Source organism: Larus michahellis, chromosome 9 (genome assembly GCF_964199755.1).
Source record: "Larus michahellis chromosome 9, bLarMic1.1, whole genome shotgun sequence".
Taxonomy (NCBI): domain Eukaryota; kingdom Metazoa; phylum Chordata; class Aves; order Charadriiformes; family Laridae; genus Larus; species Larus michahellis.
In genome coordinates this window covers 29,937,938-30,154,895 of record NC_133904.1, presented here as the reverse complement: position 1 = coordinate 30,154,895, position 216,958 = coordinate 29,937,938, and the positions used below count along the sequence as shown (strand labels likewise).

Genomic DNA, 216,958 nt, shown 5'->3' with positions numbered 1-216,958 from the left:
CCATGCTGTTTTCATTAAATCACTCTGCAGCCAGAGGGGAGGAAAGTCTTCCATGCAACGGGGCCCATTTTTGCAAGTTGATGCTCTGTGGAAGGAAGCCACGTGCATTTTGGGGTGAATCGACGCAGAATGATGTTCACATAGCCGCTGGATGAGTTTGACTGTCCTCCCGGCTTCCAGGTGCCAGGCTGGGACTGGGGGTGACGTACATCACCCATGGCATCCCCACAACCACCCCACATGAGGGGACAGGATTGCCCCACTCACCTTTCCTCTCCTCTCCAGGACACCATGGCCACACAGAGACACAGCAGCTCTCCGTACCAGCAGGGATGACCTCCCCACACAAGCCCTTCAGAGCCCTCCTGCCCTCTTCTCTCAGCATGGAGGCCTGGTACCTCAGCCCTTCCCCTCAGCTGCCCCCACTCCCTCCTCAGCTCCAGGTGAGGGCAATTACCACTCCCCCTCATTAACGGTCTCCAGACAGACTTCCTTTCTCACAAGCAACGTTGCCCCTTCCTCTGAAAGAACCAGGAAGGGCTCTTTTTTCCTTCCAGCATTGCAGCCTGAGGGGTGCAGCCGTTCTGGGGACAAGGCACCACCACAAACCTCCCACCTCCCCATCCACACCAGCTCCCTGGGGTCACTGCCCTATTATTTGCTTAATTGACAGACTTTGTCTGCATAAACACTACCACCTCCTCTTACCAGCCTCTGAGAGAGGGAAGCCTTCCTGGCGGAGGCAGCCACGTGTGCTGGGTGCTCCCATGCTGCTTCTGTGCTATTTGGCTGCCCATGACTCCATGTGGAAGCCAGAGCCATGCCCTGGTTTGGGCTGGTTGTTTTTCTAGTGACATATAAAGAACCCGTAACCCACATAGGGCTCCTAGACAAAAAGCCAAAAGGAGAAGAGTCACATTGGAAATCCCTCAAGGCCTGATCCCTCGAGGCCCTGGTGATGGCTCCCTCCTCAAGTCATCCTTTGACTTCTCCAAAGGCTGTTCTTAGCCCCAGAAGCACAGGGGAAGACACGGCACCCTGCAGTGAGTCATTTCAAGAGATCTGAGAGAAAAGGTGGGAGGGGAAAAAAGAGAAAAAGAAATCAGGAAAGAGATACAGCAGCTTCCCACCATTTTATTGCCACAGGGGAGAACTCATGGCCAAATTGAACCTCCGCCCTGCAGGCAGCTGGGCCTCACCTGCCCCCGGCTAATTACCTCGCAGGCCATTAGCTAAAAGTCTCCAGGCAAGCGAAGTAATGGAAAAGCTTAAACATTTCAGAGTCATTCCTCTCAGGGAGTAAGTAAGGGTGGGGCTGGGGGGTTTATAACGGTGTGGATAAAACATCAGTGATGTAAACCCTTTTTCCATGGAGTTTAAACACATAACGTTGCTGCAAACGAGAGCATTGCAGCCTGTCGATTGTTGGTGGGGAGCAGCCAGGCTGCCAAGGACACCCCTGCAAAAACCAGGCATCAGCCAGCTCTGTCTTGGCATCCGCTGTCATTCTTCCTATCAGTGTGGTTTGGAAATAATATAGATACACGGGAGCGAAGGCTTAAATTGCTGCTGAGGGGCATCAATGGATCTGTCTTCACCAGTGGCTGTGCAAACCAGCAAAGGATGAAGGAGTAAGTTCTCCTGAATTTAGTGGGCAAAACAGTAAGACACACAAAAAGGGTTGTGGTTGCGCTGGGTGACGTGCATAAAACTGCTCAGCTTTCCACCAGTTAGTGTCAAAATATGTCTGCAGCGTAGCCCTGCCATACCATCAGCAAGCCTGGATCAATGGATCAAAAGAGATTTTTCAAAAACTGGACAATCACCTGCTGAAAGACAGCTATGAAATCAGCCTGTGAGTAATTACAGTGACTGTGTTATTCAAGGCATCACGACGACTCAGATTTTCCTGAGTGACACCAGAACCTGCACACCGAGAGAGGATCCAGCTAGAGATTGTTCCCACCTTTAAAAAGCAACTGCAGGGATGGCTCAGCTATCAGATTAAGAGGAGCAGCCATGTCAGCCCGCAGGGTGTCCTTTGGCTGAGGCCAAAATGCTTCTCCCAGTACAAGTTGCTCCTCTTGTGCATGGAAAATTACAAAGGTGACTCCCATTTATAAAAGATGATGCACCAGGGCCCCGCAGAAATGGACCCATCTGTTGACTCTCCGGCCCTAGCAAGGCTACAGTTCGAAAAGGCAACAGAAATTAAGGTTTCCAACCGTCTTTCCAGCAACAATATAAGTTTTCAAGGAATGTTGGCAGCAGTCACGGCTATTTATCTGCAGCCTGCAGGGGGCTATTCAAACACGGCGGGTTTTTTGCCAAGGGTAGGGCTTGAGGTTTTCTGCTCCACGGTCATTTGAACCTCAGCATTTCCATCCACATTCATGCGCTGGGTCTCAGTGGTGTTTCCGTTGCCTGCGGGATCACGGGCAGGGATGTGGGAGTAGCAGGCGGCTTGTGGCTACGGGCATCGCTGCGCCTGGGCATGCACCCACAGGACACGCTAGGCCTGTGATCGTGCACACCTCTGCCTCCCCATCCCCGCACCCCGGCCTCATCTGGTGCCATGGTTTGTATAAACCCTGTCTAATCCTGAGCAGAGCCCACAAACCGAAGCATGAGGAACAGTCTGGGCAAACAACTAACTTTGCTCCTGCGGAACTTCTGCTGTGATTAAAATTTTTCAGCCACTGTCTACTGAAGTCAAGTAAGTTTCCATTGACTTCATCAGCTGCTGGGTCACCATTTGCTTAAGTGTTTCCAGACTTTGGCCCTTCCAGCAAACACCTTGTCCAGCTGTTAAACAATAACTGAGATCCATCAAATATTTGAGTATTTGCATAAGAAACACAGATAAAATTTGAGACAAGGTTTGGTTCTTGGTCTCTATCTGTTAGTCAGCTTGGTCCTCAACAATTATCAATTACTGGGTGGATACATAATCAGAGAGATGTAACAACTAAAGGATACTCATATCAATGAGTTAAAGTGATAGTAATATAATATAAGGTTTTACTTTTAACAAAGCAAAGGGATTTGTGATGGTATGTGTTATGGACACCCAAAACATGTTTATCTTTATCTTACTATACATCATTACCCTAACAGTGGTCTTTTATTAGGGGTGTCAGGATCACCAGGAGTTTCACTTTCCAGATTTGAAAAGATGGCTCCCAGGCATGAGACTGAGACTGGGCCCCTTTCATTAATTTTAGTTTTAGATTTTAGTCTCGGAAAAAAATTAATTCAATGTACCCACAGGCTAACATAAGTAAAATAAGTGTTGCAATAGCAGAGGAGGTTTTTAAAGCGTGACAAATTTCATCTTGCTTGAGTCTGCAACTAAAATCAAATCAATTAGAAAGCTGAGGACCATGAAAAAGCACAGACAACTGGGTTCGATGGTTGCAACGAACACGAGAAGCGATAGACGCAGCATGGGCTGGGACTTACAGCATTAGCCTTCAGCTCAAGGGACCAAAATTAAATTCCTCATCCTGGTACAACCTTCTCGCTTGACTTGGGCTGAGTCCCAGCACATCTGTCCCTCAGGCACTACCTGCCTGGCTCCAGGGCTGCTGGCTGTGCTGTGGCCATGCTGCAGAAGGGAGCGTTGGCGCCCAGTGCCTGCAGGCCCTCACTTAGCTGGTTTGCTAGTCTGCCTTTGCACTGTCTACACTGCCAGGCTGGAGGGGTTCACCTTGTCTCACTGTGCCTCGGGTTCCTGTGTGTATAAAAAGACCTAAGAGCAATTTTTGCTTCCCACATGTTTCCTAGGGAGGTGTGTTATCAATGACTGTGAGTGGTTTGGCTTCTGTTTAGAATGCAAGCTTTGCAACAAGGGACAGGTAGAAAGAGGACCAGTTGTCAGACATAACAGCACCCAGTGGAGATGATTCAGGTTCAAAAAGCAGAGCTGGAGATGTGGCATCACTGCAAGGGACTCCCACAAACCTCCTCTGCAACCACAGCCTCTTCCAGTCTGCTCAGACATGGGACGGGACGCAAGAGTTGCACCCCAGCCCCCTCCGCCACCCACCTTCAGTGCCTCTGAATGCAAAGCCTCGAGCTGGGACCTCTTAATAAATGTTCTTCTGGCTCTTTGCATAGGGATTTTGCATGACTCACAATTAAAGCCATTGAAAGTCTTATTTAGTAAGATAGTTAACAGCAGCTGAAGCCATGCAGAGGCTTAAATTTGGTGTGCTCCAGGGTACCAACCCAAACTACCCACATGGGACGGTGGCTGTGCCGGGGGCAAAGTGGAGAAAGAAGCCTCTTGTCCGAGGGAACGGATGTGATCTGTCCCAGGGGCTGGAGCTGAATTCCAGCCCAGCTCGCCAGGCCCAAGTGCCTCTGGCTAAATCAGAGTCAAGTCTTTTTCTTGTATATAAATGCGCTGAAAATCATACTTACTGCTCAGGGCCGTGCTGGTGATAACACAGAGAAGCCAGGTCACACCTTTCTGCCTTTTCTGCTTGTTCTTTGTGCCAACAGCACTGGCTATACGAGCATTTTCACTTTCCCTTTGCTAAAAAAGACTGTATTAAAATTATAAGGCTATTTGTGGAAGGCTTAGTCACAAATAAGGTTGGGGGTTTTTATTCCCGATCCCAAACAATTTTTTTATTCCCTATGTCAAACAAATCAAGTGAACAGCATCCCCTTAAACTATATGCTACGCGTTAGCTTCATAGTTAGGCAAAAAGTAAATCTGCGTGTGCTTTTCAAAGGCTTTGTTTCACAAACAACAAAAAAATGGAATAGTCATGGGAAAATTACAAACCGTTTGGCACTAAGGAAATTATGAATGCAATTTCCTGAGCTCAGTGTGCTGAAGGAGCTGCAGTAAATAGCTGTCAGGCAGTTTTCTCTACCAAAAGATTTTAGACATGATACCCGGCCAGGAAGGAGATTTGCCTGTGCTGGACTTTTGCTCTCCTTCCAGTTCAGATGGGATTTTCAACCGATTTAGTTCAGCTGGCACAAAGGGAGCATGGGTGTGTTTTCTTTGGTTTAAACCAAGTTTTCTGGGCATCATCTCTTATGCGGAAACGAGAGAGCTCACTTCTTTGCTGCATTCTGCTGAAGAAAAGTGATTTAAAGACGGTTTGAAGTCAAAGCTGAAAGACACCCAAGAGAAAGATCTCAGATATATGCACGGATATAGAGAAGCTGTCTTCCTGCCACTTCCAAAGTGAAATAAATATCTTCAGTAAAAACAGATTGCGATTTCTTTTTTTCCCTCTGCAGCTCAAGTGAGGGTTGGGAACAGAAGAAAGTGAACCAACAGCGGGGAAAAATATTTGGCATTAGAGACACTGGATCTGAGGAAGAACGTGAGAGTTATGCGGAGGCTGTTTAGATTTTGATGACGGAGCCTCTCTCAGGAGAGCAACACACTAGAGTAAGGGGTCACAGAGCCGTCCCCAAGAAGAAAAGGGCTCTGGGTGCTGCTTCCCACTTCCTTCACACACCCCTGAGTGAAAAACACTGTTAGACTGACTTTTGGGGGCTCATCAGTGCCTCATGCCCCCCTTTGCAGCCGCCGGCTGGGCTGCAGGTGCTGGGTGGGTGCAGTGGGTGCTGCTGTGATGTGGCACCGCAGCCAGAACCTGCTTTTGCTGCCGACAGGAGCCGGCTGGTGCCCTGGGTGCCACCAGGCTGGTGCCACTGCCTCAGGGAAGTGCCGCAGCGATGCCCCTGGCTCCCGTCGGAGAGGTTTCTGCCCCTTGAGCAACCCTGCGAGTGTCCTTGGCAACACGGAGCCACAAACATCAAGTGGTAGGAGCCAAGAAGAACCGGCCAAACACGAAACCTGGTAACTGGGCTATAAATATTTACATGCTGCGCCTCGGCTTTACTCATCCTGCTGCATTCAGGAGCGGGGCCAGCCACAGAAGTCCAGGTATTAACTGTCCTGCTTGTTGTGGTCCAGGGCTTTCAGGCGGACCGTAATCCTCACCGTCGCAGTGTCCAGGGTCAGATCCACTCCTGAGGGGGCCAAGAGATGCTCCTTATCCCAGTGCAGTGCCAAGGCATCCTGCACTGATTTTGGTGTACCTGCAGCGTCAGATTTGCCCACCACTCCCCACATCGGCAGAGCCTTGCACCCCAGCAAACGCAACGCTCCAATGCCATCCGGGCACAACTCCCCAACCCCCAGCTGGGCTCTCCTCCTTAGAGCAATGAAATTCAGTTTTGCAAGCATTGCTGATGCCCGATGCTGGCTATGGAATCTCCAATTAAAGGTCTGTAAAGCCAGGATGATCCATTTTTTCCAGGGAATTTTTTACTCAACCCCTACACCCTTGTCACGAGTGCCATCAGTCTATTATCAGCACTGTCATCGGAGCACAGCCAGATTCCAGCTGAAGCAACAAGTCGCTGATGGAGCTGGGTTTAGGCATGTAACTGTGCCAAATGGCACTGGCTTCTCTAGCGGGACAATAGCATTCAGCCCTTTAAGGCATCTGACCCAGAGCTAAGGCATTTTATCGACAGCAAATATCTGAGCAACAAAGCTCCAGCTGGTGAACCGGCCCATGCAGAGCAGAAACAGTGTCACGAGAGAAATTCATTTGCCTTTTGTAACAATTTGGGCATTTCTCCTGTGAGCAGCGTGAAGTCCCAGAGTGGAAAACATAACCCCGACATACCTTGTGCATTTGCGGCATTGCATCACTTAACCTGCCTTATCAGAGGAATCCTTGATTTTGCACCTTGAAAAATGGACAACAATGCAAATAGTGACTTCAGACCACTCAACCAAACATCATTTAGCTAAATAGCATTGGGATGTTCATGTCTATCCCAAAGCTAAAAAATACGGCAGAGTATCTGGTGAAGTTTGTATTTAATCTGGCCCTTCGGTCACTGAGATCCAGAGGCATTTCCAATTCTCTCTTGTTACAGATCTCAAAAGCTTCAGAAGCTGGGAGAATTCACGCAACATATCCAAAAGCACCAGTGATTAATATTAACTGCCTGGGAAAGGCAAGCAATGCTGCATCTGTTGTTCTCCTTTCTCTTGCACCTCTGGGAGTTTTCGGAGTAAGCCATATCACGGAAGAGCAGATTTAGCCATCCATCATCAAAGGGTGCAGAGGAGATACTTCAAGGCGCTGCGGAGAACAAGGATGCTGCAGGGATGCGGGAGACACACTGCCCTTAGCTGTCTTTAATGTTATGCCCTTGGAGCTACTAAGCAGAAAAGGTGCATTTTGGTACAAGCCAGTGCTGCAGGAGGGGACAGGGAGATGCTGTAGATGAGATGCAGGTGCAGAGCATGCCTCTGATTTTCTGTTGTTAGCCCATCCTAAATCAGGCAAAGGGGCTGCAGCTGGCTTGGGGGAGAGGAGGAGGTCAGTGGGTTGTAGGACATTTATCGCCACCAACACTGAAGGGGACAATAGCTCCTCTTGCTGCCTGCGGAGAATGAACAGAGCAGGAGCTAGCCATGGGCTGTGGACACCAGGCCACAGAATCGAGGAGAAGGAAGGAGAAGATGTCCCTAGCAGAGGGATCAGGCAGGATTCAGGATACAGAAGTCCCTTACAAACAAAAAGGGCTCAGAGGTAGCTGCTGGGTACCCACAGCTCTTGGCTGTAGTTTAGCATCGCTTATAGGAGGAGGAAGGGCCAGGGAAAATATTTCTGCTGCTGCCTCAGCCTAGGCACATTTACATTGTGAAATGCTTTGATGCTTGGCCGGTTGGTATTTTCCTATTCACAAAGCATCCTTGCACCGTGGTGCCTTCCCAGCTCAGTGCAGCACCCGTGCGGGTAGGCTGGAATAACTAACCTTGCCGCTGCAGGTAGCAGAGCTGACATGCTGTATAAAGCTGACGGCTTGAATTTATACACTTTTGATCTTTGTTCGCATTCCTGGGAGCTTACGCGTACAGGAAAGGGAGCAATGTTCACACGTATCCTTAAAAGTAGCTATGACCACACTATTCTGCGAAACACGCAGGGTTAGGAGATTGTAACCATATATGGGCTCCCTGGGGCTGGAATATTGCTGGCACCCCTCGGAGGAGGGCAGCTGGTGGAATTTCCTATGAAAGGCCAATTAATAAAGACCAAATCCTTTTGTATATACGCATGTCTAAATATTGGACGACAATAACATGGACTGTTAGGGCTGGAGTAAGGAAAAGCACCAAGATGGGCTGTGTGCAGGCTGCACGTCCCAAAGTAACATGCTCTAGAGCCCCTCGTTCCCAAACTCCATTCCGAGAGCAGAGCTTTGGACACCTTTGGTACCATCCTGCAACACCAGGTGGTGACAGGCTGGAATTCTGATTTCTCCAGCCACGGCCTCACCCCTGACGTCTCACCTCTGCAGCAGCCAACGCACCAGGACTTTGCCTTGCTTCTTCCCAGGCTTGTCGGAGGGCCAGGAGCCTTTGGGGCCATCAGACCCACAGCATTGCTGTGCTGCTCTCCTTTTAGCCGCGGCAGAGAGATCGGGGTACTGGAAGCCGGGCTGTCCCCGGTGCTGCTCCTGCCAGCGAGGTGCAAAGCAGCTTCTGATGTTAATGTGGTTGAAGGCAGCAGGTGAGTTGTAGATGCCTTTATATTAAATGACCCCCACATTGCTCTCAGCTCAGCAGAGAGCAGAGGAGATGGAAAGCAGGGGCACACACGGTGCTCGCACTGGGCAGTGTTGCTACGCTTGCACTGGACACAGAAAGTACACAAATACGCCCATGGTCTCTGGGTTCTCTCATCGGCTTGACGGATTTTGTTATGATTGTCCGCAAGGACACCATTTCTTCATTTCCCTTTTACTTGCCTCATCTTCCAGTTATTCTCCAATCACAGACACATGTGGCCAGAAGATTTTTTTGCAATTTAGTATTATAAGAGTATATTTGGGCCCACTAGCATCTGAGAGGCACTTCCACTCCTCTCTTGATCCCACCAAGATATTTGCTCCAGAATATTCTCCACATCCGGTGACGAACGCTCTTTGGGGGCTGTGACAAGCAGGAGCCAAGCAGAGAGAAAAGCCCTCCTGCAAGAGTGCAAATGGCCATCATGACCACAAACTGGCCACAGACGAAAGGAACTTCTAGTGCTAGGAATGGCTTAAAGCCCAGGTGATGCCCTACCTGTGAGAGCTGGGGAGCCTGGAAGGAGAAGCACCATGGAGAAAGGTGCCGTTACAGGCTCAATGCTGTGGGGTGGGGTTTGAAGTAGCTCTGATACTTGTCAGCAGCTCTAGCAAGGGCTGCAGCTCATTTCTGGCCGGCTAAAACTCATCCTGCCACCAGCTTGTGACCACGAGCCTTAAACTTCTGGTTCCAAAGGCCTAACAGGGGAAAAAAATGACAACAAGCAGCTGGCCTTAAAGGGGAAAGCAAGATGCGGGGTAGATGTACAGTCTCTGAGCACAAGGTCACCTCAACTGCCTCAACTCCTGGGTGTCTGAGAAGGTGGTGGCTTCTGCAAAGGGGCTCAGGCTGTAAAAGCAGTCACTGTTGCAACAGGGGCTCTTCTCCTTTCTGCAGGTAAAGACTCAAGCTGGACATGGTGAACCCGGCAGGGGATGGAGAGGGTCTCTGGGGTGAGCTGGCAGTCTCTGCATTGCCTGGACCTGCAGGAATGCAGCCATGATGGACAATTACTGTCCTTTCCAATATTGCCATCTAGAGGACCCAGCAAGGACAAGAGCTCCTTGCAGGCTGCGATGAGATAAGGAAGAAGAAACAAAAGCTTGTTTTTTTTTTAAATCTTACCTCACATAGAATCACAGAATGGTTTGGGTTGGAAGGGACCTCAAAGCTCATCCAGTGCCACCCCCTGCCCTGGGCAGGGACACCTCCCACCAGACCAGGTTGCTCCAAGCCCCCTCCAGCCTGGCCCTGAACCCCTCCAGGGATGGGGCAGCCACAGCTTCTCTGGGCAACCTGGGCCAGGGGCTCATCGCCCTCACAGCCAAGAATTTCTTCCTCAGATCTCATCTAAATCTACACAAGTGGTTCCCCAACATCACATGGAGACGGAGAGCCAAGTTTGCAGGACTGTCTGTGCCTCGGGCATGAGAATACAGGATTGGTCTAAAAACAGCCCTGTGATTTTTTTGAGGCTGTAGGTACCTGGTGTTGGCCCATTTCCCAGCGCTTTTCTGATCCCCATGTGAACATGGACAGGTGGTACGATAGCTTGACTGAAAGCTGTCCCTCATCAGCTCAAATTGAACTGAACTAGTAAAACGGGGACTATTCAGGCTCTCTGCACCTACCTGTGGTGCAAGTCCTCCTCCCCAGCCTACACAGGGATCACAGAATGGTTAGAGTTGGAAGGGACCTTAAAGATCATCTAGTCCCACCCGCCCGCCCTGGGCAGGGACACCTCGCACTACACGAAGTTACGCAAAGCCCTGTCTAATCCTGGTCAACTTGGATGTGCCTTGTCCATTCTTCTAGTGCCTCTGAACAGCATCTATCCAAAATCTTTTTGCATACCTGCCTGCAGCTGCCCACGTTGGGGAGGGTGGGTGCACGCCAGCTGGTCCCACCTACATTTTGGGCACTGGAGATAGCGCTCACCAATGGTGAGCCCGAGGGCCTGAATCATACCTTAATTCAACAGAACAACTCATTTGTAAGGGGTGTGCTGCACTTCTTTTGAGGGTTTGCAAAGGTAAATAGCTGCCAAAAGGCCTTTGTTCAATTGCTAAACCTGTCCTTGTTTGGTTTAGTTACATGGCCCAGTATGACCCGAGCCTGGGATGGCCAGCATGCGTGCGGCGCGATTAGCCGAGCCTGGGATGGCCAGTATGCGTGCGGCGCGATTAGCCGGTGTTTATGCTGATTGTCAGGGTTTCGAGGTGTGAGAGTCCACGGTGGAATTAGCATCATTCCACAGTAAGAAAATAAACACCGTTGCCTCCTGTCCCGCTCCTGTGACTTCCAGTAACACAGGCCACCCATGACTGGTGTGGTACTGGACAAGCCCTTCTCCCTTGCAGACTCAGGTACTTTTGTGAGCCGCAGCCAGGGTTTTAGCAAAGCTCAGGGGGAGAGCTCAGGACTCGCCGCCCCGCACGAGGACCACAGTCCCTTTAGAAAGCAGAACAGATGTCCCCTCGGCTGTCTGCTGCTATGATGGGAGATAAGTGTGTTTAACTGGGTTTCAGGAGCTACCCTCCCGCAGCGATACAGAGCTACGAAGAACTTATTTTTATAACGCTTGAAAGGTGAAGGTTGTCTTTTGTAAATCCAAGCCCTCAAAACCAGATTCCTGAAGCTTCTGAGGTGCCCTCTGTATTGAAGGATTGTAAAGCATTTGAACAACAAACCTCTTCAGCTGCTCCAACAGCACCAAAAAAAAAAAACCACAGTACAGACAGGAGACCTGCCACGAGCCCAACCACAAATTCAACAAAAACACAGGCCATAAAAGCCCACAGAAGCTCAAGGAGCCTCAGTTTTGCAAGCACCCCGTAGCGATGCCTCTCAGGCAGGTCCACCCACCGCCCCAGGACGAGCGAGCAGCGCTGCCCCAGCTGGGGTTTGCTGCTCATGGAGGCGCCTGGGAGCTTCAGCGGCTTTTAGCAGCCATCGGCATCTCCGGGCTCCCCAGAGCCTGTTCCTGCAAGGAAGGACGGCCCCAGGGCTGGGCTGTGTCGCAGGATCAAAGGCAGGAGCGCGGTCCCCAGCCCGGCTGCCCTCCAGCCCCCACGGCTCAGCATCAGCATCCCTGGCTGCTGCTGTACCTGTTGGCCAAAGGCCATGAACAAACTGGTCCGAGAAGGTCAAGCGGCACATCGTCACTTTGCTACAGATTTATTTCCGTGTGAATTAATGAAACGGTACACACAATTGCAGGAAAAAAAAAAAAAAAATTATAGGCCCATATTCCTTCTTTCACAGTACAACGCAACAGTAAAGGATTTAGTCAGTGTAAACAGAAGGTCTGATAGTGATCATCAGCTATCACAGATCAGCTGCACAAACACCACAACTACGGAGTTAATGCCATTACCACACAAATCGACAGTACTAGTACAAATCATAACTTTACCTACAATGCTTTTTCATGTGCAAAAACCATGAAAATTCAATTTACAGAAGAAGGGCACCTTCTCTAAGTCTTTCTGGGAGCTGTAAACCGCCTCTTCGGGCCCGTCTTATCTATTTGGCAAAAGGTCTCGGGGCCCGATACTCCAAGGTACCCTTAGCTTCATCTGCAGCACACAAGCCATCAGGGCTCTGCAGCTGAAAACCAGGCACTCGCATGTTCTCTGCTGCAGCAGGACAAAGGAAATAATCAGCTGAGGATGAATCTGAGTCATTTATTATCCCGAATTTCAGCTTAAATTCATTCATTCACCAATACTATTCATAACAGTCCTGGTTATATTATGTATGGATCAGAAGAGTTCACTGGTAACCCATAAAATCATCATTTGTTCACCTTTTTTTTTGTTCTTTAATGTACTAACTGAACTGTCACCGATGTCAAAAGCTGAGGCTTATGGTAATGTGTTGGCAAGCTTAAAGAGAGTGGATAAATTGAAGTCGAAGGGTGAGAGAAAGAGAGGAACGCTACCGAGGCTACGGTAAAACGTGACGCTGTGGCCACCTCGGCCACATTTGCCCCTCAGCCAGGGATGACCTGGGAGGGAGGGAGCCCTGTGCCAGTGCGAGGACTGGCCGAGGGGTCCACGGGCTGTCGGGGGGGAGCAGAACCGTTCCGCACCTCCTGCTGCACCAACGCCAGCTTTGTAAATTGAATTCATAGTCAGGTTATACAGGAAAAAACAAGAGGTAGTTATTTATCATACCTCTTCAAAAAGGCAAAACAAACATCAAACAGGATGTAGAAGTGATGCAGTAAACCTAAAGTCAACGGGTACCTACATTTATTTTTTTTTCCTTTTTTTTTTCCTTTTTTTTTTTTAAACACATGAAGTTAAGTTACAGACATCATATAAAATGCACACTTTATGGAATTCCTGCATAGCAGGAAACAAAGAGGCTAGCGCTAATCCAACAGCTATGTTAACAGCGAGACTGCCATTTACTGGTGCAAGGAAGATGCCCTATCTAAATATAAACAGAGCGTTACCCCCCTTCTAGAGGGGTCCTATGGCAACACTTACACATTTTGTTCAGAAGGAAAAAGAAAGCATTTTCTTGGGGATAAACTGCCAAAATAATTAGTTTCACATCCGTGAATTTAAGGCTATGTTACTTAGACCTGAGAAAATGAAGAAAAAAAAAAAAAAAAAAGAAAAAAGTTTAAATTTATGTTCTCAACTATACATACACGCTCAAAATTTCAGTATTTCCTGGGGAAAACAGCTGTGGGGACACTGCTCTGAGCTCTCAGGGTCGGATCCTGAGAGATGCAGAGTTTGTTCCAAGGAAAGATAACGGGAGCTGTGAGCGCTCGGACTCACCGGCTCTTTTTCCTTTATTCTCTTTTTAAACACCTCCGTTTAAGCCCTCTGGAGAGGGTTAACTCCAGAAAGGGGCCTGTAGTGCACAGATAACCCTGAAAGGTTTGTATAGCAGAACTGCAGCTAAAATAGACAACAAAGTTATACACAGTAAATTTCTGTGATTCCCCCTTTTCAGGAGAAAAAGAAGGATGTCAGGGTTAACAATTTCACTGCACCTTTAGCCATTCCCGTAACTACAGAATAAATCCTTTAACACTAGTGTGAAATCGCAAATTGTTCTGTGCTCTTCCTTGGAAATTAAAAATTAAAAAAAAACAAAAACAAAAAAAAACCCCAAAACAACAAACCCACAACAAAAATAATCAACTCGCAAACATTTCTCATTAAATGGTAAGAGACATGAGAGAGGTGGGGTGGGGATCACAGACACACAGCATGCTAGGGAGTTATTAAACAAAGTGCAATGGTTTTTGACTATACAGGAGGACGGACGGACAACTCCCCTTCAGTACCACCCGGATGCTCAGTACCTCTGGAGAGGTCCGGAGGTACCGTGTCCATCTGTAGCCGTAAAGCTCGTGTTCGAGGTTGGCCGGAGTCCCGGGCCCTGCCTGCGGCTGCGGCCGCTCGGCACGTCTCAGCTACGCCCGTGACTGCGGGAGAAGGGATTCGCTCGCACAAAGACACGCGTCGCACAAAGACACGTGGAATTTAGTTGAGGATTTGATGGCTGGTTCTAGAAAGCTGCTTGAGCCGCGACTGAAGGATGGACTCGGCCCTAAAACCTGGACACACTTGGTGGAGTTTCTGTGGGATCACCTCCTTCTCCTAAACATGACGACAGACACAAACCATCCCTCCCTCCCGCTCCCATCCCAGCCACCAGACACCCCCAGCGCTCGCTGTTGGCTTTGGCCGGTGCCTGCCATCGCCCGCTAAAGCAGGACTTGGGCAGAGGGTCACAAAAAAGCAGAATTTCTCCAGGTCCCAGCTCAGGTTCCCACAAAGCGAACAAGTTTATCACCGGCCGCTGCCCGGCGAGAGGGGCTGTGGGGCAGACTTTTCGCTAAGATTTCAAAAGGTGACTATCCAAAGATCAGAGACCAAAAGAAATAAACAATCCTCATCTGAATAGAAAGCGATTTCCACCGCTCGCCAGCACCTCCCTACTCTCTTCTCCCAGGCTCGAGGGATGAACAGGGAGTCAGCTTCTTTACTTACCCCGCTGGGAACTAAACCCTTCGTCAAACCACACATTAAAGAAGCTCACTGTGTGCAAAAGACTCTTAACGCTAAAACAGTTCCACCCTACATAGTGCAGTCAACACAGTTTTTAACTTAAATTTGCAGCTTGTTCTTTACAAGTGCTTGGCAGAGAATATTTATATTCTTCTGACACCATATAAATAATATTTATACAGCTTAGACATTTTGAGACATGCATTAGACTTTAGGTAGTACATATTTCTTGATCATATATGCAAATATTACTGTCAATCAAACCGAGCAACCTTATGCTGGACCGTGTCTTGCGTTATCCAGGACGTTTGACGGTGGCTCCGAATCGTCCATGGGAAGGACCAGGCGCGTTCCCCGGATTACGAGTTCATGGTCCCCAAAAGCAAGCTCCCGATCAAGCGCGTCTTCGGAGCTGTTTCCCACGAACCGCCGCGACGTGCCGCTGGATGCCACAGAGTCGGTGTTGACGGTGGAATCCCCGTAGGTCAGACTGATGTCCCCATCATTCAAAATGAGGTCGGAGTCATCGTCCTTCAGCTGCTCTTGATTCTGGGCAACAAACAGGAGGAAAGCGCTGTTTAACTCTTCCCAAAGAGCTGTGTTTGAAATCACACGATGACAGTGCATGAGCAGGCAGAGGCACCGAATGACAGTCTCCTGCACCATCACCATAACCAGATGGGCCACACACATGTATCTCTGAGCCCATGAGACTCGCACAACGCACCAACTTCTCTGCAGACTGCCAAAGAGGGCTCTCTCGGCTCTTCTTTCTCATGCCACAGCCAGATATATGGGGAATGCAGTTTTGAGTGGCTTTGACAGCACTAAAATACCCACAACCACAAGAACCGCATCGCCGACCCATCAGAGCCACCTCCGTTCTGTGCAGGGAACTTGATGGTGATACTTTGTGGGCAAGGAACATCCTGCCATGGAAAGCTGCCGCTGCAATGGGCTCTTGGGCATGGCGATGCCGCAAGTGCCGAGGCCGTGCCGGAGAGCCATGCCGGCACCATTCACCCCCAGAGCCACCCATGGGAGGCCAAGCCTGACCAGTAAACCCAGCTCCTCAAAGAGCACGGGCACACGCAGGCTCTGCAGCAATGGTGGAAGAGGTTGTTGCCTACAGACACTCCAAAGCTGCTTGTCATCCCCCTGCCCCTCTGGGCTGCTCGAACAAGAGCTCTTTAGCATTTCAGGAGAAAATATAGTGGGAGGTGTCCCTGCCCAGGGCAGGGGTGTTGGAACAAGATGATCTTTACGGTCTCTTCCAGCTCTAACCATCCTATGATTCTAGGAAAAGCAGCCCTGGTTCAGATTCTGTCAACCTTTTCAGTCCTGGGCTGTGGGAACGGCTCAGCTGCAAGGCTGGAAGAAAGCCGGGGATGAAGAAATTGTCTGTCCTCTCAGCTGGGGCACCCGTGACAGCTTCATTGAGCCAGTCACGGAGGAACCACCACGAGTCCCTTCATGACCAAACAGTCTGCTGGAAAAGCAAAATGCTCGCGGGAATTAACTCACCCATCAGCCCCAGTATGTGACCTCCCCCAAGGGTCCCAGCTCCGTGCTGCAGAGCAGCATCCAAAAGCTACGCAGAAATGTAAACATGTCAATCTCCCCCGACACCGCAACAGAAAGGACAGCGATGGACTCACTTCGTACGCCTGCGGACTCGTCAGGCACCGGGCAATAGGCCCACAGCACCCCGGGAGCGTGGTCGTCAGAGGAGGACCGCTGTGCGTCAGCAGAGGCTTTAGATAGCTACAGAGAGGGTTAAGGAAAAGAGGAATAGGGCGATGTCGGAAAGTCGAGGGGTGGGATGCGGAGGCAGCAGCAAGGCACTCGGTGTCTCAAGGAAATCACTGGAAGGAAAGAAACACAAGTCCCTGGAAGCACAAAGATTGTAGGGATGAGCAACGTGAATGCAACCAAACAGCAGGACATGAGCGGACCAGGGCACAGTCCCGGTAAGAAAAGGTTTAGTGGCATCACTAGTCCCATCACCCCGTGCCCCTCAGCCTGGCAAATCGCTCCTCCAGTAATTCATGGCACAGCATGAATTAGTGAATGACAAAGCATCTAGCAAGAGGGCGACAAATGAGAAGACCCTCTCATGCCACCCTCTGCCCCTCCTGCTCGCCTGCCACAGGGATCGAGGACCCCCTGGGCTTCCAGCATGGGAAAGCCCAGCTTTGAACTGAGCTACTGCTGCATCCCCAGTTAACGGCGGGTGGGAATGGTCATTTCTCACAAATCAAAAATCAGCAGTGTGTCGGGAAAGCAAACACTGGCTCCGCTGCTAAACAGGGAGCGAGTCACGCTCCGAGTCAATGGAGTTGCTCAGGCACGGATTTGGCACAGCACACACCAACCGCCACTCAAGGATACTTGTGATCGAAGTTGTACCACATGCGGAAGAGCCAGGCGCTTTCTGCCTTCGTACTCCTCCTCTCGCTCTCTGGGACACCCTGCGGGAGAGCAAAACATTACACAGCGGCAGGGCAACGTGCCACGACCTGGATCGGGCCCCCAGTTATCCCCATGGGGATGTAAGAAGACCCACACCTTCCCACTGCCTCTTCAGTGGAACCTCTGGGTTGCAGCGAGTGCAAGGACATTCACAGCACGACAGGCTGATGGTGCTTCCAGCACCACACTCTGCATTTAGCAGCACACAACAGCCCTTAGGAGGTGGTATCAAAGCACAGAGTGACCATTTTTCTGCCAGAGCCTTCCAGTTTCTGGCCTCAAGGTTTAAAGTCCCTCGGAGCCAGTGGCTGCATCCAAACATCACATTTAATAGTGACTGACAAGTCCAACCTCCACCAAATCTCGCCTGAGATTTTTGCATGCAAATAATCATGTCTTATGGCTTCCTTTTAGTCAGAGAAAAAAATATAGAACTCTTTGGAGGGGACTATGAATACGAATACATATTTCACAGAAATTTGGCTTGCAGATTTATGGCTCTGTGCTGCCTTTAGCATTTGATGCTTTCTCTCCAAGAGGTGAACAGCCCAATAAATGGCTCTGAATGAAATGAACCTCCAAGGTGCGGGACCCATGCTGAAACCCAGCAGAGCTACAGCCACAGCACGACTGGGCTGCAGACGCACAAACGAGACAGCTCGGGGCTACCGGGCAGGAAAACTCCTGATGCTGCAGGGCTCCAGCATTTATCTCAGCGCGGTCGGTGGTTCCGGGACTGCCACAGGAACCGTGGGGGCAAAAGAGAGGTTGAGGGTACCTGTGGGTAACAGTGGGATGGAAGATGCTACATAAAACAGGCCAGTAAATGGCACTTCTGTACTGCCCTGGGCTCTGGGATGAGGCAGAAAGCTTCCATGTCATGCACATTTTGATATTTGTTTCAGACCCAGCAAGGGAGAGACCGAATCTATCGCAGCAGTAATATGGACTGACTAAACAGGCCAGCGTTACTTCTATGCCCTTCTTTCCAAGGGAATAAAAGCAAGCCTCATCACAAGCACAGAGAGCACAGGAAAGCCGTGACTCCCACTGACTGCCAACTCTTTCACCAGAGGAGCTAAAAACCCTCCTGCAGCTGGAAGGGAGCGGGACACAGACGGGCATTCACAGGGTCTCAACGTAACCCTTGCACCGACGAACGCAGCACAAATTGCTCTACGGGGCCGCTCACCACGTTCTCCTGATCCGCGTCCACACCGACTCTGCGGAGGAGAAAACAAGCACAGGGTTAGCACAAGTAATGCCAGGTACATGCCGCAGCCCAGGGGGGAGGAAGGACGCGATCTTCCTCTTGTCTCTTAAAACCGAGCACCTTAACGTAAGAGTGGGACGAGGGAGAGGACAAGGGGAGACAAGAGCCCCGCATACGCCACGCTCACCGGATATTCAGGCAGGACAGCATGGCCGTGGTGCCACCACCAAAAACCCACACCGTAAAGAAGACGATGAGAAGTGTCGTGCTGAACATCATCTGCCGGGCGTAGGTGGCCGTGTCACGGATGGCCAAGGCAAACGCCATGGCTCCTCGCAGCCCTGATGGGGAAGGGAGGGTGGAGGAGCTGTGTCAGCCCATGGCGCAGGTGGCCACCCCCACCACAGGCTTCCCCACCCGGGATTTACGCTGCCCCACATGTGGTCCCGTCCCTCTGACAGGACATCCACCACTGAAGGAGATCACAGGGCTTTAACAGTGATGATTTAAGCTTAAGCATATCCTAAGGGACCTGAAAGCCCATCCAGTGCCACCCCCTGCCCTGGGCAGGGACACCTCCCATCAGACCAGGTTGCTCCAAGCCCCGTCCAGCCTGGCCTTGAACCCCTCCAGGGATGGGGCACCCACAGCTTCTCTGGGCAACCTGGGCCAGGGGCTCACCACCCTCACAGCCAAGAATTTCTTCCTCATATCCAATCTAAATCTCCCGTCTTTCAGTTTGAAAGCGTTCCCTTTCATCCTATGGCTCCCCTCCCTGATCCAGAGTCCCTCCCCAGCTTTCCTGTAGGCCCCCTTCAGGGACTGGAAGGGGCTCGAAGGTCTCCCCGGAGCCTTCTCTTCTCCAGGCTGAACCCCCCCAGCTCTCTCAGCCTGTCCTCACAGCAGAGGGGCTCCAGCCCTCCCAGCATCTCCGTGGCCTCCTCCGGCCCAGCTCCAACAGCTCCATGTCCTTCTGCTGTTGGTGCCCCAGTGCTGGATGCAGTACTCCAGGTGGGGTCTCCCCAGAGCGGAGCAGAGGGGCCAGAATCCCCCTCCTCACCATGCTGCCCACGCTGCCGGGGATGCAGCCCAGCGTGCGGTTGGCTTTCTGGGCTGCCAGCGCACATTGCTCGTGAACATTGAGCTTCTCATCCACCAACACCACCAAGTCCTTCTCCTCAGGGCTGCTCTCAATCCATTCTCCGCCCAGCCTGGATTTGTGCTTGTTCCTACATCTCAAAAATGAGCCATTCACACCACCGAGCCTAAGGGAGCCCTCTCCTGCCCAGTGTCTTCTCCAGACATCACCCATAAGAGATTTAGAGTTGATAAAGAACATTTCCAGGTGCTTGTGGGCGAGGAAGTGCAGATGGGCCACACGGTTGGAGGCAAGAATGCAATAACGTACCAGCAAACATCATCATATGCTGTAAATTTGTTCCAATCTTATTCCTTCTCCCCAAATTCAGCAAAAATGACAGTGGATAAATATTGGCAGCTCTTCCTAGGAAGATAGCAAGCTGTATTTGCACACGTTAAGGAAATTCCTCTCGCTACGTCTCCCACCGCATCCCACCTCTGCGCAGAGCGCCAGTTTCTATTGCGTGACAGAAATGTTGGGGAGCCTCAGAAACGCCAGTCCTCTGGATGCAAAGAAAATAACCCAGCTCTGAGTGGTACAGCAGTGTGGGAAGGGCCTCACCGAAGCAAAGCACACACTGCGATTCACCAATAGCACAAATAAACAAGGGAAATGCTGAGAGGACAGGTTAGATGAGTGAGAGGAGAGAAAAAACACCATTTCCCACTGTACACTCTCCCATGCCAGGTCATTTTTCACCCCAAGAATTATTTGTTCTCTGCGAAGCTCAAGTTATCACAGCTACCACCACCCCTCTGACATTCCCGCACTTCACAGCTGGGTTTGAAGCTTTAAGCCAAGTCGCGTTCCCAAAGATTATTCAGCAAAATGAAAGCAGCAGCAGTTGAGAAGGGAAAAAAAAAAAACCCTAATACTCTTTCTGTTTTCATAGCCTGCGAGATACAAGAATCACCAGCCCCTTCATATTGCTTTTTATCTTTGAAGCTGTGTCTTTTAATACCAGCACCCAGATGGCAAAAATAATCTTGGATCCAGTATTCAGCGCAGCCCTGAATAATATGGAAAATGCTTCCAGCTTTTATGTTCTTTCCTGAACATCATGAATTTGCATAAGAGACGCATTTCATGATCTCTCTCATGAATGAGCTATTTCATCGGCGAGTTAGCCGGTTCCTACTGAAGAGGCACGGCACAAAATTTCAATCGAAACACCCAAACGGCATTTCCCGGCTCTTCGCTCCCTTTACCCCACCGCAGCCCCACAAAAGCTCAGTGGGGAGATTCAGAGGACCTCGCCGCGAACCCACAAGCCCGCACTGGCAAAGATAACAACATGTTATTTACTGGTATAAACCTGCTTTGTTGTAAAGGGTGAAAATAATTCTGCACATCTGAACTGGCTTCCCTGTGATATGAAAAAAAATTCCTTCAAAATCCTTGTTTTTCCAAGACATACCAGGGCCGATAGCTCGTTTCCATTAGCATCAGCCTGCAAAAGGGGAAATCCTTTCTCATGACATCATTCAGAGGCATCTACTGTGGCTTTAACTGGGCTATTTGACCAAAAAAAAAAAAGAAAAAAAAGCTTTTTGCAGGGTCAAACAAAAGGAATAGCAGAGAAAAGAGGAAATAAACGGCTATAGCAGGCGGTCCCCGCTTGCAAAGCCACCCCTGGTGCCACGCGACAAAGCCCAGTGCTTTGGCACCATGTTCACATCGAATGCCGAGTCCCTGCAGCAGCTAAATTGAATGCTCAAGAAACAAGACAAGACGAGGGGAAAAAACTAAACAGAAAAGCTGGGAAAAGAATCTCCATCTTCTTAAAATAACCAGCAAAAAGACTACTACACGGGAGAAATCCCCTTTTGAAAACACAGCCAGACTGACTGAAAAAAGCCCCACGCATCTGAATGAGACACACAACTTAGGCATGAGGCACTTCTCCCTTTCTTTTCTTGTTTTATAAAATGGGCTCCAAAGGATACAAAAGCCCCCACCACGAAGGTAGGGTTAAAGACGTGGTTCTGGAAGGTGAACAGGGCAAGTCCCATGTAGGAGAAGATGAAGTTTTCTGCCAAGAAATTCAGAAGCTCAAACAACTGAAAGAGAAAAACAAATTAAAAGCGAGTTAGACATAACATAGATTTAACAAGAAGAACGTGTCAGCCCATCCATCACGCAATACATGCTTCTGCAGAAGCAGCCCTAGGAAAATCCATCTGTAGAAAGACAGTTGCACCTAATTCTGGCGAGAGGGAAGGAAAAAATATTCCACTTGAAATCCAGAGAAGCTGAAGGGGGCTGAGGAGCTCTCACCTGCTTCGTTCTGTGCTGGGACTCTGTGGATAAGTTGTTATAGGTATAATGGGCCTGCGTGATCCCGCAGAAGAGCACGGCCACCACACCTGGGGAACAGAGCATCACGTTAGACTCCTGGTCATGAAAAGGGAGCCAAGCTACACCCCAGTAGAGCAGGAGAACCCCAGAACCCAGAATAATTAAACTTCTGAAAGCAGAGGGACAGCCCCGGCTGCTATCGATACTGTGAGAAGCAAAACTCAAGAGGCCCATCGTCCCTGCCGATCTCCGTCCCAGGCGCAGGGCTGTGCTGGAGCTTGCCTGTAAAGCCACACGCTTCGGCCAGCAGGAACGTGCTCCAGGACATCAGGAAGAACAAGCCGGTCTCCAGCAATGGGAACTCCCGGAGTTTGGTGAACTTGGTGACGTTGCAGATGGTTAAGGACAATTTGGAGAGAAACTGTCAGCGGAGAGGATATCAAATCCAGTTGTGTATCGCAGCAACACTACATGGCCCGCCCTTAAAAAGGCTACGGCATTACCTTTCATTAATTTAGGCAAAAAAAAATCATGAAACACTGGGTCTGGGTGAAATGCAGTGCAGACAGAAAAGAAGCTGTTATCCAAACACTTGGAAAAAACAACAAAAAGGATATTAAAGCTGTCACAACTCCAGTAGCTGCTCCCATTGCAAAAGATCCACTGAATATCCCCAGGAAGATCCCAATGGACTTGAACATCGCTGTGACATCAAACGTGTGGCTGTTGTCCCCCGCCGGCTGGTACGCGACGATTGAACTGAAAAAGGGAGGAAAAGCACACACAAGAACAAAACACTCCTTAGTCCGGAGGGAGAGTTACCTCCACGGTGCTACCTGAGCTCTGCAAAGTGCTACCACACCTGCCAACACCAAGCCCATGAAACCAGGGAGACAAAACCTGAGACCCACACTGCAATTCCCCCGGGGATCGCAGCACGTGCCCATGGAGTTTGGGATCCCCTTCGCTCCTGGCCAGCTTTCCACTGTTCAGCCACCCCTCCAAGGCGCGGCTCCGCATTTGCTCCTTCTAGACGTTAGAGAGCATCAGCTCAAAGCCCGTCTCTTCCATGATCTCCTGCAAATATATTTGCTAGGCAACAGCCCATCATTTATGACGGTATTTTGGGGGTTTGGCATCAGCCCTCGGTAAAGCCAGGCAGTCTGGGACCACAAAGCATCCAAGTGGGAAGCCTACATTTCTCCACCAACTCCACAGAGGCAGCTGACGTGAATATCCTCCAGAGAACTGTAAGTTATGCCATTCTACAGCACTTAACATGTACTACATTGATGTTGCACTGCTCCGAGTTCTCAAGTGGAATATCGCAGGGTAGCAAGGCAAACGGAGCAGTGCTGGTTCACTACAGCAACACGAGTATCTCATCTGCCAAACTTCAACAGACCTTTGTGACGAGATGCCGTGCTGGTGCCATCTCTGAACCTGCTCCCTCCTAACTCCTGAGCCTTACCTCCGGCATTCCACTGTTTTACTTGGAAAGCCTGAGATCGAGGGGTCCCCTAGCCATCTCCTAAATCCCATTTTAATATCAACTCCTTACTTCTTACGTCGCTTTCTTCGATGTAAACTTACCGAAAACATTAACTTTCTAGTTAGCAATCTCTCAGCTGGCTCTGTTAAAACTCTTGGATGTGAACTTTAAACATTTGCTGTTTAACCTCCTGAGTTATGCTGGAATGGAAAGTTACTGCCTCGCGCACACATCCTGCAGCTTTCTCCCCTCACTACACACCAGCGTTTTTCTGCAACACGAATGACAATCCTCCCCTTTCCAGCACGTCCCGGCTCACTTCCCTTGCTAAACTTCCCTGCTTTTAATACATTTCATTTTTCTGCATTGTCTTTTACACTGCAAGCTGCAGATTTCCCCCTGTGATTTAAATTTTTTCGTCAATCCCATCCTCTACTTCCTATTCACCACTGTGCTCCTATTCTGGGGTTTGGGGTGTGTTGGTTTTTTTTAATCCAGATTGGTTTCGTTTCCCTTCCATAACCAACTGTTTGGATGTCGGTTTTGTGTTTTAATCCCTTTAACCCTGCCCTTTGTGTGCTTTATTTCCCCTATCCCTGCCCACGGGACTCCCCGTGGCATTTAGCCCCTGTGGAAACTCCCTTTGGAAGCAGGCAGAGACCCTGCTGCTGCATTTCCCCTTCCGCTCACTAACCACAGCCCCAGCACCTCACTGCCCACCAGCTTTCGGTTCTGGGTTCAATTCCTCTTCATCCTGCAATCAGCTCCCTGCTGCCAAGCCAGGACAGGACAAGACAGCACAAGGCAGAAACAGAAAGGCACGGATCCTGCTCCCCAAGCACGGGAACGGACACTCGTCCAGGACCAAAAGCAGGGAGGAGAGGAGCCTCGGGGGTCACCAAGCTCCTGGCAGAAACCATGGAGGACTCCCAGCCCCAGACAGCACCAGCCCCGGCTCCTCATCCTCCCCCGGCACAGGGACGATGCCCGGATTCACAGAATCACACAACCGTAGGGGTTGGAAGCGACCTTTGGAGTTCATCTAGTCCAACCCCTGCCAGAGCAGGGTCACCCACAGCAGGTGGCACAGGAACGCCTCCAGGCGCGTTTGGAATGTCTCCAGAGACGGAGACTCCACCACCTCTCTGGGCAGCCTGTGCCAGGGCTCTGCCACCCTCACAGGAAAGAAGTATTTCCTCACATTGAGATGGAACTTCCTGTGTTTCAGTTTGTGCCCATTGCCCCTTGTCCTGTCACCGGGCACCACTGAGAAGAGCCTGGCCCCATCCTCCTGACACCCACCCGTTAGATATTGCTCAGCATTGATGAGAACCCCTCTCAGTTTGCTCTTCTTCACGCTGAACAGCCCCAGGGCTCTCAGCCTTTCCTCAGCAGAGAGGTGCTCCAGTCCCTTCATCATCTCTGTAGCCTCCGCTGTCCCCTCTCCAGCAGTTCCCTGTCCTTGAACTGGGGAGCCCAGCACTGGACACAGCACTCCAGATGTGGCCTCCCCAGGGCAGAGCAGAGGGGGAGGATGACCTCCCTCCACCTGCTGGCCATGCTCTTTCCAATGCCCCCCAGGAGACCATTGACCTTCTTGGCCACAAGGGCACATTGCTGGCTCATGGGCAACTTGTGGTCCACCAGGACTCCCAGGTCTCTCTCTGCAGAGCTGCTCTCCAGCAGGTCAACCCCTAACCTGTACCAGCATGGGGGGTTATTACTCCTGAGGTGCAAGACCATTGGCAAGGAGCTGACAGCACTTCCCGGGACAACCACCAAAGCCACATACTCAGTTGGCCACGGCTGGAGCCCCTCTTTGCCCTGGGGACAAGGCAGCACCCGTCACTAGCTGCTGCCCGTCCATCAACAGAGCCCAGCCCCGCAGAAACCCCACAATTCCTCATCTTCCCGACTCTACTTCTCCTAACTGGGGAGCAGGGCTTCTGCTTGTGGGAGCAGAACCATCCTCACGGGGTTCCCCCACTTATGCCTCTGCTGTGAAAGAGGCAAATGCCAAACCAAATTTAAAAAAGGGGAACCATGAGTAGGAGCTCCGGGCTGCTGTTGGAGGAGCTCTCCTCCCTGGAGCAAGAGGACCTCACCGCCTCCTTGCACCCAAGATGTGGCTCTGTCCAGGTGACTTAAGGCTGTCCCCAAGATACCTGCACCAGTCGGTACCCGCCGTGCTGACTGAGGCTGCCTCACGCTGCTTACGGTCACCATGATGAACTTTAAAACAGGTACAGGCCAGCTGCTGAGAAACTCTTGGGAAGTCAGCATGTTGCTGGGCTGGGCTGCACAAATGAACAAGCCTTGCAGCAAAATACCTGCTGACTGCAGCTCGGGGCTGCTGTTTTGGTGCAAATTATCTCATTTTGGGGAAGAGGGGGCAGACTGAACTCAGCTTGTGGAAAGAGGAAGGCAGGAGATCAGAGCAAGAGCTGTGAAGCTGGTACTGAAACAGTGCAAGAGGCAAATGAGCGCGCACGGCGCAGTCACCTACGTGTGCGGAGATCCACCACAAATATCATTGCTCTGCTGCTCAACCCACCCACTCCTACCCAGAACCTCCCAGCAGAGGTGGGACCCCGTCTCCTCCCCGCTCAGGATCACTTCTTATACACGACCTGGCTGTGCAGCATTTACTCTCGTACCAGCAGTGACACCTCCAGCGCAAAAGCCAGAATGAGCCATACAAACAGCTCCAGGAACCTCAACAGAAACATTCACTTCAGTAAACACAGCTCACACGGGTGGCGATACGCAGCTGACAATATGTTACTTGCTGCCTCCACCTCGGTAAAACCCACGCAACCAGCACGCCGGAGTGACAAGTATTCCAGAAATATTTTCTGCATTAGTCTTAGCTGTACGTTAACCCGTCACCGTTGCAGATATTATATATTTCCAAACAAATTCCTGTGATGACAACACAGTGAAAACACAGGTAAAATACGTCCTAAGTGCAGAGGACATAAAATACTAAAGAATATAAAACACTCTTTAGAAAGCCAGCAAGTTTCCCATGTGTTTGGTCCAGGGCTGTAAGAAATACCATCTTCTTGATGCACAGAAAGTGGGGAGAGAAAGGAAACAGCTGCTTTACCAACTATTTCTGCCTAACCAAAAGCAGGTATCTGTGGATGGGAAGGAAGACAGGTAGGAACAAAGCCATCAGCAAGGGGTTTCAGTGGGGTCCTGCGGCTAAAAAGCAGACACGAGGCTTTTCCCATTTCCTTCTGGCTGGGTCAACTGGCCATAAAAGCAAAACAAAACCATCCATCATGCAGGGGGAAGTTGTAAGGACAACCCGCCATCCCAAGCTGTGGTGCACAATGAGGAGGTGCATCAGAAGGTCAGTAGAGCTTCTGGGGACACGTAATATGGAAATCTGCTCTTGCAAACACCGGTGCTCCTATTTTACAGGAGCAAGGCCAAGTGGCTCCCCCCAACGCCTGACATGTAACATACATAACAATTAAAAATAAAAACAGAACACACTTACGAAGACAGCACTATGGCAACGGCATCATTGAGGACGCTTTCGCCAAAGAGAAGGGCATACAGCTCAACATCAACCTGGAGTTCATGGAATATGGCAAGAACAGTCACTGACAAATAGAAAAATAGAGAGACATTCAAAAAGGTGCCGTTATTTTGGTGTAATCAAAGACAAAACGCCCCTTTTTAGAAAGCTGCCTTCCTGCCTGTCTGTGCCACTCTGCTGCGATGGTGCCAGCCACCCCCCACGCTCCCTTCGAGAGTCTTCTTTCTGCCCTTTCGGATTTGGATTTGCTTTATCATTTCCCTCCTCCTTTTGTTAAAACACACCCTGGGCATTAGGTCTGTTGAGTTTTTAGTGGGCAGACATGAGCAAACTCTGCTCTGAGCTTCCTGAGGGTCTGACCTCGTGGGCTTGACCCCGGTACCACGCTGACACGAGCCACCCAGCTTTTGGGATGCCGTTAGCTCAAAGCGTCAGGGAGAGCCTTCCTTCACCTGCAGAAGGCCAGGAGGAGGTAGGCTTGTCCAGGACGATGGCTGCCTTTTCCTTCCATGCCTGATACTCCGAGAGAAATCCACGGATTCAACATAGGTTGACATGCTGGAAGTGCCAGCACAGATGTGTTAACGTTCCAGACATAACTGGGAAAAGCCAGGCATCGGCTCAAACCCCACATGGGGGTTTCTTGCACTTTACAGCCACGTGGCGGAGATCGGAATACCCTCAAGCCCTTCCGCGAGCCAGCAGCTCCAAGAAGATAATGAAAACGCAGCAGGTTTTACGTGTCAGCCTTGCAAAAACGTCACAACACCTAAAGCAAGCAAGATGTAACACATGGTGCATCGTGCACAGCTCTGGCTGAGCTAATTCCAATCAGCTTCTGTGAACGTCCTTCAAAACAGCATTCAGGGACTCATCTGTGCGTGCTGGAGGGGGTTTAGCCCATTGACGCACCGGGAAATGCTCCATGTTTACCTGTGAAATCTTCTCATTCTTATTTTGAAGTCTGGAGAAGGGACACGACACCACCAGCTCGTCTGCAGCATTTCTAAGCATCACCTCTACCTACGGTACTTGCCTGGCCTCTGCCCAACCACCATCGGATCTACCAATTCGCCATCACACCTGTGGGGTGCTCCCCGCTTTGCCAACATGCCCCTCCTCTCGATGTCGACACCCCGGCTGAGCTACAGGGAGGATGCTCAACCTCACAGCCAAGCAGGAGCAGCTAAAGGAACCGGTGGCCTGAACGCACACCCATCTGAGATATGCTCAGAGAAGCCGGGACATCATTTTAGCTCTTTTTTTTCTTTTTTTTTAAGGTTTGTGTTGGTTTTTTTTAAAAAAAAAACATCAGCAATAATAGCCACACCGCTACCTGGCAAATCTTAGGGAAACGTTAAAAATAAATTATTAAAAACTCACGGTGAATGCACGTCTCGCATCTCCACCTGGCAGACAGATGTGGCTACTACCACGTTACGCCGCAGGTTATGTTCTGCAGCGCTGTTCTTGCATATATGCACATACGTACAACGCTCCTCATTTTGCCTTTGAAACCAGAAATGACTCATTGTCAAGATGAGCAGGTAAAAGTCCCGACTCATCTGGAAACGGCAGCTGGAATGGCACTTGTTTCGAAAGGGCAGCAGACTTGGCTTATCCAGGTGTGCGATCTCTCCCTTGAGTGCAAAACTGACTGATATGTGCATTTAAAAAGATCCCCCAAAGCTACTGTAACGTCAGGAGGGGGGTTAATGCTGCCAAACCCCATGCAGGCTGCAAAGGAAGACATTCGAGCCCTGTTCAGCACAGGGCAGGAGGAAGGAGAGGCCGTTCTGTGGTCCTGTGCTTTCAGGTGAAGCTGGAACGTGCAAATAAACAGCTACCGTGTAAAAGTAATCGCGAACGATGTGAAATTCAGTTGGACAAGGCGTGCTTTTCATAATTTTAATTTACAAAGTGCTTCAGCAGACCGAGCTGTCACTACTGTCCTCAGCACTGCTCACTAAAACCAACTTCCAGTTAGATTAGCACCTTCCAAAATCCCACCCAAACGGAAGCAGAAGGAAATCAGCCAAACTAAAACTGTCAGTTGAACCCTCCCCGCGTCACACATCTTGTTCTGCGTCAGCCGTTGGCAAAGGACGGCAGAAACACAGTGGACCTGTCCCAAAACCCAGCAAAGTCAAGGGAGAGACTGCTGGGACTTCACTGCAAACAAAGATTTAGGAAGCAGAGGTTTGGAAGGTACATTACACGGAACTGGAAGGAAATGAGAAGGCATGGAGACAAATCTAGACCTCTGGGAACGTTGCCAATAAACTCCAAAATTCAGAAAAAGGGAACTGCGGGTTCAGACTTTCTTCCCCTCTTACGCGCTACTCAAAACGGATCAAAAAGGTAAAATGAGGGGGGAAATAACCACCTAACATACCTGGGTCAGTAGCCGATACGATGGCCCCGAACAGGAGGCAGTCAGTGAAGTAGAAGTCTCCCCCGAGCTGCCCAGTGACTTTCATCAGCGCCACGCAGCCATACACAACAGAGCTGGTGATCAGAAGAGGCAATTACTCATCTCTGCAGTGCCTTACAATGACACTCAAATGGGCTCGATTCCCCTGAATTTGCCAGATTAACCCCTGAAGTTATCCAAACGCAGGAACGCTGAAGAACTGATGAGCTGAGCCTGGTGCAACCCCAGGGCCATGTTCTCGAGGGGAGTGCTGGACCACGCACACCAAACCACCCGCTGCACCGCACCACAGACACGGCACCGGTGAGGAACCGGGACCAAAACTCCTCCACGAGCATAACGCGACTAAATAAAAGCAGCAGAAAGGCTCGTGGGGTCTCGTGATCGTTTTTCAGCATTTCACATTTACGCGTTTCAGCAGGATGACCTTGGCCTGACTTTGAAATGGGCCGAAACTTTCCGTGAGCAACAGAAAATGCGGATGCTAAGTTTGCTTGAATCCACCGGACTCCCCCGTGGAAAACACCCCACGCCAGCCAGCGTGCTACTATTCAGAGCGGGAATCATTTAGCTCCCTCTGCGCAGAGGGATAAATAATTTGAAACACAATCTGCGCTCGCTAGGCACCTGCTTCCAGCAAGTAAGGACAGGAGACGCGTTTACGATCCTGCCCTCTGCTCCTGCATCTCACACTTGCTAGGGCTGTGCTTTCAATAATTTGAAGTTACCGACTGTTTTTTCAAGACAATCTTCAGAGAAGTGTGAAACTTTCCTCGCCGGGTATATTCCGTGTGGGATGCTGAGAAAGCACTACGCAATTAGACAGCAATCGCCCTGCCCACACAGGGAACGTTTGGACAGTAAACAGCGTTATTTGCCGCTGCTGAGGGGCGGTAGCGGAGAGCCCGTGTGATGTTTCGGGGCTGGGATTAGCGGCCGCAGCTCCAGGCTCGGAGCGCTGCCTCCGAGCGTGGCTCAGCCCCCGGTGGAACAACCAGCCCAGCTCCAACCACTCACCCGATCACCAGGCAGGAGATCGCCGTGCCGAGAAAAGCGTATGCTAGGATGGATCCCAAGTTTCTGAAGAAGTGCCTCTAGAAGGAGGGAAAAAAAAACCAACAAAAACAAACCACTGAATTATATTTTGCTAACTATTTATTTCAAGCCTGCACAGGCAGCCACGCAGCTCGCACCTAGCTCAGACACCACGAGCCGGACAAGCACGGCAGAACGGTGCCCAGCACAACGGTGTACACTGCCAGGCCAGCAGATTTTAATGCAGCATTAATAAACATGAACATAGCATTTTCTTGTACCCGTGTATTTAATAAGGTGCTGTTCCGAGTCCTGGGAACTGATTTCCTAACCCAGCAGCATTCCTCCTTCCTCCTCCCGCAAGCTAAACAGGATGATTTTCCCCTCCTTCCAAATCAGCATTTCAGAGAGCTGCTGCTCTCTAAAACCTTCCCACCCTCCTACGTGGTTCCAAAGTAAGGGGGGCTGGAACGGCCCAGCTGACCTCCAAACTCCCCGCGCAAACCCACGCTGGAAACAGTTGAAGTTGCTGACCCTTCCCAGGGCAGAGGGACAGACGAGACCAAGAGGGGCACTCTCAGCCCCGCTTCCTACAATCCCGCATCTACTGGGGAAAACTGTACCCAGCTCCGCAGCCCTGGCCTGCTGAGCAAGCATTAAAGCACTCTCAAGGATTAAAAATGCTCTGGAGGCAGAGGAACTAAAAATGTAGGCGCTGTAAAGGCACGTACCCTTTTCAAGCTGTAGCCTGCATAAAATATAATTGGAGGAAGCAAAATGTTGAAAAATACTTCAGGATCAAAAGTCACCTGTTAAGGAAAAAAAAAAAACAACAAAAAACAACCAACAGTTAAATAGTTTGTTAAGACTTTGCGAGACAAAACACAAATAAAATGTCATATAAAATACACGGAGGAAACCCTGTACTCCCGCCAGATGAAATGCCATCGGGTGAACACTGCGGATGTGTCTGGGATCTTTTGGAGACAGAGCTCACAGTCTAAACGGCTCAAATTAAGATCAGCTGAAACTAGAGTTTCATTACATCGCGTTCAACTTAACATTTTACAGCTGATCGCAATCTGCCTGAAGTCAAAAAATAAAAAATAAATTAAAAAAAAAAAATCACTTAATCCAGCAGATACAGGATCCCTCCCCATGGAGGGAGTGGGGAGCATTGCTCACCTCTCCAGCCACCGACTCCCTTACCTTCCTCAGCATCTCATTGTCCTGGACGTTGTTGAGCTCCTGGGCGCTGATTTCCCCCTTCAGGGTGTACTCGTAGTACTTTCCGCTGACGTTCACCAGCAGCGTGGCGGGACTGGTCTGCACCTGGCAGCTCTGCGTCACGTTGTTGACATCGCTGGGGACGTGGATGCCATAGCGCAGGACCACGCCGACCAGGACCCCTGGGGAGGAACACGTGTGGGTGAGACGAGCCGTGGCAAACTCCTGGGGTGATCTCTTCGAGCATGGATGCAGCACCCAGCATGCCAGCACCCTGACCCTCTGCTCAGCTGCTGAGCACAACCACCATCCAAATAATTGCGTGATATTAAACCACCCGTGTCCTCCCATGAGCCATGCAAATGCTCCATGTTCATGTGGACGTGCATGGACACCAGCACACGGACACTAACATGGTCCATGGACACCAGCCATGGACTGTTCCTGAGGGATTTTAATTACCCAACAATCAGTCAGACCCTCGCTCTAGAGCTGCGAACAGCCAACACCTAGGGCACACTGGTTTTCTTAGGGCAAGGACCCTGGCATTGCTGGCACAGAGCTGGGGACCTGGGCAAGGCTGCTCACACTTGCCCAAACTATGCACGCTGCACCCAAAACCTGACAGCATCACGTTTTGCCGCTACAGAAATACATTAAACTCTTCATTTTTGTAGGGGATCAAAAAAAGCTACCAAACAACCACCACGAACGCTCCAAGGATGCTGAGCATCCTTCATAAGACACTGTAGCACTGTACAGCCTCCTCCCGCACCGGGGAGCTTTTGCAGCACACGGCAGTGATCCCCGTTTCCTAAAAACTACGAAAGTTTCCCCATCCGGGCCGACCGCCCGGGTCTGCTCCTCGCCCCCAGCAAGCTCCAGCTCTGCACCACGAGGGCAGCCCCGGGAGCCCGCCCTGCCTCCGGCCCAGCTGCTGCGCAGGAGTATCACAGAATCACAGTATCGCGGGGTTCGTTTGCAAGTCAGCAATTTATAGGGCACTCTTCATCTGCAGCACAGCTGACGAGCTGCACTCTGAGGTCTCACATCCAGACTAACGGCATTCGTATCGCGCTGGCTCCTCCGGCTCCTTCCCACTCGCACAGTGTGCCCAGCGCTCTCCGGGCTGAGCTTTTGGACATCTGCAGGCTGGGGAGGAGGGATGGCCCACGAGACACCTTTCCACATAGCCTTCAGCACGAAAGGGTTTGGAAACTCCTCGATTAAGGTAGCGCTGAGCCACCACAGAAATGCTGGATCTTAACCCCATCTCTGAACCACACATTTATGAAATGCTTTCAGACACGTGGGAACTAAACAGAGACCACAACACTCGAAAGGCTTCTCCATTTGCCTCCCAGGACACTCTGGCTTCTTGACTGTTGCCCTAATTAAGATCTCGCTCTGTGCTTTCCTACAGGCAGGGCACAACCCCGACTGAAGCGAATCATAGAATGGTTTGGGTTGGAAGGGACCTTAAAGATCATCCAGTGCCACCCCCTGCCCTGGGCAGGGACACCTTCCACCAGACCAGGTTGCTCCAAGCCCCGTCCAGCCTGGCCTTGAACCCCTCCAGGGATGGGGCAGCCACAGCTTCTCTGGGCAACCTGGGCCAGGGGCTCACCGCCCTCACAGCCAAGAATTTCTTCCTCAGATCTCATCTCAGTCTCCCCTCTTCCAGTTTAAAACCGTTCCCCCTTGTCCCATGGCTCCCCTCCCTGATCCAGAGTCCCTCCCCAGCTTTCCTGGAGCCCCTTCAGGGACTGGAAGGTCTCCCCGGAGCCTTCTCTTCTCCAGGCTGAACACCCCCATCTCACGGGAGCAGGTCCTGGGCTCTGCCGTGGCCGTGCAGGATGCCGGGCAGGAGACCGATTCAGCATCTCCTGCAGCCAGTTCCCAATCTGCTGCCCCGTTTTTGCCTTCTCTTCCCTTGACAGCAGTTTTCCAGGATGAGATTTGCTCATTTTGCCGATGGCCAGAAGAAAAGCCCCAACTCCCGTCCCCAGGGATGTCACACAGAGCAGGGCCACCCAAGCACACATCCAGCCCATGAGCAGAGGCAGAAGAAGCGGCTGCAGGCAGAGACTCACCACTGCTAACCCATCACACCAGTGACGTCTCAGGAACCAGGCTGCACCCAAAACCCAGTCCCTGCTCTAACCTGGCGCTTCTGCAGCACAGCTGCGCTGCTCTCACAGTTACCCCTGCTTTTAAGCTATGTACGGTCTGCCACGTGCTCACCACACGCTTTGGGCTTTATCCTGCACTGGTGGCACAGAACCGCCCCGACAGTAGCAGAAAAGGTCCCTGTCGGCAGAAGCAGGCAAGGAGACCTGCTTCAGGGAACGTCACCCAGGGTGGCTTTTAAATAGTCTTTTTTTTAAAAAAAAAAAGTTGATTTTAGAGCTTCATGCAGGAGTCAGAAACTTCCAGCAGCTGTCTTTCTTTTCTCAGCTGGAAATGCATCCAGCGATCCCTTTAAATGCCCAGGCTCGGTGCTTTGAGATGAGAGGCAGGAGGGACGGAGGGACATTACTGCTGGGAATTCAGAGTGATCCTGACTCGCCCGCCTCTCCGCTCTTAATCCCCATCGCAAAGCAGCTGCTCCTGGCCCCACATGCCAAATTCCCACTCTGGCCAGGAATAGGACAAGGGAAAAGGGACGTATAACCTCACAATGATCTGGCAAAACTGCTGTGCTTAGGGCTCCAAAAATCAGGCATTTTCTCTTGCCCGGTAACACGCTGCCTGGGAGGCTGCCAGAGCTCTCCGGACCTGGGAGGGAAGAGACACCCAGATGCCTATACAGATCGGCACAAGGAGATACCACCAGAGGGACTTACAGGGAAAGCACGCCGTGCACTGCTTAAAGCCAGCTACTCCCCCAGCATTAAGATGACCCCACCAGCAACCCCTCCTGTCCAACCCTGGACCTCTAATCATCCCTCCCCACCTAACGATGCTCGCTGGAGGCACCTGGGACAAACCTGACTTGACTGCCAAGCTATCTTTCAGACACCAAACCCAGTCCTGGGCTCAGGCTACCTGGACCAAGCCCAGGGGATGACGTAGGTCCTCCTGGTTCGGACGGTCTCTTAGGAAATGCTTCAGACTCTCTTGGCGCTCGAAGGGCTGCCCCAGCAGCAACCCGTGAGCCGCTCCACCAGTATCGACATGCTTTGGCAGCCAAAAGTTTTACAAAACTGAGCCCTGGGAGGGAGCAGAGGGGAGGGAACCTGACACCAAGGAAGCTGCCAGCCGAGAGCTGCAAGGAGTAGAGAGGCTAAAGGCGAAGCTGGTGAATTAATTGAGTTCTTTTATGCAAAGTGCAAGAGATTATTTTCATTGCATTCCTCCCAACTTCATTAAAAAGAACAAAAGCCCATGGGCTTTTTTTTTTTTTTAAGGTGCTGTTGAACATTTCCGAGGTAAAGTTTTAAATGAAGACTAATATATTACCATTCAGGCACTTAAGAACAATGGAAGCACACAGGATCCCCAGGCGAGCATTAATCTGGACACCGAAAGGAAAGAAAAAATGCAGTGAGCAACCAAAGACAACCTGAAACAAGCAATTCAGACGTATGCAATCCAGGGGCCAAGTGGGAACAAGTACAAGGAAACTAAACTTCTAGAGAAGCTCCTGCCACATCCACCATCAGACCCCAAGAAGAACTGAAACAAGAGCGTTCACTTAATCATCCTAACTGTTGAGTACCTCCCATGCGGGAACCTCGTTTTAAACACTGAAATGAAGCTTAGGGGCTACTAAACACCTATTGTCTGTCACCATGAAATGAGCCCAGCCTGTGCCCAGCTCCGGAGCATCAGCTCTGAGCCAACAGCGTGATTTGTAAGATATAAATCCACCCGGAGCAAGAGCTTATAACCTACAGTAAAAACACAGACCCCAAGGAAACTCCGATGCATTTCCGCACGAAGAGGTGTACGGAAAAGTTTTATTTGACTTAGTCGTTGGGTTGTGGGTTTTTTTTCAATTAGAAAAAGACAAGCTTTTACAAATTGCTTCTCTTGCCCAGATTTCAGGGTCTGTTTTGCAGCCTGCCTGCTGCAGCACTTCCACATTTTCAGCGGACTTCCCCGGGGCTGAAAGCATCACCGGGGCCGAAAGCATCGCAGGGGGCCAGGCACAGCCCAGCAGAAGCGGTACCTGCTTTGCTCCCTGAAGCTTTTAAGTTGTCGCTATAAAACAGCAGCATCTCACCACTCCTTGGGAAATTACACATCCCTTTTCCTATGGCAGCTTGTCACGACCTAAGAAGCAAAAAAAGGCCGCAAGCCTTGAGAGCAGGGATAAACTTGGGATTTTCTGCATGACCAGACGGGTGACGATACCGATTTCGCCAGCAATTCTCTAAGCACAGTCTGCAAAAGAGCAGACAGAAAACATACGTTTTACGGATCAGCAGGAGACCAAAACGACCCAGGTCGTCCTCTGAGAACAAGGGGAGCAATCAGGTGGGTCAGGACAGAGGACCAAGAGGAAGAAAACTCCAAGAGAAGAAGAACAAGGTTAAGCATGAAAGGAATAGGAAGGCCATGTGTCATCGAGCTCCAGGGCAGCAGAAGAAAGAAGACCTTCCATGCTGGAAGCACGTGCTGCCACAGCAGAGCTCCCGTCCCGGGGAGGTGACCACCCCTGCCCCGGGCGGGAGGCCAGCAACGCCTGCACCCGCCTCGGTGCTGGCTTGCAGGACTCTGAAAAGGCACACCAGTATTCTGTGCCTCTGGGCCAATGCGAGTGTCTCCACCCCTTCGTTTGGAAAGACACCTCCGATTAACTGAAACTTAAGATCACAAAAGCCAACGGCCCGAACGGGTCGAGTCAAAGCCTTGAGAGCAAAGCTCTCCGCTGGGCGGGGGACTCGGCCACGTTGCTGCTCTGACCGAGCTTGGTCACACATCACCCACAACCAGCAAGGGCAAGGACAGCACAGAGAAGAGACACTAGCCACAGCACTCAGCAGAAGACACCTTTTCAATCCTAAACTCAACAAATCTCACGTAGATAAGGCTCCGTGGCCGCACTAATTGCTCCCCCAGCACAACTCCCAGTCCTACTTTCGCTGAACTCCAAGTCGTGCTAGATAACCCCGGCAGAGCCACGTACCGCATCCCCATACAACGGTTCAGGCCACTCCACGAGGTCACGTCACCTCGGTAAATCACAGGCCACCATTAAAATCCAACCAGCTACAGACCCACTCCCCCGACCCACAGCCTCGCTCCACTTTTTGCTGGAACGCACGTGTGGCTCCTGTCACAGTGGGAGGAGGAACCCCAACGTGAGCACAGGTCCCCGAGCAGCAGGACATGAGGCTGCTGGTCCCACGGGTCCTTGAGCACAACCAAGGGTGGGAGCACCTTCCCAAATGGCCTCTCCGTTCTTCTTGGACAGCTTCTGGAAATTCAGGTGCCCTGCATGTAGGGTGGAAACACAACTTCTGGCCCCAGCGTGTGGGACGCAAGGCTCCCGACCAGTGCAAAGCCTGATCTATAGGATCATAGAATGGTTTGGGTTGGAAGGGACCTTTAAAGACCATCCAGTGCAACCCCCCTGCCATGAGCAGGAAGATCTTCAACTAGATCAGGTTGCTCAGAGCCCCGTCCAACCTGACCTTGAACGTTTCCAGGCATTGGGCATCTACCACCTCTCTGGGCAACCTGGGCCAGGGTTTCACCACCCTCAGTGTAAAAAATTTCTTCCTTATATCCAGTCTAAATCCACCCTCTTTCAATTTAAAGCCGTTACCCCTCAAACTGTTGCAACAGGCCCTGTCCCGTGTCCCCACTCTCAGCCCTGGAGCAGGTAAGCGGGACTCGCTGGTACTCTGCAACATGGTTTCGAGGCCACTTGGCACGTGGTAGCCCTCGACCCCGCCAGCTTCACCCGTGCTGCAGCTGCCCTGGGAAAACCCAACCAGTTCCTCACCGCCGGAGATTTCGGAGTAACGCCGCCCTGGAGAGCCCTCGACACCTTGGGTTGGGAAACCAACCAACCAACCAACCAACCAACCCACCCTCCTGCCAGCAACACCCAGATAACGCTGGGCACAGGGCGAGCCGGGAGCACCCAGCCATGGCAGGGAGGGGATGCGGCGCGTCCCCCCGTGTCCCTGCACCCCCTCGCCCATGGAAGGGGCCCTGCCGCAGCCCCTCGGCGAGGGGCCACCGGGGACCCACGAAGGGAAGGGTGGGCTGAAAGCAGGTGGCCAGCCCATGTTCTCCGGTTGGCCCAGCGCCGAGCCGGGACTGGCTGGGACGGGGCTCCCGGGGTTTCCATGGAGGGGGTGCGTGGCGTGGGCGGGGGTGGGGGGGGTCGCGCCCCTCACCGTAGATCATGGCGAGCCCGGTCTCGTGGAGGAAGCGGGCGCGGCGGTGCTTGAAGAGCCAGATGGTGAGGATGGTGAGGGTGAGCAGCAGGATGAAGATGAGCAGGTTGGCGCTGTCCTGCCGGTGGCTCTCCTCCGCCGCCTTCTCCGACACGATCTCCTCCTCCAGCGCCCCGGGACGCGCCACCGCCACCTCCCCGCCCGCCGCCCCCCGAGCCCACAGCCCCGCCGCCGCCGCCGCCAGCACCGGCCCCGCCATCGCTCCGGTACCGGCCCCGGCCCCGGCCCCGGCCCCGCCGCCACCAGGAAGCGGCGCTGGGCGCAGGCGCCGCGGGGCGGGGACAGGCGGCGGGAGCCCGGATAGGGACGGGGCTGGGGCGGGGGAGCGGAGCGCGGAGACGGGGGGGACGTTCAGCCGGCAAAAAGGGGGAGGAAGGCGGCGCCTGGAAGGCCGAGAGGGGGAACGCGGACAGCAAGCGAGCGGGAAGGGCGGCCGGCGGTGAGGGGGGCTGGGAGCCTGCGGAGTGCGGGGCGGTCGGGCCGCCAAGGTGTCAGGGACGGGGGACAGCCCCGAAAGGCGACCACATCCCCGGCAGCGTGGGCAGCAGGGCGAGGGGGGGGATTCTGCCCCTCTGCTCCGCTCTGTGAGACCCCCCTGCAGTGCTGCCTCCAGCGCTGGGCACCAACAGCAGAAGGACACGGAGCTGTTAGAGTGGGGCCAGAGGAGGCCACGGAGATGCTGGGAGGGCTGGAGCCCCTCTGCTGTGAGGACAGGCTGAGAGAGCTGGGGGGGTTCAGCCTGGAGAAGGCTCTGGGGAGACCTTCCAGCCCCTTCCAGTCCCTAAAGGGGACACAGGAAAGCTGGGGAGGGACTCTGGATCAGGGAGGGGAGCCATAGGATGAGGGGGAACGGTTTCAAACTGGAAGAGGGGAGATTTAGATGAGATCTGAGGAAGAAATTCTTTGCTGTGAGGGCGGTGAGCCCCTGGCCCAGGCTGCCCAGAGAAGCTGTGGCTGCCCCATCTCAATGGCCTCGGTCCCGCGTGGGAAAGGGGCGGTGCGGCCACGCCCCCGCCCCGCCGCGAGAAGCCACGCCCCCGACGGCACCAGCCGCGCCCCTCCCGGGCGCGGCCTGGCCCCGCCCCCGTCCCCCCGTGACGCCATCACCGTGCGCCGGCGGCGGGGGCGCCCCTGGTGGCGGCGGGGCGAGCGGCGGCGGCGGCGATGGCGGCCGCCTCGGTGTGGAAGGGGCTGGTGGGGCTCGGCCTCTTCGCCCTGGCACATGCGGCTTTCTCGGCGGCGCAGCGTGAGCGAGGGGCCGGCGGGGGGGCGGCAGCGGACACTGAGGCCCTGGGCGGGGGGGGAGTTGCGGCGAGGGGAGGCCCACCGGGCCCCGTCACCCCCGCCCGGCCGCCGGGGGAGGCTCCGTGGGGGGGCCGGGATGGGCCGCGGCGGCATCAGCACCATCATCAGCGTTATCATTATCATCGTCATCATGGTGGCCCGGGGGAGCCCCGCCGGCTGTGGGGGCCTTGCCCTTGCGGGCCGGGCCGCGGGGGGAGCGGAGCGGGCCCCGCCGGGAGCTGAGCCCGAAGGGGAGGGAGGGAGCGCCGCCGGGCCCGGCTTCCTCCGCCCTCCCGGCAAGGCAGGGGTTGGCGGGGGCTGCCCCGGGAGCGGGACCGTCCGGGGCCGGCGCGACCCGCAGCAGGTCCCGGTGGGGTTTTGTGTATTGGCTGTTGCTGGGGGTTGATGCGTGTGTGTGTTTCTGTCTTGTAGATCGTTCTTACATGAGATTAACAGAAAAGGAAGATGAAACGTTGCCCATAGATGTAAGTTCAAGCGTTCACAATGTTTGGAAGGTCGAATGCTGGGCGGAGGGTTTAGTCTGTCTCGGTTGCTTTGGGTTTTTTTTTTACGTGACAGGCAAGAACAAAGGGTAAAGTAGTTTTTATACTGCACTTTCATTCGAGCTCCCTCTGTCAAAAAGAACCGCGTTTTCTTATCCCAACTTCCTGCAGTGTGTTACATCTGTCAGGGAGAAGGAGCCCCATGTCCAGACCTCCCTCTCCTTCTTTAGAACTGCCCTGCAGCATCTCGCTCAGGAATTCCCTGAACGTAGCTCAGGGAGCCTGTGCGTTCCTCTCCTCCTTTGCAGCATAAACATCCTCCTCCCTCTGGCTTTTGTTGGCTGACATTTGTTTATCCACCGTGGCTGCGCGCCCGTTTGATCCCAGCACAACCTGCTTCAGGAAGAGGGTTTTTTTATTTATTTATTTGCTTGGTTTTTAAATGCCACTTCAATTATTCTCTGTTCCGTTTTTGCTTAATCAGAAAGGTAAGGAGATCAAATACCCACGACAGCCAGGCATGGCGTTTGGACCGAGCGGCAGCTGCCACCGCTGCACAGCATGCGTTGGCAGCCAGCTTGTTGCTCGGAGAGAATATGAGATCCTTAAGTGCCCGGGAACGCGGCGTTTTGTTCTGAGGCTCTTGCTGAGTGTGAATCAGTCCAATCCGTGCAACGCGGACCGATGTTGGGCAGACCAGGCTCTTCTTGGCTCCGCCACGCAGAACAGGCGGGGTATTTAATCTTCCCGTGCCTCAGTTTCCCTACTGTTGAATTGCCACCTCTGTAAAAGCACCTGCTGTCACCGCATGAAAAGCACAAGAGATGCTGGAAGATGAGATTTTTTGGGTGAATATTAAGTAATGTGTGTGTTGCATTGTGCTTCCCTCTGTTACAGATAGTTCTTCAGACTCTGTTAGCCTTTGCAGTTACCTGCTATGGCATAGTACATATCGCAGGAGAATTTAAAGACATGGATGCCACTTCAGAACTAAAAAATAAGTATGTTTTATTTCTTCTTTTCCTAAACAGCTGTATCTGCTACTGTCCCTACAAACTGAACACTGAAATAGCTCGCTCTTTAGCTCAGTCCTTCAGTGCACGTTGTAGACAATAACACTGAGAGGAATGGTCACACCTGGGAAAGCCAACAATGTCTTGAATTTCAGAGAGAGTTAGATAACCGGAACAAATTAAATAAACTTCTTGCTTTCCCTCGTCCAAAATCCTGCTGTGCGGAGTTGGTAGAGGAATGAAGGGTCTGTGTGGGAAGTAAGAGCTCGGCAGTCTCAAACTGCTGTCGTGAGATGGTCTCATAGGCTACGGGCCCGTGTGCCTGGCACAGCCTCTCTTGCTCTTTGCTTCTTTGCAAGAGTCTGAATTATTTGAATCTCACACTGAACTATTCAAGGCAGAATATCTGAAAGAGCTTAAGAAAATAAGGGATTTTGAATCGAGAGTTTGAAAAAGACAGGAAATTGGATGGGCCTCTCTGGCTACTTCCAAAAGTGCGGGGGAGCATGGGAAGTAAATAAGTTGACACTGTTGTATTTCATAGCGTTTACCTAAAACCCGCAGCTTCAGGCCCAGAAAGGGTTGGGAAGCCGACAGTAAACAGCGTCGAGGTCTTAGCACAAGCGGCAGCTGGAGTAAGGCCGGCAGGTTGGCTGGAGCGCGTGCAGTGAGCCGCAGGCCTGCCCCCGTGCTCGGGGAAGAGGGGGGACGTTCGGCTGCGGGGTGCACGGCCTCTGCCTATTGAGCAGTTGGTGTTTTTCACGCTTGGCTTCGTGTTTCAGCTTAGGAAACTTATAAATTGAGCAAGAGTTTGGGAGTCAAAACTTGTATTCCTTGTCTGTAAAAGTTGGTGTACCCTAGACCGACTCTTCTAACACCCCTGTTCTAAAAAGAGTATTAACACTGACTTTTTACATTTATTTTGAAGGACGTTTGACACATTAAGGAACCATCCATCTTTTTATGTATTTAATCATCGTGGTAGAGTATTGTTCCAGTCCCCAGACACAGTGAATTCTTCTTCAAACCAAGATGCTTTGTCATCCAGCTCGTCACTGAAATTTCGAAAACTTGAACCTCTGCGCCGCTAAGACTTTTACAGATTATAATAATAATCCAGGACACTGAGATGTAAGATTCAAGTCGGGGATGTAAACACTTTTTTAATTTCTGGAGCAGTATTTATATTGATCTTCCAGACTTTATAAAGTATATATATATATATAAACTAAGGACCTTCTTTGTACACTGGTAATGACTGAATTGTGAATTGGCAATGCAGTGTAAATTATTCTACAGTTATGCTGTGAAACCCATCTTCAAATTTTCATATATTAAACCCAGTTGCAGCTGACTTCAGTTAAAACAAAAAGCAAGCTAGTTTTTAGCGTGGTTAATGTTCTTTGACAAGAGGGAATGTCCAAGTGCTATTTATTCTCTCGGTTTGCTTGCACTACAGTTAACGGAACTCCTTCGGAAATACGGTGTGCACCGCAGCACTGAACAGCGGAGAAAGGGGCAGCGTCTCCTGGTCCTAGAACACCAAGGAGACCTGCAGGGTGGAGGCACGGCAAGTCAAAAAAGATTTGCTTTCATTTTTATTTTTTTACAATGCTGAAAAATAGTTGCGTGAAGGGTTTTTTGGTTTGGTTTGGTTTTTCCACACACTGCCCCCCCCCAAGCTTTTCATTATGACATTATTTCCTTGTTGCCCTCCTTCGTTTAACTGTGCGGTGTTGCCCCAGGTTGCCTGGGATGCGGCTGCGCGTTTGGGGTCTGCGTGGGGGGAGGCAGCCAAGCCTCAGCGGGGAGCTGCTCTCCCAGGCTCAGGCTGCTTACCCACCGGGTTTATCTTCCTCCGGTCCTGGATAGGGGAAAGGCTGAATGCACCAGATACGAGTTCCCGAGAAGTATTTAAGTATAATTAAGAAATACCCATTCTGTCGGTGGGCCGGGGGTAGGTCCAGCAGCGAGGGCTGTTTGCTGGCACCAGCATCAGCCGGTCACGGTACAGCTACCCCCTTTTCTGCCAACAGAGCCTTTCAGTTTTGATTTCTTTTTTTTTTTTTCCAGCTGAGCCCTTTGTAAATTTAAGATTACTGTCTCGATTTCATGTATTAGGACAGACGACACAGTCCTTAACTCTTACTGCCATTCTCAACTCCCCTTAGGGGCTGAATCAATGCTAAAGTTTCTCTTGGTCTGGCATTTCACCTCCCTGATGTAGCCGAGGGAGGGTAGTTCAAGATACTGATGGGGCCAACCAGAATTTTGCCTAGTGTGAGGATGTCTCAGTGCCACCGTGGAAACTCAGCCTTTTGTCCTGGCATCTGCTTTTTCTTTTTTTTTTTTTCTTTTTTTTTTTTTTTAAACTGTTAAGAACTGTCAAAGGCAAAAAGCTTAGCAAAAATACTGTGCAAACCGAAGCCTCTTTTTTTCTAGCTCTGCCCATCCTATGGAGCGGGTGCCCCAGTGCTAGAGCAATATCCATAGCTGCTGCTCTACAATCACTCTCAAGCATCTGGGTTCGATTACAAAGGGTTACCCTGCCAGCTGAAAAGCGTCTGAGCTGCCGGATTACTCCCTGAAGTGTCCTGGTTCCCCCCCTAGCTGGTGTCACAAATCAGCTCCTGCCAGCTGCTGTCACCAAAGGCCTCAAAAATAGTCTAAGTCAGCTCCCTAGTGCAGACCAAGCTCTTTCCTGGGGGAAGGGGCTGCTGTGCGGCAGGCGCTGCGTGGAGGAAAGGGCTGAACGTTGGCCAGGCGACCTTGCGAGGCGCAGAGGAGAGACAGAACTAGCGGAGGGAGGGCGAAGCCAGGCAGGGGGTCAGTAACCGATCTCCCGGGCTGTGGCTGGCAGCGAGCCCTCGGCAGAGGGTCTCTGAGCGCAGGGCTGCTCACCCCGAACGTCTAAGAAGCCCCATTTGTGCTACCCGTAAGGCTTCGTGGAGCTGCCCCAGGCGGAAGGCACCGCTGTGGGACAGGGCGAGCGGAGAACGGCACCGGGTCCGGCTGGGAACACCCCGTCCCTCGGCTGCCTCGGGTCCCCTCGCGAGGAGTAGCCGTACTCTCCATCAGTGATGGTTATATCACAAAGCTGTACAAATTATTTTTTCTTATTGATCTCGCAATGTCCAATAAAAATTGATATCCTTAAAAGTGTTTGGGAGTTTATTTGTTTCTTTCTGACCATCCCGGAGCCTGCTGCAGCAAATCCCCCATGACTGAATATTTAAAAGTGACTGCCTAGCACTGACAAGAAGCGATCGCCTTAATTACGGCCGCTCTGTGTGAAAGTTCATGCCCAGCCTGGTGTTTGTTACTAGGAGATAAGATCAGTAGGGGGAATCAAAATAGCATGTAGCTAAACAAAATATTTAGGAGGGAAATGTTACCAGCCTAGGGATCTGCCTGCCTTTGAGATGCCGGTAGTCAACGTATCTGGCAGAGCTGACGTAGGAAAGTAAGTATTTAACCATGGTAAAGGCTTTTCTACCCCGTGCTAATTCCCTGCAACCCACGCCGGGCTCCTGCAAGCTCTGGTGTCGCAGCGGTTGCTGGGGGAAGCAGTCGGCCTGCCCCCAGGGCTGGAGATAGTTAACGGCTTGGACTTGAGCAAGATCCCTTCTCACTCCCTCCTCTGCTTTTCCGTTGGGGGAGGATGAAAAGTTAGCAAAGAACGAGAGGAGTTTGCTCAACTACAGCATCCATCACGATTGCGCCAGAGACTCACCCTCCGTCTGCGCACCGCGCTGCTGCGGCGCTGCCTACCGGGGCGTAAAAACACAATAAATGAGTGTTTCCAGGAAGGGGCACCTTAAGCAGGTCCCAAAGCTGCCCTGTGCTTACCTTGCCGTCCGTGGTTCCTCACAGATGAGCTGCCCTTCTTCAAAAGCAAAACAAAAGTTGCGCCAAGAGCTCCTTCCAGCCTCGCCCACCACGCGTTTACTGCCACCGCGCCTCGAATTGCTTTGGCTACGGGACGAGAGGCTTCTGCTACATTAAATACTAAAAAAAAAAAAAAAAGTAAAAAATAAAAGTGCTGATAATTTGCATTCATTGCTGGAGTAGCGGTTTAATCAGCATTAATTTTGCTGGGGTTTTTCTCCTCCTCCTCACCAGGCAGTGGGAGTTCAGCGGGGAAGCGGTGTTTGGTTAAAGCCGAGGAGGGCAGGGGTTGCGTAGACCCTCACAAAGGTGAGAACGGGGACCACGGTTTGTCTCAGGGATCGTTCCCTGTCCCTGCCCTGTCCGTGTCAGAGGCTGGGGTGGGAGCGCGCTGGCAGGAATCTCTTTTCCTGGAGGGTTCAGGCAGGGCTGAAGCGTAGCACCGCTTGTGCAAATAACTCCTGCTCACGCTGGGTTAAAGCTTTCTCGGGAAAGCTGGTGGCTCACAGGCCCTTCCTGGCGCTCCGGAGCACCAACACAGCTCCCAAACCCCAGAAAAAGCAGGGAATGGCAATTACTTTCTACTCTAAAATGATTTTGGGCTTCCTTATCACTCACTTGGGAGTTCCCTCACCCTTCACCGTGCTGCAGCCGCCCTTCTCTGTCTCTTGACACCTTCAGTGAGGACAAAGAGGGGAGATTGAGATGAGATCTGAGGAAGAAATTCTTGGTTGTGAGGGTGGTGAGCCCCTGGCCCAGGTTGCCCAGAGAAGCTGTGGCTGCCCCATCCCTGGAGGGGTTCAAGGCCAGGCTGGACGGGGCTTGGAGCAACCTGGTCTGGTGGGAGGTGTCCCTGCCCAGGGCAGGGGGGTGGAACTAGATGATCTTTAAGTTCCCTTCCCACCCAAACCATTCTGTGATTCTAACAAAACTTCTATGATTCTATGACATTAGCTGCGGGGACAATCCTCCAGCTGGATACAGCCCCCGCCTCGAGAGTGGCACCGCTTCTGCTCCTTTTGGGGGTTCACCTGCACCAAAAGGCAGCAATTTCCCACCAGGCTCCTGGGGAAGGCTGATGTCTCCCCGCTGTCGCCATGGGAAGCCCCCATCGTCACCCACCCCCAGCCTCGGTGGGGCAGGGAGGCTGCAGCTCGCGCCGCCGTTGCCTGTGCCAAGCTGGCAGGCTGCCTGCGCGCAGGGGAGGGTGAAGAAAGGCTATTTTGAATGTTAAACAAGGAGGGGAAAAAAAACCCAACCAAACAACTTTGGTACCAGCTTTCCACAGCCAGCACGAGCAGCGAAGGGAAAACACTCCTTTGATTTGGCCTTGAGGTTCACCTTGAAGCCGTAATCACCTGGGGGAGAACCATGCCGGAAATAAATCTGGTATTCCAGCAGGTAAAAAGCCTTTTAATCGGCCCCACATCGCTCTCAGTGATACAATGTCATTTCAAAACACTTCGGACTGCAACAAAAGCTCCATCCTTAAAATGGCAGCTAATTAATTTTCCTGTCCTGCTAACTTAATCCTTTTTCCAGCCAAGAAAGGCGAGGGGGAGTTCAGGACGCAGGGAGGCAGCCGGAGCCTGGCAGCGCGAGCAGGAACACAAGCCCCAGGGCTCTTTGGCTGGGGCCCAGGCTGTGCCGTGTCATCAGGCCATTCCCAAAGGAAAAGAGAGGAGAGAAAAAAAAACACACCAAAACCCAAATATTTAAAAAGGTGATATTTGGAATATCAAACCAATGGTTCATCCTAGGCTAGAGGTCACGGGCAACCCACAGCCTCCCGGACATCGCAGCCCTGGAGTAACCCTTATGCCATGCCGAGCACCCGGTGCTGGCACGGCCCTCCCTGCCTGGGCTGGTGCTGGATCAACCAGTTTCCCCGGGATTTGCCGGAGGCACGCTGTGCTGCAGGAGGACTTCACTTTGGATTTAAAAAAAAAAAAAAATTTAAAAAAAAAAAAAAGAAAGGAAAGAAAAAATTCCCCCTCCTTCCCCAAGGTATTTCTGCTGTATATTTTATCATAGAATTGTAGATTGGTTTGGGTTGGAAGGGACCTGAAAGCCCACCCAGTGCCACCCCCTGCCCTGGGCAGGGACACCTCCCACCAGACCAGGTTGCTCCAAGCCCCGTCCAGCCTGGCCTCGAACCCCTCCAGGGATGGGGCAGCCACAGCTTCTCTGGGCAACCTGGGCCAGGGGCTCACCACCCTCACAGCAAAGAATTTCTTCCTCACATCTCATCTAAATCTCCCCTCTTCCAGTTTGAAGCCATTACCCCTCATGCTATCACTACATGCCCTTGTAAATAGTCCCTCCCCAGCTTTCCTGTAGCCCCTTCAGACACTGGAAAGTCGCTCTAAGGTCTCCCCATTCAGAGCCAGCCACCCAAGGCCAGTGCTGACGTCCTCCAAGCCCCGGTGTCCCCTGTCCCCGGGAGGGCTCCGCTACAGCGCAGGATGCAGAAGAGCTCCTGGCGCACACAGCAAATGCTGAAGCAGCGATTTATTCCCCCGTCCTGGACGCAGACGTGCACAAAACAAGACACCTGCATCAAGAAGCAATTTTGGAGGAGCCAGTTTGGCAGGAGCTCCAAGGAGCAGCTTGTTTCCCCACGTCCACATGAAGCTGTCACTCCCCAGGACATTCCGGAGCCTCCAGGGCACCAGCAGGCCTGGGCTCAGCCCCCGGCAAGGACAACCCCACCACTAGGCACCACCTCCCCAGCACAACGCAAAGCACACGGAGGGGAGAGAAGGGGCCCCATGACCCCCTCACCTTCTCCAAGCCCACCACGCTGCTTCTGGTCTGCAGCCTCCCATCACAGACAGATGGGCCCAGGGACCCGGGTGAGAGCGGTGCCATTTCAACATCAAAGTTGCCACCATCACCGTGAAGCAGAAGCCGGCTGCGACTTCAATACCGGTTTGGATACAGCTGCTTCAGATCACAAAGGAAAAGCCACAGCAGAGCGAGACCCGCCTTCACCTCACGTGGGAGGGACCCACATATCCCATGGGGTGCAAGAAGCTGCTTCATAAACCCAGGTCTGCTGCAGGTACGGCCTTGGGTTGGCCAGGGCTGGCAGGAGGGGACAATCTCTGGAAGGGACAGGCGGAGATGTCTCCTGATTCCGCATTATGTGAACAGTGGCAAGGGGAGGTCTGCAAGGCCCTCTCCTCTCTGCCCTCGCTTCTCACACCTAACCGGTAACTGCAGAGCTTGAGAGGGCCAGAAACAGGGCTCAAACCCGTTCCGGGGAGCAGAGCACTGGGACACTCTCAGCCAGGGCACAAGTTAAGACAGGAGCACTGAAAACAGAGAGGTGAGTCACGTCAGATGTGGTTCCAGGACGAGCAGAGCAGAAGGCCATCACGGCATCGCGACACCCCGCTCGCAGGGCACCGACGCTGGCTGCACGCCAAGCACCTGCGATGGCATCCCCAAAGTCACCGCCTCCACCTGAGGGGGTCCCCATAGGCATGTCTGTGCCTGGGGATGAACAGAGCAAGGCTTTCATTGCCATTTTAAACCTCTTACTAGTCCCCTATCACGATGAGAGCAGTCCCTCTTGTTTCCATGCTTTCATGGCCCCTTCTCACCCCAGCAGAGCAGGCACACCAAGTCCAGGAGTACCACGCAGACCTGGGGAAGGAGACCCTGCTCTGCTTCCACCTGCAGGAACGCAGTGTTTGGCCACCTGGAACCCAGACCACAACCCAGCTTTCAGCTGCCCGGCGAGGTCAGAGCCCCCTCGGGGTCCTGTTGTGTGCGCTTCTGGAAAGAGCCACCACTCAACCAGCCATTGCTCAACCTCTTTTCCAGCAACAGTTCCCCATCACGGCCCGGGCCGTGACTCACCGCCAACCGCCTCTCCCCAGGGCAGCCCAGGGCCAGCTGCCCGCAGCCCGTCTCACCCGGTTTCACCTGCTGCAAGCCGCAGGGATGGCCACGGCCAGGCCAGCATCCTCCTTCCCAGCATGTCTCCCAGCACGCTGAGCCCCGGCATGCCCTGCCCGCAGCCGCCTCCCGGCGAGCCCAGCGCTGCAAGTGCCACACATTCCAACTCCCCTGTTCCAACAACGCTCCTGCAGAGGGATTTGCTGAATGCAACACACTTACAACAGCCTCTTCCAGAGCTCGTCAGTCCTCCCTTTCCACTAACAATCATTTTTGATAGCAGTTTCCATGCTCTGCCTGCTTCTCGTTGGCAGAGGGAGAAGCCCTGAACGCGGGGATGCCAGAGGAATTTAAGAATACACCTTTACACAGCTGAGAAAGAAAAGGTGCCAGAGCAGCTCAGGTCAGAAGCCAGAACCCAACTTTAAAGAGGAGGCAGTAACACCACGAGCACCTACGGGCTTGGGCAACTTCTCTACAGCCTTCCCAGCTCCCTCTTTCCAAGCTCCTGCTTTTTTCCAGCCCCAGAAGCATGCTTCCAGCAAAAGGCCACCTCTGTCCTTTCAGCTCCCCCCCCCGTGCCAGAGCCAGGCTGGCAGCTCAGAGAGCACAGGGAGGAGCCCCCCGACACGCACAAGAGCTGCCAGCGTGTTGTTTTGTGGTGGGGTTTTCAACACCGGGGAAATAATTCCACGTACAAGACCAAATTAGGGCATGGATTTTATAATCATCTTTGCTCGTGCCACACTATGCGACCTTGGGTAAGTCCCTCCGTCCATCTTTAAAGACTCTCTCAGAGGAGTGCCGCAAGACTTTAATTAGCAGCCCTAAAAGTACTTGAGATAGTTTGTCTCTCTTCCAAAATAACCAACTGCAGATGAATTGGAACAACCTTATTTTCAAATTCTGCAAGCAACTGGGATCCAGACTGCTCTCAGATCAGTCACTTCAACAACATAATCAAAGTTAAATGTGCCAGCTGTGCATGAAGGATTTTAATACGCTGCATGGCCTGGAAAATAGCTCAAAGAACCAGCGTTATTTTTCCACGGCTGGGATGTCACTGTAGAGCAGCTGCATTATAATCATCTGCAATCGGCAAAATGCCTTTTTTTTATATCATTTTTTAGTCATAGGGAAGAGGACTCATTTTTATTTTTGTCCTACTTAGGAAAGCACCCTTGAAGCCTGAGATATCCACTACCAAGAGATCAGGCAACTACTACAGCAGCACGGACTGATCAAAACACCTTAAACTGTTGATGATCAAACCCCAGTTATACTGACAGCTTTAAAAACCTGTGCCCACACAGTAACTGCTCACACCACCACCACCACCTCAAGAAACACTACGTGCGTTTCAACAAACCCAGCTACCATCCAGTTCCAGTTGCCTATCGTCACATACCCAAAACCTGCGACTGCTCCAGAGCCAAGTCCCTCCCCGGGCACAACCTGAGCAGAGCCCAGCGTCCTGCTCTCCAAGGGCCACCTCTGCACAAGCAGACGGGGCACTGCTGCAAGACAAAGCAAGAGAGGAAGTCTTCTAACTCCAGCTTTTACAAAAGGCTGAATCCCTCTTTGATATAGAATCACGGAATGGTTCGGGTTGGAAGGGACCTTAAAGACATCCTGTTCCACGCCCCTGCCCTGGGCAGGGACACCTCCCACCAGACCAGGTTGCTCCAAGCCCCGTCCAGCCTGGCCTTGAACACCTCCAGGGACGGGGCAGCTACCACCGCTTTGGGCATCCTGTGCCAGTGCCTCACCACCATTACACCACATGTAATACTCGACACATTAAATATTGACAAATAAAATGTAACATTAAAATATGCACAGACTTTGGGGAAAAAAAAAAAGTCAAGAAAACAGGCTGACCACACAAATAAAGCTTTGCTCTTCTACCTACCAAAATGCTTTATAAACCTCTCCTCCCATTTCACTGCTCTGCGAGGTTGTAAGCATTTCACAAATGGGCCCACACTGTGAGGATGTTTCGCAAATAGCTGTCTGTGCCTCCTACCAGCTGCTCAGCAGTGGCGAGCGGAGCACTGGGATACAGCAAATTGCCAGAGGTTCCCAATGTTTTAAGGGACGTCGTGCCAGACTGCCTGCATTAGAGGAGTGGCAGTGATTGAGCTGACAGCAAGCATATACACAGGCCAAAGATCCAGCTACTTCCACTGCCGTTGGAGCTGATCCAGGAGCAGAAAATAGGCATGAAATTCCCGTTGCAGATGTGGAGGTGAAACTTCCCCAAGCTCTCAAAAAAACCCAAATAAATCTCCAGCAAAAATCTGATCGGGGGTTTCCATTCCACCGCCTTTCCCAGGCCAAACTACTCGTTTGCACTTCACCATAAATTCTTTAAGAGCTTCTGCCCAGGCTCAAAATCTTAAAAAACGCAGCTCCTTTGACAGGTCCCCAACTGATGGTAAAGGGGGATTTTGTTTTCTTTACATGATATCAGCGGTCACCGTTCCTCGGGGAAGGCGTACACAGCTATGTTCTTCTACTGCATATGAAAATACCCTCCAGCGAGTTTAGCACAAGACTGTACCAACAGTTTAACTCCCTCCTTGGTGCGTTCTTCTTCTGAACTCTGAATAATCTGCTGCTGGTTACGAGATTTGCACTCCTAGCCCTCAGAAGCAGCTCACAAGCTTTTAAAACGAAGGCTCTGAAGTCCAACAGATGAAGTTGAGCTTTCATAGCAAGCAGCAGCTGCTCTCCCTACCAACTCTACCCATAGACTCTACCCACGCTCCCGGCTTGACGGGCAACAACAGGGTTCCGCAAAACTGCCACGCTGCTTTAGCCACGACCGAGAGACAGTCGAAAACACTGACAACACAGAATGATGGAAGAAAAAGCACCAAGGCTAAAGCCAAGAGTCTACTTTCAAGGACAGAACAACACGCCAGGTTGCAGCTGAACTGGAATGGCGAAAAATCAGACAGGCCCAGCCTTTTTGGTTTGGGCCTCCCTCCCTGAAATGACAGCCCAAATAAGGCAGACAAAAACTGATCGCACGATTCAGATTTAGAAGTACAGTTTAACTGTAATTCCTGCAGGCCACAAGATTTTTGCTAAATCCCAAGGTGTTATTTTTCTCCAGTTTCTTCCTTTTCCACTTAAGACAGACTTCAGCTTGTTTTTGCAGACCTGAGAGCAGCAGCTCCTTTTAAATCCAGTGACTAACATCCTTCCTCCAGATCTCTGCCAAACCTCCCTTCTGCCAGATCTGAAGTGTCTTTGGCCTTGTTTTCAGCTTAACTGGGTTGTTTATTCTTCAAGAAAAGCACTCTAGAGTTCATTTGCTAAAGGTGTGACGTTGCCATGTTGCTAATACGAAACAATATAGTTTAGCTTTTATAGTTTTTTTTTTTTGTTTCTTTCTCTCAGCCAATGCATTTCCACTCGTATTTTTCCATCAGAAAATTTCCATTTCTTCGTAGATATTAAAAAACAGAACAAAAGGAAATACACTCAATACCCTACACTGCTGCCATTTCAGCCAGCCAGTTTAGAGGCAGAACCTGGAGCAAATCACCAAAAGAAAAATCAGAGAAAAAAAAACGGCTGGAGTTTTTTTCGGTTTTGTGCTTTCCTGTAAAGGGAGTTACACAATTGCTTGACCACTGCAAAGTCAAACCTAGCACAGTAACAGCCTCTGCGGCTTGTATTTTGGAAGATGACAATCCTTTTCTGATGCTGGTTAAGCATGGGCAAGAATACACTTGCCCATCATAAATGCACTGCGCACGTGAAGTGGGAACAGCAGCACCTAGCAGACATCTGCCACCAGCAACTGGGCTGGGAGCTGCGTGGCTATGGGCTCTTTTTAGGGAAGAGCAAAACTCCTTGGGGTTTACAAGGGAAAAAAAAATAAAAATCAAGATACTGAGCAATGAGGATACCTAGTTACGAGAGGGGCAGGAAACAGAAGCAGCAGAATACATATAGGTATCCAGACTCCAAAGTACCAGACAGCCCTTCTACTCACATCAGGAAGCTAAGCGCTTAATTCATTAATTCAGATTGTTCAACAATGCTCCTTACAGGAAACACGGCGAGCTGTGTTACTTTTCCCCACTTCCTAACATTCCAGTTTAACAGCTTTCCAGACTCCTTCCCCTCATCCCGGGTGTTTGTGGCCCCACACTGTGTCCTGAGCCCTTCCTGAGAACACTCCTGTTACGCAGAGGCTCATCTGTGGCACAGACTGGACACGATCTCGGTAAGGCAGCTGTTGGGGTCATGGTCTCTACCTAGAAAAGGCAGGGCTTGACGTTAGTGCAGTCTCTCCTGGCGGGCCTGGTCGCACACCCAAGTGAAACACCCCATTCCCAGCTTGCGGCTTGTTCAATGCCTGTTCCGTCCCCATCCAGCATGGCTGTTTGTCTAACGACCAGTTCTCTCTGTTAAGATTCTCCTTCATGCAGTCATGGAGCATTTACTGTTTCCTAAGCAAGCAACGTTCATTTCCTGCTCCGTTTGGGAGGCAGGGCTGTGCGCGCTTCGATGGAGCGCTGTCGCTCCATTTTCTTCATCTCTGCACTGATGCCACCCATGAGGATGGCACATCTTCCTTCCTTCTTACGAAGGCTCACGTCCAGTCCACTGTAACATTTCTTCCCCTCCAATATTCTGATCCAAATTCCATTTATTCAGAATCAGGGAAAATTCTCACTGCTCGGACTCAAATAGACTATTTTATCATTTCTGTGCGTTTTCTCAGGTGTAAGATTCCAAACAAGTGAATGAGAGTCATCAGCTTCCTGTAGTTAATTTGGCAGCCAACTGCATCACATCAGAAGAGCTGGTTTACATACTAACAAGGTCACTAGTTAAACACTCGGCCCCTGCTCAGACACAGTATCATCAAATGAGTGTCTCTGGAACCAGGAAAGAAAATTAAATGACCATTAACTAGATAGAAGAGAGCTGTCTCCTCTTACCACCTACGACTTCAAAAATAGCGTATTACAGGCAACTGGATGCTTGCAACCAGACCATTTTAAAACAAGGTATGCACAGTATATCTGACCTTCTGTAAATAAATTCCCTTTTAAGAGTCCATCATTAGGCATGGGAGGTCTATCTTGGTGACATACAGCTTCCACGTAACGATTATGAAGGAGTGAATCCCTACTTTGTATCATTCCAAGGTATTTCTGTGGTTTTCTTTTAAATATTCAACTGTACAGATGAATAAAATTTACTTCCAAGAGAAGAATTAGGACACATTTATAGTAACGCTTTTCCCGGTGTCACTTCATTCATATAACACTGTGACAGAGATTTGCTGTTGCTGGATTTTATTTCCGTCTTGAATTTCGCTGGGGTAATTCCAATGGTCCAACTGCATCTTCCAGAAAGACAAGGCCACTGCTTCAGAGCGGATGGAAAAGATGTCTCACAGGCTGTCTGGTACTAAAAATACCAGCAGGAACAGCGAAGTAAAGGCTCACCAGCTAAAATCTGTCTTTCTGCCTCTCACGCATCAGCTAGTCAACCGGAATCCCCAGGATATTGGCAGTACAAGGTAAAGAGCTACTTAACATGAGCACAACTGCAACCTGCCTTTAAAAGAAAGCTGTTAAAGGATCAGAGGATGTTATGTGCGAACAACTGACAATACACAGTTATCAGAAGAGCCGCTTGCTACTGGCACATCATCGGTACTGCTTTAAAGGAAAAAAATAATTACATGCAGGTGCTTCCGTCTTCTTTGTACATTCTGCAATATATAAAATGACCTTTGGACAAAACAGTAAGAGGAACGGAGGAGAGGGTACCAGCACAGGTAACCAGGGATTTGGTAAATTGGAACTTAGTGCCTTTAATACGGAGTAAAAACATGCCCCCTGCGCAGGCTGAGCTGAGTGATGGGGCAGGTGCTCCAGGATACAAACGCATTCTGCAACTCTAACTGCAAGCTGTGTTTGAGGGCGTGCGGATCAGGTTCAGCTGCAGTACAGCTACACTACTCACTGCTTTTACAAAAATAGGAACTCGGTGCTGCCCGCTACAGACTCCTCAGATTAGCACTTATTAAAAATTAATAAAATGGTTTATTTTATATATACATATGTTCCAAAAAATTTATACAGTTAAAATATCAAATTAGTGATCTGGTAACAATACTGTTCAAAATAATCTCTTTTGTATGAACATTAAAATACACGTTTTTAAAAGCGTTTCCTTTTAGTGCTTCCAAAGCACAGCGTGTGCCAAGGCCACCTGAAGAATCTCCGTCCTCCTCACAGGATGAAAGAGAACTGAAGTCGGGGACCTGGGAAGCCTCAGGTGCACTTTCATAATGTCTGCAGACAAAACAGAAGAGAGTCTGAGGTAGATTGTTTAGTGACCATCGGGTGGTAACAGTCACAGGGCTGTCTTTAGCTTTCATTAACACAATAGCAGTTTCTTTACTCTCAATCTACACTGAATCTCAAGTTTAAAGGCATGGCTAGCAGTTCTCGGGAACAAGACCCTTGTCTCTGTGGTGGCAACATGCAATTTTACCAGTGCAGGTGTTCTGGGAAGGTTTTTTTTTTTGGGAACACACGGGCTCTCTCCACGATGCAGACAGTGTGTGCATTTGACAGTGCCCCATTTTAGTGCAACCTGCTGCCTATAGCACGTAAATGTCTAATGACAGCGTTCAAATGAGTAAATTCTCATCACCTGCAGGAGGGGCAGCAATGGTTATTTTCTTCAGCCTGTTGAGCAAATAGCACCCTCCACAGGAAAAAGCCACACCTTTCATAGCAAATCCTTAAGGTTATAGCCCAGCTTCTGCCGATAGAGGTTCTTAAAGTTAAAGCTCCACTGCTTCTTCTCAGACTGTGACAGTAAAATCACTTGACTGCCAAGATGGTGAGGGCAGCAGCTACATCCTCTTCCACTCTTCTGCGGCACAGCAAACTCATTCTTGGTCCATATTCGTCTGGCCGGTTCATTATTATCTACTGTTGACATGATTAACTCTGTTGGGTAGGCTGTTCAACTCTAGTTCCTCTAGTATTCTCTCTAAGTGTTGTATTAAGACCCGTTTTTTAAACCTAAGGAAGAGAGGGAGAGCAATTTAGACTCTTTTCTTCCAAAAATACAACCCAACACTATTCAGCCATGACAAATCATATTACCAGAGGCTCTCTATTTCCAGTAGGGAAGAGCTTGCTTTATTTCTGGTGTTAGAATGGCCAGAAAATTTAATTTAATACAGCCACCCTACCAAAACCCACCCCCTACCCCAACCCACCCACACTTTGTGTCAGTCTTCAATAATGACCCACGTCTCTATATTACATTTAAACTTCAAGTAAAGACCACTTACTGCATAAAAAAATAATGGGTTGACCACTAAAACAACTATAATAATTGAAATATGTCAAAAAGGAAAACAGAAAATACTAGTACTGGAAAAGTTTATGATTTACTATAATGATCTAAATTAACATTTAATTTATGGCTGAGTCATTTATAACCATACAAACCTTGCTGCTTCCTTGATAGCAAATTCAATGAAATACTTCTGAATTTCCATAGGTCCTTGCACCTCCTCAAGAAGAGTGAAAATTTTTTCATAATCTAAAAAAAAAAAAATTAAAATCCAACCATATATTAAAAATAAATATTGCAAGTGTGTTTTCAATTAAGTTTAACAGCCAAAAGAAAAAGCAGAGCACAGTTTCACACTTCTGTGTACAGCAATACATGTACGGCAAGAAAAAAGACAACCCCGCGTTAGGTTTATGCACAGAAAGCAGGTGATACCAATAATCTGAAAAGTGATACTGATGGTCTGGTATTTGAACATGGCACCAAAGAATTAGGTTCTCCTTAAGAGCAGCAACTAGAAACAGCTGTCCTCAGAAAATGCAGGGTAGGCAGAGAAGCCTCATACCTCCACCACCGCAGTGCCACCATTAGCAGTTAATATGCACGTAGGGCCACCAAGCCCTGTTTTAACCTAGAGCTGTTCATTTCTGAAAGCAGAGGTTAGGATCAGTTCTCTTAGAAAGATTAATTTTTAGCGTGGGCACTATTAATATGACTACCTTACTGGTACCAAGTAAATATACCCACTGCGAAAGAATGAACTGGACACATTATATTCGAAACAAAAAATGGCACTGTTTCAGTATTTTCTGTAGTTGAACCCAGTGTGGAGGTATTTACGGTGCTGTGACTAAGAGCCTGCTCAGAGCGATGCAGCAGGCACAGAGAGGATATACGGTCACAACTGTGAATATATGTACATATTTAACCCACTACTATTTCTCCTCTCTCTTTGATGACTGCCTCAACTCTGCAGCAAGACAGGTGACTCATACTGAACGTAGTACTATTTTACTCTATATCACCATTTACCAGACAAATTTGGTGTACGATTAGATGAGCCCACTTGGCAAAACTGGAAGCAAAGACATACCCATTTAGGAAGTTTTAAAACATCTTAAAAATAAAATACAGATGCAGCATAAAAATGGCTTCATCTCTCAACAGCCTCAGGCTGCCACAATGATTATGTGCCTCAATAAAATATTAAGTTCTGGGAAAGCAATGCAAGATCAGAAAGACTTAAGAAGACTAGTCCATTTACTACTAACTGGCACTTGACAATGCATTTGAAAAACATTCAATAGTTTAATTTGTAGACATAATTAGTTCAGACACAGACCACATTAGGGACGTTTGCCATTCAAGAAAAAACAGAAAGATTATGCCTATGGCAAATCCCACACCACATACGTTATTTGGAGTTTCAGGTTAGTGTTTTGGTTTTGATCCTGTATACAAGTACAGGCAAAACACGTGACAAAAGCTGAGGAGGCAAGTTACTTTTCCTCACAACATTTTATAATTTTGGGGGCTTAACCAAACTTTACAGGAAAAAAGGAGATAATTTTTAGTATTAGTTCTTAAAGAGTTTTACAACAGTGTTTCATCACTAGCCATATCACTAAACGATATCTAGTGTTCATATCACGAAATGAAAAAATTATCACTTCGCTATTAACTGTTAAGATTCCCTTTCAAACATATTCCAAGATGCATCTTTGTAGCTACACATGCCTTTGCCCTCCAAAGGAAGTTTTGATGGACACAAAGCAAAGAGGTACACTAGGCATACACAAGGAGCAGGGCAGCACGAGGCCAAGTCTATCCAGTATCATTAGACCGTTGGTAACACCTTCATAGAGCTACACAAACAAAACCTCTGAAAGGCGCTTTCACAGGGTACCTCTTAGAGCAGTTAACCTACCTTCAAGGGCCAACAAGGTCACTTGGCACTCAACTTCCCAAACACTGCTGTGTCTAAACTTTAACTCACCTGCCCAGCATGTAAGAATTTTCTTCCTTTTTGTCCCTCCATTGTTCATATGCACGCAATCAGAAATTATCCAAAATCTAAAGTTGTATGTGTATTGAAAATAGCTCCTTGTTTCAAGAAAAAGTCTTGTCCCTAGCACCATGGATAATATACTAAAAAAAAAAAACAAACGAACTAAAACCCAACACAACTTACTTCTTCCAGGTTTGCGAACCTCTTTCATCACTTTAATTTTGATATCAGCATTGCTTCCCTCCAACATCATAGGTGTTATTTTGAATGAATTTGGCACAGATTCAGAAGTAGACTCCATCGCCCGTTTTTGGTCATCTCCAGTCACACTGTAATTTAGAGGCCCTCGAACAAGCGCGTTGGTACCAGGTTTATGATCCAATCCATCTTCACTTAAACAATTGAATTCAACAGGCAGAGAGTCTAAGTCATTGGGTAACATTTCATCCTCTCCCATAGCAGCTGGAACCGACGGAGCCATTTGCACAGGTAAGCCATCAATTTGCTTCTCCAGTGACTGACAATTTTCTGCTTTCTTCTCTCCATTGCCATCTTGGACAACACTGTTATTGGCATCTATAAATTAAAAATATATATCTTACTAGTGCATAACTGCAGTATCAAAAACCCAAAAGGAAATAGTTCCATATCCTTTCTTGTTTGAAGTACTGTGTAGTGACGTGACAGTGCTAAACAACTCTCCAATACTTTTATTCAACCTTTGATGTGGCTAAGGGAATACTTCCCTTTAGACTGTTGCCATCTCGTGTCACTATCATGAAGTCACCATTCTCTGTACTCCTATTGCAGTGTTATGACTTCGAAGTAAACTAATGTTTTCCTTCCTTCCCCCAGTTTCAGCTAACAGCGTTTTCCTATGACTCAGTTTGCTGCAATAGGTGGGTAAGAAAATCAGTATTTGTGGAAAATGAAAACATAACCATATTTTAACTTTCCTTCCCCACCACGGAATACACAAATGAGAAATAACAGATGATCTGAAATCCTTGCCAACTCCAAACCACTTTGAAGAAAGGTTTCAGTATTTTTTATTATTTTTTTAAAACAGTTACTCAAAATTATTTTTTATTCCAGACTTCATTGGCTATAACAGCAGACTGTTTATCCAGGCCAAAAAAAGAAACCCAGCCCTAATTAACACTAAAGCTTACGTACAAGCTGATATACCCTTTTGAATCAACTCAGAAAGCACACAGAGAGTTGGGACCACGTGGCGTGCTGTGCAACAACTCAACATACCTTTATTTGCTGGGAGGCCTTTGAGGTTCAGATACGATGGGGATCCAGAAGCTGAGGGTGGCCCTTTCCCACCAACGTGATTCGTTACGACGGGCGGTGACTGTGGCCGTCTCAACAGCGGTGACATGCTACGCCTTCTCTTTAGTGATGCTGGAGTATTGGGCTCTCCAGGACGCTTTATCTTATTCTGAGGCCCAGCGACAAATTCATCTGCTTCATCGATCATCATACCCTGAAAAGAGAAAAAAAAAATTTTATAATTTTTTTAAAACAGTACAAAATAGAAATTGTTTCATCACTGATGGAATAAGTCCCTCCGCGTTAAAATTCAGGTGGCATTCAAAACACTTTACAGCTCTCGGAACAGAGATAACTAATGTACACTGTAACTAGAGACAGACTCTGTAAATCAGCATGATTCCTTACACATTTCTCTTGGAGCACACGAAAGACACCTCTCCTTTTGCACATGACAAAAGAGCTACACAGGTTAGCAACATGCTGCAGCTGTTGAAGAGAAATTCTATGTTAAATATAAAGATACAGTAGATAGTGTGTCTCGTCATACCTTCTTATCCTGTTTAAATGGATTGCCAAATGTATGAAGTCTTTTTGGTTGATCTGGGTCAATCTCCCGCAGGGGTGAAGGCATCATTTTCAAGTATTCCTGGTAATTTCCCATTTGAGCAACAGGAACACTATGAAGGCAGTCTGCAACACAACAAGAGATCTCAAATTTAGTCTACATTAAAACTAAGGCAACACAAACTTCACGCACTTCACTTGCAAGTGCTAGAACTCAAGAACTAGAAATGACTATTTCTTTTCGCTATGGAAAAATAGCTGAAGACTACAATTTTAGAAATAAAGCTGGCGTGAGCTGAGTTTAATTGTCAGTAGAAGAATGAAAACTAAGCAAGTTTCATCTCTATACTAACAACTGCATTTTTTAGATTCCCAGCACCTAACAAAGGTAAAACAAAAGAAGCCCCTCTGCTTTAAGCCACTCTGACTATAAAAAACATGTCTACTGAATTTTTGTTGTACAGGAAAGGTCTCCCATTAAACTTATTTTTAAAAATCTAAGCAAGCATGACATGTTGCATGACAGAAGGCAAAAACTTCTTTCCCTTTCAGAGTGAAGAAAAGGACACTGACTGACGCAATAGATGATGCAATGGCCACTTCTCCTCCCACACCCAGGACAGAAAACACTACTTCAGGGAATAAAAAAAAAAAAAAAAAAAAATAGCTGTACTCTCTCCAAACCGTTAACAAAGAACGGTAGCTACTTACCTTCATCCTGCCCCAAGATAAGCCTATGTGTTTTCAGAAGATTGGTTCTCATTCTAGTTAGCTGGTCTAGAAGATTGCGACGAGGAATATCATATGCATTTCTGAATGCCTGTGGCTTCAAATCCTAGTTTTATAAACAAAACAAATGACTTTCAATTAACCCATCAGTTCTCATACATAGCGAAATTCTTCTATGAACTGTAATAATGCTAACTATTAAAAAAAAATTATTCTGAAGTAACTTCAGAGCTTTGTAACTGGACAGAGCAGACTCAACAACTGTCTTTTCAACAAGACCTTATCCAGCATTAGCTCTTTCAGCTCCATTAAGACTAAGCATGTTAATTCCTGGACAAACAGCACTAGCTGTCTTTTGCAGAGATTGTCACTTGAAACACAGTAATCTTTGTTTACTACCATGGGATTTTCAAACAGTGTCCCAAAAGCAGGTGCAAAAAAAAAAAAAAAAAAAATCACATTTACTCTTCTCACTATTTATGCCTATGCTGCACTCTTCACAATTCAGTGGAAGTATTTACTTCCTTCTTCTACACCAAGTCCAAAGAAGTTACCCATTTAAAACACATGAGATCAACTGCTTAATCATGTTTACCTTATTTAAAAGTCCTATGTGGAAGCCAGCAAATTCTTTAACATTCATTTCCGCCAGTCTCAGTGGAGATTCCCCAGTGATGCCTTGCAGCAGTTGCTTAAAATCCCTACTGTGTACCAAGGAGAGGCCACTGGAGTGATTTTTCACTTTTATTCCAATTTCTTGTGGAACTTTCTTACCCACTGAACCTATTATCCGTTCCGACTCTATTTTTGTCTAAAATGGAATCACACCATGAGTTAAAGAATCAGCAGGCATTGCAGATTTCCAGTATAAAACACATAGTACATTAACAGAATAAAACTATAAATTTAGTTCCCAACTACACAACAAACGGGAGAACTACTTGCCCAGGGATATATTGGATCACACACATTAGATCTCAAGTAGAAAGAAATCCTAATGTGCTAGCATATGGAAAAAATATTTAGCCAGTGTATCTAAATTTATATGTCAGTAGGAGGTCTGTGAATATCCCTGATTTTGCTGCAAGTCTTGTGACTTTCTTTTGTGTCCCTGAAGAATCATCTTTAAAGGGAAAGAAAAAAAATAAATAATGGTGGGATGCTTTACGTTACTGTAAAGCTGCACCTAAACCAGTATTATTCAGATACAGCAACATTAATTCCAGATTTCATTTTTGAAACAATCTACAAACTAAGGTTTGCATTGTATCTTTGCAACAAGATAAAGGAGAAAAGTCATAAAAGGAATTTGTTTCATCAGTATGTTTCTAAATACATATTACTTCTCCAATTAGCACAGATTCCTTATTGCAGCTACAGGTAATTTTACTGCATTAAGCATTAACTGTATTCAAAGTTAAGACCCACTTGCATTACCTCCAAAAAAACCCCAACCAACCAAAACCCCAAACCCCACAGTGATTGCAACCCACTTCCCTCAGATCTCATCCTCTGCAGGGTTTGCCTCATTATCTGTGGGGAACTCTGAATTTAAGGGCAGCAGGAGCACCGCAGAGTTCTGGAATTGCTTCTCCCTATACAGGAGCTTATAATGCATCCAACACATTTAAACTGTTTCCTGTGCTGAGAATGTCTGTGAAAACCACAGTAGCCATCTCAAGCCATTTCAGCTCCATAGTGCAGATAAATAATAGGCATTTGCATATCATTAAGTTACCGAAATGCCACGGGAAGTTTTATGTCTAATAGATGCTCAGTCATTCGGAGGCTTTTGGAATGTATTTTGTGCATTCTTTAAGGCGGAGGATTTTTTTCTTTGTAATTTTAAAGGCTGCACTGCTTCCCCACTGACTTCTAGATATTCAGCTACTGTCGTAAGAACCATTTGTGCTAAGGAGGCACAGCTTTCAGACAGTTACACCTGAAATGGCATTCTTCACAAAGAGAAAAAGATACACAAGACTATTTCCCACCAGGTCACACTTAACACATAGAATGGATTTGACCCGAAGGAAACAGAAAGCTTAGCTATAAAGCTTGAACTATGACTTTAATCCCCGTGGACAAGAACATACACTTTTTTGGAACATACACATTGCCAAGGCACACATGGAAATAAACATGACACTGAGAGCAAGCCTCTGACTTCAGCTGTGAAGAACAATGGCAAGAGCAGTCATAAATCCAATTAGTGATAATCTTTGGAGTTTAAAGGTCTAGCAGATACTTTAAATGTAGCTGAAGAGGTGTCCTTCGCACTCCCCTCCACCACTTACAGAAGGCACAATCACTGGCTACACAATCTCTCTGGATTCATCCACATTTGCGGGGGAAATGCTCACCAATCTTCAATTAGAATATATGCTGTACACCCATATGAACTCCCACAGGGATTAACTGCTTTATAATGAGATTACCACAAACTAAATAATCAACGCACTTCTAATTGCAAAGGTTTTATCAATACTACCTGTTGGCTGAGTTTTTTAAGGTAAGAGATAACACTGTAACTAAGTCCACAATCTAAATTATCTGATATCAGATTTGGAGCTCCCATCATCCTTAGGGCTTTCTTTAATGGCTATAAGGAAAACAAAATACACAATAGTAAGAGAATAAGTCTTTAAAAAAAAAATTTATAAGATCAATTACAGGAAGCTAAGGCACATGGATTAGTGCTCTAGCTTTTCCACTTTTGGCCACTAAAATTCAAGTCTATTCAGATAACATGTGACATGAGTTTGGTAGTCTAACTAGCTCGCAATGGACGTTATGCCACATTACCAAGACACCACACGGTGTGGTGCCACTGGCAATTTCCACTCAAAGGCTCAGTACCAGAATAGCCGGGATGATGCAAGTCCATATTGAGGTGCATTGTCCAAGCTACACGTAAAAGGTGACACGGTGCCGCCCCCCACCCTTTATTTGGCCCAGCCAGTTCACTTCGCATCAGCTTCCCAAGTTCTAGCACTTCACCCACATTAATAAACAAACAAATCTGCATTTTCCTTATCAAGTTACAAAAATAATGCCAAATTTGGTTTCTCTGAACAATCTGAAGTACTTTAGATCAAAGCTTATTTAATATTTCACGAACAGAAAACACATTTAATATCTTAATATAGTTACTATTACTCAGTATTGCTAGAAATTTACTTATCTCTTGAAAATGTTTGACCTGATCTACATACCTCAGCAAAGCAAAATGTTTACTACCTAAAATGTCATCATAATCACATAAACAAGATTTACTAGGAAGAGGTATGATGCACACGCCTCTGGTCACATCAGCCATTATACCCGGGAGGATGAAAGGAGAAAAGGAACATACCAGTAAGTAGTAAGGAGGCATGGTTTTTAAGTAGTTGTCAAAAGCCTGTCGCCACTTCAGATTTGGCTTAAGTTTGTGAACCTTAAACAAGTCATCTGCAAGAAGGAAAACAACAAAGAAGGTTTCATTTATATAGTCCCAAACCATTAGCATTATCCAAAATTCAACGTGCCGGGTTTCCCCCCACTTTTCTTCTCCCTCCACCCATCTCCCAACGGGGCTTCCCCACAACATCTGTTCTTAACCTTAGGTTTGAAGGATTGTGGACCCCCAGTCCTAGCTGCAGCAGACAATCCAGACCAAGTCCTCATTATAGGCAAACTTACAAGGTACACCAGACTTAAACACCGCACACAACTACTAGCAGCATGGAAGGTGCAACAGATCCACCTGTTAAGAGTGTCACCTCCCTTGCCTCTCTCTTGTATCATCAGGGACTCCCTGTATCTGATTAAACCCAACAACATTCATTTGGTTCAATTTCCATTTTCAGCCCAGCTTTCTCTTGTTCAACCTGTATGATGAAGTCTGGTCTCCAATAAAAATATTCTTGGGCATCAAAGGGAAAGAAAAAAAAAAAAGATATCAGAGCAGGGAAATCTTTCAGCTGTCAGCTTTGCGGGACTCTGCTGACAAGAGCAGCAGTTGGTGAGAAGGGGTGTACCTCCAGCCTGCCAGAGCAGCAAACACGCCCACAGATACAGACAAGAGACAGGAGTTAGCTAGAAAAACTGCTGCCCTCTAAAAGAAGGGCAACTGGACAGATTATTTCCTTTGGGTACTGTTTTAGAAATACCTTGCTTGCACTAGAGGTGTGCATGCTGCCGTTTAGCAATCACTGATTTGAAGCATGTGCCTATTCGCCATTGCACACTACAAAGTGTAACAGTGATCTCTAAACATCAAAACCGAACAGAGTATGCTGTAATGTACCATTTGAAATTATGGATTATCAACTGAGATCAAGTTTCTCCTCAGCAGGGCTGTAACATGCTGGCAAAGTGAGGCTACTGGAAGGATATGCGGGACTGGAAAAAGGGATGTCCAAAAATGAGCCGGGGAGAGCTGAAGGAGACAGAGATGCACAGAAGAGGGTGTGCGGAAGATGCAGCAAGGAAATCGTTTTCTCCAGACTGAGCTTTCAGGAAGATATATTTGGAGAAGCAAATTTGACTTGCATAGTATTCTGCACAAATCGAACAGATGTTAAGATACGATTTTCCAAGTTTTCATAGTCAAACCACACTTAATTACAGGTATTTTCCAATCTAAATGAATTCTGTATCACATAAAACAAAAACACACTACAGATGCTAATTGTTCTCTTTCCTGGCCTGAAGGAAGAGGGGTGGAGTTTGAGAAGACAAGTTAGACCTCCATTTAAAATCTCAATATACCACATGCTTAGCACTATTATCCAAAAGAACTGTGATGGTATCATGGCATATGGCAAATATAAAGTAACATCCATTCTTATCTTATAAGCCTATTAGCTCTTTGCAGCAAAACAGAAGTTAAACTATACCCCTCTCCCAAAATTCAAAATGGAAAAAAAAAATAAAGTGTAAAATGTTTAGTATCATGGTATGCCCTAATATTTTAAAGTCTACGAGCAGGTTATGAGTACAACTTGAACCTTAAACCCCTTATCAGCACTTTATTACTGTCTCGCACCCTGCACGGTGCAGGCTGTACCAGTGAATAACACCTACGGTTGGACTGCACAGCCACTCTTCAACGGCGCTGACATTCATCATGCTCGATTAGCCGCGATTCTTAATCCACCGCAGAGCTGTAGTCTGGGAAGTCAAATGCAAAAGCACCTCCCTGACCTTTGCTATCCAAGTAAGAAGTTCTCAAATCTAAATAGAGCTTCAGCAAAGATTTGTCTATTTAAAATGAGAGCCTCCCCACAGCACGAACCCACTGCAGGAACTCCTGCCCTCTAGAAGGAAGACGGTCACAGTGGTAAACACAGCCACAAGTTTCAGAGAACACCACCATCAACACCTTACCTGCCTCTATCGCAAGAGTTTGAGACATACACTCTCAGCAGATTGCACCACAGGCACTTGAAATGTACTTTTTGTGCTGTGCCCTGGGCTGCACATAATCATTTATATAAACAAGTAAACAGTAACACAGTTAACTATATCTTTCATAGATTAAATCCCAAACTTTTGTGGATAAAATCCGAAAATATTGAAAATATCCTTTCATAAATTAGTTTTAACCCAATCTATTCATTTTCAGATACTACTCTCTGTATAGTCCATTTAATGCAGAATTCTTTTTACTTCTGAGCTCAGACTGCTGAGATAAAGCACTGGATAATTGGAAACACGGAATGAAAAACCACTAGGAAAGGGCCACAACCTGCAACAATCGAAGATATCGAGTAAAACTACAGACAGACTAGTTAAAACTGCGTTGCAAAGTCTTTATCCACTTCAGATTAGTGTACAAAACAACCAAATTGTGACAAACTGGATACCAATACACATCCTTAACACCCAGTACCACGGAAGGGGGCTTGATGCACTTTCAGGTTCAGTGAATAGTTAAAAAAAAAAAAAAAAGAAAGTATGAGAGAATGGTCAACAGGTAATTTTAGTAGTTCAGCTGGAGCCTAATTACAGAAACAGTTCATGTGACAAGTCTAGTTGTAAGTGACAGCTTGCACCATGTAAACCAAAGTAAAAACTTGGTTTTTGTTTGTTTGTTTTTAAAAAAATCACCACTCACTTTACGTTCTACCTGAGCAAGTACAGCACCATTCCCTGCTGGCTCCTGTAATTCCCTGAGCTCTCTTAATGCCTCTGCACTAATAGATACACTCCTATGTTTGAAGCAATAGAGACTCATGATTTTATATTCACGGAAATATCCTTCCCTGCAAATAATCTAGCCAAAAATAAGGCACTACAACGTAAAATAGTATCCACCATTAAAAAAAGGTATTGCGACATTCTTTCCATTGACACAAAATGTTCAGCTCTCCCTCCCAGTGCCACAGCTTGCTACGTTCACATTTGTGAGAAAGACAGCCCTTGGTTTCCAAAATATAAAATCATGACGTGCAGGTTCTCTCAAGGAGCCTGTAAAATCATCAAAGGAAACTGTCCATGTTGCGGTCCTTCATGAGCAGTCATTTTCTAAATGCTCAGCCTTCTGCATAGTTAGACCCACAGAGAAAGGCTATTAACCATTTTCTCGTGGCATGTTCACCATGGCTGCTTCAATACCGCTTCTGCTGACATTCCCAATGTCCCAAATGATGATCCCAATGGATAAGCACTCCCATGGCTCAGCAGCGCCTGCCCTCCCTCTAACACAGCTAAAGATCAGCCAAGGAAACATCCTGGGCAAGGCAGGAGCATCCAGAGGTGTACCCCATCTTTGCTAAGCTCTAACCCCTCATTTCACCTGGCTGTACAATTGTTTTTAAATAAGAATATATGAAGTACAATAGCCTTGCTAGGATCAGTTAATGGCAACAATCCTTCAAGAGGAAATTTCCATAATCCGAGGGCAGTACATATTCAGCATCAGAGCACGTCAGCATCTATCTGTGAAATGTTCTGTCTTCAGAAGTCTGCCCCTCACTGAGCAAAAAAAAGACAAGAGGAGAATGCACCCCACCTCCCCAGTTCTCCGAGCAAACCACCACCTCAAGCTCATCGTGCTGCCTCTCTAGCCTTCCCCACGAGAGCAAAAAGGAGCTGCTCAGCTCAGCCCACATGGTCTGTCTTACCCCCACAGACGATCTAGAGACCAGAATTTATGTCAGACAACCCACAGTGCACGGGGCAGGCTAACACATGGACTGTGCGGCTTCACTGTTGTATGAAGTCTCATGAATTGGTTCCTTTCCTTATAAAGCTTCAGATTCTAAAAGCAGACCCACTAAGTTACAAGCTAGGAGAGGCTACAGCATTCCCAAATCCACTCTCGCAGAAACCAAGATGTAAATCACCAAATATACAGGATGTGGTACAATTTATCTCCTTCAGTCACAGACCACTACAACGTGTCTCAGTTTATTCAAGTATAATCTGTAAACCTCTTCATGCATGCCTATCTTACCTGTCTTTTAGGGCTGTCTCTTACATTATTTTCCAAGAACAAAATTGTAACTTCTCCTGCTCAAGAATGCAGAAGAAATACAAAAATGTAAAAAAAAAAAAATAAATTCTGAAGCATCTCTCTATCTATTTATAAGGCTGAACACACGCAAACCACTTGATAAGACAGTACAAATAATACAGTTGTAAAGTGGTTTTGGCTTTGTCTGAAAGTCACTAGAAGGAAGGGAAAGTGATTATCCACTGTACTATCCCAAGGGAAGTCCCAGTCCTCCAACAAAATATTCTACCAGTAGGGCAGAAGCCACTAGAACCTCACTGATGTGCCGATGTGGGTGGTAGGGGCTGAAAAGAGAAGGCTTCTCCTGGGCTTGGAAGTTCTCACATCCTTTTTAATCTGGGTGAGAGTAACGAAAGATTGGTTTTACACCCTCAAATCAGTCCTCTACTGCACCATCAGTAGCCACTATTGGTATGCACTGAGACACGGGGGGAGGGCTTAAAAACAGAAACAACCCCTACCTACCTACAGAGACAAACCCACAGTCAGTATTTTTTAAAACACCTACAAATAATTTAACAGGTATGCATCTTAGTAATTCTCTGTACTGCTACGCAGAAAAGGGGCCAGATCTGCTTTCGTGTTTTGTATGTATTCCACCGAACTTAATTCCACAAGGCCTTGGAGACCAAAAATAAACAAAGTCCTGGAACAAGATCTGAAGGTTACACTTTGTGTATGTGTTTGTGTTAACAAGACGGAATGCACAGTATTTGCATTCTAGAGAAAACATCCGCTTTAGAACTCAGGCAATGTGGAAGCTCTTCATTTCCCTTTAAACAGCCTTCAGAAATTTAAGATGTGGGATACCAGGTGAGTAAACTGTAGAATCGCACTACACATACTAAATAATGCCTTTCCCAAAAGAGTACTAAGAGCTTTACACCCCTGCAAAAAAGGCAGGGGGAAGACAAGAGCTGGCAGGGAAGACACAGCTGAACTACAAGTGTCAACATCAAACAGGGAAATTAATTTGGTGTCAGTGATGGCTTTTCAGCTAGTGGATCTGCTGCAGTAACTCAGTAGCCACAAACTCGCAGAAAGTCTAATTTAGTCTAGAAATATCCTATTTGCACACGTTAGGACAATTATTAGGCTACACGGATGACTATGTAAGATACTTCAAATTGTCAGCAAGCACAATTTTTTTTTTGTTGTTATGACCAGGATTATGAAAAAGCATTCCTGAACTGTGTTGTGGTTTTTTTCTACAAATGAACCGAAAAATCCTGTGTAAGAGTAAGAGTCAACGTTAATTCTCTTGATCTCCACTGCTATTCTGTATTACTAAACACACCTACCAAAAAAAAAAACACCCAAAAAAAAAACAGAACAAAAAAGCCTTGCAGCATCTGCAACTAAAAGGGTTAGTAACACCCAGGAAACTGTTCTCTCTGCCTTTACCTTTATGTCAGAAACCCAACAGCCACAATTATTATGGCAGTTATTCACACAGCACCTTTTCATACCGTCTTTCCTGTAGAAAGTAATTTCATTGTGGGAGTGAAAAAACCACTGGTCCTTTGGGCAGGGAAGAAGTGTAGGTTGTTTCACTGCTCTGTTCCTTCTTACTGCTCTAAACTGCATCAGGGAATTCCCTCTTCCCAGCACCCATAACAAACGCTGCATCTGATCTTCCAGTAAAAAATTAGCTGCTACGAGAGCAACTGCAAAACCTGGATACACCACACCCTAAATGAGGGAAAAGAATGGAGGTTGAAGCTTACTCCAGGTTAAGGAAGAGGCTACGTGTCTAGGAGGTGAACAGCATCAAACATGCACTGGAAGCAGGTAGCTCTCCTCCTCTGCTGGAGAGAAAAAAAGGGAGAGGGGGTATGAAAATCCTCTCCTCCCAAATTGTGTTAAAGAGTTTGCAACATTCTCTACTCTCTGATCTCCATTACTTTATAATGTCTCAAACTAAGGCAGAACACCAACCATTATTGTTTTTCTTTTACTCTGAAGTAGCTGCGTTGGCAGTCCAATGGACATGTATTACCTACCTAACAACGGAAGTAAAACAGGATAGTTGTAAGGCATCACAAAGAGGTTTACACAGGTTAAAGTAGTGCTTGCTTTTAAATACCCGAACGGGTGGCCAAGTTCGCTGTATTTTCCACTGCTACTCACAAACACCTGATGAAGAATAAGAGATATCACTGTATTAGAAGAATACGAGGAATATTAAGCATGGGGCATTTAAAATTTAAAATCAGTCTGAATCCAATTGCATTAAGACAGTAAATCATCAAGGGCAGCCAAGTTTGAGGTTGCACACATCAGGACGAGCATGCACTTACATTCCCCAGCCACACAAAACTGAGACATGCAACATTTAGTGTACCGCCAGTCAGTGTGGAAATGCTCTTCAGAGTATAACCTTTAGTGCTTTAGTAAAACTACTTTGAAATAATGCTCTGAAAAGTTTTTGCAATTATTTAAAATAGGTTAGGGAACATCTGCTGAGGGTATGTTAAAAAACAGCCTGTTTGAAATTAGTCTTCTGATTCATGAAACAGCATGACTAAGATTTACCACACTGATAAATGAAATCTTTTTAAGCATAGAAACTAAGCAAAACAAGCAAATATTCAAGAAACATCTTTTCGTTATGCCAAGCGCCAAAACATTCTTAACATTGACTTTTTAAGCGCGTATGTATATGGGGATATTAACCTTGGAAAGCAATACATGCAAACAACTACCTCAACAGGATAAAGGTGGTAGATATTCTTATTGGGACAGTCAAAATAACACACATCTAACCAAAAATAGTTTTCCTAAAAAAAAAAGTAAACCTTGCAGTAAAAAGAAAGTGTTTTTCCTCTATTTTTTTGGAGTGTAAGGAACAGGGTTTGTTACATGGTTTCTATGACAATGAGCCCATTTCTCTAAGGGTCTGATATGTAGCTAGGAGAAGAAAAGCAGTTTTTGAAAAACAAACGAGTAATTTTAATAACTTAGTCAAATAATGTACCTATTAAGCTTAAAGGACATTTTTGAAATTAGTTTATGAAAAAGTAACTTCAATTTTTCTTACGAATATGCATGTTATATTTTTAGTTAAGTTGTAATATTTATTAGGGAAACAGAAACATGAAAGAGACACCTCCAAACCCATCTTTCCAGCTAAAGCATCATACTAAGCAAAAACTCCTGATGTACCTATTAAGCTATTTTTTACAAGAACACCATTGAGAAGGGAATTACAAGCCCTATTTTATAGAGGAAGCAGAAACAAGTCACTTATCCAAAAATTACAAAAGGAGCATGTGACAAAGGATTTCAGCAGCAGAACTTCGACCTCTTCAAGGCCAATGCAGTCAACAAGATCAACAGCTTCCATTCAATTCCCATTAGCAATTTCAACCATCGAGTGGAAATTATTTGCAGCTGTTGATTAGGTAACATGATGGAAACTAGTGCTAGGTTTTCCTTGTAAGCAAATGGAAGCCTACAGAGAATTTCAATTTAGACGAAAATGGAACCTGCGGGACACATTCCTTAGCAAAATGAGATGGACCTAGAAACAGAATTAAATGAGATTACAAAGCCTGTAGAGGGAACACTCATTCTGACTCCTGATAATTCTATTAGAAAGGAGGTAACTGAAACCTTGACACGTTTCTTCTCAACAACTGTAGAGTCTGCAACCAGACCCCAATTCTCCAGACTTACAAATACTAAAGTACCTTACGATACCCATTACATTTCCAGAACCAAATAAAGGGCAAATACCTGCCAGCAGGTATGAGGAGACTTTCGTTCCAAGATGTACTGTGTTAAGGGTGAAGGCTCAAGCTCATACTTGTCAAAAGGAAGCTTGTCTATTACCATTGGCTCACAATCGACACAGGAGAACCTCACAACGGGGTGAGCTGTGCGCGGAGGCTAAAAGGATGGGAGAAAAAAATGTATCAATTGTCTGCTATTTACGGTAAACAAATCAGTTCTCTTAAAAAGGTTCATACACATGTATTTTACCATCCTATAGGCTTAAACTCCCAGTTTCTACATTTTCCTTCAAGAGAGAAAAAGATACAGGCTCACACAATAGAATACAGATTAATTAATTCTCTAACTTAAAACAGAGATAGACACACACGTACATACACTCTTCCCACCAAGAGAAAAACATAGTTAATATTCAACTATTTATCTTGCTATTTAAAATCCTCCATGCCAACCAACCTATAATATCACAGATAGGTTTAAAAAAAAAAAAAAACAAAAAACACAACTTTAACTCTGCTTCTCAGCTTGATGTTCACAGCATTACAGATGTGAAACTGTGCTCACTTCACCAAGGATATCTCAAGATACTCCCTGCTAAGTCTGATTTTCTTCCTCTCGAATCCTGGGGGGCGGGGGGGGAAACAGTACCTTGAGCACTTGCAAAGTACAGAAACAGAACATGCCTAACAAGAGGGAGATGTTTCGAAAGGCTAATAAGATATGCCAAATGTATTATCATTTCAGCAAGAAAAGAAGGAATGAGTGCTGGTTTCCCCTCATTTTCTGAAAGGGGTAACTCTTCCGTTTCAGTTTTAATTCTTCCTGCTAATGAAAGAAGAGTCCATACATGAAGTAATACTAAGCAGAGACAACACGGTTCATCTATCAAAACCAAATACTCCTTTTTCCATATAAATGCATTTTATAAAGCTTCAATTAAAATTTAATAGGTTCACTATGATTTGTGGTATGTGAAATAATTTGTAGTTTAATTTTATAATCTTTAAAAAAAAAAATTTACCAAATTAAGTAACTATATACATGGAAGTAAACATTCCAGATGGAAAAAAACATCACTGCATAGAGTATCTACATTAGATTATACCATTCTGTGTTAAAAATAGTTTTAACTACCCTTTTAAAGCAAAGTCAGATCACATTAGTAGACAAAGAAAGTAGAAAGAAAAAACCTAAACAACTACTTTATTATTCATTTTCGGTCTGTTTCATTAGTTGTAGAATCCTTTTTTCAGTTCTTATTTTACTTACCAGTGTTGGTGAATTCTGATCAGGCCAAAAAGATTCTGGGATTGGCCAATGCCCAACAGGAACACCAGTTTTAGGGTTAGGCCGTACATAAATGAGCTTATGACAACTATGCCACGGTTGAGAAGCAAATGAATTGATGGGCCTGGATGAATCAACAAGTCCATCTAAAATTTAAACAAAGCAAAATAACAACAAAAAAGAAAATAAAAAGCTACATGCACGCATATGTCTCCCAGCAGAATTTCTGTATTAGCAACGAGTAAGGTGTTTCATTACAACTGTTTCAAAGACATACAGATCTTTACATCAGCAGTTGAAAAGAACCTACACGTCAAAATGTAAAACAGCAGCATCTGAGAAACAATGCTAACATTTGCCCACATCTACCCTTCCACCCCTGTGGCATAGATTAATTAGTGCAGCAAGGCAGACTCACATATTATGGAAAATGCTATTTGCTGAAGGTTAGTACTTTGCCATAGATCTGATAGGCAACAGCAAGTCTGTAATTTTCAGTTCTGCTGCACCTGCAAAGACTGACAATTTGCATTTACAGTCTTTCTACATGGGATGCAAAACTCTCTGACTGATGCTGCCACTAGTGGAAACCAGAAGTGAAGAAAAGTTTTACGGAAAAGTCAGATGCATCGTGAAGGAGCAGCTTTTGTCACCTTTTCAATTAGTAAGAATTCACAGATCAATTAAATCCCACTCTACTGGAAAGAATGGTGTTTTCTGCCAGTCCACTGCAGCATACAAGCACAGACTGCCCTTCACACTGAGGGCAAAGAAGTTTGTAGCAGTGCAGAATGTCAGCAGTAGTCTTCAAAGCCTGCTCTTCAAAGCAAATGGCACAGCAGAGACCACCCATTTAAAGAATCTTCTTCACTGTACAGATATTGTACATAACTCATTTTCCCTGCTTTAGATAGCTGGCCAATAACACTATGCAAAACACCTTTCAGATTCGTATCAGTTTGGTTTCTCTGCGTTATATACACAGTGATTTTTCTAGCATTCCTAAATCCCCCCAAATTTCTCTCTAGTTTAGAACTTTCTCTATTCAGGTAAAGAGGGAAAGTGCAATTTTTGTACAATTATATCCACAGTGCATCACAATTTAAGCATGACAAAAATAAAAAGCAACCCAACAACAAATTTCACCAGGCTTTTTGCGACATGGGAGAACATGTGGGCCAACAGAGACAGGAATTTGCTGAGGTGCTGTCCTGCACAACATTATAGGAAATCCTTCCAATAAAATAGCATTTAAGTAAGCAAAAGGAGAAAAAATATATACAGCAAGAAAAAGGTGATTCAAAAAATGAAAGCAGGAATAAAGCTGGCTATCCTAGGATGGTCGGGGGATCCTAAAAGCTATTATGTTCCTGACATTCCAGGAACATCCACATTTCCTAAACATGAGCTGGTCAGCTCTCTATCCTTCTTTGCAGCCATGAATTTCTGCAAATCTGAAAAACTGCTCCACATTAAGAGTTCATTTTCCTCTTCCCTGTTAAGTCCTTTACTTGCAGCTAGCAAAATAATTTCTCATTCTTTGTACACAATTCTTCACTTGCAGCTAAGAACGTTCAATTGAAACTTACCATGTTGTGACCAATTAGCACAATGAAAGTGTACAGAAAATGAAAACACTGAGATTACTTTAGAGATGTTTAAGTGTTTAAATGCACTAGTCCTGGATTTAATTATTTTAAACCCAAGTTTTGACAACACTGTAATTCAAACTTTACTACTTCCTGCAAACATTCAATTCCCTCAACCCTCAAAAACGAGGTGAGAAAGAGCGAGAGGAGAGCCAGCAAGCAGGTAGATCGTCTATACAAACATGTGCAAACACATGGCACCATTTAACTTATCAAGGATCAAACTAACACTTGTAAAAATATCACAAAGACTAAACATAAATAAACATAAAACTACTCAAAAGCTAAGAACAGCACATCCATCATGATTTGGGGTATTTAAAGAGACACCAGAGCTCCACTACTGAAGCATATAAGCTTTATAGCTTAATCGCTTTTTTAGAATGTATTAGGCATTTAATGTATCCTGTACACTACAGTGAAAAGCTGGTAGGAAGGACACCAAAGGCACTCAAGTACATTTGCATGCATACAAAACATTTCTTCTTGAACATTAGGGGGAAAGACACAGTTACAATACCTTCTCCAATAGGAGCTGGATCCGGTCCTGACTTTTCAAAGTTAATAACAACTCCACTTTGGACTTTTTGAACTAGAGATTCTAAACATTGATTCAACATTCTTTGTGTCCGAACGCAGTAAGAACGACCTATGCAAGACAGAAATTACACAGGGAAAATACAAAAGCAAGTTTTGAGTCATCTTAATTAAGGAAAATGTTTTATTACATAAGTCACACTGCCAAGGCTTTCAGTTTTATCCAAAATAATAGCAACAAACTGTACAAGCTTATGTAAAAGGCAAGATACTTTTCAAATGCAATACAACCAAGGGAAAAAAACCCCAACCTGCTGAGCTTTTACTCATTAGTAAAAAAGACCATTAAGGCTAAATCAGGCTGGGCCAAGGCCAAGTTTATAAACAGTCTTAGGAACGCCTGATTTCACCAAGTCTATGTAATCTACCTGCTTTTGTCTACCTAAACCTTGCCAACTCCTATGCACTCTCAAACTTCCCCCTCCCACGCAACATTTTTTTTTCAAGCACCAATTCAAAAAAATTCTGATGAACACCTCAAGGAACAGGCTCCAGAATTAGTTCTTTTAAGATTAAATTTAGCTTATTAACCCTGCAGCATAACTAACATCTCAATAATACCTGTCCTACTCAACTCAACATTTAAATAACAAATTTCATAACTGAGCAAAGCCAAAATCTGGAAGGACAATCTAAGAAGTTTTCCAATCCCTCCTACTAGTGCATTAAGAAAATTCTCTCACATCTAGAAGATCTGAGATGGGTATATAGTTTTATTGTAAAGTTCTCTTGTGCTAATGGAAACCAAGCTCAGAAAACACTACACAGGTTCACATGGACACAGAGTAATTCAGATTACTCTGTGATAACTGCAAGAGGTGAAGTTGAAAAAAAGGAAATTAAATACTTTAAGGCAAATATTAAGTGTGAACCAAAACAAAGTAACATCTGGTTACCTCCTGTAACTTCACACATCTGTGTGATCGCAGATTCATCGGTAGGCACACTCCCAAGCTGCTCTGGTTCAGCAGATGCAGCTCCTGGCAAACGCAGCACTAGAGCAAACAGCCTTTGATCCCAACGAAATGGTTCTTTGGTTAGTTCACTTCCAGGCAAAGGAGAATTCAAAGGAAGATGAAGCTGGTAAAGAAAGATTTAAGAATATTTTCAAGTACTTGACAAACCAATACCCAAATTTATTCATTATTCTTTAAAGAAACCCATTTCTCTATCCACTAACTTATCTGAAGTTACACTCTAGAAACCCATGTGAACTATGAATTTAGGGGCTGGGCAATGACAGCATAGCTAGTTCCTAGTATCTATTGTAAAACATGCTGATGAAGCAGAAGTACTTTTAGCAGTAAAAAACAATTAGTAATAATCTCAGTATAGCGCCAGCCTGCAAGATCATAACTTGAAAGAATTTAATGCAAGTTTACCTCCTCTTGAACTCCTGCCGTATTTGTCAGTTTGTTTCCGTCTGTGATGGTAATCAAAATAGATGGCTCCAGAAAGAATGGATTCCTTCCCTAGAGACAAAAGTGCAAGAATGCTAAGAGTAACCTTAACACTCAGGCATAGGCTTATATTCCTGTCATTATAAAATAAACGGTAAGATAAGCAATCTTTCAAAATAATCCTGTAATTTTCTTTCAATAGGTGTGGAGCCATACAGAACTACGCAAGATGTGCTGCTCTGTGCACTCACACACATCCCCTGAAGATTTTTAGAATTATTAGTCTTTTCCTCCAGTAACAGTAAAAAACCACTCTAGCCCACAAAAGCAGCATATAAATTGGTAGAGAGACAGAGAACTCAGAATTTCATTATGAGGGTGGGGCAAAAACGAGAGCACTTTTAACCACAGTCTTCAGATGTGACACTGGAGAAGTCGGGACATTCACTACAGACAACATGAAACCGCAAAGCAGATTCGCTGCCATCCAGTGTACATACTCCCAAACAGCAATCGTGGGTCTACAGTCGCAGTCATTTATACTACTGCTTTCTTTTTAGTTCAGTAAGGAAAAAAGTGCTAGTATATTCCAGGATATGTACAATAGATGTAATAAGAAAAAAGAAGGAAAAACAAAGTTCACAGTTCCAAGTTTTAACACAGTTATACAACATTTAAAAAAAAAAAAGTAAAACACAAAACCAAACCTGAACCACCAAAATCTCTCCCCCACTATAATTTCAAAAAACAGAGAAAAATATAAAAGACCAAAGACTATATATAGATTTGTTACCTGTCCATAGTTGTCTATTCCAGACACTAATCTATTGAGATTTAACAAGTCAAACGATGATCTGAGTGCCTGACCAAGCGTTGTTAGTCCTGAAGCCTGAAGATTTTTCAGTTCATTCATAAAAGTTGCATGGTTTTCCTTCCATCCAGCCTATTAAACAAACCAAAAAAGCTTATTAGTTATTTTAGCAACAGACTGCAATCAACTGCAAATTGTCATTTATCTCCCTTCCCATCAAAAATTAGATTATATTCCTGATTAATGCACAGGCTGCATTATTTACATGCTACACACATCTAATCCACGTACGCACAATTTGATGTGAAACATACCGTCAAGCCGACAATGGGAGACTCACAACATACATGCACTGTCAAGCATTCGAAAAAATTTGCAAATACACATCTCTGACCGTCAAAACTGCTGGAGAGGCCGTGCAATTAATAGAAGTATTTCGATTATGCATGTGAATATTTTATTAGAAGACACTGTCAAATTTTGAAATCGGAAACACAGTAATAGCAATGATAAAACGAAGATACATGCAGTGTGATATTGCTGCTTCTTTGACACATACACATCCCCCTTTCATTCTTCCCTCTATAAATCGAGGTTGGAAGGAAAGAAAGGATGTGTTTGCAACATGTACTGATGCAGGAGTCAGAAATCTAACAGTGACAGTTAAAAAGAAGAAAGATAAAGAAGCAATAGTAACAGTGACTGCCATTCTTGCTCCTTTCCCACAAACTCCCCAAGTAGGAAGCAAGCAAGCATATCAATTTAGTAGGAGTATTTAAAAAAAAAATCATAATCAGCTATTTTTAAATATTACATGACTCTTGCTCAACTATTCCATTTTTCTTGTACTTCCTCCCAGCCCAACCTGTCAGGCTCAGTTCATGCCTTTTAACGAACTATCAAGCACCCTCTGTCGCTTCTGCGTTACAAACCCCCCTGTTTGTTCTGCATTACAAACTTTTCTCCTTCCTTGGTATTTCAACTGCCAGCCCTCTAACGACACCCTTCTGCCCTTAATTCTCAATGTGAAACTTTCTATGGAGTACCTGCAAACACTCTGTGTAACACAGAACCAAACTACTGTTTAGGGTGTCAGCATCACAGCTTGAAATTTCGGAGGTGATGAAAAAAGCCGTTCTTGCTGACAAAGCCTGCAGGACATTCCAAGGAACAGCAAAAAGCGATGAGGATGGATCAGTCCTGCCAAGCACTCTGGATCCTACAGTAAATGCAGGGCTAACACTCCTCACAGCAGTTGTGATTCGTGTGCCCTTCTCCTAAAAAGTGGTATGCTGCAGAGTTCGGAAGCTGTTCTGGAAAACACTAGCTCACAGGGAATTGACGCAGGATTTAAGCTGCCTCAATTAAAACAAGCAAAGCTTGAAAACTCCAGATATTCACACAAATATCAGCCTTGCTCTCACATCTTACTCTCCAAACCATTCTTGCAGTAAGCAAGCAGTTATTCACGGACGCTTCCTGACATCTGGCACCAGAGACGTTCCCGTGCTCCACACGGAATCCCAGTTACGCAGACATGGAGAGAATCATTTCAGACAGTTTGACTTTTCCTGGGACAACCTCTGGCTAGGTTCTCTCCTCCCCAGTGTGCTGGGCTCGGCAGCAATCACCTGCTGACTGTGCCATGCTGTGCAAGAACCTGAAAGGCCAGGATTTTCCTGTCCTTTTATAACAGGTATATCCTGCTGCCAATCTCTAGTACACACTGCGGGCTGTGGAGATGGCCACAGGATCGACAAATTTAGAGTCATAAATGACTACAAGAATGGAGCAGAAAGGAAGGACATGAAATGATCAATGTCCGGGCTGAGTTCTCCGGCCTAAGCTACAAGGGCTTCTTTGCAGAATAAGGAATTAAGCATAAGGAGACAACAAAAACAGTTTTTGGTCAAGTTTAGCTCCCTGAACCAGTTCTTCAAGCTTTACATTAATTAGCTCAAGGGAGACAGAGAGAAAATCCTGCAACGGGGCAACGAAAAAAGAGACTTTCAGCAGGCCTGGCCCAGCTTTATGACCAAATTGCACTTGAAGCCGAAAGGAGCAGCGTAGTTGGATCAGTTGGGTAATCCTCAATAAAACACCATCCGCACCCGAACAAAACACAGCATCTCATCAGCTGAGCCCCCAACTCCCCATGTGCCGCCAGCCCAAGGCAAGGCTAAAGTACAAACACAGGGTCATTGCTTTGGAGTAAGAGCAACTTAGTTAATGATCTTTTTCTTTCCAGAGTAAAAGTACACCAAATCCCAACAAGATGATCTGTTTTATCCTAAAAAAGTTTGCTTTAAAACAATTTAAAGTGAACAATTACAAAAATGTTTTTGTATGAATTCTGTGAACCCTTAGATGTAGGCGATGCTTCGTTCTGTCCGGTACAAACACCTATCCAATACTCCAGCTTCTTGGGAACAGCCGGGCTGCAGCTCGAAAAGTGTTTTCTGCCGTTTGAGTTACTTTGTTGCAAGAAGCACATGGGGGCGAATAAAACATTCACAAAGGAAACACTATTCCCAGCCTAACTCTTGATTTCAACTCCAATGAATTTAAGAGTATTTCTTCGTAAAATAAACAGTAACAATCTTCCCTGATATTCAGAGATTCTGCTGTTTTCCTTGTCTGAAAACATGTGCCTGGCTTCCAGCTCCTACGGCGTTCGCTCCAGCGCGGTCTGCTGCCTGCAAAATACGCTGCCTCCTTTTTTATTTTCCCCGTGCACAACCAAGGAAGTTGAAGAACTTCTCAATTCAGTGAACAGGGCAGCAAATGCAAGATTTCCTAATTCCATACCCAGTTTTAAACAAAAGTCCAATGAGTTAGCGTACTACACTCTCTCGCTTACGCCCAAACAAGCTTTTTGGATCAAAACCAGCAAAATTAACGACAAGAAGTTCTACTTCTGTAAAATGTTTTTTCAAGAAATACTCTAACCGATGTATATAATTCGACATGTATTTCAGGGACAGAAAATAAAGCCCCAAAGAACTCTGTATATTCTCTTCTCCATATATATGGTATGATCACTCTTAGAGCAGAATAAAGAGTCAAGTACGTAATACAGAGCATATGCATAATGAGTTCGACAAAGCACTTTGAAATGATTAAATAATAATCCTTCCTAAATTCAAAATACTGCCACTAATGCTGCTTAGAAAAAAAAGCACTGCTTTTATGTAGCACTACTTCTATTTGCCAGTAGAAGCACTAACAAACAAAACACCCCACCAACCAAAACAACCACCAAAACCCCACAACCTTATAGGACCAAACACAAACATATTCTACAAGAGCAATGTATCCTCTACAGGCCAGTAATTACGAAGACAGAACTAAAGATTAATTATTTTAGTTGTTTATGAACCAACTCTAACATTGTGAGTAATTTCTCATCATCTTCCATATTACATTCCTACTTAGTCACTTTTATGCCCAGAATTTATTAATAGCAATCTGAGCAGCCTTTGTCTTGCCACTATGTTACCAGCTTCTCCTGTGATAATTTATAGGAAGAAATAATTTTAGCCTGTACACACATACCAGGAGACTTTCAAAGATAGCTGGGAAGAAAACAAGTACTATAAGTAAAAAAATCTCATCCTGCTTGCTTATGCCAAGGCCAGGCAAAAATGCAGTGTCATTTAGGCTTCTGTGTTGACAACAGCAAGCTTTGGATGCCATCCTACGAAACCCTGAGACTTGGAAGCTGCACACCACCTTCCAGCTCCTGGCGTCGGCCTTTGTGAGCAAATCATACTGAAAAAAAACCAGCATACTTAAAAAATAACATTTTTTTCCGGTGAGTTAGTTTTCAGACAAATCCATGCCCTGCTCTATTTCACCATACAGCTATAGAAGCATTTCAGCTGCTTCAAGAAGCAGATAAGGTCAAAATTGCTTTTTTCAGCAGCGGACAGGCCCAGATTATCTAGAATTCAGACAAATGTCATGGTGAAAAACCTAGTGAAGAAGAGAAGGTTTTATTTACCCCAACCAGGACTAACTGAACATCAGAGTTGAGCAGCAAAAGAAAGTCTCATTCAGAATCAGTAGCTAAAAAATACCTTCAAGACATTGGAGAAACAACAGAAGTAGATTTCCATTGCAAGAGGCAGGAAAGAACGTCTAATAAAATGCTTTGCCGGGGTGGGGAGAGGTGGAAGAAGCTGCTACCTTCATCACACCAAAGAGAGTGATATCAAAGTACGTACAAGTAAAACATGACCAAGTTTTGACTATATATTGTAATCTCAGCTACACTAACTAGCTAACTGTCATATTTACTGGTTTTATTGTAGTTTGGTTAGTTGTTCAGTTTTTAGTTCTTTTAAACAACATTTTTGGGCAGCATGGTTGTTTCCAATATTTCTTAGAACAGTTTGGTCAGCCTACACAGGCAGACCCAGAGGCTGGGCATTAGAGCACAAGAATTCCCGGTCCAAAGCAGGCTCTCCCGATTCCACCAGCTCCATGAAATCCAGGGAGCCGGTGCTTTTGAAGCTGCAAGTCTTCATCCTTAGTGTTTCTACAGGCAATGCCAAAAGACAGAACTGCAGAGCTTATTGTTCACTGGATTGCTTTCAGGTTTGATTCAAAAATTGTAACATTACTAAAAATAATCTTCCAAGTAAGAAGAGAATTTGCAATCTAGCATGCCAATCACAACAGTTTGTGTTACAGTAAGTACTCAATATTTATTTAAACATACAGATTTTTAGAGTTCTGCTAACATTTCCCGAGAAAGAATTGGATTTTAAATATTACAACTTGTATAAAGTATTAAAGTTTCTCAATAATTCAAGCTATTATTAAATGGACCCATCTTAGGAAAACCAAGACTAGTTCAGGATAACACGCCTGTGGCATGCCAGGTTGTCAGTGACATCCATTTGGAAAAAATAAGGGAAAGAAAAAAAAATCCAGCTGTTGAAATCTGAAACCACTCCTGCCATGGAATTTCCAAGCACTGTGTGAAGACTGTGAAATCAACAGAGCATTTCGCCTTCCAAATCATCACAATGGTTAACTTTTAAGTTACCTTTCTGTTCACGAGTAACTGCACACACCATCACCACTCAAACCTGCTCCGCCTGTGCGAGAATCAAGCAGATGTTTTTTTTTCCTAGGAAACTGAAGTATTCTTTTGGATCCCCTATCATGTCAGAGGCTGCTTCTCAAATGCCAAAATATCTTCACTTCCTTGTCATCCCCTGAACACAGCCGCAGCATTGCTCCGTGGGCTCTGCAGCAGGGAATACTCTACGCAACCTAGAGCTCTCCTGCCCCAGCTTCAGCTACTCTGCAGTAGGAATTCTAGCAAACACAAAGAGTATCTCGGTCAACCCGGTTTCGCTGTGACAAAACCCAGCAAAGGGGGAGAGGAGGAGAGGTCCTGGTGCCTTCCTTCGCCATGAAGGTCTGGGTTATGCTGCTTGTTGGTACAAAACAGTCAATGCCCACATGGTTTTTATTTGATGTTCAGAGATTTACTAGTTAGAAATAGTAGTAGAAGAAAGGTAATGACTATGCTATAAACATTGTATACCATTTTATTTAACATTTAAAAGTCCTAAAATAAGTCAACATCACACAACCTACAAATTTCATCGTCACGAACGTTTGCCTGCACTGTGCAAATGGGGCAGAAGGAACAGCTCTAAGAGACACAGACCTTGACTCCCCTCCAAATGCTCATGAATGCCATGTTTGAGGCAACAGAGCTCTCGGGTTCCATCTATACCTTGGCTGCAGAATAACCCTTCTCTCATTTCAGTACCTGCGCTCTCTAGTTCCGTTTATGCAACACGCCAGTCCTGTCACCACACCCTATCAAACAGCCCTTAGTAAAGAAACTCACAAGATCAATTATTTTTTGTTCTTGGCACAGGACAGCATCACAACAGCCACCTCTCAGATAGAAGATTAGCATACCTCCAGCACAGAACGATACTGGCACGCGGGCCTGAAATCAGCTTATCATCATCAGGGCAGTGCGGAACATGAGGAGCCAGCCTGGATCCAAGCTGTACTGTCCTGGATTTGAGGACTCGGGAGTGCTGGTGGAGGTACAGCAGCAGATCCCACTGGTCTGATGCAAAGCTTGTGGGAAGAGGAGGAAGGTTTGATGGGACCAAGCCAGCTGTGTGCAATTGCTATCACCCTGTTAAGCTCTCAAGCACACATTAAATCATTTCTATTACTAGTCTTATTCCCCTCTCTTCCAGTCTCCCCTTGCCTTAGGTAAGGGTTTGAAACACAGACAGCCACTACCGCTATCCTTTGCTGTAACAAAGTAAGATTCTAGGGCAAGGGTGGATGAAAAGACAAATATGTCTTGGTTAGCAAGCCAGAGGAGCCTATCTTTAGCTTTTCACATGGAAATCTGGTTTTGCAAAGCGGAACAGGGAACAGTTTCACGATAAAGCTTAGATATGACCCTACCACAGGCACAAGAGAAACAAGCCCTGGTCCCTCAAGCAGGTATACGCTGCTGCTTGCTATGAGACCAGCCTAACAAAAAACCACCTTTTCAGTTCTCTTTTGAGGGGTATTTTAATGGATAGTAAATTCACAGGTTTAAACTACTTCCTCAATAAGCCCACAAAGCATTCAAGTACAGTGACGATTCTACAACAGCATCTGTCTCTTGGTCCTTTTACGTTAAAGCTAGTGAGCAACAGGCTGGCGATTCAAGGTTAAAGCATTGCAAATAGGAAGCAAATTGTTTCTTCCTGTCAAGTTATTTCTGCTGATTTTGTAGGACACACAAACTGAAACCAAGTAGTCAAGTGCTTCTTGAAATCCAGAGTGGACTTTTTAAAAATTTATTTTAAAAACAAAACAAAACACTTGCTCGAGTCCCAATCAAATAAAAAAAGTCACAGAAGTTTAATATAGGTAAAACATCTCCAAGAGAATGGAGAAGAATAAACTGCTTTAATGCACCTTTAGAAAAAAACATACCCTTAGAAAAACAGACACAGGAATAGACGATTCCTTTAATCCCACACATTTTGACACCAGAAAGCTGTCACTTCGCTTGTCCTCCATCTCCATCCATTTCCAGGCACCACAATTCTTCCCTTTTCTGCAGCTCTGGAACAGACTATGTACTTTTGATAGCAAACAAAGTCTCTCCTCCCCTCACCCTAATTATTTTTTCCTACACACCTGGAGACAGCTTTAGTGCAAGGACAAACACATCACAGACTACGTTTAGGCCAGCAAGCACAAAGAAGGCAGCTGTTTCTAATGAGATGACAGCCACACTGCTGCATTTCAGGGGTTTTACTTCAGAATAGCTGTCCTGTAGGATAGTCTCGTGGACACTCAGTGGCTGGGATGCATCTTCCCGTTTTATCTCATCCAAAAGCAATCCAGTTCTTACACTTCAAGACAGGTCTGCACTGTGACCTGAGGTGCACAGAAGATCCCCTTAACTGCACATTTCTAAGCTCAACTCTCCTGTAGGTGCACCAAGAGACATTTATAAATAGACTGGACCAGCTTGTTTTCTAAAGAATATATTAGTGAATGTGAACAAGATCAGTACTGCATTCTAGTGCAATATATAGCTGTCATTGACAGGCAATTACACAGGGGGAAAAAAGGTATTTCTCCACGGTATCTCAAAAAAATAAATTTAAAAAAATCACACACCTCAGGAAACAAGCTCAGTCAAACCTCAACATGTGGTTCACTGTCCTTTCAAGAGGACTTCAATGTTTAACAAGATACAGAAATGTTTCTCCATCAAGAAGAATTCAAGATGTTTATGTAAGAACAACTCAAATTAATCTTTAAGCATAGTATTGATGGAAAACACTAGTAGAGAGGCTCTTAAGCTCCAGTTATAAAATGAGTACTGGGGCTGTCTGTTAATATCGGCATTTATATAGAGAAGTAGTACCTTCACCTGTTAGAAATGTCAGAGATGCTCAAAGCTGAAACTATGCTTGGAATCGAGTGATAATCATAATCAATGCCAAGCAAAAAAAAAAAGCCTACCCTACCTTTTTATTTATTACCTGCTGCTCCTGCTTTAATCGTCTCTGGATTTAGCTTTTTGGTCAAGAATATTTCATGTGTTTTGACAGCCACACTTTATGCTGTACAAGGATGAAAGGACTACACATGAAGAAAGGAAAGGATGAATACCGAAGAAATCATGGTATCACCCTGTTTGAAAAAACAGCCTTATTTAAATAAAAGAACATTATCCAGTTAAAAAAAAACCCCAATACAGTATTTCTGAGAAGCACTCGACAAGCTAGGATATTTCAGTACAGAGTTGAACCAGAACAAGCTACATTTCAGACAACAGCTAAACGGAGAGGGAACACAGATGTAATCATACAATTTGCAGCTCTAGTACAGTAAGCAAAACAAGAGGCTACGTGCCTCTGTTCAGCAGCATAGCAGTCATTTTAGAAATACCATTATAGGTGCATCTAAAAAAAACACTATAGAGAGGGCAACAGTAGAAACATGGAGGTTTCAATCAAAAATCTGCATTTACCCAGGGCACCCCCTTGCTCTTCCAGGCGATCAAACATGCTTTCAATGCCAGCCCACCCCCAGGTCTGTCCTCCTGACCCCTTCCTACTCCCAGCATGGCTGGAAAAGTCACAAGGAATAAAGGCAATAACGAAGAGATTACAGAGTCTGTGCTATCAGCACAAGGGATTCTTCTTGGCACATTTTTGGGAATAGAGTGGTAGAGAATTACTGATGATCCTTTAGCTTTACAGCTAACAGCTACAGACAACGCAGCATGATCCACACTCATTTTGAGAACTGCCACGTTCCTCCCCCCTCTTTCCAAAAGCACATCACAGAACTCGCCCAGCACACCAAAATGCTGCATATCTATCGCAAGTTTACTTTGAATCTCAGAGGTAACAAATCTAGAGGGGGTCATCTAATAATGAATTTCCCCAATTCACATCTGAAATGCTATCTAAGGCACCGCTGGGAAAAAGAAAGATAGACTTTCAATCATAATTAAATTCTTGCACTCACTGAAGGAAAACAAACTGAGAAACCTCAACTAACTAGTCTGGCAAATAATGTCAACTTCACCTTCAAGGCTGATACAGCAAAAACATACACTGGTGGAATTGGTAGCATTGTTCTGGTCAGTTTTTTATTTTAGAGGAGAGTAAGTTACAGCCTTCCTCTGGAGTCGCGCCATTCAGAAGTTAACTCTCTCAGCTTCAAGCTCTTTGGATCAACCGGAGGCACTCGCAGCCTTGCAGCACCCTGTGCACTCCTCCACGTGCCGACCCCGCCGAGGACATGGCTGGCCCCAGAGCAAGCCCAGGGACACACCACCTCCCCGGCCTGCGAGCACCAGGGGCGCCTGGCAGCAGCTGAAGGCACCTAGTGTTCTGCCTCAACAGATGCAGATTTTCCCACAAAGCAGAGTTTAACTTCCCCCCCTCCAATAAGAACCTACTAGCTCTACTGCTAACATGCTATGAAGACCAATACTAATGCATTATTCTCACTTATAAGCAGAGCATAGCAACACCAGCTTAACCACACTGTACATCTTTGTTTTCAGCCAAATTAGTCGTTCAACAACATCCATCTTATGAAGATTTGCATTTTTTTAAATACTATTTTACACTTTTAAGAGTTTAAAAGCACTCCTGAAAACACAGCCAAATCAACAATCATCTTCATATTTAAAAAGCAAAATTAAGGAGTTCTGAAGTGTTGATTTTATAGCCTAGAATAACATTTAACACATCTAGTGCTGCTTTTCCTGGAGACTTTGCATAGGAGCCGATGCAAAGAAACACAGTAACTCGGTAAAATGTGAGATTGGCCCTTTAGTTAGAAAATAATAAGGGGGGCGGGGGGGGGGGAGCTATTTAAAAGCAAACAAGGCTCTGGTTTACTTATCAGTTAATAAGTAGGTCGAGTTTCAGAGATACTTGTAAATGCCAGATCTTACACCAAAAGAAATTTTGTCTTTCAAGTACTCTGCAGAGCAAATATACAGATCAATACAAGTGTCTATGGGCAACCACAGATTCTGATCTGTACAATAATCGAGTCTCATTACAAGAATGTACTTTTTCCATGGTGCCTTACTAGAACCTCAACCCTAGAACATGCTGCTTACAGCTGAAATTGATAACTACACAACTATTTTCTGACTATTCTAAAATTAGCACGAAAAACGCAAAGCAAAAGATTCCTTTAATACCTGCTATACTTTTTTCGGGGGGTAGAAGCACAATACATACTAGTGGTACACTGTAAGAGTTAAAGTTTAAGAAGGAAGAAAAAATTCCTAGAGTCTAAATCTATGAGAGTGAACTACTTAAATAACGACCTGCATTTAAAAATGCTAAGAGCAGTAACTCCTCTTTCCATTTCCAGGGCCCTTGGATTCGTACTGCTCCCCCCTCCAAAAGCACTGATCTCCAGCAGACAAGTCACACGGAACAGAAACCACTTTTTCCCATTTGATTCCAACTGTCTGAAAGATGAAAACACTGTAGCAGACAGCACCAAGTTTTGTCTTTTCTTGTTCACAATAAGCTCAGAACATCATTCTTGCACCACTGCTGCAAATCACAGATCTTTCTGGCAAGCTTTTTTGAAAAATATGCAAGGTTGAACATTGTAGAAGCATCTGCAACATTAATTACTTTTCTCCGCTGTTACAGTGTGAGACAATCAGCATTTAACACCATATTAGTTTTTCAGGAAGTTTTAAAAGAATAAATGCCCGTTTTCAAGACATCACAGAAGTATTTTGTGCATGTTTTTAGCTACATCACAAAGTCAGGTTACAAGGCCTAATCCGCCTTCTGTAAATACCAACAAAAAAGAAATCTTTAAAAAAAACCCCATGTGTGAAACTCAAATACTAACAGCACAAAAGGGGAGGAGGCAGCCAATAAAGATTACACGTGGCAGGAACCACCAACTTCACAAAGCACCTTCCTTCTTACAGAACATCTCACTACAGAAATACAACTAGGGAGATTCAACTCAACCATTTGATTCCACATTTTAAGCTTCTATTTTTAAAATAAAAGCGACCTTTGCACTGAGGATGAGTTAAGCCTCTTAGTGCAAACATATCTACTTTTGTCTAGTTTATCCTGTAGTCTTAAGGGCTTACATCTTTGAATGTGTCTAAGATCAAATAAAGAACCAAATAAAAAGATGAAAAAAATAAATCGCTACAGTGGCTATGAACAACAGATGTTGGTTTCCATTCAAGGCCTCTGGCATCTCATCAATAGTACGAAGCAGTAACACACTTCAGATGAAAAAGCAAGCTTTTTAGTTTGCAGATTCCTGTAGAAACAGAACCAGTTAAAATATTTTCATTAAGAATTAACCTAGCAACACAGGCTCTCCCTTCCTGTGAAGACAGGTAGCAGGTGAAAGCACAAGTTCAAGTATTTAACTAACTTCAAAAACTAATGATAAAAGTGACAGCCAAGCAGAGTTCGGTCCATCACACCTATCAAGGAGAAGTTAATTTCTGAACTGCGTTTCCATTTAAAATCAATTCCTTTCAAAAACTTAAACGCTTTCTTCTTGCATGAACTTGATTTTTTTACAAGAGACCTCCATTTCAGAATGCACCAAACTATTTCTTTAGAAGAATGAATCACTCCGTTTATTACTGTTTTGAGTCTTGTTTCTCCTCGTCACACCAGTTCCTGCAAAAGGACGTTCACTACAGCTCACAAACAAAAGGCAGAGAGCAAGCAGCAATCACTCAGGACAGGGAGAAAGACGACTAGCATGCTTATGCATGTTTAAAAGCATTTTAACGTGCTTTACACTACCTAATATGTTATCTCTCAAGAAAGGGAATATGCTTTTTAAAGGATGCTCTCTATTGGAACAAGCTAAAAAGAGCTACAATACTTCATTGTGTGCTTGCTACAGGGATGCCAACGCTTAAGTTTTTAGTAAAATAGATTTAGATTTTGAGAGACATGCACTACAGTATATAAAATACAAACCTACCACTTGCACCAACAAAAAAAACTTTTGACTGATTTTGGCCTTACTTCTTCAATTACAAAACAGGTATTTAATTAAAAAAAATAGGACCATTTTGTATGCATGCACACAGTGTACACATCCTTCAGTCAAAGACTTAAGTAATAAGGCAGTTAAATAGAAAGGAGCAGGTAAAAATTGTTTGGTGGAGGATTCTCAAACAGCATTAAGTGGATTTTGTTTTGTCCTCAAAAAGAACAAGACAATCAGGATTTGCACGAGTGGTCCTTAAAACAATTAAGTGACTTCTGTTTCTTTTCTTAAATTCATTGTTTTTAACAGAGTAAGAGCAATTGTTGGCTTTAAGCTCCCATTTATGCTGAAAGTCAGCCCTCCAAGAATACACAAATTCCATGACAAAACCCAAACCAAGCACAGTGGAAGATGTATGGCAAGACTGGAGGAGAGGTGTGCTTAGTACTTCACAGGCAATGGAAGATGTTAGCGTTCAGAAATAAAAATATTGCTGTAACTGACTCACAACGTGTGTGGTGGTAGAACAGGAATGGCTATCTCTCCCTGCTAAACAAATATAGAACATATTCTCCTGAATTAGTTACCAAGCACAGACACTGTGCATCCTACCTACATTTCATCCAGTTCTTCAGTACTATATTCTGCATGGGGTTTTTTTTCCCCCTCCTTCCAATAACGCTTGGCTAGTAGGTTCATTAAGTTTGTACATTATTTACAGCATATCTGGCAAGAAAGATAGGCCTCTCCCATTTACCTCAAGCTTTCTTGCCCTTTTGCAGCTCCCCGCTATCAGCCTCCCCCCTGCCCCTGCAGCTGCTATCTGCCTCGCACCAAACAATTCTGCCCGCGTGCCTCACGACCAACTTGTAACCTCCAACTGTATTTCCAGCCGCTCACACATCCTTTTCCACAGCGCAGGTCAGACCACCAAGTACTTGCATTTGCCAAAAGCCAGACCTTTAACATATAAAACTGACGGTTTTCAGTGTCTCAAGGTTCCTCTAAAAGCTTAACCAAGTTAAGATTATTCTGTGGATTTGCTAGAGGTTAGCTTATGAGGTATTCCTCTGGTTTTCTTCCTTGACAGAAGTTAAAACACACACAAATGCATTTCCTATCACCTCAGGCAGCTTTCCTGAAGCCTTCTGCCTCAAACCCAACAGGTTTCACAGCTGGGTTTCTCCTTCTCCCTGCAGCTCAGGTCAGGAGCTCTGATTTCATTTCTTCCAGAAACGGACACATAGATCCAACATCTCTGGTTTGCAGCACAGCCTATTAATTTGCCACCCCCTTTTGCAGGCTCAGTGGTAACTGGTGACATTCTACACCAGCACAGCTCCTCTGTGAAAGCAGAATTAAAAAATGCAAGCAAGAGCAAAGAGATAGCAAAGTTAGTCTCCCCGAGTCTGACCTTACGAACTCCCAGTTTTGAAGCACTATTTCAGTACCGTAAATGAGCAGCTCATTTACATACAGTAAGTACTCTTTGATAGATGCTTAAAAGAGCCTTCTACAAGTTCCTGTTCCAGGCTCTAAGGTATCCTGATCCAACCAAAATCAAAGGTCATCAAGCTCAACCCCTTATAAGAATTTCAGGGAAACAGAAGAGGTTGCTCTGAGTCCCTCACGAAGGGCTGCTTCCACAAGAGAGCTCTTGAGCACTGAAACATATGTTCAGACTAGCAGGGAACAGCAAGAAAACTGAAGGCATCCTATCTATCAGTCCCAGTTTGCATTTCTCAAAGTGTTTCACATCCATCGTTTTAAGGATTTTGAGCTATTTCTCCAACAGCTACCTACATATTTCCGCATTCAAATTCAGGGAGCCTGTTTTTATGGTGTAGTCACAACTGACTCTCAAATTCAGTGTAACGAATAACAGAAAGAGGAAAATACATATTATTTCAGATTCAGCAGAGTAAACATAATTTAAGTTCTCTCAGTCCTCTGACTTGTGACCAGATCGTTTATGAAGGTCATACTACAGAGTCTCAGAAGAGCATAAAACAAAAGCTGTATTTCTGTGATCCTATCATAAATAATACTCCTCAAGCAATGAGGAACGGCCGTATCACCGCCACCAACCAGGTGTCAATCACAAGGGAACAGGGCAGTCCAGTTAATAACTTCACATAAGACCACCTTTGTTTTTTCCATCTGGGCCTGAACTAGCCATTTGCAGCACAAATCCATGAGCAGAACACAAACTGCAGGACGTGAGGTTTAACAAAAATCAAGAATGGAAAAAAACCATGGAGACCTAAACCTTGCTTTCCTTTTCAAAAACTCTTTTTAGGGAGAGATTTTGGCATGAGCTCCATTTACAGAGCAATCTAGGTGGATCTTGTTGAAACCTCCCTCCCTCTTTTGTGCATCACTGGAAAACAGGGAAAGCATGGGGGAAAGAGGCAGGTGAGAAGACTCTTGCCTTCTCCCCATACTTTTACTCTAGCACCATTACCTCAGGAAAAAAACAAATAAAATGGCTTAAGATTCCATCCATTTATACCATGTGCTTAGGCGTAGAGAAACACATATATTTGATAGAAGGAAAAAAAAACACCAAAAAAACCAACAGCTGAGAATGCTCAAGTTTGATTTTTTTAAAAAAAGCAACCAGGCAAATACATAGAAAAAACCACAGATAACCATTACTGGCATACCAACCCTCGGCACGGGTCTCTGAACCGCAAACTGTGGGAGCTTGGTAGAGTGCTCTGCAGAACTGCCAGTAATACACTCAGCCTGTTTTCTCCCTCCTCCCCACACATTTGGTACCAGCCAGGTTTTGCAGAAAGGGACGAGAAGGGTGCACGCTCCTCTTGGAGGTACTGCAACACCAGGTCAAAGCATGGATGGGATGCAGCAAGCTCTGAGTTCTAACAATCCATTAATATAAAGTCTTCAAAACACGGACATATCAGATACCATATTCATAGATTCAGATAACATATTTATCTTAGCTAGAAGGCCACAAACATAAAATACTGTGCCAGACAGCAAGGCTGTTCTTCAACCCACTTTCTCACCCAAGAGAACTGGATCCACATGGGAAAGTAAATTCCTTCAATACGTAAATTCAAGCACTAGTGTTTTAGTTGTAATAGACACCTGCCACATGTTACTCGATACAAAGGAGTTTTACTATAGGTATCATTGGCTTCCCAAGCGTGCCAAATATCCAAAATCAGAATGGGCCAGCTTACTTCAAGGCTGCTAATGTGCCACTAGCCTGAGACAGACTCGCCTGACAGCATCCTATTATGATTGCAGTCTAAGAACAGTGGAGGAAAAGCTTCTTATATATAGCATGAACATTAGGTTCAACACTCTCGCTTCATGAAGTAACATCCCATTTCCCTCCCCATAAAATGACAGTCTGACCCAACATTCAACAGAACTTACAGGTATCTTACACAGGATCACATCACTGGACAACAGCAGGTTTATATACTTCATAACATGCTTTTAAAATTCTGAATATTTGTCTCTTACTGGAGAGCATTTTGGAAGCTAAGTGAGTTGTAAATGGCTGCATTGTAATTACTGTCACAAATCACCATCTATACATTACGTAAGGAAGAGGAGCAAAGCAGCTGACGAGGTTCCAGAGGCGTTTGCTGTGGGAGTGGAACCGAGATTCCCACCATCCCCATCTCACTGTCTCCACCTCCCCAGGACAGCACCCTGCCTCCTCTTCAGACACATGCCACCACAGCTCTTTGCACAGCCACACTGCAAACTCAGAGACTCAATAATCCCGTTTTACAAAGTGGCAGAGCGCACTACGAGCGATCAATTAACAGCAGGAGTGATTGGGAGAGGGGCCACAGGTCTTGTAAATCAATTGTCAAACTCTCTATACTGAAGACAGTTCCAAAAACATCCTCTTTCTTACACTGATTTTAGCAAAATCATGTATGCAATAGCAGGATCCTTTCACTTAACACAATACCACCGTATGCGTGATGTTTTCTTGAGATATTCTTGTCCATCAAAAGGGAACCAGCGCTGCTGGTTTAAAATACTTTAAGGCTACAGGTAACCGAATTCTGAAACAAACAAAAACAATGCACTCATCTCACAGTTAACCCTGCTCCAAGCTGACCTTCTACCTCCTGGGTGGTCTCAACTCCACAACAAGATTATTTCCGTTAATTGCTTCACTCGTAACCTTAAGAACTCTCTGTGAGATTATATAATTTAATTTGTGTAAATCATAAAGAAAACAAGAGGATAAAGCAGCCACTAACCAAAACCAGCCAACACTGCACATACTTGGAAAGCAGACTTGAAAAATTCACTCACTTGTCAAGTTTGTTTTCTCCTTCTCTAAATCAAGAGAGATAAAGTATCTAACTACAGCAGCATTAGCAAAGAAACTAAATTTTCTTTTACAAGCGTGGCTTATAAGACGTATGAAATTTGGCCTAGACTAGAAAGTTCTCCTGGTTGTTAGAAAACACAACAGAGGGGCATCATAAATACCAGTAAAAGGTCTTGAGAATACGTCTTTACAACAGGGGAAGAACCAGGTTGTTGCTGTAAGGCTTCCTCTGCTCCAGTAAGAGACAGGATGACAGCCTAACCACGCTAATTTGTGCCATGAAGTCTTTACGTAATAGTTGAAGCGGAGTTGTGATCATAGTTACTACAAACATATATTTACTGGATCTGCAGCCTGTTCCTAAACAAGTTGCTAAGTTTTGAAAAAAAAATATTTTAAGATTGTTTAAGGTCCAGTTAAAAAATCAGCACACTAAAGGCTGAAAATAAATTTCTAATAAGAGACATCACCAAGTTACAAGAACCACAATATTTTTTCTTTCCCTTAGCTATTTACTTTATGTCAAACATGATTCAATACTAGGATGGGTATCACACAGTCCCATTTATTTCAATTACTATTTACTAAAACTGGGAACACAGTCAGATGCTCATTGGCACATCAGAATGTACACAGATGCTCATTAAACACAGGGATCTTCCTCAGCAAATCCGAGTATATATATGGTAATAACCTGTAGCATTACCACGCAGACCTCCAGCAGAAGAGTTGTTTGTTTTTTTTTTTTTTATTAAATCCTCAGTATGCTTGCTATCACTGCAGAGGAAAGGTTTCTTCCTCAAATGTAAAGGTGTACTTGTAAAATGTTTGACACAAAACAGGGAGAAAAAAAACCCTTAACACAAGAAATCTACAGTTAACATTGGCACAACGAAGATTTAGGTTTTGCATCCAGCCATAAACATGAATGGGGAAAAGGACATGTGCATTATGTCTTAAAAAAAAAAAACCTCTCCATGGCAGACCTAGGTTTTTTGACAGACAGTAGGTTTCTGTAACTCAAGAAGGATGGTTTCAGAGAAATAGGATAACTTCTGCACTTTCTTCTGAGGAAACGAAAGGGAAAGGTGCAATAACAAACAATAAATAATGACTCACTAAATCACTTCTGTCATTTCAGAAGGCAGGCTGTACTTTTTAACTTGTTTAAATACATTGCTGTTGAAAGGAGCCAAGATTCATAGCTCTTGATAATTAAGTTTCCTCATTATCAAAGATGTGAGCAGACAGTACCGGTGAGCACAACTGTTTTTAGGACTTCTCTTCAAGAAGTTTTAGCTGGGGTATCTACAAAGGGTTCTCTCTTCTCTGGAATGGCCAGCAACAAATTTTTACATAAACCTCTTTGGCCTTTGTAGTATGGGTCTAAGGCCCAACGGTTACGATAACTACTATACAGGTCATGGCAAACACAGTTCTAACCCAGGACTGTTCTGGAGGATTCTAAAGCTCCCATAGGGATGATGTTTTCTGTGGCATGCTTGAAGTGTTTTGAATTAAGTTAGATGTTTCTATCAGCAAGTTGAAGGCTACAGTTGAAGTGACACAGAGCCCCGATTTTCTTCTCCTCCTGCCACAACCTTGTGGCGCAGTCGATGTGATAGATGGCATGGCCCTGTTTGCCTTGATCTCGGGGAGTGAGAAAAGGGGGACAAGAGATGCCAGCCCGGCAGACTCCAGCTCACCAAACCCCTACATCGAGATGTCCACCCGGCTGGCAGTTACCAGCACCTTACACAAAATCGGTGTGGGTTACCGTGCGGAGGGAGGGAAGGAGGGTGGGGGAACCCCAACACCCGCTTCTCCTTGCCTCACAGAGGTGGAAAACAGCCCCCGCTGCCTCTGACACCAAGAGCCACAGCTCTGCCGGGGGGAGGGCGGCGGAGGGCTCCGGGGTCCCGCAGGGGCGAGGAGGGCGCTGCCTCCTGCCCTAACCCCGTGTCCCCGCAGCCCGGCAGGGGCACGACCTCCGCTGCCGGGGCAAAACGGCCGGCGAGGGGCCGGGACCCGCAGCGGAGGCTGAGGCGAGGCGCGGCCCCCGCCGGAGCCGCCGCCTCACGGCAGGCGGGCGAGCAACGGCCGGGGAGGCGGAGCGCGGCCGGCCGCCCGCCCCCCCCGGCGGGCCGGGGCGGTGAATCACGCTCCCGTCCGTCTCCTCCTCCCTCCCCCCCCCTCCTCCTCCATCTCAGCAGCGCCCTCAGCCCTCTCTCCTCCATACAAAAGCAAAATGTCCGCCATCTTCACAGGCTGCTGCTGCCGCCGCCGGGCCGGACGGGGGCTGCGCCGCGCCGCCGCCACGCCAAGGGCGGCCCCGCGGCGGGCCCTGGGCGGCGGCGGGGGATTCCGGGGCGGCGGCGGGGGGGCGGTTATTACCTTGATGCAGTAGGGCGGCTCATCGAAGGTAACCAGCATGTACCTGTCGCCGCGGCTGGCCGGGTCCCGGGCCCGCAGCTGCAGAGAGAGGGGAGAGAAACAGCGTGAGCGGGCGAAGGGGGGCGACCGGCTCGTCGGCGGCGGCCCCCTCGGCCCCGCACTCACCTTCATGAAGATCTCCACGGCGCCCTTGGCGATGTCCAGGTAGCTGGTGCCCAGATACGCCCGCTGGTTCATGGAGGCGGACGTGTCTATGAGGAAGAGGAGGATCGGCATGGTCCAGGCAGAGCCCCGGCCCGCCGGGCACCCCGCGGGGAGGAGGGGGGGAGCGGCTGGCTGGCTCACTCGCTCCCCCGGCCGGCCGCCCGCCCGTGCGCCCGCCCCGGCTGGGCTCGGCTCCGGCTGCGGCCGCTGCGGCTCGTTACTGAGCTGCTGTGTGCGCCGAGACTCAACTTCTCTCCCCTCAGCTTCCACCAGCACCATGTGACCAGCGCGCACGCCATTGGCTGCCAATTATACCCACATTTGCATATTCATGAAGGAGCACGGGCATGGGGGGGGAGGAGCAGGGAGGAGGACGCGCCGCCACCGCGCGCGCGCGCGCGCCCCCCCGGCACCTGTCACCCGGCCCCGCCCCGCCGCGGGGCTCCCCGCCCCCCGCCACAGGGGCCGCCCCACCTCGCGGGCGCCGTGGGGAGGGAACCCCGTGCCGGCCCCGCCTCACGGTCCGCTACCCCCCCCCCCATAGACACACACGCGGTCCGTCCCCCTGTATCTTCCCCTCGTCGCTAACCGTCCGGCCGTTTCCTACGGCTGAGTCACCGCACACCGCTGCCTCACACCTGCCCGCTGCGGCCTACCCTCGCCCCGGCCCGGCTACTGCCCCCGCCGGCGCTGAGGGGAGCGGGCTGGAGGTGTAGGCTGGCCCCGGGGAACCTCGGCTAATCACCCAGTGGTATAATCGCTCTCTTTCTGGTCTTCAGCGGTGTCGCTTAAGCACTAAATCATCAGGCCTCCACGTGCAGTGGTTTCCCAGTCAGGTAACAGCCATCTTCCAAACGGGGTGTGGGCGTCCCGCACCATCCTCAGGGCACCTCACGCTGCCTGGATGGAGGAAGGATGGAAACAAATTAACAAAATACATAAAACCCTGTGTTATTTCCTACACAGGAAGGAAAGAAAAGAAAAAAAGTCTGAAAGAAGTGTCCTGCTCCGAGGAAAAAAGCTGGAGGCCTCAGCCCTGGAGCAGGCCAGGCCAGGCCCCTGCACGCACAGGCCCCAGCAGCTGCTGCCGACTGGAAGCAGGTGAGTGGAAGGAGAGTGAGCAAAGGTTCTGCACCACCACTGCTCCTGCAGCCTGCCCGCTTCCAGGACCGAGTCCAAGACACACAAAAGCAGCACTGTCAACATGAATCCAGGTTTAAAACAATAATTAAGTAACTGATAACAGTTTCCAACACTTTTACATTCAAAGGCTTTTCCCGCAGGTATTTTTTTGGCTGTTCATTTGAACAATAGGCAAAGAGTCGGTTTCAGCTTTCACTCCCTTTTTGAGAAGCCTTTAGACAATACTGTTGTTTCACACCACCACGGGTGAATTCTAAAATCCCCATTACAAAGCATTACAAAATATGAATGCTTGCAAAGATATGATTACCCATCTTGATAAAAATAATCAGACATGTTAATCCCTTTAATTCAGGGATGTACTTGTCACTTTTGTCACCAAAAAAACCCTAGCATCTAAATATATGACAGTGGCAAGCCTCTGTCCTGGTTTTAGAAAGAATCATAGAATGAACTAGGTTGGAAGGGACCTTTGAGACCATCAGGCCCAACCATCACTTTGCTTTTGCAAAAATCTTAGCTACTGCAAATATTTTTCATGTAACATCATGAAATTATTTGATTTTAGTGAACCATACATTGATAAATTAATAGTTGCAAAGCAGCTCATTTTGAAAACAAATACTGTCAAACGTGGACACTTTCCATTCCAGGCTCTCTCCATAAGTTGCGTATGCACGAGTGCAACTGCAATCAAGGTTTCTGAATTTTAGCAGTCATAGCAGAAATGCCAGGAGGGATAAACAGATAAATATTGTTATGCAAGTGATTAATGCACATGAATGGAGTCAGACTGAAAGAAATAGGATTTGAATCTCTATAGATAAGACAGAAATGCAGATACCATATTTTTATACTGCTGCACGTTAGTCTGGAAAGACAGCTCTTGGATTTGCTACAGGCTGAATGGAAACTAAACTATTGGTAGAAGATGCCAGCTAATACTGTTAGGTCCCAGCACCAAGAACTTGATGAGGCCACCTATGCATTTCTCTCGCATCAGCCAGATGAGGTCAGAGACTAACTTTTGGCTCCAGCTGAGCTCAGCCAATTCGAACTGGCAACCTAGAGGCCCTGCGTCCTGCGGCGTCCTCAAGTCAGACTACACAAAATGCTAAACAATTACAAGTTCATACCCTTACCATATTATTTTTTTTCTCCAGACTGCCAGATACCTAAAAGCCACTTCTTTTACATCCAAGCATAGTATTTAAAGGTCAAGACGAAACTCTCTCGCTTCCCATTTCAGAGGCTGACCTTTCCAAGGGCAGCAGCAGGCAAGGCCCACAAACTCTCCCTCTCTGTTGAGGATTTTGGTTTTTGGAGCCTGCTCCTGCTGGACACCACAAGAGCTGACGTCTAGCAATTTTCTGGGCACAGTGCAAGACATTTTAGTTTGATGAGACTTTTTTTACTCCTGAAAATAACAGACACCACAGTTGCTAATGTGCATGAATGCAGCTCACGTGAGTGGTTCTTTACTGCTCCTCCATACAATTTGTGCTTGCAGTGCTGACCACCTGGAAGATATGGCAGCAGACATTTGCTACATCTATAAAGTTTAAACTTTTCTTGTTTTTTTAATTGAAATTACACTCATCTACATTTCTTCAACTGCAATAGTTGAAGAAATTGTCTCTATGGGGAAATTAATCAGAACAGCTACTGCAGATTAAGCTCTCCTATAATTAAATATTTTGAAATAGCTCCTGTGTAGATATTCTATCCCACAGTAAAAAGAAACATAATTCTGGAAGAATCATTTCAGTCAATTTCTGACCAAACAGATCAGTGGTATTTCTCCCTGTTGTGCTGATAACTTTTTATTTTTCTGTTCCGTGTCCTAACACAGCTTAACATCTAAGCTGTTGCCTCTAACAGGATTTTAGCTCTAACAATCTTCCTTTCTTAACGCTTTTGTATTGCTTCATCTGTTACTTTTTTCTTACCTAGCCGCTTTCTGACCGGAAGGAGTAATATACCTGTGAGACGCTAGCTATGCTCCTATAGGCATTGAAGGAGGTCAGCTTTGGCACTGATTAGCCATCTGAATTTGGGGCACACTTGATACCTTAGTCAGAAATTATCTACTTAAAATCTGGATCAACAGCTAAGCCCTTCAAACCTCCCTCCGCTTCTATGGTTCCCTGTCTTGGTCTTGTAACACAGCTGCCCTGATGACTTTCCTGCTTGATTTAAAAGGCTTCAAACCAGAGCAGAAATGGTCACTGCTAAATCACTATGAAAATACTGATGATTCCATCCCATGATGGGAGGCATTATCCCTGTCATACAGAAAAGGGGCTGCCACCAGAGCTAAACGAGTAGCTTGGCACCACACAAGATGCAATTTTCAGTACCACAGTGAGAATTCAGAAGTGTTTAGCTCTTAGCCAGCCACAGTTCTATTCTGTCCCTTTCATAAAGATAAAATCCCCTATTTGCATAAAGAATTTGTGTACAGCTGAACTCCAGTATGAAAGGCAAGAAACTGTCCTAAATAATAACTTCTCCTTCTCAGCTCCAGTAACTATATGGCAGAGTAAGAGTACCGAGAACTATATTTAAGATGGCAGAAGCTGAGCGAAATCAAGTCCTTCAATATTGTCTGCTGTATCAGGGCTAAATATTGTCACCCATCAGCAGTTAAGCTGCTCTTAAGCCAGAAAAGGCCAGGCTGCTTCTGCCAGTGTGCCACACAGCCCCTTCTGAAAAAAGGGCAAACTAGCATTTTCCAGGATATTGCTCAGCAGCGCCTTTTTTTTTTTTTTCCCCTCCTATTTTGTAACTATGCTACAAACTTCCACAAAACTGTAACTCACCCTTTAAAGATTTCGGCCCCTTTCACTTGCTCCATCTCCTTTCTACAATCATTCCAATAAAGACAAGCAAGAGTTTGGGAGTCTGATCCAAAACTTGCCTTTCCGATGCCTTTTGGGAGTCTGGGTTTGCAGATTGGAGGACAGCGATGAAAGCTGAGGTGCAAATCCCCCATTACTGTGGGCTGCCAGACTTTGCTTAAGTCTCCCATGGAGATGTGCACCTGAATTTCTTTTCACAGGCTTCAGCGAATTCAAGAATTCCATTTTCAGCTAAAGTATAAGGAACAGACTACAGATTCATGCCCTGACTGCAGCACGTTTTCTGCTGATTTATTGACTGTGCATAAATACTGCACTATAACTGTCATATTTAACCACAAAAAGAGAAAGCTGTGTGCTCAGGAAAATAATTCAGGGCAACTCCGAGATTTTCATCTGTCTTCCATGCACTTCAGAAAAAGAGGCCTATTAGCAAAGGGGCAGAGTCCAGCCAGGGCAATTTTCTCTCCCTCTCCCCAATGAAGTTAACCCTTTGCTGGGCACGGGACGGAGTACGTTTCCTCTTTCTGCAAGGTTTTTATGTGGGCGCAGCTAAAACTGCCCTTGGTCCAAAGGTAAAATCCCAATCACCACAGCCTGCGTAACAGCAGGCACAGTTTAATTTCCATTTTGCTTTAAAGACCCATGAAAAGGGGATGAGGAAGTGATTGGTTGCCTAAGATGGTGGATCGTTTTGCAATAATGGTAGATAAGCAAAATTCTGACAAAATGTCCCCGAGGAGACATAAAAATGAATACACGAAGCAGTACTTTGAACAGCAAACCAAACTGGAACAAGTTTCCAGCCAGGCAAGGCTTTCCATAGGAGAGCTGGTTTCAAAGTTCAAGACTCTCTCCAAGGAAGAAACAACATTCAGAATAAGAGTCTGAAAAACATTCTGGGTACTGAAAAAGAAACTGAAACCTTCTTGGTAAATTTAGCACACTGGAGAAGTGAGTTACTCTAAACATGAAGATGAGAAAAAGAATTAAAATCATGCACATACCTATGCATACGCAGGGAGATACAAAACTGAAAGTGTGTGCTTCGGCTTAGTGCATCTTTGTGATCAAACAGCAAATAACATCAGATTAACAGGGTGGGTCCCCCAGCAAAAAGACCCTACACGTCACACCAAGTTCTCCCCACATAAAGATTTATCATCTCTTTCTCTCATAAATGCTGGGAGACAGCAGAGCTTGTTCTGGGGGGAAGACGGGAGGAAAGGGAGAGGGATTTCTGAGACAGGAGAGATGTGCACCAGGCAGTCACAGCTGTGGGAAGCGGGGGCTCACGGTCCGGGGATGCTCCGACCTGTCAGTACGTTTGGATTGACAGCCAGCCAAGAACTGCATGAAATTCCCTGTTACTTCCTTTTACTGGTCTTATGCTAAGTGTTGCTAAGCTGTACCTGGGAATCAGGCCAAATCAGCTTGGGATCTTTGGATGAAAGGCATTATTAAAAAAAAAAAATCCAAAGTATTACCCATGTGGAAAGCAACAATATGAATTAAATGAATGTGCAAAATAGCAGGATTTGGGGTTTATTACATTCTGCAAGGTAAAATATAAAGACAGACTAAAAAGTTGCCTCTTCTGATGAAAACTACATCCTTCTGCCTGGGTTTCTGAGAGGAAGAGTCGCAAATGCAGTGTATCGTTACCAGAACTGATACATGAAAACATACGTTTTTTAAATAGACTGGAGCCTACAGGGACTGGTTAGGAAAGCCATTTTCCTAGCCTAGGGTACGCACATGCGTGCCACCGAGTGAATATTGCTTCATCTGTTACCTATCAGCATGCATTTTATGACAAAGAACATTCTCATGGACTGGGGACCTGCTCTGAACAGACAGGATTCATCATAAAGGGAAAGCCACGCTTGGCTGTTTCATTTCTGGACATAGTTACAATTTTTTACTATATACACGGCTTGCCTGCACCAGCAATTCTCCCTTACAGAGTTCAAAGTATCTCCTACAGAGAAAGTTTACCTGACCTGACTGTGCACTCCGCATCCTGCTTATACCTGATCCAGAGCAGACCAGACCCTGCTGCGAGTCTCAGGGAGCCTCAGCCCTCTTACAGACCCAGTGATCTCCAATTTTAGCTCTGCAAGTCACTTTTCAGCCCACAGCATCATTTCGCTCCACCAGGAACACCCACTGTCCTCCGCTGGCATGGCACCTTGGGTCTCAAAAAATAAAAAGTTAGGGACAGTCTCCAAAACATGGAGGGATGCAGCTCCATGGGATGTTAACTCTGTGATGAGAACACCTAAAATCGAGTTACTGGTTCCAAACTGGAAATCTGATGTATTATTTAGGGATAAATATTAACATTTCCATTATCACCTTAACAGATCATCATCACCTTACTGAAACTGAACTCTTTCATGGCATCAGTATGTTTATTTTATTGTCATTTTGTTGCCAGAAAAACCCTAGAACTACTACAGAAAACACTGCAATAAGTGTTGCATTTTACCAGAAGCGTTCTTCATGAAATAATTTTTTTCCCCTCAAAGGAATCCAGTATTTCATCCTAATAAGTATTCGTCATGGAAGACAGTTACAGAAGTGGACAGAATTACCTACTTGGAGCACAAGCTTTGTTGCCACATGAGCACTTGGTGGCTCTGCCACAGACCGTCACCAGCATCTTCCACAGGTACCTGGCCTCCCTACCTTGGTTTCCCCAGCTGTACGAGGACTTATTTTGTTGATTTCATTATTTTTTCACGACCACTCAAAACTGTGCCAAGCCCTCACTGAAGAGGCGAGAGAAATCAACCCTGCCCTGTAGTTCTCGCAAGCTAATTTCAGACATGATCTAATGAGTGGGTGGTAACAAGACAGCAAGGCGGGACAGGAGAGAAAGGCCCAAGAAGCACTGCTGAGCTTAGACGGAAACTCAGCAAAAAGCAAGTGCACGGGAGAACAAAACAAAGATCCTTTTATTCATCAATATTTATTTTTTCTAGATAAATAATGTGGAGGAGGAAGCAAAGGCTCATCTCCCGAGGTATCTGATAGGTGTTTGGAAGAAACAAGTTTCCAGGAAGAGCTTAGGCAGGGACACAACCTCATCTTGTGAGAGCAGCTCTCTGTGTCATGGCATGAAAAAAGGCGATGGCAGGAGCAGAGAGCGCAGTGCAGCAGCGTTGCCAGCCGCGCACACCAGATGGGAAACTCAAAGAACTGAGACACGGCAGCAAGCAAGAAATAGGTGTGCAGAGTCTTGAAGAGTCAGCTTGAATGTGACAGGGTAGCAAAAAAGGGCACGAGGTAGAAGAGCCGTGCGACTTCACCAGACTGAAAGGGCAGCAAGGTGTTCCCCGCAGATGCTTGCACCTCGATCTGAAGATATTTGCCTCTCTCAAATGGGGTATTTATGACAGATAGGAATATAGAAATTTAAAATAGAAGTGTGCTCTCTCTTTTACTCCTCCGTCTCTTAAGATTTACACACGATAGAAGATATTGTGCTTATTCTGGACTAAGTAGGAAAAAAAAAATAAGAAATCATCTGCTCTCTCTGGAGTTGCTATCTTTGTTCCTGTTTAGCGCTGCTGACCTTTCGCAAAACAGACTGAATTACTGAACTTCCTGATCTCTCAGGTCCTGATTTTGTCACTTCCTTGGGCTCACTCGAGTTTTGTGTATTAAGTTTGAAGGTTTGTTGGCAGCGAAGGAGAACTTCAAATCCAGACACTTCTCCTGTTTACTTGCTGCGTGCTCTTACCTAGTTTTGGATAGGAAGGCAACCTCAAACTGGAGAGGGTTACAAGAACAAAGTTTTCACATCCTTTCAGAAGCTTTTGGCAATTTCTAACAGCTGAAAGCTAATTATTTTGGCACGAAGAGGCACCAGAGAATCTTTTAACTATGGCATTCCTGTATAAGGTTTCCTTGACACTTTTGTCTGAGAGATAATAGAAGGAGAGGAGTAATAAAAAGCCCACATTTATCTTTTTTGAGATACAGAACAGCTTTGCTACAAGAAGAAATTAAACAGACAAGAGCTCTTCAGGTTGGGGGGGGAGAAAAAAAAAAAAAAAAGATGACTGCAGAGGGAAGCGATAGCAGTCTATAAAATGCTGAATAGAGAAGGTAAAGACAGAATAATTGTTCACTTTCTCTTACAGTACAAAAGCTGAGGGGGCATCCAACAAAGTCATTAAGCATCAGGTTTAAAACAAACACACCCAAAAGGAAGTACTCTTTCATACCGTCCGTAATTGCACTGTGGCAGTCAGTGCCTCGGGAGGTTGTGGAGACTGAAAATGGATTTTAAAAGGCATTAAAGAAATTCATAGGGGACAGCATGATCAACAGCAAATAAATAACAGTAGTTTAGGTGAAACATTTGGGTTTTCAAACCCTTACCCAGCTGATTTCCCAAAGCTGGGAGGAGACACCAAGTGAAGATGATTCAGTACGTGGCCTTTTTCTTCATCACTAAGCATCTGTTCCTGGAACCAGTGTGGCAGTTCCTGTGGTTCAGCGCTGAGCTACAAGGCCAAGCGTTGCACATCAGTAACAAACAGCGAACGGTTCTCTGCATTCTCCTGCTCGGCTCCTCTCCATCTTCCAAGCAGGCTTCCTCCCAGGGCAGGAGATGCTTCTGGCACAGCTTCACAAATCCAACCCTCCCCACCAGTATCCCTGCAGCAACCACACTTAAGAGTTGTGCAGGGAGAGAATGTTGCATTAGCTCTCTCTAGTGAGGTGCAAATCTCAGGTTAAAACCAGGAAATTTTTAATCCTGTGTTTTGGTATTTAATTGTAGCCTCCGCATCTCATATTCCAAGGGTAGAAAATGCAGCTGTGCTCCATTCTTGGTCAAAAAGCTCCACCAGTCCCCAATAATAATTTGGTACTATCTAAAAAAAAAAAAACCACACAGACAGACTAGGAGGCAACCAAACAACTGCTCTCGTAACCCAGTGAAAGTAACAATTTACCTCAGACAGCAAGGAAAAACAAACAAACAGAAAGAAAAACGAGGAACTCCACCCTGAAGTCACTCAGTTTCATTTTGAAAAATAGTAACTGCAATAAGAGATTTTTTTATGCAACATTTATAAAAGACAAGAATTTCCAATTATGATTATGCCCAGCCTTTTTTAAAAATAAGCTAGAATAATGCCAATTCTTTTCCAAACAATTTCAGAACAGAGTCAGAAACATTTTCAAACTTCAGTTATTCCCTAGTCAGCTCAACCCATTGTGTTTGCAAGGAAAATCCAAATTAAGTGGGAGCTTGTGCCAGCGATTTCCCATGTCATAACACGCTCATTCGTCACCCCAGCACTTCTCCAGCCTTGCACAACGTACACCCTACAGCATCCTCCAGCCAAGGCCGGGCAGCTTGGTCCTCACCTCCCAGCAGCCCTGCTCTCTCCTGCTGCCCCTTCCATCTCCCACCGGCAATCTCCCATTTCCTCCCAACACCTCCTGCTCCCTCATTTTATCACACAGCAGCAAGGCAGGATAGAGAGGAGAAAGCAGCAGAGGAGAGAGGAGGGAACAGGACATGGTGAGTGACTGGTGCTGGGCACAGACTTTTCATACAGACAAGAAAGGAAACAGGATTGAAAATTCAACGGGGGGACCACAAAAGCCTTGTGACAGTCCAGCACAGCGGAAATCTGCAACAAGCCACCAGTGACTCAAGTTTTCCATATAGCACTTGTATTCCCAGCTTTGGAGCACACTAAATCAAAAATATAAGGCAAGTGGTATTCTTGCACCAAGGCAGGGGGATCCTAAGCTGTTGGCACCCCTGCTAACGTGGTCCTCCTGGGGAGAGAGTCACTGGTGCTGGACTGGGCCCATTGAGGGTTGGTATCTCAGTACCAAGGCTTTGGGCCTTCCTACTGAGCACTCACAGACCCTTTACTCCTCTCCCCATGCTCAGCTCTCCTCGGCGCTCACGCAGGGCAAGCAACACGGGCAGGAGAGAAATGAAAACTGCAGGAGAATAGATATATGGAAGCAAAATAGGGAAAAAACACTGAAAAGCAGTCTTGAAAACAAAGCATAGATCAGAAGGAAAACAAGTACAAAGAGAAGCACAGGTCTAAAAAGGCTTCTGTTTTTCTTTAGGAAGAGCCACAATTAGACAAAATGCATAAATTAATAAACTGAAACCATAAATTACCCTTTGATACACATAACAGGAGCTTACCTGAATCACGTCCCAGGCAACCACAGTCACCTGATAAAACCAAAATGACCAAAAAAATGGAAGTTAACTTTTTTTGATTTAGAAATTAGTACTAAAGAGGTTCTTTAGCCACCAGACTACTTAAAAAAATAATTCATATTACATCCCAGTGCATCAAGGCACAACACATCAGAACAGGGGCAACAAAGGAAAAATCAGCCTCAGCCTTCTAAAGAGAATTTCAGCGAAACACAAGCATTTCAGTTAATGGTCTTTGACTGGGGTATTTTAGCTCTAGGCAGCCCAGCCTGGTTGCACTTTGAGCTTAATTCTCTGAGGTGTCAATCACCTGGAACTCCAGATGAACTCGGTAAGATCAGCAGCTGATGCTGGTCTGACTCAGGCCCAGCTGTCCTCAAAGAGTTAATCGAACACAGGCATAAAAAACCACATGAATCCACCGAGATTTTGACAACCAGGGATTTATCTGTGATAAGACCAAGAGGGCAGCAGGGCCCTAAATCCAAGGATACTGCCTGCATCATCGGCAGAGCAATGAACAGAAAATAGAAAGACTTTTGTTCTGATGGTGATACCCAGCACAAGCTGTGGCTCCGCTGCAGGAAGGGCAGTCCCTGGGTCCGCAGAGCGCAGGCGGCACCTGTGGCTACATGGGCTACGGTTCCCACAGGGAATGCAGCTACCGCCAGGGCATTCCTGGCTAATTAAATACAGGCTGCCAGCTAATTACTCCTGCAACCCTCCCCTTGCCACGTTTGCAAGCCTCTCGTCAAATACAGGCTATGTGGAGAGCTCAGGAGGTAAGGAAATTCAAATTGAAAGCCTTGCTGCATACCAGATACAACCATAATATTTTTCTTACTGGTTTACTATTTTTAAAACAAAAGCAGCAAGGGATATCTGTTATCAAGCTGGACTCTTACTTCGTGTCTCCTGGAGCTGCCGCTTGCTTGCAGAGACTGGGAAGGCTGTCCTGTGGATCCTTTGCCCCCGGGATCCAGGACCAGCACATCCGTAGCACCCCTGGTTACCCCAAGCTGGCGATGTGGCAAACAGCGGGGGGCGATAAAATTAGTAGGGCAGTGCCGCAGCAGTGCCAGGGAAAACTGCTGTACCTGCTGCAAGTATAAGATGGAAACTTGTGCTGTCAGTGTAACTCTTTGTCAAAGTACAAAATGAGAATCTTATCTTTTTTCAAAGCTTTTCTTGAAACAGTATACAGAACTGCCTGTGTGTGAGCATTATGCTCAGCTGCTCCTTTTCCCAGCAGATAGGCAGAAAGGGGCTATCTAATTTCGTAGGCCAGGTCTGCACTATGCCTTCTGTCTCAAAACAGAGCTTTTCCCTAATGTCATTAAAATAAAGCAAGCCCATCTAAGAAAAAGGACTTTGCCGGCAGCGGACTTTAGGCTTTTGCTAACTGTTCCTTCCTATTGAGATTTATTTTCTTGTTGTAGCCTCATCATTAGTTTTACAGGGGTACGGAACATACACATAACTCATTAAGGCAGCTGGCAGCGGCCACATCCCGCCTCCTGCCAAATTCCACTTGTGAGGATCCAAACAAGCTTGGTAAAAATCCTCACTTTGCGATTGCTCTCCAGCCAAGAAAACAGCCAGGAACGATTCTGTCGCTACCAGGTCTTCCCACACACCCTGCCTTCATCTTAATTTTTATTCATAGGAACATGCAAATTTCCTGCGACATGGGCTGGAAATGGCTTCTGTTGCATTTCCAAAAGACATCAGAGGACTTCAGCATCAGTCACCATGTCACACAGGCCATAACACAACTTTTAACAGACAACGGTGGGAAAAAATCCTGACCCAAGAAGTAGCACAACAAACATACAGAGAAACTCAGTCCTCCCTTTGAAAACACTATTGTTTATTGCTGCCAAGGTCAACGAAACTGTAAGCAAGCTGCTTTAGCAAACTCCACGAATTTACAAATGCCGATACTCTGCATTGTTAGTTCTGAAGATATTTGAGGAACAGTTAAGATCAGAAGTAGGCAGGCCTCAAACACAGCAGCTGAATGAAAACTCAGTGGGCTTGAGTGGCATGGAGGCCAACCTGCTTCTCCAACAGATGCCCTTTCCTTTGGAATCTTGGGAGGGAGGGACAAACACAACAATTTTCAGAAAACTTAGTGAAGAAAGTACAAATTTCTGGCCTCAATGTCTAGGGACTATTTGCTAGTCCCTCAAGGGGACCAGAATTTTATCCAGCGTCTCAAGCCATCCCAAGTGTCCACCCCAAAGTCCTTCAGAGTCAGGAAAGAAGTCCAGCATCTCTCCTGGGCTTCTCAGGGTGAAGTTAAATCCAAGTATCGCCAGACTGGAAGCTCTCTGAAAGAGCCTGGATCTCATTTAGGATCATAACAGAGTGAAACCCTTCTGCCCAACCATAGTCATGGGCATCTCATGCAGCTCTAACGATAATTAAACTATTCCTTTGCGTGAAAGTCAAGACTTTTGTAGCTCAGCAAAAACTAGAGAGGGGAGCATAAACAACCAGCAAGACTGAGAAACGGTGACGCTTTTCTATTAACTCGCCTACTTGCCAATATTTTGGTTCAGTGACAAATACTAATCCCAACTGCTAACAGTCATATAAACTAACTCACATCCAACACGCTGCGCATGGTGTAAGTGTTTTACTCTCATTCACTGAGGGCGAAATCAAAGTCTGAGCAGTAGGAGCCAAAGGCACTTTTGTCACTGAAAATCACCATGACTGCTGCTTGCCTCCTTTTCTTCACCAGTAGGCATAATGCTGACTATTGGTTAGAAATTTGATATTTTTTTTTTTTAATTTACACTTTCTGCCTTTTTAATTTAAATTAGGTGGCATTTGTAGTCTGGTCTTAAATGACTTAAACAGGGAATATAAGGGAGAATCGAGAGCAGAACCTTTATTTCCTTACTTGCAGTATGAGCTCAGACTACTCTTGAGTGCTGCCCGCTTTACTGAAACAGTCAAGTAGAAACGCAGCTCAGTTGTCAGATTGTATGATCCCGGCCTTCCTCTTTTGTTGTTGCTCATTCATCCTTTTTATGTAACTGTTGCCTTACCTGTGAAAAGCATAAAGGTCAACTTGACACTAAACTGTATCATTGGGAAGAGTTATCAAAATTGTGGACAAAGCATAAAAAGTTGTCACCCGCTCTCTTGATTTTGGCACGACGGCCCGTTGGTAACATTATTCTGGACACAACTGCTCCAGTGAACTGCACTCATCAGACTTCTGCCATCAAATTTACTGCCTAAAATTGCGTGTGCAATAAGGGGAAGCTGTAAATAAATGGCATGGTCTTGCTAATGACTGTGTATAGGGCAGAAGTAAGGTCAGACAGTGCTGTTGCTTTCAATAAATTCACTGGATCCAATTTTTATCTCACATTGCTATAATTTCAGTGATATTACTTTATCGACTTTTATCCTAATATAATCCAAAGTATCCCAATTGCACACCGTTTCTCCTAGTCAAAACGTTCTTGTGAGTGTAATAAGACTCAGTTGAATTTATCAGCATTACTACAAAAAGCATGAAGAAACTAAAACTAAGAATACATCAAGTGTAATATCTCTGTTGTCTATACCGAGCTGTGCTGTTAGCAGTGTGCTGGGGGAAGGAGCAACTTGGCCGGAAGTTTTATGAGGATCTGAGCTTCACTTACACTGGAAACACCTTTCCCATCAAAAGCCCACTTTTATTACAATTAAATGCTTTGAGAAATCAGTAATTTTGTGAAAATTCCATTTTAGGGGAAAAGCAAAAATTCTGAGAGCATCTGGTGTCTTGTTTCGATATTTTCCCTTCAAAATAATGACATGGAGCACAGTGCCTATAAAAACGGGGTACACAATATCACAGCACAATAGATTGTAGATTAAAGCAGACATTTCAATCTATCCATCACGCCTTTATTTTTGAACATTGCAGTTTTACTCCAAATAACAAACTAAACTTCACGAAAGCAGTGAAGGAGCGTTCATCGTGGAATTTCCTGGGGTTTTTTTCCATTTCCCTTTGGAGTGAGGTGGGTGCAGCCCTGAAGGAGAACACGGCAGGAAGGTGCTTTTTGGGGCTTGCTCTCTGCGAAGAGATTCGCAGCCGAGTCTCGCGTCACCCCAGCTCGCTGCGGGGCTGGCAGGCCAGGGGCTCGCTGGGCTGTGCTGCTGGGGCAGAGCCCAGCAGGAGGGTGAAAAGCAGCACGTGGAAACGCGGTGGGAAGCCAAAGCGAGCGAGCCCAGCTGGCAGAGCCCTGCTCTGAGCGTGTGTTGTGGTTTGAGGAACCCACAACCATTTATTGTCGTTCAGACAATTATTCTCTCACCTGATGAGCCCTCCCCACCCGGGAAGGGGAATCAGGAAAAAGCAAGGAAACCCGAGCGTTGAAATATAAACAGATTTAATAGAATAAGACTAAGTAATTAACATTAATGATACTAAAGAACCAGTATTGATCCTGATACCAATATAAAATACACAAGGACTATACTCAGCCTGTTCCACCAGCAGAAGCCGTGCACTCCCCGCAGGGACAGCCAATGTGGGACCCTGCAAGCGCTGCGGCTTCAGGAGGAAGGGAAGGGCTCAGGGCTCCGGCACCGGGGCAAGGAGCTCTCAGGATCCCAGACATTATAAAATAGTGAGCACTCCTCAGGAAACTTTCTAATTTATACTGAATGTGCCATTCATGGTATGAAATAACCCTGTTGGCACCTTGGGGCAAGTGCCCAGGTCTTGCTCCTCCTCATCCCTGCACTTGGGGAGCTCAGAAACACTGAGACCTTGAAACCCACACCACAGAGCTGGCAATAAAGTAAATGTTTTAACAAATTCAAACACTAGAGTCTCAAAAGTGCAGCATTAGAAAAGAAAAGCATTAGAAATTAGCCCTGTGTCGCACAAACCAGGGCAGCACGTCAGAAAATTTTGAAAGAAAGGTACAAACTTCAAAGAGACAGAGATTATGCTCCAACAGGGTTGTAGCTGGGCGTAATTCAGCAACATCTGCCTCCCCCTAAAATCCCCCCACCACTGAGCTGAGCGCCCCCCTTGGACTGCGCAGGACTGCGATCAGACCCCGGGTTCCGCAGCAATTCTCCTGCCAGTCCCAGCAGACACACGGGACCTTCGCTGCTCTCCTTATCCCCACTGACATTTTCATGAGTTTCAGAAGGGAGGTCATATCTGAGAGTTGGCTGTCACACCAAAAAAAAAAAAAAAGGAAATTAATTTTAAATAAATTTTGGTATGTTTGCATTTCAGAATAAATCTAAATTGGCACCAGAACAACACACGACGTGGAATGAGACAAATGTGTTGGTACAAGCTTGCACATGAGGCAGTCGCAGATGATTGATACAATGACTGATACTATAATTTAGCTTTTTATGCAGTTTAAATGAGCACTCAATTCTGTACCCTTTAATCACAAAGTGGCATTTCATCTCATGAGCAGTCAGCTGTAGTTCAATAAAAGAAAGACTGCCCAACAGGAATAGGCAAAGTAGGCTGAGGCCTCCAAAAAAACCCAGATCAAAAACATTATTTGAAAAATTAAATATTAATATAGGCAAGGCTTCCAACTAAATGTTTCCTTTGGTATTTGCTCAAGTGAATGTTATACCTCTAGTGGCAGTAGAAGTGAATTACTTAGCATAATGACTATGGAAAATTCAGACTGCAGTGAAGTAGTTTCTACATCTTGGATATAGGTATGTACATACAAAAATGGGCATCATTTTTGAAAAATGAAATCTTAAATCCCCACGTCGGTAATTCGCCCAGCTCAGAGCTTGAAAGTTGAGCAAGAGACGTGAGCAGGCCTTTCCAAGCGAAATACTGTAATTTGGCCAAATCAAATGACAGCATGTGGGCTCACACACAGGATTCAGATGCGCCCAGGGCATCTGCTGAAGTGACCAGCTATGTCCATGACCTCTCCTCAAAGGAAAGCTTGTTATAAAACTGCTAACGAATGGATTGCCCCTGCTGTAGGGGCAGCTCCACAGAAGGAGGACACGGCTGTGACAGTGCCAGGAGTCTGTCCGTGGAGCCGTCTCTCCTCCCAACCCCAGCTGTTTCGACAGCGGAGTCCTCCCCCGATCTGCCCAGGGGCTGGTGAGCATTGCCCCGCAATAGGTTACCACCCCTCTGAGCTGGATATACTTGTTTGAACACTCCCTAACCTATTTCAGTGAAAATCAGCTGGGCCAGCAAACTCTTCTGACTTAAAATGTTTGGCCACTGTTGCGCAGACCTTTTTTCTTCTGCTCTGCTCATCTTCGGCTACGCTTTGGCTCTGCATCCCCCATCCTATTGGCCTATGCGCTATTGTGTCTACTTTTATAAGCCTAAGTTGTTGGGTTTTTTTAAGTTGGATTCCACCCCGCACCTCTTACTCGCTTAACTAAGTGCTACGGTCTGTGCTGACGCAACAAGAGATGGCACGGGGTTGGAAAAAATGGCCAGGAGGTCCCAAAATCGAATGTGTCTGCAGAAGAAAGATTTTTGAAACCGTGGCTTTTGGTAAACTACATGACTTGACTAATTTCACAGTCAATGTGAAAATATCAATGATTAATGATCTCAATCTCTTGTTAGTGTCCCACTCTCCAGATCCACCAAACTCAGCAGGGTCTCCACAATCAAAGCTCTTTCTGGCCTGGGCCTTCATGTAAGTGATTGGGTATGTGGCTCTTGCGGAGTTTCACAGTGCAGAATGTGCCCAAGGCAGGTCACTCCTCATGCCTTGAGTCAAAGCAGTCATTGTAATTAACACCAGATGGAGAAATGAACTCTCACCACTGTGCATGCAAATCAAGAATGGGTAGGATCTATGCTGATGGGGTCCTCTTCCAGTCGGCGCAGGTAGATGACCTGCACTGTGAACTTCTCAATTGTTGGTGGCAGCAAAGCAAAAATCCAGAAGCTTTTTGAATTTCCATCTCAGAGAGAACTCTGGCCTGCTCACTTCCCAGGTCTCTCTGTTCTGCAGCGCATTTGCACCGTACCAAAGGCTGCACGAACCAAACACGAGACCATTTGCTTGGCAGCAACAACACCTTCTTGTTCTCCACTTACAGCCTGGTTTACATCCCTTGTCTTTGTCCCGCTGACCATAATAAGGAACAAGTTCAGCAGGCAGGACAGGTGGTTTCCAGAGTAATTCCCAGCAGAACTCCCCACAGGAGCCTGGAGCACTCCTCGGCGCCATGCTCTGGTGCAACGTGGAGAGCCCTTTGGAGAGGGGCCGGGATCAGGGAGAGAAGGACAAACCGCACTCATGGCCAGCTTTTAAAGAAAAACTTAAACATCGGTGTAGGCACTTGCTAACCCGACGGCAAAGGCACCGGTGAGGCCGCCCTGCCTCTCCGCTGCACAGCGGCACAAAGACTTAACAAGTTGCACACGTAGAACACTTGAGCAGCGGAGGTGCAAAATGGATTGGAATACGTGAAGCTTTTAATAAGATTTTGATAACAATGATTTTTATGTTAATCTCTAAAGAGTTTGCTTTTGTAACATTTAACTGATAAGCATATAATCTAGTTTTAATTTAATCTCTGCAGGTGTTTCCCAATGGTAAATGTTAAATTTTTATTGCTTCCTTAGGCAGTAATAATAGGGGAAATGTCTGTAGGGCTCCTACCATCCATTTGTATGCAGATAGCATCGTATTTTATAATAGCTGTAAATCTGACAGGATAGCCTCTTACTTTTGTGATGACATTATAAATATGTGTCAACACTGAAGTAAACATCTTTGGAAGGAAAATGAAATAGAGATGTTATTAGAGGTCTAATGAAACAACCATAACTGCTTATTTCTAAGAGATGTATGCGCACATCCTTGAAAGAAGCAGAGCCCACGCTGGGCTTGCAGCGGGACAATGGAGATTCTCAGCAGGGTCCTACAGACGACGCAGGAATAGATCCTACACTTCATAAAGATGATGACTGCCTATAAAACTCTCAGTGTTTCCTCTCTCTGAGGTTTCTAAATGATTATAAATACCATGGTGTCTAAGACTCAATTATGGCTTCTTTCATACGGCTTCATGGAGCAAGGCATACGTCAGGAAGAACCATAAGACACGGAGTACAAGGAAGCGAACCCCGATACCTGTCTGAAGTGTCGCGCAAGCTCTGAGAGGGACCTGAATGATTGCTCAGATATTACGCTGGCCTTGCTCTCCAGAAAGAGCATGCATGAAACCTGCCTTTGTTTACATGTAGTATTTTAAAGACAGCTATGCTTCAGGCTATGTTTTCCCCAAATCATTTTATCTTTTTATATTTATAGAGCACATACAGTTGTCTGGCACGCGGCGCTCACTGTGACCACGGGCACATCTCAGGGACTCGTTAGCAGGGGCAGAGCAGAGCTAAATGACCTGTAAGGTGGCAGTGGCTTGCCTCCAGCCAGCGTGGAGCACGGGCAGAGCATGCTTGGAGCTGCCTTCACTCTCCTGTACAGGCATGTCCTGAAAGGGATTACACTTTAACAGAGCTCTAGATATTTCCTCAACGGTGCTTAGATATGTGGCTCCCAAGGTCCACGTTATTAGTCATGAAAACAAACAGTCTAACCTCTGACACAAAAAAATGCATGCTAGTGCGCTGAAGTCCCTAGCGACACGAAATGGGAATACAGCACGCTGCCACTAGGGGGTGGAAATTTGAAAAGCTGCCACATAAGCAAGTCAAAAAACCCAACCTTTTACTGGTGAATTGGAGTTACAAGAACAGCTTGGACAGTTTAGGTTGAGCAATTCCTGCTTCTATTATAAGTCAGAACATGTACGCTGCTTTAAGGTGGTAGCTGGAATGCAGTATTTTGTTTCTTTTGATAGCCTTTTAAAATGGAAAAAAAATCTTTTATGAAGACTTAATATATTAGTAGTAATTAGAAAGAAAACTCAAATAATTGTCTACAGAAAGACAAGATAAAAACAACACAACACGGGCGTGAATGGAAATGCAGATACGTCACTCCATTTCCTGAGTTCCTTCAAAGTCAAAGAGGATCTGCCATGTTGTGCCATGGAGACGGCAACTGTCAAGAAAAACAAAATATCACACAAAGAACATTCGCGATTACCAATTACATGCAGTAAGAGCTATAGGCAAAACTCAGATATATAAAATGTTTCGCTCTCTCCTGTCTGCGCGCTAGTTCTTTTCCTATCAGACTTTGTAAAAATGCAGTTTATTTTGTCTTAACTGCTTCAGCCTGACAGTTCATTAAAGGAGGTCCCCCCCCAGAGTGTTTGCAGCCAGCCCCTCCAGCCGCACCGCTATCACACATGTGCCAGTCTTACAGCAAACACAGAACGCCACTGCCGTGCCCTCTGTATCTAAGTACTACACAACATCCTTACGCCATGCCAGATAAAGCAGAATTTTTTGCTGATCAAGTGTGAAAATTACAGGAGTCGGGCATAACGCTGTGTTTCCCACAACTTAAGAAAATCTTCTCCATGCTAAACGAGTTGAGAATCTCCCACAGAAAGTATTTAAACAGAGGGATAATCACCACAGCAACCAAAACCATGATAGAGTCATTCAGGAGCATTCCATACCCGCAGCCTCGGCTCAGGTTTCGTGCTGCAAGGAGGCAATACTTTATGTAACAGAAGCCTAGCCAATACTTTTAGGTAACTCGCAGTGGTTTCCAAGGTAGGTAAAAAATCAGAGGACCAAACATTAGCTACAGCAAGAGATTTTTTTTACACCTCAGATCACACTTAAAGCGACCTAACTTGTTGCAGATTCTCTACTGCATTTTATGTCTCTGCTCCTCTGCATTTGTATTTCTGACTTCTTCATCCACATTTTTTCCTCTCATCTTTTCCCTGCTCTACCAGCATCATAACAAGGACTGCAACCTCAATCTGCCTCCCATCCCAGAAGTAATTAATTATTCAGGAAAAATAAAGGAGCCCGAGAAGGAGAAAGCAAAATAACCTAATGATAAAGGGGAGAACTTCCCACAGATCTAATTCTAGTTACCGCCACACACGGCAGTAGCCTCCACCTCCCACCCTGCAGAAGAGTCTACCCCTACACGTGGCACGTGGGCACGCTCACAGACATCCTCTCGGTAAGATTTTCATCCACGTAAAGCACAGAGCCACACTGGCAAGGCAGCGAGAAGAGCAGCAGGACTGTGCCGAGCCAGGCTTTGTGCATGCCCCAAACCAAAAAGCTTGGCACCGGTGCGTTCATCAAACAGCTCTGTAACATTTCTGCGTGTGCCAGGGCTGGTTACGTAGTGATGGCACATCTGTACCTTAAAGTCTGGGCTGGGGCATAATCTCTCTCATGGGCACATCATTGCACAACTGTCAGGGATGTGGGTTTTGTGCTCACCGAGGCATCAGGCACAAGCAACAAGGACAGACAAACATGACTCCCACTCGGATGCATGCAATGGTTTTCACATTTAATTGGAGTTAGCACAGGGCTTTTAAAATAACAAAATAACCCAGAAACAAGCTGCAGTGATAGATGGGTGGAAGAGGAAGGAGACCAGTGTGATTTCCAATTTTCAACAGGTGGCCAGTGGATGTAAACGTGTGACAGAAAAAACAAAGTTGAATCCTGGGAAACTTATAAAGGGAAACCTAAAACCTGCTTTTATGGATTCTGAACTTTCTTTGTAAGTGAGCTGGATGAACCTGAAAATATCAACTTGTCTAATTAATGTGCTTCTAAGTCTAGCCATTTTAAATTATGTTTTTTCTATTTCGATCATTCTGTTTATCATTAATTTGAATATCTCTGAAGCATGTTTATGTCTGCTGCTTTTCCTGAGACAGGTTTCCACAACCAGAAACACCCTACATTTGATTAATACTCAGTAAAAACATAGTAATTTTCTGAATGTATCCTGAAGGCTGAAGTCTGATAGTGTTTAAAAACAAGAATTCCAGTTTATTTTTAAACATGGATGTTAAATTCAATGAGCTGATTTACACTTGTCAAGAAACAAAAACAGTATTTTACTAGTTTTCACTGCATGCATTTTCAGAAATTCTGACAAGGTTGTAATTTCTATATATAATAATTTAACTGTAAAATTATGTAATTTGTGGCTGCAAGACTGAAACTAGCAACTATGAGACCTGCCGAAGGAAGTACTGGGAAAAAGATGAGTGTTAATACACGCATCTTGGCTAAGTTACATAAGGAATTTTTTAAAAAAATTTATTTAATGTCTTCCATGATTAAATACGTTACTTCCTGTCCCGGATTGTTTCATGATGTTATTGTGAAATGCTAATGGCTGCTGTGTTTATTTCACCATAGAAATGTGTTCATTTCACTGGTGGATAAAGGCTTTGCAATCCTGCTGACTGGATGGCTTAATATAAATCTTAATTATTCACCTGACTTGCAACAAAAATATTTTGCTGCATTAATAATCTTAAAATTGGGACTGATTTTAGGTGGCGATTATGCTGCTGCATTTATTTTTTTTTTTTTAATTATACAGGGCTTAAAAGACCAAGTCAGGAAACAAAAAAAACAAAGATCATGGAACAGTTTGGGTTGGAAGGGACCTTAAAGCTCATCCAGTGCCACCCCCTGCCCTGGGCAGGGACACCTCCCATCAGACCAGGTTGCCCCAAGCCCCGTCCAGCCTGGCCTTGGACACCTCCAGGGATGGGGCAGCCACAGCTTCTCTGGGCAACCTGGGCCAGGGGCTCACCACCCTCACAGCAAAGAATTTCTTCCTCAGATCTCATCTAAATCTCCCGTCTTTCAGTTTGAAAGCGTTCCCCCTCGTCCTATGGCTCCCCTCCCTGATCCAGAGTCCCTCCCCAGCTTTCCTGGAGCCCCTTCAGGGACTGGAAGGGACTCGATGGTCTCCCCAGAGCCTTCTCTTCTCCAGGCTGAACCCCCCCAACTCTCTCAGCCTGTCCTCACAGCAGAGGGGCTCCAGCCCTCTGGACAGATAGTGGATACTGCATAAGATCTGGAATTCTGGATAAACAGCAGATACTGCATAAAATGAGTTAAAGTCCATGAGTAGATTACTTTAATAAAAATGCATTAAGTAAATAAAAAAAAACAGTTTGCAGAGACAACATGGGCCATTTAAGCTGTGCTACTGTGTGATTAGGTGGTCGCGAATGTGCCTTGTACCTGTTACCAGCTTCACCCCTCATTCAGCCGTGGAGTGCCAGGCATCCTGTCCTGCCGGGGACTGTCGGTGCCCGGCCACCCTCTGCGAGTGGAGCCCCAGAGGGGTAAGAGAACCTGAAGGGAACCTGAGGCCAGGCCTGGGGCCTGCGAGCCAGGGCACACAGCAGCCCCAAGGTCAACTACAATGAGCAGGCCCACCAGCCCTTTCGGGAAGGCGTTATGCCTCAGAAACCATTAGATAACATAAATTACTCTTAAAAAAACACCTTCCCGCAGGAGAGGAGAGCAGGCCGGTCACAGAATCCCCCGCTCCCCGTCGCTGGGCCTCCCATCACTTCGCCGCCCAGGGAGCGCAGGCCGGCGGTGCTCCTCACCCCCTCCCCACGGCGCCAGCGGTGTCCCCAGCCCGGCCCTAGAGCTGCCGGCGGGGACCGGGCCCCATGCCGCCTCCCGGCGGGGAGCGGGGCAGCCACCGAGGAACGCGGCCCCCATGGCGGCGACAGCCCCGGCACCTCACCTCACGGCCTGCCGGGCCAACATGGCGGCGGGGTGTGGCGGCGGGGCGGGGCGCGGCGCGGTGACGTCTGGCGATGGCCGCCGGCGGGGGGGGGAGCTGTCCGCCGCCGTCCCGGCAGCCATAGCGACGACGCTACCTGCGGCGAGGGCGGCCGGCGGGGGGGCGGACAATAGGCGGCCCCGGAGGGGGTGAGTTCGGGGCGGCGGGGGCCGAGCGACACCCCCGGGACGGGGCGCGGCGGGAGGGAGGAGAGACACCCCCACCGCGGTTACCGGGCAGTGCGGGGCCTGACAGGCCGGGCCTGGCGGGGAGCGCGGCGCCTTCCCCCGGCAGAGCCTGCCGGCCTTTCCCTCGGCAGGGCCGTACGGAGGAGCGGGGCGGCGGCCGCGCTGCCAGGCCCCGGTGGCGCCTGCCCGGCCTGGCCGCTCTGGGCCGCGGGGAGCGGGGCGGGCGGGCCGTGCCCCGCTGCGGCCCGGGGTGAGTGCGGGGCGGCCGGCGGTGGGGAAGGAGCGCGGGCCGGGGCGGGCTGGGTTATCGCCAGGGGCAGGGCTGCGGGGAGAGGCCGTCAGGGCGCAGATGCCTCAGCCTTTATCTCTGCGGCTCCTCGTCGGAGAACAAAGAGGATCAATTAAGCGGGTGCAGTTCTTGCCCTGCTCTGCCGTCCCTAGGTGCGCTTTGAGGGTCGCAGCGGAATGCCCTCGGTCCCGGCGTTCCCTGAGGAACGAGTGTTTTCCTCGGTTCGTCTGTGGCATCTTGGCGCTTCAGCCGAGTGTTTGAACCCGGGCTGAGACGGGGAGAAAGGCCGCGTAGCGCTGACGAGCAAGGTACACGCTTAAAAAACCCAGCCAGTTTAGTGTGTTAAACACAACCTGAAAGTGAGAAAATAGAGACGAAAGCAGATGTGCCCTTGAAAGTCTTCCATAAGATTCTTCCGAGCATTACAGTAGAATGGGTCAGAAACAACACACAGCTGTTATTTTGTTTTGCCCTGCTTTTGCATGTCTCTTAGTTGCATTTGAAGAATGCATTTGAATATTAGTGGGGTTTTTTTTTTGTTACTGCTACCTTTTCAGCATTTGAAAAAATAAGGGGGGAAAATAACGTGGTCCTAATAAATCATGCTGATACTGACAGCAAAATTTATGCGTGTTGTTGTCATCCATGCTAATAGGTAACGCTCTGAGACTGTTTCATTTTACAGCATCCTGGAGACAGTTACTAATTACATTTCTCATCACTCTACAGAGGTAAACAGTAGCATGTTTCAGCCCAGGCTTTGCAAAGTGTCAGAGTAGTTCTGCCAGTTTAAATGCGACTTTCCGCCTACTTAAATACCTTGCAGAATATGTGCCTTCATAGATTAGCAAATTGAGGTGAGGTTAACCAACTTGCTCAAGGTCATGGAGTGTCAGTGACAGAGTTAGCAATAATGGAATCCAGCCATCCTGGCTGCTGGGGCCCTGCTCTAATTGCTGGATGACTCTCCCAAATAATTGCAGGTAGTTTAAACATTGGTTGGCGTAAGTGCACGTTAAGGCCTCAAAAAAAACAACTTCTGGAGACACAAAATGTTAACAGATCTGCTCCAGCTCGTATGCTGTATTTGCATGTAGCTTAAAGTAATTGCAGTGCTTGATGTAGGAGGAGGGAATTTTGAAGATGACTTTGTGATTTTGTAAGATGATTTTGTACATATGCGTTCAAAAGACATCAATTTTATTGAGTCTATAGTGTAGAAAGGCTTATTGTGTGGATTTAGAGGGTAGATTATGAGATATAACAAAAATAGATTACACTGTAATTAAGACATTTTTTAAAAGGAGAATGTGGAGACTATGACTGTAAAGAGGTTATCTTCTGAATAAAGTGTTTACCAGATGACATTCTGTAGAGTTATTTGCAGTTGTTAGGGTAAAAAAAAAACAAAACAGCCAACAAATGCATTCAGAAGCCATGGTGATGAGGCTGTTGGAAGTTGAAATGGGAACAAAAAACTTCCTCACTTGATTTATTTTTTTCAGCAGATACTTGCTAAGCAAAAACAAATCGCAATTGGTGTTATTTCTGACCCTAGAGAGAAGTTACGTTTCACTTGGTGTTTTTCTCTGTCGACTTAGATTTATGAAGGAAGGGATTTCAAAGGAAACGCTGGCAGATCAGTGTGTGCTGTTGTGACACCAGCAGTATATATTTAGTAACTTCAGGGGGGAAAGATCCTTATTGTGCTTAAAAAAAAAAAAAAAAAAAAAAGTAGTGACAATTGTTTGACTGGACTTCAAAGAGCATTGGAAAGCAAGCTGGCATTGTTCAGGTGTTCGGCTCTGGCCCCAGTCCTGTAACGAGCGTTACATTTGGCAGATTCCTGCAGCTGCGGGGAGTTTCGGTGGCGGTACCAGGAGAAGCCCATCTGCGCAGACTTGAGACCACAGATCTCAGTTTTGTAAGGATTTGTTTGTGCTTACCTTTGTGTTCTGCAAACAGTCCTGGTGCCTGTTGACTACAAGGCTTAGTGGTGGTGGTGAGACTCCGCTGCGTTGCCGTGCACAGTGTAGAAGAGCGGCGGCCAACTTTTTCAAGTTTTAAATGGACTGGCTGGGGTGCCAAAGGCTGCGTAGCCTTATTCTGAACGTTTACAGGAGCGCTGCTTTAGGGCTCGTCTCTGCAGAGAAGTTCTGATGATAGAGATTTTCTCTGTAAAAGTCTTTACAGTTTCTTGTTGATGAGTGCTGTGTGAAAAGTAGGCGGTTATTAGTGCTAAACCATCAAATTTCCCCAGCATATGTGTAGTTTATAATGCGGTCTTTGGGAAAAGTACTTTTACTAATATTACTTAGTGAGATATCCCAGCAAGGTGACTTTTAAGCCAAAATGCTTGTCTCAAAAGGATGCTGGTTGCTTGCTTAGAAATCCAGAGGTTGATATCCTGAATGACACTGCTGTGTCAGCTGTGGCTGCTGCAGGCCTGGGTTTGCCAGGTTTTACTTCTGCCAGTCTGAGTGGTAACTTCTTACCCAGCCAAGTTAAATAAGAAAGGGAAACAATAAATGTGGTATACTTTTTTTCTTTGAAGATTGGTGGCTTATCCATCTGCAAGTTGTGGAATCCTGGGAGGTTTGCGCGCTCTGTTTTCGATGGATGCGTAAGGAAAATGAGCCTGGTAATAGGCTTAGTGGTCCATACCTCCACTGATGTTGTGATTTGTGCCACTGGCTGAGCTGAAGAAACTGGAGTTGTGCTATGACGCCAGGAATTAGAATGAAACGTGCAGTGTTTGGAAAAAAAAATCAGAATAATACGAATTATTATAAATAATCTTTTTAAAATGTCATTAAGTATAGTCACTTAAAATATCTAGCAGCAGTTACCTATTGGTTGTACAGTAGTTTAAAACATTTATTAGGGGGGGAAAAAAAAAACCTTTTGTTAATTTCAAAGATTGCGTTAATTTCTGGTACACTTAATGCATGCAGTGCAGATATATGAGAATCTTTTATTCTTGTATGTATGTTTACTGAATACTGCATTGAGCTAACTTTTGTTAAGAAAAAAGTAAATTCTTAATCTTCTGCCTATGAGAAGTTTCAGAAGTTGTTATTTTGCATTCCTGTGAGCTGGCAGTTTTTCCACATTAGCTCTTCATATAGTCGTAATATATTTGAAGGGAACTGGGAATCTCGCTTGGCAATAGTACATAAAGTTGTTGAAGGAATAATGCGTACACTTGCTGCACAAAGTGCTTCTAAACTTTGTTAATTCTCATGAAACAAAAGGGATTTACCAAAATTCTAAGAAGCGCTTGGAACCCAAATTGCCACTTACAGAGCTCTTTCTTTTTCTAGACCCTTCTTAATAAGGTAGCAGAACATCAGCTTGGAACACTATCATTGGGGATTTGTTTTCAGAATATTATTAGTAGCATTTCAGTGAAGTGGAAACAAACCTGTGCTCTGAAAAGAAACTGGATCTTGGGGAAAGACATACCAGTAAGAGCCATGAATTTAAATTCTACAGGGACGATTTGCTATTTTAAAAACTAAATATACTTAAAAGCTTAGTTTTTGAATAAGAATCAGAGCCTGTAAATCTGAAGATATGACAGATATATTCTAGTAAACACCTAAACTCGTGTCATGTTCCAAGTATGAAACATGTATCTGGTGCTTGGAAGTGTGAACGTCATGACGTTTAGAATGCAAAAATAAGCATTTGGTTTTGATTGTTCATAATGCCAGGGCTGTCCGCTGCTGGGAAGTTCAGAAACTAAACTTCATAAGGTGCAACCAGATCAGTTTATTGGACTGGAGAACAGCTGAAATGGATGTTGTTTTATAAAGCTTCATTGGAAGTGGAAATTACAGCTAATGAGTCAATAGGAACTTTCTGTTCTTTTAATATTTTGTACTATAGAATAAAGTTAAGCCTCAAAGGAGACCTTCAGTTTGCTAATTAACCTATGGGAGCTACAGTAAAATACGGTGCTCTTGAGGGGGAAATATATGTAGCTGTTTCACTTTGTTCTGTCTGTGGTGTGTAAAGCCAGCGGTATGTGTGCTGAGGAGTCTGGCCTTAATTTTATTTTATGAAATACGTTTGGGATTGTTGCTTGATCGGGTCATGGGTTCTGGTTTTAGTTCTGGAATGTCACTCAAAATAAAACAAAACTGTGGGAGTGGCAGAGGGAGAGTTACGATGGTTATACTTGAGTTAGAGACAGCGGTGGTAGAAAACCTGGCTTATTTTTTAATCAAATAGTAAATCCCAGATCTGTTTGGTATTATTCATCCCGGTTATTTTTCAATTCGTTGCCTGTAACTACCATGCAATTGTAATGAGAGTTTAGTTTAAACAAGGCGTGAAGCTGTTCCCCATTCTTTTGTTCTGAATCCCTGGGATTTGACATACCTCAGTGCCTATGTGAGCAGATACCTGAGTTGTTAGACCTCATCCGGGAAGGTCACCACTGCAGAGAGATTCCTGCCTAAACGGTGACTACTGCTGCCTTTTGGCTTTGTGTTTCCTTAGTTCTGCTCTGTTTTTTCACAAGTGTTAGTGTTCTGAGGCAGGGATGGGATATCTTTTTGTTGGTGGTTGGTTTGTGTTGCAAAGAGCCAGCATAAGCAGCGTTTGTCATGGACCGGGACCCCAAAATGCTGCCGCGATACAGTGAAGAAGTGCTTATCCGTTTATTCTACAGCAGTTTGATAAATAGCTGGAAACCCAATGCAAATATCTTTTTTCTATTTCTGTATTTTTGAAGGAACTTAAGTAAAGGTAGATTCATAACCAATCTTCAAGTTCTATATTTTTACACCTTTGTTGACTGCCTCAGTTTAGTATAGACTTATGGAAATAATCTTCTTGCTTTTTCTCTTTTTTTTTTTCCCCTTTTTTCCTTTAGAATTGCCAAAATGCTTTGGAATTCTTAAACGATTCAAAATCTGAAGTCTCTGAGGATACAAACTCATAAGAACACAAGAAGCAGCAAGGAGGATTCAGTGCCAATGCAGCAACAAAAAAGACAGCCAGAGTTAGTGGAAGGAAATCTTCCTGTTTTTGTTTTTCCTACAGAACTTATATTTTATGCAGATGACCAGTCAACACACAAGCAGGTGTTGACTCTATATAACCCCTATGAGTTTGCCTTAAAATTCAAAGGTGGGTTTCTTAGGTTAAGTTCTATTTAAGGGTTAGTTGGTGATCTTGAACAGTCCAATTATAATTCCTGTAAGAAATCATATTTGTGACAAAACCAAACTCATGTCTTTATATGCATCTGTTGATGAAGTTGGTGAGGTATTAATTCGTGATTTGTTACCACTGTTGCCCTTTTTGTTGCAGTTCTTTGTACAACTCCAAATAAATATGCGGTGGTTGATGCTACTGGTTCTGTGAAGCCTCAGTGCTGTGTTGATATGTAAGTAAAAGCTGTTGGTTTGGTTTGGTTTTCAAATGTATGATACTTGATCACCTTAACTTATTTAGTATTTAAGACGTAGTAAATGACAGCGGACGTAGTATAAACTAAGTTGGGTAAAGTTACGATATTTTCCTAATCTCTTACATGCTTGTGGCCATCTGGTCTTTGCTCTTCTTTCACTCTAGGGCAGAGATGCTCCAACATTGGAGATATTTCCTCCTTTAATTTTGCTTTGAGGCATAAATGAAATGGTAGTAAATGCATCCTGTGGTATGGTTTGTAAATCAGCAGTGAGGGTAATATGAGCCTCCTCTGCGTACTTTTTTATTATTTCTAACAAGAAAAGCAAGACCTCCAGGGTTGGGATTTCTTAGTGAGAAATATTTGTTTGCAGATGGGCAAAATGAAAATGCATGCAGTTCTGCTGAGCGCACTTTCCCGGGCCATGTTTAATGAAGGTACTTTTGCCTACCTTTCACCCCCCCCGCCTCTCTCGTTCTCAGATCTCTCTGCTTCCCCTTTACCTGTTTCTCCTGGCAGCTCCCAGCCCAGAGAAAAGATGAAGGCCAGTTAAGTGACCACAATAATGTATAAGGTGTGTAGGCTGCTGTAGCTCAAAGTAGAGTAGGTATATAAGCTAAACCAGCTTTTTCGTCTTCCATTTGCCACCTTATTTCTGTGCTGATGTACAGATATAGCTAAAGAAAGTATGAAGTACGTAAAAGAGCAGACTGAGCTTTCTGACTAGAAATTTGCAAACTGTAAAACACCTTTTGGGATCTCTGGCTAAAAAATGGCTGTATGCAAAAAACCTTGCTCTTGAATGATCCCTCTTTTGTCAGATAAATAATACGGTGCTTGGGGAACGGCTCTTTCCTGTAGACTGTTCTCCTCAGGTGTAATTTGGAAAATTCCAAGGACTCACCAAATAGAAAGGAATTTTAAAACATGGAACTAGAATTTTCAGTGGGCAGGGGCAACAATCCTAAAAATGGAACAAAACAGGTCAGGATATACCCGTGTATCAGTGCGCTATTCCTGTCTTTAGCAGACATGTACACAAGCGTGATTACATCTAGTTCATCTTAAACAAATGTCTTTTATTAAATAAAGGAAAATAAGGCTTATGCATGTTTCCAAGGGATTTTTTTGTGCAACAAAACCCCCATCCCGTTCCAGTAGTTGCTGTCTAAGGGCAGTGTTTACTGCTAGGATATGAGCAGTACTATGCAAGTATGGCCATTTGCCAGATAAACAGATATTCTACAGAGCTTCCAATTATGCAATGGTCTCGAAAAAGAAACAGGAGAATGTATCTGTTTATAAGGGTCTGCAGAAAACATCTCTTTGCTTGGCAGCAGACGCGTGTTCTCATAGCACAGCGTTATGTAAAGATTCTGCTTAGGTTGATACTAAGAGTAGACACAAAAATTTAAAAGGAAGTGTTAAGGGAAGAAATAAAGGCTTGAATCTGTTGTTCTGATGTGCTGAGACTTGTATGAATTAGGATGGGGCGGGGGGGGTAAAGCCTTTTGTTTCCGTGAAGGCAGTTGCCCAGCCAACACTCAGCTTGCTGAAAGCCTGTCATAAGCACACTCTTTTGCCGCGGACGTGACGTAACACTATGTACGTTCCTGCAGGCTTCTCGCTTGGGGGATGACTTGGTCTCTGTTTCCTTGTTGAATAGTCTATTCAGACTAGACAGCAGTTACAATCACTGGCTATGTGTTAATGTTTGTAGGTACCTTGGTGTGATATAGTTCCTTTAAATGAAGACTGAAACGCAAAAATCTGTTTCTTGCAGCAGTTTAATGTATATATTATCACAAAGATAGGTTTCTTGAAGCAATTTTAAGGCTGCTATCCTGTGTTACTAAGGGTAGAATCATTTTTTTTTTTCCCCCTCAGGAGATGGCAACCTTCTTGAAGCCAAATCAGTTATATGTAGGTATTTTTTCAGATTAGCTATTGTTACCTTAGAAATGTTACCTTACCTTTCACAAAAAAAAGTTTCCAATTTGGAAAAATAATTAATCCATATTATCCCTAAGAGCCTACAACTTCAAAACCTAAATGTTACAGCATTTTTAATGCTAGGGATGTATTTTCATAATGAATGATAAATGCAGAGAGGAGGCAGTTGAGCTGCTCAGAGGTCTCTATTGCCTTTCATCAGTGTTATTTTAAAACTGCCTTTTGTAGGTCCCACGTACAATTTTCCCCATGAAATGACATAAAAATAGAAGGAATGCAGCAACTATCACCCTGGTTTGCTGTTGAAGCCATCTTGGCCGATGTATTCAAAACAGTGGAGCAACAGAGCGGTTGCTGGTCAGTGAGAAGGCTTACCAAGAAAATAACCGAGTCTCGAGCTATAATTCAGGGAATATGCCTACGCTGCAGTCCGAGTTGTAGTTGCAGCTTGTGTAGCTACACCCGCCCCGGCTCTTGGTAGCTGGTGAAGCCTCTGCGGCATCGTGCATTTCAGTGCAGGCTGTGAAACGCGCTCGAGGTAGCTAGATTGATGAGCGGAGCTCTGCTGGAGCTCTGCTGTTGATGTCCAGATTTACTCACTGAAAGGCAGGTGAGAAACGTTTATGTGGATACGTAGTTGTCATTACTGCGCTGCTACGTGCTCTTAATGGTGGGCTTCTGATTTTGAAGATCCCTTTACATCTAGCTGACTCTTGAATGTAGAGGGAATGAGTTTTGCTTCTGAGGGGGTATAATTGTAAAGCTCTGGGCTTGGTTTTCTCAAGCAGCTAGACTTTCGCCATCGTCTCTCCAGGTATTCAGCAGTCTTACTTCTTTCCTTCCCCGTCCACTCCAGTCCCCCCGTACTTTTTTAAATCATTGGCCAGCATCAAACAACAGGGATAAAGGAGGAGGCATCTTTCAGATGATTGATGTTTCGTGCAAATTGGCAGCTAGGCCTCAGATTGAGGCAAAGGTATTATGGAGATAAATAATGAACTGTTCTTTTTGGCCAGCCAATGGGAGCAGGTATATTTGAGAACCAGAGCGAACTTAGGGAGAGGAAAGAGAAGGCAAGATCAAATCTTCAAGAACATTGAGTGATGGAGGAGGGAATGGGGGTCTGTGCTATGGCAGCGTATGGGGAAGGAGGGGAAACATCGGGATGCAGGGCATAATTCCGCAGGAGACGTGCTTTTTATTAGTTCCTCTGTTTGAAAACCTTGTTTTCCTCTGCAGTGTGATTCGTCACAGAGATGTTCGGGCTTCTTACTATGGCGTGATAGATAAATTCCGTCTACAAGTGTCTGAGCAGAGCCAGAGGAAAGCCTTAGGGAAAAAGGAGATTATTGCTACACTACTTCCATCTGCAAAGGAACAACAACAACAAAAGGAAGAGGAAGAAAAACGAATAAAAGAACACCTGGCTGAAAGTGTCTTTTTTGAGCAGACTTTGTGTCAACCAGGTAGCTGAAATCTTTTACCCCTTCTGTCTTCTGAATGGGTTATGAATAGCTGAAGTGACTAGAAAGCCTAGACTAAAATAAATTTTAAAATAATTCTTTTTACTTACCTGTAAGGCTGCTGTCTTTCTCGCTGGGGAATGATAGTGCCCAAGAACCCAAAGTATGGCTATTTGGCTTACGCTGTCTGGATGAATTGAGACCCTTTGCTGCCCCAGGTTTGCATGTCATACCTTAGAGAGTAAATCCTCTATTTCTCTGGTGCAGAAGTTCTGTTGCAGACAAGGGGAATTTATCTGTAAAAGGATGGTAGTTATTTTTTTCCCTTGGGCTCTTTCAGAACATATGCCCCTTCTGAGTTTGTTCCAAACCCCTAATCTTCCATTTCCTGATGAGCAGGAAATATTGCCAAAACATCTTCTAAAGTGCTCCTTGTTCTGCGCCATCGCCTTTGTCTGTCTCACCCGTACAGAAAAGCACGGTTTCTAGCTGAAAACTCTTTGTACGTTTCATACGTGAGGAAGTGAATCAACAATCTTGGGCAAAACCTGGACTGAACAGTTAAAATTGAAGTGGTGGGGGGAGACTTTATAAAAAGTATGAAGTTTTACCGGAACTGATTCTTGACTTGACGGTCTGTCGTCTTGTTACTTTTACTGATTTATACTGTAATATTCTTGTCACTGGTTGATTTTTCATGACAAGAACAAAAATTAATTCCAGAAAATAGATGAACCTGCTTGAAGAGTGTTCCTTTTGTTAAAACCAAACCGTTTCACTATTTACACCTAGTTTGTTGGCTGGTGAAACACCTTTTACTAAAAAAACAACCAAACCCCTCAAGATGGGTATTAGTAGGATATGTGGTTAAAGCAAACCTACAGGGTCTCTGGGCTCACAGGACAAGATGTTACAATGATAGTTGTTTTGGTGCAAAGGGTTTGAACCATCCTGAACAATCAGATCCTGGTCTTAATCCAAATGCTTAAAAACCTTATTGACTACGTCATGTTGCTCGCTTACAGAAAAACAGCAAGCAAAACGACTGCAGTCTTGGCCTATAACCTGTCACCTAGAAATGACAGATTTATGGAATTAAAATAGGACACGTATTGCTAATCACTGGGGATAGAAAAACTGGATAAAAACATTGGCTAATTGCCAATGGCTCTTAAGAATTTGGCTAGAGGTATCCAAGTAACACGTTAAGAGCTCTTTTCCAAGATGACACAGTGTGCCTCTGAGTAGGTTCCAGCTGTTAAACCACAGTGTAACAAAGAGTGCAAAGGTCAGTTCATCTATAGTTTGCATTTCCTTATTCTGGTGACACTGGACTGTCAGAATGGTTCGCTCTCACCGTTTTTAAAGAAAAATTCAAATATTTCTAATTTGTGGCACATAAAGTGGTTCTGTCAACACCTGAATCCTCTATAGAAAGGAGGAGAATGCATCTGGCCCAAGAACCTATGCTCTTGCTGTAGCCAAGGTTTGTTGTGGGGGTGGACACAGAGTTAGCTGCCTGTGCAGCTCCTTTAAGCGCTCTTTCCTAATTGATTACCAATCACTGAAGGAACATCTCAAGGAATGGAGTCGGGATGCATGGTGAAACCTCAAGTGTTGCTGAAACATCCAGCTGTCAGGAGCGTGTATATATAGCTGCTGGGCCTGGCAGGCTCCCTTCCTCCAGGAGGGAGGGGTTTGGGAAGTCTTGTGAAAACAAGTTCCAGCATCAGAACAGGGAGCAGCCTTCCCCGTCGCGAAACGCGGAAGATTTGGGAGGGTGGGTTTAAGATGTGTTTTCCACCCCCTCCAAACTCCAAAGGGAAAAGAAAATCTCAGAATATTGCAGCTCCAATGCACCGCAAACACTTTTGCAGAATATGTACCGCTTGGAATGGGTAGATATTCCTTACAGTCCGTACCATCTTGTTTTTCAGAAAACAGAACTGCCTCGTCGGGACCTAGTTTACTAACAGTCTTCCTAGGAATAGTGTGTATTGCAGCACTAATGCTACCTACATTGGGGGAAATGGAATCCCTGGTGCCTCTCTACCTCCACTTAAGTGTGAATCAAAAGTTAGTAGCTGCTTATGTTTTAGGTAAGTATTTTGCATTTTGTAAATGTTCTCTTGCAACGTCTGCCATTTGGGGAAACTTCTCCTGTGTTTGCCAGGGGCTGCAGGAAACTTGATGGAGACAAAGCACCGCGTTACGTTTTGTTTTGCATCTCCACTTATATTTGAACTTGCAGCCATAGTGATATCGGGGTAAATTAGTTACTGTTAAATATTTTAGACCAGATATAGTTGATATTTATTACATACAGGCCCCTACACGTTAATTTATTTGATGACTGGCCAACTGTAGTCATCTGCCAGTAAAACTGAATGGAATGTGCTGTTTCTTATTCTTAGATTGAAATAGAGGGTTACTCAGTTGCAGAACCTGGATCTTTTCTGTTATTTTATTTCTCTCTCCAGCCCAGATGAGCTGGTCCGAAAGGCTCCATTCGCTACCTTATTGATAAACAGTTGAAATGTGCAGAAATGAGTTGTTGTAAACCCTCCTGAGAGACCACTACCCTCCACAATCCTTCCTGATTTGTAACTTGCTCCTAAATTAGCAAGCGTAAGATAAGTTGCACATGTCATTTGTTATGACTGTCTTTCTAAACTGTTTCAGATTTGAAGAGCAGTCACTCTAAACTCACTTCTCCTGTCCCGCTACCTGGCAGAAATGAGGATTTAAAGGAAAGGAGCTAGGCAGCTTCAAACTGATAGCTAGAGGTGAGGTAGTGATGGGAAAAGATGCGAGTTCTTGGTGGTTAACGCGCACGCTCAGTCGACTGGGCTGGAATGGTTTGAAAACTCCCTTGTTGCTAACCAGAAGCCCACGTCTTTGCCTGAGCCCCTGGTGGTGTATTTTCTGATGAGGACCCTGCAGCAATCCTCGCTTTCTCTTTAGCTCTAGTTTTGAAAATGACTCCAGTGTCCGCTGGTGCCAGCTATCGTATTAAACCATTTGACTTCATACATCTGCAACAGCTTACCTGTTTCTAGATTCACTATGAAGTCCTTACAGTCTTTGATTCCTTTGGTAGCGCGTTTTTAGTGTTCATGAGAAGATTCTGATCTAGTTGAAGATGTCCCTGCTTCCTGCAGGGGGGCTGGACTAGGTGACCTTTAGAGGTCCCTTCCAACCCAACGCATTCTGTGATTCTTCTTCTGTATATAACTTGCTCATCTAGAGTTACTTGCCCTTGAGGAGATGAAACCACTTTCGTCCACAACACAGTACAAGTGGATTGTGTAGCATTTAATTGAAAAGGGAGGTTAATACCACACCAGCTGGGCTGTACAACATCTGAGAAGTATTTACTTTATTTTTATTTATTTATTTATTATTGCCTATACATGTGGTATAGGCTGTCCTGTAGCACCTTCCAGAAGCTTCTGTTCTCACTCTGCGATGATTGAGATAATCCAAGCTAAGGCCTGCAGCAGTTCGGGTAGTACTGATTGTCTAAACTAATACAGCCCTTAAGAAATAGCTGAACTATAATTCCTCTTTAACGGATAAATTGCTTGTCTAATGAAAGGCAGCATTACAGCTCTCTTCTGTCACGCTTCTATCCTCAAAATCTTATAAAAGGAATAAGTTAAATCAGTGTGTAGTGGCAGGGTAGTAAAACAGTCTCAGAAGTTAGTTTATTTGTGCTGAGCTCTGTAGGCTTTAGCTGAGCTCTCTGCAGGGAAAGGCTGTTCTGTGAGCGGTGCCTGAGCCTGCAAGAAAGTCAGCTTGCCTAAGAACCGAGAAATTACTATTCTGATGTTACGTAAGGTTGGAATTGAAGGAGCCCGAATGTTTTTCCATATCCCTCTCTGCCTTGTGCAGCATAACTCAGGGCTAAGAACTTGCAGGTTTGTACTTTTTCTGGTGTCTGCATGTAATTAAAGTGAACCTTTCAGTGTGCCGTGAGGAGGTTTATTAGCCCCATATTTCCTACTTTCATCTGGTTTTAATTGTTTTTAACCTCTGTCAGTGCAGTTCTGGCTTTTTTTTTTCCTCCCTCTATAGAGGTCACAACACCCAGTCTGTAGAAAGCTCCCTATGTGGATGGACAAGGAAGTTTAAATCTTTGTCTAAAACTAGGCTTCGGTCAGTTATTCTGCCCAGAGCAGAAGCAGAAGTGCCTCGGAGCCCTCAGCTGCTGGGCCTGACTGACGGTGCAGCGTCGGAACTGCGCTGCCCAGAACTCGGCCCCCTGGAAACCGGTGGCTCTTGTGCTAATGTCACACTTACCCCCGTCAAAGTCCCGATGTCGAGGTTTTCCAGCGGTGAGATCGGTAACTGCTTGGAGTATTTACAGCTTCTGTAGTTACTAGATACACTGCACTTCACTGTCATTTTTTTTTTTTTTTTTTTTTACACAGATTTTGACTACATCAAAACTCAGAGCAATACTTCCACTGTTGAAGTGCATATATAAACTCACTCTGCATGTATTTATGCCCTTCTACCTTATTTTCTGGCCTGTGACAGGGTAAAGTGTCTTTTCTTCGTTTTTAAATGTTTCATTCGGTGAAATTGAAGCGTTTAGTTCTTAATTCTTGTCTTTCAGGTCTCATCACCATGGTTATTTTGAGAACATGAGCAATGAGTGCATAGGATGGCAAACACCTTACTGTATATTCACATCATGAATGTGGACTGCCTTTTACTCCCATTTGGCTCATTAAGACGCTAGCAAAACCGTTCAGTGATTTAAGATACCTTCAGAAGTGTAATATATTTTAACTATGTATAATAAATGAAAGACTCAAAGCACTTTTGGGTGCTTCTGTAACAGACAGCTATGAAATGTTCAGTGATACCTGTGAAAATAATTTGAAAACAAAACAAACCAAACACTTTTATATCTACGCCTACTGTAAAAAAGTCCTTATTAAAGCAACATTTGTTATTTTTAGTCTTACGTTCACATCAGTGCGTGATCACTATAAAAGCAAAACTTGTCTTATGTAAAACCTTCAGTCGGGTTGTGGTTGTACGTGCCGGGGCCGGTGCATAACACTTCTGTATCCCCACCGCAAGGCGGAGAGTCGTGACTAATCAGTGAAGAAAAATGAAAGACTCCACCAGTGAAACTATGAAATAAACCATGAATTTTAGGTGAAGAAGTAATTCTCCCATTCCTTCCTTCATTACAAAGCTATGGTTGAGCGCTCATTTTCTTACCTGGGGAAAGAATTTCTGCAACAGCCGTTTTGTATCCCAGTTGCAGACAATAAAAAGAAGTTCTGTAATCATCAGATCCTTTCCTTTCTTAGGGATGCATGCAATATGTGAATTACGTGGCTTTAACAGAAGTTGAATTCACGCTGCACACTAATATAAAATCCTGCTTTTTTTTCTATTTTAGAGACTAAACTAAGTATAGCAACAACGGTGTTCCCCTACACCTTCCCTTCCCCCCCAGCCAAGAGAAGGGATTTCTTGCGTAGCAGAAACTCTTCCTCAAATGCCAGTTTTATATTCGAGGTGAACGTTTATCTTGTTTCGTATAACAACTCTTTCCCTTCACTTGGCATTTCATTGTTGAGATGTTGAGTTTAAAAATATTTCTACTGAAGGGCCGCTATTACTGCGTTTGATTCGTACACAAATCTTTATAAGGCTCTGGAATATGCTCTGATCTATATAAAAAACATTTTGGAAATTAAACTTTCTTTCTCCCTGCATGTTATGGGTCACTTTTCTGTTTATGCATGGAAGTACAAAGAAACCACGCAGCAAGGAGTGGTGTTTAAAAAAAGAAAAGAAAAAAGGAGAAAGGTTGAATTTAAGTTGTTAATCACTGTACGTTTTTTCTTACGTATAAAAAACAACTAAGTAAGTCTCTCTAGGGCAATAAAATGTTACTTTAGTCGGATTCTCAGAAGAACTGAGATTGTGTCATCTCTCAACGTCAGATGATAAACAGTCAAACATTAACATTTGTAAAAAAAAAAAATAAATAAGCGTTCCTAGTTTGAGACCTGGGTGCCTCCAGTGACAATCCCCGAGTGTTTTCCTGCCCTGGCAGAGCTGCGGGCTCAGACCTTCTCTCTCGTTCTTTAGTACCTGCGCTGTTAATTCCTGTTTTCCTGAGATGGGTGAACCTGCTGCCTCTTGAGGGAGGGCGAGGGAATGGAACACAAGTCAGGGAGATAAAACCGCCACGGGGTACAACCCTGGCTGTTACGTTATTACAATACCCACAGTTTTATGTTAGCAGGCCTTAACGCAAAGACAGTGTCTTAAAACTAAAAAAACCCAAACAACCCCACAAACCTTTTTTTCCCCCCATATCCTGGAGTTCCAGCCTTGGGCCAGGACTGTGTTTTGCCTGGCCCTTGCAGCAGCCCAGAAGCGAGAAATTCCCCCGTCCAGGAACTGCGTCACTACAGCCCAAATCTCAACGCCTTCGTCCCACAGGACACGGCCCACGCACGGCTTGTGGGGAGAGAGACAAGACAGCAGAGACCACCCCCCCGTCCCCAGCGCTTGGTGTCAAGGGACTTAAAGAGCAGCAATTTGTTTAAAAAAAAACCACCTTGACCAAAGAAATCAGTAACAAAAAGTTATCAGCACCTAAAACATCGGCCCATTCCTTTTTCAAGGGCAAGCGAGGAGCGGCGCACCGATAACAAAGATTAAACGCGCAGCAGAACGCAGCAGATGCAGATAAAACTGGTGCTTGGGCAAAATCAGCGTGACAGACGTCAATTTTGACTTCTTTCTACTTCAGGGAGATTACAGCGCACACACTATCATCGCAGATTTATTCCAGCAGTGGGAAAACAAGACCTGAGGAGAGTTTCGGTTCAGCACTGGGAGGGGGAATGTATCAAATCGCGTTACCACACGCTCACAGGGAGACACCAGTAAAATTTTACTAGCTGGATATGCAAGATTTATATTTTCTGATGCATGTATATGTATATGCACACACACCCCTCTAGCGCTTAACAGGGTTATGGAAAACACTGAAAGCCTTTGGAAATAACACCTGAGACACTGAATCTGCCTCCCCTTAAAAACACCCGGAAAAACAGTTAAGTGTTCACGTCATTTCCCATTCCTGACTCTTAACACAAACAAAACAGTCATTTCCTTGAAACGGGAAAGTATTTTCAGCAGAGAGTTGGGAGGGCTTTAGGATCACCCCGCAGAAACCATCACCTCGTTTACCCAGCGGTCGCTGTGGCACCAGTACCGCAAACGAGCGATGCTCCCGAGATCGCTGTCACGAGCGTCACTGCTGGTAGCTGTAGGCTCGGAACGTGACCTCCTCTAGGTGTTTGCTCTCATCTGGATCAGCAAATGCTTAGACCTCCCTGTTTTCGCTAAAGGAGTGAATCGCAGAAAGCTTCAGACTACACTAGATGCAGTGTAACTGTCTCAGAGCTCCAGGGACGGACGGGGCTTTCAGCTGATGGGTTCCTTTCCCCAGGGATCGCAGGCAACGGAGCCCCCCGAGATGGCAGAGGGGGCTGAGATCACCTGGAAGCGGAGCCGGTCCCTGCCAGGGAAACGCTGAGCTGCTCTGAACGTGCTGCAGATGGAAACAGTCGCTGCTGCTCTTCTTTAAACAGCTTCACGGTGGCATCTGTGGCAGCTCCAAGAGAAGCCCATGCACAGAACTGTGCCTTCAGCAATGAAGCATAGAAATCCTTCCTGGAATCAACCAGCTAAGAACTGTCAAAGTATGATACTTCATTTTACATTCACATGTAGCGAGTATCTGATAACCAACAAGCCTAAACTGGAAAGAGGCCGCCAAATAGGTTTGGCAATAAATCACCGTATTTTAGCCCTTGTTAATGTACATCTAAGATACCTGGCTCTCCTTCTGGCTGCCACGTTCCATCACCCCTTTCCTTTGTCAGGCGTGTGAATCTCAGACTTAAGACTTACATGCGCTGGTAATCCATCCCCTGGTAGGGCAAGAGTATGGAAGGAAACTTGCTGGAGCCCATAAAACGCATCCAGGAATACTTTATTTCCAGGAAAGAAAATTCTCAGGTGCAAAGTGGTATTTGAACCTCAAAATTCAGGGACCAAGCTGTACAGGAGGTCTTAAAAAAAAACAACAAACAAACCACCAAACCTTGAATTGCCTTCTCTGCCAGGGGGGAAATTGAGTTCCTGGTCAGGTACTTTGCCCTCTCTACTTGTGCGAGACCCTCCTGGCCAAGGAGAGGCGTAGTAAGGGACCAGACTGCGACAGAAAGCACACAGGGCCGAGCAACCCTGGTATGTGATCCTCCCGCCCAGCTGTGAGCAGACACTGGGGCCGAGTGCCTGTAGAAAAAAAAAAAAAAAAAAGGAAAAAAAAAAAGGTTTTCTCCTCTGTCCCTGTGAAATGGGGCACTCGCCTCCTGACGGTCGTGCTGGAGAAGGGACCATCTCCCGTTAGGGCTGAAGGAGACGCAGCCAAAGGTAACGGTGCCGGCGATGGGGATCCTCCTCGTAGGCGCAGCTGGCTGCCTGAGGAAATGGAGACCGAAGCCGCTGAAGGAGAGAAGCTGCCGGCAGCGTATCACTTGCTTAGTACCGCTCCACGTGAACTAGCAAAGAAATGGGAAACCATCGCTACACAGTCCAGCAAGAGCCGTTTAAAGATAGCGAATGTGGACATGAAAGGAGTCTAGAGAACCCGTGTACCCTCAGAAAGTATTGGAGGTATAAAAACAGGCAGGTGACACTCACGGTGTAACAGCTAAAGCCAGGTAAGGGGATACACCCACTTTTTGGTCTATTTTTGTCTCCTATAGAAGAGAACCCTGCAGAAGCTCTGCTGTACGCTAACTGGCTGTTTACTTTAGATAATCACCTGCAGCTAGTGCAGACCAGCCCCTGAAAATCTGCAAAGCTGTATAACCGGGCTGACAATAGAACGCGGAATTACACGCAGGCAAAGTAACGCACGCTGGTCTCTGAAACAGCAGAGATTCTGCAAAGGAATGATTTAAGCAAGAGCACAACCGAGATGGCAGCAGCACCATCAAAGCAGCGGATGGTCTCCTCACCGGAGGAGGAAGGGCAGCACGGCCCACCCGAGGAATGCGCTCCCTGGAATGCCTCGGTTGTGGAACATCAATTCAGACCCACCTAACTGCCACCATCCTCATCCCAGCAGAACAAGGGATACCAAGAAAGAACAAAGATGACTGATAAAATGCTTATCAAAGACATGGAATAAAAGAACCAAGAGTCTGTAGTGGAACTTAAATCCATGTTCAACAATTAAAAAGGGAGGGATTAACAATACAATTTACAATAACAAAATGCAATTTTGTAAGTAACAACACGAGAGCATTCTTCCCTAGGAAACTGCAGATGCTCTCGGTGGCTTGAGGTATGAACATCAAGGCATTTAATGAGCAAGAACAAACAGGAAACCACTGTCGGGAGACAAATAAAACTGCAGTAACGCTCTGGAATCCCATGTTCCATCAACATCACCAAACGCCTTAGCACCTTTCCATCAGGAACCTGTCAGGAATCTCCAAAATCAAAACCTCCTGCTGAAGTGAAAGGGTCTTGATTTATTTTCAGCAGGAAGCCTCTCGCAGCAATTTCAGTGCCACACAGCCCGATCTAAAAGACTTGAAAGTCTTGCCTTGAAAGACAAGAGAATACGCTACTTCTGTGCCACAAAACTCAATGCATGATGCACATCGTGGTTTTGATTTTTCTCCAAACGAGAGGAGAAAGTAATGAGAACCACCTAATCTTGAGAACCCAAGATTAATACCTTCGGCAACAACTTCTCCCACTTGAGCAGCTCTTTCTACCTAAGCTGACATCCGTCAAAATGTAAACATTTACATGCCATTATTAATCACAGAAGGAAGCCTTAAATAACAGTGTTTTACAAGGCTCTTATGAAGCAAGGAAAAGAAGAAAAACCATTAGAAGAATTTTACATTTGATAAATGCCGAACTCATCTGAGGAACCTTCATGGGAACGGGGAAGTCTCACCAGTTCCTTGAGAGACACGGGGGACCCAGCACGTAGGCATGAAGAGGCCGTGTTTGGGTTTGGTTTAAATGCACTCACCTCCTCCCCCCTCTGAAGTTTCTGTTCCCGAGCCAGCTACTGAAAGTCAAACAAGGTTATTCTCCTTCAGTCGTTTATTTTTTTTCCCCTCCTCTCTCATGCTTCTACCACAAAGGCCCACCAGGGGAAGCAATCTCTCCCTTCCAGCATGGACATGGGGTCTGGGGCTTTTAGGTGTGGGGAAGGTTGGATCCCCCTGTGCCAGACGAAAGGCACCTCCTGACCAAGACCTGGGCTCAATCTATCAAACAAGGATGCATGTACCAAATACACAGAAATGGGAAAAATCTGTTACAGGTCAACCAACCATCCACCCATCCAAGACACACCCTTAGGAAACAACCACCAAATCAAACTGTGAGGTGACAATTTTTGCATGCAGCTATTGAGAAGGAGTCTTGCAAGCCAAGCGCTCCTCTTTGGATTGATAAGGTTTTAATTATTTACTGTAGCTGTAAACATTCAATTACATTTACAAATATTTTAACTGGGTGCTTCCAGGAGAAGAGGGATCAACCTAAACTCCATCTGGCAGTTGGTGATGAGAAAGGTTGCTGAAAACAGGATATGAAGAGCTCTCACATTTTAATTATGACTCTTGATGATCTCTATTTTAAGTAAACGAGTTACGACTCCCAACATATGCAAGAACACAACAGCATAAAGTGAATATTTCTGCAGCGAGTCCTGCTGAGAAATGCACAAGCTGTTCCCAAGCTGGAAGCTCGCTGACGGCACTCGAGGTCACTCCTGCCCTCACCCCACCAGCAAACAACCACTGCAGGGCTGGACTTGCAACTACGGCACTAATATTAGAACCACATTAAACATTCATAAATGGAATTATCTTAGTCTCCCACCAAGACAAGATTTTGGAGATCTGTTCCATTTGTACGGGTTGGTGACCGTTTACACTCAAGCTTTTTGAAGAAAGGTGAAAAGAACAAATTTAGGATTAAATTATACGAATCCCAGGAGGGCAGCGGACAGCTGTTCAGCTGAGTATTCGGCTCAATTGGCTCGCTGACAACACTGGGAAGACCCCAGCAAGTTCAGCTGGCTGATGCACAGGCTCGTTTTTCCTGGCATTTGTACCTCTCTTGTAGCGTGAAGTATCTGTTCCTCTGCTAAATGCAGTAACCACCGAAGCGCTCATTCCAAAAATACAGCCCCCCTGAGCACTGGCACGGTTATCAATGTTCCCTCGGCAACTATGTCATTCTGGAGAAGGTGGAAGGAAGAAAAACACCTCTCAGTCGTCAAGGAAGACACGCTGGCCCGAGACCCGATTTAACCGCCAACAAATCCTCCAGCATAGTTTGCAACCAGAGCAATCAAGTGCCCATCACAAGCGCAACTTTGGAAGGGTGCCATCCCAGAGGAGTGGCAGAATCCCACAGAGAAACAGCCGTGTGCCCTGAAAGAGCTGCAGAATAAAAAGAATTTATATGTAATAATATATACTTATATACTATTCTTCAAAAAAAAAAAAAGAAAATATACGTGATCATAATACTTCCAGTATGGCCTGAGACAAGCAAGCTGCCCATTTGGGCAGCTGAGCAGCCTGGTCTGGTGGGAGGTGTCCCTGCCCAGGGCAGGGCTGGGAACTGGATGATCTTCAAGGTGCCTTCCAACCTGAACCATTCTGTGATTCCATTTCTTCTCGGAGGAAGACAAAGGCATAGACACTTGTAATATGAACTCAGATCAGTTAAGGAAGGTCCCGTGCAATAGTCCCGTAACCGCGACACTTCATCAAGCAAAGCTTCAGTATCCATTGTTCGTGAGTAAATGGGGCATTCGTAAACTAGAGGCAATACTAAGAGCATGAGTCACTATGTGAGTACAGGGTTGATTATGCGCATTGTGTAACACCCTCATTCCCTGAATCCGGATACATATTTTGCAGGCTAATTTTGTTCCAAAATCTAATATTTCATTTCAGTGGAAAAAAAAACCTATACGCCTCTCCTGACTCCAGGGCGCAAAACTGCAGCTTCTCGATGACATGGATGGACAAGAAATTGAGATGCCTTTTTCCACAAGTTCAAAGCGATTTCTGTTTTGCAAAAAGCAGGGAAGGGAAGGACTGCGGATGTGTAACTATTTCTCTCCCCTCCAACAGCATTAATTGCCCTATCGAGGCAAACCACAAAGACTCCCCACTTCTTCCCAAGAGGTACGAGCCGCAGTCCTGCCCACCAGCCCCGCTGGGGCATCATATTCCGAACTGTTTCACCATGGCTTCCTCTAGGTACAAAACCAGGGACACGTTTAGCTATTAAAGTCTTTTGAAAATGTTTGGGTTTATTCTTCGGTTTTCCTAGAGCTGTCACAGAACGTTAAGACAGCATTGCGTTAGGAAAACAAAAAGTCTGCCACAGATTTTAAGGCCAACCTAAATGTAAACTAGACCGGGTGGAAGTGGGTTACAGTAGGTATTCCGATTTAGAAACATTTAATCACAGATGAAAACAAGAATGGTGAAAACCTCTCTAACAAAGTGCAGAAACAACAAAGCACGTTTCTTTTTCCATTTATTGGCACTTATTTGAAAAATAGCATAAATATTCAACAGAAAAGAGACAAGTTGACCCACACGCAACTATTAAACCCCTCTACTGATGCATCTTTTATAAAAGACTGGAAGAAACACCAGGAGGTTCATTCTTAAGAAATAAGCAAGATTAAAAAAGAAAAAAAAAGTCTTGCCCTCACCGCAAGAGTGAACGCACAGCAACTCTTTGGCACATACCTGAAATTGCGAAACAAAATTATGCCATGTTAGAGAGAGAGCAAACAGCCATTAAACATGAGCTTGTCCATCTGCCACAGGGACGAAGGGCAGCCTGAATTGAGAAAAAAAACCTGCAATCAGGAAGTTGACTATTACAATAATTTAAGAGGAATGAAATCAGAAGTATACCACGTCATATCTTACTTGAACTGAGTAAAACTATTAAATACATTCTATTTTCTTTCTACAATAAGGACATACAGAAACTGGTCATTGGTCCTCAGGTCACCAGGTCTTCGCACTCCAAGTCGTCCGTTTCCACTTTTGATGGCTGCTGTTGTTGAAAGCTTCATCCATATGGTTCTTCCACAACAGATATAGCATGAGCTTTTCTCCTACTTGAGGAAGTTTCCATACTTTTCTCACTTTATGACACATTACAAAGTTTTAGTGTTTAAAAAGAATCCATTTTGCTTCATTATAAACCTCTCTGGAGAGAAGGCTTGAAACCACACAGTACAGACGCGTACACACGTACAAACGGGGACCCAGCTGGGGAAGTTCAATTGCACAAAAGTCAACAACCAACAAGAGGTTGCCACTAGAAAATCTGAAACAGTTCTCTACGGCAGGCTCGGCAGATTCTTCCTCCTGTTTGGGGAATTTCAGAGTTGCTCAGAATGCCTCAACCCACTGACTTTTCAAACATAGTACAAGAATCCCAGAACATCTCAGATGACCAAATTCTAGGCTTCCAATCAGCATCTGAAGTTTTGAGTGGCAGAAGTAACTGGATGCCACTGTTTAAGAAAGTGACATGAGAAGATTAAATGTTTGATCACCTCAGCCTGTAAAAAGGCATTCAAGATTCCTCACTGTATTTGTCCAACAAAAGTCATATATGAGGACCAATACTGTCTGTTAAAATAATGTACTTCTGAAGTACTAAATACTAAAACTTCAGGATTTAATGTTTGTTCCAAACATTATTACTATTTTTCCCTATTAAAAGGCCTTTAACAGAGCATCTACCCCTCTAATACTTCATCTAAATGGGGAAGACAAAAAAAAAAACAATACAAAAATCCAGAAGAATGTTCCACACCTAATTTGGATTTAGTCACAACAGCAGTCATGATCATGAATAAAATCCAACATGTAAATTTAAGCTGACAATTCACCAGTTTGTTCTTTTGACATCTATTAGAACACAGAACTGATTAACAGCCAATCAGAACAGAACACAAGAATCAATTCCTGCCCCCTAATATTCCCCCTTTCGTATGAAGAACAGAAAATATAAATACCTAACACTCGGGGAATAACAACAAATTAGTAAGCTGCTTCATTGGTTTCAGACTGAGGACAAACCTGGAAGTTATCTGCTACGGCATAAGCACCACGTTATGTTAGCGAGGACTCTGCCTCCTGGCTGATGGAAAGCCAAGTCTTCCACAAGCAGAACGTACACACAGTATTTGTAACTTATGCCAACACGACGATATCCATTGCAAATCAACAGCTTGCTCTCCGATGTCAGCATCAAATATGTTTGCAATTCAAATGCTTACTGTATTTTAGTAAATGTCATACTCATGACTAGAAACCTGAATTCCTCCTCAAGGAACTATTCTGGAAGTTTTCTAGAAATAATGACATTTCTGAAAGTTCCTATGAGGAACAGAATCAGTTACACACAACAAAGTCTCATTGATATCCAGCCTGTTTCTTGGTGTCCGTTAGCAGACTTCTGCTTCTCAATTAATAGGTAACTTAGCCGTAAGATCTACTGGTAAAAAAGGAGATCTGGAGTCAGAAAGTGAGACTGGAGAGTCTGTGCTGGTGCCGACTTCAGCTGGTGAGTCACAGGAAGAGCCTGCACTGCTTCTGGTGTCATCAAGAGCGTGTGACGACAGACTGAAAGCAGAGTAACAGCAAGGTATGAGAAATGAGGTACTCATTCTGGTAAGCTTCAAATACTAGCTTCCATTCATTATAAAGCCATTTTAAAAACAAATGTATACCTTCGAAGGAACAGAAAGCCCTATGATTTGAGTCTTGCAGTCACTTGCAAACCTTGCACTCACTTCCAAACAGAGAACGTGCTGCCCATTTTCTCCTTCAGCTCACCAGAAATGGTGTACAGACTAGAAGCATCGGGCTGAGCAATTCATGGCAAGCTTCACCCCATCTCCTACAAAGTCCCAGGCTAGCGTACATCCAGAGATCAGGGGAGCTGATAATAAACTCTACATGCTTCAGTTGTACCATTCACTACATATTTCACAGGACACGAAATACAGATAGGTGATCTAGCATCAGCGACAGCATCAAAGTTTTTAAAAATGACCATCTCCTAAAGCAAGATGCAGCAACTGAACCTGCACTGCTATGCCTGCTATGAATAGGGCGTACAAAAGAGATATGTTTTTAAAGCACTTTTAAAACCTCTATGATGTTATTGCCACTGCAGTGGGCTCAAACCTTGTGCACAGCTCTGAGAGATGCAAAAAGGACAAACGTACTGTGAATAACCCTGTCTTGATAGCTGTGTGGGCACACCCTGTGTATTATTAACCTCTTGACTAAAATGCTAAATCAAAATCCCTTGCTATTTCAAGTCGTTACGATTTTCAACCTAGTACTTTTTATCTCCTCCCAGCAGAGAGGGTCAGACAGACTGATTTTCCTATGTGACTAAGAGCAAGGAAAAAAAAAAGAAGACACCCCAATCCACCCACAAGCATTAGCATTCACATTTGATTGCAACTTGAAACTAGACTCCAAAAACTGCCAGCCATGAGGTATCTTTTCCTAAACACGCTCAACTCCCATACATGTGACACGTTAACAGTCAGTCCTAGAAACTGTAAAATTGCCTGTTTATTGTGATCATTTTGGTGCTGTGTAATTACAGGATGTCTGTATTAATAAAATAAAAGACAAACCCAACTTCAAGCATGATCAATAGTAGATGAAGAGAGACTTGTGGTGCTTCTGATGAAATGGACATAATAAATAGCAGAGCATTTACCATCCCCCAAGGTCTGCCTGATGTGACACTTCAGGGGTAAGCATGTGGGTGGATCCTTGGAATAACCTTTTTGGATGATCTTCCATCTCTGTTACACCTTTGGTAAGAGATACGGAGTGATAAAAATTACTACTCATTTAAATGAAAATCTACTTTCAACATGCTTCTACAGAGCAAACAGCATAGAGGTTCAAACTTGTTACAATAGGTTGAGTGTTATTTTATACATAAAACATAGAAGGTCGATGCTGAGATTTTAAAGGCTGCCTATTTCTTGGAAACATTTTAGTCCAAGCTCCAGGAAAGTTTAGTGAGTTATGAACTGAGGTTTAGATATCAGATTTTCATTCTTCAGTAGCAAAGAATAATCTTTTTTGTGCAGTTTATTCAGCAATCAGTTCACTGGCTAGGACTAGCTCCACTGAAGTAGACAATCCAAGAATAAGGAGAACTTGCTTTCCTCTTGCAATCAATAAAAACAAAGTCCAGGGTTATCAATAAATTTATATATTGACTTTGATTTCCAAATACACCAGAAGAAGAGGGGACAGATACATGCTTAAATAGGCTATGACAGATAAAAGTATTTTAAAAAGCTGTCTCAGAGCCAGAAGTGTTCTGTTACAATGGTGAAGCAAGAAGAATTAAACACAGGTGCAACAGAATAACCAGGAGTTAAACTTGAAGAAAAAGGAAGATATAGTAACATTTCCCACTAAAGCTGTAAGGTGTCTACCAGGTCGCTGCATCAGTTTTTGGTTTTGAAGAGTGATTTTAAATCCACAGTACCTGTGCGCTTCAGTTAGTCAGGACTTTGAATTTTTCTATTTGCGAAATACACCAATAGTTGTATTCCTTGTTTTGTTAAGCCAGTTACGGTAGTCTCTTATCAGATCTATATGACTACAGCAATGGGGAGGCATTAGAACAGAACAACTATTAGTTTTACAGAATAGTAAGAGGTAATTTATCTATTTGTCTGTTTTATCCCTACAAACAGTTCCATTTATTTGGTCATCTGTAATACCATCTATTTCTAGTCACTCTTTGAAGCATCAGCCAATTGAACAGAATTATGAGGAAAGCTATACGAATTACGCCAAGGTCTTAACTTTATAATATTAGCCAAAACCAAATACTGTACCTTTTCTTTTTATTGAGCCAAGAACACTTGGTCGAATGCAGTTAATTGGACTCTGGCTTCTCCTGCTAAGAGAAGGCATATGCTATACTGATATCACCATTACTAAAAAAAGCCTAAAAACGTGTAAAGAATCAGAAGACATTCAGACAACAAACTACTAAGTGGAAAGCACTGAGAAAACAGGCATTAAAACAGCTTTTCCAAAGTAAGGGGTTTGTTGTGGGTTTTTTTCTCCCTGAAAAAAGATCTTAACAGAAAAAGTTTAATCATATTATTTCACAGCTGAGACAGTCTAACTGACTAGATCTCAGCTGACAGGCTGCACTTTGCTAAACTGTTAGGGCCTAATAAAATTTAATTGTATGTCCACATCACTCAGAAAAACATCCAATGCAACTAAAAGCAGAATCAGTAACAAACCTTGAATCTGCTTGTTTGGCTTATTTCCCCCCTTAGAACTTAAGTCAATTACTTTAGATGTGATTAAGAGCAACAGAGACTACACTGAGAAGACAGATCCCACAGTGCAGCCCACTTTCCCAATGCTATGACACGAGCATTTTAACAAATATTTTAGAGCACTGTAAAAATCTGAATTTTACATGCATACAAAGTTGTTATTTGTGGTCAGAAATCAATTACGTACGTAAAAGATTCTGGTATTTCAAAAGCCTACTGTGAACAAGCTGTGCCACTTCGCTATTACCGATACGATCTGGTACTTACCTCGAAAATCGCCGTGTTGGACTTGGGCTGGGGCTTGGAGGTAATCCACTGCTACTCACCAAACTTTGCAAAGATGGTGAGAAACATTGCTGAGAGCAAAACAGTTTGTGTTATTTAAGTATAAACACTGTATCACACTCATATGGTAACAACCGATCCTTATCGCAGGTAAATAAGCAACCTGCTACCAATTTAATCAACCAGTCAATACAGCTGGGCATACTGACATAGCACTTTCTGCTACTGAGGAAAAAAAAAATAAATTAAGAGTGGGACAGATTCCATTTTCATGCAGAATATATGCAAGTTGACAAAGATTTATTTCACCATAACCTGGTTAAACAGACTATGGTTCATAAAATAAGAATGTATGCCCCCTCCTCTTATTCCAAGAGGAAGGCAAATAAAGAATAAGGTTTACTAACCACAGATTAACAGTCAAACACTCCACAGAAATTCACATCCGCAAGATGTGCAACTGCTAGCTGGTATTTTCTGGTTTGGGGTTTTAGGGTTTTTTTGTTTACTCTCTAGTTTCTTGTTTGCAGCTGAGGTAGAAAGGAGCAGGTGGCTTAACCTCTTGCTACTAATTTGGTTGAATTTATTTAGCACTACTCAAGATATAATTATTGTTACCACATTTTGCTCACCTTCCCTATTCCTCTGGTAGGTGAAGGAGCTGGAGAAACTGGGACAAAGTCTACTTGCTTTGGTGATGATGATTTTTCAAAATCATTGTCGCTCTGCAAATATTACACATAATTAATCTTATCAGCTAGTACCTTAACATGAAGAGGACTGATTGGCGTGGAATCGAGTATGATTCCAAAGTTATCTTCCATCATTTTCACAATTTTTACGTAGCCATTTATGAGCTTACACTTTACAAAAAAAAAAAAAAAACAAAACACAAAAATGAACAAACAAAAAGCCTTAAACATTACATGGTGAGCATCAGAACATGGAAGAAAATAGAAAATTTGAACAGGCAGACATCCATGCAGTCTTCTTTTGACATACCAGCCCAAGGAACCCACAGGTATCCTTGAACAACTGAGAATTCTATGCCTTGTTAGCATGAAAAATTGCTGATCAAAAGCAGTGATATACTAACACCTTAACTGTAGGTCAAACTATAAAAGAAAATGTTGACATGAGAGAGTCTCTAGTGTCCTGATACTGATCACAGAAACACAAATTAAAGCATGAATGCATTACCAGGCTCAAGCTCTCCTCCCATGAGTGGCTCATCTGCATTGCTACTTGCACTTCTCTATAAAGAAGAAAAGAAATGCATTGTCCCAGGCTCATAGAAGACTGCATTAAATATTCCAATTTGCCTTAAAGCTTACCTTTCACGTACTGTTTCTCTGTTCATCAAATTCATTCCTTCTTCCTAAAAGATTCACAGATGAAAAATTAAGACCAAAAAAGAAAAAAGCTTTGCTACAGCAAATCAGAAAAACTCATTTAATTTCACTTCAGTATGCAGAAAATTTAATTCAACTTGGTTAAGCCACAATAACCTCAATCTCTCATGACATGAAAAGGAGTGAGGGGGAGAGGATGGGAAAGAGAAGTAGCAAGAGAGACCATCACACGAGAAGCACTTATGGGAGTTGGTTGTTTCTCAAGCAGCTTTTTTATTTTCATTGGTATCCAAGAGGTGGTTACAAAACTGAACAATGATAACACAAACCAAACATTTTGCACGTGCTAGAGTATCTTTATGCTCTCTAGTACAGATAATAGAAAATACAGATACTGGAAACTAGTACAGATAATTCTCAAAGGCACAACTGGATCCTTACCTCATTCTATGTATTAGTAACTAACTAGACTGTCAGCATCTCATCTGCAATAGTCTTTTTTTCTAAAACATTATTAAAATGGACCAAAGGAGTAAAATTAAACTAAACGTTAACACCAAGTTAAAGTGCAAACTTGACTCGATCCCCTCAGGTATGCACCCTCCCTTAAAACTAACTGTATACCGTCCAGTCGGTTGAGTCAATTAGTAGATTCCCTAATTCAGTCCAGTTCAAGAATAAAAGTTCAACTAAACATCTTCACAATCTTCGTCATATGTAGGAAGAGTCTTATTAACATGATTCAACTATGTGATTATTTGCTAAGATTTGAAAGAGATCAGAAATACAGAAATGGGAAACACAGGTTCCCATCTGTGCCAGTAAGCATACAGGCCATGGAATTTCAACTTGTCAAATTAAAGATGAAACACAAATTAGGAAACATCACTGTTTGCTTTAATAAATGTATGGAACAAGGATGAATACAGAAATATTTTCCAAAAAAAACTGACTTATCAAACTTTACTTCATGTAATATAAAAGAACCACAGCAGTTCATTCCCTTGTTCTCAGCACATTTAGACATTAATCCTAAGCTTTTTTATGCTGATAAAAACAGCTTTACAAGTCACCTGAGTGCTTCAGAGTCTCTTCAGGCCAGTAAATTATTTACATAATGCAAGCAAGCAGTTATTTTCTTCAGGATTACTATGCATGCATCTTAAATATCTGAGATGGGAAGCAGAAGTGCCTTCCATCACTTCAGACATCATACCCTGAAAATGCTGTCCAAAGCATTAATTGTTTTCTTAACTTTTCACCCTGTAAAAATGAAGCCTAGCCATTGAAAACTAGCAAGCTAAAAAAAAATTATAGAAAAAAATATATCAAGCATCTTCAAGCTACTTTTATAAAGATTCTACCGTTAAAAAAGTCAACAAGTAAAATGGAGGAGCCACAAGAGTTTGAGCTTGTTGATTTTAAAACTTGAGTCTCCAGACTGCGGTCTGTTTTCTGGTAGCAGTGCTATTTAAGCCTGCTCAGATATTTGCCACCCCCCCACCCTCCCAAAGTGTTTGCTCGGGTGCCCTTCCCCCCCTGCTCATGCTGTGACAGCCCAAGTACAGTGATCTGGATAAGAAAATTACACAGATGAAAAATAGCCCCGCCAAAAGAGTCCAAACTATTTTTCAGCCAGAGCACTTCCTCATCCAGGTCATTTTCTGGCTGCACAACAGTCTTGTGCCAACACAAGTTAAGGAACACTTTGTTATTGGCCCTGAATATTTACGCTGGCACTGCTGCCAAAAACTTGGTGAAACTTTACCCTAAGGGTTTACATTAAAGGTTTCCTTTCTAAAATGTCCATTTTAAGATTTCTCTTCCTGCTCAAATCTCCTTCTCACTGTAAGATCTACTCTACTCTATGAAATTCAGAACTCTGCAGACGAGATACAGCCTTTACTTTTGAAAACACCTTGAAGTGATAGAGTGCAGCAGACTCTCTACTACAGTTTCAAAGTAAAATCTGTAGGCATTTGAAGGACATTACACATGAACTGGAAAAAAAACAACCGCCTATAAAAAAAATGTAAAATTAAAAAAAAATTAGAATCTGTGCTTACCTGTTTGATTTGATGAAGACGGCTGCTAGGAATGCGGATGGGAGATGATGGCACAAACTGCAAAACAAAGCCACATACAACTGAAACACACTTAGAAACTACAGAAGGGTGGGAACCACTTTACAGTGATATCCCAAACTAAAAAATGTATGTTTTTTTTCTTTCATAACAATCTCACTATGCACAAACTACATTAATTACATGCAATGACATGGTAATATGTATTTTCATTTTATACTGCATTGTTTGCTCACTGATGCTGAGTGGTATCAGCCTGGCTTTCACTTCATTTCCAGGCAACTAGAACTCACAGCCTTCTCCACAGAAGGAAGCTGCTTTTAACTAGCACACCACCACCTTTAATATATATGGTTGCATAAATATTTTCATTTTCAAGTGATCCAGAAGGGTCCCCAATAGATCCTTTAAAAATACAAAGCCAAAACGTCACATTGTGCAAAAAGGTTCCTGGATTGTTGTCTGCCTATAAATGAGTACTTTGACAGGTTAAAAAAACAACAGCTATCAGAAGGCTAGCAAAGAGGTAAATACTTTCCCTATGGTTTCTCAAGAGCTTCACTGATTCAGGTGAAATCAAAGAGGATGTCACTAAAAATGGTCAGTTTTGCATCAAGATCTCACTGGAATGCTGTGATCTAAAACTGCATCCTCAAAAGCAAGTATTCAAAAGTTATTATTTTCTCAAAATATAATTTCCTTTTATATATTTCCCATCGCTCAAATGTTTGACCCTCAGTTGACTTTTGTCATAATCCATTCAGCGATGAAAAATTCAAAGCTAAAGCTTTGAACAGAGGTTTAACTTTTTCTCTGTAAGCTGACAACCCCTCCAAAAAACAAACTTTTTTTTAAAATGGATGCATATTCAGCAAGTAAAGTTTGCATTATTACTAAGTGTTTATATACTTTATGCAGTATGAGGCTTCATCCGCTTCACAAAACGTTCCTAGAGCTCTTCATTATGCTAAAGTTGGGGAACTAAAAAACATTCAGTTAACCGTTTACTGCGCCATCTTCTACTCAGTGCCAGGGAGAATACAAAAATTTTGCTGCCTTACAGCTGGTAAGTTATCACCGACTATTAATGCTTCATATATCCGAAATCCTCCCTTTAAAAAAAACAAACATCAAGACATCACACCCTTCTTCTCACCATAGACTTTAGCCTATCAGACTCACACAGAGGATGTCACCTTTGTGCCAGAATTTAGTCATCATAATATATACTACTAAAGCTTAACGGCTATAATGTCTTGATTTGCCACTTCTGAAGTCCAGTTTAGGTCAGCTTTACTATTATACTGGGCTCCCCAAAATCCTGTGCACCTACTAAAAATTCCTCCAAGCTGTACCAGCCAGTATGGACCTTGAGCTGACCTTGATTCTCACATAGAGAAAAGTATCTGGACAATAGTACATTCCTGCCTATTCGCTCTGCCACTCCACGGTAGAAATGCGTTTGTTCCACTCATCATATTCTAATTTTATGACTATGATCCACATTCTTTAAGGTCTGACATTAGTAGAATATATACGAAACCAGCAGCTTGCAGGGTAAAATAAAAATTATAAAAAGACAGTTAAAGCGTTCCCCTGCGGGATCTAATGCACTAACTAAATCCATTAACTCTGAGGGTCCTACATCCCGTCTCTAACAAGTCACGACCCTTGCTTTGTCAACGCTGAACACTCACTTTTCCCCTGTTCGTAGTCCTTTGATTTAATTCTAACAAGAAACTATCAGAAGCCTTGGTCCCTTTTAAAGGATGCTTGCTAAAGCAGACAACACATTTGTTAAAATCATGCTACTTAAATCTCCCGCATTTTAAGAAAGCACAAAGCTTAACGAAGAACATCATAAACTATTTCTCTTCCCCGTGACAGTCTAACAGCTTCCCCTTGCTCCCTTCTCCAGTACGTTAGATAAACTTTTTCACTGCAGGTAAGGTTTCGGCAGAGCCAGTCTGGCAGGCAGCACGGCCGCAGCCAGCAGCCACCTGCCCCTGCTGCCTCTGCCCTGCCACTGCTGTCCCTGCAGTGCCCCCTCTCTGCTGCCAACACAAACATCGCTGGGGCCCCGCTGAACCAAACAGGCAACTTACCTGGCTTTAAAAAAAAAAAAAAAATTAAAAAAAAAAATCAACTTTTGCTGAAATAGTACCCAAACATCTAACCACAGACTAAAATGCTTTGCTTAAACAACAAAACTAAACCCCCAAACACACAAACAAAACAAAACCCACTAAAACATTTACTCGCTAGATGCCACTGATATCTTCTGGAAGGAAATAAAGAATGGATACTGGGCCTAGCTGACCCTTCCTTGGCAGCCACATGTAGCATCAGGAAACTGCAGATTAAGACCCAGCCAAAATGGCATAGCTGCCCCTGTAGCCATCATTATGAAAGAGCTGGAGAGTCTGAGACTTGGAGAAGCTACTCAGAAAATAAAAAGATTTAGAATTCAGCTGAGCAACTGGGACAACACCAACAGCCCTGAAGATAGAGCTAGACAGAACACGACCTTCAGTTTTCAAAGCATTTTAGCAACTTCCATCGTTCCCGTGACAGTGAACACAACACAGATTAGACAAATACTAAACAAATTTTTTCCACTACATTAATAAAACATAAAATTTTATCTGTACTTACAATACTAAATTAATAAAGTTTCAGTCACTTACTGAATCTTTTCACTCTCTGTAGTAGAGCTTACACTGCAATAAAACTTGGATTAGTTTTATTATACATTTACTATATATTATTATTATTATATATTAGTATTATTATACAAACTGTGGTTTTTAAAGTACACTTTATCAGCAAAATAGATGGCATCGAGCCCCTTAGAATATCTCTAACATTATAAAACTACACTTACTACTTCACTACAGCAAGAATGCCAGGTGAGGTTGCTTAGGATCCTTAACGCTGAAAGTTTAATTATTTTTACAATGGTCCTGGTTTAAGACCACGGAAGGATAAGATAACGTCTAAGTTCCTTTCTCATTTCATCTTCCCTGCCATCTTCAACAGAACCAAAAAACAGCCCATAATTCAAAGAAATATTTCAAAATGGACAAGGCAGTCCTTGTCCATGGAGTCAATGGAGCCCTTGATTTCAGCATAAGTACAATTTCAATTATATTTTGCCAGCACCTGGTCAGCTGGAGGTAAAGAAGAAAGTTAACTTTCAGGATGCTTTTTAACAACCTTCAGGTGAGGTGAATAGTTAGGAACATTGTCCCATGCAGACAGGAACACTGGTTCAGCCCAGAAGACTACAATGTCTATTAGGGGCAGCCAGAAGAGGTAGCCCCTCAGTGAGCTAGCTCCTGCTTCCCAGAGAGTTCAGCGTAACACATCTAAATTAGTATCTTTTTTGCCCAACAACAGAGAACCTTCAAGAAGTAAACACAATAAACTGAGCTTTTGCCTTTGTTTGTTTCTCCTTTTGTCTGTCCACAAGCATAAACAAATTTACCCTAAGCTGCCACCCTAAAAATATATATGAAGAAAGAGACTACTGTTTAAAGAAATCTTTACCATAAAGCATTCTATGGGGTTTTATACCCTAGCAGGAGAAAAGCTTTTCCACCAGTCTTTCTAGACTTGCACATAAGTATCCTGGTCTGTTACAGATGCAAACCTTTGCTGAAGTAGTTATCTGTCCTGATTTTAAAACAGAATTTTAGCTAAGGGGCATCAGTGAGCAAAACAGGAGTGCAGTATTCTTCAACCATTAACGTGGGGCTAACAAATTATTTCTAGAGCATCTTCGAAAGGTAACTAAGAAAATCAGGATAATTTTGTTAGCATTACAGGGACTTTGTTTCCCGTGTTTAAAAATAAATTGATACTACTCCCCTCCCACCCCAACATGGCTTAGTTTTTCCAAAACATTAATAATCAACTGAATGCAGCTGGATGTTATCTTGTGTCTACCTGTTTCTTAAGGCTTTCTTAGGGGAAAAGTTACATTTCTGGTTATACGTGAAAGTCTGAGCAAAAATTCCTTTTGGTTAGAGGAAAAAACTACCCCATGCACCCTAACACTTCAGGGTTAGCAAACCATCCTGTCTATGTGGTGCTGTGCAGGTGTTCTAAATCGGTCAAAAATCACACCCTTCTACCACAATTTGTATGATACCAAAACACAAGATATGCAGTATTTTCTCTGGGTTTAGATTAATATTTTAAAAATTCAGACTTGGGGAGTTGCAATAACAGAAGTCTGACAAAAGTTGAAATCACAAATGAACGTCTCTAAGAGATACAGAATCATTCATCCTGGAAGCCTCAAGATTCACGGTCTACCAGTTATATCTTGTTATATTAGTTGTTGATTACAAGGGTCTATTCTGTCATCACTATAGAAAAGACAATTTAAGATTAGAATATCACTACACTTTTAAAAAAAAAAATCAGAAATTATTAGCACGCTGGTTACTGAACAACACATCTATGTAATTAGTTCTCCTCATGAATTATCTTTCTTACTCTGTCTTAGAACATCTGCTTGCATTTTATAAACAAAGTTATCATCACAATGAAATATAAGTACTGTCCAAGGCCAAATGGTTTATAAATAACATTTCACTACAGCTACAGCATATTAATGTCACAGTCTAGAGCCTTGTTTCTGAAAACATGTGGTATTAGGTTCACAGACTGCCATCTAATTTTCTTCTTTAATCCTATTTGCACACTTCTGCTTTGGACCTAATGCGGTTGGTCTAATAGTTTTCTTACCAGACTATGACGATTCATAACTGTGGTGCTGTTCCTACGGGTGCGCAAAACGTTAGCCTGGAACACCTGTGAATTATCGCTGTGAAAAGAAACACTTGTCAAATGCAAAAGCCATTTCCTTCCTATCAAAAAGCACCTCTTAATATAAACTCAGTGTCAAATGCTACGACAGTTATCTATCGTTTCAAGACAAAGCACTTGAGAGACAGGTATGTAAGAACTCTTCTAGCTTGTTGGCAGAGAGTGGAAACCAAATTGCTCTTCCTCCAAGTCCCAGCTACTTCAATTGATGACTTTAATTAATCATATTGAGTCTCCAGAAAAACTGAAAAAAATCGTTAAGACTGATCATTTCTGTGGGAATTTGTTATGTTTGGAATGGCTGCAGCTTGCATGTTGCTTCGAACGTCATTCAACAGAACAAGTTTAAAAATGGCATATAACCAGTAACTGCAACCAGCTTCAATGTCATAGATAAAACAGAATTAAAAAAAATACAGCATCTTGATAAATCTTATCACTACAAACATTTAATAAGTTATGAACTTTTTTTCCAGGAGAGGTTAAATTAAACATACAGTAAAACCAGTCTTTGAAGCTGTAAGACTGCTGACCACAGTCACATTTCTGACCAGGAAGCAGCACATCCATTTAAATAACGCAGGATTAGGTATTTAATATCAAATGAGGTCCTTTCTCAAGGCAACTTTAGTTCTATTGATTCCTAAAGCAAGTTTCACTGATCATCACTAGTGTTACCAACAGCCATTGATCAACACTTAATGAATGAGACTGCAGAAATTAAGTAAGTTTTGTGGTCACTAGAATAAAAATTTCAAGCCACAATCCTGCAATCCCCATGCCTAAAAAAATCACTGAGGAGCTGCACAGGCAAGCAGATCCAGATGCAAGACTGTAAGTAGATCCAAATTACAGGAAGTCACCGGGTTGTACCTTTTTGTCTCAGCTGCTAACCTGGGATGAACAAAAGCCCTACACAAATACAAGTTCTTGAAACTAAACTGACAAATAGTATTACCTTGTTGTAAAGGCTGATAATCATAATGCACTTTAAAGACACATCACTAACAGAACCCTCCAGTTTAAAATGCACCAGTCAGGTAAGTAAGTTTTAGACAGCTTTTATCTAGCCGTAAATAAAAAAATAAGCAAAGCTTATACTGTGAAATAAAAGCCAACAGGAATAGGCATAACACTGTGGTTTCACCAAGAAGAATGCATTGACTCTCTTCCTTTAAAACATCAAGTACAAATGACCAGACATCATTTACACTTTTCAAAGAAGTTTCACTCAGTTTACACTCACTAGAGATCAAAGAGTTGCCATTTGATAGGCGGTGGAACTGGAGAAATTTAAGGGACCCACAACGTGATGCACAGAGGTGAGATTTACTGACTGAGGCCAACACCTACAACTCCTTTTTAGTGTAAGTGTACTGGTTGGTACGCAAACCCAACACCAACAGGACATCCTGAAACCCAGGGTTTGCATGGAGAAAACAGGCTGGAATAATTCTGTAACACATATAGGCTGAGTCCAATACTCAGTGCTAACTAGAAGAGAAGAGAGGGAGAGAAAAAAAACCTACCCTACAACATCCTTACCTTTAATCTCCCTTGCAAAAACACCAGAGCTCGGCAGATCTCAGACGTACCTTCCACAGAAAATTCTAACATTTCCCATTAAAAATCAATTTTATTTGGCGTGAAAACAAGAATCCGAAGTTCTATGAAAGGTAACTTCTGTGATCTAAAATCTCCACTTAAAAATGTTCTCTGGCTCTACGGTAACTCATTCTCCATGCTCCTTACTAAATCTGTTAATGAAGAAGTCAAAACAGGAGGCAGAGCAGAAAAGGCAAGCTGTTCAAGAGCAAGAGCTTTCGTTTCAGTTTACCCAACAAAGCCGTTCTGGGAAAAACTGATGTTTCTTGCCAAGAGCTGCAATCTTGCAAAAACAGTTTTCTGCTACAAAATTCCTAATGAACACGGAAATGACTGCAATCACCTCAAATTAGTTCAATGGCATTTTAGTTTAATTTGTATAAACACCTAATGCATTCTGTATACATAGTTTCAAGGCAAGAGCTCACACTTACCCTTCTACCTGCCCAAGTCCCAAAATAAATAATTTGTTTCCAACATGGTTGTGGGATGCTGCTTTTCCTTTTTTTTTTTTTTTAAAAAAAAGAATCAAGGGTCTCACAGTTTGTAAGAAACAAAAGGCTTACAAAAGGCTGAGATCATAAAAACAGCTCGTCTCAGTTACAGGATTAGTTTACCTGCTCAGAAATCTCCCTGAGGAACAACCGGCATTCATGATACTTCTACACTGCATGGAAATGTAAACTGATAGTTGTTTCATTATAATTATGTAAAAGAATTCCAATTATGTTCACTTAACATTAAATCATGGCTGAATAGGCAAGAATTAGAATTTCCTCTGAACTGTAATGCATTATTAACCATTTTGGTAGAAAAGATTTATGAGATTTCTTTGTCACTTGATATCTAGTTCCTGACAGAAACATGAAGTTTAAGAAAAAAAAAAATAAGTACTTATCATGTATTCTACTATCTTTTGTGAAATTTATTGTCAATATGCTCTCCTGAACTGCAGACATAGTACTAGTAGCAGCACATGGACCACCCTGAAGTCAGATGGCAGCCACACCATGTAGCAGATGGGGGCATCTCCCAACTTCGTGACAGCCTGGAGAAGGCAAGAAACAGCACTCCGAGTCATAAATTCACCCAAACACAAAACCATACAAGAGCTCATGCACATCTGAGAGCTTTCCTCCTAGCCCTTGCCTGGGACCACCACTGTCTGCCCTGTCAGCTGCAGAGAGCTGGACCTGGAACACATGGAAAACGTCCGACCACCCTTGCAAATACCACCTGCCACAGGCTGATGGCAACTCCCATACTAACAAAGTCAATATTGTCCAGTAAAACTCCAGGACGACTACATTGTTTTACACTAAGTGTAAAACTTATGTATCTTTCAAGGTCCTGTGAAATTATGTTCTTCACCAAATTCACCCAATTTTTCTGAAAGCATTTACTGGTGAAATCGTACACAGTGCGGTGATTTTTTTTTTTTGGACCAAATGTCAAGCATTACAGAAGTCAGAAACCGCTACTTTATCTATAATAACGGCCGCAACCTGCGCACTCTACGTTTCTCAGCTACACAACCCGCAGCGCACCTAGATGAAAACAAACCGTTTTAATAAAGTTAAAGCGCGTCTACCGAGGCACCTCCGCACTCAGCGGACACCCCGCCTAAACCCCCCCGGCTGGGGACACACCGCTCCGGCACCGCCTTCCCCCGCACGCCCCACACCACCACCGCGGGGCGGGCGGTGAGGAGCGCACACCCGGGCCCGGGCCGGGGACCCCGCTCCCCGCACAGCGCCGGCCAAGACCCGGGCCCCGCCGCCGCCGGGGCCCCGCCGGTGCTGGGCCGCGGGCCGGCCGGGCCGCCCTCACCTGAGCCCGTGGATGAGGGGGGCGCTGTTCGATCGCCTCAGGCCGCCCCCGTCGCCCGGCGCCGCGGCGCTCCCCGCCGGCAGCTCCAGGTCCAGCTCCATTTTCTCCTGAGACATCGCGGCGGCGCCTCCGGCTCCCCCCGCCACGCCGCGACGCCCATTCACTGCCGCCGCCCGACGCGGCTCCTCATGCCGCCGCTCCCCACGGACAGGCGCGCCGCCGCCGCCACTACAGGCCCCGCGGGCAGCACCGCAGGCAGAGGCCGGGGGCGCGCCAGGCCCGCCGAGGGGGGCGGCCCCAGCAGCGCCCCATGCCGGGGACGGCCCCTTCCCTCAGCCGCTCCCGCCGACAGACGAACTCCCCGCTCGCAGTCCCGCTGCCGGGGAGCGAGCGCCTAGGGCCGGACACCCCCCAACCCCGCGCCCGCCACCGCGCAGCGCGCATGCACCACGGCGGGCCCGAGCCGGTGGGCCCGCGGCGGCGGGGCGCATGCGCAGAGCCTCCCCGCGGCCCCGTTGCCCGGGGCTCTTTGCCGGCGGGCTAGCGGACAGCCAGGCGTGTGGGCCGGGGCGGTCCCAGTGCTGCTGTGCCCGCCGAGCCCCTCAGGTGAGGACAGCCGCAAATCGCTGGGAGACGCGAGGCGGGATGGAAGGGCAGGGCGGCCGCCGCTGAGGTGAGGTGACGGCGCGGCCTGACAGCCGGACTGCCCGCCGGCGGCGGGTGTCCTCAGCGGCCGGGGCTCCCTCTGCCTGGAGACGTACAGCCGCGGCCCGGAGTCGTGAGAAAGCTTAAAAACACACCTTCCCCCTCTCCGGGTGTCCCTGGCCCGGCTGCGGCCTGTGGAGAGCCTGCGATGGCGGCTTGGCCCCAGTCCCCCCAATGAGGCTACAAGCGACAGGCTCAGCTCTGAGGCACAGGTGCCCTAGAAGTGCCCTAGAAGACATCTGTACCCTTATTTTCTGTGCTGTAGCAGTTTCTGTCAAGCCCAATCTATTCATTATTACAGAGAGCAGCCCTGAGGAGAAGGACTTGGGGGTACTGGTGGATGAGAAGCTCAGCAAGAGCTGGCAATGTGCGCTGGCAGCCCAGAACCTCCCCGCAGCCTGGGCTGCATCCCCAGCAGCGTGGGCAGCAGGGTGAGGGGGGGATTCTGCCCCTCTGTTCCGCTCTGGGGAGACCCCCCTGCAGTGCTGCCTCCAGCTCTGGGGCACCAACAGCATAAGGACACGGAGCTGTTGGAGCGGGGCCAGAGGAGGCCCCGGAGATGCTGGGAGGGCTGGAGCCCCTCTGCTGTGAGGACAGGCTGAGAGAGCTGGGGGGGTTCAGCCTGGAGAAGAGAAGGCTCCGGGGAGACCTTGGAGCCCCTTCCAGTCCCTAAAGGGGCTCCAGGAAAGCTGGGGAGGGACTCTGGATCAGGGAGGGGAGCCATGGGATTAGGGGGAAGGGTTTTACACTGAAAGAGGGGAGATTTAGATGAGATCTGAGGAAGAAATTCTTGGTTGTGAGGGTGGTGAGCCCCTGGCCCAGGTTGCCCAGAGAAGCTGTGGCTGCCCTATCCCTGGAGGGGTTCAAGGCCAGGCTGGACGGGGCTTGGAGCAACCTGGTCTGGTGGGAGGTGTCCCTGCCCAGGGCAGGGGGTGGCACTGGATGATCTTTAAAGTCCCTTCCAACCCAAACTGTTCTATGATTCTACTCTCTTGCTAAATGCTACGATGCTGACGTTTAAATATCAAAAACTAAGCATCTGAGTTAATACCTAACCATTGTCACTTCTCAGAAATACAGTTTGCAGGCCCAAACATCTCCATCCTTTTATATTCCAGGTGAGATTTTCAGGCAGTCTTTAATAACAAAAATAATCAGAGAAGAAAGGTAGATTATGCACAGCTAAACCATTTTTTTCCACAGGTCACATGCTTACTAATTTATTTAAGGCTGATGGCATTTTGTAATTTTAAGCAGCTGTGTTTATTTGACCCACGGGGATAGTTCCCTGATACTATCAAATATTTCCCACACTGTTGCCCGCGCCATAACTTCATGCCCACCAGTCCCTCAGTATCACTGTACCCACCTATGTCATTCTCCCAGTCTCCCTTTCCCCACTTTGAATCTCCATCCTTCACCTGTATCCTCCCAATGTTACTTAACATGTTCTCTCCTTTCTTAATCCGCTGTTTGCACTGTTTCTTTAACTCGGGAATTTGCCATTTCCTCATTTCCATCTTTAATCTCATTCTGTTCCATAGCACGACTCTCCCACAGCCACATCCCCTTTTCTCTGCCTCATTACCCTCCTTGGGCCTTTGAGGGTCACCTTGACAGTCCCCACTTTCTCTTGTGTTATGGTCCCGTTAAGGTTCTCTGGGCTCTAGTAAACCCTGGTCAGGCAGTGGGTTGATGTGTCAGTTCCTGGCACTGAAAAATTTGAGTACACAAAGCAGATGTTTTTGAGCTCTCAGCCACGTTTTGGATATTGTCGACTTTTTCCGTAACAGTATCCTGGTACACAGCATTTGAGGCTTTTTGCTGTCCATACTGTCAAGGACATAATATAATAACCCCATTATAATAAATAGTAAAATCCACATAGTTTGGCGATGTAGTCAGGTTTTGCAGGTGGCTTTTGTGTTAGCAGAGCCAACGTGTGGAAGTAGATTTCCGTTCGGGGCTAGGTGTTTTGCTTGATATTGTCACTTGCTTTGCCTTTTGAGCTTTCTCCAGCTGTCCCGTGCAAAGCTTGTGCCGAAGCACGAGACAAGGAGAATGGTGCAGGTCCGGTATTAAAGCTCAAAAGCACGGTGTTGCTTTTAGTGAATGGTGGCAGTGAGAGGTGATTAACAGCATTTTCCTTTTGCAGCAGCACATCCTAATTTTCTAGTGAATCAGACTAATCGTAATTATTAGAAAACAAGCAAAAGAAAGTTTTAGATGCTCTTGATCTTTGGAGGAGATGGGAATTCTGTGTCATCTGATGGAAAGGTGTCATTTCTGGCTATGATATAGCACAGCGTAAGCACTGGCACAGGACTGGGAATGGTTTTCCTTCTGCATTAATACAAGGTTTTTCAATATAAATACATACTGAAAAATCCTGCAGATATTTAAAATGGAATCTTGTGGGACTGTTAACGCCTCTCAGGTACCTATTAGGCACAACGTTCTTCACTAATAGTGTGGGGGTAATGCAAGAAATGTGACCATTAACAAAAACAGTTTATGAGACAAGTACGCTGTCTCTGAAAGGAGAAAAATGGAATACGCTTGAGTCAGTCAGCAGGCTACATAAGCACTATTTCCACTCGGTTATCTAGGAACATCTACCTTCAATCGCTTTGAAGTAGGAGAATTGATAGAATTGTGTTCCATTTCAGAAAGATGGAATGATGAAAAATCCTAACTTTTCCTTCTTAACTGTTTCTGTAGCTAGTGCTCTGGAAAACGGAATTGCTCTTTCCCAGAAGAAAATGAAAACCTTTTAAAATTTGGTGCTGGTAAAGACCCTGAAAATCCCCTGAGTGTTAAGAGACAAGCGTGTGTTGCAATTGTTATTTTAGAAAAATATTAGAAAATAAAAATCAGTGAGCACAAACTTGGATGCTTTTATCACTTTGTAAAGGTCCAAAACTTAAATACAGCCAAGAACAGGCCTCGTGTGTCCCATAACGAACTTTATGCCAGATTTCTGAGAATGGCGCCGAGGCATTCTCATTACTCATTAAAAACGCAGGACATTCTCCAGCAGCAAAACAGAGCCGGGAAGAACCCTGGGCAGGGGCTGCGAGACTGAAGTTGAAGAGAGGGGCTCTAAGTGCGAGCAGGGCTGCAAAAAGCCCTTCCACCGGTAACGGGGCCCGAGCCCGGACCGGGAGTCACCCGGTTCGGAACGCACCGAGCCTTACGGCCGCCGCCTGACGCGCCCCCGCGTCCCGCGCCCGTTGTCCCGTTTCAAACCCGCGCCCGCCCCGTCAGCCGCTCGGCGCACTCGGCCCGCCTGCAAGCGCCGCAGCCGGCGCCGGGAGGCGGAAGGGGCCCGATGGCGGCCTCGCGCGCATGCGCGGTGGCGGGACGCGATGGCGGGACGCATGCGCTGCTGAAGGCGGGCAGCTTCGGCCCCGCCCCGCTTCCTGCGCATGCGCGCTGCGCGGCGGCGGCGGGCGCGGGGGGGTGTCCGGCCCTAGGCGCTCGCTCCCCGGCAGCGGCGGCAGCAGCGGGACCGCGAGTGGGGAGTTCGTCTGTCGGCGGGAGCGGCTGGGGGAAGGGGCCGTCCCCGGCATGGGGCGCTGCTGGGGCCGCCCCCCTCGGCGGGCCTGGCGCGCCCCCGGCCTCTGCCTGCGGCGCCGCCCGCGGGGCCTGTAGTGGCGGCGGCGGCGGCGCGCCTGTCCGTGGGGAGCGGCGGCATGAGGAGCCGCGTCGGGCGGCGGCAGTGAATGGGCGTCGCGGCGTGGCGGGGGGAGCCGGAGGCGCCGCCGCGATGTCTCAGGAGAAAATGGAGCTGGACCTGGAGCTGCCGGCGGGGAGCGCCGCGGCGCCGGGCGACGGGGGCGGCCTGAGGCGATCGAACAGCGCCCCCCTCATCCACGGGCTCAGGTGAGGGCGGCCCGGCCGGCCCGCGGCCCAGCACCGGCGGGGCCCGGCCCGGTGGCGCCTGCAACGGCGGGGAGGGGGCTCGGTAGCACCGGGCGCCGCCAGCGGGGCCCCTGAGGCCTCGGAGCGGGCCCGGCCCCGCCACCGGCCGCGCTTCCTGCAGGCCCCTGCGCGGTGGCGGCCTCTGAAAGGTGTCGCTGGTTTCTGGGTCCCTCCTGGTGATCGCGGAGCCGCCGTGTGCCGTCGCCACGGGCCGGCAGCAGGGAAGCGCTTGCTGGGTCCTTCGCTGGAAGCGGCGCTTCTGGTGGAACAAAATGGATGTTTTTGGTGCCCTGCAGATGGGAACATGTAGCGCAGCGCCGTGCAGCTTTATGTGAAGCACTCCTAAGAAAGTTCTTCACAAAACTTTTTTTTCTTTCCCCCATCAGTGACAACTCGCAGGTTTTTCAACCTTACGTCTTGCGAACTCGCAGGAACAGTACAACAGTTATGAGCCGTCACAGTATGGTAAGGAATCTTGAGCATGTTTTGTTTACATCTAACGAGAAGTAATTGGGCTGGAGAAATGAAGTTAGACTTGATTTGTGTTTGCACCAAGCATCCTAGCCAGCTTCCTGGCTGCAGAATATGCATTTCTTTTCCACTGTGACTGCAACCTACAATGAAATAATACTGGTGTATTAATTGTATGTCCCCAAGAAGACAGCAGTAGCTGAGGCATGCGTGATTCCCCGTATTAAGTACAGGCTCAGAGTTAATTTAGACCTGCCTGTGTGTTGAAGAGAAAACTGCTGTTACAATTAAAAGCCATGAAAGGGTGTTTTAATTTGTTGTAAAAATGAAAGAGAGTTACAAGTCTTTGTTGATTTTTTTGATGGGGACGATCTCTTTTTTTTTTAAAGAAGAGTAATTTGCTGGGTGATATTTTGCCCATTATCATATAAGTCTGGTAGTGTACAGTACTGCAGTTACTTCTCAAAAATGTTACATTTCTTTTTTCGAATCTTTCCCTGTCAACTGGAAGATCTATATGCTCTTTTCCACTAAAATTTTTCGTTCTCATCTGAGGGAAATAGCTTTTGTCAAAACCCGTGGAACTTAAAAGTCCTGAAATGCGTTTCTTCTATGTATTTTATTCTGTTCAGAAAAAGCAAGATGACGTTTTAGTTCAAAATCTTCTGTTATGAGCTTTCTTAAAAATAAGAATCCAAAAGTTTGGAACTCAAATCAGTAGGTGTTACGGTAGGCACATGGGCATCCTGAGTGGAACCTGCTGGCCCACGTGGTGGTAAGCCAAAGTTCCAGAGGAATTAGATGTATAAAATTGTATGCAACTGAAAAATTGCAACAGTAAAGTTCTAGAGAATGTTGTTTAAGGCTGAGATGAAACACTGAGATTTCTCCTTTATAATAGCCAACTGGTTGAGTAAGTTAGTACAGGAGTTTGTCGTCTTACCCTGGGCAGCAGGGATTTGTATCGTATTCATAGTTTCCTTTGTAATACCTCACTTGTCAAAACGGCGTATATAGCTATTTGTGTATTTGAGGTGCTAAGCAGTATCTGCCTACAAGTGTGAGATCTGTGCCACTTGCTGAGCGAGAGAATGAATTTGTAAGTGGTAAAACAAGTCTTTTCTCTTGAAGGCCAGTGTTTTCTTTTTGCAACATTATTTGAGTCATCCATATGTAGTTGTACAGCTCATTTTTAATTCACTAAGAGTGCAGGTGGTGGTAAATAGGATGTGTGCAAGCCGTCGATGGGTGATTTAATCGTTGTGGCTGTCACTTTTTTTCAGTTGTTGTCATCATCTCCTATTCGTATTCCTAGTAGCCGACTTCATCAGATCAGAAGGGTAAGTGTAATTTTTATCTGTATATTTAGTAACGGCATGAAAAGTATTATATAATATTGAAGTATTTACGTAATGGGAGTTTCTTTCCTATTGAGTTTTACAAGTACTAGAGGAAACAGAGTCTCTTTTAAGACTTAATTTCAACAAGGAAGTATCCTTGCAAGGGCTATTGTTGTTGTGTTTAAACTACCTTGCATTTGTGAAGTGTTGTTTCATTCAAGAGAAACAGTGAGCTGGCCTGGTAGCAGTCTTCTCTTTCTGGAGTGCTCCTACTGCTCATATTTAAATTCTAATGGCAAATTATTGAATCGTGAGTACCTGTGATGAATCAAATGTTATGGGAAGACTTACGACATGTATCTCCTGCAGGAGGAAGGAGTGGATTTAATGAACAGAGAAACAGCACATGAAAGGTGAGTGTTATTGAAACAAGATGATAAAATAGCCAGAGTTATCCTCTTTGCAGCTACTGATGGGATTTTTTGTGTTCTAGGGAAGTGCAAACAGCAATGCAGATAAGCCAGTCATGGGAGGAAAGCTTGAGCCTGGTAATCTCTTTATAGATGTTTCCTATTTAATTCTACTTTTACGCTCAACTGATGAGTTTAAGGGAAAGAGCGAAATTATACTGTGAAAATAATATAAGAAGAACTTAGTTCATCTGCTTTACCTATTTGTGCATTTGACCTGATGACTTCCCATTAGAAGGTTGTGCCTTGGATTCTAAGGTAATATCCCATGCCAGCATTAAGGTGGAAACCTTGTATTTACAGAGCGACAATGACTTGGACAAGTCTGAGAAATCTTCCTCCCCAAAGCGAATAGACTTCATTCCAGTTTCGCCTGCACCTTCGCCGACAAGAGGAATAGGAAAGGTAGGATAAGTGAAATGCCAAACGGAAAGAACATTTTAGACCAAGGTGAACGGTGAAGGTGTGTAACTTCACAAATTGTTTGATAGCTTTTAAAAAAAACCACAACCAAACAACAAAAACCCTCCAACTCAAACCCACATTTTATTGATTTCTAAGAATCAGATGCTTACCATCTTAGAGCTGCAGAGTTTAAGCAGCGTGCCGGTTCTGTCACACTGAATGTTTTCGGTTGCTGCTCTTTGTGTGATGTTTGGATGGGTTAGGGTTCTGGTTCTAAGGGAAGCTGGAAGAGGTCATTAGAGTAATCAGATTTGGCTGTGATCTTCAGCTGCACGAGTGGGGGGATGCTGGGGAAGAAGCACCAAAATCAGAATGTGTTGTATGTGTAGAATAAGAGTGTAGGCAAAGACCAAAAGCTGCAAATCTGTGTGGTGAGGAGGATGAAAGTATGTCCATCGGTTATGGAAAGGAAGGCATAAACTCACTGTGAAGGACTCGGGCGTGCTGAATTTGCAGTGAAGACTGATGGTTCGTGCTGGAAAAAGGGAAGAGGTGAATCTTAGACAACATAAACTACTTTTTCCAGTAAGGACTGGAAAACTGAAATGTAGCACAGAGAAGATGGCACTGTGTTTAAAGATGGGCTGCTTGACCTTGTTTTCACTCACCCTCTTTGGTTGTTCTACTGTTTTTATTGCACGCCTCTACCAGTACTGATGCACGGAGCAGCCACGTACTAGTGCTGGGAAAATGTGTTCCTGGTGTAACACTGGTGCTGGCAGCTGGTCCTGTGCCTTTGGAATCACGACTATAAAGCAGTAGTAGATAACAAGACAGAAACATCTTTATGATTAGCTATGGGCATTCTTGGGCAAGGCTCAGATTCACTGCAGAGCCACAGAGCTAAATACTCTGTTCTACCCTGGAATATTGCATTCAATTTTCAGGTCAGATGTTTTTTGAGTAAACTCAACTTGTTTGTTTAATAAGCCCCTTGAAAGAAGTAATTCTTGAGGACTGTACTACTGCTTCTAAATGTAACAGGAAGAACAGACACAACGGTCTTATTTAGAAAACAGTGTGTATTTCATTTTTAGCTTTCGTGTGGGTTTGAATTTTAGGTTAATCTGAGCATTATTGCATTAGCCAGGATATTTTTGCAAGTTAAGTTTTAATGCCTCTAAGATTGCATTTGATCATCTCTTCCTTACTCCATTATTAGCTTTTCTTTAATTGGGGATGTTTTGTTTGGAGGGTGGGGGGAAGCCCTTGAGTATTTAAAAGGAAATTCTGAAGCATTGTAATGTAACTTTTTCTGCAGCAATGTTTTTCACCATCATTGCAAATGTTTGTGAGCAGTAATGGATTACCTCCAAGTCCTATTCCCAGTCCAACAAGGCGATTCTCCAAGTAAGTAGCATCTGCAAGTAACAGGTATAAATTTGCTTAAATTGTGATTTATCCAAAGGCTAGCACAAAGATTAGTTAAAACTGATGCTAAGGCATTAAAAGAGACTTTAGTCTTCTCTAGCTGAAGTATTGCCACATAAAAATGCTCTTAAAGTTCAGCCTTTGCCAATGGTAGCTTTAAGTGGGTGCTCTTAGAGGAGCCTGTGTCAACTAGACTTGGTAACTTGTGAGGAAATTCCTGGGTACTTCAAGTGAACTTTACTAACTTTGTCAGCATATCAATTTTGTGTAAATATCACACACAATTTAGAAATGAAGTGAGGATGTGATGCAATAAGGGAAGGAGAAGACCCTAGAAAATTGACTGCAACGTTGTGTGGCAGATAATCTTCTCTAATAGGCAGCACTTTGTTATCTATGTGTTTAGATTCTCTAAGCGTTCCGGCTGTGGAGGAATAGTTTTAAAGAACACTTCATATGATGTGGTTGTGTTGATTTGATGCTAGGTATGGTGGTGTTCAGAGTTGGAACCTTTACAGACCTGCCTATCGGTGTTCTTTCTCTCTCTAGCAGGAGGAGTCAAAGCCCAATCAACTGTATCAGGCCCAGTGTTCTCGGCCCCATTAAAAGAAAAGGTATGTGCATTTACATTATCAGGTGTTTTAATATGGATTTAGTTTTGCAGCTTGGATACATTTCTCTCTTTTCCATATTTTTTTTCTGTTCTGTAAATATAATGCCCTTGCATCCGCACTGAAGTGCAGTTTGCCAGTTGTAACTTAAAAGTACAATGTAAAGTAGCTAGTCTAAAACACAAGAATGAAGAACTTTAAAAGCAGCTACTGCTTGAAAGAGGCAAACTTTATTCCACAACAAATTAGATGTTAGAAATATTCGTAAGCCCTGACATTCCTATGAGTACCACTGTACGGTGCGCACCCTTCAGATCATCTCAGGAATGTTGCTTATCATGCAGTATCTTCTAAACTTAGAACTGAATGTTTGTTTTTACTCTGAAAGTTCAGAAGGTGAGTGTTTAGAGAAATGGAGTAGATCAGTGCTCTTTCCTCCTGAAGGGGGAAACCTGCATTCTTTCCTGGAAGTGTTTTGTGTTAAGAGTATTCAAATTACATCTCAGAACAAGTCTCCATAGCAGAACTGTAAGATTGAGATATTTATAAGTGTACCTCTGGCTATGTTTATCCTTCCTGCATTTTTTTTTTTAACTGCACCAAAAGCATGTCCTTCTATTTTACAAGAATTATATTTAGCCTTCAAGAAAAGTTACTGTGTATTGTGTTTTTTAGGACTGCTTTTCCTATCAGATAAAGAATGTTGTCTAATTTATATCGAATTGACAGGGGGGAGAGACAAGCTTTCTCATAGTGCCAGTTGTATCTTGGCTGTTATTTTCTATGAATTTTAGAGGCATTAAAATCGAACAAAAGTTTATCAGGCTCAGGGATCAGTAGGGAATAGATATTCATACTGTGTTTTAAACATTTTTCAGTAGACTTTACAAAGATAGTATTAAAAAGAGTGCAGGTAAAGGGTAGGCTTTCCTCACCCTATCCATGTGCGCATGTGGAGCATCTTTTACAAAATGGAGATGGGAGTTTCCCTTTTTTACTCAAAATATCAAAGAATTTTCAAAATGTTAGTTAATTTTAAAACATGTAATCCGTTTAAGTGAACCTGATTTCTTTTCCTAAATACATAATCCTGTTGTTATTCCGAATTTTAGCAGTAGCTTTATGGTTCGTATTGTACAGATGTGATATGGTAACAAATTGCCACCGTGATGTGTGAAGGGAAGAATACGATGTATTGAAGAACACTTCACTGCTGTCGGGAATTAATGCAGGGAGAGTATGCGATGTGTTGTGGTGGTGCAGATTTCTCTGTGACGTTTCAGGTGGCAAAATAGTTACCTAAGTTGGTGGTCTGGCTTTTCTTCATTTTTATATAAGACCAAGTATTCTATAAGCGTTTTTTGCCCATCGCTTGATAGAAGTTGTTATTCCTTCCCTTCAAAGAAGGGAATGTATCCCCGTGGGTTAAAGGAAACAGGAAATTGGGGGGGGTTATCAGTCTTATATAAAATGAATGGTAGTATAATTCTCTTGCATAACATATTAATATGTACTGTTTTTGTATAATGCTTAACTTTCGTCTGCTCTTCAAACTGACACCACGACTGCTTTGAAGTGTAGGTAAAACACCAGACAATTTTTCACTTCATATGGTTTTGTTGCCAAACTAAAAATTAAAATATACTGTAGCTGAGAGGTTTGGGTTTTTTCCTCTAAGCTTGTTATTGGCAAGTTCGTGATATTTCCAATGTGTCTGTTTTACAGAAGCTATTAATGAGCTAGCTCATTCTCGGTGCAGATTATACTAACGAGATTACATGAATTCTCCCCATCATGTTTAATCTTTTAATGTCAGTAGATGATTACAGGTACAAAGATAGTCTGATCCATGATGAGTAAGTGGAAATGCCTACACATGCCAATTTTTTTTATTCGGCTTTTCTGTCAGAGTGTACGTATGCATCAGAATTTGTTGTACGCAGGAGGGTGAAACTGAACCAAGCTGCTGCTCCTATTTTCATAATCACTACAAATTTTAATGTCCGTATTTTGGCTTATGTCAGTTGCCTCATTTCAAATGCTTACTTAAAATTAAGTCACAGTAATTAGTTTGCTTTAGATTATTTTGTCTGATTGTAGTCTAAATAGCAAGCGCCTTGTTTTGTGTCTTTAAGATCATTGTAGCCCCTCAGAAGCTGTTGAAGCATTAGTTAACGACAGACTGGATGGTTAAACATCAGCTAGCATCAAATTAATGTCTTACCCAAGTGTTTTGTTGGCTGAATTAGAGGACTTACAGTGTTACAGGTGCAACCTTGCTCTATTGTGGGACAAACCTCCTTCTTACAATAAACAAATATTGACTGGGCGTGCCAGAGACTCAAGTGAGTTTGATTATTTGCACTGTTTTCCTTAGGTGAAATGGAAACTGAAAGTCAGCCAAAGAGACTTTTTCAAGGAACGACCAACATGCTTTCTCCAGATGTTACACATCTGACAGATCTCAGTTCATGGTAAAATATTTTATGTGCCCTGAAATGCTGAAACAGGGAATGCGCGTTTATCACAAGCTTTCTTGTTTTGTTTTGTTTTTTCCAGAAAAATATTTTGTGTGTAGCTTCCATATGCGTATCCCGGGGAACTGTTCCTGTGGTAGTGTGGTGTGGCAATGTTCCTGCTCCTTTGATCAATTATTCCTCAGCAGACTCTAGCCTAGATTTTGTGTATCAAAATTTTTATCTTGAATATAACTGTTATAAATCCCTGTTAGTTCATAAGCAAAGTTACTTTGCCTCAAAGATGCTTCATCATTTTGCTATGTTGTAGGCAGTGGTCATATAGTATGTGCGTGAATAGTTCCTGCAGTTACATAGTTCACGTTGATACGTTCATGATCTTTAGTGTCTGTCTCCTTTCTGTATTGTGATCAGAAAAAGCTGAGTTCTTTTTTTGTCAAGAGTCAGATACAAAGTATTCTAAAATATCAACTCTGTATTATGATCATTTGAGTTTACCTACCGGCTTGAAAGTGCCTCAAAATATTTTTATTTTTTTTTTGTGTTGCTTCCAGCTGAATTGCAAAAGCATCAATTTAACGTGCCCTCTGGAATCTTGTATCAAGACTTCAAAGTCCAAACAGAGGAATCCCTTACTTACAAGGGAAAAATGGGTTTCAAAATCTTGCTTTGTGCAGTGCAACATTAAAAAACATACGAGCTAATTAATGACATCTCTGCTGCATTGCTGATTAGATTCTTATTACTCCTTTCCTTTTAAGGTTTTATTCTCATTAGTTTTCACCTCCTTTCTGTAACTGATTAAAATCAGAGTCATCATTTATTCTGCATGTTAAAAAAAAAATACAAATTCTGCTCCTCATTCCCGTAAGGAGCATGAATATATATATAACATGCTACAGAAAACAAGGAGAATTCAGGGCTGCCAGTCTTGCAGAAAAGACTGAGTGGTAGTATAGGTCTCCTACATCTGTTCTACAAGGACAAAAGTACGTTAGGTTTCTACACAAAGCCATCGTGCCCGTCTTGCTAGATAACCTTTTTCTTTTTCCCCAGCCTGTCTTCAGATATTCTCGATGGGAGCAGCAGCAGTGTTGGCTCTTCCTCTGACTCACTGACTAAAGGCAGCATAACCACGGAGTCTCCCGTAACGTGCTCAAACTCGTGCTCTTCATTCATTTTGATGGATGATCTCTCACCGAAGTGACTTAAGTTCTGAGTCAGTGTCTGGCTGTGCTGTTCCCTTACTGTACGCTCGTACGGAGAAACGAACTCTGATCCTTGAACCATTAACACATGGATTATTCAAAGGAAAAATTATTGTAACTGTAATCCTTGGCGACTTTCCAGTGATTTTGATTTATCCATTTAATGGACATTGTAGACCACATTCATGTCTGGTTTTGCGAATTTATTTTTTAAACAAGATGTCTGCTCAGATTATACTAACTTTTTGCTTTCAGGAACTTGCATATACTTTTTGATTCCGAGAATAGGTATCTACCTATTAGTGTTGCAATTTTTAGGAAAATACTTCTATTATTATCGTGGTCACCGTCTAGGGAAATAATTTGGTTCGGAAGGATTTGAAAATACTAATTTATTCTCTGGCACTTCTACCATTGAGTAAAACTATTCTCCTTGGTTTGTTTCAGTCACTAGCCTCAAATTCTCTTACAGAAGGGAGGAAAAGAAAAATCGTTTCTTTTCTTAGTGCTGCTAGTTGTTTTTATTACAGAAGACCACAGTGGGTCTGGAAATCTCACTCTATTACATTACAAAAAAAAACCCCAAACAACCCACAGCAAAATAACTCATGACTGGCACTTTTGCCATCAGTGAAGAAATAATACTCTGCAAACGTGATTAAAATAGCTGCATAGTTCTCTCCCCAGTTCCTTTATCCTGCAAATTGTATGAAATAAGGTCAATATTCAGCACGATTTGGCCAAGGAAAACGAATCCATGCCTCTATCTAAGACATACAGTGCAGATAACTAAGCTATTTAAACTACTGTGTAGGAGAACCACGTATGGCACCGTCGATGTCTCCTGTGGCATTGAGGTCATAGGGATTTTTGTGCCTTAGGGGACATTGTTACAGAATTACGGAACGTAAACCAGAGGGGTGGGTGGGAAAAGTCCTTTGTGTACAGCTTGTCTATAGAGTTGCTTACCAGAACCTGGCGTCGATGCTGCTTTCCGTAGTGTTTCTTTCCCAGGCATGTGCTGCGTTGCGGGGTGCTGCGGGCAGCCCCAGCTCTGCTGGGAGACGGCAGCCGCAGTGACACCCTCCGCTGCACACAGCGGCGACGCCTTTGGTCGTGAGCAGGGCAGAGAGCGAAGTGAGCATTCGATTCCCAAGGAAAGACTTGAGAGGTTGGATTGAATACGAGCTCTGCAAATCGTTTGGTGAAGGAGTTAGAGTTGAGCTATGACTAGTCTTGATACAGTACCTTGGTCAGTCTGAGGTAAGACAATAGATATTTTACTTTTTAAAGACTTTAACGGGGCAAAATAAATCCGTTTGTAATCTACTGTGTTATGCTATTTATTATTTATAACTATGTAAAAAGTCTGTGGTGATGAATTATAGTATTTTTTTATGATTGAATAAGTTTTTTATGTTCAGTAATTGCTGGCTGGTTTGTATTTAATACGCAACGTTGTCTGCCAGAATCATAAGCTTCCATTTTTGAATGTTTGTAACATAAATGCTTTTGTTATCTAAAAGTACAACTTCTGATCTTTTTGAAAGAAAATAGCACTGAATTTAAAGTAAGATTATGTGCTTTACAAGTGAGCACAATCTCTGGCAATACTGTCTGGCTAAAAAGGGGAGGGGGAGAACCGTAGGGGTTGGTTTTTTTTTTTTTTCCTGTTCTGAAGAAGCCGTTGAGTTTCCAGAAGACGTGTACATACCAGATTATTTTTAAAAGTGTTTCCACTAAATTGTAAGTAGTACCATAATGGGCCAACAGCGGCACTATTATTTGTAATATCATTTTCACCTGTGGAGCATTAGTTCCCCGCCTCAAATAAATGTGCATATTGTAAAATATTGTCCATTGGTGCCATTTTTAAATGAGCTCTACAGTATTGAATGTTAATTTTATTTGTATATGCACAGTGCTATTTCTTGAATTTGATGTCTTAAACCGCTTAATTATTTTTTTATTCATGCTTGTATCTTCTCTGCCTTCTCGGTGCTAAAAGAAGGCTGCTTTTACATTTGCAAAAATATTGGTAAACAGTCTGTGATAAAATTCGACATGTTACCTGTGCCCCGGTTGCATTCTGCCGTGCTTTTCTTGGTACTGTCATTTGGAAATCCGAACAAGGGGTGGCAGAAGGGGGAAACCTATTGCATGCTTTCTTAAAACCCAGAAGAGCATAGCTATTGCTGATTTTTGGCTGACTTACCTGTACAAATTGATGTATTCCAGATTTGTTTGTTAGTGGAGAGTCTTATACAAGTGCTGGCCTTTGTAAACATTAGAATGTAAGCTTCATAAAGCAAACGCACAAATATTCACCCTTGTTACAGCTTTTTTCTTTTTTTTTTTTTTTTTTTTAGTGTTCTGGCTAGTCTCTGCTCCTCAGAAGACATTGCTCTTTTACAAAATATATACATAGCACACACACACACGGTGTCTGGCTCAGAATGAATGTGATTGTGTAACGTAATAGGTCCCATTTAGGACCGTATTGTTTCACACCCGTAGCCATAAGACCGCTTGTTCATTTCAAAACTGTTTTCTAATACTCTTGACAGCTGATACCTGCGCTTACCTGCATGCGAGTTGCTGCCGCTTACAGAATCTGTTGGCGGCGTAAAGGCTAGTACGGCGTGCTCCCACTCAAACGGACTAAAAGTTGTGTTCCTGGATTTAGCTCTCGTCTGTAATGAATGAGATACCAGTTTGGGGAAGAAGGCTGGTGCTGGTGGTCAGCTTTAATATATAACTATTGAGACTTAATAACTGGTTTTTATGACTTGAGTGGAGTTATTTGTGCTGAACTGCCATGATGAGTGGCTGAGAACTCCCGTCTTTCCTTCCCCTTTATTTTTTCCTTAAATAAGGAACCATAAATGCGTCTCTCTTGCTGAGAATCACCAGTGATGACTTGCCTTTAACGTTGTAACTGTTGAGGAGAAAGTTAAAATACCAGCCAAGACCAGCGTAATTCAAGCAGCGTTTTAGATGGCCTGTTTTTACTCTGTTAATTAGCAGTGTATTACGGTGTGGGTCTGTGTTCGGCTCATTGACTAGCACTGCCTTTAGGTCATAGCTGAAGCGCGCTGAATCCTCATTTCGTGGGCTTAAAATGCTGGAAGGGTTTTACCAATGGTTTAGAAAAATGTGCGTGTCAGCTGTGGAACTCTTTATGTTTTGATAATATCAAGTGTTCTGAATCAGGAAATGGATCACAGTATGCATGTTTCATGCTCCTTCATTGAATTTCAAATTGGGGATCACGGGCCCAAAAGCCTGTATTTAAGGGGCTGTTTTTCTGACTGTATGTGATTAAATAACTTTCTCCTACAATGAAAGTAATTAAACTGTCAGTGGGTGAGGATGTAAATCTGAGTCCTGCAGACTTTATTGGAAAACTTACGCTTGAAATGCACAAAGCTATACTGTATAAAAACAGTAAAGTGGGGTTTTTATTAAAGTCATGATAAAAATAGAGTACTCATTTTAACAACTCAAAACGCTAAAAGCCATTTTAAATGTAAGGCTTCAGCTTGGCACGTTTCTCCAGCCAGAGCCACGTTGGGGGCTGTACGCGGAGGTGAGCTTGAGCAGGCTCGGGCGGGTTTGGAACTCCCGTGTTCTGGTGCACAAACACAATAGACTAGACTTGGGAAATGATTTTTGTGCAAATATTCACATTCTTATCTCTAGGCCCTGCTAATAACATTTGTGTGACAACAAAGATGAGAACTTGTTTTTCCTGGAGGAAATTCATGTGACTATAATCTTCCCGGTAACTTCATAATAATAAAAAAAAAAAGCTTTGCATTAATATGGGTTCAAATATTTCATGAAGTCATAGGACTGTTTCATTTGCTTTTTTGGAGTAAAGGCCAAGAAATATTTTTGGAGCAATACAAACTGCCTCTTGTATTCCAAGGCTATTCTGTAAACGGCAGCTGTCCGTGGGGAGTGGAGGGGGACTTTGCCTACCATTCAATATTTCAGCCTCTCTTGAGATCCGCTAAATAATCCTTAGCAAATTTGGGGATTGGTGGAAGATGGGTCACCGAAGGTACCAGATGACCCAGTGAGGAGCACGTTTGACTAAATTCGAGTTCTAGCCCTGAGCGCAGACCTAGCTTACCCAACTAATTTTCAAGTGGAAAACGCGTTTTTCGAGGAACTGAGACTTTGATGAGGCTCTGTGCCATTCAGACTTGGAGGAAAAGGCTCCTTGTTGGCAAGGCTAGGACTGTTTCGCTCAATCTACCCCCAAAAGAGCGAGCCGCGCTTGCAAGTCTGAGTTAGAGTAGCTGTTGTCTGGGGTTTAGGTGTCCTTGGAGGGGGCAGGGAGGTGGGGGTTGGGTTTCCATAAGGGCCAGTTATCTAAGTCATGGCTGGGAGCTTTGTCATCGGGCTAAAATCAAAAGTAGGTGTTTGAGGGCAGGTTCTGAGGGCTGCAGAGCTGGTTTAAGCGCGGTGGCCTGGGTTTGCTTCCCGCTGTGGACGAAGAGCCCTCGGGTGGGCGGGTGATGGTGGCCAGGCTGCCCTTCCCATGCACACGGCTGCACCCCGCTTCCACATCCTACTGCTACGCGTACCTCAAGGCGATCCTTTTTATTAGCGTACTGGGCACTTAACGGAAGTCTCTTGTTTCAATCCAAACCGTTTTGCATTAAAGCTGCTTTTTATTATGTGCTTTTAGATCCCAAAGCCTTTTGATATGGGGCCTGTTGGGCCTTGGGTTTGAGTCTTGCCTCTGGTTAGCGTGCCAGGGCCAACCTCCTCTTCTTAAACCTGGAGCAATTTGTTTTGTTCTTCATGCGGTAGAAAGTTTGGAAATGCAGAGTAGGGAGGCTCTTGCTATTAACGACGAAAGCATGTTAGCTTTGGTGATCACACAAGATTGCGGGGTTTTCAAAGAAATAAGACCTGAAAACACAGAACAAAGAAATGCCTATTTTTAGCAAACCAATTTGGCTGGTTTGATAACCAGGCTCTTTTTTTAAATGCAGGCAATAGTCGTTTGAACATATCATTAGTAACAGCAACAAAATCTAATATGCTTTCACTCCCAAACGCTTCTCCTCATGGTAAAGAAGGAACTTATTACTGAAAGGCCCCAAATTTTGGTAATCTCTGGCAAATAGACGGGCACAGCCTGTCTCAGGGCTCTGGACACCACTTTGCAGTAGCGACCCCCTCTGACTTGACAGGCGGTGACGGTGACACCAGGCCGTCCAGCAGTCCCTTTCTGTCTAAAAAGCATCATTCTACACTATATAATAATTCTAACACCTTTAGTCTCCCTTAGGTTATTTCTGAGGGCCAAGAGATTTCTACCTTTTATACAAACACAGTTATTATTAGCTGTTAATTACCGTAGGTTGAGTGTTTTACCATATAGCTGTGGTAAAATTCCTGGTGGACTTTGCGGGCTTTTGCGTGTCTCTCATTTGGGGGTATAACAGAGTTTGGGATTTTTGATTATTTTTCCGATAACGCAATGTGTGTCTTCTGGGAGAATTAGCCATTGTGTTTTAATTCTGCAAGGCATTTGGATGTAGTTTACGCAGAAGTAACTCGTATTTAAAAACATGAGTCAAATGAATCTTGGAGACAATGACACGCGTTTGTTTTTGCAGAAGTTGCCTGGATTAACCCTCGCATCCCCTAAAGAAACCTCCTGCGTCCTGCCGTGGTCCCCACCGCTTTTGAACTTTCCCCCAAGTTAAGTAAGTTGGCAGATGCGCCAGGCTATTATTTGTATTGGGGTAGTTTATAATGCAGATTATGAAAACCCTATTGTGCTAGAACAAAAAGATTTTGCCTTGCCCTAAATAATTTGCAATTTAAATTTGTCGTGAGAACTGTCGTGGCTTATCAATGCAACGCGTGGTCAACGCTTTGTTTCAATATGGAAAAGTTAGGCTCTGTAATACACAGGTAGGAAGCAGGTGGTATCAAAAACTATAACTAAATCAAGTTAACTAGTCCAGAATCTGAATCTAAACCCAAATGTTGTATCTGGCCTCTGACAAAGCAAACCCTTTGCTCTACAAGCCCCTAAAATTTTGGAAAAATTCAGCTACTGCCATGAACTGAGCAGCCCAGTCTCAAGCCTAGTTAAGTGTCAACACTTCTCTACTTATGACCAGAACCTCCAAGAGTTTGGAAGAAAAATAAATGTGCAAGGGGAAGCTAGAATAAAAACGCCGCTGCGCTTGTGATGTATGAGTACTGGTTTGAAAACCGATACGGAGAACAAAGTACAGGGAGTTGGGACAAATGTGCTTTAAATAAGAGTTGAGGATGTGCGACGTACGGTACGTGTAACATCTTGTTCGTGTGCAAGAACAGACTGTGAAAGAAACAGCTTTGTGTGGGAGAAGCGACATCAAAAGAACCAGCACTGTAATAGGAAACAGTTGCCTTTTGAGGACTGTTATTGCTGCTGGTCACTTCTTTTTTTCTTTTCTTTTTCCTGATTTATTTTTCCCTCCTGTACTACGAGCTGGCAGCGGGAGCAATGCAAGGCAGCATGGGTAGGGTGGGCCAGCTGGGCAGCAAGGAGGGGTACGGAGGGCTAGCTGGGTCTGCGTGGACCTTCACAGCTTCCCTCCTGCCCCTTTACACCGAGTTTGCATCAGCCTTGAAGGTTAGAGATGTATTTGTTGGCCAACCAAAGCAAGTCTGGATGCTCAGCTTCGAGTCTTTAGCAGCGTAGTTACTGATGGGAATCACCAGCTTCCATCAAACATCAGGGTATGTCCTCGACAGCAGTGGGCCAAACTCTTCATGGGGGGAGAGGGGAACTAGGAGTGGGACAGAGATACCCAAAAGGCTGCGGGCACAGCGTGGGGGACCCGGTGGGACCAGGAACTGTAGAGACAGCACCACAGCGGAGTGGGAGGAGGAATGTCCCCCAGCAGGAAGGAGAGGGCAGGGCAGGGCTGGTCCCTCCGCTTGGTGTGGAGACGGCGATGGTTCTCCTGTGCCGTGTCATGGTTATCCTTGTTGCCAACCAAAGGCTCATGCTGAGGAAGAGGGGTTGTGGTATAAGTGCGTGCAGACAGCAAGACAGCTGTGCCACAGCCGTGCCTTACAGCTTGCGCTTTTCAGGGCTTATCAGGTATGTTTTGGAGAGTATCTGAAGCGTTTCAGCCTTGCTTTGCATTAGCAACAAGGAGCCGAGTGCGTATAGGACTTAGAGTGAGCACGAGAGCCAGGACGCAGGAGGCGTATCCAACTGCCATGGGTGCTTCCGACCAGATGGGAGAAGTTAATGGTGATGGGGACGACCACAGGATGGCGTCTCGTGGCTTGCAAAGCGCCGAGCGGTGTTTGATGAGCAGCGGCGATGCTGGCTGAAGCACATCTGAACTGCCTTCGTCCTGCAGCTTCTATCGCTGGAAGTTTCTAATGGGTTTTTTCTTTTCGCTCACACTGTATCCCCTTCATTTCAGAGTAAGCGCTAACTTTCCAGCGTGAGGTCTGGACTTCATTGTACTAATAACCTTCAAACTGATTAAAATTAAAAGGTGAATGCTCTTTAGTTATAAGACTGACACGATCCCGTGCTAGAGGAGACTTTGATCAAAGGTACTGACAACCTGAAATGAATGGAAAGGCCCTTCTCACGGCAAGGGAGCTTTTCTAGGAGTATATTGCACATTGGCTGTTTTCCCAGCCCCGTGAAGTCTTTTAGAAGCGTGCTGTGGAATATTTCAGTTGGCTTCAGGGAATTGCAGTGCACAAGCTGGTTTTTTTTTTTTTCCTGAAGCTCTGATGCTGCCGTGTTCCCCTCAGACCGCACACAGGAAGCATCTTTTTGTTATTTCTCTGTGGGGGCACCCACGGACCTGGATCTTGGAGAATTTACAGCGGCTCCGGCTTTGTGACCTGCAAGGGGAACATCTGCCTGCGCGGAACGGGCATCTGAGCAGGTAGCTCTGCTCCGCTCTCGTGTCCAGGTGAGCGCTCGGGTAAGGCTGGCTGGAACCTCTCCGGGTGTCTGCTGCTGCTTTTGACGTAGATTGGGTGATTTACCACAAACCAAGATGCCAAAATAAGCAAGCACCAGCCTTGGGCTGTGTGTGGAGAGCTGCCGGCAGGGTCCCGGCTTGGGTCTGGGGAGGTCCGACCGCTGCCCTTCCAGCTCTGCCGTCTGACCGGCCTAGCAGGGAGTAGGGGGAAGATGGATGAGCCTGATCTTCACAAAGCGCTTGGAGATCTCTCCATGGCAAGGGCTGGGTGCCATCAGCACCGCCGTGGCTCAGAGTTCTGGTTTGGCCCCCGGGCCGGTGACCGGCCCTGCTGTGCCCGTGCTGCACGTAGTTTTGCCTCGAGTTTGGGAGCGGTTTCTCTGCTCTTTCATAGTTTGCCTTCTCCTTCGCACGTCTCCGACAGGAAGTGCGGATTCAGCAGGCATTGTGTGCTTCAGCAGCCTGCCAGCTGCCTTGCTGAAGCTAATTCACGATTCAAGTCACTCCTGATAAGTTTGCAAACAATGTGCAGTGATTTCTGAGCTAGATAGCAGCTGAGCTGAACTCCTCCGCTTCCAGCCTGTCAGCGGGATGAAGCCGTGCGCTTGCTTTGTAAAGCTCGGGGGTCAAACCTGGGCTTAACGTTTTGTGCTGCTGTGATGTTTCATAAATTTCTTATTTGTTTCGGAATAACTTTAAGTGAGCGTCATCATCATTACTAAGAACCCTCAAAAGAGTGTGTCGAGGCACAAAGAGGGCATATGGTTAGGGTTGGTTTAATATGAGCTAGGAATTGAACCCAGGACTCCTGACTTGCAGTTTGGTTCTTTGATCACTGGATAATTCTGTTTGCCCGTTCGTAAGACACTGGAATAGCCTGGGAATAACTCCAGGGAAAACAAGAGCAACATTTTTTCTTAGGCTAACTTCATGTGGCAGCCACTGGAAGCGTGCGCGGAGGAACTGGCCCAGAGGAAGCGACTCCGCACTTGTGGCTCATCAGCCCCAGCAGGAAACAGCGGGTCAAAGTCAGAAGGAACTTACTGAAAAGCTAACGAGTGAGCGGTGCAGCAAACATTGAGAGAAAGCGTGGTTCGATAGCCAGCAGGGGAGCTTGGGGTCCTCTGTCTCGGTCCTTATGCCACTTGCTCTCCGTTGGTTGACATCTGTTTAACCAGACCGATGCTGAGGTGATGATCTGTGAGATAGGGGTTTGTAGGTGAGACCGTGCCCTCTCCCGATCTGTGCCCAGCTCTCCCTGGAAAATGGGGTCAGTACAGAACACGCAGTACTTAATCTTACTCAGTATGTTTTTGTGAAATGAAATCCTCGTGACTTGCTATCTCAGCTTGGCAGATACTAGGTTTTTTCGGTCGTGTGCGAGGTCAGTAGTCTCAAGTGTAGCAGCCTAGAACTGCAGGATGGGTTTGACCATTCCGAGCAAAACTTGTTACAATCCAGTGGCAGAAGTAGGAATATATACTGCTCCTGCCGGCTGCCAGTAGGGCTTTGGTTGAGGGTGAGGTTGTGGAAGCTCACCTTGGTGCGCTTTCCAACGGGCATGAGGTCACAGCATAGGCAGACTTATGTTTTGAAGTATATTTGTCGCTGTGCCATATGTTGTGTTTCTTTTTTTTTTTACTTCTCCTTTAGTATTGGAATTGGAAATTCAAGTTGGAGAAATGTGAAAGCAATTGGGCCTAATCCATTCCTGTTGTTACTCCTTTTGTTTTCACTGGAGTTACTCCAAGGCTGAATTCAGCATATGATGAATAACTTGTTCTCCAAAGTTGGAATTTAGGCGAGAAGGTTTTAGGGATGATCACGCAACTCTGAGGCTCCTTCTCAAACAACTGAAGCTCCCACAAGAGGGACAATATATGGTGAGTTCGGGTTATTGAATTTAGTACAACATTCTAGTAATAAGCCCTCTAGTCATAATAATACATTATTATCCATTAGAACAATTACTTGAATGAAACCCAACTGCTAGCTCACTTAGATTGGATGGAAAAATCCAAGCTGTTGATCTCAATTGCCAGTTAGCTGAACAGATGCTAACCACGAGCCAACGGCAAACGGTTCTGGGCCTGGTAATCCTCCTCCTGCTTCTCTTTCCTCTCACCTTCTCTGGAACCTGCTCCTCCAGGGTCACCACTTGTGAAATGTTGCCTGCCCTTCGTGCATTGCCCATCCCTGCTGCAGCCCAGGAATGCCTCCAAAGAGGTTACAAGCTCCAGGTCTGCTTTGGTCAGATGGAAAAAGGAAAATGCTATAAGCTATGGAGGAGCTGCCCATTCCCAGCTGAGGGCTAGGTGGTGTTTGGTTGGGTTTGGTTTTTTGCAGGAGGGGGGATATTTCTGTTAAGAACTGAGATGAAACTCTTCACAGATCTGCAAAAAGGAACCAGTCCTCGCTGCTGGTTAATTCTTCTTGCCTTCCTGTGAGCTGTTGGAGGGGTCATGGCAGATACGAGATCCCCATGGTAAAATCAAGTTTTTCTTTCTTGGAGAAGTAACCATTCCTGTCTCTCTGTCTCACTCCATTTCATTTACTTTCTGAACAACTTAGATCACAAAGGGCTCCAGGAAGGGTGCAGCATCTTGCAAAGAAAAGGCCTGGATGATTTTCTCCATTTAGGAGAGTCTTGTGAAAGTTGTGCTTCCTGCTCCTGCCCGGAGAAGAGGATTTGTAACAGATGCTTCTACAGTCTTCACTGTGTGGGGTTTGGAGGGTGGAGGATTCACCCCACTTGATGCACTTGGGAGGCCAGGGTAGTTTTCTGCTGAATGAGGTGAGTCCTGTTTGACCAGTGGGAAACCTCTCTGTCCCAGAGCAGAGCTGACACTTAGGCAGGAGATCCCCTCCTTGCATCAGCTCTGCCGTGCTGGGCCGTATCTCCTCAGCAGCTCTGCTGGGGCACTCTGCAGTGCCACAACCACAGGACTTCCTTGGTCTTGCTGAGGCCAAGCACTTCCCTGTTACCCTTTGGATATCATCTTCCTCCTCTTCTACTTTGCTTCTGGCCCAGGGAGCAGGGCTGCTCTCCCCACTGCTCCTCCTTTCAGACCCTCTCTATTTGCACGATTCAACCTGCCATTGGGACCACCACGGCTGACCGCCCTGGCCACCGAGGATGGTGCAGAACATGCTAAGAATAGTGTTACAGGAAGGGACATCTATCGCGTTTATTAGAATCATAGAATCCTAGAATGTGTTGGGTTGGAAGGGACCTCTAAAGGCCATCTAGTCCAACCCCCCTGCAGGGAGCAGGGACATCTTCAACTAGATCAGGTTGCTCAGAGCCTCATCCAGCCTGGCCTTGAATGTCTCCAGGGATGGGGCCTCCACCACCTCTCTGGGCAACCTCTTCCAGTGTCTCACCACCCTCAGTGGAAAGAACTTCTTCCTAATGTCTCATCTGAACCCACCCTGCTCTAGTTTAAAACCATTGCCCCTTGTCCTATCGCTACATGCCCTTGCCAACAGCCCCTCCCCATCCTTCCTGTAGGCCCCCTTCAGGGACTGGAGAGGGCTCTAAGTTCTCTCCAGAGCCTTCTCTTCTTCAGGCTGAACCCCCCCAACTCTCTCAGCCCGTCGTCACAGCAGAGGGGCTCCAGCCCTCCCAGCATCTCTGTGGCCTCCTCTGGCCCTGCTCCAACAGGTCCATGTCCTTCTTGTGCTGAGGGCTCCAGAGCTGGACACAGGGCTCCAGAGCTGGACACAGTACTCCAGGTGGGGTCTCACCAGAGCGGAGCAGAGGGGCAGAAGCCCCTCTCTGGATCTGCTGGCCACGCTTCTTTTGATGCAGCCCAGGATGCGATTGGCCTTCTGGGCTACAAGCGCACATTGTTGGCTCATATCCAGCTTTTCACCCACCAGTGTCCCCAAGTCCTTTTCTGCAGGGCTGCTTTCTATCACGTCATCCCCCAGCCTGTATTGATAACGAGGATTCTCCCGACCCAAGCGCAGGACCTTGCACTTGGCCTTGTTGAACTTCATGAGGCTTCCTCGGGCCCACCTCTCCAGTTCGTCCAGGTCCCTCTGGATGACATCCCGTCCCTCTGGCATGTCGGACTGCACCACTCAGCTTGGTGTCATCATATTATTACACTAATAATAAGATGGAAGAAGCATTTCCCTAACACCTTAGCTGATGCACAGGGTAAAATACTTTCTTCAACAGTTATAGACTTAGTAAGCAGAGAGGAAGAACCCTTTGTTTTTAAAACCAATAAGCAACTTCCAATCATACCCGCCTTGACTTCTCTCTCTCCACAACAGAAAATGGACCACTAATAAGCTGGTCAGTGTAATGGTTAATGAGATGTCTCTTTGCTTAGATCTGAGGAGGTTTTAGGGAGAAGGCAGAAAATGTGAGGTATTCCGCACAGTTACTGACCTCAAGGCTCAGTGGAGCAAGAACCAGATAGCCAAGGAAAACAGAAGGAATAGTTAAAATCTTACAAACCACAGTGCGGAGGGATTATCACACCAAACTTTGGTTGAAGTTCACATAGCAAAGAGGATCTTTGTCATTCTAGGAACTGCAGCTCCTACTGTTTGTCAGACATGCTGATCCAAGACATAGTCACTTCCCCAACTTTCCTTGGTCATCAAGAGCGCTGTAATTTGGACCAAGACGTTTGGAAGACTTCAACACTTAACCAAGCATATTATTGCCTAACTCTTAAGCGCAGGGGAGGAGGGGGTGTATTTTTCCCCTCTGTGGCTCTGGTTGTGTTTCTGCAAGGCGCCCAAACATGATATAAATGTCTGGATTTATACAACATGGATTTGGCAGAGTTCAATGGTGGGACCTGCTCAGCCTCCCGGTCTGCAAGCCTTGTCTTCTCTGAGAGCCCAGCACCAGGTAAAACTGTAGGCTTGTGCCTCCAGCCCTGTTAAGGTCTTATTTTGTCTCCTATTTGGGTTTTTGCTTCACTTCTCTTTAAGTATTTGGCTCCAGGAGTTGGGGCATCTCATCTTTCATTTTGAAACTCTTTGTTCCTTCTACCTATTGAGCCACCTGGGAACTGCAGACCCTAAGAGTTTGGAAACTAGAAGATGTGAAAAAAAAAAAAGTCATCACATCTGTATTGTCTTAATTCCTGGAGGAGGCGGCTTGTAACTCATGTTCTTGAATGCTGTGGTTAGGTGTTCAGCCCCTTTCTCCTGCAAGCTAAAATATTTATTTGTTTTGCCCTGTGAAGTGTTTGCTGAAGGACTTTCTTCTATTCGCAGGTTAGCAGGAATGCCTGTGGAGAAAGACTGACTGCTTCTTAAAAAACCGAATCAAATCTGGGTGGAGGACATAGATAAGCAGCGTGGCATGGAGAGTTGGTGGGGGTGTTCTGGATGACTTATTCCTCTTCAAGTGACATGATCCCACACTGTACTCTTTTGATTCAGGCACGAACTTTCCCAAAAGAGGGAAGTTTGGGTTCTGGGTTCAGCTGTGAGAGCTGAATATCACTTCCCAGATGGGCGTCCGTGCCCATCCTTGAACAAAACCACGGTTCAGTCTTGGCCATCAAGGCACCACATTTCTTCCTTGATGCTCTCCTTAAGCCCCGTGGTTGCTCCCTGTCCCCAGGGGGCTGTGACCCACTGGTTTGAGGGCTGTTTGTCAGACCTGTCTGTGGAGGCCGCTGGAAAAGAAAACGTTGAGAGATGCACCTCAGGGTCAGGCCCTCTCCTGGCAAGTGCTGTGGATTTATTTTTTTTTTCCCCTTGAACTTTGCAGAAGTGCACAGCCATGCTTCAGGACCTTCAAGGGCTGCTTCTCTCATCTCCCCAGAAGGATTACTGCTGCTGGAAATCATGAGGGTTTGGACTAGCTATCAACTTTATCAGGAAAGCTTCTTTCCGGCCAAGCTAGTAAGAGCTTTGCTAAGCGGGAATCTTGGGTTGAAGCTGCTCTTCTCATGTTTCACAGATGGCCTCAATGAATGATTTACTAGGAGAGTAAAAGATTAGCCAGATTCCTCCAACTGCATCTCGACTCGTATAAAGCACTGGATTTTATTGGGGCCTAGGCAATTCCTAATTCTTTAGCCGCTTTAGACTGTTTTACAGTGACTAATTGCCCTGTGCTCCCTTCCCTGAGAATCAAGTGTCTCCTGGTGAGGAACCCACGCTCCTCGCACGAGCCTCACCCGCGGCTTTGGAACAACCACACCAGTGAAGGCTTCTCCATACGGTCAGGGACCTGAAGACCACAAGACGTTACATCTCCAGTTGTATTTTATTGGAGAGGTTAAAATGCTTCTGGGAGAGAGATGGTAAAGGGAACGCTTAAAATATGCAATGAGGTGTTCCCATAAACTTATCAAAAGCTTTGCAGGATCTTCCTGTGGAGAAGAGCCATCACTGGAGAGTTCACATGAACCATGGTTGGGCAGGGCAAAACCTCTTGCTTTAATGTTTTAGATGGTCTCCAGGGCTCAGATGAGCTCTTTGGGGGGAAGGGAGATTACTCCATGTTTGCCTGTTATGGAGTTTCTCACGTTTTTCTCTTTTGTGCTTGGCCGCCAGAACTCTGTGTTTGACGCTCCATGGCAATTCCTACAGAGTTTGGCTGTTTTAGAGTGCAGTACTGATTTAGATGGCCAAATTGGAAAAGCAGGGTTTGAAGTGGACCTACTTTTTCCTTCAGAGTGAGACTTGTTAAAGATCCTTGTTAAATTATTTACCAGCGATCTCACAACATCAACAGATCTTTGCATTTAACCATTTGCATGACTTCCATCATGCTTTTCTCCCCTGTCCTCTAAATAATAATAAAAAAAAAACAATCTAAAGCTTAAACAATCAAAAAGCTAAAGGGTTTGCAGGGCTGGGTTGCGCATCACTATCGATATATGAAGTGCACGCACCGTAAATTGTAAAGCAATATGGGCATGTGCTGATCTCATGTAAACAGTCTTTGGTTTATAGCAGTCCGAGATGAGAGCTCTGAGACTCGCTGGAGGAATCAAGCCCTAGCAGAAATGTTTAAAATATTTGGGTTTGAGCCAAAAGGCTGAGAAAAGAGGTTTTGGGTCTTCCTTTCTCTCTGCTCTGATCTCCTCACATGCAACGCTAAAACCTACATAAGAAACAGGGATGAGAAGAAACAGCCCTGACAGACATGTCCCCAGGGCATCAAAAGAGGTCAAAGATGCGCAGTCTGCCTCAGAAGTACAGGGGTAATAAAATTTGCTACTTTTCCGATTTTTGCCTCACCATTTATCTGTATAAATCGGGGCTGAACCTACTCCCTGGCGGTCCCTTTTGGTTGAACCTGTGGCACAAAGGAGACAGAAGCAGGCCCTGGAGTCCCCTTGATGAAAGCTCTCCCGCCACAGTTCTTCAAGTCTAAAGCTTTGCCACAATTTATAGCAGGATGAGGGAAGAGTTATAAAAAGTACAGGAATGCAAAATTCTGTCCTCTTCTCTGCAAAAGTAGAAATAAACTCTGTGTGTGCATTTCCAGGACAGAGCATTCTCTACCATCAGTTGTGTCTGGTATAAATGACCTGTGCATTGGCATCTGCTGTACGTACAATTTTTCAAGCATCTCGGTTAGCGGAGCGGATCCTGCATCATTTATTTTGAAATGACTGTGTCCTCCCCACAATGCAACTGACCTGGAGGAACAGCATATAATGACTAAACACCACTTTAAAAGCAAATGTGATCCTTTGATGTCTAAAAGACGGATTTGTCGAGCCTGTGTTTGTGAGAGCAACACCAAAACTCGGAGGATTGCTCACCATGGCAGTTTTTGAAGATACTGAGTCACTCACCCAGATTTTACCCGTAGACAGCCAGGCCAGGGGATCCCTGGGGTTGCCTGAGTTGGGATCTCCCACCGGTGCCCATCTAAGGTCTCAGAGCCCTGCAAGAACTCATCAAAGACTGCGCCTCCACTTCTCATTGCCAAGCAGGTGGGACCATTGATAAGGGTTTGAAAAGGCACAGTCAAAAGACGGAGCAATGAACAGGAAGAATTCAGAGTCATGAGAAGAGGTATAAAGTGAATTTCCTTAATTTTTGAATATTGCTCTCATTATTTTTACATCTACGATCTTTTTGCCAGAGGCACCGAATGGACCAATCCTGACGTCTTGCTCTGAAAAGACGGTAACTCCAGCCTTTCGCTGTGCATCCCACCATGGCTGCGTGTTTGGAAGCCTGTGTCGGCAATGGTGGGAGAGCTCTGCAATACACTGCTATAAAACGTTCCTCTTGCAACGTTATCTTGCTTTATATTCTGTTCTTCCTGGAAACTGTCATTGCCGGTGTAACAGCAGATCTCCTCCTTAAGGAAGGGCCATTGTCCGCATGCCTGCCCTCATCCATAGACTGAAGATACCAAAAAAACCAAACGGGAATTGAAAAAAGTAATGAGCTAAAAAGGAAGTGACACTGCTAATGAATTTATGAGATTGCTTAAATGCTTATTTCTCACCAGTCTTTATTGGGCTGTGTCAGGATCCCTTCCAAGCGTGGCCTGGAGCGCAGCAGCCCGGCTCGGAGCCGTGGAGACCGGCAAGGGGTAAGGAAGGAAACAGCTGTGATCCCTTTTCAGAGCGTTTGCTCCTATTCATCCCCTTAGATGTATCCCCATGTAAATAACCTTTCATATCACTTTACAAAGCAATTGCTAAGTGGGACGGAAGGGAAGGTATTCGGTAACGTAATAATTTCTGTCTTTTCTCTTTATTTTCCTGCTTGGTCACAGAAAGGGAATCTGGCTGGTTGTTAATTTGAAAGCATTTGTAGCGGTGATGGCATAATAGATATGAAAGTTCACAGGCCTCTGGCAAGTACTAATGTATTGAAGCTTTCAGATGAAAAAATGAAAGCTGCCTGTAAAGGATTCCCATTTGTCATGAAAACCCCACGATACCACGGGACAGCTGTTTGCCTGGGATCTGTATCTCAGATGTAAGGAACCAGAACAGACATGTGCTCTGTTGTACAAAGACCATTACCCCAGAGACAGGTAAATCATTCTTTATAAGGAAAAAACATCATAGAGAATTAACGTTTTCTATAAAAGAGACTTTTCAGGTTTTGCTCGCTCTTCGACATAATCAAAAACATGGCTTCAAATGCATAAATTATGGTCTTTTATATTCTAGTGCTCCAGTAACTTGCTCTGGAGATGGATCTGGCACTGCTGCAAGCGTGGCTGGATAGCCTTTGGCAAGGAGTTCTCCCGTTGTCCCACAAGAGCACGAGGGTGCAGCAAGTGGCAAAAGTTTCCCGGGAGAGGTTGGGTCCAGAGTCTTTCTTTACTCCCCTCAAGCCACTCCCTGCTTTGCCTTGTTCCCCACACGGAATAACTTGGTGAGTTTTCATTTGAAAATCAGGATGAAAAAAATTGTCCAGGGCTGAAGCTTCACCAAGCAGCTGGAAATGAGGAAAAGCCAGGCTGTGATGCCAAGGTAACACAAGCTTCACACGAAGGGTGAGCTCCTGGCAAATCTCCCCGATTGCCCTGGTGTGGTTTTATTTTTCACATGGCATCTTTGCCACGGCTTCAAACACAGCGCCGGACTTACGTGTGACCAGGTTGCTTCGGAGGCCATCGCACGAAAGTCTTTTAACGACACAGAGGTACTGCCATGAAGTTCAGGGAGGAGAAATAATCCCTCCTCAGCTCCCTGTGAGCCTCCCTGTTGGTATATGTTAGCCATGACTCTTTTTAGTTCATTCTGTGTCAGGAAATTCTGCACTGAGCTCCCCGCTGTGCCACGCCGTGCCGGTGGCACAGGGCAAAGGACATCTGGGTGGAAGAGTTTACCTAACATAAATTTCTCTGACTTTGGCAGATCCCAAGATTTCCTCCCATCCTTCCTTCTTCTCTCCACTTTCTGGTTAGTGCTTCAAATGGAGAAGAGAGCAAATAAGGGGTGACAAAAACATGCAAATAAAATGGCAAGATTAACCCAATTATGGGCTCAGTGTGTGCAGGCATAGGAAAGTGAACGAATATTGAACGGAGCTTTCAAAACTTTGTTTCTTTGCCAGAGCTCGATCTCCAGACACTAACTGAGCTGTACTAGTAATGCATTTAAGCGTGTTCCTCTGTTAAGCAGTATATTCCCTACAGAGCGGCTCTGGAGCAGCTGTTAGCTCCAGGCTTTCCGCAGGCTGAGGCCTCCAGGTCAGGAACGCTCCCTCTTCCACCAGCACATCTCCCTGAGCCGCTCCACACGTTGGTGATCTGTCCTCAGGCAAGGCGAGTTCCAGGTTTCAATGTGCTTTTAGCTCCGTTGGCAACGCAGAAGCCGAGGTGAACTCAACCGCTTGCTGCTCCTGCCGGAGAGAGCCATGGTGTCTGGAGGCTCAGCACTGTCCCTTGTCACATGTCGGCCAAAAATGCTGCCAACTTTGCTGCAAGGAGCTATGCTTGGCTGCTGCGTGCTCACCCCAAGTTGCATAAGCCACTGCGCCCCTGCGTTCAGACACAGACACCTTATTTTCCTTAAGGTGGTGCAAGGTCTTCCTTTTCCAAGGCATGAAATCATGTAAGTGCAACCCAGGGCTTGCAGAGCACCCATGGGGTGAGACACTGGGGATGGAGGAGGACATCCTTGACTTTGTTGCTGCTAAAGACAGAGATTATTTTTAATGTAAAAGTTATCGTCTCGGGCAGCCTTCATCTCACCCGTGCACAATTTCAGAATGCTTTAAATTAAGTCTGGAAGCTAAAAGTGTGTTAGTCATTGCCCATACATCTTAGGGGAAGCAGGGCTCTCTAAAGTTATTGTTAGCATCAGGCATCTGGTTTATGTTTATAATGATTTATTCAATGATGGGAGACAGGTAAGGAACCATCATGGAAGACAAACTAGAAAAGACTGGGGTTTTCAAAGCTCTGAAGCCATTGTTAAATCAAAGTTGTCTGACTTCAAAAGGAACATCTAACTCGATTAGGTTCTTTAAACAATGTACAATGCTCACAAAGTTGGCAGATATTATTAGAGGCAGAGTTGGTAGCACAGCCTGCTCTGGAGGTGGCTTGTCCCTTCTAAGTGCAAGATCCTGTTCTTATGTCATGACTCTGGGTTTTTCTCTTTTTTTTTGAGAAAATTTCAGCCAAGTACTTCAACTGCCTGCGAGAGCCAGGGCAGAGAAGAATACGTTGTTTTTACAGTGTTAGAATAATTCAGGAAATCCTTTCTTTGGAAAGATCTAACGCTTCCATACTTTGAAACGGGGACTTGAAATCCAATGGGGGAAGATAGGCTTTGTGCTAAAGACAGGCGCGTTGCCATTGCCATAAGGAGCCAACCACGGGTGTTTCAGTTTTATGAGCCTCTGAAAAAGTCTACTTTGTGTTTGTGCAGCAGGGCTTTGCAGGAGCTTAGCTAAGATTAGAGAAGAGTCTCTGCTCGTGTCTCCTGGTGCCTGGCCCTCACCGGCCTGCGCGAGGGGTGGAATTGGTCTTTCCTGGTAAGGACTAGCTCTCGCTAAAAGCAGGACGTTGGGAGGGAGAAGAGAAGCCCATCCGCTGCGGCTGCCGGCATGCTGGAGCAGAGATGGGGACTGTGCCTGGAGGTGGGAGCTGGTGGGATGGGGCAGGTTGGGAAGGGCAGGCTGGGGGGGGATGAATCCGTGCCCGTTCTATCCCCTCTCCCCAGCCTGACGGAGTATTGCCTTCCTCTCTGGACAGAAGACATCGGTGACACTCACAAGCAATAACCCACATTTCCTCCAGGCGTGGATGCACGCAGAGGGTCACAGACCACTGCTGTGGCCATCCCAGGTCGTGGTGTGCCCCAAGGGGAGGAGGGCAGCCCCGGGCACCCGGCAGGATGAAGGCAAAAGCTGCATCTGGAGATCCTCAACTCTTCCTCCAGCTGAATGTGTTTGTTCATCTCACACACTTTTTTGGATAAAGGACCCTGTCCCAGGTTGCAGCTGATGCCCTCAGCAGGTTCCAATCTCCACACTGTCCATCCCAAACTGTTGGGCAGGGGCTTCTCCATTTTCCTTCTGTAGCACAGGGCGGATACATCGTCATTATTGCTCAGTCCTCTGCCTTGTTTCAGAGCAACCCTCTTTCCCTGCTGCAGAGACACGGTGCAGGGATGCATGGGGCTGGGCACCCAGAGGAGCCAGCTGGACATTTCCAGTGCCTGCACTTTTCCTGCAGGGTGAAAAACAGGGATACACAACTGTAACTGCACATAGCCACATATATACTTTTTTTTTTTTTTATAACTTTTTCCAACACAAATCTTCACCCAGGGGATGACCCAGCTGGCATTTACCAGCCTGCTGAGGAAGGAGTTTAATGAGATGTTCCAGATTTGGGGGGAAACTGCGGATTTGGGAGAACTTTTCAGGGCTTTGCTATAAACTCAGCACGCCCGTCCCACCAGGTTCAGGCAGTGTCACCTCCTGCCATGCTGCTGAGGAGGCAGCGGCGATGTGGCCTCCGCATGGGGACAGGTTGTTGGGGGTGACCAACACCTGCCAGACCTGCAGCCACCCCAAAATGGAAATAAATAACCCACGTTTTGCATTGGCGCCATTCACCTGGGGTGAGCCCTACCCGCACCAACCAGCCTATTGCTCCTTATCCCGGCCAGAGCATGGTCCGACAGGCGTCCCCGGCTCGGGGAAGGGCACGGGGGTGGGCACGGCACACCCCGAGTGGCTCCGAGTGACATGGGCACGGTGTCACACGTACAGTGCGGGGACCAAACCGATGCTCGGCGTGGGAAGTTTGTGGAGCTGCTGGAAGGAAGCCAGCAGCCTGTGTCTGCTCGAGTTAGAAAAACGTCCCAGCGCTGGATCCGCCCAGCGCAGGGAGAGCGGGGGGCTGCTTGGCCAGACGACAGGCCTGGCTCTCGCTCCAAAGTGGACGAGCGCCAAAGGGGATTTTTAATTTCCAGATGCTTTTAAAATAAAAATAAAGGCTCTGCTGTAAACTGGCTTTGAATGGACGCCTCTCCTTCAGCCAAATAGCTGACTGATATGGGCTGGATGACTGGGCGATCTGGTGCACGGTGGGTGCTGGCGAGCCCTGCGCCCGGCCCGGCCATGGCTCCGGGGCCTGCAGGCAGCCTGTCCTCCCTGCCGCGCTCCCGGCGCCCTCCGGCTCCGGATAAAAATCTTTACGCACTTTTCGACTTCTTTTTTGCCCTTTTGGGAGGGAGTTGGGGGAAACGCTCCGGGAGAAGATAGTTGGCAATAGCGGAGCGGGAATTAAAAATTTCATGGGGAATATTGTCCCGAACATGCTGTAAAGTGCTGCCGGGAGCCGGGCCGGGCTGGTGACAGGGTGACACCACAGGACCCCTCGCTCTGCGCCTTCCTCCAGATCCGGCCGCAGGCACGTTTCTAAGCCGGCCCTGGGTGAATCCCTCTGCAAGCAACTCAAACCTGGTGGCTGCCAATCAGCTTAATGAGACCGGTGAATTAATTTCCAGTGTCCGCAGGGATGTAGCTAACAAGGCAGGCAGCCAGCCCTGCTCTGGGGCTCTGGGAGCTGGGGCTATTACTCTGTGGCCTCCTGTAGCCCACATTTTACCAGCCCGCCGGGCGTTGGGGCATCCCAAGCCTGCAGAGGCGCCTTGTTCACAGAATCCCCTCCCTGCAGCGCAGCCAGAGGGTGCTTTGTGAACGCGAGGGATGGATGGCTGTAGGAACGCGAGGGTCTCTGTGCCGATGCCGGTCGGGAAGGGGAGGGGGATGCCCGAGGCCGGCTCGGCAGCAGAGGAGCCATCAGCTCACCCCCTGCTGCCGCTCATCGCCTCCCCGAACCCAAGCTCACCCCCTGCCCGGCAGCGCTGCCAGTTGCTTTATCAGCACAGATCTTGATTAATTCCTTACGCTGCAGGCATGATTGCCTTTTCTGGCTGGCTGGCTTTCTCTGCGCCGTGTTTTATCCCATTCCCGGCACCGAGCCGGCACGCGCGGGAGCCAAGGGAGACTGGGGCAGTGGAGCCAGAGACACCAGCATGGAGGGAGCATGGGCTGACGCAGGGTGACATGGGGACGACCCGGGGCTGCAGCCCACATGCAAGCCCAGGAGCAGTTCCCCAGCAGGTGCTCTTGGAAAAAAGTGGGTTTTTTGGCTGTTTCCAGAGCCTGTGTCCTGCTGCGGCAGGCAGGGAGTGAGGACAGGCTCGTTGCACATGACACCATGGCTGTTTTGGCAGCGCTGGGGCTGGCTGGGCTCGCTGGTGGCCGTAAGAAAACAGAGCAAGCGTGAACCTGCTCCGCTGTACCAGGGCTCACTGTTACCAGCAGAAATGCCTGCAATGGACGGCTTCAGTCGCCCATCTCCCTGACCCAGAGGAGGAAACACGGCTATTGCTGATGGCCTCCAGGGGACAGAGCCCTCCCAGTGACCCAGCAGGACCACCGAGGGCCAGTCCCTCTTTCCCTCCCTCTTGTAGCTTTTTTTTCCTTGTTGAACTACTTGCACAGAGGCAGCTTCTGCAATCTGTTCCCTGCCTGACTCCTTTTATTCTGCATTTCCTATGGTGATTTTGATCCGGAGCCAAGGCGAGCTGCTTTGCCTATGCCTGTCTGCACCTGGACAGGGCCGGAGCACGTCACCCTGCCTCTCGCCATCACCACCCATGAGGCAGCCTGGGGTAGCACCGCAGCCCCCAGCAAGGACCAGCAACGTTTTTTGCCCCTGGAGAGCAGGGGGATGTGAGGAGTTGTTGCAGATACTTCAGCAGCAGCACCAGCATTTTTGGTGTCGCTGTGGCATCTCTGGCATCACCTTTCTGTGGGGCAAGGTGTCTGCATCGTCCCGGTGTGACCCAGGACACGTGTCCACAGGCACGTGGAGAAGGTCATGCCGGGGTGTGCAACACCTCTGCCTCGCAGCATCCTCCGTGGCTCCTCCGTCCGGACATTGTGCAGCTGACATGGAGCAGGGGGTTCTAATCCTTGCTCCTGTTTCGAATGTCATTCAATTCCTCGTGGCATCTCACAAAAGACTGAATGGGCAGCAAGCATAAAGGCGAAATAATCCTTACGATGGGAATGCCTTTGAACAGCCCTGACCTGGCTCCGCAGGCATCTGCCGGCATGGGGGATGCCACGCAGCTCTCCTGGGTGTCTGGAGTTTTGAAGATGGGAGACAGGATCCTGCCTAAAATATTTGCATCCAGATTAGACTCTCAAATGCCAGAACATGCATCTGTGTTTGCCTGTGTTACTCATTTCTTCCTGACTTGACATTCCTGGTCACTGGGTAAAAACCACAGCAAATTCGCTTTTTGTTCCCCCCTCTTGTTTAACTTATTAATTACATCTCCTGTTACACTACACGCTGGCCTCAATGGATTAATTTGTGATTCTCCTGAGATATGCATGCTGCAGCAGCAGATAGTAGCATATAATCATTTAACATGTGAATGCTGTCAAACAGTTTAATCAAATCTGAAATTGCCCGCCTTCGTGCCCTGCGCTAACTCGTTGTGACTGCGGAAAGTGAGCCCGGCTCCCCCAGACAAAGAGCAATTGCAGCCCAGCTCTTTGTCTACTCTCTTTGCATAATTTCCTGAACCCTGCCCTGTTCCACCTGCTCACTAATGTTAAGCTTATTTATGGATAATTTATATGTAGCCCCCTCCCTAAACACGCCCTGGCGAGGCATTTTTTTGGAGGAACTATGGGAACAAGCCTGTCTCTGGGCATGTTCCCCTCCAGTTTGTAAGCCCCGAAGTCCAAATGCTTCATCAGCACTTCCTCAGCCTTCCCTAAACACCAACTTGCAAAAGCACAAGGGTTCTTGTCCTCGCACCAGCACCCGTCCATGGACTGCTGGAAATTCAAACGCTCTTTTGGTGGGGGTGGGGGATAAGTCGCAAATCTTCTTTTTGTTGTTTTGTTTTGTTTTTTTTTAACGCCTGCAGGACGGCCCCGCGGGATGCCCACTGCTCCAGCTCGCTGGCCACGTCGAGCGCAGGGTGTTTCTGTGGCGCTCATAGCCCTGACCTCGGGGCTCCCGGAGGAAGCGCGCGGTTCCTGGAAAGCATTGTTCCCACGTTTGTTTGTTCCGCGTCCTCCCAGCAGCCACTGAGAAGAAGAAGAAGAAAGGGCAGCCTACGGGAGCTGGCTCCCGTGGAGGAGACCCAGGAGGCAAACAGGGCTGTGCACCCTGCCTGAGCCCCCGCCAGCCTTCCCCGGCACAGCCTGCACGAGCATCCCTGACCATCTCGTGCTGGTCCATGCGTGTGAAAGCGCCTGGGTGTCCATCAGCTCCAAAGGCTCTCCTGCAAGGAGAACAGGCAGAGCTTTGCTGCCGGGGGACCTCAAGTATGAGCCCAGTACAAGACAGACATTATGATTCTGGAGTGTGTCCAGAGAAGGGCAACGGAGCTGGTGAGGGGTCTGGAGCCCAAGTCTTGTGAGGAGCGGCTGAGGGAGCTGGGGGTGTTCAGCCTGGAGAAAAGGGGGCTGAAGGGAGACCTCCTCGCTCTCTGCAACTCCCTGAAAGGAGGGGGCAGCCAGGGTGGGGTCAGGCTCTTCTCCCAAGGAACAGGCGATAGGACAAGAGGAAATGGCCTCAAGTTGAGCCAGGGGAGGTTTAAGTTGGATATTAGGAAAAATTTCTTCACCAAAAGGGTTATCAAACATTGGAACAGGCTGCCCAGGGCAGTGGTGGAATCGCCATCCCTGGAGGTATTTCAAAGACAAGTAGACGTGATGCTGCAGGACGTGGTTTAGTGGTGGGTTTGGCAGTGTCAGGTTGATGGTTGGACTTGATCTTAAAGTTCCCTTCCAACCTGGACAATTCTATGATTCTGTGACCACTCTTTGAAACACAAATGCAACCTCGGGGCCAGCCGGGCTGGCGCTGGTTGTGTTGCAGGAAAGCCTTTGCCCCTGCTCTCCCCTGGCACTAACTCTTCCAGGCGCCCATCGCCCTCCCGGGATGCCGGGGAGGAGGCTCCCAGCAGCCGCCTCTTTGGCCTGTGCTCAGGGGTCTGTGGGAGCAGCCACCCCCCATTGGCCTGGAGCGGAGAGAGCCCTCGCAGCCACCCCGTGGGGAGCAGCTATTTCAGGGCAGTGATAATCAGAAGCAGGACTGCCGAGCCAGAGGCGAAGGGGTGCCTCCCCCCACGCTGCTGCGGGGATGGCTGCAAATTACTTGTGCAGCCTCTGCCAGAGCCCAAGACGCCTGAGCTGGGGCCGCTGGTGAGACCCGGCCACCTGGCCACGCTCCAGCCCACGGGCAGCAGGACCATCCCCTGGCCAGAAGGTGCCGGCCACCCTCGGCCACCCTTGGGGCCACCTGTGGTGCCAATGCGGGTCAGCCCTAAGGTGGCGGTTGCATCTGGACGTGCTCATTAGCAACTGCCTTTGCAATTAGCCCACCAGTTTCCATCAGCATCACTGGGAATGAGCCTTGCCCTGGGATGGCTGCCCCGGAGCGGGATGCTGGCCCAGCAGCCACCGTGCGACATTGCTTGCCAGGGCTGATGCTGGGGCGCTGCAAAGCTCTTTTCCACACCAAAATCTCCAAACCTGGCTCAAGCAAACGCCTAAACCAGGTGCGGACAGTGGGGCCAGGTGGAGCAATTTGGATGCAGAGGCGTTTCCTACACGGCAGTGCCCAACCCACCAGTTCCCCAATTTATTATTGAAGAACCATTTGGTGTTTTGCAGCAATCTCTTCAGCCATCCCCCCAAAAGCTGGTTCGTTAACATCCCCCATACCTTGTATGCCATTTACTTTTGCTCACAAGGTTTTACAGCCCAGCCAGGAGCCCTGCAAGCAGCAGCATTCGTACCTGCCAGTGGCTGGGGACCCCCCGGTACCCCCAGCCCTCCAGACACCTGTCTTTGCCCAGGGGCCGCAGGGCGAGAGCGGGCAGCTGGGACGTGGCCAGCGTGGCTGCGCCGGTGCCTGACCGAGCCAGGGAGTATCAGCACGTCCTGGCACGCGACGCGACGCATTGTACCAAAAATAGGACTCCCCCATTGTATTGTTAGGCAAACATCTTCTGCGAGTATATCAAACTCCCTGGGATTTTCCAAGCCGACTGCCTGGGATTTCTCGGGGTGATTTCCCTCCAGCTGCTGGGCACACTGAGATCCCAAAGCACAAAGCAGCCCTGGGTAAGCGTGGCCCACAGGGGGTCTCCCCGCTTTCTGGCCTGCCCCAGCGGGCAGAGGTGATGCCGGGGGTCCCATCGACCTGCCACCGAGGAAATCCAAGTTTCTGGTTCTGCCGCCAACGCAAGCAGGGCTGCTGGCCATCCTCAGCCCATGCATCTCCTCCTGGTGCCCGGGCATCCCTGCCACCACCTCTGGGGCTTCAATACGGCCCTGTGCCAGCTCTGCCAATGCCGCAGCTCCTGGAATGCTCGCTCCAGGCAGGCAGAGCCAAATGAAAAAAACCCAGCCTGTCTGCTGAGCAAAAGGTCCAGGAGGAGGAAGAATAAACACAGGAAAAGCCACAACATTCAAGAACGTCGCTGGATACTTAAATGGTGCCAATGTCCTTAAAAAATGCTTGTGTTTGCAGAAATGCTTCAAATATGGCATAAATTTTTCATGAAATAAAACATTAGCGACCAAGATAGCAACATAGATAGTATCTGTCTCTGGCACTTGTAACAGCACCGCTGATGCAGTGACCTCCAGCCACAAAGCTTCCAGGTTCTCAAACAGCATGGTCATACCCACTGAGAGATGGGGAAACTGAGGCATGAGTGTGCACCACAGTTTTTCCTACCAAGGTGGCAGCTGGAGGGAACTGCCCCTGGCTGCTGGCCTGGCACCCCATCCTGACCCTCCTACCTCATCCCCATCCCAACTCAACCCATCCCATCCCAACGCAACCCATCCCATCCCACCCCATTCCACCACACTCCATCCCATACCAACTCAACCCATTCCATCCTACCCTACTCCATCCCATCCCAACTCAACCCATCCCACTCTGTTCCATCCCATCCCAACTCAACTCAACCCATCCCATCCTACACCATCCCACTCAACCCCATCTCATCCCATCCCACCTCTTCCCAACCCATCCTACAGCTCTCCATTTCCTGGCCACATTGGAAGACAACTCACCGTGCTAGGGACCCTTAGGGACATCCTGCTCCCACCCCAGGTGCTGCACCAGCACCAAGGAAGGGACCCACGGCAGCTTTTGTGTGCTGGGGAGTTTTACAGGGAAAGCCTGGGCTCGACCCAACGTGGCACAACTCCTGTTGAATGTGCACCAAAAACTTTTGTTCTCCAGTGCAAAAAAGAGCTTCTTCATGGTCTTTTTTGTGTAGGACATGAATGGGAGTACAGGGGAACTGGGAAGGACTCTTGTTCCCAGTAATTGCTGGCCTGACATGGACAAACGACTCCTTAAAATATTGCAAAGACTATGAAAAGTATTACTGATAAAAGGCAAGAAGCTGGGAAAACGGACTAGGCTGGACTATTTTTAGAAGCAGTGGCATCTGGACAGCATGAGAATTGCTTCGTACAAATTTAGTACAGCTGATGTTTGAACAAAAAGTTTGCTGGCTAAGCTGAAATCACCCAGCACAGCCACCTAGAGAAACGGCGACTCGCACGAACCAGCGACGTGCGCACAGGCAAGAAAAACCCACAGCCAAGTGTCGCTCGGGGCCACCTGAAACAGTGACACGAGGCTCCTACCCGGCAGCCAGCGCTCGGGGAGGCTCTGCTTCAGGTGGGTTGGGAGGGGGAGGCTGTGCAAAGTGTGTGGCCTAACGAACAAACACTGTCAGCATTTTAAATAACCAAACTCTTTAAAACCCAAATGCCGGTGACTCCTGACCTCGGACATTTTTGCCTGCCTGCATTTCTGCAGCAGCCAGGCTTGGGAGAGGGAGAAGCCCTGCAAGAGCAGTGCCACTCTCTCCGGTAAGGGGACAAATTCGTCTCGCGTCCAGAGAGCCATTTAAATTGCCGAAGGAAGCCAAATATTGCCTGGGATGTATTTTCTCTCCACCCATGCAATAAACCTCTCTCATGTTCTCACTGATACGTCCCTCCTCCTTTTATATAGCAACGATTTGGGTTTGAAATCAGCCTCCAGCTGACTCCGGGTGTGACTGAGGGGACGTTGGCCTGAATCAGCCATGTTTGAAGAACAAGTGGCACATCTCCCCCCCGGCCCAGACTTGTCCCTGGGCAAAGCCCGTGGCAAGGGACGAGGGACGTGGGGAGACCCATCTGGGCACGGCTGGCAGGGGGTCGGCTCCAGAGGCTGCAGCCCCCCTGTTTGCAGGGCAGCAGGCAGCAGGACGGCCAGCACAGCCACCCCCTGCAGCATGTGGGACCGGGCGCTGTGGGTGCTGCACATGGCCCAGGACCCTTTAGCTGCCCACCCCAAGCTCAGATGCCACTCTGGACACCTCTGCCCCTCAAGGAGTGGGGTGGTCCCTACGCAATCCAGCAGCAAAGTCCTTCGATAAACCTGCATCGTCGGGGCTGGTGCTGGGGGTCTGGGGAACAGCAGGTTTGCTGCCGTGATCGGTTCATGGGTGCTGGGGCCTGACTCAATGCATCCTCATCCCCACCAGCTCCATCACCTCCCTGCGTCCCTCCCTGCCTGGCCCACCTCCCTCCCCCTCCCTGCGGGACACGGCTCTCGGACAGGGCTCTTACCCTGCAGATGGGACCCCCTGCCCTTCCTTCCTCCCTCAACACAGCAGCCCCCGCACCATTACTCCCAGTATGGCTGTGAATACTGGTCCCAGTCCCAGCAGAGAAGGTGCAGGGGCTGCCCACAGACCCCAGCCAGGGCAGCGTGTGCCCCCGAGGTGGGGGTGAGGGGGAGCCCAGCCCTCCGGGTACAGCGACGGCAGCAGAGATGCTCCCGATGGCTGCGTCACGATAGCGGTAATGAAAAAGCACTGGAGTTAAACCCCTGCCTTCGGTCTGTGTTTTGCTAGCCCACTTCTCTGGTTGGAGCTGGCAGCCCAGCACTCAGCTGGCTACGGACCCTTTCCAAAGGTTGGTGGTGGCAGTACGAACCATCTTGCCATGGCCAAAGGCTATTTCTTACTGGAAAAAGCTCTGGTTGAGTCCTCGATGAGGCACTCGGACACGGGCTGGGCAGCTGTGTGCTGCTGGGAGCCCCTGGGAGCCAGCGCACGGGGGTTTGCAGCCCACCTGCAGCAGAAAAGGCAGGCACGGGGACAGGGGACCGGGAACCGGGGAGGGGCCTGGGCACAAAACATCCTTTGCGTGGCCTGGGTGGCCACAGCATCCCCGAGAGACCTGAGGAGTCTGTCACCCCTTGCTTGGTGACAGACTGGGGAGATAGAGCAAAGCTGGCATTCCCCTTCCCCACGTTGCGTTCGTTGTGGTTCCTGTTAGTCATTGTTTGCATTTGGACAACCGCTGGGTGCTGGTGAAAACACTCGGAGCCCAGACTCACAGTGTCTCATCTATTTCAACACCAATGATTATTCACCCAGTAAGCTCAGACGGGAGTGTGGTATTCATTTTTTGCTACTCTTCAGTCTCCTGTTTAAAATGTTCCCAGTCCAGGCGCAGGAACCGCCCTGTGCCCAGACAGCCTGGCACGCACGCACCCGCGGCAGAGCTCACCGGCAATGTCCAGGCCTCTTGATGATCACCGAGTGCATGAAGGCAACCCAGCTCTGCTCAGAAACCCTCCCCTTCCCCAAAGGAGACTGTTCGCTGCAGTTATTACCTCGGTCTCCGCTGACAATCATCATAATAGAGTATTTATTCTCCATCTCCTTCTGTTTACCCTGGAGGACACGATTGTGTCCCAGGCTCATCAACCCAATAGCGCCGGTCCCTGCGCGCTGGGACCCCGTGAGCAGGAGCGATGTTGTCCCAAGGAGATGGCTCTGACGGGGACAGCCCCCGAGGAGGCGCTGGCTTCTGCAGCCGGGCGAGGGAGCCTGGGCTGGCTGGGAGGAGAACGTGGAGCTGGTTTTGGGGTGGGGGCTGCTCTGCTGAGCATTGTCATGCACTTCTCTGCCTGCACATGGGGGAAGAGCATGACGAGAGTCGATGCAGAGCAAAGCAATGGCGCGTCGCTTTTTAGACCCCCTGGTTTTTCCTATCTGCCCTTCGCAAGGCCAGAGCTGCCACCAGGCAGGCGTGACGTGAGCTGACAGCACGAGGAGACGCATCCAAGAGCAGCCATGGCTCAGCTCCACGTCAGTCAAGGGCCTCCAGCATCCCTGCACACGTGGCACAAAACTGCAGGAGCTCGGTCCCCACGTCTGTCCCATCCGGCAGGTCCAGTAGAAGGGACTTGCAGCTCAGGAGCTGGGAGCACCGAGCAGAGAAGGGAGGGCAGCAGATGCCCGTGCTGGTGCTGTAACAGAGTTATCAGCCCAGAGGATGCCTTGAAGAGCCCTGTGTACATGAGGCTGTCCGATCTGCCCTGATTTCACATGCTTAGGGATGCCCGGTGTGCGAGGAAGAGCAGTGCCACCCGCCCGCCCGGGGCCACGCGCGATGGCAATGCCCAGTAAGCTCTCGAGAGCACGTTTGGGCTCCGAGCAGAGGCAACAACAACCCAGCTGAAATGTTACGCTAAAAATAGCCCAGTGTCTGGGTGGAAGCACGCTGTGGTTAGCCGGGGATTTCGCATCCCTGAGAAAGCCTGTGCTGAGCAGGGTCCCTTTGCTCCCGTTATTGTCCACTTTCCCCCTCTCCCTCCAGAGAGACCCTGGGGATTAACCAGAAAATAAATGACTTAACACAGGACAACAATGGCTTCTGTGATCCATCTTCATGAAATGTGGTTTGGTAGCTCTGCAAGAATCAAGCCAGCTGCCAATATAGCCCGGAATAAGTGAGAGGCTGCGACGGGGCTGCGGGGATGGATAGGCGAAACGCCGGCGCCAAGAAGCGCAGCCCGGGCCACCTCAGGGCCACCGCAGGACCGGGGCTGCCGGGGATGGAGCCAGAGCCAGGCATCCTCTGGGAGCTGCGGTGCTGCTCGGCTCTGAGGATGCTGCGGAGGGAGGAAAATCAAGAAAAGACAAGTTTAGGAAAGTGCGAGAGTGCAGGCAAAGAGAAGCTCATCCCAGGGTGCTTAATTTGGGCAAAGAGTCAGGCCACCATGTTCATGGGTTCTTGTCCAGGAGCATCTAGAACTTGCCCTGAATGGCTTGGCTGGATTGGGTTTTCATGAAATTCCTTCCCAGGCTGCAAAAGCTGAACTCCAGATTAACCAGCGTTTGCTGCTGCAGTCGCTTATGTCAAGTTACGGCACTCGAGGTTATGGCTGAAGTCTGCACGGAACCTCAGCTGTGTGGCTTCTCCATACAGACACCCCTGGCTTTTCACTGGCCAAAGGGAAAATAAAAATCAAGGTGGATGCAAAGTAGCGTAGACCATTTGCCTAATTTCCCATCCGGACAGCTTCGGTCTCTGCCGGTACCTGCCAGCCTCCACCTGAGACCCCCCCTGCCCCACTGGCGCCCGGTGTTGGACCATCCTCATCGCATGATGGAGTCTCTCCCTACACCCCAAGCCGCATCCCTGGAGCTGCCTGCAAAGCCCTCGTTACTGAGGCTCCTGCAGTGAAACATGAAGGAGAGCAAATTAAGATTTCACAAGCAGCAGTTCAGGTGGTTCCTCCCTCTCCAGCACCTGTCTTGGATGCAAAGGGGGGAGTTTCTGTGCGCCACCGAAGGTCGGGAACTCGCCCAGCGGCACGCCTGCAGTTTCGGCACCCGTTGTATCAGAGACTACCGTTTCCTAGGGATGGTGCCTCGCTGTCACAAAATATTATTGCTGGTGGAAAAAAGAAGTTTGTTTCTCGCTCAAGAAAAATAAATCCTTGACCCTTTACGAGACCTGTGCAGTAGTGGCGCCGCTGACTCCTTGTGAAAGTGTGTGGGTGGGAAAATAGTCTGTGCTGACTTTTCTGCGAGCTCTGGGAGCTGTGCGAGACGTACAGCCTCTCGATAGATGGCTGATAACGCTCCGCTACTCCTCCGCTCGCAGCCTGCGAGCCCCTAAAGAAACACTGAGTGCAAGCACGAAATTAGAGTCTCCCACTCATTATTCGGGAAGGACGTGCCTTTCACAGCCAAGTGGCCTCTATTTGCTTGGGGGGGGGGGCGCGGGGGGGAGAACATGTGCTTATCTCTTGCTTTTGTGATTTATTTCTTGAGATTAATGCATCAAATTGGCTTGCTCCCAAGCTCTCAGTGAAGTCTCTGCTTTCATGGGACTGTCCCGAACCACGCAAACTTTCACTGCTTGTTTTCTGAAACGGGGAGGAGGATTTTTATCTCATTTGTAAAGCAGAATTTGGGGGTTTTGCAGATGCAAGGCAGCCAGCATTGTTTTGATCTGCAAGCAAACGATAGCCTTCCCCGAGTTCAAGGAGGGCTATTAAATCAGCCCTGTGGAGATAGAGCAAACAAAAACAGACGGAGCAAAGGAGTCGAGGGGGAATGTTTCTATTCATATAAGAAAGCACGGAAGCAAAGCAGGGGAGGCGAGTTAATGATCAGCTCATCTGGGGTGTTTACTTTTACATGCCACTGGGGTAAATAGAGCCATGTCATCCCTCCAGCCTGCTCTTGTTTATAAATATACAATAACATTTACAGCTGAGCCGGCTGGACTCCCCTGGGTCTGGGCTGGAGAAGCCGGATGGGTCTCGTCTCCCACCCCTGTGTTGCACAAACCCTTCTTCTAGAGCTCTGCTGCTGCAAATTCACCTTCCAGCTCTGCTTCTGCATCTGCCTGTGCCGGAGAGGCACAAGCCCATCTCCCAGTGCAGCCCCTTGGAGATGCCCCATTGGAGATGCCCCGCTAGAGGTGCCCCATTGGAGATGCCCTGTTGGAGGTGCCCCATTGGAGTTGCCCCATTGGAGATGCCCTGTTGAAGATGCCCCATTAGAGGTGCCCGTTGGAAATGCCCCATTGGAGATGACCTGTTAGAGGTGCCACACTGGAGTTGCCCCACTGGAGATGTTCCATTGGAGATGCCCCATTAGAGATACCCTGTTGGAGGTGCCCCATTGGAGATGACCTGTTAGAGGTGCCACACTGGAGTTGCCCCACTGGAGATGTTCCATTGGAGATGCCCCGTTGGAGATGCCCCATTAGAGGTGCCCGTTAGAAATGCCCCATTGGAGATGCCCCGTTGGAGGTGCCCCATTGGAGTTGTCCCATTGGAGATGCTCCAGCAATGTCTCTCCTACTCGATTCCTGTGGCTACTTGGAGCCATCCCTTTGCATTGCCGGGTTTGGAGCTGCAGCAGGTCCCAGAGCCCTCTTGGTGCCTTACAAAAGCCCGAGCATATACGGAGACCAACATGCTCCTCTTCGTGTCAGCCAACCTGCCACAATGACAGTCAGAGCAAGGATTTGAAGTCGTTGGTGTTACTGACTGCAATTCATAGTTATCCTTCAAAGAAAACATGTTTTGCCTAAAAAATAAAGTTGCTATAAATGCTGTATACATATATAAAGTTACAGTAAATCCTATAAAGTTCCTGAGAATGCTACTATTCAGTGAGACTCCATGGAGGATGCAGAACAGCAAACACTAGGTGATTTACCGCAGCTGACAACTTAGTGCAGCTATTTTGTCCTGGATTCATTGACCACCACCACAGACAAATCCTGATGATCTCCCGTTTTTTCAAGCTCCTGCCCTCGCTCTTGGTGCTCACTTGGTTTGCAGTCAACACGAAGGGCTGGGCGTTTGAAATGTGACCCTCCACAAGGACACGTCACGCAGGGTTTGTCGGCACGCAAATTTGCATGGCTGTAAATACACAGATGCAACTTCCTGTACAGACATGATCATGGTGGTTTAAAAACGTACTTTTTTTTTGGCTTACTTAAAACCCACTCCCAAACAATTTAAATTAGACGTATTTTATTTTAGAGTACTGGTGCTCATACAGGTTTTTTCCCACCTTAAATGTTGCATCTGTAGTTTAATCAGTGCGATTCCATGTGTGCCCTTAGCTCCATATCATGGGCAAAAAGATGCATTAAATCTAAATTACATTTCTGTGAATAGTCACTGATTTTTATTATTATTTTGTTAAATAACTGTTGACACTTTTTTGCCTGAAATTGCATAGGAGGCAAGAAGTTCTGGTTCTGTAAATAGTCAGCGTAAATACCAAGGACTATTCATCCTCATTTTCATTACTAAACCCATAATCCCGTAACGATGGAAAGGACCATGGTGGGAATAAATTGGTTTACATGGGAATACGTGTTTGTGGACAGTTTTTGTTCACAGCGTGCACAGACCTGACAAACACATGTCCCCATTTGCATCTGTCCCCCAAAGGGGACTTGCAGAGCCCTTAATAAAATTAAAAATAGCCAAACGGGCATCAGTGAGGTGTGTGTTTCTGAGAGGGACGCAATTCTGGGTTGCTTGATGTTCCTGGCCTATAGAAAGCAAATAACGCCCCAGGTGGCGTGGACGCTGGCTCTTGTCATCGCACTGCTGGCATTGCAGGCTTATATCAAGATTAGCACAGGATAAATACTGGAAAAATGTAATCAGTAGTTATTATGCAATGAAAACGAAAATGCCAAACTCCGCACAGAACCTTATTCACAACAAATTATACAACCAGCTGTAATCAAGGTCATTGCAATCTGAAAGCATTTTCTATTGAAATCCACAACAATATTCAGGCCCTGCTCATTGCCCAACAGTGAGAAAGCCACAATTGCTCTTGTGTGTCTGGATGCCCCGGGGTGGCGGGGCTGGGCCCGCCGAGGATGCACCCACCACAGCCCTCTCGCCCGCCGAGGAGACCAGCACAGCCTGCGCGTCTCAGCCTCGTTATCTCCAACGTCAGACCCAAGCACGGCTCACACCATTCCGAAACCGCCATTCCCTCCCCCCGCCGTTCGCTCCGTCCCTTTCCTCCGTCGCAGCTTCGGGCAGATGCGCGCTTTGCTCTGCAGTTTGGGTTTTAAGTCCTTGGGACCCAGAAGGTCCTCGGGTCACTCTTACTTCGTGGACCTCACGTGTGGTGTCACCTGCACCCACGCCCCAGGGACCAGCCCCCCGGGGTTTGGAGCTGGGCATTGGTGCCGGGACCAGCCGGACCCTGCCTGGCTCTGTGCCACCAGAGCTCGGCTGGGCTCTGGGAAATTGGGCTGGAGCTCAAGCTTTTGCACCATCCGTGCAGTTACCCAGGCTGGAGAGAGTGGCAGGGTTTCCTGAGGGACACCCCCCAGAAAGCTGCTGGTGAAGAGTCACAAGCAGGGAGGGGGATGTTCTGGAACCCGTCCCTCGGCTCACGGAGGGCTGCAAGAGATGGTTTCGTAGTTAAGGCTCAGGCTGAGGCCCCAGAGACTCGAGCTTGGCCACCGCCAGCCTCCGAGCAGAGCTCTGTGTGTCCATGCTCACATTTCCCACCCACGCAATGGGACCATCACCCTCCCTCAGCACCCGGCCGCCGGTGGGACAGTCTCCAACGGCAGCTGTGACATGGATCCACCTACGGGCATGGGGACAGGGCACCCCCTATGAAAGGCAGCCGAAAATGTACAAAATGCTGGCTGTGCTTTCCTAAATAAATGCTGAAGCTTTGCCAGACAAGACCTAGAAGTTCTCCCCGTGGCAGCAACAGAAGTAACCGTGCAAACTCCCCGGCGCGATTTAATTCCTTTTCTGGAGTGACTAACACCTCTATTATTCCCATCTGACCTCTGCAGACATCCTACCACGCAATTGTCTTAAACTCTGCAGCGAGGAAGATAACTGGGCCTAAAATTAAACCATCCAGCACGTTTTTAATATTAGCACAGGCGAGGAGTGAATTCCTCCCGGGTGGAATTCACCTCTTCTTGAATGAGCAAGAAAAAATAGCCCTCGCGACTGTACCAACAGCAGTGACGTGCTGGGAATTATTTGTCTTTTTGCTCTGTGAGCCCTGCAATGGCGGGGTTGGATCACCTGGCCCAGGTAGAGCCTGTTCGGCGCAGAGATCTGCCCTGCTGCAGGGCACAGGGCGCTGAAGGAGGTCTCAGCACGGCCATCTCACAGCAAATGCAGCCAGAGACTTGTTTGGTGAAGCCAGGCAGGGTGCAGACAGTAAACACGAGAGCAGGCACCCCCCTGTGAGCAACCTGGTGTAAATCAGGTTGGGGAGACCTTTGGGTCCCTTCCAGTCCCTAAAGGGGCTTCAGGAAAGCTGGGGAGGGACTCTGGATCAGGGAGGGGAGTCATAGGACGAGGGGGAAGGGTTTTCAACTGGAAGAGGGGAGATTTAGATGGGATATCAGGAAGAAATTCTTTGCTGTGAGGGCGGTGAGCCCCTGGCCCAGGTTGCCCAGAGAAGCTGCGGCTGCCCCATCCCTGGAGGGGTTCAAGGCCAGGCTGGACAGGGCTTGGGGCAACCTGGTGTGGTGGGAGGTGTCCCTGCCCAGGGCAGGGGGTGGCACTGGATGAGCTTTAAGGTTCCTTCCAACCCAAACCATTCCGCGATTCCATGGTTCAATGAAGCCGGAGCTCCATGGTATCTTTGGCTCTGGGAGAACAAGAGCTGCAGCACGACAGGCAGCTCCAAGCCACAGCAGGGATATCACCAGACCCTTTGGCTACAGTTGGATGGCTGCTCTCTTTTCATTCGGATAGAGTTTTCCATCAAAAATAACCCCCTGGATTTTGCCATGATGGCTTTTTCACAGCGAACTCCAGAAGCAAGTCGGGTTTGGAGGTGCTGACAGCTGCCCCATGGGGCCGGGAGGGGAGCCTGGCTCCTTGGGGCACAGCAGGTACCCGCTGCTGTGCCCCCATGCCCAGCGACGGGTGCGGGTTGGGGCAGGGGGGCTTCGCTCACGCCAGCAGCGTGCAGAGGAGAGGGATACAGGTGTGGGGGATAGAAACATCTGAATTGAAATGTGCCCTGATGAACCAGCGATGTCGCTGCAGAGCTCCGGCCATGCCTTACGGAGTGCCTGGGCAGGCTGTGTCCCGAGCACGACCCTCCTTACTCGTTATGTCACCGTCTCCCACCGGACAACATGGCTCAGGGGGATGCTGAGGGAGAGCCCGAGGGATGGAGGTTGCCTGCGCCACTCCATGCCTTCCCTATAGGTCCTGTCGGCGCTCGCTGACCCTTGGGGAGCCCTGTGGCTCTGGGATGGGGCGGTGGGTGTCTCAGGACCTCAGGACCAGGGCAGAGCAGCCGTGGGGCCCACAGTGGACCAGTGCACACCAGTGCACACCAGTGCAGCCGGAGCCCTCCTCCCCCTAGCTCCCAGGTGGGATTTTTGCACTCTTGTGCTCCCTCTGCTGGTCCTCGGCCCAGCATTGCTCCGGCACCGCACCGGCATGGCTCCGGCATCGCTCCAGCACCGCACCGCTACTACACCAGCATCGCTCCGGCATCGCTCCGGCATCCCTCTGGCACCGCACCGGCATCGTTCCGGCACCACTCCAGCATCGCATCAGTATCACTCTGGCACTGCACCAGCCCCGCATCAGCATCGCTCGGGCACTGCACCCGCACCACTGAGCCCTTGGGCCACCCCCGCTCTCCAGGGCCAGCAACACCCCAAAGCACATCTCGGAGCCAGTCCCCAGCGAAAGAGAGGTCCCCGGTGCTGGCCCAGCTGCTGCCGTTGCACCAAGCGGGGCATCGCAGGATTCAGACAGGATCCATGCATCCCCAGAAACAGCACAAAAACCTTCCCCAACATAAAAACTTTAAAAAATGCTATTGGGAGTGATATTACAACACATGGCTATGATGAAGATTACATGATGAAGAATACAAACAGGACCAGTATTGTAGGGTTTACTTTATTAAATAAAGTCACACACAGGCACAGAGAGGACACTGTGGGTTTCTCAACCCATTTTTCACAAACACCCTGTGCAGCTTTGTGCACCAACGCCTCCACAGCTTGCGGTGTTCGCGTAACCTGTGCAACACCAGGCGACCTGCCTTGCTCTTACATTGTGCAGGTACAGCTGGCCACCGAGGTGCCACCACCAGAGAAGGAGGCCACCAGCATGGAGCAAAGGCTGCAGCTTGGCTCACGAGTGCCAGCCACCCTCCTGCCAAAGGGGACAGGGAAGCACGGAATCGGGCTAGGACATTGCAGTGCAAGGTCTTGAGCAACCTGGTCTGGTGGGAGGTGTCCCTGCCCAGGGCAGGGGGTGGCACTGGGTGGGCTTTAAGGTCCCTTCCAACCCAAACCATTCTGTGATTCTATGATTCTATGATTGTATAAGGGCTGGTTTGCAGGCTGTGCTCCATGATTGCATGCGGGTCTCCTGCATTTTCTGTCTTAGCAACACTTGCCAGCTTTATTAGAAAGCTGGTTGTTGTTTCAAGGCTGCTTTCTAGGGGTTATTGCCAGCTGGGGACGGAGGTGGGGGAGCTGCGCTCCACGCCGCATGAATGACAGCTGCCAAGACACCTTCTCCAAGGCCCCATAAAAGCCGGGTTATGGCTGAGGCTGCCTCCTCCAGCCAGACGCGCCGGAGGGTGACCCGGCGCGGGAGGCTGCCGCGCAGCCAGCTCCCCCAGCACACAGCCCCGTGTCCCTATCCCTGTCCCTCGCACACAGCTCCGTGTCCCCATCCCCATCCCTGTCCATGGCACACGGCCCCGCGTCTCCATCCCCATCCCTGTCCCTGCAGCGATGGCTGGCTGCCTCACTCACAGCCATGGTTCAGTCACAATCCTGATGTTCCTGGCACTTGGAGAGGAGCCGCTGTTTAGCGAAGGAGGTGAAAAACCTGCCCCAAGTGAGCTGAAACCCTCACCGTGCCCCGAAACCCTCACCGTGCCCCGAAACCCTCACTGTGCCCTGAAACCCTCACTGTGCCCTGGAACCCTCGCTGTGCCCTGAAACCCTCGCTGTGCCCTGAAACCTTCGCTGTGCCCTGAAACCCTCACTGTGCCCCGAAAGCGTTGCCATGCCCTGAAACCCTCCCCGTCCCCTGAAATCCTCGCTGTGCCCCAAAACCCTTGGCGTGCCCTGAAACCCTCGCTGTGCCCGAAACCCTTGCTGTGCCCTGGGAGCAGCCCGGCACGATGGGGAGCTCAAAGGCAGCGGAGAAGGAAGAGGATGTAAATTGAACAACAACAAAAAAGAATGCTGTTATCCTTCCCATGCAGCCTCCTCCTCCTCCCCACTACCGCCACTGCACCCCGGGAAGCCACGGTGACCCCACAGAGCATCGCTGACCATGGAGGCCGCGCCGGGCACGCGCTGCACCCCAACCTCCACCATCACCCCCCCAAAACCTGGGGGTTTGCCTTCAGCCGGGGCAAGGAGCAGCCCGGCAGCTCCTGGGGGTGCACGCCGGTGTTCGGGGTGTGCAGACCTGCCCTTTCAGAGCTGCTTTCCAGGGCGAACAATAAATCCTGGAAACAAGTGGGGGATTTCTCTGAAAGTGGCTGAATTCAATGGCTGAGCCCTGCAACAAAGGCTCTTCCTGAGCGGGGCGGCTCCTCGCCCGTTGCCCTCCCCGGGGGGACGGCAGGGGCGGCGGGGAGGAGGTGAGCTCGGCCTCAAGGTTGTGAACTGTGACTGCTGGAGGAAACAAAACCTGGCCAGAAGTTTTGGTAGGCGCCGATGCCTTCATTGACGTGGCTGGTCCCCAGAGGTGACCGGCACCGTGACCTGCTGCTTTTCCCCAAGGCACCCACCTTAGCGTGGACGATTTACATCCTCTTCCTTCTCCGCTGCCTTCGAGCTCCCTGTTGTGCCGGGATGCTCCTGGGGCATGGCGAGGGTTTCGGGGCACAGCGAGGGTTTTGGGGCACGGCAAAGGTTTTGGGGCACAGTGAGAGTTTCAGGGCACAACGAGGGTTTCGGGGCACAGCCAGGGTTTTGGGGCATGGTGAAGGTTTCAGGGCATGGCGAGGGTTTCAGGGCACAGCGAGGGTTTCGGGGCATGGTGAGGGTTTCGGGGCACAGCGAGGGTTTCGGGGCATGGTGAGGGTTTTGGGGCACAGCGAGGGTTTTGGGGCACAGTGAGAGTTTCAGGGCACAACGAGGGTTTCGGGGCACAGCAAGGGTTTCGGGGCACGGTGAAGATTTCAGGGCATGGCGAGGGTTTCAGGGCACAGCGAGGGTTTCAGGGCATGGTGAGGGTTTCGGGGCACAGCGAGGGTTTCGGGGCATGGTGAGGGTTTCGGGGCACAGTGAGGGTTTCGGGGCATGGTGAGGGTTTTGGGGCACAGCGAGGGTTTCGGGGCACGGCGAAGGTTTTGGGGCACAGTGAGAGTTTCAGGGCACAATGAGGGTTTCGGGGCACAGCAAGGGTTTCGGGGCATGGTGAAGGTTTCAGGGCACAGCGAGGGTTTCAGGACACAGCGAGGGTTTCGGCGCACAGCGAGGATTTCGGGGCATGGTGAAGATTTCAGGGCACAGCGAGGGTTTCAGGGCACAGTGAGGGTTTCGGGGCACAGCGAGGGTTTTGGGGCACTGCGAGGGTTTTGGGGCACAGCGAGTGTTTCAGGGCACAGCGAGGGTTTTGGGGAACTGCGAGGGTTTCGGGGCACTGTGAGGGTTTTGGGGCACAGCGAGTGTTTCAGGGCACAGCGAGGGTTTCGGGGCATGGCAAGGGTTTCAGGGCATGTGAAGGTTTCAGGGCACGGCGAGGGTTTCGGGGCACGGCAAGAGTTTCGGGGCACAGTGAGAGTTTCAGGGCACAGGGATGGTTTTGGGACATGGCGAGGGTTTCGGGGCATGGCGAGGGTTTTGGGGCACAGTGAGGGTTTCAGCTCACTTGGGGCAGGTTTTTCACCTCCTTTCGCTGAACAGCGGCTCCTCTCCAAGTTCAGCTCTGGGGCTGAACACCGTCGGGGGAGCTGCCAGAGCTTCTGCCAGCGCCTGGGGGACGCCCCACAGATATTTCTTCTCGTGAAGAGCCCACATTTGGTTTCTGCGCAACGCGGGGCTATTCCCATCTAACTGCCAACCCACGCCCCGTGTCCCTCTTAGGTGTCCCGCTCTGCCTCGGCAGATGTGAAAGCCCACATCGGACCGAGCGCTGCAGAGCCGTGGCGGGCTGACGGGTGCAGCCGGTGACCCACACCGCAGGGTGTCCTCCGGGTGAAGCCTCATCATCCACCCTTTCGCTTCGTACAACTCTTGTAGGGAAAATATTTTCCGGAGAGAAACATTTTATCTTTCAAAGCTGATCCCTCTGCTTTCTGGGAGCGTTTCTGTGGATGCAGATAAACAGTTAAACAGATATAGTTGTCTCCCGTGTTCACTTTCCTTGGTATCATCAACAGCTGCTTTCCTTTCAGTGCATGAAACCGCAAAGTCGAAGTAAGTGAAAGTGTAGAAGAACCAGGGCTCGGATGGTGAAACCTTCCCAACCAGAGGCTGATAAAATGAAACAGTAAATGTTTTTCCATGGTTGAGAATAGCCCCGTTATCTCTCAGGGAGGCAGCAAACCTCCCTCTCCAAGGAAAAGGTGAGTCTATAGGGCCAGGCCAGGCAGCCCCGGCACGCATGTGCTCGAGGAGAAACGCTACAACATATTGCCATTTACTGAGAGACACAAATAAACTCCATTACTGATGTTAATTCTTCAGCGAAATTATTTTTCCAAATCTTCCCTAAGCCAGATGTGGAAATATTTAGCTACCTTTGCGCTCCTCCAGCCCCGAGCCCCAACAAAGTGTTTCGAAGCAGATGAGAGGCAGGGGGAGGTGGAAACTGTGGCTGGTTTCAGCGAAACTCATGGATTTCCCAATTCATGGTATCATTTACTGACATCATGAAACTCATTTGGGCTTTTTCTTCTGTCTCTTTACAGTTAGGTATTTTCCCCAGGAGGCAGGAATTTCTCTTTCTTTCAAACAAAATTGGATTTCATTCCTGTGAGGAGTGCAGAAATGTAGATCCCGTTCCCAGAAGCGAGATTCAGAAATCATTATTTTTTCGTATTAAAATATTTTATTAGATGGAGTCAGTGCAAAAGACTAAAAAGGCAAGTGGCTCCACAGACCGTCTCATCACCACCTCTCCCAGTTCACACATCAGACTGGAAAACAAAACAGGCGGTCGCCCTGCTTCCCTCCTCGCCTTTGCCCCGGGGGTTACGCCGCCGCTTCTCTGCGGGTTTCCGTGTCTCCTGCCTCCTTGGCGGAGCCGGAGAAGCCGGGATGCCCACGGCAGTGTGATGCTTGTGTCTGCCCAGGTGAGGGGCTCGCCGGGAAGGGCTGAGCTGGTGCGGAGCCGGCCCCTCACGGATGCGCGATGTGCAGAGGGTATGAAGGCAGCCGGGAGAGCGAATGGCCAAGCTGGCCATCGAGGCGGTGACAGGCTGGGTGATGTGATGGCAGGTGAAATTCGGTGTAGGCGAGAAGGAAGAGCAGCCCCAGGGTGCCCTGTGCCGCCGCAGAGGGTGAGGAGCGCTCACAGAGAGGCAGGCTGTGGGCTGCGGGGTGCATCCCTCGTGGCAGGGTCTGGCCGGGGCATGTGCCAACCATCACCGTTCCCAACCGAGGAGCCGGGGAAGGTGCGTCGGCAGCCACCCCCCTGGAATCCAAAGCCCGCCATGGCTCTCCCACCGCCCTCCTGGGCCACAGCTGGGGCACAGCGGTGGGAGCCGACCCATGAGACACCTACCTTTGTGCTTGCCCCGCACCCACATGGCCAACAAACCACCCCTGAGCTCAGAGGTGCCCCTTCTGCAAACCCCCGCGATGGCACTTACACCCGTGATGGGAGCACAGTCTTGTTTTTCAAGCGCTTGATTTTCCTTCTCCAAGCAGAGATCTCCCTGCCCCCCCTCCTTAAAAACCACTAATTATTTCTCACAGTTTTCAGCACCCACTGAAATAAGTAATACTGGGGGAACTCAGACATTGCATTCGCTTTTTAAATTGCGCAGCCCTCGCGGTGGATGGGGGCCCTGCCGTACGCAGCAGCCTGGGCGTACCTGTGTATTTCTGCTCCGGCCCGTCACACCTGGCTGTGCCCCCCCCAACCCGCACCATTTGAAACCAGACCCATTCCCAGCACGACCGGCTCCGGGGCTGGCACGGGGCCCGATCCTGCACCCCAACCCGTGGGCAGCCCCAAGTCACTGCCATTCCCCATGGGAGCAGCGTGTTATCACACCCATCTGACTTGACATTTCATGAAGCTGAAAATGAATGAAAGATGAGAGGAGAGAAGCACTAATTTAGGAAAAGTACTAATTAAAGCTATTCTGGGTGGTCTCGTTTTGGCGTTCTGCCTTTTGGGCTAGACTGGTTTTGCCGCCGCTTCCCTCTCTCCCACGTTTTCTCCTCTCTCAGCGCCTTTCCCAGCCGTCCCCGCAGGGGATTTCCAGGGGGGCCTGTCCCGGTGCCCGGGGGTCGCCCACCCCGCTGGCTGCCCCTTGCCGGGGCACAGGGCAGGATTTTCCCTTCTCTCCCTGGGCTGCGCTGCATCCCTCCCCTGCACGCCGAGCCGCGACACCCACAGCCCTCAGCACCATCCAGGGCAGGTCGCAGACACAGAGACACGGAGGCATCGCGAACCCCAGAAATGAACACAGCTTTTCAAGAGACAGACGTCCAGGGCTGACGTTAAGCAGCTATTTCCTTATACTCCTTCTTTCTCTACAAATAACACTACAGTTTGCAGTTTTGGTGGAAAGCAGAAAGCTATTATTAGATTTCACTGGGCTTTCACTGGCCCGCACTGGGCTAGATGGGGCAGGTCAGTGCCTGGTCCCAAATGGCACTTCAAATACAAGTGCATTTGCAAAGTGGTGGATAGGGCAATCCCTCCCCACGCTGTGTGCAAGTTTTGGCCACCCGCACAAGATACCTAATGCAACGTCTCCTCTTTGCACCCAGAACAACATGAGAAGTACCATCTGAAGCCTGTTTTGCTGTTGTTTCTGCACTGTCAGTTAATATCCATGCAGTTTTGCACAGAAAGTCAGATCCTACGTGGCTTTAAATTCCATATTCGCCCCTGAAGCCTTATTGCTATGGAGGCACAATGAGACAGATCGCTCTGGAAGAAGGACATTGCAGAATCCCAGAATCCCAGACTGGCAGGGGTTGGAAGGGACCTCTGGAGATGATCCAGTCCAACCCCCTGCCAGAGCAGGGTCACCCACAGCAGGTGGCGCAGGAACGCCTCCAGGCGCGTTTGGAATGTCTCCAGAGACGGAGACTCCACCACCTCTCTGGGCAGCCTGTGCCAGGGCTCTGCCACCCTCACAGAAAAGAAGTTCCTCCTCATGTTCAGGTGGAACTTCCCATGGTCAAGTTTGTGCCTGTTACCCCTTGTCCTGTCCCCAGACACCACTGAGAAGAGCCTGGCGCCATCCTCCTGACACCCACCCTTTCCGTATTTATAAGCGTTGATTAAGATCCCCCCTCAGGAAGATGTGAATAAAGTGCCTCCCCATGAGCTCTGCCAGCCTTGACGTTATGGTACAAGCAACACTTCTTCATCCTCCTCCGCAGAGTGGGAAACACTGAGGTTCAACACGGTGTACTGAGTAATTCAGGGTAAAAACCATGTTTGAAGGTATATTGTGCCCTGGCGGTCTCGAAACGTAATTAATGTTTATCCCCAGGAGCAATGCTCGTCTTCCTGTTAAAACTCTGCTAACAGCGGTGCACGGCCACGCTGCACACTCGGTGCTGCCATTACCTGTCCCACCCTGCGACACAGCGCAAGGCCGTCCCTGCTCAAAGCTGCCTTCTTCTAAAGCCTTGTTCTTCTCTTCGGGAAAATGAGTGCCGCCAAGGAAAACCAGGATGGGGATTCTCAAAAGCAATGGAGATCGCTGTGGGAGCTGGGTCCCCCAAAAGCCCCCATGAGTTAAACTTCCCCCAGGTGGGTGTCCAGGAGCCACCAAACCAAGTATTCATGGGCTGGAGGGACACAGATCTACTGCATAACCCTTCCCAAAGCCCTTCCACTCCTTCCCAGGGTGGGAAACCAGGGACACGCCAGCAGTTGGAGTGCTTGGGACCATCCTGCCATGCTCTCTCCAGCATTTGGACCCTCGCTCCTGTCCTCAGCAAGCCCGGCCTTCCTTATGAAGGCAAAGTGCTACCAGGGACCCCCAGACCTGCTGGAGGGCAGCGGTCGCAGTCCAACACCCAACAAGGGACCCAGCTGCCTACAGACGGCAAAGGGCAAGGTTTTTTTCCCAAGGAAAATCACAGAGAGAGGCTTAAAACTCAGCCGTGAGAGCATAGTGCCAGCGTGTGGGCAGGGGCTGCGTGGGAGCCTCCCTGGCTCCCTCCTGGTGCTCCTGGGCTGGCCATGGACCTGCTTGCTTTGGAAACAGAGCTGGATCTCCAGGAGCAGTCCATGGGGTGACCAGCAGCTCAGAGGAACGTGTTTCCCCGCTAGCTTGTTGGCTGTCAGCTCTCAGAGACGCGCAGCTTTACTGCTTGGGTTTTCTTTTCGCCAGTCCTAGGCACTAGCCTTTAGGAATTCATACGACTTCCAGGTAAGAAGCCAGGAGCCAGGCTATCTTTCCAGGAGAAAGGCCAAGGCATCTGAAAGCTACCACTAACTCACCATTTCACAGACCCCCTCACACATCTAAGGGACACCTCCAGGGGCTATTGCCTCGAATTGTACAAAATAACTCTTGGACAGTATAATTTAATACTGCGTGTCATATGGCAGAGGTCCATGGGATGGTCAAGGAGCACGATACAAAAAATATTCAGCTGAAAATATCAGCTTTCCTATTGTCTCAGCAGAATGAGGACTTTTGCAAATGTCTGCTGTTGGGACCGGTTTGTATTGCAAATGTCCCTCCCTAATCTACAGCTCTGTGCTAAATAACACATGAGCCTATCGTGGCATTTCGCTGTGCCAGGAGAGCACACTGTTGATACGTACGTGCCCACAG

The 216,958-nt window shown here is 46.6% G+C and overlaps 6 protein-coding genes and 1 non-coding gene across 27 annotated transcripts; 4 read left to right on the top strand and 3 right to left on the bottom strand.

Moving 5' to 3' along the window:
* Window positions 1-12,923: 12,923 nt before the first annotated feature.
* Window positions 12,924-38,159, bottom strand: SLC9A6 (solute carrier family 9 member A6). Its single transcript, XM_074600113.1, has 16 exons — window positions 37,886-38,159; window positions 31,512-31,711; window positions 31,034-31,111; window positions 30,285-30,361; window positions 29,229-29,341; window positions 26,792-26,897; window positions 22,409-22,550; window positions 22,074-22,179; window positions 21,771-21,859; window positions 21,440-21,553; window positions 19,761-19,872; window positions 18,540-18,693; window positions 18,332-18,362; window positions 17,059-17,138; window positions 16,326-16,431; window positions 12,924-15,216 (listed from the first exon to the last, which is right to left on the bottom strand). The coding sequence occupies exons 1-16, from the start codon at window positions 38,142-38,144 to the stop codon at window positions 14,941-14,943; spliced, it is 2,043 nt and encodes a 680-aa protein (XP_074456214.1). The 5' UTR covers window positions 38,145-38,159; the 3' UTR covers window positions 12,924-14,940.
* Window positions 38,160-39,041: 882 nt separating this feature from the next.
* MMGT1 (membrane magnesium transporter 1) lies at window positions 39,042-43,907 on the top strand. The gene is made up of 4 exons (XM_074600114.1): window positions 39,042-39,191; window positions 39,662-39,714; window positions 40,630-40,733; window positions 41,674-43,907. Exons 1-4 carry the CDS (start codon window positions 39,110-39,112, stop codon window positions 41,834-41,836), a joined length of 402 nt encoding a protein of 133 aa, XP_074456215.1. The 5' UTR covers window positions 39,042-39,109; the 3' UTR covers window positions 41,837-43,907.
* Window positions 43,908-51,459: 7,552 nt separating this feature from the next.
* LOC141748218 (integrator complex subunit 6-like) lies at window positions 51,460-119,341 on the bottom strand. 13 transcript variants are annotated; one of them, XM_074599889.1, is made up of 23 exons: window positions 119,299-119,341; window positions 109,542-109,689; window positions 106,613-106,642; window positions 104,809-105,305; window positions 97,002-97,312; window positions 96,374-96,459; window positions 96,209-96,286; window positions 77,437-77,586; window positions 76,626-76,715; window positions 76,140-76,323; window positions 75,167-75,295; window positions 72,980-73,143; window positions 71,714-71,866; window positions 69,979-70,111; window positions 63,830-63,924; window positions 62,966-63,076; window positions 61,070-61,285; window positions 60,457-60,580; window positions 59,729-59,871; window positions 59,161-59,392; window positions 58,084-58,476; window positions 56,048-56,141; window positions 51,460-55,612 (listed from the first exon to the last, which is right to left on the bottom strand). In XM_074599889.1, exons 6-23 carry the CDS (start codon window positions 96,443-96,445, stop codon window positions 55,513-55,515), a joined length of 2,661 nt encoding a protein of 886 aa, XP_074455990.1. In that variant the 5' UTR covers window positions 96,446-96,459; window positions 97,002-97,312; window positions 104,809-105,305; window positions 106,613-106,642; window positions 109,542-109,689; window positions 119,299-119,341; the 3' UTR covers window positions 51,460-55,512. The 13 variants fall into 13 exon arrangements, 10 of the variants coding, with proteins under 10 accessions (XP_074455990.1, XP_074455994.1, XP_074455993.1 ...); XM_074599893.1 differs by having other exon boundaries at window positions 104,809-104,933; XM_074599892.1 differs by lacking the exons at window positions 109,542-109,689; window positions 119,299-119,341 and adding an exon at window positions 106,755-106,849.
* MOSPD1 (motile sperm domain containing 1) lies at window positions 116,149-134,687 on the top strand. 8 transcript variants are annotated; one of them, XM_074599901.1, is made up of 7 exons: window positions 119,373-119,486; window positions 124,697-124,953; window positions 125,137-125,212; window positions 128,429-128,655; window positions 130,590-130,751; window positions 131,335-131,438; window positions 133,274-134,687. In XM_074599901.1, exons 2-6 carry the CDS (start codon window positions 124,800-124,802, stop codon window positions 131,412-131,414), a joined length of 699 nt encoding a protein of 232 aa, XP_074456002.1. In that variant the 5' UTR covers window positions 119,373-119,486; window positions 124,697-124,799; the 3' UTR covers window positions 131,415-131,438; window positions 133,274-134,687. The 8 variants fall into 8 exon arrangements, with proteins under 8 accessions (XP_074456005.1, XP_074456010.1, XP_074456007.1 ...); XM_074599902.1 differs by lacking the exon at window positions 119,373-119,486 and adding an exon at window positions 119,534-119,775; XM_074599903.1 differs by lacking the exon at window positions 119,373-119,486 and adding an exon at window positions 119,948-120,122.
* A 6,596-nt stretch (window positions 134,688-141,283) lies between these two features.
* LOC141748219 (P2R1A-PPP2R2A-interacting phosphatase regulator 1) lies at window positions 141,284-158,711 on the bottom strand. 2 transcript variants are annotated; one of them, XM_074599900.1, is made up of 10 exons: window positions 158,130-158,711; window positions 154,614-154,692; window positions 149,841-149,897; window positions 147,757-147,800; window positions 147,623-147,677; window positions 147,055-147,147; window positions 146,405-146,493; window positions 145,679-145,740; window positions 144,535-144,631; window positions 141,284-143,417 (listed from the first exon to the last, which is right to left on the bottom strand). In XM_074599900.1, the coding sequence occupies exons 1-10, from the start codon at window positions 158,243-158,245 to the stop codon at window positions 143,258-143,260; spliced, it is 852 nt and encodes a 283-aa protein (XP_074456001.1). In that variant the 5' UTR covers window positions 158,246-158,711; the 3' UTR covers window positions 141,284-143,257. The 2 variants fall into 2 exon arrangements, with proteins under 2 accessions (XP_074456001.1, XP_074456000.1); XM_074599899.1 differs by having other exon boundaries at window positions 145,679-145,743; window positions 158,130-158,633.
* Window positions 158,712-162,256: 3,545 nt separating this feature from the next.
* PABIR2 (PABIR family member 2) lies at window positions 162,257-173,503 on the top strand. The gene is made up of 10 exons (XM_074599885.1): window positions 162,257-162,719; window positions 163,145-163,223; window positions 164,513-164,569; window positions 164,939-164,982; window positions 165,063-165,117; window positions 165,343-165,444; window positions 166,766-166,854; window positions 167,425-167,489; window positions 169,864-169,960; window positions 171,020-173,503. The coding sequence occupies exons 1-10, from the start codon at window positions 162,604-162,606 to the stop codon at window positions 171,168-171,170; spliced, it is 855 nt and encodes a 284-aa protein (XP_074455986.1). The 5' UTR covers window positions 162,257-162,603; the 3' UTR covers window positions 171,171-173,503.
* LOC141749100 (small nucleolar RNA U109) lies at window positions 170,789-170,935 on the top strand. Its single transcript, XR_012589263.1, has one exon. It is a non-coding gene; the product is annotated as a small nucleolar RNA U109 (small nucleolar RNA).
* Window positions 173,504-216,958: the final 43,455 nt, after the last annotated feature.

Excerpts from the sequence above, each read along its gene's own strand:
- LOC141748218 (XM_074599887.1), bottom strand. The coding sequence starts at position 96,691 with ATGGTGCTGGTGGAAGCTGAGGGGAGAGAAGTTGAGTCTCGGCGCACA. Across the intron at positions 60,581-61,069 it reads ACATAGGACTTTTAAATAAG|GATTTGAAGCCACAGGCATT; the intron begins GTAAACATGATT and ends TTATAAAACTAG. Across the intron at positions 55,613-56,047 it reads GCTATCAAGGAAGCAGCAAG|GTTTAAAAAACGGGTCTTAA; the intron begins GTTTGTATGGTT and ends TCTCTTCCTTAG.
- MMGT1 (XM_074600114.1), top strand. The coding sequence starts at position 39,110 with ATGGCGGCCGCCTCGGTGTGGAAGGGGCTGGTGGGGCTCGGCCTCTTC. Across the intron at positions 39,715-40,629 it reads ATGAAACGTTGCCCATAGAT|ATAGTTCTTCAGACTCTGTT; the intron begins GTAAGTTCAAGC and ends CCTCTGTTACAG. Across the intron at positions 40,734-41,673 it reads ACTTCAGAACTAAAAAATAA|GACGTTTGACACATTAAGGA; the intron begins GTATGTTTTATT and ends TTTATTTTGAAG.
- MOSPD1 (XM_074599901.1), top strand. The coding sequence starts at position 124,800 with ATGCAGCAACAAAAAAGACAGCCAGAGTTAGTGGAAGGAAATCTTCCT. Across the intron at positions 125,213-128,428 it reads CCTCAGTGCTGTGTTGATAT|TGTGATTCGTCACAGAGATG; the intron begins GTAAGTAAAAGC and ends TTTCCTCTGCAG. Across the intron at positions 128,656-130,589 it reads GCAGACTTTGTGTCAACCAG|AAAACAGAACTGCCTCGTCG; the intron begins GTAGCTGAAATC and ends CTTGTTTTTCAG.
- SLC9A6 (XM_074600113.1), bottom strand. The coding sequence starts at position 38,144 with ATGGCGGGGCCGGTGCTGGCGGCGGCGGCGGCGGGGCTGTGGGCTCGG. Across the intron at positions 31,712-37,885 it reads CGGGCTCGCCATGATCTACG|GGGTCCTGGTCGGCGTGGTC; the intron begins GTGAGGGGCGCG and ends GTTCCTCCCCAG. Across the intron at positions 21,554-21,770 it reads CCCAGCACAGAACGAAGCAG|TTGTTTGAGCTTCTGAATTT; the intron begins GTGAGAGCTCCT and ends TTTCTCTTTCAG.
- PABIR2 (XM_074599885.1), top strand. The coding sequence starts at position 162,604 with ATGTCTCAGGAGAAAATGGAGCTGGACCTGGAGCTGCCGGCGGGGAGC. Across the intron at positions 165,118-165,342 it reads GGGAGGAAAGCTTGAGCCTG|AGCGACAATGACTTGGACAA; the intron begins GTAATCTCTTTA and ends TTGTATTTACAG. Across the intron at positions 166,855-167,424 it reads CCAACAAGGCGATTCTCCAA|CAGGAGGAGTCAAAGCCCAA; the intron begins GTAAGTAGCATC and ends TTCTCTCTCTAG.
- LOC141748219 (XM_074599899.1), bottom strand. The coding sequence starts at position 158,245 with ATGTCTCAGGAGAAAATGGAGCTGGACCTGGAGCTGCCGGCGGGGAGC. Across the intron at positions 147,148-147,622 it reads GGGAGGAGAGCTTGAGCCTG|AGCGACAATGATTTTGAAAA; the intron begins GTAATGCATTCA and ends TAATATTTGCAG. Across the intron at positions 143,418-144,534 it reads CAGGCAGACCTTGGGGGATG|TCTGTCGTCACACGCTCTTG; the intron begins GTAAATGCTCTG and ends CTCTGCTTTCAG.